This window comes from Stomoxys calcitrans, chromosome 4 (genome assembly GCF_963082655.1).
Source record: "Stomoxys calcitrans chromosome 4, idStoCalc2.1, whole genome shotgun sequence".
NCBI lineage: Eukaryota > Metazoa > Arthropoda > Insecta > Diptera > Muscidae > Stomoxys > Stomoxys calcitrans.
Genome location: NC_081555.1, coordinates 1,000,313 through 1,288,670, shown reverse-complemented (window position 1 = coordinate 1,288,670; position 288,358 = coordinate 1,000,313). Strand labels below are relative to the sequence as shown.

The following is a 288,358-nucleotide window of genomic DNA, read 5'->3' as shown; positions in this document are numbered from 1 at the left end:
GCACCTAACCTAACCTAACCTGCTTCAATCACGATAATGGTAAAATCAATCACCGCGGGGGGCTGGGTTGCCCTATAGATTTGTTGTTGTTGGCATACCAGTGTGTTGTGCACTGAGTCCTTGGCCGATGAAGGACTCCATCTGTTTAGCCCGTCACGTAGAACCGACTGCCATGGTATTGCTATAGATTTGTCAAAATGTGGGACGTATGGCTCTTTGAGATCTCCTTCCCTTTATATTGAAGGGGACAAAATAGGTTTTAAATTAATTTTCTTGAGCATCATATTTGAACATATTTTAAGATTCGATTAAAAAAATGATTAAATCACTTATTTTTTTAATTAAAATTACTACATTTTCGATCACCATTGTGATTAAAAAGGATTCAAATTCAGATTAAAAAATTAATTGAATCAATTAATTTTTCAATTGAAAATGTCAAAATTCCAATCACGACTGTAAATGGAAAAAAATCATATTCAATAAAAAACTAATTGAATCAATTAACTTTTTAAATGAAAACAATTTCATTTTCAATTAAATTTTTAATTGAAAAATTGTTGGCAACTTTTTTTCTATCTTGGTATTTAATATGGGTCTATAGGTCATTTCGGTTTACGTTTCGGTATGGCCTTTATTAAAGGGTACCACCTAATTTTAGCTATTTTGAAAGATTTCAGAGTCTTATTTCGGCTTATTTTGAGCTTTTTTACGTCTTAGCCAAATTTTTCAATGGGTAAACTGTTTATTTTTTTCAACAAAAAAAACTTGGAAATTTTAATGTACGGGTATTTTAATTTAATTTGCATGGAAACAAATCATAAAGAATGCACATGACCTTGGAAATACAACCCATATTGTTCAAAATAAAAACATTCGTCTTTTTTCACGAAATATCAAACATGCAATTGAGTCTTCCTCCATTTAAACAGTTGACTGAAGTGTGTATTTCTAACATAAAAAATATGTCACTAAGAATCCTGTCATTGTTCTCCCAGATTTCTCCTTTCAACTGTCGATATTAAAACGCACATTTTATGAAGTGACAAACTTTGGGACTTGTTAAGTCCTCGCTTTGCCAGTCTCTGACAACAATGACAATGATACGCAAAAACTTGGACAACATCATTGGAGTGAGCATATTTCAAGAAATGTTTGGGAAGGGTGATGTGTAAATGGTGTTCCATTTTAGTATACGTCACAACAAGACTTGTTGAATCTCGCCTGGTATCAGGCCCCTAAAATAGTTGACGTAATATGATTTTTATAGCTTTCATTTCTTTTCATTTATTTACTGCTTGCGGTAAATATGGAAAGCAATTGCATAGACATTTGATGGTCATACATGGGGCTCAACCATTCTCGAACCATAACAATTTCTCTAACCAACTTGAGGGTGCCAAACTTTAATCTGATGACAAAAATTGTCAAACGGCAACTTTAAATGACAAACAATATCTGCAACATTGTGCCATTGTTAAAAAGGGCCCAATTAATTTGATTTAATGAAAATCTTTCATCTTCAAAAGCCCTTATGATGACGTTCTCGATAACAACGTAACTTTTCCAACAAACTTTACTTATTATAGTAGATTCAGAGGCCATGTGAACACAACATGCTTCTGACATGAACAGCCTGTAGTTAAGAGAAACCTTTTATAGCGAAAAACAAAACCCAAATAAAACTTCCATGACAACAAATTACCATAATAAAGGTGTGTTAAGAGTCACAAAGACTACCAGCATCCAGCAATTGCCACATTTATGCGACAACCAGAACCAGCAGACCCCACCCCCCTCCCGCCCAACGAAAATAACTTTCAATTAGTTTGGGACTTATTAATGCTCCCGGAAGATTTTACGCAAATAATGTGTAGTGTGTGGAACAGCTTCAATTTGAATATTTACCAAGTCCTTAGAAAGAATCGTCGATAAATATATTTTGTTTTTCTTAATTTAATCCTATATTCGGTTTTGGCAAGCCAGATATAGCACACATTCACAAATTAACTTGAATATATGTGTGTATGTATGAGTATGTGTTTCAATAATGATATAATTTCTTAGACCACTTCACTGTTGCGCTGTTTGCCTTGAAAATTAAACTGGAATCATTTGGAGAATAATCATCCACATCACCTTATTTTGTTTTATCATATTCTACAAATATGCAAAAATCGACAAAAACAATGCCAACAAAGGCGGTAACAGATTTTGTCAATAAATACAAAGTTCATTGCCTGAGATACACTGCAGAAGGCGGAAGGCGGAAAAGCACATTATTTGTGAAAAGGACATTTCATCTCGATACTGGCGGTAACAAAATACACCCCAGAAAATAATTTCATTAAGCGCCCACAATGGACACAATGGACGATTATCAGTAAAATTGGTAATTATTTATGAATATTTATAAGTCTACACCTATCGAAAAGGTCAACAACAATAAATTAAATCCGTTCTCAGTATTGTTTTTTTTTTTTATTTTATTTTGACTTTTGAATGGCTGTGCACATTATCAGCGGTCAAGCATTTCACAACGGGGGTAAAATAAAAATGTCACAAATTCTTACTTTGCCAAATAAACATAGAACCGAACTGCATGCTTCCTACACAGATAAAAATAATTTTGAAAAACAGCAACTTTTGTCGAAAAAACAACGACGAAATTTGTTTATTTCCTGCAAAAATTTATTTTGAATCTCAGGGACCGAAAGTACAAATTTGTTGTTGAAAGGCACTCTTTGCAAGCCATTATATAACAGCAACAATAAATTCAGAAGCAAAACAAAAAAACTATTTAACCAGCCTAACTAACTCAACAAATAATTTTTTGAAAATCAACCAAATTTCAATTATTTTGTCTGTCAAAACTCTACAAATCTACTTCAACAAATAAAGTCTTCAATTCTATACTAAAATTCGTTGAGAATTTAGAGTTTCAATTTAAACAAAAATAAATCCAACAAAAACTACCATCACGCTCTTTGCCGAAAAGTCAACAAATGACTAAGATTAGGGTACATCTCATACCAAATGGTTGTTTCATGCAGTGCTCCGACAATTGGTTTGAGCACATGCAAAAGTCTAAAAATCATGCTGAAGAATACTTTGAAAATCAACAAGACCATTTCTGATGTTTAACATTTTTGCATTTTCATTATGGGGCCGGAAATACATAAAGCAGCCGTCGTAAACATTTAAAACATCACATTGATTTGTTTAGCCCCTATTGAGTGAAATAAATTTTAATTTTATCAATAAAAACTTAGATAACGGTGTCGATGTTGTCATATTTTTTATCGGCAAAGATAAAGATTTGTTGCTTTTGCAACGTTACTCAACATTAGCCAGATAGTTTTGGAGAAATAAACGTAAACATCATATGGTGGGGAACAGGTATGATCGATATAGCAAAACTTCAAAGTCATATAAGAAATAACAAGAAACTTTCTCCATACAGTACAAGCGCCTGAACACTGTACAAAAATGGAGGCCCTATCCAGTGAAAAATGATTTGGATGGATACATGCACTTTAAATTTCCAACAAATTTTAGTATTGATTCGAAGACATTATTTGTTGAAGTACGTATGTAAGTCTCTACAAGAGATTTGACAGACAAAATTATTGAAATTTGGTGGACTTTCAATAAATTCTTTAGTTGAGGTAGTTGTTGAAATAGGCTTATTACCATTTAGCCTCCCGAAGCGGGCTGGTAGATGATTTTTTGTCTTGATTATGTGTACATTGTTGTTGTTATATGTTGGCTTGCAAAGAGTGTCTTTCAACAACAAATTTGCACTTTGGGTCGTTGATATTCAAAATAAATTGTTGCAGGATAATTAACAACTTCCGTAGTTGTTTTTTCAACCAAAGTTGTTGTTGTTTTCAAAATTATTTTTATCTGTGTACGTGTATCTAGCCAGAGCTTCTAGGATAATATTGGTATGTTTTATTTACAAAGAGATAGAGATATTTGGATATAGATCTTAAGTTATACTCGCTTAATAATTTAAGAAATATATGTTAATATTTCTACATCGAAATATTTCAATATCGCAAATGGCAGAGATACGTATAAAATTCAAATTTAAAGAATTTTTGTTCCGCCGCTTACGTTCTTATGATAGTCTTATATTTTGCTGCATTATTTTGTTGGGTTGGCAACACCCTGCACAAAATCTGGATAGTTTTGCTTGCATTTTTTCAACTTTTATGCCTTTATTTTAAATATAAAAAACCTTTCATTCAGATTTTTATTGAGGGATCAACAATTGCCTATCTCTATTGGTGAAATATGTTTCCACGAAAATTCTAAAGTTGGAAGACATCTCTCATATCAATGAGACATCCTCCATCACAGCGCTACACATATTTTTAGAGAAGTTTTACAGAGCTTCAAGTACTCTCAAATGTCTTAAGGATTAAGTAGGACCATTTACCGGTTATATAAAGCCTTAAAAAGGTTTTTGGATTCTCTTTTGTTTGTAGTTTTTATTAATCAGATATTTCGAAATTTCGGTCTAAAACCTTATAATGGGTATATATTCGTGATCGCCATGGATTTTAAGTGACATTTTCCTTTACGTCGGTCTGTCGAAACCACGGTAACTTTCTAACTTTGTTTTCGGCTAGTATGGACCAAATCGGTCCATGTTTAGATATAGCCCCTTATAAACCAATCTTTCGATTCAACTTCTCAAATTTTTAGCAACGTTTTACACAATGACTTCCAAATATATTCTTATTCGATATTGATAAGTTCTTAGTTTATTTTGCTCTGTAAAGGAATCGTCCACAGCGCTAAGCAAATGATATCCTTGGTGTAGGATATATGAATTGAATGAATGAATGAATTTCAACATAGATATTGCAAACTTTGAAAGATAATAGAGGGCTAAGAAAAAGTCGTTCGTTTTGCGCTTTCGAAAACCGGACATGCTCCTGAAAGAGTATTTTTTTTCAGAACCATTGCTATTGGAAGCATATGCAGAACACTTGAGGGGAAATTTTAAAACAAAAAAAAGACGTGGGAATCTGTTATTCATAGTTTTAAACTTTGGTCGAACAAACAGTAGGTTTGAGTTTGGACTCACAACATTTTTTGCTTTTCCAAAAACTTTTTGTTATTATTATACCTGCTGTTGCTTCTATTCATACAAATGAAAATGTTTGCGTTTACCTAAAATAAGGAAAGTTTTAAATTAGAATAACAAATTGCTTGATGAATAAGAAACTAAAGTTTGCAAAGAATCATTTACTCAATACGTAATGAAATGTCTTTAGTTTATTTTAACTCGAGTACAATGAATACCTTAGAAATCAAATCTTGTAGTCATACAAAAAATTTGAAAAATGAGTTTTAATATTCACGCTCTCTGTCATCAGAGAATATATGCCAAATTATTTGCCTGCAATTTGATGAACATTGGGGAGAAACGATTTTCATGGAATAAATCAAATGAGAGAGTCTCACAGATGGCCAAAGATTGTAATGCCTTAAATTGGTTCAGAAGGAGTTTAAGAAATTTCTTGATATTTTTTAAACAGGATAAACGATATACCATCATCGGAAATAAAATGAAGGCGTACTTTTTAAACTCATGGTTACAAAACAGTATAAACTAAGATAACCAAAACAAGAAAAAATACTTAAGTTCGGCAGTGCAGACGTTTGCAAAGCCTCCGCCATGAACACATTTCTAGTCCTACAATCAACTATACCCACATAAGGCAGCTATACCCAAATATAGACAGATTTTTGACATATTAGCCATAAGTCCAATAGAACTCGCCAGTAGCTTCCAAACTTTTAGTTTTATTACAAAAGAGCTAAAAGTAAACCTAAATTTTGCGAAATATGTCGATGGATGGATGGGTCATAACTACCCACTTCTCAATAAACGAAAGCGGAGTATATAAATCGTATACGGTAATATTAAATACATATGACATTTTTCTGGTTTCTATTAACGGTACTCTCTTACTTGATTGTGCTTAAATAAAAAATAAAAACATTTGTGATTGATATATATTATTAAGCATGAAACTGTTTATCAAACAATCGAATCGAATAAAGGTATTGAGAGCATTGTATATTCAGCCAAAGTTATACTAAAGGGCCACTACAGTTTTACTTCCTATTTTAAGTTTAATACCTGTCAGCAGCGTGCCATGACAAATTTCAAAATCTTTAAACGTTTCCTCTTCGATTACAATACAAAGTAATCCACCCTTATGTACATATACGTTCTATTCGCCAAGTCAAGATAACACCGTGCTTAGAATAAACAATTTCGCATACTCCCTCCAGTCATTTCAATGCACAAATTGAAAACGAAAAAAATCAATAATTTAGAAGCATTTCTGTCGTTGAGAAACTTCTGACACAAGACGATATAAGTATCTTCTGTCAAACTCGACAATAATCGACCCGCACCCCAAACACCATACCCCCACCCAATAGTGCTCCAAGAACAATAATGATATATGAGTGTACATGACTTAAGGAGTGTATCAATATGTACGTTTAGAGTACAGACATAAGTGTTTTTTATAAGAACAAAAATAAGTCCCCCTGATAATGTTGCTTAAATTTACTCTTTTTTTCCATTGAAATGGGACTTGTTGTGTAAATACACTTTAAAGGCATATATATAAAAGCGAAAATAGATAGCTACAATTCTTTTTATCAATAATTAATGAAAAATATTGTCTTGAACTTATTTACCCATCACTTGACTGCGAATACTGAAAATACATGTTAGCACTCGCATAAAATCAACGATTGAATATGTCTGGAAAGCCGACGTAGTTGTTCTTAAACTGTTCAATTACATACGCAAACAAGCTTTACCATTGCGAGGGTTGTCATTGCTATTGTCATAGATCCGATTTAATTGCCATATCCCCTGCAAACATTTTTGATCGCCAAACAATCTTCCGTGAAACTTCTAGCAGAAGCTTACGATCTCGTCGTGACGAGTTGTTTCATCAAGACGAATCTTCTGGAACAGTGTTCCGCGAATCTTCCACATGAGTGACAAAAGAGTAAGTCAGAAGAGCCTGGAAGATCTTAGAATCGCGTAAGAATCGTGTGGACGAGTAACAAATGAGATTTTTGGAAGATTTATAAAATACTCTTCTGTAAGATTTGCCCATTACTCTCCTGAACGAGTAACATATAAAAGTTTTGGAATATTTATTTAATATGGTTCAAAAAGAGTTGCGCGTTATTCAGTTGAAAGATTTAAAAATGCATATCAAGACTAGTTTTTCATAAAAAAACGCAAAAACTACGAAAAAAATAATTGTTGTTTTTGTATTAGTCGATAAATTCGTCATACTAAATACCAATAGTCATATAAACCAATTGAGAACTCTATTTGGTGTTGTGGAAAAGGTCCACTCCAAACTAAACACCGAATAACATAATTCAATAGAAGTCCTTAACGCACCAGCCATGAAAATAAAAACAATCGCGAAAGTTGTTAAAACTTCCGCACACGCAATGGATTGTCCAATGTTAACCTAGAAGAGTGTTTCACGAGTCATATGGACGATTATAACGCAATAAGAGAATCGTGACGAAAAGTTGCTAAAACATCCGCACACGCAATAGATTGTCCCATGACATTGTAGAAGAGTGTTTCGCTCATGCGGAAGAACACTTGCGTGAAAATCTTGCAAAAGATTGTCCTTTCACCGCGTAGACAAAAGCTCTTCCAAAATTATCAGAAACCAATTGTGTATGCGTGCGTAAGTGTGTATGGTAAGGTTTTCTGCAGAAGTTAGCGCAATTTGATACCAAACTGACGCAAAGCTCACAAACACAAACGAGAACAAGCGAAACAGTGCGCCTTCGGACACCTTTTCGACCGACAGGCAGCTTTACATTGAAGAGTACAACTGTAAAAAAAAAAACAAGTAAAAGCGCGTTAAGTTCTGCCGCACCGAATCTTACTTACCCTCAACCTTGGATCACTTTTGACACATTTTTCAAATAACTTTTTTAAATATATAGGAGATGCATAAAGTTATAAAAAAAAACTCTTAAAATGTTCAGCCGAATCGGATAATAACTGCGCCCTCTAGAGGCTCAAGAAGGCAAATCAGGAGATCGGTTCAAATGGACCCATTTACAAAACCAACCGATATGCACTTGGAAATATTTTTGCAAAATTTCAAGCATTTCACTCTTTTGAAAGCTAGCATCCTTTCGACGGACATGGCTAAATAGAATAACGAATTTATAACGATTTCAAAAAAAAAACATAAGTAAAGTTGTTTTCTTCTCTTGTAAAGAAACAAAATATTTAGTTTGCATTTTCTGTTTATTCTGGAAGTCAAATGTCAGATACACCTTCCCTCAAAATTTCAGAGTTATAACGATTTCAAAAAGGGCCTACGTCAATTTTTTTTCCGGTATTTTAGAGTTGTAACGATTTCAAAAAAGGCCTACGTCAAGTTTCTTTTCTTTTTCCTATAAAGTAACAAAAAATCGAGTCAGGCCTTTTGTATATTAAGCCATCATTATTTCGATGAGCTGCAAACGGAATGACGATTTTAGTATACTCCCATCCTATTGTGGAGGGTATAAAAATAATAAAGTTTGCTATGCTAATTGGAACAGCGGATAAACTGACAAATAAAGGATTCTAAATCGCGTAAGCTAGATCCTAAATTAGATCCATGGTTTATACCATTTTCTAGACGAATGTCAATTGCAAAAACAATTTCCGTTACAAAAATGACAAACATGTGCAGCTAATTTTATTTATTAGCCATTTTAAACATAATATCGAAATTTAACATGTGAAAAATAATAGGGACACTTCTGGTTTTTAAACGAAAAACTGGCAAGTTTTGAGTTACCAATGTAACCAAATTGTTTAACTTTTGGAAGTTGCTTTTGTGAGATTTGTTTGCAGAGCTGCATTTTCAATGCATTCACCTCAAACAACTCAAGTGATGGACGTACCTCAAAATGTACAGAATACTTTCAAACTTTCCAATTGAAATGTCAGATTGCACCTGACAACACTTAGTGTGGTCTAGGCCAGAAATATGTACGCAGCCCTCGTAGTAATAATACTTCATGCTTATACGCTTCTGTCTTTCTTTGCAATCCCACTTATACTGCACCTGTCTGTCTATGTTACCTCTGGGAGAAGTGAAGTATCTTTTTTTGCTGGCAAAGTGTTGGCAAATATATTTTTTTAATTTTCAAATGCATGATATATGTATGTACACATATGTGTACGCGAATTTTTAAGTTTCACTGTATTAGATATCCACTTGCAATTAGAGTTCGACATGCACACGAGTACGAGCCCTTCTACTCCACCCACTGGCGGTTTGAATAGGAACATGCGATTGTTCGTTTTGAACGCGCTCTTGTACTATCAAGAAACGAACCTTCAATGTCAGTGCGAGTATTAAAATTAATTATAAATAACGTCATCATCAGAATAATTTAATGGCTGTCACACATACATACTTATATGTGAGTGCGTGAGTCCGCACAGACAATAAAGAGGGTTTCAAGCCCCGTTAGTTTAAACCAAGATGGTCAAGACACGCGGTGGAACCGGGGGAAATGCGTGTGTGCGAGTGTGTCTGTGGAAATATCAACAGTACATTTATGACACTTGTTTGCCAAATAAAACAAAAATAAATCATACACAACTACCGCGACTATTTTCATTTGTATTAACATGTTCATGTACTGCGTATATAAATTAACTCAAATGGATTGATTGTACAGCGTGTATAACCATGTTGAATGCTTCGAGTCGAAAGGTGTGGTGCTAATTGTTTGGCAAACTGGCATTAGTTTTATGACAGATTCATAACTCTGTCAAGCCTTTTCCCTCAAACATTGTACAATTTGGGCAAACACATATACAAATACAAATTTGACTTAGGACTTATAAACAGATATTCAATTGAATGTACGGTGGTCCACGGTATTATAGGCTCGTGCTCAGAAACTACTTTCCGAATCAATCTTGCTGTGTCCTTATCAACGGATCCGATAAGGATTTTTTGCAGATCTTATATAAGATCATCGACATATAACTGAGGTTCAAAATCAATTGTCTCTATCCCACACAACAGTACCAGTAACAATAACAATACCAGTAACAGTTTTCGTAATTGTAAAATATTTTATCAAAGAAATAAATGAAAACAGTGCTAAAGCAATTCAAATTTCGTTCTCTATGTACCGCAGTGTAGATTTTTTCACATCTGCATGATGATTTCATTTGCCTGTAGCGCACTGTGCCACATTTGAACGATTCAACAGGTATTCAAAAAAAGCTTCTACAACGACAGTTTTTACTTGTGACAATGGAATATTTGCATATGCATATTTAAGCATGTATGAATATGTACATGTGTGTATACATGTATTAATCTTTACACATTCCCAGCGGCGGAATGTGTATAGGCTGTTTATAAGGCCTGAGTTCGGTCTGATTTTTCAATCGTAGGGGCCTTATGGCTGTAAGTTGATGTAAGGCCTTTTAATTAACACTAAACATTGCACGCCATAAAGAATTGCCTTCTACTTCCTAAAGCAAATTGTAATATGTGTACACATGCCTTAAATCAGGTGTATAAAATGCCATGATACAATCAGAGTTTGCTTAGTATCAACTGAGCAGTAAGAACACAAAAAGTAACGGCATTTAGCGTGTATGAAAAACAAAACGCCCTCTAGAGGCTCAAGAAGACAAGATCCAAGATAGGTTTATCTGGCAGCTATATCAGATTATGAACCGGTTTGAACCGTACTTAGCACAGTTGTTGGAAGTCATAACATAACATCTCATACAAAATTTCAGCCAAATCGGATAAGAATTGCGCCGTCTAGGGGCTTAAGAATTTAAAATCCGAGATCGGTTTATATGGCAGCTATATCGAAACATTGACCGATGTGGACCCTTTACATTCCCAAACGACCTACACTAATAAGAAGAATTTGTGCAAATTTCAAGCGACTAGCTTTATTCTTTCTAATGTTCGCTTGCTTTCTATCGAGAGACGTCAGAGATGGACAGAATTTGAGTTGATGGGTTTCAGATCAATATTTCGATGTGTTACGAACGGAATGACGAAATCAGTATACTACCCAACCTATGGTGGGGAGTATAAAAAACAGTCATCCACAAAATATTTTTAATGTAATTTATTAATTTTCAACAAAATTGTTTTTTTATTATTTCTTAATACCTTTAATTCGAATGGATAAGCGATTTAAGAGTTAGTTGTGTTACACTGCCGTATAATGTATCTATATGAAAGGCTGATGAAGATCTTATTTATGGAAATCAACGATAATTTCCTGACTCACCCCATGTACAGTAAATAACGGATATAAGCCCATTACGTAAAAGAAAAAAATCGTTAAAAAAAAGAAATTGAAAACTCTTAGACACTTTATTGCAAAATGATTTGATACAGGAACAACTCTTATTAAATACAAACCCATATAAGAAATAATTTCAAATCACTGAAAACTCCACTTCGAAAAATTTTCTATAAGAACTTTTTTATTATGAGATATCGGTATGAATGAGTTGTCTTGTGTATATTCATAGAGAAGTGATGGAACTTTCACCCATTTGCATATTACTTCGAACCCTGCGGGATTATGATGTGTACGTACGTAGTACGTATGTGAACACTACCCATATAAGAAAAATTCTGTATGTATCTGTAGAAAACAAGTAAAAACGTGCTAAGTTCAGCCGGGCCGAATCTTTGAAACCCACCACTATGGATTTTGCGTAAAATTAACAAAAAATAGCAGGTATAGACCGATTTCAACCGTACTTGGCACAGTCGTTAGAAATTGTAACAGACCACTACATGAAAAATTACTACAAATTAAATTATGGACTGCAGGTGCTGAAGATGTCAAATCAGGAGATCGGAGTATATGGGAGCTATGTCAGGTTATAGACCGACTTCATAGTTTTACTGTGAAGTCGGTCTTGGTACAGTTGTTAGAAGTCGCAACAGAATACTACATGCAAAATTTCAGTCCAATCGGATAACAATTGCGGTTTCTAAGGGCTAAATATATCAAATCGGTAGATCAATTTATATGGGAGCTATATCCATATTTGAACCTATATGGCCCATTTGCAATCCCCAAAGAGCTACATCAATTAGATGCATCTGTGCAAACATATGCGTTCGACCGCTATCGTGATTTCGACAGACGGACGGATGGAAGGACATTGCTTGATCGACTCAAAATGTCTAGACGACGAAGAATATATATACTTTATGGGGTCGCAGATCTGACTAGGTTAGTATACCTCCCTCATATGGTGGTGGGTATAAAAATTTGACTTCCTTATATCCGTTTGACTTTCTCATATCCGTTGTCTGCTGTATCATGGAAAGGAAGGTGCTATGTGCTTAGCAGGCCTCTCGACTGTCGGGGCAGACATGAAAAGAGGCCTTCTTAGGACATGAACTCCGCCGCTGGGTTTGTGTATCGACACACACACACACTGGAGGAACGAGTGTGGAAATTTCTTTGCATATGAAATGGGACAGCAGTTGACAATTCCTTGAGAACTTAGGTAATAAAAATCTGTCCTGCGGTATAAATAAACAAAGTTGTGAAGAATATATTGCTTTTGTTTCTATTCTGCTGTTTTTGATTTTTTTCTCACAATGGTTTATTTATACATATTTTGCTTTCATTATGGAGAACAAAATTTTCAGTTCAGTTTTGTCACAGTAAACTTGCCTCATAAATGACTGATAATACGGGCTCAACAAACTAGCCGGCATATTGATTTTTATAGGGGTTGTAGCTATTTAGGTAAGTGTTTTGGTGTGGGAGTTGAAGTTCATAAGTGTAGTGCATATGCCAGCTAATCGTCTAAAAATTTAGGCTTCCATGGGAAAGAAACAAAGAAGCCAAATCCTAAGATCAATTTACATGGAAACTGGATACTAATGTTTCCATTTAGTGGTAATGTTTCTAGATGGAACCAAATTTCTGCCAAACAGGGCAGAAACTCAAATTATGCGATGTGGTTTATATGGGTATTACATCTATGAACCTATTGGAACGTATTTCTTGCATTTCTGTTTCAGTGCACAAGTGTACACAGTAAATATAAATCGGTAAAAATTAAGCTTCATGTAATCAAATCAGAGTACCGATTTACACAGTTGCTATGTATGACCAAATATAAAATGATGTGGCCCATTTGCAATCCGACCACCTACATCAATATGAAGCATATGTTTAAAATGTCATGAGGAAAGCTTTAAGCGTTCGAACTCTATCATAATTTTCTTCCTACATATCCTACATTGCTACGATTGACTTTTCCATATATAGTTGCACCAAATTGAATCCTGCCATTTTCTCAGTGTAGTTTTTGAATTGATTTTCTTTTATAACCTGTTTCGAAATATTTTTCATACATACATTTATTTTTATTTATGTACGTATGTTGCATTGTTGCCCTACAATGAAAATGTTCAAATTTCTGGTTGTTGTCGCTATTGATGTTGTCTTTTCTCTGAATCGCTACAGTAATCGAGGTCACATTGAAGTTTCTTACACACTCGCAAAACGTGCCACAAGGGCTTTCCAACGTGATTATTGATTTTCTCCACTTGGTACCTGTGAGTGGTGCGGCATGTTGGAGTAGGGGTTGTTATATTCTATCCTTATGATGCCATATATAAAGAAGAAATCTAATACAGTCCTTGACAAATGTTTTGTTCCCTTCTGTGAAAGTTTAATTATTGGGACAAAAGTTCTTTGTTTCGCCAAGATACAATTTCAATGAGCTAAAAGTTCGTAACGAAAAGGTATAAATTATTATCCCCAAAATAAAGTTTTCTTTTTATACATTCGTTTGCGCTACGATAAAGTAGATGTACAAAACGGGAAGATGGTGAAAAATATATCCTGGGCTAAATCGTATGTTATTGGTAATTTTTCAAAGCATCTGTTGTATCCACGGAAGCCCATAGATGACATACTACACTAAGGAAATAGTGAATCCAGCATTAAATAGCCCTTTAAATAACCCATTAAATAACCCTTGACTGTAAGAAAGCTGTGTTTAAAATGAGTATCGCGTTTGCTCACAGTTGACCAAAAACGACAGACAATGCACCGCGTTGCATCCCCGTATACAACATATTTCGCCCCGAGCGAACTGTTTTTGTGGACAAAGATAAATCGTTCAGCAAAAAAGTTATTGAAATGGTAGAGAAACAATGAGATGATTGTATCGTCCTCGATGAAAAAACAAAAAAAAATTATAAGTTGGCCTACGTTTTTATTTGTCTTCAACAATCATATAAAACAATTTTGAGCAATTCTTAATTTGGCTATAATTTAGCATATCAAATCAATATGGTTTGCATATAACAAATGATGGCACAAGTCACCAAAGTAACCTTGTTTACACTATTTTGCGTCTTTTAGATTCATTTGTCTCTTCATGTGGCACCTTCTTATGCTAAATGTTGAACTTTTATCTTGAACACATCATTATTTTACCACAAAATTTATATATTAGTTATCTTGCCGAAACGTCTTGCTCTGTCAACCAAAAAGTCTGCCGCAGATATCCACCTCATAATACAAAATTGCCTATAGTTCTACCAACTTTAAACAGGCAATTGCCAATTTGTATTACTACTCTTCACAAGTGTATCTTTTATTGTTCAAATCAAGTGAAAGCCAAGGATATATGCAAGTCTTTTCGGTCATAGTCTGTCAATACCTTCATCAATTATAAAATGTCATTAAATAAAAGGGAAATAGAACCCATCTTGGGATACCGCAAAATAAAATCTGCGAATACCAAAAACATGCAACAAATTTATCATTCTCTACAAACTTTCAGGGTCTATACCTCATTTAAATGATTGCAACTGCCACAAAATCCTATGATACGACAAAAACGTTAAATCCATCAATCATTTTTGCAAGCTTCTCCAGTAAGCGATTCAAACCACCGGATAAATGAAATGAAAAGCAATTTTTTTGGTTGGTCTTCCTTTACTAAAATATAATGCTTTCACATCCAAATACCATTAAGAACCACTGGTTTCGAGTAGTGTGATGGCAACAGAGAGAGAGAGACACAGGGAAGGCAACCAACATTTATAAACAAATCGTTAAAAATGCGTGCGTAAGCGGCATCGGCAATACAGTAAAAATATGACGGCAAAAGACAAAGAGAGAAAAACCGAAAGGATTCCGGTGTTGTCTGCTTATGGCATATTTCGCATGTAAAAAAATCGAATTAGCTTTTGTAAATAACGAAGTTTGACATGTACGCCTAAGAAAGTAATGGAAATAAGGACCTATTTTGTTTGAAAATCGACAGAAGTCGGAAAGTTGGTCTATTTCCACAAAGAAAGGTAAAAAAATGAGTTTATACAAGCACGTAGATGTAGAGGGGAGATGCTATCGGACTTGAAATTTATTGGAAACAGAAAATATAACCAGTTTAAGACAAACTAGATATGATAATATTTAAAATGAAAATTTTAGAGCTCATTATCAACATTCGTAGTTTTTACAACTTGTCTAAGACAATACCAGGGTTCACTGAATAAGGTTAAGGCAAGCGACGAACCCATATTTTTTTTTAAATAGAAAGAAAGATTGTTCACACACTTTGAACTTCAAGTTTAGCATTAAAAATAACCCCGCAATTGGTGACACAAAGCAAAACCAAGTTTTCATATATACATAGGTACTAGCTGCGAAACAAGGATGATAATTTGCATACCATGTGATCCTTTTTTCAAAAGAGGCATTTCTACATTTTCGAGAATTCAAAGATGTTACCATGTCCGCCTATGACATCGAAGGTCTGTGTTCAAATCACGGCGTGAATCAGAAAAACTTTCATCGATGGTTATCGCTTTACTAATGCTTGCTACATTTTGTGAAGTATAATGCCATGTTAAAACTTCTCTAAAAAGTGGTGTCGCTATGCGACACACTGTACGGACTCGGCATAAAAAGGAGGCCCCTTATCATAGAGCTTAAACTTTAATCGGACTTCACTCATTGATATAGGAGAAGTATTCCTCCCATATTCATTAATTGAATGTTCATGGGAAATTTGATAATTAAGTAATATTATTAAAATAAGTAGAGAACTGCAATCAGACTTTATGTACGTTCAGTCGAACCCGGATAATTGATCACCGTTTAATTGAATAAGTCTCTTAATACAAAATATATTTTGAAAATATCACGTTTCAATGATATCAACTCCGCTTTATTAAAAACATCGGATAATTGCAATATTCCGTATTTTACTGTTTTCAATTAAACGGATTCGACCGTATGCCAGAGATTGTCCGTTGGACGACTTTTTTAGATTTGCGACTGTCAATAAGTTGTAAAAGTCGAAAACAACAAAAAATGTCAGCACCATGTGGAAAACAACAACTGAAATTGTTTTTGTTGGTCTCGCCAGGATTCGAACTCAGACACTTTCTGTTACAGACGCACCTTCTAACCTATGTCCAAGGGCGGCTATAATCATTCGCATAATTCGCAAAAGTTTAAAAATGTTTGCACGATTTCCTTATAATTTTTTAACACTGTAAAAAACTTTTTTTTGACTAGGTATATGACGTATATCATATACGTCAGAGTTTTCGACAGGCCATATCTGAAGTATGCATTAGGGTGGGTTATTTTGCATTACCTCAAATAACACACTTAGCTGTTTCCATAATAAAAGTTTACGATTTGTTTAAGACGTTTTAAAGAAAACATGGGTCTACAATCAAAAGCGAGCTTCTAGTTAAAAATAGTTCGAAATTGTCGGACGCGTAGTGAATTCTGATATTGTCCTGCATGATAAAAGGAAACTAATTGCCTGTTTGTCGATGTCGAACGGTTGCCTTTCGTTCGTTTGGGCTTCTTTTCCGATCTACATTCGTCCATATAGACGGGTTTTAGTATTTATTTCTGATGAGTTATTAGCTCTTTTGATGAATCTGTTTGAAATTGAAATTCTTCCTTTTTTGCTCGAATTGTAGTTTGAACAAACTCTTGAGCGACGCGAAAAATTCGTTTCTAGATAGACAAACGGGCTATAAGAGTGAGTGAAAGTTATAATTCTACTATTGCTAACATATATTACCGTAGCGTGCTCGGATTACCTGTGCTGGGGTCATGCCTACGATTTACACTAGTCGGTCTGTCGCTACTGTGGTATCACAATGGTCTAAAATTGTCTAAATAAGTCTGACCTTACCTAACCTTCAGCAAATACATATGTCAATATTTATTTATTTATTTAAAAAATTTTAAATCATAATAAATTATGATAAAAATGCAAAATTTACTAAGCTCTAAGAAACAAAGGTGTTCGACCTAATATGTCATTATGAAATTGGCAAACTGAATGATTTTTAAAAATTTGTGCCTTTAGGGCTTTTAAGATTAACACTATTTACCATCTTTCTTATGAAAGCCCTAAACCACAGAATTTTCTTCTTAGGCGTTTATCTTTCAGTAGCAATGCCCTCCTCCTGTATCAAATATGGTACCTTTTTGGCAATACAAAGTCACTTTTTGACTTAAATTTTATGCCATTTTCAAATCTTATTTGTCATCTCTACTGCGAAATACGGTGAAAAATGTTTGCACGGAACAAACCATGATGAAATAATTTAACAACAAAAGCAGAAATGTGGACTACTTCACTAAGAAGTCGTAAAGAAAACAAATGTTTGCTTATTTGTTTTTAATTTTTTTTAACTATCTGTTTTTCCTATGAATGCACAGATAGATAATAGATTGTTATACGCGCAAAATTATTATTTTTTTTAAGAGTTTTTGCGTGTGTTCGTGCGTATCTACGACTTTATTGTTATTGTGCACCACACGTCGATTAATCGATTTGTAATGGTGTTAGTGAAATGTATACGTGCGTATTTTCAAGATACCCGAAAACGCCATGAATGAACGAACGAACGAGCGAGTCAACATACAAAAACAACAACGCATTTTGAGTGCATACGGCAGCTTCGTGTTTTTCTGGTCTCAGCTGTGTATGGGTGTGCGTTTATGGGTTTTGTATTTTATTTTTTTCTTTCCTTCGGTTTGGTGGAATTTATACGAAAACAAAAACCCGCTTTGTTCGGGCACTGTGCTACAGTTGGATGGCAAAAGATGGGTGGAGGAATTGGGGAGTTATGCCTTGTACTCAACAATTCAATATACAGCACCATGAGTGAATGGAACGTCAAGAAAGCGAACAAGGAAGGCGAGGAGAAACCAGACAAAGAAAAGACGTGATGTGGGCAGGCGAAGAAGTTAAAAAGAGTAACAATCGTCGCTTAGAATTTACTTTGGGTTTTCCGAATATGAAAATGGAAAAACTAATAAATAAGGGAAAAATATGCACAATATAAAGATTACTATTTCATGAATCCACTTCATTGATGTAAATTATGAGCAGGGTTTGTGATGCGCTGCACATAAGTCATTTCACCTATGTTTGTCCGAAAAAAGAAATTTAAGACATTGTAGGTACTGGCATGGTTGCTAAAGATGGAAAACATTAACGAACATCGCTTTTTGTGTACCAGTTTAACAATCCCGAGTGGGGTTGGGGGTTATTTTTATTTTGTACATACTCCACTCTTTTTGTTTTCGTGTCATCAACACACTTGTTGTTGTTCCCCCGACACTCATTATACAAATACAAGGGGAGTGGGTAAGGGTTGGTTATTCGTTGGATTTTGTCCGATGTTTGCTTTTGCCAATTATAAAATAATATAATAAAATGGAAGTATGAATTTTTCAGAAGCTTACCAGCAATTCCGGTTTTCAAATCCAGCTCTCTGATGAAATTTGTTGTGTTGTAGGTAGGTTTTGTGGAATCTTGAATATCGTAATATCTTTTATTGAACTGATAACCTTATTCTTTCACTCACACACACTTCACTTCTACATAGAATAAACGCTCGGCTCGATTAAACCGCAACAGAAAAAATAATTGTTTAACAGCTTGTGTCAAATGTTTCATTTACTTCTGGAAAGATTTAATTCACTCTTTACTTTTCTTATAATCTCAATTTATGCACGGAGCTTTGTATTTTGTATAATTGGTTTTTAAATAAATTAATAACTTCTTTAAATTTATGCGTTTTGTAAACACGACAGAAACACAATTTATCATATCACTGTTCACTTGAAATCAATGTTAACTTCAAAGGGGGCCGAGCGGGGGGCCAATGTTGTTGTTAGGTTTTACGTTGTTGATGGTCTGTTTGCGAATGCTACTTTGGTTGGCGTCACAGAGATCTGAAAGTCGACATTCGACTATCGATTAACCGACTTTTTGTGTAAAAAAATCGATAAGTTGTAGTCGACTTAGTTGTTTAAAAATCGAATGTCGGATGCATGGCTCAATTATTTAAAGATTTTCTCAATTGTACAACAACATAAAAATCATATGAATTCCCATATGAGATGTTAACAATCATAAAGTTCTAGTTGCTGGGCAACAGTTCTAGTTGCTGGACCAAAAATATACACCCGAGAATCGTAGAACAGACATTTTAGGAACTTACTCCACCAGTCCAGGGGATTTATAATCAATGGTTGTTGTTGTTGTAGCAGTGTGTTATACACTGAGGCGGCAGACCCTGCGTACAACCGGCTGCCGTGGGATTGGTTATCAATGGTCATGTCTTTAAGCAAATGCATTAAAATTTTATTGAAAACAAATCTACATTTTTCCCAAAAACAATCATTTTCATTTATTTTTTCATTACGAGTAAAAACAGACAATTTACAATGTATGAGAATGTATTCCCTAGGCTATACACTTTTGATGTTCATCTATAGATACATTTTATTTGAAAGATCTTTCGTTTTGCGAATTTGCAATTTAAGGACGAAAAAATTTTCAAAAGAATCGATATTCTTTATTTAAAAAAATTTATTCGATGATAAATATAATCAAAAAATGAAACTTTATAAGACATATAACTAGTTATGTTTATACATACATACAAAAAAAGTATGTACATATACACAGTATATATTAAATGCTCATAGACAAAATTTTGCACATGCATTTCTCTATGAAAGTACTATAAATTGTACATTTCTGCTTAATGAATAACCTTGTCTAATTAGACTTTTTTTGGGTTGATAAATTGCTCCTGTTGGGAATTTTTAGATGTTCTGGTTTATTTTTTGATGATATGAAAGCGATATCCACATTTTGTTTCGGCCATACTTCGAGATATGCACTTCCTGAAGGTTTTGCGTTGGCGCGGTTGTTTCGATGATTGTCATAAAAAGTTGGCTGGGAAGAACCAGTTGATCTGGTGGAGCAGGATGAATCTTCGACAACAGTTGGAAGATTTAATTTTTTTCTTTTCCTTGTACGGTTTGCGATACAGGAAATTTCAAATGCGCTGAGATTGTCGGACTCTTTATTATTATTCCCACATTGAACATGTTCGTGAGGTATGACCGAATCAAATTTCTCTTCGTCTGTTTCGCATTGCTTATCAAAAATTTCGGATATGTTATGAATAGAGGAAGTTTTTCTAGAAGGAAATCTATTATCCTTACGTCTGTGATGCTTTTCCTTTTCAACGGATGTTTGCGAACAAACTGTTTTTCTTCGTTGAATTAATTTAACAAGGTCTTGCGCAATGACCGCATTTTTAGCACCCTGTTGTTCGGAAGTAACACTCTTGCGTCGAGTCCTTAAAGCTATGCAGGAAACATCCATATTGTTTGAATTAATTTCATTTTTCAAAGCCTTCTGTGTAGATTGAGCAGCACATCTGTTTTTCTCATATTTCATAATAATTTCCAACGGATCGTCATCTTCGTCACTTTCTTCAGTGTTTACATCTGATATTTCAGTAGCCTTTGTAGTTTGGTCAGAACCGCAATACCAATCTAACACATCCTCATCACTATCCTCATCTGAACACTCGATTATTGTGTTCCATTTAACTTCTTTCCTTGCAATCTTTGAGTGAACTTCAAAATTTCCTTCAATGTGGTTTTCTTCGGTACTTACAGATATTTGTGTTGTCTCTCTGACGGATTGTTTTCTAATCAAACACTCTTCGGATGACATTGATAACTTTTTGGCCTTGCTTCTTTGACATTTACGAGTAGTTATTCCATCATTACCATTGTCCTCAGATGATGGTAATAGCATAAGAGTCCTGCTTCTTGGAGAAGAGCGTTTTGCTGTTTCTTCTTCGTCGCTACTGTTATTGTTATTTGTTGGTAGTACGTTATGTCTTCTAGCCCTGCTCTTAGAAGGTTTCCAGTATTCTTTTGTTGTACTGCTAACTGTCAACGTATCGTTGCATTTACTGCTACTATTCGATTCCATATCTTCCTTACGAGACACTAACACTGGTTCCACTAATGAACCAGTGCTTGATAACCTCCTGGTAGATCGTTTAGCGAGCTTGATTTCTTCATCAATAGGATCTATATCCATTTTATTACGATACCCAGTATGGCTGTCCTCAATTAAACACGGTATATTTTCTTGGTCGCTTACATTGCAGACATCGATTTCATCGTTCTCGGCACCCTCATTCATATTTGGGGGCGATCTTGGACTACCTCGTCCGCTATTCTGTTCTTCTCTGGCAATAGTACAATCGGCGCAGTAAAAACGGCTTGTAGATGGTGCTAAACATAGCCTATGCATAACCGTCGAACCACACGTAGTACAGAATATAAGTGGGTTCTTCGAACTTGAGTGATTGCGACCTTGCCTATTAACACACTTTATAGCAGAGCATTCACTAGGCCTTTCTAAAAGTTCAGCAAATGCATTTGGCTCCAACTCCCAAGCGGCATCTCTGTAAAAGAAACAATTTTTTTGGTGATTATTGATTATTGATATATATATATATATATATATATATACGCCGCATCAGATCGTCACTGACCTTCCAAAATTTGAGTTATGAATAGACTAGAATAAATACAAAAATTTTCTTTTTGATTTACTAATGCACTATGTTTTAATGGAAAAAATAATTTCTTTTCATTTACGCATGCTTCCGGTAATCCATTTGACGTTTTAACACTTTTCATGGAATTGATGATGGATTTTCTTTCTCTTGAGTTTATTACAATAAGGTTATAATTGTTCTGGGCATATTTAAATTGAAGTCAGTTGGTGTTGATGGAATTTTGAGTTTATTTTTTTTTATTAGTTTCAATTACTATTGCAGCCGATTATGTTGTGGGCTCTTTTAATGAGATATTGACGACGTCTGTTTTTCCTAAGGCATGGAAGACCGCGCCTGTTTTGCCTATAGTTAGAACATCCATCATTCGCAGCCCTGATGACTTCAGACCTATTTCGATTCTTCCAGTTTTGTCTACGGTGTTTGAACACATTATGAAAGACCAGATCCTTTTTGGTACAAGTTATAGAATAGTTAATTCGCAATATGCTTTTCGTGCTAAGCATAGTACCAAGTCCTTACTTATGCATCTTACAGAGTTGGTGAGAAATGATTTTAACTGTATGAGGTCTAGTGTACTCCATATGGCGTGGAACTACGGTGAGTAAGCGAAAAAACAAATCCAATTTTTAATACCCACTTGTAGACTTATTTTTTCGTACATGAGCGCTATAACTCAGTTTGTCGAGTCGAATCAAGTTAAACTAGGTATTCTTCCTTTTACTTCGGGGGTTCCCAAGGGTTTTGTTTAACGGTGATAGAGACTGCAGTCGTTATTTGGAAGATAAGATATTGTGGTCATCTATTAGTTCTCTTTTGGTTAATCCTATAAAGACCAAGGCTATTTGCTTTGGTTCACAGGAGCCTTCATTAGAAATATTCTTGGGTCAAGATAGGGTGGATTTTGTAGTGTTTAGGTATTATTCGGGATAGAACTCGTAGGTTTGCACCTCATATTGACACTATTCACTCAAGTCCTATATGACACTACGTAAGCTGTATTCTGTATATACTTATTTGCTACCTTGGGTCCCTTGGCAGCCGATGAAGGCCTTCTTGACCCGAAGAAGGCCTTCATCGGCAAGGGCTCCCGCTTTGTGTTGTTATTGTAGCAGTGTGTTGTACGCTGAGGCGTTAGCCTCAATCCGGTACGTATAAATGGCTGCCAGGTTGTAGGTTCCGGATTGATTCCCGCTTTGTAGTTTATTCCACTTTTCTAGTACGAGTAGAAACACTGATCAATATACTTAGAATATATAAGACTGTATTTGAAAAATTCTCCATTTTTCGCGTTGCTAGATTTTGAAATGTTTTACCAGCTAAACTTCGAATTTTTCCCATGCCAAAAATTCGTAGACAATGTACATTTGACTACGTTTCAGTACGTTTCTAAATTTCTATACTCGGTTTCATTTACGTTATTGTTTAGGGAAACTCATATATGTTGTTGGACAAGACTAAAACGGTGTCCAGAAATCATACACCGAAGAATTTTAAGAAAATTTTTTGTTTGAGCTGTGTAATATAGGTGATTGTGTCAATTTGTCGAAAACGTCTCATTCTTTCACTTCACGTCAAATTAAACCCCATTGCGATCCCTCTATCCCAACTCGAACTAGAATTTTTCCTAGATAACACTTGTTATTTTTAAAACTGAATATACTTACTGATTTGGTATAAATATGCCCCTGACCGGCAGGCTCTGTCTAAAGACATGTGCATCATTACACAATGGACACTTAAAAAAATAGCCTGCAGTATTTGCTAATTTCTGTAGACATAATTTGTGGTACCAGCCATTGCGGCAACATGGGCTTAAAATCATCTTTATGGGGTTAAAGGATTCATTGGGTTCTCGTAGGATGTCGTAGCATATGAGGCAATTAGTATTAGGTGCGGGAATTTTCGACGCGTGTTTGCGTCTATGTGTGTGACAAAAAGACTTGAATGATTTGCAAAACTGGTTTTCAGCACCATTTTCCAAACCGCATATCAAGTGGAATGTGCGCCTGCATCTTTTTTCGCAGCATCCTATGTTAGCGTAGCGTTTATGGCAGTAAAAACATTTCTAAATAAATATAAATAAGTTAAGTAGTGTCGTTTCCTCAGATGCATTTCTTTTTAATTTTTTGTATACATACCAAATGGCTTGTGCGGGCTTGTTCCTTGTCTATATCCGGTTTTAGAAATCCCAAGATACCTTCGCTATCGTCCCCATTTTGTGTTAGATTTGAAGACAAATACTGACAAAATTTAAATGTTTGATTTGTTTGTTCTGGTTTTAAATTATCAAAGATAATACTATTCTATTTCACATACCAAACAGTACGTATGAACACCTATACCCATTTTCTTATTTCGCAAAAATTCCCCATATTGTAAGGAATCTTTTTTATCCGATTTGCACAGAAAACATTTGTCCATTTTAAAACAAAATAGCTTCTTATATCAATACTTTAATTAATTCCACAATAAAACAAAAGGATGGATGTAAATTCACGATAGTTTTGACGGCGTCGAGAATGTTAATTTTTTTAGAATGCGTATAGTAACGTAAGAGATCATATGCGAAAAAGATGTCAGATGGATACTAGATGTCGTTAGTATTTATTTTTTATAAGTTATATTTTAATTATAATCATTAAAAGATGCCTTTAGTACAAATAAGCTCAATCTTTGATCATTTAAGGTGCAATATTGACTCATGAAGACCATAAAAGACCATATATTTACATATTAAAATTTTACACATGAATACTATGTTAGTCTATGTGTACTTTTATAGAATATGTGGTAGTGGTTCCATTTCAAGGTATTCAATGCCATCTGTGCGTTCAAAATTACCCCTAATCTATTTATCCATTTATGCATTTGCCGAATCTTTGCCCAAACTACCTTCTTGTGCCCACTTATCTATGGTTACTTTACTGTATGTATTCTACTATACGATACGCTTTGAATAAAATGCATTTTACAAATGGTGGAATCAGCTGCTTGTTTGTTTATATTTATTCGGGTCGGCGAGCGACTTTATATAATTATCAGCTTTAATAAATTACAAAATAACAGACAATGTCATTGTTTCAAATGAAATGGCTTCGTCGGTTGGTGAGACAAAATACTAAACCCATTCCGGAAGTGGAAGCCCTAAAATGGAAGCGACGTCTGAGTTTGATGTATGCTCTTGTAGCTTGGAATGCGTTCGGTTTCGTATGCTACATGGCCTTTACTGGTAAAGGCGATTGGGCGCACTACTATGGATACAAATCTGATGAGGAAAAACATGAATCCCAAGCCCTACAATTTAGCAAGCGTCTAAATGTTGAAAAAGGAAAAATTATAAGGTATTCCGGATTTAAGAAGGTAGAGGAGCTGGAATTTGATAATACTAAAGAAAAGTGAACCTTTGAACAATGAAAATTATAGCAATCTTCTATTATCACATTTATTTGTTGGAAGCAAGCATGCTGTAATATGCAGGCTCTACATGATATGTATATAGTTTGTAATTTAATATTAAAAATATTAAAAGCAAAGTGTATTTTATTATTTTATTCGTCAGTTTTATGGAAAGAGTTAGCCATGACGTAGTCTTTGACGTAACGGTGGGCTGATTGACATCCCTGAAACGTATCACAAACTGGATTCTTTTTGTGCAAATATTTTAACGAGTTCGTAGTTGATATGTTCTCGCTCACTCTGTAATATGATTTTGTTATGTCTTTTCATACTTATCGGCCAGTGGAAAAGTTGATTAGACTAAAGGTTGATACTATATTCGTTTTAACCGAGATTTATTCATGATTACAATTTTGGATAATAGATTTTGAAGCAAAAAACTTGATGATTTCATTCAGTAAGACATTCTCTCATTAAGCATGGTACCATATTCGCATTAAGCGAAAATTTTTCACGATTACTTCATTTAGATTATAGATTTTGAAGCAAAAAAACTTGATGATTTCATTCAGTAGGACATTCCTTCATTAGGGTTGGTATCATGGTACAATTAAGAGGTAGCGCAACTTATTCAACTTAGGTGAGGCCATGCGAACAGCTGAGTAAATTTTTTTTATTTTTGTTGACTCCTCCCCTTTTCATTGAGCTTAAACTCCCCTTATCACTGACCTTAAACTTTAATCGGACTGCACTCATTGATATTAAAGAAGTATCCCCTGTTCCTGAGTGGAATATTCATGGGAAATTTAGTAGTAACTTATATAAATCTTAGAACTGTATTCGTCTTGCTCTAACATACAGTGGATAATATGAAAGCTACCTGCTAAATGGGATAGCAAATGTGTTAAGATACGATATGGCGATAGCTGGTATAAGGCTTGCTACCGGACTTCTCGGTAGCTAACAGAGCTAATGGTCTGTCGCAATTTCGATTTGCAATTATTTTATAAAAAATCAACTATTAAAAAATCTACAGGATTGCACTTGTTGATTAGAATTTTTAACAAAAAGCAATGACTGATGGTTATGTGTACATGGGACACATACACCCTCGTTTTCACCAATACTAATACAATGACTTATGTAAGTCCCCATTACAATCACCGCGCATCATGAAGTGCCATGTAAAGTCCCCATATATAGCTGTCAAACAATCGATAATTGCAATATTCGATATTTCTAATGATATATATCGATAGTGTTATCGTTATTTTGCCAGCTCTAATAGGAATTGCAGTTTTAATTACAATAGAATACAACATAAATTAAAATATAATTTTTGTTATGTTGTGGTTTATTTTGTGGTCTTCGGTGAATTTTTTTCATATTGCAAAATGTTAATGCGAGGCATCCAGTTTAACAATTTAGAATATCGTCGTCGTCAAATTGATACCTTGAAAGTATTTAATGACAAGTAAGTGAGCGTTCATCAACAACATTTTTACTTCAATTCAGTGCTAAGTTCGGCAATTTTATTCACACAGTGTGGTCGAAGTGTCCGAACTGTCAGAATACTGCGTACATTTTGAATCGGGAGGTAGGAATTTTATCCTTACCGTACTATTGGGTTTGAATTTCCCAAATGAACGCCCCAAGCTATTGCTGTCGCCCATCATACAGCACAGTTGGATTAATGCTAGCAGCGGGGAGATAGAAAAGGCGCCAGGCTTATTAAACGTATGTATATATTTTTTTATTCAATACCATCTTTGTGGGTAATGTTCAAATGCGTGCCTACTGAAGGTCAAAGCCTTGATTTAATGTCTGTTTCAAGGAAATCCAGGTTTCAGCAATGACGTTATTAGTGACCTTAAACTTGTTGTTGCCGCATTGGCGAACATGTCAACAGTGTTATCCGTTCTTGGCCTTCAGCAGGATAAATAGAATGTGCAGTCACATTTGTTTTGTCTGTCTTTCAAGCCGTTCATTGGAGCATATGGCTTTATATTGTCTTTTGTGATTCTTGTATGGTTTGTTTGTTAGCCATACAGTATAATTGGCGTATTTTTCTTCTCTTCTAGTATTCACCGCACTCTGACCTTGGCAGAGTTGTACAAGCAATTATTAGAGAGTTTGAACGTTTTCCTCCACAAATCATTCAGTCGCACAGTCCAATAGCCCACAATAATGCCAGTTCCGCTCACGTTAATACTCCACATGTCCATCATTATCAACCCCTGCAAGTGGCCAAATCTTTGGATAGTGGTACTAGTAGCGGTGCTTCAAATAGTACCAATAGCAGCAAAGAAACTTCCCCCAACGACCCCACAAAGCACACATCTCCCCGACTCAACGACAGCAATTTTCCCAACCTCTCCACACTTTCGCTTGATGAACTGAAACAGCTTGATAACGATGATGAATTCTTCGACGATTTCATCGAAGAAATGTCAGTCGTGCAGCAGCTAAATGAAGAACTGGATTCAATGATTAACCAGGTTGAAAACATTTCCAAAGAAAATGAATCAAAAGAAACTCACCTAGTTGAGCTTAAACGGAAATTAAGTGATGATGTTACAACTCTTAAAAATTTAGGCGAAAAATGCGACCAATTGAACAAAAAGTATTTGAAAAAAACTGAGGAGTACAATCCACAGCACATAAGGGAACTGCTTCAAATTGCCGCCTCAAACGCCGATACGGAATGCGAGAGGCACGTTGAACAATTTTTAAATGGAAAAATAGACGTGCAAACCTTTTTGCAAAACTATACACATTCAAAGAAGCTTAGCTCGGAACGTAAGGCTAAAGAGGAGCGATTAGGACACCAACTATTGGAGTTGGAAAGAGCCGGCGGAATCTAAACCGTGAGAAATGTATTTATTTATCGTGATGTTGGGACAAAGATATGGCTTACCTTTTAAATTAAAAAGGCTTAAAACAGAAGAAAAATCTCAATAATGATTTACAAATGATGGGAAGAAGTCTACTACTACTAAGGCCTGGTAGCCAGGTTAATGTACTTTTTAATTTCAATAGTGTCATTTTATTTCTATCTTTTACTTCTTTTATATAGTCGAATTATGTAGCTGTTGTTTCTTCGTTTTTTTTTTAAATCATTCTCTTTACATTTTAACGATAATTTACAACTGTATTTTAGCTTTCCATGGTCCCCCTCTTCAACTTGTTAAAACAAAAACAACAATCTGTGAAAAATATAACAAATCAGCAGGATGGATACAAATATCAACAAAAGTTTCTTTGTAGTTTAAGTAGTAACTTAAATGTATTCTATTCATTTAAATATTTATTTATGATTTAAAATAAAAAAAATAACAAATTCTAAAAATGCATACAATTCGAGGGGAAATCCATATATACATAATTAACCCATTGTCCCGAGTATTGGGTATATGGCAGAAATAGAACCAGCTGTATCAGTCGCTTGTTTTTCCAAAGCAGTCAAGCTGTAACCAAATGAGTATCGGTCCACATTTTGTTATATCTCCCATAAAAGCAGATCTCTCCAAAATGGTTTCTGAGATGTTCTGCCATGACTTCCAAGTCATGCAAAATTCTTATTTGAATTCGAAAGAAAATTTGTAATTATATATGCAGTGTTCAAATATAGGCCACGGGCGGAGATGGCCCGTCGCTTTTAAACTTTTGCGAATTTATTTATTTCATTTCATGCAATGCGAAGCCATCAGGCCTATAAATAATCACACTATGCATAAGACGTACTTTTTCTAACATAAGTTAAAAAACTACTCAATTTATGATTATGGCCGCCCTTGTGGATAGGTTAGAAGGTGCGCCTATAACCGAAAGTATCTGAGTTCGAATCCTGGCGAGAACACCAAAAACAATTTTGAAATATTTAAATAGCAACAACAGATCTCTAAAAGATGTTTTCGATGTTTATGATGTTTACTAATTTTTATAAATTTTATACAAGTATATGACGTTTTCGACTTTTACAACTTTTTGACAGTCGAAAATCTAAAAAAATAGTCCCACGGACCTTCTCTGGCCACGATTGAATTAATATTCAGAAAAACTAAAAATGTGCTCGTTCAGAACCAGGGGCCTAATCACGGCATTCGATAACGAATTTGTTTTTGTTTCCAACAAATTGTCGACACGAAAACAGTTTTTTTTTTTTAATTTCATTCGAGATGGCGGAGGAAGACCTCACAAAAGCCAGGGTATAACAGTCAGCTGTCTTTGCTGCTTGCTGGTACAACGATATCTCTTTGTGATGTACATAATACTTCCTCTTGTATTAAAGTTCAACTGCAATTGTTGTTTATACGGTGCTGATTGGAAAGAAAAAAGATTATGTGTATATTAAACTGTGACCCAAAACCAACCTGTTCCTTAGTGGAATGTTCATGGGCAAAATTTGCAATTTGCAAAACCAATGGTTTGACGAAAACAAATTTGGATCGCGGCATTCGATGCAAATTTGCTACCGTTTTGTACAGCGTTGCCAGCATCAAAAAGCGAATTAGAATCAAAACAAATAGGAAAATTGAGTCGGCGATAGAGAATAAAAATTAATATTACTTTGTTTTGTAAAGTTAAATGCAAAAATTACTTTTTATTTTGCTGTAGTTAGTGGATTCTCTTCTCATGAAGACAGAATGAACGATTTCATGGCCGCCCGGCTATGCATCCATGCAGTGCTTCGATATATGTGTGGTCGGTTTTGGAAGTGTATGGAGGTGCAAAAAAATAATATAGTAAACGGCTAACTACTTCGAAGTGGTGAAATAGTTGAAGTAATACAATGGCTTCTAATATAAAGTTCAGCAACGATTGAAAACGACTATGGCAAGGTTTCATCTATGTATTTATCCTTTTTCCAAACTACATATACTGTCAACGAGACCACGAATTAAGGAATTAAAAAATTCTAGCTTTGTTATTCTCTTGTTGGTTTTTTGGTAGGTTTTTCCAACATATATAAATATAAGTTAATTACTGAGAAAATTGACGGGGATAAATCGAAATTATCTCACTTCCTGTGGTTTTTGTGCGCGTTAAGAGTGCTGCTAATACTGTCACATGGGGTTTCACTGTTTACCATTTCAGAGAAGAATGTTCGTATGTTCTAATATTAACTGTAACTAGTACGAGTGTCAAGGGATCTGTTTTCGTTGTAGCTACATTTTCATGTGGAGGTGGCGATCCTCGTCAAGCTCCTAATATGAGCAAGCTCGTTCCGGTTCAAAGGACCGATTGCCGCGAAAACAGGGTGGCCATTGGTAATTTGAAGGCTCCAATAACTCGCCTTGTCATATCGAGCATCATAGGCAATCAGTATTTGTGCAAGAGTCGGTGCCACTCGCTCTCTCACTGAGACTCTCCGTTCTATACCGCTGATTGTCCGCGACTGCCGTTGCTGCTACTCCGTATGTGGTATTCTATTATTCGCAACCTGTGAACACGCCCAGTAGCTCGCAGCTAAGCTTCTCGTGACAGCAATGATCACCACACAGATCGGACCTCATTGTTCCAGTCTGTGTGGTGCTCACAGCTGTACCGTGCCGGGTTTAACATCAACTATTTCATTCAAGCTCGAGGTCTTTCATTTCTTATTACTTGATTATATTATTTATCCGTCGATATTTCGCATTTCAATGAAATGCTTTGTTACTAGTAAACAAACAGACAACGGCTGTTGAAGATAGTCGCACAGCCTTTAAGTTTTTGTATATCATATCTTAAAAATCCATTTCATTAAAATGCGAAATAGCGATGAATAAATAAAGAAATAAGAAATCAAAGATGTCGAGCATAAATGAAATAACAACAAAATTAAAAAAATTTGATTATAGGTTATCATCATATTTCAAGTAATTTAATTATTTAACCAATTTCGTAATTTTAAGCCAGACGGCCCATTTTTAAAACTACAATAGAACTACATGTTTATAATAGACTACGTGCCCGTTGTCGATAAACGGTCGACAAGTTGTTTGCTTCCCTTTGATTTGGCGGAGAATATTCCCAAAAAAGCCAAGGTAATTCCATCAATATTAGTTAACAGTAACCTAAATCAAACGGCACTCGTTGATATATCCAAATACAACTACAAAGCAAATTTGCCCATACACATTCCATTAAGGGCCAGGGGCAAACTTCTCACATACAATGAACGCTACCAGATTTAATTTTAAGCAGGATGCTTAAGGAAATAAGGCCGAAATGAATCGGTTCGCCTGATAAATCAACGTTGATAGTTTTTTCTGATTACTGGAAAAAATGCCATATCATACCTCCTTATAGCTTTAATAATTACTTAATTTACAGTGGTGGAAAAAGAACAGGGCCAACAGTTGAGATGTTTTGGAAATTGCACTTATTCACACTCCAACATAAATGTTATGATGCACTATTGTGAAAATTTATTTCTCCTTGCTTTATCTACAAAATTTTGTTGATTTTATAAATTTATTTTGGAATTTTTTAGCACAAATTATGCAATACTTGGGCTCACATGCTTTGAATGACTCGTTTTTGTGGCAAACTTGTAGTTTTGCCCTTATACACTGCAAAGGAAAAACCAGTCGTTTTCAGATCATTATAAAGGGAAAACGAGTCGTTAGCTCAAAACAGTTTTCGTCTGAACATAATGATATTGAAATCAACAAGTAAGAAAACATGTTTACTTCTGCGAAGTAAATCGGAATGAGTATTAAGTTTTTTTTCTCTCCCCTAGGATTTTGAGTTACAAATAAAAAAAAAAAGAGTTAATTAGTAATAACAACGTTTTGATAACTGCCCCTATTATTTGTTCCAAGTGTATGTACCGAAGATATCACCATAAATATAAATATGGGTGAATTTAATGTGACTTGATCAAATTTAAGTTCTCCGTTCAAAATTCAACGGGTTTACGAATAATCAGTGCAAGCGTTTGCAGAAGTAAACATGCTTTCTCCTTTTTTTATATTATTCTTAGTAGCCATTGTCGCTATTATTTTTGCCACCACTGCAGGACGAGTAAACATTTTCTACGTGGCTAGTCCAAAACACTTTTCTAAAAATAAAAAGCCAATTTTATTTTTAGTACGTATATCAATTACATGTATTTACTGGTGTAGATTCATCGTTTTATATCATGTATTAAAAATGAGACATGAAAACAAGATAAAAACAAACATACAATTCAAAAGCAAGAATCAATGAGCATTCGCTTTCCGTCTCTCTTTTTCTTTATATATATTGTCGAACATTTTTTAATGACTGACAGTATAAAACAAACATCCTCCGCTATGTAATGTTTGCCAGTTGCCCTTTTAACTTATCGCGAAAGCGTTTGACGAAACGAACCAGTAAAAATAAAATTAGACGAACATAGAACATAGAATAATAATAATACTAAATGTGAATGATTGGATAACATATATGTAAATCTATGAAGTCTATAAAATATAAAAATGTTTATATATAACTTGCATCCGAAGATTCGTTTTAAGTAATGTCTTGTTGTAATTTGGAAAGATGACCTCCTCTTGTGAATTTTTCAAACTAACTTTAGGAGTGTGCCCAATCAAGTAGCTCATATTTTTGTATTTTGCGATATTTAATGATTATATATAATGATAAATTATCTTTGTCTGTATGAAATATGTTGTGGAAATACTATAGATTAGATTGTAGATGCGCGTCGCTAGATCCACATTGAAGTCTTTTTCATTCGAATGTTTATAAAACGCTTTTAGCGTTTTTTTTTTGTAGTATTTGTTTTGAAATAAGAATGTTAAATGATATTAAAATTTTACTGATCCATAGCTTCTTGGCTGGTGTCATCAACTTCCATTCCGGATGGATCCTCATCGGGTTTTGCAAGGGCATCGGTCATAACAACTTCTTGGACAGTTGCAGCATCCTCCTCCATGGGTTGGTCGTTTAGAGCCAATGTTGGAGGTGCCTTGGGGATGGAAACCCCAACATTGCTTGCATTTGCAGTTTCGTCGGCTGTTTCTACAACTTGAACGGGCTTAATCGTAGGAGCGGGTGTGGTGTTGGCAGTCTCTTCTGTGGGATCATTTGTGGCTACTTGGTCGCATACGATATTAGAAGTAGCTTCTTTTTCGGCGACATCGTTTTGCTCAGCAACTTTTTCGATTTCGCTTGAAAGTTCAGTCTTTTTTTCTGCCTCTATTCCCTCTTTTTCTGTTGCTTTTTCCTCCAACGACTCTGTTTTGTTTTCCGCTGCCAAAACATTTTCAATTTTTTCATTGCCTTCAGCATCACTTTTCTTAGTATCCTCTTCCTTTGGTTCGTCTTTGTTTGCAGTATCTGCTTCTTCGATTTCTTTGCTCTCCCCCGGCTTTTCTGGCTTTACCTCTGCATCTTTTTCTGCTTGTAACACTTCTGTTGTATTTGTCTCCACCTGATCCTTTTCTCTCTTTTCCGTTTCCTGTTTCTCAACGACTGTTTTTTCTTCCTTGTTATCCACTTGATCTTTATTTTCGTTTTTCTGTGATGCCTCCTTTAGCTCGACAGCCTTTGCGTCAACTTCTTCTTCAGCCTTAATGTCAACTGGTTTTTCGTTTATATCTTCAGATTTGGTTTTTTCCGTTTCTGGTGATCTAACCTTTTCATCAGGCTGATCATCGACTTCTTCCTTATTAATCGAATCCTCAGTAGGCTTTTCAAGTTTATGCTCCTCAGTTCGCTGCACTTCATTTTCTTCTTCTTCTTTTTTAGATTCAATTTCCGTCTTGTTTTGTCCTACTTTATCTTCTAATGTTTCGTTCGATTCTTTGTCTATTTTCATCATTTTAGGACGATCGTCATTTTCTGCTGTCGCTGTTTTAGCTTCATCTATAACTTTCACCTCTTCATTGGGTATGTCCCCATCCTTTTCTTCTTTGGATTTTTCTACAACTTCTTCGCATTCCATTTTCTTTGCTTCTACTTGTTCTTTTGTCATTGTTTCTGATTTCTTGACTTCTTCATCTATATTTTTCGAATCGTCAGGCAAATCAAGTTTGGCTTTCTTCGGATTAGGCAAATTGTCGTCATCGTTAGCATGTGTATTCTTGGACACACTCTTTTCTCCGCCCTCCTGTTTTGTTTCTTCTTTGGCTGCCTCTACTTCTGCTTTAGTGGCTGTGCCATTTCCATTGGTTGTTTCAGAACTATTGAAAAGCCCCTCCGATTCCATTTCAATGTCTACATTGACGTCCAACGAAAGATCGCCATTAACAACTGAATCAAGAGAGTCTCCATTTTCTGACTCGGTTCTCTTACGACCTGGTTCCACGGTACTGACTACTGAAAGTAGGGAAATGTTAAGAAAATACCCAAAGCCATGTTAGCCATTAACCAATATGCTCTAAACATAGAAATAAGTGATTGGGATGGACACAAAGACAACCACGAATTTGAAGCAATACTGGTATGTGATAATGCTGAGAATAATGAGTGGCTTACCAAGGATATTTTTTTCCAGTGCTCGCATAAATTTGTCAATCCTGCTGTATTGCTTCCGGGGATCAATAAGTAACTCACACAAACGTTGTATGGTGAAAGGGGCAGCATTAAATAGTTCAAGACGTTCAAGTAAAGATGATTTCATGCTTTCATAATTGAAAGGATCAACATTTGGATATTGGGGAATTTCTGAAACAAAAAGTAAATTTATTGGGGTGCAGTCTTTATAGTTGTACATAATCAAATGCCCTATAATCATAGCCTACTTAATAAAATCAAATAAAGTACATACATACATCAAATGTTGCATTTGAAGTTATGAAATTATTGACCTTTTGACACCACAAAATCGAAAAACGCATACAATTATATGAAACACAAAAATAAAAATGATCTTATTAACCACATAATGCTTTTCCTAAACCGCCATTAAACTAAAAATATTTTAATGCAAGAGATTAAATTCTAAAGGTACATTTAAATAAAATTTAAGGGTGTAGGTGAAAGCAAATAGTATGTCGATATACGATACGGTGACTTACCATCAATTCTTGGTGTAGTGTCGTAGAAATTCTTTATAACATTCAAAAGTTTCTCACGGAACAAATATTTGAGTGAGGCCCACTTGAAAACCGTGTCGCCCGTTTTAGCGACATATCCAAGGTAGTCATCCAATTCCTTTGGAATGTCTTTTTGCTTGAGGCGCGTAAAACGGTCCAAGATTTGCATTATTTCTTCATGATTCTCCATCGTTACCATTATCGCAGCAGATTCCTTTCAAATATGTTAAAATTAAGCTGCTATCCCGACTGTTTCTGTACCGTTTTTTGGTATAGACACACACGTCTTCTCCTTTTCTTGACGCTTGGGTAATTCCCGGTGACTTTTTTGGAGCAAACAATAAAGCGTTTGTCAGACAAGCCGAGTAATAGCTGCACACAAAAGTGAAGTTTCTAAGAGAGTTATAGACTATGATCCAGATCCTTGGCACAGCAAGCTTCAACGATGAAAAGCAAAGTTACGAAGAATAGCAGCCTGTTTGATCAGTGCTACCAACCACTTAATGGTGACTTTACATGGCACATCATGATATGTGGTCATTATGTAGTAGGTGTGTTTTATTTACCCATTAATGGCTGGTTCTTTGTTCGTTTTTCACCGTTGAAACCCCATGTTTCGCGATTACTTTTTGTAAATCTACACAAATAACAATGATAAAATAACAATTCTATTCAAATTTTAACATAAGTAATGAGAGAATGTCCCACTGAATGAAATCAGCAAGTTTCTTTGCTATTATCTAAAAAAAGTGATCAGCGAAAAATATTGCGAATATTATTATTGTTATTTGTGTAGTGTTTCAAAAAAATAATCGCGAAAATGGGTTTTCAACTGTGAATAACGAACTTAATACCCGTTTACACTGCTCATTAAATCCGGGTTTAAGGCTTCTCTTTATAAAGAGAAAACAGATGATCGAGCCATTAAATCTAGGTTTAAAGAGCAGTGTAAACGGGATTATAGTACCAGCCATTAACCGGATTTTCTCGCTTAGTATGTATGGATAAAATGTTATCCCCGATTAGCTAAGCGGCTAATCTTATCGCCGCTTAATATTGTAGTTTATTGAAACATGTATTGTCACCCTTTAATCTGAAGGACAAAACTAAAAGAGGCAGAACGCAACATATTTATTTAAAGGTTAAACGTTCTGAAATCCATACGGATTGGTATTCTATTCTGCTTTCGGAATAGTCGCTGAAATGTTTGATTGTTTCGAGAGCGAAATTTAACAGTAATCATTTGTTTTTATTTTCGTACCAAAATACGTTTTTATCTGCACTAATGGCTTTATATTTATTTTTCGCAAATAATTAAAATAGCGAAAAGATTAAACGAATCATTGAAACCAATAAAACAAACAAAAATTACGCCGAAAATGGCTTCAAACCAGAGACCACCTTTTTAAATCCGCCTTGCTAACTTGATTAGCAATTGCCGCAAAAGCAAATGTCAAAGTTGTTTAATTAATAAACGTTGTTTTACAATTTATCTTAATCAATTTTAAAGTTTTTTTTTTTACCATTATAACACTGCTTTGTTGGTTATGTGTGGAATATTGAATCAAATAAAACATTGTTTTAAGATCTTAGAAAAAAATCACATCTGTGTTAATGAGCATTTGACATTTACATTTGTTGTAAAATCAAAACAAAAATAAAATAATTGTACTCAGAATGATCTACCCTATAAGTGAATCCTGATTGTCAGCAGACTTCTTCCTTATTTTTACTTTGGCTGCTGGCGAAATTGAAGTTGACTACAGACTCTTTGATTGGGTTTGGACAACTCATTTTGTTACAGATTTCATGATTGTTGTGTAGTTCCGTTTGTCACCGTTTACCACTTGAGCGACATTCTTGACAGTCTTCAAACGTCAACGGCATAATTAAAAAAATAAATTTATTGTTCTGTTCAGGACTGTGGGACTTTTTGTATTCTCTGTGTTTTAGCAGTAAATGCACTTTGCATGAGGAAACACTAAGCAAGCTTCTTTCTACAATCCAGCCAAGCTGACCAGCTTGGTATTTGCATTTGAAGGTATGGCAATTTGGAGTCTTCATTAGAGAAACTATGAAGCTATACGACGAAAGATAAGATATACACATACACAAAACGCGAAAAGCAGTGTTAGTTTCCAAATTGGAATGAAATGTCCTCAAACCCAAACAAGGTACATCTGAATGCAGCAATATGGGCCAATAAACCAAAAAATCTTATAATTGCCGTAATATACTTTAAAAATGAAGTTCTGCTTATTTATTCGTAATAACGACAGTGTTCTGCTTCAAGAAAGACTCGTTTCGGGAGTCAGTGTATTACGTGTAATGTGCAGAATTGCACGATTAACAAAAATACGGAGACCAACGGGAAAAGGCTCGTACTTGGATGGAAAGTATTTTCTTATACATTTTATGGAGTTGTTTGCATCGATGTGTTGCGATATATGAATAGTATATGTTGCGTTTCAAATGTCTGGAATAAGAAGAAATTGCCCTTCTCACTCACCAGGTTTGCCTACAAACTATTCGTTGATAATCTGGCATTTTCCTTGAATGGTGCAAGAAGGAGTTATTATGGGCTTAGAAGAGACTTTGGTTTCTGAGCCAGTCGCAAAATTCAAATTCTCTGTCGGAATTTGTCGTAGTGAAATATTTGATTAACTGGGTGCCCTTAAGCAGGAGGTACCTTTTTATACTGGGACAGTACTGTGTATACCATATTGGTTAGTATGTTGGTTGTATGTTCCATGCCAACAGATTCTTAGCATTAGGCATCTAGGGTTTGTATTATTGGTTCTTGGGGCACACGTTTTGTACGCCGTGAAACACCTCGCCTTATGTACGTGCTTTTAAATTGGTAGAGTAAATGTTGAAGTTACGATTATGATTCAGTTTTACGTGAAAGTTATTTGCTGTTTCTATAGCTGCATTAATATGTGGAGGTGGCGATCCTCGTCAAGCTCGTTCCGGTCAATAAGACCGATAGTCGCGGGAACTATACGGTCTTTGGATATTTAAAGGCGCCAATAACTGGCCTTGTCATATCGAGTATCATGGGCTCACAGTATTACCAAGAGCAGGCGCCGCTCGACCTCTCACCTTGATATTGCCGATTGTCCGCTACTGCAGTTGCAGCTTATTCATATACGAAGTATTCCACTACCCGTGGGCGTGTCCGTTAGCGGAGTTGCTCGTGATGACGATGTACACTACATAAATCGGAGCTCAGAGTTCCAACCTGTGTAGTGCTCGTAGTCATCCCATGATGGTTGTGGTTGTAGGCACATTTTTGGAAGTAGAGGTGCGATCCTCCTCAAGTTCCATAGGTGAGCAAGATCGTTGGGCTAAAACTCTTTGAGAAGCATAATATTTAGCAACTTCAACGTAGTTTTTAAAATTCTGGGGAGAGGGTTAAAACTTTTCTGGGGGATGCTGGCCTGTCTACACTTATGACTATTGGTTGTTTTAAGGCCCGATTTTCCTCAAGTCATTGTTCAAATTGCTTTCGACTTGTATAAATAAATTTTTCCTCCATATGCAGGTTAAAAGTAGGTTTTAATGTTACGGAATTTGATACAAAAAAGTAAAAACAAGCCTTGGTTATTTACTGATACAATTTCTATGACATTTAATATGGTTAGTGATATGACGCCCATTACATATGTGCGGATATTGGCCTATAATTGTCAAATTTTCGATATAGCTCTTACATAGATCGATCTCTCAATTTGAGTTCTTGATACTCAAAGTACGCAAACCGTATTTTTTTCCAATACGATAAAGTTGAATATAGGGGTATTTATTTTTAAACGTCCTTGTGCTTTTGTTATTCCTTTGAGTTCAATCCTTGTGTATGGGTTGCACTTTTTTGTGTTGTAGGAATGGAGGAGCAAAAGGTAATTTTTACCCGATTTTGATGAAATTTGGAAGAGCGAGCTTTGGAAGGCCCCTTCACCTTTTTGTTGAATGTGGTTCAGATCGTACCACATTTGGATATAGCTCCCATACAAAACAATCTCCCGAAATAGAGTATTGAGTTCATAAACTTGGAGACTTGGCGCTGAGGTCCTTTATAGGCAACATTCTGTAACCATGTTACATTTAGAAAATAAAACTTCCAAACATCATGTATTACCAACTCTTAACATAATCAATCTCATATTGATCAAATCTTAAGAAATGACAAACTATCTCACGTTTTGGCCTTATACTTTAGGATTAATAATGTGTATATATGAATTGCTATATAATTTAAAACAAAATACAGCAATTTGTAGCGCCAGATATACATATATATATATATATATAAATATAGCCCAATATACAATTATATCTAAGGCCAGATATAATTATATCCAAGGCTAGATATAGTTATCTCTTTGGATATAATGATATATAGCAGATTTAATTATATCTGGTCCCATATCCAATTATATCTACTACCATATATAGTTATATATAGCATCAGATATAACTATATATAATTGGATATGGTAGATCCATTTAGATCTAAATGCCCAATAAGCATCGGCATAACCAACCAGTGGATCTTGATTGTCTTTCTTTTCATATACAAGTTTTGCCGTTACTATTATTTTGATTGCTTGTCAATGTTTATCAGTGGGATGTTCTTGGAACCAGCCAACATACCCTACATAATAGCAAATATCCGATCTATAGCATACCACATACATAAGACTTCCGAGTAATTTTCTATACGGTTTGTTATCGATTGGTTTTTCCGTTTTTGAAGCTAATTTCAATCCTTTTTTCCATTGGTGTTTTCACGGCTTACAATCTTGCATAGCTAATTTTTCTAATATTTGAGATACACTGGCTTCTTCCCTCATTCCAAGAAAATATGTAAATCGTCGACATACAAAATAACATACATAATTCCGGTCACCGTAGAGCAGAGGTTAGCATGTCCGCCTATGACGCTGAACGCTTGGGTTCGAATCCTGGCGAGACCATCAGAAAAGTTTTTCAGCGGTGGTTTTCCTAATGCTGGCAACATTTGAGAGGTACTATGCCATGGAAAACTTCTCTCCAAAGAGGTGTCGCACTGCGGTACGCCGTTCGGACTCGGCTATAAAAAGGAGGCCCCTTATCATTGAGCATTTGTTTCATTCCAGCAACTTGGAGCTTGCTTCAATCCATAAAGTAATTTTAGACGACGACAAGCCATTTTGATTTCAATTTGATTCCAAACCTTATTTCTTTTCATTAACTCCAATTCTTCTCTAATCACTTCCTGCCATTTTTCGACGTCAGGTCCTTAAGATATGTCACCGTAAGTTTCGGTGTGACCACCTTAACCGTCGCTATACGCTGATTATCCCATCGTAAATCCCGAAAACTTATTTGGCGGTTTGCGGTTCCACATTCCTAGACGTCAATATTTTCTTAGTCTCCATATGATATAACTTATAATCATTAGGGACATAACCGAGCATCACCAGCTTTTTCTCCTGGCATCGAGTTTCTTTCGCATTTGTTTTGGGAACCAAGCGTAACCTTTGCAACCAAATACTTTCATCTTGCTCACATCCGGTTTTTATCCATATCACATTTCAGTTGGTGTAATATTTGCTGATATTGTTTTTGTTGGACTTCTGTTAATTATATATACTTCTGTCAAAGCAGCTTCGTTCCACATTTCGTTGTTCATGTTTAATAGAACTTTACTTTTCAGTAAAGTTCTATTAAACCTCTCGGCCACTCCATGTTGATGTGGAGAGTAGACAATAGTTTCCTCTCCTTGATCCTTGATCAAACCTTAGTTTAGAAATTGATCGCCAGAACGTCGCAGTTGCCATAGCTTCGTATTGCTTGAATTTTTGAAATACATCCAACATCTTTTCGATGGTATAGATGACAAAACTGGGACAAGTCATCGACAAACGATACCAAATATCTCGAACCATCTTGAACAACTGTATCTATTGGTCCACATACACCAGAATGGATTGTTTCCCAACAAACTTCAATACCTGCGTATGTCATCGTTTTAACTGAAAATAAGTTGTCTCTTAGTTCTGGCACAAAACGGCCGTCTTTTAAAGTTATTTCCACAGATTTATTAATTTTGCCTTTAATTACCCCTGTCTTTTTAGCAATTAAACATTGGTCATCCTGTGCAATTTTATTTGCAACAGGTTGGGACATTTCTCATTTTCTCATTTACCAAATGGTCACTTGCGCCAGAATCAAGTTTAAACTTCACACAGGACTTACCAGCACCTGCCATAAAGCACACATTATCGATGCCATTTTGCTGGGACTTGCTTCTCTTTGCAGCACTGCGAGCATCACTCTATCGACATTCATTGGCCTCATAACCAACTTTACAGAGGTCAGTATGTCCGCCTATGACGCTGAACGCCTGGGTTCGAATCCTGGCGAGACCATCAGAAAAAAAATCCAGCGGTGATTTTCCCCTCCTAATGCTGGAGACATTTGTGTGGTACTATGCCATGTAAAACTTCTTTCCAAAGAGGTGTCGGACTGCGGCACGCCGTTCGGACTCGGCTATAAAAAGGAGGCCCCTTATCATTGAGCTTAAACTTGAATCAGACTGCACTCATTGATATATGAGAAGTTTGCCCCTGTCCTTTAGTGGAATGTTCAAATGTTTGCAAAGTTTGCAATAGTGAACGTTGTTTGTTCGTTGAACGTTCGTTTTGAAGTTTTTCTCTCCTGCAAATGCTGTTTTCGCAGGCACTTTCCACACTTTCGTAGTCAATTATAACTGCGTACTAGCTGCTTTTGTACTCAATGCTCAATTGTACTCAATCCAATAAACAATTGATTTGCTATAAACCCAGTCTGTTGTTTCCTTAAAAGTTTATTGAGAGGACGGACAATGCCATTTGAGGATGATTTTGTTGAAGACCTTGAACTTTATCGAATGGTAAATTCTTCATCCTCGAAGGGTTAAGAAGACTCCCAACAACGAGCTTAGTACGATCCAAATCGGTCTATAATCTGATATAGCTCCCATATAAATCGATCTCCCGATTAGTCTTTTACTGTCGCTAAAAGCTCCAATTTTGCCCGATTTGGCAGAAATTTGATATGGAAACCTTAGACTTAGTTGATTTGTGGACATTTTTAGCAGAATCCATAGTAGTAATTTACCTCGTTTTTATACATATGTGACATGCTTCTCGAAATCCTATAATGCTAAAGAATTATTATGCAGTGGTTTTGTCTATCATTTTGTTTACAGCCATTTCTTAAGTTTGTAGTTGCTAGGCTATTATGATATCGAGCAGCGTATCACCTCATTGCGAAAGTATTTTTTACCATTTCGAATTTTTTACTTTCTTTTAGATTGGAAGCTGGCTGCTGACAATTGAACGCAATAACTGACACAAGATTAGCAGCAATCTTCGAAATATACAATTACTATCGGCCCAGAGTATATCAGCTAAAGACTTTTTGACTGACCTACAAATGGACGAGCGAGAGGAAATACAACAGAATAATATGATATCCAACCTTCCACTACTTTTCGCAAATGGCTACCCAACGTCATTGGAAAAAATTTCCGAGACTCAGTTGGAAAAGTTTATACCTTTTATGGTGCAATGTTCCTTGGGCCACATTAACCTGCAAGGCCAAGTTGAGTGCAGTGAGCCCGAGTGGTGGCCCGAAGATTTGACGTTCAATATTCCTCTGCGCAAACCGAAAACATTTCACGGCAATTGGGTGGAAAAACTAAAGGAGGTTGTATTAATATGTTACGAATTTCACAAAAGCGTTTTTCTTTTGAGATTTTGCAATGATTTGTCGTCGTACGAGCATGCGAGTTTGCGCTTCATCAACAACTACAATTCAACGACGTCATTATTTGATCGCAGAAGTAATAAGCTTCTGGTCACGTTTCGCAATGAGAATATGTCTTATGACCAACCACAAAGACTCCGAAAATGCCTGCTCCAACAAAAGTCGAAAAATGGTCACTCGTCGGTGAACTCCCTGCAACAGATGGTAGAGCCTGCTCCTTTTGACATTTATCTATGTGATAATTGCGATGCAGAATTGTATTCGAAAGAAGCCATTTTGGTTCATGAAAAGACTTGCAGTGTGGAGGATGACGATGATGTTATTCTGTGTGACACTCCAGAGCCTGAACCGGAGCCGCAGTGCACGAACACCATGGAAGACAACGAACAGCGTATTGGCTTCTTATTGAACTTCAATCTACAATGCAAGAGTGCAAAGAATCAAAGCCAAAATATTCAAAAAACTAAGGAAATCGAAACAGCTTGCAACGGATCGCCAATTGACAACTTAAAAGTGGACAGCAGATTTAAAATCATAGACAAAAAGAAACGGATATCCAGACGAACCCGAGCAGTGCATTCGGTGTGGCGTTGCCCCACAATACCACTCTCCTCACCGGCGGGCCAGTTGCTGTTGCGATCGACAAAAACTTCCATTACTCCTGAGTATCTTAGCGAACGCCTGGAAAGGATTGAGAGATTTTGCCAGGCACCGCTTCTATCGAAATTGACGACCAAGCCCAAGTTCTTGGAGAAAAAGCAGTCAACTTCCACGCCACACTGTAGTTTTAAGAAGCCCCAAGAGTACAGTACTCATTTGTACATATTTCCCCGAAGACAGTTCTCGCAAAAGCGACGAACCGAAAACGTTTTACTCTTCAATTCGAGTCTATTGAGACGCTGCAAGCCAATTTCGGTTCGCTTGAAAAAAATAAACGAAAACAAACAGAATACTCCTAGCACCAAATTAAATATTAAACTAACGCGTGACAATTGCCGTAGTTCTAATTGGAAAATATCATCATGTCCATCGGCGGAAATAATTGTTGATACAATTGATTTGTGCACATCCGACGAAGATGAGGACACTCAAATAAGCTATCGACCATCCAATATATCTTACATCATAGACTATTAGCATATACTATTCTTAATTTTATAGTAATAATCACAGCATAGGTATTCTAAACACCTCCATATATCTCAAATCAGTGGATAATTTGAGATGCTATCACTTCATCAATATCATCGTCATAATTTTCATAAATTGCGTTTCCAATAATGCCAATACTGAATGACCGATTCACAAGTAGTGCTGACTGACAACACAAAAAGCGATTGATTATGAAAATGGCTATCAAACAGCGTGTGATATAGATGACTCAATATTGTTGTATTTCACAAATCCGATGATTTTCATTTACGCTCACTACCAGGGAGCGAGCCATGGCTCCCCTCAAATGCATTGAATCAATTATCCATCCACCACTCGGCATCGCATTGGCATATATGTACATAAATTAAAGACAAATTGACACGAATCTATATCATACAAGAAATGTTTTTGTTTTAGACGCGATGAAACATTTTTACACGAAGAATTTAATTTTGGCTTAGCTGCATACGTCTGAATTATTATTATATATATATATATATACAGCCTTTTATATTATATATATATCTCACTCAACCATACACATGTACGAAAATGTTTTTTGTTTCTCTTATTATAGAATATCTTTTTGAATCGCGACTTTAGCAAAAACGTTCCCACAATATATTTATAATTTATTATTTCTCGTTTTCCTTCCTTGTTAACATGAATCTTACTCTTACGTTTGTTTTCATATGTATACATATTTTCTTTTTTTTTTTCTTTCTACCAGAACCTTAAGACTAATTTTCATTAATTTATTTTGTAATGTTATATCCTTAGATGAAATAAAATATGTAAACTTAGCGAAAGTATGTAATATTTCTAAATACAGTACAATGGGTATACATTTGGTAATCTACAACTGAATGGAGTTTTGCTTTCTCTTATTGGAGACTGTATTTACCACTACGGGTGATAATTTCAATGACAATGGTGATTTTTTTTATGAGCTATAGGAAAGTTAAAAAAAAACATCTAATTCAGAAAAATACATGAAATCTATATATGAATCGATAGTACGGTCCATATAATTTAATGTTTGAAGATTATTTCATGCAAATGTTGACCGTTACTCCATCCGCTTAGTCCAATTTTGCCATATCTCTCCAACATTTCGGCTGGTATCTCACGAATTAATGCTTCATTGTTGTCTTCCAATGCGCCAATTGAAGCGGGCTTGTCTGCATAGACATCAGCTTTAACATTGCCTCACAAAACATAGCCTAAAGGCGTTAAATCGCTGATTTAGGTGGCCAATTGACCAGTCCCGAACGTGAAATAAAATGTTCATCGTACTCGCCTCTCAATAAGTCCATTGTTACGTGTGCTGTGTGGCATGTGGCATCGTCTTCTTGAAACCACATGTCATGCAAGTCAAGCTCTTGCATTTTGGCAAAAAAAAAAACGTTGCATATCATCTCACGGTAGCGCTCACCATTCACAGTTACATTACGATTCGCATCATTTTGGAAGAAGTACGGTCCAATGATGGCACCAGCTCATAAACCGCACCAAACTGCCACGTTTTCTGGATGCATTGGTAGCTCTTGCAATGCTTCTGGCTGATCTTCACTTCAAAATCGACAATTCTGCTAATTTATATACCCATTGAGCCAAAAATGAGCTTCATCGTCCAATGGAAGAAGCGTGCGATGAACTTTACAGAGCACTCATTTAAATAATAAAATTCAATAATTTGAAAGCGTTTGTAAGACGATTCATGGTTAAATTATAGACCAAACTGAAGATGTGAGCAATTTGAGCTGTGTTAACAAAAAGATTATAGCTAAAAAATTACCCTTTAGAACAAAGAAAAAAAGGAAGTACTTATAGCAATACTAATTAATGTGATCAAACAACCCCGGTAGACGGGACGACAGTATCTCAGTCACTTTTGGCGACGTATCTGTGACTGATCCGAAGAGGTGCGCCATGTTATTCAACCGTTAATGTATTGTGCATCCTGATATTGACAGGGGTAGGAGCAGATCCATTCGTCGTATCCGTGGTTTCCGAGCCAAAGAACAGCCATCACAATTTACCGTGGACGAAGTTACATTCGTGGCTCCAAGTCATACAAAGCGTTGGGCCCCGACGTAATCTCCACACTGATGCTGAAGAATCTGGATCTTCCTGGTACTCGACTACCTTATAACTGTCCTCAACCTGTATTTGAACGCTCTTATAGTACCCGATGACTACCAGATGGGCAGAGTGATCCCTCTTATGAAGCCTGGAAAGCACCCGAGTAAGGGGGAGTCGAAAGACCGTAGAGTTAAAAAGGTAGTTCCCCGAGCTGGGGTGATATCTCCCGCATTGTTTAAGCTCTTCCTATCCTCCATGCAATTGGCCAGTCTCACGTGGACCACCTCCATCCGTGCGAAGACATAACTACATGCTGTCTAAGCAATACCTTCTGGGCTGTTACAATCCTGCAGATGCAGCCGCCTCAACTCCTACAGCAAGGATTGATGCCAACGTGCAGGATGTATGTCTCGATTGTGACCAGGGACCACACGACATACGTCACGTTTAACTAGCCAGTCAGACCCACTCGTCTCAGATCCCGATCCCTATGGGCGCAGCCCAGAATCAAGTAGACGAATGAACACAACACACTGTTACAACAACAATATCAAACAAGATATTTTGTTAATTTTGAAGGCGAAATTTGAATTCATTGAATAGCCATGACAGAAAATTGGAAACTTTTAATAATTTCTATCGCAGTAGTAACTCCTCGAATCCGCTCCATTTTTTCTTAGAAACAAAGGGGGTTTCAAAACCCAATCCCGTTTGACGCTGCAAAGTAAACTTTGTGCTGCGCGCAGTGCTTGTAATGTAGGCAGAGTTGACATGAAGATTTTTGCTCAACATTTGGGCAGTTGACGTTTTTGCATTAAATTTCTTTACGATTTAACGATTTTGAGGTCAAAAAATTTGACCGTTTGTTTTAAAATGGGTCACAAAATATAGGTGGCGAGATTTTCAAAAATAGTAAAATGGTTTTAGTGGGGGAATGAAAAATTGTACGATTAAGTAGGATAATAAAAAAAGGGTGATTATTGAAATGTTTGGAAAAGTTGTCTTTAGAGCAAATTTTAATAAACTATGTACTTTTGAGAAATTTTTATTAAAGTTTTATCCTTACTTTTATTTTACTCCGAGAATGTTTCATCCAAATTTTAACTTTAGAGAAAATGTAATTGAAAAATTTTGGTAAAATGTCTAATTCTTGTGGAGATAGTCGACTAATAAAGTTATTTTTTTGATTTTTTTTTTACCGCGGCTAACCTCATATTTTGTAATTTGCCAAGACATTTATGAACCGTTTTTTAAACTATATGCTGATTTACATAGATAGCTTACAAAATTTAATTTTGCTGCATCCTTTCACAATACCCGTTTCTTCAGTCAAAAGTTATGTGGGTTTGAAATAAAAAATAGAACCATTTATGCGCTTTTGGCATCACGAATAAAATTTTGTAGGGCCGAGGTGACCAATTTGGGAGCCGACCAATGGTCATCCGGGTTTTCTAGGGTCACAGTCTGGATAACATCTCTGCTATATCCATAAAATATTTCGTGAAAATATCTATTCGTTTACAAATGGCAGACTTATTTCCACAATTTTTTTTCAGTCCCACTGTGCGAAGCTGAACATCTGGCGAGAACACCAGAAAAAAGTTTCAACGGTGGATATCCCTTAAAAAAATGCTGACTGTCGCCAGCATTTGTTACTCAGCCTTGTAAAATTTTATTATTGGTGAAGGTCCTTCGCCATTGCGTCTTGTATATAATGTGTGTCACAAAAAATCATGACTCACGGTTGCAAAAATATGTTTCCCGAAGTGAAAACACACATGTGTCTTAAATCATAGGGTTGTGTTCTACGTTTAACTTTCATACCTTGGATAAACTTAATATTATTAACCAAATGAAAAGTCAAAGCAATGTGATCATTAGTTTAAATAAAAGCGACAGTGACAACACCCGCGTATTTGCAATATTTAAGTTGCTTACCGTTAAACATGGTATTTGTGTTAGGTTGGCAATGTCGCTACATCAACATTTAACGGCATCACTGCATTTAGTTAAAATCTAAACCCAATCAAAGAGTCAAGAGTCAACGAGTCGTGCGAAACAAAAACCGCTCGCTTTAGCGTCAGAGGACAGCGGCATGAAAGTGCTTGTTAAACAACATGACGCCGATTCTTTGATTTGCTGCTGCAGTGTTGCCCTAATTCAAATCCGCACAATGACAGATTATCATCTGATTTTGGCAAAGGCAGTACGAAAATTAAACATTCCTAGTTAGAATTTGACAAAGGCAGTACGAAAATTAAACAGTCCTAGCTGGAAACTGCGCAAACTAAACAGACTTTAAAATTCAAGACAGCTCGACAGTTAAAGTGTATAAACTTTAATCTTTATATAATTATAAGTGCGCAGTGTGTGTGTGTGTTTTTTTTTTTGAGAAACATTTGAGTGATCCAAAGTAAGTTGAACACATTTCATATATCACATAATTTTGTAGAGTCGAATTGTATATATTGCACAATTGTACAAATTGCAAAAATTTCCCCCGTGCTTTCGGTCAGATCGACAGATTTAAAGACAGGAAATGCTATGGCGTCATCGGCAATGATGAAAAAGCTCCTGTGGCTTTCAACGTAATTACGAGAAGCTCAGCTGGGAGTAATGTGCGCGGATAGTGGAATACTCCATATACGGAGTATCTGTAACTGCAGTCGCGGACAATCAGCGGTATCGAGTGGAGAGTCTCAGTGAGAGACCGACCGGCACCCGCTCTTGCTTAAATATTGAGTGCCTATGAAATTCTATATGACAAGGCGAGTCATTGGTGCCTTTAAATAACCAATGGCCATAACGTTTCAGCGGTGATCGGGCCTTTGGACCGGAACGAGCTTGCCCACGCAGTGAGCTTGACGGGAATCGCCAACCCTACATACAAAAGTGGTTACAACAACAACTTTCCCGCGGTGAGAGGTCCTATAGTCCGGGACAACTTTTTTTGTTTGCAGTTATTGGTAAGAGAGCAGCACGCAAACGTACTATCCCAGCTGATCTTCACTACAAAATCGATAATTCTGCTTATTTACGTACCCATTGAGCCAAAAATGAGCTTCGTCGCTGAAATGGAAGAAGCACGCGATGAACTTTCTTAACAGAGCCAGCTTTTTGATAATAAAATTCATACTTTGCCAGCGTTGTTCGCTTGTAAGACGATTCATAGTTAAATTATATGAAACAAAACACGAAACGTCCGTAAGCTGATTAAACCACTGTTGCCAAAATGATAATAGCTAAAAAATCACCGTTATGTAAGGCTTAAATTAGGCCTTATAGCTAAGCTTTAAAGCCTTCTAATAGAAGAATAGAATATGCCATCTAAAATGAAGCTTCCAAGAGGATTACCTTGCAACTTCTACAAGTTTGACAAGCGATGCCGTCCGTAAGAATTTTATCTTTCCTTCTGTACTTACCGGAAGTACCCCATAATATATATGGGACATATGTGAGTGTCTTCTTATGTTTAGGCAGTAATTCTGTCCTTCTTAAGGCTACGTATTTACCGAAAATCAAGTACTAACCTGGCAGTACCACTCAATGATAAAAAAAAATTCCCATGAACATTCCATTAAGAAACAGGGCCAAACTTCTCACAATCAAGCAATCAAAGAGTAAAAGGGATCTCCTTTTTATAATCGAGTCCGAACGGCGTGCCGCAGTGCGAGCCCATGGCAGCCGGTTGTACTTACCGGTTTGGCCCGATGGAGTCATTCATCGGCAAGGGCTGCCGCCTCAGTGTATAACACTTTGCTAAAACAACCACCGAGAAATTTCGACATGGCTAGTACCTAACAAATGTCGCCAGCATTAGGAGGGGATAACCACCGCTGACATTTTTTCGTGATGTTCTCTCTAGGATTCGAATCCAGCCATTCAACTTCAATATGTGTTCGAAACCATAGTGTACATTCTACGTCATTTTAAGTGAAATCCTTTGAGAATACTTCAGTTTGTACAAGCAACAACTTGCTCTTTATTTTTTCTTACCTGAGTTAAGTATGCAAAACAAAGCCTCATTTCGGTAAAAGGAGGTATGGATGCTTTCTTTTAAAGAATTTTACATGTCGACACTGATCAATACTTTAAGTGGCTTTAGTATCTTTTGAGCGTGTGCATTTAAACAAGCCAGAGCCAGCTGGCATAGTAAGATGTACCTACACCTGTTGTTCTATACTTACTATACGTGCAGCAGAAGAAAAACGCATAGGAGATTAAATATTGTGCCAATTCAAGATACATTAATATATTTGTTTTTCTTTCCTCTTACATAGATACAAATTTCCCTAAGAATCGATAAAAAATAAAGTATACATAAAATATATGTGTGTAAATGCATATATAAGTAAGTTTCATCGAAACGTGATTTATTGCATCAAGATTTGCTTTTAATAAGAATTTTTACTCATTTCAAATATAAAACTTAAAAGTTTCAAAATTAGTATAAATCACTGTGATTTTAAAGAGATCATTGTTCAAACATTTCTACATCATTTCTTATGCTGTGCATGTGCATTAATTTTTGCAATTTATTTAAACTGATAAATTTTCCTACGGTGTGTGTGCGTGTGTTTGATTTCCAACATAATCTCCTTGTAACCGTTTGGTATTTTGTTTGCTTGGTGTTTTTAGTATATAAAAATAAAAACGTTCAATAGATCACAGATCACACTGAAGCTTGGGATGGGGGAACATATACGAGTTTTTCGTCAGACACAACCTAACATTCAAAACGGTTATTATCGTTCTTCACATTCTTATTAAATATAAGTACATATATACATACATATGCGTCAGGGGGGAAAATATGTTGTCTTAAAAATAAATTTAAAAAGTATTGATATTTTTTTTTATTTGGTGTTAAGGCATTGCTTCATTTTTATTTGGAAAGTGCTTGACGAACAGATTGATGTGCCACTTTCATTAAACTTTGAACCAGGAGTGTTGTCAAATGTTAAGCAGTGATATAATAAAGGATACAATAAAAATACAAAGGTACAAAAATCCTTAAAATAAATTCAGAGCAGATAATAGCTTTGTTGAAACTGATATTGGGCAAAATAATCCACAATGTTTGAATATTCTAAAGCAAGCGATCAAGGGTTTGTTACTTTATTGGTGCTATTTTTCAGAATAGATATTGAGGGAGCGCAAATGAAATTATCAACGGTACAAGTATAAATATTGGTGATAGTGTTACTTGTCTGTCATTGGGGTAGCTTTCAAGTATGCTGATGTTGTTGTTGTTGTTGTAGCAGTATGTTATACACTGAGGCGGCGGCCCCTTGCCGATGAAGAACTCCATCGTGTCAATCCGATTGATTGATTATGATGATGATGATATTTAGCAATCAAAAGAATGGTATTTGGTTTGGTATTTTCAAATCTTGCATAAATGAAACAAATAGCAAACAAACAGGATGATATTTGTTTTATTTCTGTGAGATTAAGCGCTTAAACGTAATTTTCTTTTTGAAAAATCTACGCTTATTGTTGCTACTGATCACTTTCAACCGGTTGAGCAGTAAATAAAATTTTAATGAAGGTTTATAGTCGAAACATAAAAAAACTTAGTTCAATTTCACTCCTATTGCCAGCTATTTTTCTTTTTATACATTTGCCCCTACATAGAGATGAACTGAAATGCATTTTGATTGCCAATTGTGTGAGCGTTAGGAATTCTATTTTCTCGACGATTTTAATTCCAAGCGCTTTTTTAACACTTGGTACGTTTGATGCATGGTGCGCATTTGAAATCGTATGGATGTAGTGACGTCACGCTGTAACTGTTGCACTTCCTGTATGTCCTTGCGTAAATTAATGTACTCGTTGCGTACCTGTTAATGCAAATATGTTAAATATACAGAGTAAAATAACAATATTTCGGCACCTGAAAATCCTACCTCAGACATCGACTCCAGCAACTCCAAGACACATGTATCGTCGATTTCTTGGTTACAGTCCAAACAACGGCGCTCCACTTCATGAAGCTTGTGTGCCATACAATTCAATTGTGAGCCAGCATGGGCCACCTGAAAAAGGGAAGCAAAATAATAAAAAAATAAGATATTTAGTCTTCAAATGTAGACCTTTGTCTTTCAAAGGTATTAACTATTTTCTCATTCGCCACTTGAGATTTGGTATCGATATTAAACGAACTCCCTCCTAATGCTGGCAACATTTGTAAGGTACTATGCCATGTTAAACATCTCTACAAAGAGGTGTCGCACAGCGACACGCTATCATTGAGCTTAAACTTGAATCTGACTGCACTCATTGATATGTAAGAAGTTTGGCCCTGTTGCTCAGTGGAATGTTCATGGGCAAAATTTGCAAATTCGCATTTAACAAACTCAATGTTTACTTTTAATTGCTTTTTCTTTTTTCAAAGTAAGTTATTTTTGCACAGCAGATTAAATTAGAATTATTATGTACTTCCAAAGTGACAAAGTTTCTTTTATTCCTACATTTTTGGGAAATAATGTAAAATAGTGTTGAGTATGCTTAGTTTGAGCGCCTCGGTGAATTATAAATTGGGTGGAGTTAAGAATGAATTGAATTTATTAAGTTTCAAAACTACATATCCTTGATTGAGAATTCTATGTTCCATACACCATTTTTAGATAATTGAGTTTTTGTCATAATTTTGGCAGTAGTTTCGGCCTGTTTTTCCTGTTTAAGTTTCTATGGCCAATTTGTTCTATGCGGACTTTACGTTGCCCAATTCCATAGTCTTATTTAAATTTCATTTTGTAAACCAATTTGTTGCATTTTTTGGCAACAACTCAATGTCAAGATCATAAGATTTGGTGCAGTTTACATCTAGATATCCAAAAACAAACATTTTTCTACATCTTTGAAGGCAAAAATTTTGCTGGGTATTCTTTGAAGTCGAAAGCCAAAATATATATGTACACATACAAATAGGTATGGGTGAGGTTGTTATTCGTTTGGGTGTAACTTACTGCATATTTTGTTAAATAGGTCAGTCAATATGTCCTATGAACTTGGTTAAGTTAAATGTCAAATTTCGCTGCAAAATATTTGCCATTGCTTGAAAAGTACTTACAGATTTTTCCAATTCACTTATATCTTGATATGACGATTCCATAATTAGGTTAATGTTCAATTAAATGTATTTAGCATGAAACTGGAAGCATATACTCCCCACTAACCACTATAAGAAATTGGTGCCCTTTCTTACAATTAACTTTTTCGTCTGCGTATGTATGTGTGTTAGTGTTTTTTTTAATCTATATATTTTCAAATTTTACACTATTTTAAGGAGATTTTGTTTGTTTGTATTTTGTTTTTTTTTTTTTTGCTATGCTCTCTCTTGGCTCCTGTCTAATTCACTTTTAGAACTGCTTGTGTAGCTCTACGGGCATTTCCTTTTATACAGTTTGGCATTTGCTCTTTGTGTGACAACTGAACTCTTGGCATATTGGTTACTATCTATGTGGTGTCTTCGTCTAAAAACGTATCTATGTATGTATATACAGCATACTTACTTTATCATCTCTCTGGAATTTCACTCAGCATCCTTTTGAAGGTATCGACCACAACTTTACGTAGGTTTTGTTGTGTGCCGGCATTTGAACTGATAACAGCAAAGCTCTCAGGATTGTTTACGGCAGGAATGAGCATGAGCAAACATAGTTTTACTCTTTGTATGCTCCGAAGGCGATGAAATGAAATGTTGAGAAGCATAGAGTATGAGATACTACATTTAAAGAGCCAACTAATTATAACCCAATAATGCAATATGATTGGAATTTGCAAAAGGACGTAAAAGCCAATCTTGAAGTAGATAATTCAATTTACATCTCTATTGGCAAATATGCAAATGTAAGTTCAAATTACCCAAATACTAAGAAGAGATTTCGTTTGCTTTAAATAAATTTTTCGAAATGCCGAGGTGAATAAGTTTAGGTGACTGCCAAGAGGCGTCCGCACCACCTAGAGCCTTAAACCTTTGCACATGATATCGATAACACCTTGGCTTTATCTACTTCAAATTTCAAAGAGTTATCTCCATCCGTTCTCATATGGCATATTTTGTACTATTTTTTCGATTTTCTCCCACTTTGCAGCGTGCCGCAGTGCGAAACCTTGGGGAGAAGTTTTTACATGGCATAGTACCTCACGAATGTCTCCAGCATTTGGAGGGGATAATCACCGCTGAAATTTTTTTTTATGTTTTGCCAGAATTCGAACCCAAGCGTTTAGCACAATAGTCCGACACTCAAACTTCTGCGCTTCGGTGGCCTCCGTTTAAAGTAAATTACATAAAGCTAATTAATTCAACATAGAGGACATGGTGCCGGGTATTTACGACCACATGCACCATTGAAGAATGGAATTTCTTACTTAATTATAAATTTAAAAATTTATATTTAATTATGACTTCATATCTATGAAAGTAGCTCTTCGCATTAATAAACCCTTTTTTAATTTGGAAACTTGTAATTGAAACCTTTTGCATTTAACGTGGTATAACTTGGTACCTGTTTTTTCACCCCCGCTTGGAGTAGCGATAAAATGGCACATTTTACATGGACAAGAGAAGTAAAATAGAAAATCTATTCAAACAAAAAATGAATAAATTGGCATTTCAATTAATAATATGTTTTGCGCATACACGGAACAGGCGCCTAGGAGAAAGTCTATATTATCATATGCTACTTTACTAATTGCGGGACGCTTGTCGGTGCTTCCTGCTTTTTCCTGTATTGTAATTACTTCCGTCTTTATGCATCATAACATATAACTTTCACCGTGTGTACATGTTTTGTTTACATTTGTGTCAATGGACCTTCTATCACATTCAGGTGGCTAAAAAAGGAATACATGCAAGGGGCAATATTTCATATGTTTTTAACAAGGAAGTGAAAGCAAGTGCATTTTTCGGGATTCGTTCAAATTCAAGTAGTAGTCAAAAAATTGTTTTGCCGGTTTTTTTTATTTGTATTTAGATAAAATAAGAGCCGAATAAAGAATCGAAATAAACAAAGGGGGAACCTGTAATTTAATTTTTAATTTATTATTTATTTTTATTTATTTATTTGCCCAGTCTCGTAATTTTAATCCGCACGGCCCAATAATTTTTCATTTTTGTAATTTTATTGAGATTCCATCGCAGGATATTGTGTGCATGGACCATTCTGTGTAATGCTTTCATTCATTAATTTTTTTATTAATCAAACATCGCCCACCCGGGTTTTACATTGATAGATTGGAACATTTTCAGGTTTTTATAATACAAAAATCAATATTAAAATCTAATATAATACTATCACTAAAATAAATAACTAACAAATTTATTGAACGTAAAAAAAATTGTTTAAAAAAAAATAGTAACATAGTCTAACGGACAATTAACCATACAAACACCAAGAAAAAGCAGCAAATGTGAGATATTATCAGTGATGAAAATTGATTCAATTGTGTTGCCTATAAGAAATGTTGGATTAGCTTAGACTTAAAAGTTTGTTGACATACTGAGATGTTTTTAAGACTAGAAGGAAGAGTATTCCAAAGAATTCAAACTGTGTGATGTTGCTAAAAAGCATTTGACCGGGGGCAACCCGCATCGCAATTTCTGATTCGCCATGAATCTTCAACAGCGGGATTCGTCAAATGGATCATGGTTCTTTACATACCAACCCGATTAGAGTAAGTTGTAAAGCACAACATCTGAATTTGAACAGGGCTCTTAAAGACGAGTTGTCCCACAAGCGCAATAGAAGACAAGTAAATTCTTACTTCCCTTATTCAAATCCAACCTATCCAACAATGCCAATAGCAATGAGCGAAAACAAATTCAGGTTTGGATCACACATGCTATATTTAAAATTTTTATATAGAAGTCCAAACACGGAAAGAACATTTTGGAGGATTTTCCGGACAGTGAGATCGTTATTGCTGGGGATTTCAATGTCCATAACTCTTCGTGGTTTCCACACGACTCCGGAGGGCCAATGCGCCGAGCTCAACATTTACTTCCGCAAAATTAATTTTAACTGGAATGAGATTATTTTTTCCAACTAAAATAATTTCGGTTAAATCAAAGGACAAAAGCTGGTTTAAAATTGGCGTATAAATAAAAATGCCAGTAATGAATTGGTGCGCAAGCAGACAAGAACTTTGTGCGCCAGAGTACTTAGTTGCGAAAAGTTTCGGCAAGAACAGCGTCTTCGTGCCAAAGTTCTTGCTTCTCCAAGAGGAAGTAAGAGCTTTTGGTCGTTTGTGAAAACGGCGAAGGGCCACTCATCGGCTATCCCTACTCTCATTAAACACGACCAGATATTCACTGACCCGGTTTTAAGGCTAACCTGCTAGCTGACATATTTGCGAAAATTTCTTTCCTGCCGGAAAGCGATCAACCACTCCCCCTTATTGAATACGTGCCTCGCTTCAGATATATTTTCGTACACGTGGAGTCAAAAGGTTCTTGAAGATCTCGACGTAAATAAATCCCCGGGCCCGGATGGCATACCATCACTTGTTCTATGCAAGTGTTCTTCGACGCTCACTCGTCCTTTACGCAATTTCTTCAACCTTGCCTTTCGTGCGGTTGTTTTTCCGGCGCATTGGTAGTTTGCGTACGTGAAGCCTATCTCCAAGAAGGGTGAGACGACCAACCCTGCGAATTCCCGACCAATAACGTTATGCTCCGCGCTTTTCAAGCATGAGATACTAAGAGTCCAATGGTCTTCTTAGCGACGGACAGTATGGGTTCCGCAGAAATCGCTCCAAGAGTGACCTGATGGCATTCCTGTCGGAACGTTGGTCACCATACCCGTTTGCGGCTGACACCAACCAAGTCTTCGAGAGATTAAAGGCAGGAGGCGGATTGTGGTCGTAACACTCAGCCAGTATTTTGTTGCACGCAAGACCCAGTGCTGCTTGATGTCTCACAAACGATTCACTGACACTTTACAATCGTCAATATGTATCGACGGTGTGTATGTCGAGCAGTCAGAGGTTCTTGATTATCATGGCATGAAGATTCAATATGATGTTCGTTGGTCAAAACTTGTATTGAAAGTGTCGAAGGAAGCATTCAAGTGCTTCGGCTTTCTTAAGCGGTGTAAGAAATATTTCACTCCCTCTGATCTTCTTAATATATACATTGCGTACATCGGGCCGAAGATGGAATATAAATAACTTGCATATATGGGACGGAGCTTAAAAATCATCCCTGGGTGTTGGTGTTGATTGGAGATGATAGGGTATCCATCCCTATTGTTTCCCTTGAGCATCGTCGAAATATGGGTTGTATAGCGCTGTTCTATCGATTCTTCCACCGTTTGTGTTCTTCGGCAATTAGTCTCCTGATTTCTGACTTGAGGTGGTTTGTCAGAAATCCAAGATTTTCTAGAAGCGCACACCGGTTTGTAATCGATTGGCCAGCTGATCGGACCATGCGCTACCAAGAAATTTGTTTTTTTTAGCAAGGACTGTTCGTATGAGGAATCGACATCCGGCAGATGTCTTTCCCGCTACCTACGACATCCAGAATTTCAAAACAAATGTCAATAAACACTTCTTTTAAAGCAAAAAAGCTTGCTGATTTCATTTAGTATGACATTCCCTAATTACTTGTGGTAGAATTTAAAAAAAAAATATGTTATCATTGAAATTTTTGTAGTGTTTAAAAAAAGTAATCGGGAATTTTAATGAGGTTTTTTTTGGGTTGGAAAAATTAATTTATTAAAATTACAAACCGAATTGATACAGTATTCAAAGTGTTTTCTATCCTCCCGGCATCAACATAAAATTAACAATAAAATTATTTTACAGTTTTACAGTTTTGTATTTAAGTATTTTTGCTTTAAAAATTAGTTCTATAACAGTTGTGTAGAATGGTGTACATCATTCTTTATTTTTAAGTAGAAAACAACATTTATTTTACCTACATAATTCTTGCTATACATGTTACTAGTGTACATATTAAAAGGTACTTTTTGCTGCTTCTTAATTTCTAAAAATGGTTTAACTTTGGAAGTGTCAGTTGGTGGCGTTTGCAAACATTTTTAACTGCCATTGTCTTCATCGATTGGTTTCATGTAGTAAAGGCAATATTCCTTTTTTAGTACTTGATGCTTCCCAATTTCACAGGTGAAACGTATTCCACGTTTTTTATAATCCATATAACATCTCAAAAAATGTCTGTTGGTTTCATGAACATTGGGGTGCTGCAAGTACTCATCGATAGGCATCCACTGTAGCTTGGCTATTTCTCGCTCGCAGCGTGTTAAATCCAAAGACTTTGGGGACAAAGCCACTACGCAATAGATGTCAGAACAACCAAAAATTCCACCATGAGCATGACGTATACTTATGACAGTATTGAATTCGCACTCCACACCAGTTTCTTCACGAACCTCTCGTATAGCAGCATCCACTATGTTTTCTTGTGGTTCCGCATAACCACCCGGCAGTTTCCAACTATTAGGTATTAAGGAGAAGCGTTCACACACCACCAAAACTTCGTTGTTCTCGTTTACGACAAGGCCACCAACACCTAGCATTGTGTGAGAATAAACTGGAATATTTTCATATTCATCATTCGGTAGCCATCGGTAAAGAACAACGTATCCCTGCTTTGCATGATGAAATTCAAAACCAACCTGCAAGGAAAGCATACAATCGGTTAGGGGTATTATAAATTAGTTGCAAACAAAAAAAGGAACGAGTCACATATGAATTGTGTAAGCCAACGACTTGGCTTTAAATTTGTATACTAATTTTTACAAAATCGATGTCCCATATAAATTCTTTACTTTTACTTTAGTTGGCTATGACAGAATATTTGTTCCACTAGCCGAACGTAGAATAGCGTTCCAAGCACCTCGATCTTCTGCGCTCATTCTAAAATCTCTGACACCAAGTTTCGAGGTGTCTCCCACAATTTGATCTTTTTGATCGGGCTTTTGGTCTTCCCGGTTTGCGTGTACAACCGTGATTGTCTTCAAAAGATTTCCTTGCTGGAGCTTCATCATCCATTCTGACAACATGACCTAGCCAACGCAGCCGTCGTCATACAGCTCATACAGCTCGTGGTTCAAAAGTCGCCTATATTCTCAACTATCGCAAACTGGTCCACATATTTTACGAAGAATCTTTCTCGCAAATACTCCAAGCACTGCCTCATCTGCTTTCACAAGTACCCATGCTTCAGAACCATATAACAGCACGGGTAGTATAACTTCTTTATATTCTTATATTGTTTAATATCATTTTTGTTTGTTTTGTGTTTAAGCAGAGCTTATAATTTATATTGTGTTATCAACTGCCTATATCAAATGAATACAAATATACTGCGATCTTGCAATCTTGGGCAAGGAAACGTAAATTGTCTCTGATGTATGTACAAATTCCTGTTATAAGGAACTTAGGCCATTGATATTATTCCATAACATTTTTAAAAGATTTTTAATACTGAATTATCAAGTAATAACGTATTCCTATAATTTAATTTTTACTTCTTTTACAGAGAATACCAAAAAAACATGATAAAGTTCATAATGATACGCTAAGGTATGTAATTTACATTCACATTTTGTTGATTCTTAATCAGGATTTTCTTTCTTCTGCATTTTAATTGTTTTATTCGTAATAATCATTTGCACTGATTTGTTTGTATATTGGGTTGCCCAAAAAGTAATTGCGGATTTTTTAAAAGAAAGTAAATGCATTTTTAATAAAGCTCAGAATGAACTTTAATCAAATATACTTTTTTACACTTTTTTTCTAAAGCAAGCTAAAAGTAACAGCTGATAACTGACAGAAGAAAGAATGCAATTACAGAGTCACAAGCTGCGAAAAAATTTGTCAACGCCGACTATATGAAAAATCCGCAATTACTTTTTGGGCAACCCAATATTATTGGCTATTTGTTAATTCACCTTTGTTAAGTGTGGTACCCACGAGGAATGTTCGGTTTTTACAGTAAACCAAATAGCTCGACGTTTTTGTTCTTTCCAATAGGCCAATGACTCTGTAATATACAAAAATATTGACAAATTATTCCTTTACGCTTTCTTATGGGGTTTTTGGGATTACACTTACTCTCCAATTTGTCGGGAAAATGTTCATTTTCTTCATATTCCTTGCTGGAGTCTATGGTGACCCCATTGAAACGATCTAAAGATCCCTGGAATACGCCTGGTGGCGCGTCCATGATATTTTGATATCTAAAGCAATGACAATTAAAAGCTATACCATAGAAGCAACATATCATATTTGAAATAACTCTTACTTATGGAAAAAATCTGAGCTCTTCTTTAGCTTCTGATTTTCGCTGCGTTCGTAGACTTTATTATAGTTAACAGTCGTTAGTGTACGTAAATTTCGTCGTGTTGCTGCTCTACAGATGGATTTAACTATTTGCAAACCGATCCACTTTGGACTAGACGACATTTAAGTTATGAGAATGTGAACACTTGATCAAAGTTCTAGTTAATTACAATGTGCCTCAATAAAATAGTGGCATGAAAACTCAAATGTTAATGCAAATCAACTATTGAAATCATCAATTTATTTATTCGAATCTGTGCCGTTTTGGAAGTCCACAAAAAGAGTAAGATAAGGTCCAGACACCTACATACGCATATGCACATCTACTCACTCTAGCACTAATAGTGGAACACTTATACTATGCTACATACATAGGCGAGAATTCATACTTGCGAGAATATTACAAAGTAAAACAAAAACCTAATGAACACACAAAAACAATAACAATTAAGATAAGCACTGGGAGCAGAAGGTTATGTAAAAAATTACTGAATTGTCTGTAAACTAGCAAAACTAACTGACGCTAACGCTAGCAAGGGGATTTCTATGGGATGTCCAACTCGCCAACACCTTGTATTTCCCCTTAACCAATGGCAAATTTTCTTTTCCAAACTGGCAATTACATTTGAATTTACACAAATGAGGTCTGTGTTGCACAGCACAACGGCAACTGTCGGTTATTGGAATTGTGGTTTCCGTTCAAAATAATTCGAATTTCCAATAGAACTCGTTTATATCCACAATCAGAGCGCATCGGTGGTTGCTTTTGTATTTTTGATTTACTTTACTTTGTACAATGATAAAATTTTTTACGACTAATAGTTAATGTTAAAATTTAGAAAAATGTGAGGTACGCGGAAGTGACTCGTTTATGACACCATACGACAATTTATTAAATAGTTTATAATAATAAGAAAGAGAATATCAAAACAAATTCGATGATAAATGTTTAGTCCCAGCTGGTCCTAAAGCAGCAATTACCGGGTAAATCAGTGGGTAACCCGAAACAAAATTCAGTAACCAATTACCTACCCTCAATATTATTTTAACATGGGCATGTGCTTTAGAGTAGACATACCACCAGATGATAAATAATTAAATCTTCGTATAAATAGTGAAGTGCAAAAATAATGACATACCTCAAAACATACAGACGATATGGAAAATAAGACAGGAAGCCGAAAGGCTTCACAAGGACTTTAAGAATTTTGAACCCCATCAATGGTATTTCCATGAAAGGACATTCAGATTAGATAACGAATACGGAAAAAAGCCAGAAAGCAAACCCGGGAAGGGTCTAGAGAATTTTGAAAATTTTGAAAGGAATCCCGGGAGGGGTCCAACGGGGTATTACAGCTAGTATTTAAAAAACATTTTAGATAATTTCTATGTTTGTGAGCAAATGTTTGTTCTTAAGTGTGATTTTTTAAGTGCTATAGGAAAGTTTTTCAAATGAAACACATAAATTTCCGAAAAATGCATGAAATCTTTATATGAATCGATAGTACGGTTCATATAATTTAATGTTTGAAGATTATTTCATTCGAATGTTGACCGTGATTGCGCCTCAATTGGTCCATTCGCTCAGTCCAATTTTGGCATACTCTTTCCAAAATTTCGGAAACCTAAACGCCGAACGTGAACTCGCCTCTCAATAGATCCATTGGCATGTGGCACAGTCTTGTCGAAACCACATGTTATGCAAGTCAAGCTCTTGCATTTAGGGCAAAAAAAAGTTGGATATCATCTCACGATAGCGCTCACCATTCACAGTGACTTTACGATTCGCACCATCTTTAAAAAAGTACGGTCCAATGATGCCGCCAGCCCATAAACCGCACCAAACTGCGACTTTTTCTGGACGCATTGGCAGCTCTTGTAATGCTTCTGACTGATCTTCACTCCTAAATCGACAATTGTGCTTATGGGTACGTAACCCATTAAGCCAAAAATGAGCATCGTCTCTGAACAGATGATAGACAAAATGAGCGCGCGATGAACTTTCTTAACAGAGCACGCATTTTGATAATAAAATTTAATAATTGCCTGCATTGTTCGTTTCTGGTACTATATTCGTTTTTTGCGATATTTTTCGCTGATTAGTTTTTGAGATAATAGATTTTGATGCAAAAAAACTTGATGGATTTCTCGAACTGCCAGGGGTGACATTCTATTCTTAACGCAGACGTTGTTTATTAATGTCAATGCATTCACAGGGATATGGTGCATCTTGATGCGTTATTATATCCCGATGAATGTTGCAAAAGACAAGAGGAAAAAATGCTGCTAAGTTTGCACTGACAAGTTTATTTTTCCCATCGAAATAAAGCCGTTAAATTCATGTTAGCTGCATGTACTGCAAAGAGGGTTGATTTTTATATTTAACTTAATCCTTGTTGACTTTTGTTCATGGCGCGAAGCATTATATTCTTATAACAAATACTCTGGAATAAATACACATAATTTGGCCATAAGAGAAAATCTTCCGACCAAACATTTGTAAAAAAACCTATCGGCTAGTTGGCGAGCCGACCGAAATTGAAAAAACCACTCAATGTTTGAGTACATTGAGTGGTTTTTCTTATTTAAAAAACCACAATAAATCTAGCACGGTGTCTACCGATTTTAATAGAAGTTACATATATCTAAATCTGAACCAATTTTAACCAAAATTAGTCTTTGGACTATAATAGTGATATGTGGAAAAATTTTATGATGATTGGTTGAAAAAATGAGATCTCCACCTTGATCCAAAAAAGACAGACGGACAAACGATACCGAAAGATACGCGAACAGGCGGATATGGTGTTTTATTTTTTTCATCACTATCACCACCACAGTTGTGGTGTAAATTCAGTTTGTGTTTTTATAATACATGTCCCATATGGTGTCAATTAAGGTTTTTGAAGATATTTTTAAAGAACAGATAATGATGAGTACCAGACGATAGATCTTACATTGCCAACATGCCTTTCGCTAAGGACACACTTCTACCACTTCTATTTTGCTACATCCATTAGGAATGATATTAATAATATTAAAGTTATTGCTCTTCAATATTGTAGTTAAAAATATAGTAGCGTTAATATTGTAGAGTTAAAAATAAGCAACAGTTAGTGCTCTTCTATTTTTTGCTTTGACGAAAGATATTTTCTCCATTTGCTTCAGGACTAGGATTTAGAAGCTTAGAAACAACTTTGGTTTTTCCAGATCTGCCCCAAACTTGTAATGTTGTACAAGTGTGGTAGGACTCAATTTGCTGAGTTAAATGAAATAAAATCTGGAATTATTTTCTGGTGTGTTGCAGGGGTTGGTTTTAGGGCACCTTTTATACTTTACATTAATGATTTTTCAAAAGTCCTAGGACCAAGTCAGTGCAACACTTTTCTCTTTGCCGATGATATGCTTATTGATTGGATTAGATTGACAAGGATTTGAATTTTGGTAGCCATATTGACATTGTTCATTCTTGGGTTCATGGTAAAGATTGTACTCTGCTGGTATTCACCAGCTCACGCCTTTTAAATGCCACAGATTCTGTACGCATTGGAAGAAGTATCAGGAACTTTTGACTACAATCTTCAGAAATTGAAGCAAAACAGGTGGTTAGATTTTTGTATAATGTTCGTGTTTGCGATCACATTTTGAGGTACGTCAAAGACTTTCTGGGCACTTCCTTTTACCGTTATATTGATCTACGCAATACTATATTTTTCTACAAAGGTTGTTAAAAGTGGAGTGCTAGTGCCATTTTGTGAATATTTTCATTTTTCTCGCTTAAATAAAAGTAATTAAAGGGAGTTAAATACATTGTTTGCTTGTAAAACAAATGTCTTCTCATGAATTAAGAGGGAAGCAAATGATTGGTTTACTTTCAACTAATGGGATGGCTATCAGCACCACATGGTTTGGAACTCTGAGCACCGACATGTGTGGAGATTATCGTCATCACGAGAAGCTCAGCTGAAATCTACCAGGCGCGCCCAAAGGTTGCGGTTGGAAGTCGTAACAAAAAAGAATTGCGCCCTCTAAGGCTGAAGAAGTCAAGATCCAAGATCGGTTTATATGGCAGCTATATCAAAACATGGACCGATATGGCCCATTTGTAATACCAAATGACCTACACTAATAAGAAGCATTTGTGCAAAATTTCAAGCGGCTAGCTTTACTCCTTCGAAAGTTAGCGTGCTTTCAACAAACAGACGGACGGACATGGCTAGGTTGACCTAAAATGTCATGACGATCAAGAATATATATACTTTATGGGGTCAAAGCCGAATATTTCGAGGAGTTACAAACAGAATGACGAAATTAGTAGGCCCCCATCCTATGGACATAAACCTAAGCCAGTAATCGGCTTGTTGTGCGTTCTAAAAACTAAAAAGTAATCTAGAAAAATACAATTTTTAGTTAGGAATTCCGTGCTACTTACAAAACCCTTAATTGTTTTCCATACCACTCCCCTAAGTTGGTTCATATCTGGTATTATAGCGTTGTCTTTTAGCCGCGAAAGTCGGACAATGCTCCAAGAAAAATATAACAAATTCAAATAAAAAAAATCAGTGCCAAATTTTGTGCAGATCGGTTGAAAATTCTAGCTATATAAGTGCAAATCGGGCGATACATATATATGAGAGCTAATAAAAAAATCTAAAATCTGAACAGATTTTGATGAAATCATGCAGATATGTTAAAATCAGTAAAAAACAGTCCGTGCCAAATTTTACAACCTGCACTTTTATTACAAGAATACATGGACTCACAGACGGACATGGCTAAATCGATCGGTACTTATTAATGGGTCTAGCTCTTCTCCTTCTTAGCGTTGCTCTTCTCCTTCTTAGCGTTGCAAACAAATGCACAAACTTATAATACTCTGTACCACAGTGGTGGTGTAGGGTATAACAATATATAAATTTTCAATAGCGTTAAAATGGCTACGAAGTTTTAGTCGGAAAACATTGTTGGAATGGGAAAATATTCGAAGTTGGACGGATGAGGCATTCCAAAGAAACAGTGTAGATGGAAATTCAGAAAAAAGACTAATTTTTCTTCGTCAATTTGTACACCTATGTAGGCATTGTATAAATACATTTGTTTACAAAAAAAACTAAAAGTTTAAAGGCCAAATATTCATTAAATGCTGATAAAATGGGAATCTAATAAAATAATTTCAAAGAACATTTGCTCTTTGCCATCGTATATACATATAAATGGTGTTACGATTAAGGCAATATTGGAATAAATTGCCATCATATACCTATATATATATATATATATATGTATGAGGTTACGGCTTGGGCAATATTGAAATAAATTGGCTGCGTTAATGAGAAAGAAAAGTAAACAAAGAAATTCGATATATAGGACTCCAAAAGAGAGAAATACACTCAAACGTTCGGCCAGGCAGAAGAAATTGCACCCAATTTGTATATTATGATCATAAGGCTGAACAATAATATCGTTTAATGGCATAAATATTTTTATTACAGTTTTTGATTAGAAACGTGTTTAGAAGGTAACTATTAAATAGTCATATTACATTCAACCCAGTAACACTTTACGCATCATATATCTACTTGCATTACTACTCGAGTGAGGTCTTGGCTCTTCTTCGGGCTCGATACATTTCGATGAGCATAGATATTGCAGCAATGGGACTCGGTATTTGCCACAGAAATCCACAAATTTTATGTGTTCCACGCGATTGTCGAAGAAAACGCCTTTGCAGTTGGGATTCACACAGCAATTGGCACAACTGAGATATTCCAGTAGGGTTTGGGGAGCATCGCCGGTTTGAACTTCTAAGCCATTAGACTTTACTATACGAGCAGATAGCTCCATTAGGCTGGGAGGATTAAGAGCCATATCTTGAACAAAACGAACAACTAGAGGATTGTCTCGAAGGCTGAGCTAGAAATTTAGATTTTCGTCAAATGTCTGTATTTCGAAGTATCACAAATCACTTACCTCTGCCAAATTTTTTAGAGCTACAATGTCACGAGGCAAATGTTTTAATCGATTCTTATGTAGTAGCAAAGATTTGAGGGTTTTCAAACGAGCAATACTTGATGGCAGACTTTCAATAAGATTATCGCATAATACCAGCGCCTGTAGTTGGGTAAGCAAACCAACCGATTCTGGAACTTCTGTGATTAAATTTCCTCCAATTGATAGGACTTGTAGGCTAGAAAAAAAATCAGTGAAATACAGTGTCGATTTAATGTTTCCCCTAGCAGAACAAGGTTATTCAAAATTAATTGTAGTATTAGATGGAGATTAGAACAACAAGCAACAAGAAATAGAACATATTTTAACAAGATCTTAAAATTGAGAATCATTTTGAAATTTGTGGTAGTTGTTACAAAGCTTGGCCACTGCAACTAAGATTGCGCATTGTTCTTTCGTTATCTTGGTGATTTTCCTTCCAAAGCTCACACAGTAGGTGTGGTGTTGATTTCCCAGAAAATCTTTTTGTAATGATCATTTGGCTGATTCTGGAAATTATGGGAATTCAGACGCATTAAACTGGAACTACATATATGCCAAATTAATGGTGCAGATGCCAATGGTTTTGCAAAGATTTTAGCTGTGCTAAAAAATATAGATAATCTTTGGACTAAAAAAACAAGAGATTTCGGCGGCAGTGTAGACATTTTTTATAGTACTGGTGACCCTTAATAAAAAGATTATCAAGTTTTATATATGTATAGACAGTTGTAGGTTTAAATACATGTGCCTACTACACTCCCCATTCACTCATACCAAAATGGGGTATTTGCGCAAGTGGCTTATGAATAAAAAAAAATGAAATTCATTGTGAAAAGCTTTGTTAGTATACAGACGAACCTTTGCATTTTCCATATATCTTTGCTTATCGCTGTTATTTTATTGCCTCCCATATATAGGTATTTCAATTGTCTCATTTCGATTAATTGCTCCGGGAAATGAGTCAACAAATTGCCGCTCAAATTTAATTCTTTCAAAGAGCACTGCTGGTTTTTGCCATGGGTAAATGCCTTGGGCAAGGATTGGTTTGTCAGCTGATTGTTTTTGGCAACCAAAGTGACCAGAAATGGCATAGAGAAGACCGCTGCAGGCAGTTCAGTCAGGCAGTTATAGCTTAAATCCAAAGTACGCAAATTAACGAACGTTTTTATTGTTGTGGGAAAACATTTCAATCGATTATTATTGACCAGCAGAATTTCAATGTCCTTCTGCGATTTGAGACGCTGTTTGGTTTCCGAGTAGAGATCATCTTCCAGGGTTATATCATAGAGGTTCATGCGGCTATAATCCAGAGTCTTTTGTTCACGTGAATCCGTATCACTGCTGTCCGATGTATAAACTTCCATTGTCTTTTATCGCACTCTCTTCGTATATACGAGTAATAAATATTTATTTAAATGTTCATTAACTGACTGTCTCTGTTAACAATGAACAGAATCTGTTTGGTGTTGGTTTCGTTTTTCTTCCTTCGTTTAAACAAAAAATATCAATCTTTTGCTTTTGTCACATTATTTCCGTTTCTGACTCTTTTTTTCACTAGCCTTGGGGCAGGGAACTGGAAATTAATGTTCTTATTACTGCTGGCTTTTCCGTCCGTGTTTCGAAACGTTCGTTTTGCAAATGATAATCGAAATTATTTGCTCTGCTCGATTAAGCTACTCTGCTTCAAAGAAAATAAAGCAAATTTTAATCTTTGTCAGACGGACGCATCAACAACGACGCTATAAATTACAAATTGTATTTTAAATCAATGTGGTTCATTGGTAGTTGTACATTTGGCCTATGTGTGGTAGGTGTATATGGATGTTTGTAAATGCGTACACCATTGTGCCTTGGAGGTTTGGTATCATAAACATTTTTTGTTTATTTACCCATTAAAACTTTCTCAGCACAATCTAGGAAAATGCTCAAAACCCGTAGAGATAGAAATAAATACAAACATGTTATTCATGAAGAGACTCAAAATGCTCCCTTTGAAATTCATTACATTAATATTCCGTTCCGTGTATTATCTATCTCTTCTACTACGATTTCAATATTCGTATAACCACCTGTTTCATAACATAGTTGAAAATAAAATTGAATTGAAAGTAAATGAGAAGGTAGACGATTTGGCGGTGATGGCCAGATGACTGCCGTCAATAAACTTGGTTAACCCGAAGCCTTTCGGGTCGACGCAGTGCGAGTTAAGGGGACGTTGGAGTATTTCCTTTGTCATTTCCCGGCTTTCGCGTTTAGCAGATACCGGCACTTAGGTGGAGACACAATACCAGACGTGAACCAATTTAGGGGAGTGGTATTGAAAACAATTAAGGATTATGTAAGTAGCACGTAATTCCAACTTTAAATTCTCTTTTTAGAGGTGACTTTAGTTTTTAGAGCGCATGGGGCGGATTATTATCTGCACCCTCTTTGCAACCTAACCTAACCTAACCATCTGAAGTAGAGTCATGTCTTAAGCAGTAACGTTGCAGTTTGAGAAACATTTACCACATTTTTGATATACTCGTATTTTAATTCATAATTGTAGAAAGTATTTCCTTGTTCAATTGATTCACAGTGTGCTTCGTCTGTGTTATCAGCTCAGTTTTTTATATTTTTTGCAAAGTCATCTATTATGTATATGTGATGCATGAAAATAATGACTTTCTAAGAATGTTTTGCATATATTTATTATAAAATTGTTCTGCGTATACATAGAAGGTATGTGTAGCATGGTTGTTGATGCAATACCACAATGTAGGCATATCTAAGCCTTGAAAACTTTAAACATTGGCAGAGCAACCTTTCTTAAAAATTAATATATATATATATAAAACAGCCGACTTCTTGAAGAAAAAAAAACGTTGTCATTTATTTTCCAACTATGTATGTACATAGAAATCGATTTGAAAACTGCCTTCTTAAAATAATATGTACTTTTGTTTATGAAAATACATCGTGTTCTCAATAAATTGAAAAGATTTTTGGTATGAAAAAAAATTTCCATATTTAAAATAGTTTTCAAATATACATAATTCAAAGTTAAGCATGTCCGCCTATGACGTCGAACACCTGTTCAAATACCGGCGTGAACATCAGACAAATTTTTCAGCGTCAGTTATTCTCTTGCTTATGCTGGCTACATCTGTGAGGTATCCTGCCATGTTAAAACTTCTCTTCACCAAATTTCGTGTAGATCAGTCGTTAATTGTTGCATATACGTCATTATAGGTGTTAATCGGGCTATGCATTTATATGGGTGCTTTTGAAATCTGATATGATTTTTATCAAACTCCGTACATATTGTGTTTGCGAGCATTTTAAAAAGGTAGGTTAAGAAATGAGCATGCAGAGCTGTAATGCGAACCCGGCGACGCATACATATATCTCAATCTGAACCGATTTGTATTAACTTCAGCAAAAATTTTAGGTATCATAAAAGTCCACATTATTGCAATATTAGTCAAAATCGATCGGACATATAAATGGGAGCTACATATATCAATTTTTGAGCCGAAACGTTAACATGTTTCATCTCTAGACAAAATTTTTAGAAAATCGTATCCAATATGCGATTTGTACTTTGTTGAGTAACAGTCTATCCCGGCACACAGGCTGGAACTTTGAGCTCCGATCTGTGTGGTGGTCATATGTAGTTATCACGAGTAGCTCAGCTCAGAGCTACCGGGTGCGTCCATAGGTTGCAGTGGATGGGATGCTTCGTATACGAAGTAGCTGCAACTGCAGTCGCGGACAATCAGCGGTATCGAGTGGAGAGTCTCAGTGAGAGGTCAGGTGGCACCGGCTCTTGCTTAAAATACTGAGTGCCTATGATGCTCGATATGACAAGGCGAAATTTTTTTTGCGACTTTTAATAACCAATGGCTATCACGTTCCCGCAGCGATCGGGCCTATGCACCGGAACGAGCTTACTCATCTTTAGGAGCTGACGAGGATCGCTACCTCCACATGCTATGTGGCTACAACAACAACATGTGTGTAATCGCCATAAAAATCCGTTATGGGTTTTTTCGTAAATACGTCTTTTTGGACGTTCCATACTAAACATCTGGCCAATTAAAAATATCTCAAAAAAATCGTCTTCTGTAAAATTTGTTTTTTTCCAAATCGAGTTTTTTTCCAAAAAGGCCCCATATGTTATTTTGTTAAGCAAAGGTTATTTTAGAAAACACAATTTCTTTGCCACAAATACAGGTGAATATAATTTGGAGTTGACTTTACTCTTTTATATGGCTTGCAACATTAGACTTTAAGGTGCATTTATAAAAGGTGTTTTTTTTAACTATTATCTTTTTGACAACACTCGTTTAAACAGCTCACGCACGTTTCATGTTTTGTTTCACTGTCAAACATCTTCAGTTTGGTCTACCGTGAGTCTTCTTACGAACGAACAACGATTGCAAATTATTGAATTTTATTATTAAAATGAGTGTTCTGTTAAGAAAGTTCCATTTTACGACGAAGCTCATTTTTGGCTCATTTAAATAAGCAGAATTGTTGATTTTGAAGTGAAGATCAGCCAGAAGCATTGCAAAGCTACCAATGCTGGTTGCATCATTGGACCGCACTGCTTCAAAGATGAAGCGAATCGTTAGGTAACTGCGAATGGTGAGTGCTACGGTGAGATGACATCCAACTTTTTGGCCCAAAATGCAAGAGCTTGACTTGCATGGCATGTGGTTTCAACGAGATGGTGCCACATGCCACACAGCACGCGTAACAATGGACTTATTGATTTGACTTCTTGAGCCTTTAGAAGGCGCAATTATTACCCAATTTGGCTGAAATTTTGCACAATGACTTCTGCTGCTACAACTCTACCAAGTATGGCCTAAAGTGGTCTATAACCTGATATAGCTCCCATATATACGGATCTCTCGATTCAATTTCTTGAGCCTCCAAAAAGCGCGATTATTATTCGATTTGGTTGAAATTTTGAACAATGACTTCCGTATGACTCTCAAGAACTCTGCCAAGTATGGCCTAAATCGGTGTTAACCTGATACAGCTTCCATATACAGTCTCTCGATTTGAGTTCCTAAGCGTATAGAAGACTTTTAGGTATGAAAACACCTATTAGTTAAAGGGGGACTTCGTATATGCATTTTTTTGGATTCTTCTTGTGGGTTTCTCTAACGATTAGTAAATAATAAACAATTTTTGTCGAACAGTTTCGATTTTATGAAAAAATTTTACACGGAATTTTAGACGGAAGTACTTATAAAAGTAGAAGAGAGTTTTTTGGGGTTTGTTGTTCTTGTCGATTATGTTCGATTCCCTTTGCAGTCGGGTATCGATTGAGCTTAAATTAAAATTTTTTGATGATCTAATTCAGGATTTTAACCACGTAAAGAACTCTGCCAAGTATGGCCTAAATCGATGGCCCCTTGCCGATGAAGGACTTATCGCGTCAATCCGGTACGTACAACCGGTTGTCCGAATCAAGCTCAATGATAAGGGACCTCCTTTCTACAGCCAAGTCGGCGGCGTGCCGCAGTGCGACACCTCTTGACCAATTTGAAAAAATTCTAAAAAATTAAAAATTTAGTTAATTTTATTATAATCAAAACTATTTAAAAATTAAAAATTAAATTGTTATTTACAAATAAAAAATTTAAATTTAAAAGCTTAATTAGTGCCGCGGTGTGCTGTGGACCACTGTACGTAGAGCGCATCAGCTGTTTATAAACAACATCATGCCCCAAAACATGACGTTGTTTTTTCCATAGTCTGCAACACTACCGGCAAAAGTTAAATTGTGTTGAATTTTTCGATGGTTTTAAAGATGCTACAAGTTTGTGTCACCTTTCTTTTGCTGATATCACAACACACTTTCGCTGGCACACCCGAAGAAGAGCAGGGAGTGCGCTATGCAAACAAATGCGAGACCTGTAAAATTCTGGCCACCGAACTGCAGGAGCGGCTTTCCGAGACTGGCAAGTCTCACGATGTTATCGAGACTGGCTATTCAGTGGACGATGTGAAACCTAAAAAACGCAAAGAATACCGTCGAAGTGAGCTGCGTTTATTGGAATCCATAGAGAATGTGTGCGATCGAATTTTGGAGTACAATTTGCATAAGGAACGTAGTGATAGCACACGATTTGCCAAAGGCATGTCAGAGACTTTCAAGACATTGCATGGACTAGTAGACAAAGGCGTGAAAGTAGATTTGGGTATTCCATTAGAGTTATGGGACAAGCCACCAGTGGAGGTAACACAAATGAAGAGTCAATGTGAAAATATGCTTGAAACCTATGAAGACGCCATATACGAGTGGTATTTCCATAAGCAGGATGAAAAGAATCTAATTGACCATTTGTGTGCCGAACAAGTCTTAGCTGTGGACGATAGGAAATGCCTTAAGGAATCTCTCAAAATAAGCGATAAGAAGAATAAAAAGTCGAAAGGCGATAAAGAGGACTTATGAACATGCATGTAGAACAAGCAAATAAATCATGTGATTCCTGATCTTTATGTATGATGCTTTTATTCCACAAGCTAAGAATTGTTACATTTCATATACATTTCGATCTCCATATATTTATATATACTAATAAAACGACTGTTTAAAAATCCCCATTTTGTGGTATGATCAAAAATGTCGTTTGTAACTTAGTGCTAGAACCTATTTTAAATGTACTTTAAAGAATGCAAATTTTTGGTTTATTTCATAAAAGGGGGCTGTTGGTCCATTTCCCGCCCCATTTTATATTAAATTTGTTTACTTATCAAAAGATTGGTCCACCCGGGACCAAACCCCAAAATACATAGTGCTATGTTATGAAAAGTCGAACTGGAGTAAGGAAATACTTATTCAAATGCGGATTTCATTGGCATAAATCAAATTTTTCCCGTCATATGCCGATGTTCATATTCTGGGTTTTACATTCACTTTTGCCTCATAATCACCGAAAAATAAAAGCAAAATTTAGTTTAATTTTCATTTATTCACATCTTCACATACAACAAGTCTTTACAATCTTGTATAAAATTAGTGGGAATAGCATTTTTTGATAATAAAACGTAGTTTTCAAGAGGTATTTGGCAAAGGGAAACACAGCTTTTGGGGGGAAATGTCGGCATTTCACAAAGCCCCAAACTCATTTAAAAATATTTGGGAGTACAATTTCTGGACCATTTAATGGTTTTCGCAAAATGCAAATTTGCTTATGAACATTCATTCCATTAAGGAACAGGGGGAAACTTCTCGACAACCTCTGCCGCCTGAGTATACAACACACTGCTACTAAAACAGATAGGTTTCATGGATTTAACAATTTTCTTTACAAAATAATATCGTGGCTTATAAAATCAAATTTTTGCTTTTTTTTTGACTCCATGCAGGATGTCCGTCCAGCTTACGACCATTAAGTTGAATGCTTCTATTCAAAAAATAGCATTACAAACATTTTTAAAATGTGTGATGTTGTTAAAACATTTTACTGGCTACTCGGATCACGATTTCTGGTCCGCCGATTTAAATCAACAATCCCATGGCAGCCGGTTGTACGTACAGGATTGGCCCGATGGAGTGCAATAAGAGACAAGCTTAACAATGTCTATAACAAAAAAACACAAAACAAATTTCACTGCAATCAAACAATTTTCAAATTTAAATTTGTTTTTTTAATTTCAATTTCTTTTTTTTTTAATAATTTTGGCTAACAATTAAAAAATCATTATGTCAATATAAATGTTCTTATTTATAAAAATGTGAAATTTAGTTAGATACCATAAGGAAATCGAGAGTCTGGTGTTAATGGGTAAAATCGGTTGCATTAAATTTGAGTGGAATAGACAAAAGTAGGCAACACTGATTTGTAGTCTTATACGTTTACCGTTATTTCAATTCTATTTTATCCTTACTCGGTTCGGTGTCGTATCTGTGCGGTGCGGTGTTTTTAGTAAATATTTTTTAAAATTTGCCTTCTTTTTTTTAATTTTAATTATGTTCAAAGTGGTGTTTATAGTTATTTTATGTTTATCATTAACGAATTGTGCTGATATCGAATGTCCCTCGCTGGTGGATGCAGACAGCCTGTCTCAAACTCAACTGCTTGAGAGACTTACTCATGGTTGCCGCTACGATCGTTTGGAGCGACCGGTTACTTTTTCCGAATCGGGCAGTCGTCTACCGGTGGACGTTTATGTGCGATGGTATGTTTACTTCATGCAGAATTTGGAAGCTCATGATTTGCAGTTCAAAATACATGCTTTGCTACAATTGCGCTTTCTGGATCCGCGTCTGACGTTTCGTAAGGTGGCTCCCAAACGCAAGCAGCCAATACTGGGTGAGAAACAACTGCGCGACAATTTATGGGTGCCTCACATCTTTCTGGCCAATGAACGTGATTCCAGCATTATGGGTACGAATGAAAAAGATATTCTAACCTCAATTTCTCCAGACGGTACGGTAATTATCTCGAGCCGCATTAAGGCAACTTTGTACTGCTGGATGAATTTGCAAAAATTCCCCTTCGATGAGCAGCATTGTTCGACATATTTGGAGAGCTGGATGTACAACACATCTGAATTGGTTCTGCACTGGGAACAAAAGAGACCAATAACGTTTGATCCAGATTTGCACTTGACAGAGTATATACTTCAAGAAGCCTGGAGCAATGAGTCAGTGATCAATGCTGATTTGAATGACCTGCGCCATGGGGCATTTGCGGGTAATTATAGTTCACTCGACTTTACTGTTGGATTTTCGCGTGAGGTTGGATTCTATTTGATGGACTATTTTCTGCCCTCAATGTTGATTGTGGGCATATCGTGGGTCTCATTTTGGCTAAGGGCCGATCAAGCGCCTCCAAGGATTATGTTGGGAACATCAACAATGTTAACCTTTATAACATTGGCTTCGGCTCAAGGTGAGCATTGATGAACAAATTTTCTCTTATTTCAACTGATCCACTCAAGCCTTGTTGTATTTCCCTTTAACACAGGAAAAACTTTGCCCAAAGTAAGCTACATCAAAGTGTCAGAGGTTTGGTTTTTGGGTTGCACGTTGTTTATCTTTGGCAGTTTACTTGAATTTGCTTTCGTGAACACGGTAATACGCCGCAGACGCAATGTAGACGTGAAATCAATGAGCAGCAAACACATATTGAAATCCACAATCCCACCTCGTATTTCGAAACGTAAAATACGATCTCGTTCACTCTCGTCGGCTACACTGGGAACAGACAGTATTTCTCTTACGGGAGCACCAACGTACAACAACTACATGACGGTGCACAACTTTCCCATAAATACTATCAAAGAAACTGAGAGTGACACCGACAGCATTTCCAAAGTGACATCTTTCACTACCACCACCAACAATCAAAAGGTGGATATGGGGCTCTTGGAGCGAAGGGGCTTTAACAATTGCCATGGTGATGACGATGAAGATGGCTGGACCACACTTACTCCCGAACAATTATCGCAGTGGATTGATGTTCGAGCCCGTGTCCTGTTTCCCTTAACCTTTCTGGTGTTCAACGCTTTCTTCTGGACATTTGTGTATATTTTTTAGTTCCTCTCTGTATTTTATTCCTGATATTACATTCTTTACATTCCTAGTCTTGTTCAATTTTGTAAACTTGCATGTGCCTCCAGCAATACTATTTTATACCATAAAGATGTAAAAACATTTTATTTCAATAAATGTACGCTTTTTCTTTTTTATTCTCAAGCCATATTTACAGTTAGGGAAAATGTGGCTTCCAAAATATTCCTCACATGGAAATAAGACTGTGATTGATTGACTGTAAGATTTTTTAGAAACGGTTCTTAACTTTTTTGGATGGGAACCCAAAACACTGCTGCTACAACAACAAAATAGTAGTTGACTAGTTGTAATACGGTTGTTTATGTTTCTGTAAAAATGGTTGGGTCATATCCTACGCGCGATGAAATGCGAGAAGTGTCCTAGACTGGAACCCGCAGCGAAGAAGGGCACGCTCGAAAAACACATGGATCCGTTGCACTAATAGAGAGTTGGAGTCAACCCCAACGATAGTTAGCTGGAGAGAGCTTGTTGTTGCCCTATGTTCACGATGAACATTTAATTATTGGTCTTTTCGAACGGTCTGGTCGAAACCTTTCTATAAATATCACTTATGTTAACTGACTGCAACGTTGTAAGGATAAGATTTTGTCCTAAAAATTGTAACTAATTATAATACTAAGATGATAGATGGTCACAAAGAGCGGGCTGTGGGCGTCTACTTGATTCTGATGGCAGACTACCAATTAAAGCTAACCTAACCTAATAAGTAGGAACCATGGTAAACAATTTTAGCAACAACAGACATGTGGAAGAAAAAATTTTTGGTACCAAAAATTCGATTTGTAAAACGTGTTTTTTCAGTAGGGTATGTAGATTTTTCTGTGCCACTATATATTTATATAAATAGGTAATTATTCTATCGCAGCTCTGGTACTTGTGTTTACAAAATCCGGAAAAAAACTATAAACAATTAACCTAGCAAAGGAGAATGAAAGTCCTGTGATATCGCCTTACGAAATCTGAGAGAAATCGAAACTAATATCCCCGCATATAAAACCCATACGTCAGAAACGCCTAATGTATCTGGTTTAATACTTTGTAATTCTAAGGAGTATAGATAGGCTTGCCTTACCTTACCTTAAAAAACCGATCAGATAAGAATGATTACATTGTTTTGTTTAAAGCCTAGTACTGAGTTCGTCTTTTCGCCGGAACAACTGTCAAAACGCTCTATAAACAAATGGTGACGAAGAAAATGCAAACACATTCCATAGATATAAATTTCACCTCAATTAATTGCAAATATAATTAAATGCTCTCGAACTGGGTCACAAACACCTCTACGCTCGAATGAACTTAGTACTGTAGCTATGAACTAACTGTAGGCCCGACAGACGGGATGTTAGTGAGCAACCCTATGGTATTGATTAGCCACACGTGTACCAATGGCGTGTTGTCTGTGATAAAATCCATCCGTTGTCTGGCAATTTCTTTTAGGTAATCAATAAAATCCTCCATTCATTCCCCTTTGGAAGAAAAACCTTAATGAATGTTAATGATAACAATTTAGTTTGGGCCTTTTTGTTTTAAGCCATCGATATATTGCTTTCATACACTTTTATCGGGTGATTTATACCAAGGCGCCATTTCAAATTTAATCAAATTTTATTTTCGACGATTAGCCTGTTGTTGTTGTTGTCTTGACAGACCATATTTGGCATAGATCTTGGTAGTCATAGTAGAAAGCATTTGCAAAATTTTAGCCAAATCGGGTAAGAATTGGGCCCTCTAGAGGCTTAGGAAGTAAAATCATGAGATCGGATTATATGGGAGCTTTATTAGGTAAAAGACCAATTCAGACGATACTTGACAAGAACGTTGGAGGTCATAAAATAAACCGTTTTGCAAAATTTCAGCCAACTCGGGTAAGAATTGCGCCATCCAGTGGCTTAAGAACTAAAATCGTGAGATCGGTATATATGGGCGCTATATCTTAACATGAGCCGGCTTAGCCCCTTTACAATCCCTGTTGGCCTACATCGATTAGAAGTATTAGTGCAAAATTTCAAGCAAATTGCTTCATTCGTCTAGACGAAATCCGATAGTTGCGTTTTATGAGCTTGAGACACTAAATCGGGAGATCAGTATATATGGGTGCTTTATAAAAATATGGTGGAATATAGACGGCAATCAAGAATACATATAAGTAGAGGAGTGGGAGCGGAGCGGAAATACATTAAATGAGACTGACAAAACTTTACAACTTTATACCGACTTTGTTAGTTGCAATCACCATAAATCTGAAGCAACTTTGTAGTAGTCATTTCTGAGAGACATACAGAATCATTACTTTTGAGATTCTCTAATTAGCATTCAAAGATTGGCGGTTAAGCTTTCCACAGCATTTGCCATCACTTTAGTGGTGTTTTTCTTAGCTTAGGGTTTGGAAAGTAAACTAATATTGCAGTTTCGTACTTATTAGGGTAAACCTAAGCGTTTATTTATTTTTTTTTTTATTATACGTAGTTTATAAAATATACACAAGTTTGAAATTTATTTAAAGAAAAAAATAATACATAACAATATGCACATTTCCAAAAGCAAAAAGAAGAGCAATAGCGAAATCTTCTTTAAAGGAAACAAAAAATAATTTTACTGATCAACAAATTTCGTGCATATGTAGTTGAAATTTAGAAAGGAAAATTAATGTTTAAATTGAAATGAGAATAAAGGTAATAAAAATGAAATAAACTAAATCTAATAAAATAGTATACTAGAGCTAAGGGTGTAAAGATTACATACGATTTATTATTATTATTTCTTTTTTTTAATTTAGTTATTTGTAAGATCAATATTTTTGTTTTGCACATATCTCTTGTGGCTGAAGTATATTTTTGTTTGCATTTTTCATATGGGTTACAGACAAATAAACAAATTAAACGTGTTTTTGTTGTAATTTTTCATATACGTGCCCAAAATTCTCTTGTTTTTCGTAAGTTTCTTCAGTTTTTTCTTTGTTTAATCACACTCCAGAGCAATGGTCTAAATGCTTAATCTAACGTCTGTTGCCATAAACATTTTCATCGGAATATGCAATGTAAAGGAAATAGTCCTCCTCATGATGTTCCTGAAAAAGGAGACATTTTGATTAAGTTCCATGGCTTTCTAGGGCTTGAAAGTAATTGAACTTACCTGGTAGAGGGAACCCATGGTGGCAGATGTGGGTGGAATTACATTGTTGACGAAAAAGAATAGGGCATCCTCAGGTCGCAATTGTATACGTTTACGGATCAAGAAGTAAAACTGTCCCACTGTTAAATCGGATGGCACTAAATATTTCTTTTTGTCCAAATCTCCAATGCGTGCTTTGGGTGCCTTTTCAACGATCACCTAAAACAAAAGGTAAACATTTGCATTAACCTATTGCCATGCGTTCTATGTAATACGTGATGTTATCCTTTGTAATAACACGTTTGTTTGTGAAATGCAATTCTAAATTCCGTCTTAACGCAAACGGTATAACCTTTGATTTTTGAATAAAATTTGCTACTTTTTGCGTCCGTTTTTGTTTGCATGTAGGTAGTAGTGGCCGACCCCAATGCCACTCATATACTGTGTATATCGAGTAACATATGCACTACACACAACAGCAAATGCTAAGTAATTACTTCTCATTATTTGCTTTTGGTGAATCGATTGTGCTGCAAAAACAATACGAGCTATATCAATTGGTGTATAAAGGTATTTATGGCTATTTGCAAACATTTGGCGTTCGATAGAATAAAATTACAAATAAAAACCATATATTTTTATAATTACATAACTTTGAGCATAAATTGCTAGTTAAAAAATATATATTTCTAAATTTAAAATTGGCCTTTCATTTTTGGTTTGGCACTTGGTGTCTAGCTAACAATCTAACACAATGCTTAACTATTTTCACCACTTAAGAATTTCATGGAATTATGAAATTATATAGGTGCTTGTTAATTGCTATCATGGCGTGCTACACTATAGAGTAGAGATTACATGAAGACAATGAACAAAGGTAGAAAAGTGTCGTAGTGTTCTTATTTTTCGTCACCAAAGAAGTTTTAACCCCAGATATTAGTAATGGTACATTGTCTTTCTAGGCTGACAAGGAAAGTGAAGTCAAGAGCAAATAATTTTGACAATTGCCAATATCTGTTTAAGGGCCAAATTAGATAAAGATAAACACCGGTATTCACAAAATTTAAAACAGCTTTATAGTAGGTTTATTTGGCAGTTCTACTTTAACGCTACTTTTAGGTTTCGTAAATATTTCTCACATATCATTGAATGCAATCCGATTCAAGATTTAAGCCTAATGATAGAGGCCTCCTCTTTGGAGAGAAATTTTACATGGCATATTACCTCACAAATGTTGCCAGCATTAGGAGGGGAAAACCGCCGCTGAAAATTGTTTCCGATGGTCTCGCCAGGCGAACATGCTAACCTCTGGGCTACGGTGGCTTCCTCCTCAACCAATAAAATAAGTAATTTGTTTAAAGTGGTCGCTGCGTGGCTTCAAGTTACATTATCCGAATAAAATGAACAAAAATTCTAAGTACATAAATTGATTTTTAAATATATAATGCCCCATTTTTGTTTTTACTTTATTATAATATTTCATTTTCTTTTTGGATTTACGTTTAGCTTAGACCAATGGTTTTTTGTTTCTGGTGTCCAACATGGAATCGACAGGCTGCAGTGGTCGAGATTTCGACCTTCCCAGGGCCTCGTCGGTATGCTAAGCGTTTAGCTTTAAGCTTTTTTAAAATATAAACGAATTGAAATTGAATTATTTGCTGTCATGACAACCCATAATTATATTTTTGCTTTAGAAAAGGTTGTAATTTTAACTTTTGTTACCTGCATTGATAACCTAATTCTAAGTAGTAAACTTAGCTTTGCATATCTACTTGGACAGGTATTGGCACTAGCTCAAATTTTACGGTTCAAGAATAAAGCAAAATTATCACTGCTTGATATCTTATTCGCTTTTCAACATTTTTACTTGGTAGAATAATTCATTTACGGCTCTATTATGCGGCATGTAGTTGTCTTATGACATGTTGAGTTGTACATGTTGTGTGATACAAACGAAACTTACATATGAAAATAGCACATGCCCATTTTTTCGACTAGAGCGTGCTCTATTCCTTTTAACAAAGACATAAAGTAATCAGCTACTTTTGCTGTCAGTCGAATGAAAGTAACCCCAAATTAAATTGTTTTCACAAATTTATGATTTAGCCAGCTTTCTCGCCACTTTAACAATTTTTGCGCATCAAAAACCCAGTTTTTACTCAAATTTATGCCGTAGGAAAATAACATACAGGTGTTATAGCAAAAATGATGAATCGTATGTAAATTGACAATTTTGACAAACAATTTCAATTACATGTGAATAATAAAAATTGACATGTCATAAGACATCTATATGCCGTGTAATAGCGCCTTAGGTCATTTCTAATACCATATTTTTAAAAATTTGTCGCTTGGCCAAAAATAGTTGTGGTATACATGTAACGATTTTGTATAGAAAAATATTGAAATATTAAAGAAAATGAAAATTAAAAAAAAAATATTTTGATTAGGTTTTTCTCGGCCTTATTTATTTAATTTAGTTGTTATTAATTCAGCCCTCAAGCTTAAATTAATAACAACAAAATCAAACAAATGTATATGAATTACCTATGTACGTACATATGTCATGTGTACAGTAAAGGTCTGCACAATTCTGGTAGACCATCTAGACTTTTATTGCAAGTGGCCATTATCAGCATTCATACTATATAGGTAGGTAGGTATGTATGTATATACGTCCATACATAAACAAAAAATATTCTCTTCTAATTGATATTCTAGACAAAGAATGTTAGCAAACAAAAATTATTGCAATGAACTTGCCATGACTTTAAACAAGTCAAATATTACTCTGGATACAGTGTTATGAGCCTATTTGACTGCTTTAGAAGAGAATATGATAAAGGTCTTCAAGTCATTTTCCAAAATGTCTCAAATTAAACGTCATAGCACTATATATTGATTAATATAGAATATGTAGGTCTCCATACTTGGCCCACCGACAAGCGTAATACAGTGACGACTCTTGTTCTTATTTGTTTACGCATTTTATTTTGCTATTTTGTTATTTTGTTATTTTGCTGTTTTGTTTGTTATTTTTGCCCATTTTAGCTATTGCGCACATACATAGATCGTACGACGAATGACATTGGTTGCTTGTAGTGGTTGCAGAGCAGGTATTCTAAAACTCAAATGAAATTGAAATTCTATTATACGTCGTATGTGCTTGTATTTTCTTTGTTTGAATACAAATAGAAGCAAAACAAAATACTAACCATAATGAAGAAGAATATTATTCTTCAAAAAAAATCCCCTTAATGAAATCAGTCAATTTTTGATGACTAATACCCATAAAGTGCTACAAATATCGTGTATATGTATGTGAATTCTGTATTGACAATATAAACTATAATTATGATAGGAAATAAACAATTCAAGTATTCTAAGCACATATCAGGAATAAAGGACCGCATACTATTTATTTTTTTTCATTATTCACAGATACAACTTGCTTCCATAAATGTTTGGCCTTGATACGAAACTTTGAACTTATCAATCCATATTTTAAGTTCTGCTTGTGCTTGTATACTGGTTATACTAATTAGCTCATTATGAAATATTTAGGGTTATTGATCCGATCCAGCAGCAGGTGTTATAAGAGCATAACATCTAACAAAATAGAAAACCCCGACCATTCTAATAAACCAACCCAGTATTCCTGTATATAATGTCCTTTCAAACAGCTGGCAACTTTGCAACCACATACAAACGAAAAGAGAATGTAACAAAACACAAACAGATGATATTCTGTCTCTTTTCATCTATCTTATATCATACATACATATATGTTTTTTTTTCTGACGAATAGAAAAAAAAATACAATTGGGAGTAAGACAGCTCCAATAGATAGCAGGGCGCCTCCTTTGGGTAGCAAGATATGCCTCCATTGGATTAACAGCCACATCCATTCAATGCAATAATGCACATAGAAATACATACATATATGTGAATGTCGTTTTGTCAATACGACGACTTGTCGATAAAATTAAACAAAGAAAAATGAAGACGATTTATCCAAATTGTCAATATATTATTTTTATGACGCAATTTGTTAGAAAAATGACCAAATTTTAGTGTTAATTGATTTTTTCCTTCAAAATTCAAGATCGTTACAATTTCCACCGCAGAAGCAAAGAAATTGAAACTTGAAGGTATTTCACTTTAGCAAATAATCACTAGAGAAAAATTAGGAATGTATGCACTTTCTATATTTTTTCAACTTACGGGTACGCGGTCAGGGTATTTTCTGCGAATTTTATCGCCTTCGGCACGACGTTTCTCGAATACGTGCTCTTCTTTATATTGGAACTTCATTTTGTATATGCTTCTTCTACTATAAAATTCAATTTAAGATTTAATCAATTTGACTTGTTTCAATGACTTCTTTATTGTATCTACTGCGTTGTTTTATTATTTTTTGTACTATGAATTGGAATTGGTTGTTCTCGACGAATGGGAATATGTTGAATTAGTGAGAACGCAAACGTAGTATTCTGTCGTCCAAAGTATTAGCACGCACTATTAATTTTAAGGTTAATGTTGGCAACACTGTAATGTTGGGATATATACAACATATTGAATTAGTGGGAACGCAACGTAGAATTCTGTCGTCCAAAGTATTAGCACTTCACAATATTTATATTAAAAATATAGATATTTATGTAATATAGATATCTTTGTCTTCTCAATGACAAGCTAGGTTAATAAGAGTCCGAAACTTGGACGTTATTCAACCATGAAAGAAACATTTTTTACTATGACGCCAAAAAACACTACTTCACATATGACCATACATAAATTATTTTTTTATTTGTTTTATATTATTTATATTTGTATATTTATTTATTTTATGTTTATATAAAATCTTTCTTATTTATTCATTTATTTGTGTAAATACATGTGACAAGATCACTAACAACCACTCAGTTACAAAGATAAATTTGGCGATAGCGTTTATCTTCATCTCATTTTATTAATGCAATACTATAAGCCTTACGGCCAAACAAATTGTACTGCATACCAATAAAGAAGATATTTACATATCATAGCTTAAATAATTACTATACTTAATTATTTCAAAATGTTATTATTTTATTGATGTTTTACCCCAAACCTCAATATGGACAAAGTCTCAAATATTATAAGTAGTGAAGAGCGCAAAAACCAGAAAAAACTAATACAATTGATATAAAAAAATTAAACATTGCCCGAATCTTGCCATCAAACTGGTCGACGTTTTGCCAACACAGACAAAGAAATTTGTGTGCTATACACACACGTGTGCGTGCATGAGCGGATAATATGCGAGAAAGAAGATTGAGCGTCGCAAAAAGTCCAATTTTCGGCCGAACATCCAAAGTCAATTTTATTAAAATTTTACCATAAATAATGAGGGAAAGTCCTGCTGAATAAAATCAGCAAGTCTATTTGCCTTAAAATCTACTATCTTTAATAAGTAATCGGTGAAATATATCACGAAAAGCGAATATAATACTAACCTTAAGCGGAATATTCTGTTCAGCTTTTCAACCGGAATGCTGTCAAAATCCATATAAAAAAAAAAAACCTCGACGAAACGTTGGCTAAAAATAGGCGAAAAAGTAGTACTCTGTTTATAGTGAGGAAAATTGAAAAAAAGTGGCAACACTTGAAACCATTGCTGGCATCTTTTTTTTATATTTTATTGGTTATAATGGTTCGTGTATCTTTATTTATTTGCAAAAAATAAATTAAGCAGAGAAAACAATAAGTGCAGATAAAAAAACGTGTTTTGGTATGGAAACAAAAACATTCAATTGTTGTCATGTTCCGCTCGCGGAACAATTAAATATGTCCACGACTATTCCGAAAGTAGAATAGAATACCAACCAAGATATATTAATTTACAGGTCCGGTACGTACAACTAAGATATATTCATTAACAGATAGTGGCAGTTGCCCAACAACAAAATATTGAGTGCACTATCCAACTCTGATTTTTGTATGTAACTATTGTAGTTCGCGCCATTTTCCGTTGTTCTTGTGTTATGGTTCTTAACTATAATACACACACACAACAAAAACTCGTTGACAGATAGTGCACTTCGCTAAAAAAAATGGCACTCAGCTGTGTACGGTACACTAGCTGGTAATTTTGTCATGATACCAACCCTTAAGCCTAGTACTGACATCGACTTTTCGCACGCACAACTGTCAAAACGCACTATAAAAAATGGTGACGAAGATAATGCGAACACATTCCGTAAAAATCGTACCAAGTTCCATGAACAAAATAGTAACTACATCTTCTGTTATCTTCTTTCTCGCATATTCTCTGCTCATGTACGCAAACTTATACAAACACTCACACAAATTTCTTGGCGTGTGTTGACAAATCGTCGATCATCTTGATGATGACATGGCGGATTGCACCATATGAATTGTGGTTGTTGTACAAATGAGACCAATTTAAATTGTTTCGCCATGGACGGGCAGTAAATTCAGACCAATCAACCAAGTGCAAAATAACAACAATGCTTTAGTACCATCTGAGCAACCCATGGCGGTCGGTTGTATGCAAAACATAATTACTAGGTAGTGTACCGTAACAGCTGAGTACAATTTTTTCTCGCAAATACCAATCCCATGGCAGCCGGTTGTACGTACCGGATTGACCCGATGGCATCCTTCATCGGCAAGGGCTGCCGGCTCGGTGTACAATACACTGCTACAACAACAAATGCACTATCTATCAGCGTATTGTATTACAGTTAAGAACCATATACACATGTATTACACTTAAGAACCATATAATACACTATGTGTATTACAGTTAAGAACCATATACACACAAACAATAAGAAATGGCGCCAACTATTTACATACACAAAATCAGAGTTGCACTAATCGCTGATTTTGACAGATAGTGATCTCAATATTTTGTTGATGGGCAACTGCCACTATCTGTAAATGAATATATCTTGGTTGTACGTACCGGATTGACCCGATGGCGTCCTTCATTGTCAAGGGCTGTCGCACAACATACTGCAACAATAACAGTACCGTCTGAAAATGTCCACTTTCTATTCCACTAAAAGTCGACTTCGACTTTTCGACTTTTTCACACAAAAAGTCGATTAATCGATTAGCCAATCTCTAATCGACTCTTAGATCTCTAATCAAAATGTCTGACTTGAAGTAAGTTGTGCAAATATTTTATTTTTTAGTTTTAATTGGTTTTATGGTTTAAAAGTGTTTTATTTGTGCGAAATATAACCTAGGAAAGAATGTTTTTCATGAAATATATGAAATATCGATACTTAAAATAGAATTGAAAAGTCTAGCATCTTGGGAGAGGTTGTGAAAATTTCTCTATATGTGACACTAACGCATACGCAGCAGTACTTGACAGCTGCGTGTCAATTGAAAAAGCCAAAAACCTATTTAAAGGATATTATATGCCTTTTAAGCAAAGTAATTAAAAAATACTATATTTTTTCAGTGATGACCTACTAAATTATGATATAGGGGATGTTATAGACGATCAAGTTCTAATTGGAGCAGATGAAGATGAACTACTACTTTCGGATGAAGGTAAGTAGGTGCAAACTGCATGAAGTGGTTTAGTTTTAACTAGGAGTTACCTTAATGCAGATCTCGAGAAAGACGTGTCAAAGGAGGAAAAACAGAAAATAAAGTCAGAAGCGGAGGAATGGGTCAAATCACAAATAAGCGATAAGCCAAAAAATTCTATAGACGACCAAGAAGTAAAGAAAACAAATGAGGTCGTCCCCATCCAACAGATTGTATCGAAAGAACCCACTACCCCTAAGGAAAATACACAAGATGTGCAACTTGACCATGAAGGAGAGTCCAAAGAAAATGTGGAGGACTTACCGTCTACAACTACCCAAAATGAGACTTCGATGCCTGTTGAAGTTTCATCGAGCTCAAACAGAGATTTGGATATTGAGCAGTCTTCTACTGTTTCGAATTCAACTGTTACTGGAGCAGCAAATGACTCATGTGCCTCCTCAGGTATTTTGAGTTCTCAGGAAAGTGCAAGTGTTACACTGAGTCATGGTGATATATCAGATCCTCGTGAAGATTTCGAAGAGGAGCGCGAGGAGCGCACCAATATAAAAACAACAAGTGAGCGAGAATCCTTTGAGCAAAACACAGAACATTCCCCAGGTAAATTGTTGCGAAGGTGTGCAATATATAAAAAACAAAAACTAACTGATTGTTGCCATTTTGCAGAAAAAACAATGGGTCGTTTTGTTCCGCATCAAAAAAGAAACGGCGCGCCGCTGATACGAGGTCATCCCCCGCGTGGTCCTTCTCCTCTTTTTCCCCGCCCTCCTTTGCGCTTTCCTCACCATGGTAATATCTCCCTACTATCGCCCGCACATTTCACACCTTTGGGCGGCTTGGCCACAGTAACACTAACACACGCAACCACAAATCCTCTTATTCCAGGTCAACCATTTCTACCACCACAACAACCCAACACAAATCCCTTTGGTCCACAACATCCATCCAATACATTACACAATCCAAACCATGGTCCCATACCGCCTCAAAACCTAGATCATCCCAATCCCCATCCGAGACCTCGTCATCCATTTGGGTTTCGTCCAGGGCCCATGGGCGGATTTCGCCATCCAAATCCGGCGAGTATGTATTCACAAGTACCACATGATTTCAATCAAGGCCCTGCAGCTTTTAGTCATCCATTTGGGGGTGGACCTAGACTCTTCAGACCTGAAGGACCAATGGGTGGTGTAGCGCCAAACATGCGACCTGGTATGCGAATACAAAGACAGCCCTTACAAGCTTTGTCGCCTCACCCTATGCCGGGGCAGGGAAACTTTATGAATCCATCACCGCTGCAAATTCGTCCACAACCTGTCCCAGGGCCACAACCGCCATCAGTCGCTGGACAAGTTTCGGCCCCAGGCAATCAGCAGCCACCTTCAAGTCAAATGCCTGCCCATCAAAATCCCCCATCTTCGCTAGCTCCTCGTAAAGTTCTTATAAATCCAAATTTCAAGGGTGGCGTGGAAGCAGCTACCAGCAAGTTTATACAAGAGACACAGTACATGAACATGAATAGCACATCAGTGGCACGGGTACAAAGTGATGAAGAGCTTTTGCGACAGCAAGAAGAATTTATTAATAAAAATCGTGAGCACATTGAAAAAAGACGGCATGCCAGAGAGGCCTCACCAGTTCGCCGGTCGAGAACTCGGTCTCCTCGCAGTCGATCACGTACAAGATCTCGAAGTATTTCACGGGAACGTAGTTATACACCACCCAAGCGGCAAGCAAACGGTGGCCCAAATCGTAATGACCGCTTCGATCGTGAACGCGACCGAGAGCGAGAGCGCGATCGCAATCGTGATCGTCCTGGCAATAGTGATAATAACATTCGCATGACGCGTGCTAATAGTCGTGATAGAGACGAGCGAGACAGGGAACGTAATCGCCCTATGGGTGGATATAATAATCGTCCAGGAGGCATTGGTAGTGGTGGTGGTGGTGGTGGTGGTGGCGGGGGCTTAAGCGGCGGAAATCGTTTCAGACGTGGCAATAGTCGAGATCGTGACTACCAAGGAAGTGGTAGTGGTGGAGGTAATTACGGCAAACGTCGTCGCAGCAAATCTCCCTCGCCCAGCAACAGAGGTGGTGGTGGAAACTTCGGCAGAGGTCGATACAACAATGAACGTGATAAACCTGAGGTAATTAACCCTAGATAATAGACTCATTCCTTTTTATGCGACCAAACAAAATGTATTGCATACATTAATTTCATTTAAATTTGCTTTTTATTTATTTATATACCCTCACTCATCGACTTATTAGTCTGAAACCTTTTAATTTAATTCTTAATTCCAACTGCAGGTTGATGAAGATGAAGAAACCAGAGCATATCGTCTTCAAATTGAAAAACAAAAGGCTTTGCGTGAACAAATAATGAGAGATAAAGAAATGAAACGGCGACGTGCTGCAGAGGAAAAACAATACGAGGTGAGTAAAAATGCTTTTTTTATTCCATATCATTCCTCGAAAACTTACATGTTCATATCCACAAAAAAATACAATAACTGAGACATAACAACCTTCATATGCGAAGCTGCACGGCGCCTGGCAAAAAAAGCAAAATTTATTCAAATTCTCAGACTTTAAACTATGTGTCACTGCGTGGCACATCTCCAGAATTAAACATTAAAAAGGTGCAACATATTGCATCAATGTTCGTTTCGGTTGTTAATTTTATAAATCATACATACATCAAATTCCGCCTGACTTATAACAGGCAAGACGATCGCCTTGTTTCTTTAGAGAGCGTTTACGATGAAATATTTTTACAATCCAGATAGATAAAGGTTTTGAAGTTCACAAATAGACTGCTTGAAGGCGCTTATGAGAATAGATAAATGTGAGTTATCGTAGTTCATGCCGCAAGCAGAATTCTGCACTCAGTGTCATGCTGTTTGCGTCGTTTGCATATTCTAAATATCCTTTATTTCCTTTCCCGTGAGGGAAACTATGGCTTAATGCACGTATAAAGGGTTTCCTGAGTCTTTCTTTTATTTTGTTTTCGCTGTAAATTTGAGCTTTTTATTTCATCCACAGAGCTGTTTGCTCTGCGGACATCTATAAGCTTGACATTTCTCGAATTTTAGGAAGAAATTATAAACTTCTTGCAAGCTTGCCACATATTGTTTGATCGCGCTGAAAACACAAACCCTATGTGTTCTTGGTTCTCTTGACATTTTTCATCGATTTAAACCAGTTCGTTCATTTCGTTATTTATCGAAAGAGTGATAAAAAGTTTGAACGAGTAAGCTAAACGTTTGGAATTTTATGCAAACAGGTACCTCTTAATGCTACAGATATTTGAGGATTACAACTTGGCCATGTCGGTTCATCATCAAGTTTAGTTCCTACATAAGGGAAACTTCTGATTAAAAATTTTAGGCCCCTTAAAAGCCTAAATTTCGCCAAGTTTGAAAGAGATTTGGTATAGATATGATTTTGAATATCTATGCAAAATACGGTACAGATGGGTTAATATACCGATATCCCATACAAACTGAATGCCCATTTGACTTTTGTGGCCCCTGCTGAGATATAGCTCCCATATATTGTATATCAATGCCTGATTTGGTTGAATTTTTGGAAAACCAGATGGGGTGTATAAATTAAGACTACCATTATAGGAATCAATGCCCCATTTGGCTTCTTTTCCTCCTAATTTGTCAAGCAAACAACTTTTATGCCAAATTAAAAGAAAAAACCTTGGTAATGCGAACTCAAGATCCTAACCCAAAAAGCGCTGTCCATTCTTAAAACTTACAACTGTATTTGGGAAACACCAATGCACACCGTATAGCACATTGTTGTGTTTATACACAAGAACATATGCATGTGGGCTTGTGAACACTAGGTAACAATAAACTGTACCACATTATCATTGAGTTAAAATAATTGATTCGCACAGCTCTCACTGATATTGCAACAGTTTACATACTGTGCCTTAATGGAATGGTCATGGGAGACCTTGTAAAGAAGGATTGGCCCGCCTCAGTGTACAACAACAACATGGATTACTTTCAATTGAGTTCATTCGAAAATTTTAAACCAAGTGAATAAAAAAAAATTGAAAATTCAAAAGTGCCAAAGAAATAAATGTTTAAGCTGAGTCAAATTGAGATGGAAGAAAGGAAACAATGGCATTACTAAAAGTGAAAAATAATTGAAGCTGTTCGGTCGATATAAGTTACAGCTCAAGCAACACCTGGGAGCTGCAAATTAACTGTGACCTCGATACAAAAAAATCATGTGGTAGTTTCAGTTTTCAATTTGTATTTTAATTTGTCAATCAAGTGTCTTGTCAATTTGGGAATATTTCATGTTTTCCGCAGCATTATTTTGTAAGGTTTCAACTATTAAGGAATAAATCGGGAATAGTAATAATAAGTCAAGAGACCATAGTAGCGCAGAGTTTAGCATGTCCGCCTATGACGCTGAACGCCAACATTTGAATTCTGAGGAGAACATTAGAACTAATTTCTAGCGGAGGTTATCGCTTCCTAATGCTGGGCAAGTATAACAGGTGACGTGTGTCGTGTGGTCACAATTAGGACACACATCCTGAACTTTGGCATCGATCTTGGCTCCGTGGGAGTTGAGGCGACTGCCAGTACTACCATGTTTTGCCGGTGAAGGTCAATTTCTTCAGGCGATATTTGTGAGGTACTATGCCATGTAAAAACTTCTCGCCAAAGAGGTGTCGCTCGGTGACACGCCGTTCGGACTCGGCTATAATAAGGAGGTCCCTAATCAATGAGTTTAAAAACGTGAATCGGATAGATGTGAGAAGTTTGCTTCTGTTCCTTGATGGAATGTTCATGGGCAAATTTTCAATTGGTCGGTACCATTATGTAGAGAAGAAGCACATGAGAGCAGCAAGATAACTTTGATTTCAATATAGCAATGCATGAAGAAGTAGTTAAAGGTGTTTGCCGATTGGGACACTTTTTAGCCAGGAAACAGCGGGGAGCCGTGAACAAACTGTCGCTCCATTAAATAATATATCATGTAGTATTATGAGGAGCATTTTGTTCGGGGCCGTGAACTTTTTTGCTGGGAGCCGTGAACACACTGTCGCATAGAATACATCATCAACACATAACATAAGAACTGCATGCAATGCAAAATAGAAAAAAAATTATGACAAATATTTCCAACATAAATCTTAGGATAAACGTGGTAACAGTGGACAACAAGGGCTGAAAGATGATCAATCGCAGACACAGCAACAACAGCAGCAGCAACACCCGCCGCAAAAATTTAAGGAAGTGATTCCTGAGCGCAAAATTATATCTCTCAAGAAGCGTCCGACCACTCATAACGATAATTTTGTAGCCGACGAGCATATGAGCTCCCATAGAAAGGCCATACCCACAGCAAAAATATTACCCGAAGCTAAGAAGACACTTACCGAGCATTTGACCAATAATGTCTCGGCCTCTTCGGGGGGTAGAGGCGATCATTCGAATAGCCATAACGCTAATACGGCAGTAATAAAGCCTGTCATAAAAGATACCTCTTCGTCAGCGACAGTTGCTGCCATTAGACCTCAGCCACAAAATAATCATCATCATCAACCTCCAAGGCGTTTGTCATCGCGCTGTGAAGACGAAGTGCAGCTGGACTATGACGAGGACGATTTATTGCTTGACGAAGAGGATTTATTAGCTTCCGAATCCGAAGCATCGCCACCCAGAGACATAGGGGCGAAACAGCGTGCGGAATCGCATACACCTTCGCCTGAGCCAACTGCGAAAGCTCTAAGTCGAAGACCTTTACACACACGTGGTACTGGTGGCAGTGGCGGTGCTGGTGGTGGTGGTGGAACCTCGAAGCATAGCTTAAGTTCCTCTAATCGGAGAATAGTTTTAAAAACATCATCAGGTAGTAGAGGCCACACCAATCCGTCTGGAAATAGTAGCAGCCGCAGGGTGATTCTGGATCGTTTGGATGGGCGCAGCAGCAGGCAGCAGTCGCCGGCCCATGGCGGAGACACAAAACGTAAACCGCAAAGGATTATTTTAAAGCATGATTAAAACAAAAATCTACCAAATGTTTTTCTTCAAACACTCTTCTATTCCGCTATTTTTTTTTATAATTCCCTGTACTCCTGAGATAAATAGTGTGATGTAAGAGAATACATTTTGTCCCCCCACACACACCCACAGATATAACATGTAGAAATGTATCCACCCCCTCCCTTTTGAGATCGCTTGTAGTTTTCTCCTCTAAATTTTATTTTTATAATTTACTCTATTATTACTACTACTACTACTACTACTACTACCCATTATATAACAATAATATAATAGAACAAAAGTTTATGGACAAACTTTTCCTAAAATTTACAATTTACAACATTAAACTATAGTAGTGATGGCCGGAGATGATAAAAATTTACTAAATGCATAGCAAAGCCAAAATAAGTACATGACATATTTCTTTATATGCTAAACACATTTCGAAAATAATAGCATTGTTGCATAAAAAACTATTTTTTTTTCTTATCATTGTTTAAGCAGAAATTTTGTTTAAAGCTAATCTACAAATTTATATCTATTTTTTGTAATATTGACCTTTATTTTTGAATATTGTATTGGGAGATAGAGAGTAAGAGGGAGAGTGAGAGGGGAAGAGAGATTTCTCTTTCGCTGCTCCTCCATCTCTAACTTAAATCTCTCTAAGGTGAATTGAATCCAATTTCGATCCAAAATAAAGGATACATGTGAAAGTTAAGTCCCCTAACCCCATCCCCTTGATGAAGAACGCATTTTAATTTCTACATATGTTATTGTATGTAATGTTTTATAAATGAATTTATTTTAAAGTTTTTTTTTTTTTTGTTTTAATTTTATTTCATACATGAAAATGTTTTTTGTTTTTAATTTTAAAATTATATTTTTTAATCAAACTTTTAATTTTAAATGCCCTTTCAATTATTTTGACCACTTAGTTATATTTATACATACATTTAGTTATGACCATTGACGACTAACCTGTAGATCGTGGAAACCAAGGACAATTGTAGTGCTATGATTATCCTTGAAAATTGTATATCTATCCTTGCAACTGTTTACATTTTAAGCATTAAATCAATTATTGTTTTTGTCTTTTACAAAGTAAGTCCCCTACACCCAAACTCACTTCATCCATACAAGCCCCCCGCCTGCCCGGGCATAATCGCTCGGGTGAAGTTATGCTACTGAGTTGGCTTAAACTTTGCCTAAGCCTTCATACTAATGCATATGCAGACATATAAAAATAAAACTTTTGACCATAATTTTTGACAAAATATTTCCAAAAAAAAAATTATTTTGTTTTGCTTCTCTACATTTTTATTGATTATTGTTAAATTTGAATTTAAGCTCTACCTTTTTGCTATAAGATCTCTAGCTATAAGTTGTAGCTACTAAGTTAAGGTGACTAAAAACTAACACACACACACACACCCTTATATGTAAGTTAAAAAGAAAGAAAAGTAGAAAAAAATGCCTGGAATGCCGAAAGCATTTTTAATTAAGCACCCCCTTTCCTCCCTCTTTATATATGCATAAATAAAATGCTTTGACTTAACCCCTGAAGCATTATTACTGTATTAGAAGCTCAAGCCATTAGTCTAGTTTCTTCGACTCATGCGACATCCTTTCAAAATAAGAGCGTTGACTAAAGATCAATAACAAATCGGGGTTTCTCTTGCTCTAAATCAATTGATCTAACACAACGGCATAACTACAGTGATAGCATACCGCATGCGTTTCAGTTAAGCTTGAAAGGCATTTTTGCTTCTTGCTACTTGATCCTTTAGAAAAAAGAATCACAAATCATCATGTCTCAAGTCAAAGTTTTCAAAGAGATAACATTTTCGCTATGAGGGAGATTTCTATATATCAAATTAAAAAAAAAAAAAAATACACAATTCGCCATTGGATTTGTGATCGAGCTCTTATAGATGATAAAAGCAAGTCTCTAGTAGACATGGAGAAACTTTAGTCTCAATAATAGAGAAAAACCAATATTAACCCCCTTGTTTGTTGCCCTACTATACTGTAACTTACTTGAGACCATAGGTTAAGATTTTAAGATTTAGAAGACCAGCCATGTAAACAACAATTGAAAAGTTTAATTTTCTTTAAGTAATCAACACAAGAACAACAACAAAAGTAGTACTTAAAACACACCCAATGCATAAATAATAAACTACACATACTGTATTACATATGACATTGTTATAATTTAAGACATTAAACAAAACGGAAAAACATGTGTGTCTAAAATGTATTTCAAACGATACAAAATATATATTTATGTTTGTATATCTCTGGGAATTTATTGATTGTAAAAAAGAAAATCATTGTGGGACTTTGAAATTTGAACCTAAGGCCAAAAATAATGAACCTTTAGAGATTGGGTACCAAGAACCCTATGAACTATCTCTTCTTTTTTTGTTTTCTTTTTCTTGCTAACAATGCTTGCAACAATAACATGCCGATAGTAACATAACGCAATTAAGAAGTTTTGCTGCCGCATAGTAGATATACATACTGTAATAACATCCCTGTAAATTTGTTGATTAACAATAGTCACATTGTTTAAGTATTTTATGCAGCCCTAAGCTGCGCTCTATCTGTCTGTCGTGTCTGTGGTTCTTTGGTCCCTGGTTAAGTAAAAATTCCACATGGTTTGTTTGATTAGTTTTATCGCCAAAAGCCTTGTTTGGTTTTGGGCAAAAATTTGCAAACAAACACACACACACACACACACATACGAAGAAAAACAAAACAAACATGTATGTGTTTTAATTTCAAATTGCATATGCCTATAGCTGTAGTCCATAGAAATCAACATTAAGCTGCATATATCTGTATTTATTATATTCATACTCTTTCTATATACTACATAGAAAATAATTATAAATGCTAACCTTAAAGAAAAACAAAAATTTATTATTAATAAAACAAAAGTTTCTTTAATATTATTAAAATTTAACAAAACAATTTGAAAGAATCTCTTTTTAAATCCCCTTAAAAATAGTAAAACAATAACTGTGATTTTTTTGATTTTTATTTTTTCACATTTTTTATTGCATAATTGCATTTATACAACAAAAACATGTACAAAAATACAATTACCAAAAATCATAACTTTTTAGACAAAGTTGAAAAAAAAAGCAAAATACATACAGAAAAAAAAATTATTCTGATTATTCATAGAACCAACAAAAACAACAACAAAAATATGATAACTAATTGTGATATCTGCATTTATATATATATATATATAATTTTAATTTTTTCAATTAGCTAAAACAAAAACGAAAGAACTTATTATTACTTCATATAGCGAGCGCAGTCCTTTTAAATTCTCACCTCCATGTTATTCCACTTTCCTTAACATTCTCCCAAGACTCGTTTCCCCATTGCAGATTAGCAAGCAATCAATGTCTTGTATTCATAAATTAAATCAAACCTATCATAGCCATGTCTCTTTTGTAAGCACGTTGACAATGTGTTTTTATTTTCACCATTCTATTTATTATTCCATTCCATTTCATCTACACAAAATATTTGTCAACTTTGAGATTGTGTGCCTTAAGCATTGAAGTACAGATACATTTTTGCGTTTTATTCACGAATTAACTGCTATATGATCTCGAATCATATCAATAATTGTTTTGTTTCTATTGATAATGATGATGATGATGATGATGGTGATATTAATTTTAATTTCTCCACTTACTTTACATATTTATTTGTTTATTATTATTATTATTTCTCTTTTTTTTTTATTAGTTGGCAATTGTACTTTTATTGTTATTGTTATTTTACTTTAACTTTGTTTTGTATAGATTTTTTATAAAGATTTTTTCTTGCAGCTGCCTTTACGGGATTCGTTTTATGAATCCGCAAAGACACATGAGTTTGTTTCAAAGTGTAACAGTGTGAAAAGAAAATCTACATATACCGAAAATTGCTTGGCCGTACTCGCTTGCGATTCGGGCAAGCAAAGTACAAAAAGAGGAAACAATAAAACTTAGATTTTTTACAGCAAAACCAAAGTTTGTGTGTCTTTCTTTAATGTGGGGTTGATTATTTGTTTATACCGTTTTTCTGTAGATTTCTGTAGACAATTTGAAATTAATTTATATGAAAATTAAATTTAACAATTTTTTCAGGCATCATTGTCAGAAGTTGAAGTTTTTATCAAACTGAACTCTTTAATATGAGAGAATTATCCATGTTCCCTAATGGAAAATGCATATATAAAGACGAAATCGGACAACCTTGAAAAAAACGTAAACGTTGTTGTGTTCTATCTTTCGTCTGCTTGATTCTTTTGAGTACTCGTATCCAGATCCAGGAACTCTGCGACTAAGATGGGGTGCGTCCAGAGGGGTCTGGCTGGGCAGTTAAACAGGTGACGTGTGTCGTGTGGTCCCTGTTCTGTAGGAATTGAGGCGGCTGCATCTGCCGGATGGTAATTGAGGCAGCACGACTCTGGTTTGTCGGGGGAGGTCAATTTTTTTCACGCACAATGGGAGACAGTCGTTCTCCAAGGACCAGATTCACCCGGTAGCTATTCATGAATGTTGTCTAGACCCGCTTGATACGCCGCTTCATCTAGAGGCTCTCTCTTGTAGCGCTGGATCTCACGCTCTAGATCATGTAGATCTACCTTAAGGCGTTTGAGCGGTGAATAGCTACCTATCCACAATATAATGATTTTGATGGTCTCTGCGATAACAGCCCAGAAGGTATTGCTTAGACAGCATACAGTTATGTCTTCGCACTGGTAGAATCTTTGTCCGTTTGTTTTTTTCGGGTGCAATGGGAGGCGGTCTTTCTCTAAGGACCACATTTACCCGGTAGCTATTCACCGCATCTGCTACCATGTCTGCATGAATGTGGTCTAGACCGGCTTGATACGCCGCTTGATCTAGAGGTTCTCCCTTGTAGCGCTGGCCTTCACGCTCTAGATCATGTAGATCTACCTTAAGGCTTCTGGGCTGTGGATAGCTATCCACAAGGTAATGATTTTGATGGTCTCTGCAATGAAAGCCCAGAAGGTATTGCTTAGACAGCACATAGTTATGTCTTCGCATTGGTAGGATCTTTGATCTTTGTCTCCTGATGGAGGTGGTCCACGTGAGAACTGAGAAGACAGCCTGTCGCAGTTCGAAGCTCGGCATTCTGACAGATCTGATTATTATTCCACTGTGTGTCACGGAGCTGACGAGACCACACTAGCGTTGCATAACTGACCACAGACCGGACAATTGCTTTGTATGTGGTCAACAAGGTTTCCTTGTCAGCAGCACAAATGCTGCCGGCAAGTGAGGAATAGAGGATAGGTAGATGTTAAACAGTGCCGATGATATCACCCCACCTTGGGGAACTCGCTGTTTCACTCTACGGTGCTTCGACTTCTTATCCCTAAATTGCACAAATGACTGGCGACCACACAGATAATTCAGGACACAGCATTTCAGGCCAAGCTGGAGAGACTTGTTGGCGATGTCCTCAAATAGTTTGGCGTGGCTGACCGTGTCCAATGCCTTCGATAGGTCCAGTGCCACAAGGACATGACCTCACATGGCCTGGGCTGATTGAAGCCACGGCAAATGTATGTGGTGATAGCATGCAAAGCAGTTGTTGTGCTATGCAGTCTTCGAAATCGGTGTTGATATTCCGCGAATGGAAATTGTCCCACGAGGCTTGGGAGGAGAAATGCCTCAAGCGTCTTTGCTACTTGGGGGAGAAGATCAGTCTGTACAACCCCCCAAACTCGGGTCCTTTGCAGGCTTCAGTAGCGGAATCACTCTGCCCATTTTCCAGACATCAGGATCTATAAAAGTGTTCAATAACAGGTTGAGGACGGTTGTAAGATACCATGCTTTTTGGATATTTTCCCATAAATGTTTTTATTACTGCAGGGAAGCTTAGAAACTTTTCGCTTGAGTACAGCCCAAAGGTTTTTAATGGGATTGAGTTCGGGGGATTAAATTATTATCCCGAAACTATTCTCTCTAATTTTGACGAGAGTTTCGGGTCATTATCCTGTTGAAATCTCCATACAAGTGGCATATTTCGAATCTATCCATTGTGTTTTCAATAAGATACATCGAACCGAGAGTTTCGGGTCATTATCCTGTTGAAATCTCCATACAAGTGGCATATTTTCCTCAGCATATGGCAACATAACTGTGCAATCCCATGGCAGCCGGTTGTACGTACCGGATTGACCCGACGGAGTTCTTTATCGGATGGGCTGCCGCCCCAGCGTATAACACACTGCTACAACAACAACATAGCTGTGTCCAATAAATCCTTGTAAATAAATTTATCCATTGTGTTTTCAATAAAATACATCGAACCTTCTCCCGTTTTTTTTTTTTTTGTAAATCTGTTTCGGATTTCTTTCCCTTTTGGACGACGGACATTACTTTCTGCATCATTACCAAACAAATTGACTTTTACTTTCGTCGGTCCAAAGAATATTTCGAAACTTTTTTACTCCTGGTCCGCACCATGTTTTATGAGCCAAGGCAAAGTTTAACCTTTTCTTCAAATTTCTGTCTGAGTAAAGGGATTCCCCTTTTTTATTTGAGAACAGCATTGCCAGATGTAAAAGTTTATTGTGTGCTTGAAGAGAGCTAATTTTTAAAATTTGTTTGCTTAAAAAAATACCTATTTTACTGTCCACATGTGTATACCGATATATGTGAGTAAAATTTGCTATAATAATTAATAGTCGATGACCATTTTCAGAGGCAAAAAAGTATTTTTTGAACTTAACAATATTCAAAAATAAAAATTGAATTTTATGCCCAGGATATTGGAAAGCTCAAAAAAAAAATTGCATCTAGGTGGCAACTCTGTATTTAGAAATCATCTGGAAATGCCGTAAGTTGTGTGTGGTGTTTAATTGTTGTTTATTAAAAATAAACATTTGAGAGTACAAAAAGTTCAAGTGGATTGAAACGTGTAATTGTGTAATACATATTTGTGTGTTAAAGTGCGTTGTATTTTACGCAATTTCCTCGCGTTTCTTGGAGCACAAGTTTGTTCGTTCGTCTTGAAAGGGTCTTATTGAGCTAAAGTTACTTTACGATTATCCGCAACTAGAGAAGTCTTCTTTTTTGCGCTGCGTCTCTAAAAATCTCGTAATTTTGGTTTTAATGCATTTGATACAAAGTTTTCAGATTGTCCTAACAAGAGCCTTTATCAAGAGTCCTTTTCAGAGCCTTTATCAGAATATTTATTAGCAGGGTTTCTCACAACTTTGCAGATTGTCTTCTTTGATGACTTTTATTACGTGTACTGATTTTGGTCCGAATCGTTTCAGATTTAGATATAGCTGGCATATAAATAATCATTCGATTTTTGCTAATATTGGTATAATTTTGTGATTTGTTAACTGAACCTTCAACAACTTAGCCTGTCTATCCAATGTGGTTTAGGCTAACAAAAGGTCAATTTTGCACGACTTTCGCCTGTGCCTTCTTGTTTATAAAGAACTTTTACAGTCTTCATTTGTTGATGGGGAAAAAAAAGAAAATTGTCTTCTATAGAGACATCATAATTAAAATCGATTATTTTTATTTTTCCTCTTTAAGAAAGTTTCTTACCTCTGCTGCTGTTTTGCATTGCAATGCCAATAATCAGGGGGGAATTTAGAGTTTACATTGAATAATTTATTTTCCTCTGAAATAATATCACTATGAATTATGTATGTGTGTAGGTATGTCTATATAAATATGTTGTTTTAAAATATGTAATAGTTGTAGTTGGAGTAGTAGTAGTAGTAGTTTAGTATCTATATCTATGCAGTTACACGTGTTTATATGATTGATTGAAATGAAACATTTAATAATAACAGTTTTAGCTTGAACAGAGGATGGATGAGAGGTTGGGGGGAGGAGCGGGAGTATTGGCGGGGCGATTAGATGGACTAATTCGATTACATGTTTACTTAATTACTCGGTATCACTATTTACACCATTTTATAATACTGCACCCTGGGAGCTATGACATAATGTCGGGAACCTTGGCCCACAGAAATGGCTCGCAATTCTTGATGAGCGAGTTAGCCTGGTCCGTCAATAGGAGGGTTGCATAGTTTTTGTGTCTTTCTGTACACTTGGGGTACTACGAAAGGACAATAATTAACTTAAGGACTAATGTACTTTTGGACGAGGTTCATTGAGATGGGGAAACTATAACTAAGGTGGGGTGTATTTAGGCAAAGGGCGCTGATTCAGTTGCTGCAGCTGGTTCATTCACTGGTGTTGGCTCAGTTTCAGTTGTGGCGGTATCCGGGGAAGCAGCTTCATTATTGTTAGACCTCACATAGACGGCACTGGCTTCGATGACCACAACGGGCATGACGGATGATTCGGCTGGATTGTTGTTAAGATCACTTTTGTCTTCGGTTATTGTTACGGCGGCAACACCAGCTTCCGTTACAGCTACTGTTTCTGTTACTGTTGTGGCCGCGGGTTGATCTTCAGTTGGCTTCTCCTCCACTTTGGGCTCTTGTATTTGTGGTGTTGTTGCTTCGGATTGTGTTTCAGGAACTTCACTTTGTTTTGGGACTTGCTCGGGTGCTGCAGGCGTATTAGCAATTTCCTCTGCTTTGATTGGCTCTGTGCTTGCGTTATTACTATCCTCCGGTGGGGGCTCGTTAACTTGCTCTGGATCTCTGCTAATTTGAATTTTTGGTGTTTCTGGTTTGGGTGCTCCATTGCTAGCAACTGGAGCAGGAGAAGGAGCTTTAGTGGAGTGGGAAGTTGAGCCCGTTTTGCTGGCATCCCGAGCTGGAGAGGGGGCTTTAGATGATTGGGGAGTCGAGCCGGTTTTGTTGGGGTCACGCGCTGGAGAAGACGCTTTTGATGACTGAGGTGTAGGTGTACGCGAGACTGATGCGCGAGGAGTGCCGCCTTTGGGTACATCCAAACCATGAGCTTTTTTATCCAATAACACTGAGGTAGCTTGCGGTGCTGGACTGCCACATCTTTTGATGCTCTCAATCTTGTCGTTCATTTCACGACGTATCTCGGCTATCGGCTTCAGCAAAAATATGGGGACATCGTCATCGCGTCTTTGAAATAGCATTTCACCTTCAAATTCGACCAGTTTGTGTTTACGGGCTCTAAGCAAAATACCCACAACTTTGTCGGAAATGTAATTGTAAATCTGCAAGTATTGAACAAGAAATGTATAAAAATTTGTTATATTGAACTCACACAGTGGGGGACAAAAGTGTACGTACGAACTTAAATTTCAGTAAATATCTACTCCAGTGTCATTATAAGGAAACGTAGGGTTACAGTCTAGTTTATAACCAATTTTTATTATTTATCGACTAAAGATTTAAAGATGCTATTAAGCAAATTATATCGTAATTGTAGTTGTCCATTATATCAAGCGATTCGTTAGATTACTAAATTTAAGTCATATATAGCCTTTTGTAGCCCACTGTACATAAAAAGTTAACAATTGTCTTCTTACATTGAATAACTCTCCAAAGGGAATGACACGCATTTCTGGCTCGTCCTTGACATTGTAGCCCTCCGAGTCGATTATCTGACAGAGCTCTAACATTTCTTTGAGCACATGAATGTTAGCCTTTTGTCCTCTCATCTCAGTCAAACTTCCTGCCAAGGGTCTAAAGAAAAACAAAAAAATTATTTCACATTGGTTTGTTTTCCTACTTTTTAAGAGTGCTAACGTCCACACTTACTTGCCATATTCATCTTTGGAAAAACTGGGCTTAGGGGAAGACCTTCCATCCGTTTGGGCGAAGGGATTTAAGAGTTGAGACTGCTTATGGGCACTCACTTGATTATTGAACATAGCTACTTTCGAAGATAAAGGTGAATCCTAGAATGGAGTAAAATCGAAAAATGTTTTTTTTTAAGACAAATAGACAAAAAGTTTTGAAAAATTATCGCCAACAACATAAGAAAAAGATTTTTTTTTGTGAATTTTTTAAATTTATGCTTGCTGTGTTTTTTTAAACGAGTTTTCCTTTTTTATTTGGGCTCACATGCCTTGATGCGTCTTTTGTTGACATTTTTGCCATTAAAAAATCACATAAAATGTTCATGGGACAAAATGGATTTATTCAATGTTGCTGCCATCAATCAAAATTAATTTGATTAAAAATTTGATTATAATTAACGCAGTGGGCAATGCGGAACTTGCTTTTCTTTTGCCCACAACAAGAGAGAAATAGTAGACAAATGCAATATCGTGCACATAAATGATTGGCTCTATTCATCTTTCCTTCTGTGTGCTTGCAAATGACACTTAACCATTGTGAGGCGCAGTGTAACATCTGAACGGCCTTCAGGCCTAGTTCATTGCTGTCACGTTTCGGATACAAAAGCAAGGAAGAAAATAAAATGTGCGTTAATCAGACGCTAGTGCGTCTAATGCACTTGCATAATTCAATTTCTAGTCAGGTGATGTGCAAAGGAAAACATTTACACCGCTATTCACAAAACTAAATGCAAATGTTATAGATAGGTTTATTTGACAGATTTCCTTTATAGAACTCTCGCATAAACTTATTTTAAGACTTCATTTAGTTTTGCGAATACGGCAGATAGAGTTTTCGTCCCAATTTGCAATAACCACCACTATCTATGGGGATGAAGGTCAGTGTGTAACACTTCTATTGCTACTCGAAATCACGATAGTGCTACGATAAGTGATACTGGTTATTGAACTAGGTCGTTGGAAACTACGATTTTCTCATATCAGTTGACAGATCATGCATGAATCGATTTGAGTTTTTTGACCCCCGCACCCTTAATTTTTTACCATTGAGCTGAAATTTGTTACTTGAAGTAGTGGGTGAAGTGAAGCAGTAATCCACTTCAAATTCTAAGAATGGGTCAAATATAAAAATGGATCTCTGGACTTAGATCAAACCGGTTATTCCGGTTTGATTTTTTTAGCTTTTAGAGTTCTCAATTTTATGTTTTATGCCCTTATTTATTAACAATTCATAAAATTTTAATAAATTCAGTTAAGCAATTGTACACATTAACATTGGTAATCGAACCTTACGAACTAAGAAAACCGAGGGCTATGTAAATCGAAAACTATGTATACCGGGGACTGGTTCTACTGGAGCGTGATAAAATTAATCATATAACACACTCCTCATTGGTTTGGTGGGCTGCATGGAGAAGAAGTGCAACATAAAGACATTACAACTGATTCAGACAACATGTTGTCTTGGCATAGTCAAAGAGGAACACGCCTACTAGTGCACTAAGAGACTATTCTATATACAGATTAACACCGGTGTTAATGTAGGTTTGCAATAGGTTTATTTGACAGATTTCCTTAAAAAGAATTGTCAAATAAACCATTTTAAGGCTTAATTAATTTTTGTGAATGAGGCCGTATATTAGGAAAAAAGTTTAGAGTTTGCGAACGATTATATCGAAATATCGGATTAGAATTTCTCCTTTATTGTGCAAAATCATAAATCCCGCAGGAAGCATACCCATAGTACTTATTTCTTGACTAATACAGGTGTGTCTTCCAGAGAGGTTTGTTGAATATTTCTACATGATATATTTGCAGCCGCTTTAAAAGACGTCCCCGTATGACTGACCTAAGCATAGGTTTCTCGGTAGTACTCGTGGGAATTGTGTGAATAGCTTAAGACTTTCGGTTGTTGTTCCCTTTTGTATTGCACATGAAGTGTATGCCGGGTCTGCCACTTATTTATATTCTATTATATTTATATATTAATGTAGATATACATATATGTGTTCAAAATATTTGATTTGGTTTCTTTTGTTTTAGCTGTGAAAATTTATGGCAAAACATCTGCAGACATGAAACGAAATTTAATAGATATGATTTAAATAGGAACAATTTCTTGAAGATGATTAAGTGAAATTTAACATTGTTTATGATTTGCAATAAATTCCGCGGGAAAGAAGGGCATTTTGGTCGAAAGGAACAAATCATAACTACAGTTGGGAAATTTCTGTTTGAAATTTATAAGTTTGTTTGCTACCTTTACAGGATTCACTAAATAAGGTTAAGCCAAGCGATCAGCCGACATATATATTTTTTTAAATGTGGCAGTACTTGGCATTTAGGATGTCAACTTTTCTCTTTTTACATTCATTCTTTGTTTACGTTTTCTCTTATTTGATGACATTTTCAATCGGCAGATTTAACATCCTCATCCTCACTTTATGTTTGGGCAAATGACCTAACCTAATATTTGATTGAATTTAATAACATCTCATTCGTGTACCAATTCTAAATATTAATATGGGGAAACCCAAATGGAGTCAGCAGTCCATTTATCTAATTCATACTAATATCAATAACATTTATTTTGGCGTTTTAATGGAGCTCCTTCCCTTAATTACAATGTGAAAGGGAAATTTATAGCGTCGTAAAGGAGCTTCAAGCATCTTTAAGTTACTAACAAGGCTTTGGATACTTTATCACCGATATCAATGTTGATATTGTTGATGAAACAGCAAAGAAAACTTTAGTGTTTTTTTGAAGCCTTTGGGTTTTTTGACAGAATTCACTAAATAAATGTTGAAAAACGTTCCTTTCACACTTTTAATGAATGTCAAATTTCCACTCAGTGAAGAAATTAGCAACGCAAATGAAAATGTTTTCACAGTTTTTTTTTCATGGAGTTTCACTGTGAACTCTAAACTTAATACCCACTTTAAACTTAATACCCTTTGTTTACGCATCCTATTTGTTGCTTTGAGTGAATCCTGGGTTTTAGGTTTTACATACAAGTTCGAAGTAATATTTACATATTTGAATGGACTTTTATGGAAAATTTATATATTGCTATTTTTTTTTAATTCGTTCCTAATTTACAAGCTATTCAAAGTTGTCTAGAATGTTTCTAAATTTTGGTTAATTTTAATCAAAATTATTCCCCTTCATTCGATAAGATCTATATTTTAGGAATTACAAGAATTTTAAGTTGTCTAAATTATCAAAGAAAAGAAAATTTGCCGGCAATTTTTATTATTCATCGATACAATTAGTATTCGATTTTGAAGTAATTTCTATGATTAGAAAAGACACAAGAAATGCGGAATTATAACCAAACATTGAGTAATCTGCCTTTAAATTCTGTCAGCTTGTGTTTTATTTTCTACATAGAACTCACAAAGGGGTTAAAAGCGGTGTCTAATCCAAAAACCGGTTAAACAGGAAAGAATTGCAATTACGTTAAATGTTGTCCACTGTTTCTATGTTTTCACCTTCACTTTCTGTTAGTCCATTATCATGGTTTCACATCCTCTCAAATTCCATGGTTTCTCAAGAGGTGTTAAAAATTTGTTTTTACCTGTTGGCGTTATCCGAAATCGTTTGACTGACTACTGAGAAGCTTTCCCCCTGAGTCTCTTCAATTGCACTAATATAATTTGGCAAATTGGTGAATTTTCCTCTTCAATTGTCTAAAGGTATGCATTCACAAATAAGACGTAAATAAATCACATTTTTTGTTTAAATCTAAACAACAAAAAAGGAAGGGAAAGAGCCACATTTACCCACTTTAGTTGGCAGCCATCAAAGGATAGCAACACCAACAGCAACCCGAATGCCACAACACTTGGGGCATTAATTGATTTTTTTAGAGCCAAAATTCTATGTTTTGTCTGCTCGTTTCAATATCATGAATGAATTTGGGGCCAACAGAAGGGAAAATTAAAAACAAGAGAAAAAACTTGGCATCGAATCGACACCAAAGGTGGCACGAGTGCATGATAGCACTTTAAAATCATTACAGGAAATATAAATAACAACCAAGTGAAGTCAAAGGAGAAAAAATTAACATTGACCAGGCCCAAAGGATCTCAACTGAGACCATAGGACATCTGACTCGTGATGACTCATGGACTCTGGCAGGGAGAAATTAAATTTAGATTATAAGAATTAAAAAATGCATTTTTATGTCGAGGGCAACGAAATCAAAGGAGAGAAAATTAACATTGACCAGGCCCAAAGGATCTCAACAGAGACCATAGGCCATACCTGACTCGTGATGACTCACCATGGACTCTGGCAGGGAGAAATTAAATTTAGATTATTAGAATTTTAAAATGCATTTTTATGTCGTCGACAACGACTAGTATGAATGTTTGCGGCGATATAATTTTTTATTATTTCACTTTTGTGTCAACCCGTATGTCGTTTGGGAGAGACAGAGAGAGTGAGAGAGAGGGAGAGAGGTGTGTGGGAATATTTAAAAGTTTTGAAGTCTTTATGGTTGAAAATGTTTGTTTGTTGGATCCGCCGTTTGGCTCTCAGCCAATTGTTTTGCATGCATGTGTGTGTGTGTGTTTGTATTACTTAAGTTAAATAAAGACATAAGTATGGACGATATATCATCTGCAAGTTTTGTGATTGGTGGTTATAAAAGTCATTAGCGGCAAGATTGAGCTGCTTTATGGCGCCGGTATTTAAATGGTCGCATGCAGATGAAAAACATCGGATTAATCCCCTATAAATTGTCACCCCAGGCAAGGGAAAAAATAAAACGTCCTTGTTTTAATAAAAAGAGAAGCATGGCAACAATTTCATTCACTATTTTGGGTCAGAGATTCACACACAACAGCATTTGCTAAAGCGCACAAAAGGATTTCAACCAAACAAACATTTTTATAGAGGGCACCGAGTCGCAGACGTTAGCATGTCCACATATGACGCCTAACGCCTGGGTTCAAATCTATGCGTGAGCATCAGAAAATTTTTCAGTGGCTACATTTGTAAGGTATGCTGCCATGTTAAAACTTCTTTACCAAATTGTGTCCCTTCATGGGAAATTAAGTAAACATTTTTATACCCTACACCACTACTATGGTACCGGGTATTATTAATTAGTGCATTTGTTTGTAACACCCCGAAGGAAGAGAGGTAGACCCATTGATAAATATACCGATGGACTCAGAAACACTTTTTGATTCGATTCGAAGTGCCTAAAGTAATCAGTAATGCCTGCTTTCCAATTTTCAGCAGACAAAAACTGCTGTTTTAGCAAACATTTTTGCTGTTTTGAATAACAAATTTGGTAGAGTTTGTGTTTTATTTTAGTACTGGAAAGATAATCCGTGAAGGGCAAAACAAAAACGCAAAAAAAGTTTCCAGTGCAAGTCTGTTTGTTTGCCATCAGGTGGTCGCCATTTGCCAGCCTGTTCAAACAACACGAGGAAAAAAGTGCAAATATCTGTAAAATTGACAACTAAAATTTTGGGCATGGGCATGTGTGGGCAAAGAAGTCAAATAAAATTTAATAAAATTTGTGCAATCAATTTTATAAATAATTAGTTTTGATTTTGCAATATTTCTGCGTTGCACTGCTCTATATAGTACTAAAATAAAACTTAGCTAATGATTCCTTGCTTTGTTGTTTTTGGTCTATTTTATTTAGAAAGGTATATGGTTTGTCTATATACATACCACATTGCAGAACAACAGGGAGACTTCGCTCATATCAAAGAGTGCGATCGATTCAAGTTTTAGTTCTATGATAGGCTTATCAGTGTCAACGGCGAGTCGCTCAGGAAAACCGTTTCGAAGATCAGTTTACCTGGCTGAAGGCCACGCCGCACAATGTTGCCTCTTAGTGTATTCGTTGGAGAAAAATAGAGTTAACATGTGGCTCTAAAATTTTTAAGAGAAGTATAATTGAGTGTAATTTAGAAAAAAGTGGAGACTGGTCCAAATTGGTCTAAAACCTGATACAGGTCCCATATAAACTGATCTCCCAATTTAACTTCTTGAACCTCCAGAGTTCGCAATTAGTACCTGATTTGTCTGAAAATTATCATGATGACATCTGTTAAGAGTCTCAACAACTATCACAAGCATGGTCCAAATCGGTCTATAAACTGATCTACCGATTTTACATCTTGAGCCTCCAGAGGGTGCAAATATAATCCGATTTGGCCGAAATTCACTTTGTACCAGGCCTATTGCGCTTTTTGCGGGCATTCAGACCAGACCTATCTGCATCTGCAAATCCCATAAGTGTAGAGAAATAGCCCTATTTACCTGAGCCTCTTTTAAGTCCATTATTTGTATGCCGTTGTTTTACTTAATATGCAAATTGTAAATTTCCTTGTACCATTCAAATTTCTCTGCGGTGAAGATGATCCAATTAAAGAAATCTTAAAACAAAAATACCAAATTGTTTACGTCGCTGTCTGGGACTTGCGGATATTATTGAACTTAGCTTGTGTCTGTGTGTTTTTGTTCGATAAGTTTCGGTATTTGAAGAATTTCCAAATGTTTTCCAATAAATCATTGGGAATTCCTTAAATTGTTGTTAGTGATGGGGAAAATATTCGTGTTCTAAAAACACACACGCACACATGTGCATACCCAGACCCGTCGTATGTATATTTTGTGGCTGTAGTTTTTCTCTTTGAAGAAATTGAAAGAAAAAAAGGTCTAAACCATTTAAAAAAGCAAAACACTTGACCAGTTCATATCAGTTTTTGAAATATTTTTTTTGTTCCACCACTTTGTGTGCCATATGTTGTTGTTGTTGTTGCCGCGGATTGTTTTTGACTTTAAAGAGCCAGAATGAAGTGTAGCAAACGGATCATCGCACAGATTCCTAAGGGGTTGTTGTTTAGTGAATTAAAATATTTTGGCTTTTCGAATTTTCCGCCAAAGCAGCAACAGCGGACAGCGGCAGCCAGCCATGTGTTGACGACAATGCCAAGAAAATATTTGCACACTTCCACAAACATGTTCACGTACAGATTCTCACAGCTATACGCGTTTGTACTGTATGTTTGTCTTTAGAATTTTGCTTTATAGCGCTGAAAGAAATCCGCAACAGAAATGTGGATACCTCTGTAGATGTGGCGTTTGGGTTATCCTATTAGGGAGCCTCATGTGTAAAATTCATTAAGAAAGAATAATAATAATAGAGGTGGCTGGAGGCGAGACCAAATGTTTGCTTTCGAATTTTTTCTTCAATACGCTTACCAATTGAACGTCGAATTGCTTAATCTGCCTTCTCTTGGCCAATACAATCGGACAGTTGCACTTTTTGTTGCATTTGGAATGGTAGCATCATTGAACAGCTTCCCTTCAAGAACGATGATAGTTTCAATTCAAGCTTGCATATCGACCAGCTCAGTCACGCAAAGGGAACATTTAGAAACAGTTACTGTCAATTAAGATCATGTCATTTGAGATGACATGAATAAGTCTTAAAAAATTTAGACTTTCAAAATTTTTGAACTTCTAAGCAACAATTGAGCATTTGCTATATGCTAATAAAAAAATTTTTAGGAGCTAATTTCTTGTTTAAAATCATAATTACAGTAGTGGTAGTTATTTTGTCTGCTGTTATTTAAATTCGATCAAAAACTAGCAAATTATAGAACATTGGAAAGAATTGTACGTTATAGCTTGTAAAATTGAAAGATAATATAAAATATATATTTTTTTCAAATATTTAGTACATTGTTGAACTGTTTTTACTTTTTAGAATTTGAAAACGGCAGAAAATGTTTGCAGTTTTAGCAAAAAATTACTGCTGTCCAATTTTTAGCAGACTTTGTGCTGTTGCAGCAAACATTTTTGCTGTTTTTGCTAATAAATTTCTATGAGTGAATGCTTTCTATCAACACTGCCATTGCTATTTTTGCTCAAACATCTGTTTCTTAATTTTAGGATTTTTAACCCAGGATTCACTGAATAAGGTTAAGCCAAGCGATCAGCCGACGTACAATTTTTTTAATTTTTGGCAGTACTTGGCATTGAGGATGTCAACTTGCTCTCTTTTTACAAACATTCTTTGTTTACGTTTCTCCTCTTTGATGACATTTTCAATCGGCAGATTTGACATCCTTAATAATGTTCATGAGGCCTATCCACTTTATGTTTTCGCAAATGTCCTAACCTTCTATTATTGATTCCTGACTGGAGACCCAAAATGGCAGAAATACTCATCAAACTTGTATATTACATTGTTCATCTCCTTATTTAGAATTTTTATGGCGCAAACATTTTCATATATACATAGCTTTTCAAATCATATGTATGCTTTTAAACTAATTATCACGAAAATTGGAAAAAAAACTTATGCAAATATATGTCGCAAGTATTGTTATTCTTTTTTTTTCACAGATCCAAAACTTCTTCAAGAGTAAAAAACTTTATTTAATATTAGCAGCCAGTATTTGTTCGTAATACTAAACTTATTTCACTGGATGTATGCTAAAATTGAACTAGAGAAGCAGTGTAGTTCTGGTCTCTCTCTCTCTCTCACCAATCTAGGTTTGGGTTGTTGAATTAGCTAAAACTTATTCGAATTTACGATTTTAGCTAAAACCATTTTTCACTCTGTCATAATGCAAATTTGTTTTTTTCGATTTTTTGGTTTATTTCGATGAAACCCGCATTGCCGCCGTTTCATTTTCTACGACATCAACTCGGATATTTTATTTTGCCTTGCTGTCCGTCCCCTTCTATCTTCCATGCTTGAGACACATGCAAAATGTCACATAATTTTGTTTTTGTGATAACCGCGTACCACAATGTATGAAATGGCGAGTGAACACATTTGGCGTGTCTCTTTCGATGCGATTCCTGTTCACTTGGCTTTGACCGTCAACGAGGTTAAAAATGTACCGTGTCCGTCCGCTAGTTTGGGTGGCTAAGATGAATAAAAGAAAAAAATGGCGTCGCTATTCTTGCCTTGCCGGCATTGTGTGGACTTGTCGAGCGATCATCAACCGAATACAGAACAACTCAATAGGAATTTGGGGCTTATGGGAAATAGGAATTTGTGATTTGTTTCTTTTGTCAAAATCCGTTCATATTTGGGATCGCACGTACACGCTATGTGTGTGTGTGTGTGTGTGATATATGCATTTCATATTTTCACTAATACACATGCTTTGGGATCGAAGAATCTGTTTCAGTTTTGCGTATGATTTTCGTGATTTTTTTTCTTTAATTGACAACAGACTCTTAATGCGTCAGCTAACGCCAGGGGGCATAGCGTCACCACCGGGAGCCAACTCTTTGCCTTGCTTTACTAAATTCCCCTACTCTCAAAAGAACAATAAAAAGTAAATGGTGGCTAAATCCTCTGGTGTTTACACATATTTTGCGTTGTATTTGAATGAATGAATTGATGATTTATGAGTTTTTGCTTAGTCTCATTGTCAAAATTGTCTCACCACTTCCGGTGCTATTCGAAAGTCAAATCGGAAATGCGGACAATCTATCAAGCTGCAATGAAACAACAAGGATTTAGAAAAATTTTAGCGGAGAGCATTTTTTAATAAGACGTTGGAGCATTTCCAATGTCATTACCCGGCTTTCGCGGCTAACAGACACCGGCACTTAGGTGGGGACGAAATACCGGCACTAAGGTGGAGACGATATACCAGATATGAACTAATTTAGAGACGTGGTATGGAAAATAATTAGGGATTTTGTAAGTAGCACGACATTCCTGACTAAGATAAAAAGAGGGTGCTGCAATCCGCCCCATGCCACTATGGACATACACCTTAGTCAGTAAGCGGCTTTTCTGCGCTCGAAATACCAAAAAGTAACCTCGAAAAGTAACCAGCGAACTGCTCAAATATAAACAGTATGCCTTTGTCAAGAGAAGGTCGGTGAAGACCAATTTGTACGTCTTGCTATCGAAGGATTCTTCTATTTTATGCATTACCTCGTGCGGGGCAGTTCCCTTAGACTCTTAGTATTGAGTACGCACAAGAAGCCGATTATTGGCTTAGGTGTATGTCCATAGTGCCATAGGGCGGATTAGCATCCACGCCCTCTTGTCAACCTAAGCTAGCTCGGTTACAATAATAAACTTTCGTCCCAATAATTTTTAAAAAGCTCTGTTGCCAAGACGTACTTTTTGGCGGTATGCATTGACATCGTGCTCTTAACAATGTGTGGACCGACACACTTATCCAACCCTTAGATCATTATCGGGTGGACCGGGTCCTGAGAGATGGATAAATTGTGCGTCCTATCACATAAAGACTCAGGAGTGATGTTGGAAAGGAAACTGAACTACAAGTGTCCGAGAAGGTACACAGAGTTGGGCACTGTGCAGACCGGTCGTAGGCTAGAAATAGGCTTCCATATAAACCGTTCTCCCATTTAGTCTACGTCTGCATACTGGTAGGTTCCCAAGACTCGGCCCGGCTGAACTTAGCACATTTTTACTTGTTTATACTCAATTTTAATTTTTAATTTTCGTTTTATTACGTTTAATTTCTCTATTGTAGTTTAACAGTATTTCAATTTATGTAAATTTTTATTTTGTATTACATAAAAAATATGTTATAAATTTTCCGTTTTAATGTTTTAAATTGTAGGGCTTAACATTATTTTATTTATATTATACGAATTATATCAATTATTTAGATATGTTTTTTTTTGTTATATTTGGGCAAGATTCAATGCAAATTCTTTGTTGAAGTGTCAAAAAGTATTTCCCAGTTGTCCAGCACATTTTGAATGATTTCATCTAATGGAATTTCTCTAACGATTTCCCTACTTAATTGTGGTGAAACTTTGGGATTTTCTGATATGGTTTTGTTTCGCCCATCGACAATCGCTAAATTATGCATTCATATCTCTAACCTCACCCCAATGCTTCCATTATTCTTTCACATAGAGATGGCATGAATGGACGAATGAATGGCAGCGAGAAAGAAGCAACGTGAAGCAATTTTCCCATCACCAGTGTGATTAGGGTGAGATTATTCATCTCTGTCGTGTGATGTGGTCTTGTTTTGTTGAGGGCTTTTGTAATTCATTTGGGACAGCTCAGCCATTGTGTTTTTCGGCTAATGTCGTTGGCTTTAAAGGTTTTCCAGTAATTAATTATACACTCTAAGAGTCAGGCAGGCGACTTTCTCTTTAAGCCCAGAAATTCGCTGATAGTATGATGAAAATGAGACATCATAATTAATCAAGGTCGTGTCACTGCTTGGGTCATGTACGCTGTAAGCCAACATCAGAGAACAAAGAAAGAAAACTGGAAAGTGCCGTTCGCAAGTTGGCGACATTTGCATTTCTCCCCAAATGTATGTAGTTTAGCATACTTAGAAACACACCAGTTTGTTGTAGCACAACAGATGTCGATAAGCCTCTAACTTACCGCTCCTACTCCAATGAGCTGACAATTAATTCAAATTGCAAGAATAATTCCGTTGTTTTGAAATCAAAACTAGTTTTTGGTGTCTCATCAATGCGTTTAAAAGACGATGTGGAGTTGGAGTGGAGTGGAGCCTCTACTTAAGTCAAATGGAAAATAGTTGCAATGCAGCCGTTTCTATTTTCTTCTATGACAAACTAAACCAGTTTGGGTTTATTTTTCAACTTGATATTTTTTCTTCTAGTGTAAACTAGTCACATTGGGAGTCATCACTTGACCGCAACTGGATTAATGCTAGTTGGACAATCAAAACTCTTAATTTCTCTCACAATATGAGTAGAAAGCCCAAACAAAACGGAAATCGTCTTAAAAGTTTCAATTCTTTTCAAATTACGAATTTCTTTTAATATTTTGCAGGCGTGTGCGAATTTCAATGAATGTCATTTGTTTAGTGCGTTTTTTTTTAAGTTTTGTGGAAGATCTTTTGTTATATTTTTCTGTTTCATACAAACATTTGGTTTTGTTTGCTGAAAAAGATAGATTTATTATTTTTTTATACCCACCACCATAGGATGGAGGTATAATAATCTAGTTTTTGCGTTTGTAACACCTCGAAATATTGATCATTTTGACATTCTCATTCGATCCAGCCATGTCCGTCCGTCCGTCTATGAAAATCACTATAGTGGTCGAAGGCGTAAAATCAGCCGCTAGAAATTTTGCACAGATACTTTTAATTGATGTAGGTAGTTGCGATTTGGAAATGAGCCATATTGGTTCAGTTTTGGGTATAGCTCCCATATAAAGTGGTCCTTCGATTTGACTTGTTGAGCTTCTAGAAGCAGCAATTATTACTCGATTGGGCTGAAACTGTTACCACTTCCAACAATAGTGCTAAGTATGGTCCACACCGAGCTACAACCACATATAGCTACCATACAAACTGATCTTTCAACCTGACTTCTTTCGCTCCTAGCAGCCGCAATTATTGTCCGATTGGGTTGAAAATTTACAATTAATGTTTGGTTATGATTTTCAACAATCGAGGTAAGTATGGTTCAAATCAGTGTATATCCTAATATAGCTCCCATATAAACCGATCGCTCCATTTGACTTTCTGAACTCCTAGAAGCCACAATTGTTGTTTCGATTTGGCTGAAATTTTGCACGTAGTGGTTTATTATTTACTTACAACAATCGTACCAAGTATGATCCAAATCGATGTATAGCCTGATTAGACTCAACATATTTTGTTATTCAAAACAGCTAAAATGTTTGCTAAAACAGTTTTTGTTTGCTGAATAAGGGAAAGCAGACATATTGCTGCTGCTTTAACATTTCGTACTGCAATTTCAGCTAACAAAATCTGCTGTTTTAAATACAAAAATCTGCAAAAATATTAATTTTTTTTGTTGCTTTTCATTCGATGCTATTATTTATGTTTGCCTTTTTCTTTGGGCATTGTTTTCAAAAGGAGTCTAGCTACTGGCCATGACAAATTATGTTGGAAGAGAAGATTTTAATTTCTGATATATAACTGTATGGAAGATACCTGATTAACAGATACTTGTACACATAGCGGCCGTTGGTATGAAGGTGGCGATAAGTCTCTCGTCAATGTTATTGATATAAATCATTTTGCTTATATCGTTATTATATGAAAAACAAAATTATGGAACTAAGACAGCCAGTGAGACACACATCTCCATTTGCCTACTGGTTATTATCTTATCCAAGAACTTCTTTAAATCTGGTTGTCCAGATCCCTTATCCATCTCTCGTATGCAGTAAAGTAGAACAACAACAGCGCAAAGGTATATTAAACAGGGAAATGCTGCATAAGTGATTTATACCTACTTGGTGCTTATGACGCACGTGTGCTGTGTATTCTTTACAATAACGATGACCATTTTTACTATGTCATAAAACTATGCCTCAGTAGACTGTTTTCAATGAGTGTAGCTTTCGTATAAACCAAGCAGAATTAACTACCAATTTTCAGTAGACTTTTTTCTATGAGTGTAGCTTTCGTATAAGCCAATCTACCTGTTGGTCTACGTCTTCATGGTGGTGGGCTCCCAATATTCGGCACTGCCGAACTTAGAACATTTTTCTTGTTTTGGTATATTCGTTAAATCCATAGACGTTTGGCAACACAATTCAAGCCATGTAAATGTTTTGTTGTTCCGCGTCACGATCATAGTTTTTCATGTTTCTTTGCGTATTGACAGAACAATTGTATCACGTTTACAGTACAAAACGCCATGCACAACTGGCGGATATTAGTCAGTTGTGACAATTGAAGGATATCCAATTTCGATGTTGAAGGAATTAAATCAAATAAAAGGGTTCGAAAAAAATCTAGCCGGGATGCCAGTTTTTGACCACCAGTATTATTTATTTTTTAGTTTTATTTATTTTTTAAGTAATATCAATTTTTTTATCTGGCACATATAAAAAATGCTTCCAAAAAGAAATATAGAAAGAAAAGAAATATAGAAGACTCTCAAATTTTAGCAAATATTGTTGAATGTTTCGCTATTCTTGCAGGGTTTTAAAAGGAGCCTACGTGCTATTTGCTAAAATTTGAGAGTCTTCTATATTTCCTTTCTTTCTATATTTCTTAAAAATTAGATATTACTTAAAAAATAAATAAAACTATCCTTTTTTGTAGATCCAAAAGAATTTAAAACTGGCTCTTTCTTTTAAATCATAGTAAGCGCATATAATATTAAATATTTTTTGAACAAACTATTGATAATAATTTCATTAATTCATCCCTAAAACCTAAATACATATAAAGGAAATATTTATTCGGAACACAATCAAAATGTCCATACGTAGTATCCATCAAACGAGAAATGCTATCCGCTCTGGATGGTTCAATTTAGATACTGCTTCTATTTGACTGAAATTGAGTGCGGCAGTTAGGTAAGATTGCGACAACGAAGTGGCTTACCGAAAGTGGTCTAGGCGTAAATCTATGAGGATATACATGTTACCTACAGTTACACCTGTCTCCTTGGGAGGAGAAAATGTTCCATTTACTGCCGACCACTGCTGTGAGGCTAGCAGTCAGAAGGCGTTCCACTTCAGGTTCTCATTTCTTTGAGAACTTGTCCGATTTAGCGGATGTGAACATTGACAAGTTGTTGGACTTTTTAAAGAGATCTGGATGGTTCAACTATCGGAACTAGAAGACATATTGCTTCTTCTATTCCTGTGGTAAGATTAGATTATAGCTAATCGTTAATGTGGACTTAACAATTTTTTTTTTCACTATCCCCGCACTTAGCTACCGGGCGCTTGTGCTGCATTTATGTTATGGTCATTCCACGTATAGCATGCTAAACGAATTTGTTGACTTCTCAAGTTTCCTTGCATCCGGCATGCCTTCTGAAAGAAGAGTGTTTCTTCTGTACATTTTAAAAATCAATTTGTCAAGAACCTCTTTTAGAACGTTTTTTGGCAAAGGATCTCTCGCATGGCAACTAGCCCCAAAGTTCAAGCAAATGCCGGATTTTGGCAAAGCATATGTTCTGGCGTCTTTTTCATTGTATTTACCGATTTAAACAAATTGCAATGAACCACTGGTTTTTGTTTTTTCCAGGCAGGTTTTACTGTACTGTTATGAGAGTTTGACTTTAATACTCACTCCATTTGTTTTTCTCTAATATGCTTTTCGAAGGATTTTTGATTATGAGATAAATCATAAAAAGATTATATTCGCAACGCAAGTTGCACGTTAAGGAATTCGAAAGCATTCTTCCTGAGGAATTTATGTAATTCAATCCCCCGCAAAGCATCAAACCCGGTTTCAAGCAAACATGATATGTATTTCACACGCTTGGCATGCCATGTCATTGAAGCCCAACTAACTAACGCGAGGAGAATGTCAGCTATAAGCATTTAGGTTTTCTCACATGTTGAATATTGACTACATTTTACAAACATTTTGATGAAAATTACCGACACCTTGTTTAATTGGTTTTAATAATTTTTTATAGGCAGTATTTAAAATAAATCCCATAAAGATTACTTAATTTTCTTTTCTTTTTTTCTAGATCAGACGCATTCGTATATATTAAGGTAAGTGCATTTTAATTTACTATATTTTATATTCCATGTTCTTAAATTTCTTGATTTACATTTGGTTTATTTTTTGTCTTGTGTTGTAACAAAACATAACATATGCATGTTTCGTTCTATTCGTACTTACCACAACGAAGCGCAGTGCTCCCAATTCGTGTGATAGATCCGCCATTGTTAATGATTTGGTGTGGCTTACAAACAAATCGATTTGAGAAAGTTAACAAGTTGTGGATATAACACAATGTATATATTTATGTTTTGGTTTTTTGTTTTTCTCTATTTCTGGTTGAGCTTAATGGATTTTTCTTAGCTTTTGGTGTTTTTTTGATTTCTTAATAAATGCAATTTGGTAGGTTTTTGTTTTTTAGATCAGGGCAATAAAGAGCGAGTAAGTGAGTGACCGCTCTTCAAGTGACTGATGATGTTGTTGTTTTTAAGTCTTTGTAAATCTTGATTTTAATAACACTCCACTGGAAAGGGGCACATGTGCGCAACGATTATGAGTGACTAACGGCCAAATGTAACACTGTTGCTGCTGCGTAACAATGAAACGGAAAAGAGTCGTTAACAGCAATCAAAAATAACCGTTATAATTTGAAACCGACTACACCGTCCGTACACAATGCCTTGGTTTTTTCTTTGTTTAGTTTTATTTCTATTTTGCCGAAAACAGAAAAGCACCAAAATTATATCACTTTCAAATAATATGCGATGCTTGAATAGTGGCTAAATAGTGCTTTCTTTATTCGTCGAGAAGGAGGAGGAGGTGGAGCACTAGGTTGGTTGGTTGTTTTGCACTTTCTTGGTGATTGGTGTTGATGGCTGTTATTTCTCTTGTTGTTGTTGTTGTTGCTTTGCAATTTGGCGTTTTATTTGAGGGAAAATAGATTTATTTATTTATTGTCTTTGAGTTGTTTGAATTTTTTCTTCGGGGGGTTTCTTTATTATATTTTTTTTTCTTCTTAAGATTAATATCTTTTCACTTTGACGAGCGTTCAGCAAATGATGCCTTTTCAAAAGTTTTATATGGCTTTTATTAATAAGTATGTTTTTCAGATTTTCATACTTAGCAGCAGCGGCAGCAGTGGCCAGAATTGATACTCTACGTAGTATGTGCGAATGTATATTTAGTCAATTTTCTATATGCTGGCTTGCCTATTCCCATATATATATATATACTAAACAAGCGACGACGACGGACACTTATGTCAGTATGTACTGGCTTTGCTCTATGTATGTATGTCGACTTCTTAACCAGATTCATTCATTCACAAAAATTCCACGAGAACAATTCCTTTTTCTTCTTTTTGATCGTTTATTTATTTATTTTTTTTCGTTCTTGTTTTTCTTGTCTATTTATTTGTGGGCTCTCGTTTGTTTAATTACTTTATATTCACGTGTTGTGTTGTTCTGTGTGCTTTCTTTCTTTTGTCGCCAAAAAACTTTCCTGAGCAATACTTGTTGGCCACTGTGGGTGCAGTTGCGTTCACGACTACGTACAAGGAGTAATTTTTGTTTGCATTTGTTTCTATGTGTGGTGTTTATATTTTGTTTTTGTTTTATTTTTCGGTGTGGTATAAGAAACCACTTCTGGGCCGCTTGATAACCGGGACAAAAGTGAGCATATCTTGGTAGGAATTTTTCATTTTATACCAAAAAGAAAAGATCATTCCATTCGTGTTATGTTTGACAACAAAAAGGTCGATCTTGTTGTTGCCCACCCAACAACCCCGCAAACGAGTGTTAAGGCTTCACGAAGCATCAACCATTGGGCTCACACACAACGTCACACAAATGTGTGGGGGAAAACATTTGATTTTCTCTTGGCCATCAGTCGCTGCACGCTTTCTTTCTCTTATTTTCGCGGTGAGGCGCTCACTTGCATCGTTGACCGATATACTCATGTATGGGTGAATTCGTTTGGACGAAAGTAAGCAAGCAAGCAACCAACTAAGCAACAAGCAGCCAGCCATACATATTTTAGGCATGATTTGGCTTTGTTTTGAATACTCTTTCCGTTGTGATGGCTCTCGGCGCATAAGCACTGAAAAAATATTTCCGCCAAACAAAGGCTACAACGAGAGAGTTTTCTTTACTCCCAAAGAAAAAATATGTTCGATCTCATCATTGTTGAGAGTGCGGCAATGCAAATTTGCCCATGAACTTTCCATTAAAGAACAGCGGGGGATACTTCTATCATATCAATGAGTGCTATACGACCTCCTTTTTATTGCCGAGTCCGAACGGCTTGCCGCAGAGCGATTCAAGGCGTTCAGCGTTAAAGGCGGACATGCTTACCAAAGCAGCACAATGGTGCGGATAGGGGAAACAGGTGGCAAAAATCAGAATTTTATGTCCGCCAACGAAATTTTGAAAAAACCTATCTAATGTAAAACCTTCCAATGATTTCAAACATGCTATCCATGTTAGATATTTAGTTTAGAAGATATGACCGTTCAAAGTTAACTTATTTTCGATTTTCAAAAAACACACAATTTTTAGGCAATTTGGTCCGATTTCAAGTGTAATATCTCTAAAACTAGATAAATTTCACATTTTATTTTCTCATTGATAGACATACTTAGGTTAGGTAGGTTAGGCTTAAGTGGCAGTCTGCCATCAGACTCACTCAGATGTTTTCGTCCATTGTGATCCCACAGGAACAGAAGAAGGCAGATGCCTTCTTGTTCCCACCATTCAACCATCCATATCGCTTTAAAAATACCAATAACTTGCGAATGTTCACATCCGCTAAATCAGACAGGTTCTCAAAGAAATGATAACCTGAAGTGGAACTCCTTCTGACTGCTAGTGCGGCACACACACACAGAAGGTGTTCTATAGTCTCTTCTTCTTCGATGTCCTCACAGCTTCTGCAAAAGTCGTTGCCGACAACCTGCAGTCTTTCAGCATGTTTTCCGATTAGACAGTGACCTGCCATGACGGACACAATGACTGAGACGTCTGTTCTAGCCAATGACAGCAAAGCAGTAGACCTCTTAAAATCTAAATTAAGCCACATCGTTTTGGAATGCTCACAGCCTCCTCGTTTTCCTTCGGGCCTGATCCTGAAAACTTGGCTTATATGTCGCTAGAGTCATACCCACAGATTCCAGTATCCCTGGAATGTGTAGGGTAGTTCCAAGTATCGCAAGCTCGTCCGCCTTACAGTTCCCTGGGATATCTCTGTGGCCCGGAACCCAGAACAGGTGAATTTTGAACTGTTCAGTCATTTCGTTGAGAGATTTGCGACAGTCGAGAGCGGTTTTTGTGTTCAGAAATATATTCTCTAGGGATTAATTGCCTGCCTGGCTGTTTGGGAAAATATTTATGCCAAACGTCGCAATGACATTATATCTTAGCCATTTCACCACATCCTTAATTGCAAGGATCACCGCTTGATTCACACTGCCGTGGTCGGGTAACCTTTTCGATATGACCAGTTCTAGATTTTAAGAGTACACCCCAAAGCCCACCTGGTCGTTTAGTTTGGAACCATTCGTATAGAAATCTATGTAACTTCTGTTACCAGGTGGTGTAATAGGTGTAATCCACACTCCCTGGAACAGCGGATATTGTATCAAGGATAACACAGTATCCGTTGCCGCCACATGACCAATGAGAAAGATCCCTTAACCTCACGGCAGTGGTCGCTGCAATTCGGGTAGCCACAATGTATAGAGGCATAAGATGTAGCATTAAATTCAGTTCAACAGATGGTGTCGTCCTTAGTGCGGCTGTAATGCACAAACAAGCCATCCTTTAGATCCGGTTAAGTATTGAGCAGTAGGTGGACTTTGAAGCGCCGTCCACCAGACCACTACACCATATATCTCCGCTTGATACGCATTATAGGTCTGACAACTGCAGTATATACCCAATGCATGACACGCGGTCTAAACAGCCAAATTTTGACAATGGCTCTCTTGAAGGTGTATATGGCAAGAGTTGCCTTTTTTGCCCTTTCCAAAATGTTGCATTTGAAGTTCAATTTCCTGTCCAGCAAAACACCCAGGTATTTTGCGCTTTCTGTAAATGGAACATTTTCTACACTTAAGGAGACAGGTTCCACTGTAGGCAACTTGTATCTCCTGCTGAAAAGAACTACTTCTGTCTTGCACGGATTTATACCTAGACCACTTTCGGTAGCCAACTTTGCTGTTGCACGTAGAGCTTCCTGAGCCACGTCATCAGCATATGCGACTACTTTAACGCCTTCTACTTCAAGAACAATAATATATTGTTAATGACTGTAATCCAAAGTAGAGGAGACAGTACAGCTCCTTGATGTGTTTCTCTGCTGACCCATCTCTTTAGATCCACAGATCCCAAGCCTGCTGTAATGTATCATTTAGTAAGTAAGTTATTAATAAACTTTCTTCCGGTAGAGTTGATGCCTAGAAACTCCAACTCCTTCATGATTGACGTCGGTTTTACTTTATTGAAAGCACCTTCAATGTCAAGAAATGCTACCATTGTGAATTCCTTGACAGCTAGAGAACCCTTTATGTAGCCGACTAGGTCGTGAAGGACTGTTTCAGTGGATTTGCCTTTACTATATGCATGCTGCTGCCGCGACAGGCGATCTCCAGGGGTCTTTGCCCTAAGATATGTTTCTATCAACCTATCTAATTATAGACTAATAAGACGAAAATCTTTCGCATTCGTGTGGTAGGGTTTTCTTGCTTTCGGAACATACATTACATACTTAATAAATGTAGAATTACCAAACAAATATAATAATGATTTTTTGAGCTTCTCTAGGTAAATCATTATTTAAAAAGTACCCTTTTTCACAAATTTTCCACGTTAAAGGAAAATAAAAAAATCGACCCTTTTATACACTCGCCATGATTGTCCTTTGTACTCTTTGATTGTACCTTGTCATAATTCGAAAGAGTTTAGCTGCACGTACTTCCCCCTTTTTTTTAGAGGCAAAAATTGATAAAAGATGGAGCTCTCAAAATCATACAAAAAATAAGCCTACATATTTGGAATATCTCTAACGGTTTATGAGATATTAGATATTACCCACCACCGAAATATAGGGTTTATTAATTTTATCATTCCGTTTACAAAATATCGACATATCCATTTCCTATATAATACGATCAGCTCAATATCATAATTTTTAAAGATTGTAGCGTAATTTTAACAGACAGACACACGGACGGACATGGGCTGAAACTTTGCTCAGATTCTTTTTTGTTCATAGACAGGTTAAGTTCGAAGATTTTCTATATTGGACTATATCTTGATATAGGCCCCATATAAATCGATCTGCGATTTAAGTTCTTAGGCCCACGAAAACCACATTTTTTAAGCATTTATGTCCGAAATTTACTGAAATTTGGGACAGTGAGTTGTGTTAGGCACTTCGACATCTTTTTCGATTTGGCCCAGATCGGTCCAGATTAAGATATAGCTGCCATATCTCTCTGCCGATCTCTCGATTTAAGGTCTTCGACCCATAAAAGGCGCAATTTTTGTCTGATTTCGCTGAAATTTGACACAAACCGCGCAACTGCGCAACGGTTATGTGGGGTGTCTTACAAAGATTTTTTTAATAAGAAAGCCACTTATAGTGTGTGACGTATACGTTGCGTTGATAGCACATAATAAAAAGGACGTATACGTCACGAAGGACATTTTGAAATATTTTATTTGTCGAAGCACTGTGGTCCGGAATGGAAATCCATCAGTCATATAAAGATCCATACATATATTTTTTATTCACATTTTCGGTGCAATTCGGGGTCTTATATCAGTGTTGGCAATAAGAAAGATTTGGTGGTGCGGAGTGAGGATAACAGTAAAAGTAACAGCTGATAACTGACAGAAGAAAGAATGCAATTACAGAGTTACAAGCTGTGAAAAAATTTGTCAACGCCGACTATATGAAAAATCCGCAATTACTTTTTGGGCAACCCAATAGTATAGGGTTCCAATGCCAAATACTTTTCATGTCATTGCATTGATGTAAATTGTGACTTTGAGAAAACAAACTTTATTTTTAAAAAGGGTAGAGAGAACCTGCCAAATGGCCCACTAAGTGGACACCCAATTTGTCAACTTTTTTTAAAGGAAAAATTTCGTTGTTAAAAGATTTAATATTTGATATTAAGGAAGTTTTATCTTAAATGTAAAGTATAGTAGATTCTTAACTTTGTATCTTGGTAAAAATGGGAAGAGGAAAACATTGCACAAACAAGCATTGCAAATGGGAGCGGCTTTAAATGTTACATCCAAAGTTTAACAAGTAAAATAAGAACTTTTGAAAACCACCACCTCGTATACATGTATTAACCACATTCCGGTGAAAAAAGCACCATTTTTGAACTCATGGCAGATATATTGAAATATGGACTAATTGGTCTAATACAATTCCAAATTACAGCTGTATCTGACAATAAATAAGCTTTAATAAAGCTATATCCTAACATGGTCATGGAATTAAATGGTTCCAACACAGATAAATTTGGCAATAAATGGGCTTTTTGTGGGTCCAAGTTCTTATGTCGGGATATCGACATATATGGTTGCTATATCCAAATATATTGCGATCTTGACCATACTCAGTACTGAGAAGACAATGTGTTGAGTTTCTGCCTAGTCGGATAAGAACTTAAATGCGGGGATCTGTATATATCGTTCATTCGTTCGCTTCCACCCGCCTCTGCCGACCGAGGGGACGCCGCCTCATGCATGGAAAGCACGTACACACCTAATTACGGAATGTGGCGGGTTATTCGTGGCTTTATAGTACCGGCTACTGATAGTACTTTAACCAGTATTGTGAGTAATACATACCTACATAATAACAAATAAAATATAATCAGTGATTTCCAAAAACAACACATAACAGTGAGGTAAACATAATTACAAGATAGTCATTTATTACCAGTATTTTACTGGTCCGCAGAGGGAGTTGTAGAATAGGTGCCAGATGATCAATCGCCCTATGCAATAGGCAAAGTTGTACTGGACCTCAGATGGAGTTGTAAAGTGCCAAGGCCCATGTGAGTGGCAAATAAATAAGGACAATGATTCCTAAAAACTGAAAACTACTGTTAAAAGGCCAGGTTCTACTGTTCCGCGGAGGGAGCTCTAAAATATGATGCCGTAAATATTGAACCTAGAAAGGTGAAACAAATTAGCTATTAACTACAAAGTGAGCAATAATTAGGAAAATGAATGCCAATCATAAAGTATACAAATCAAACAAGGCTTTTACTTTGCACACAATCTTACAAATGCAATATCAAATTCTTTATGAGGTGCAACATATAGTAGTACATAAGCTATTGTATATGGCTCATAAGGACCACAATGGGTTACTAATCTCGTAATTAGTTCTCACGAGCGACAACCTTAAAGGTTTAAAATTGCGAGTTCTCCGAGAGGGAACAATAAATGTTATCTCGGCTGTCAGGAATGGAGAATCGATTAGAACCGGTTGTAATTTAATGATAAATAATGCTCTTAACATAAAACGTCTTCTTTTAAGTGTTGAAAGACCAATCAACAGTAAACGAATAAGCTTACAAAAAAAGCTCTTAGTTACATAAGGGTCATTGAATTCCTTGGACCAACATTTAATGAAACCTAATAAATAATTAGCTTTATTAACGTAAGAATCGATGTGTAGATAAAGCCATAATCAAGGATCTAAGGGTCTATCTAGTTTGTACGAGCCAATGAAGAAATCCGAAAGTATAGGCTGGGATCTAAAAAAATAATATTTCTTACATTTCATTAAATTAAGGGACATTTCATTTGCACTGCACCAATTGATATGATAGTGTAGATCGCACTGCAAGTAAGTTGAACCCACAAGTTAGTTCGTATGAAAAAAAAGCTTCACATCATCAGCATACATTAGAATTTTAGAAAAACGAATTACATCATTAAGATAAAGAAAAAAAGTAATGGACCCAAGTGACTTCCCTGTGATATCCTTCGAAAAAGACATTGAACAGTACTCTTTGAGCACGGACCTCTAAGGAGGATAATATCCAATCTAGAAGAGCCGTCGGAAAACCCATAACATCTAGTTTAAGGAACAGAAGCCTGTGTATCACAGTCTGTCTGTTCCCCATTCACAAAACCCTTATGAACGTAGCATATAAATTCCATGAGGTTAGAAGATGTGGATCTACCCTTTACAAAACCGTACTAAAAAGGTGTAATAACAGCCTTTTGAAAATGTGATATTCTTCGAGAAACATGAAGTTCGAAATTGTCTACAAAACATCTATTAGCGGACTTATTGGGAGGATAACAAAGTTCGATCTCCAATAGCGTGGGAAATATGTCGTATTTAGTGAGTAATTAAATGGCAGATATATCCAAATAAATCCGATCTATACCCTATTTGGTACAGGTGTGAATTTTTTCGGGTTGTAACATGAAAACTTCACCACACTGTGTGTATCAAGATTTTTACCCAAATATTTTGGGCCAGGAAATGCAATTAGGTACATGTACAGAAGCAAGGTATACAATTTTCTCAAACATATGCTGCATATGTATCTTGCATCTTCTAGTGGACCAAATGATTCCTCTGCGTCAAATTGATGCAATATAATTCAACCCGTTTATCAATAACATAAGTAGATATTTTATTTTGATTTAATTAAAATAATAAATATAGCCAGCGCATCTTAAAAAGAACCATCAATGCCAAGTTTATTTAATCAAATTGCCGCCAATCCAATCTTTGACGTCATAACTTTCGGTTACATTGATGTCATGCAAGTTGAATGCAATTTTTTTGTCCGATTTCTTGGTTGATTTATATTTTCGGCATTCCGTTGATGATATTCTGTTGATGGTGACCATCGACAAAAGAAAATAAACAACCACAACAAAAAACGATCCCAAGAAAAATGATGATTTTGAAAATCACTCATTCGAAATTTTTGTGTTTTATTATTATTATTACGAATGAATTCCGGCCCAACAAGCCAAGGCACATAGAATGTGAAATGCGCAGTATAGCCAAATTTGGTAAGAATTGCATGGCATTGCTTTTCGTTGCGTTGCATTGCTCGATATAATCAGTGCGAATAAAGGAATTACATGAGGAGCGATTGCCAAAGTAAAACAAATGGATAAATGTGTTGTTATGAGTTTAGGCAATTGAACAACTATAGCCGCTTGTAGTAAGGTCCATACAAATCCTTTTTAAGAGGAATACTTCCTTCTTTTCTGTTGCATTTCATTGCATTATGGGCTTGGAGAAAATATTAAACGAGATATGAGATTATAAAAATACTTTGCACGCATGGGTAATTGGAATGGGGAATGAGTTGAAAGAAGCAAGTAAATAGGCGAATAGTGCGTATTAAGTTGGAAGTTGGGTTAGAAATGGATATAAAAAATTGATCCGTCCATAGAGGCCACTTTGCTGTTTTGGGAATGTTTTATAAAATATACAACATTTTTAGCATTAGTAAAAGCACATTTTTGAATATTTCGGAATAAACTTGTCTAGTAACATATTTAGACAAATTTTACGCGTTTCCTATCGATACAACTACTACAAAACAAAGAGTTTATGATCTCTTGTAGTCGTAATACATACAATCAGATTTTAAAAATACACAATCTCTTTATAAAATTCGGAGTTATACTTGATCTTTAAATATTAGTGTAGATTTTCAATACATTCCAATCAATTAAGAATATCACACCATCGCAGATACATTCTCTCGTTTATTAAGATGTAGGAAAATTTATAAACAATTCATCTAACCATCCGCACATGTGAACATACATACATGCATATTTACTTTTAGATTATATTGTGATTTTCCTATTATGAAACATGGAAAAAATGCCAAATGATTATTTTTCACCAAGTATCTCGAACAAAGAATTGCGAATGGGGAAAAACAAGCGGCAAACCACTAAAAGAATAAAAAAAAACAAAAAAAAAAAACTCTAACGACGACAAGAACGCCATACGTAAATGACGTAAATTATCCACATAGATCGAGCCATTAAAAGAAATGAATTTTTCATTCAGAAAATATGCAAAAAACAACCAAGAGAGTCAAACGTCTTTTTTTGTTCTAGATAGTTTGCCAAAAAAAAAAAAAACATCAACGCTCTTTATTCAAACTCGTCTACAAAAGAAAAGTGGCGACTTATTATTGAGTTAAAACTTGAATCAAGCAACTACTGTTTACATATGTGACGAGTTTATTGAACTAAATTTTCTAAAAATATGAAATGCCACCATGTAACACCCATTAGTACGATTTTTCCCGGTGTTTCATTATCAAAAATCAAGGAGTTTCTTACATTTTTCCCACCAAATTTCGTTTCAACTTATCGGAAAGCGCCTTTACACTGCTCACTTAAACGTGTTTTATGGCTCTTTTCGCCATTCAAATGCTAAATCCTATTGTTTTTGGTATGACGTATCGTTCAAAATAGGTTAGATTGGCGGAGGATGGTGCCAAGACCTTTGTAGTCTAGGGATCCGCGTTGGCCAGAGTAAAACCCATTGTGATTCCTCAACTTCCCTCTTCACCTTCCGATGAATTCTCTCCACGAGTTACCGTCTGTTAACGTACTTTATAATGCCACCCGAATGAAAATGGATACCCATAGATATTAATAGTAAAGCAATACCGTATGGTAACAAAGCAGTACTGCATGGTATGGATATATAAAATGATTTAGTACCGTTTGGTACTAGCTTTATAACCGACTGATTTGAATACCAAACTGCTATTGGTTTTAGTACCAACCCGTTATTGTTTTCAGTTCCAAACCGTTATTGAATATTCCATCCCCTAATGATTCAAAATAAAATACCATTGAAAAAAATGTTTATTTTATTTTATTTCGATTACATATTTATGTTATAATTACAATTAAATAAATACCAAACTCGATTCTTCGTGTTCAGCAATGGATTCCATAGCCATTGTTGATTCCTAGAAGTGGTTTTCATATTAATACACCAACACAGCATCCTTCACCACACAAGAGACTTTATCATGTTTTTGATATAGATTGCTTCCTAAAGTTTGTACTACTTTCATTTTCACCGCTTTGGAGCATTTGAACACGTTTTAACGCCCACAAATCTAATGAAAACAAAAAATATTTAATAGCGTCAATATTTTAAGTACAAAGCTAAACAACACGTTTGTCGTGATGATAAGAATACAAATGTGACACCGTCAATTCTTACATCGAAAGAAAAATGTGTACACACGGTAATTATAGTGAATTAAAACCAAATTAATACCGTATGGTAGGTATGGTGTAAAGCGTTATTGATACCATATGGTATTGTTTTGGGATTAATTCAAGGTGCTGCTTCACTATCAATACTATATGATATGCATTTTTCTTTCGGTGTAATAGCCTTCTTCGACTGGTATTAAATTGAATCCAATTGGTATTAAAAATATTTGCCAATAACGCGAATAAAATAATACCCGCCAGTATTGGCAAAGTTTCATCCATTTTCTATCATCATTCAAACGCCTGCGTGGATTTATGCCTCTCAATGCTTCTAGGCCATCGTAGCTCAGAAGTTAGCTTGTGTGAATCCTGGCGAGAACATACAAAATTCAGCATTGGATATTCCCCCCTAATGCTGGCGAGCTTGTCCGAATCCTGGCGAGAACATAAAACAAATCAGCATTGGATATTCCCTCCTAATGCTGACGAAATTTATGAAGTACTCTGCCGCATTACGCACCGCCGGTCGGATTCGGCTACATATGGAGGTCGCTTATCATTGAGTTTAAACTTCAATCGGACAGCACTGATTGGCAGCACTTGTTTCCTGTTTTTCTAGTGTCCCTTTTCCATAGTGGAAAGTTCATAAGCAAAAATTTGCAAAATTTGAAATAAAACAACGAAAAATGGATGGATACCCACCACCATGGATACATGTATATATTACTCTTTCTTTATTATAACTAATATATCTATATTAATATCTAAATAAAATATGGTCTGATGTGGACCATACTAGGTTCAGATATCGGGTGGCTTAGTGCAACTCACTGTACAAAATTTTTAACCAAGTCGGGTGATAAATGCGCTTTTTATGCGCTTAAAACCCTAAGTCGGCACATCAGTCTATATTATAGCTTTATCTAGCTATATTGTCTGATGATATTGTCTTGGTTCAGTTATCGGGTGGCTAATTTTAAGGGCTTAAGACCCCAAATTCTATCTATATGACAGCTATATCGGAATATTATCTAATCTTCACCATATTCGGTTCGGATGTCGATGGCACTAATAAAACTCCCTCTTCCAAATTTCAGCGAAATCGGGTTATAAATGTGGCTTTCATGGGCTTAACAAATTGAATCGGCAGATCGGTCTATATGTTAGCTATATCGAAATATGATCCGATATGAACCATATTTGGTTTGGATATCGGATAATTGGATAAATTTCCGCGAAATCGGGTTATAAATGTGGCTTTAATGGGCTTAAGACCTGAATCGACAGATAAGTCTATATGTTAGCTATATCGAAATATGCCTGACAAGAACCATATTCGGTTCGAATATCGGGTGCCTTAGTATAGTTCGTTATTCGAAATTTCAACGAGATCGAACAACAATTGGGGTTTTTTGGGCTTAGGACCCAAAAACGGCAGATCGGTCTATATGGCAGCTATATCCAAATATATATCTATTTGCCCGATTCAAGAACTTTATCTGCGTATGGAAGAAATACGGGTCTATGCAAAATTTCAACTCAATTCCTCAAGTTTTTGAGACTACAGTCAGAGTGATTAAAAAACTCGTCTCAGAATTTTATGACGATCCCAAATTTATATTCTTTGTAGGGTTGGAAATTGATATTTCGATGTGTTGCAAACAGAATGAACAAATGAATATACTTATAAAGCTACTTAATTCCATGAAAATTCTTCGATATTGACACAAGGCAAATTGTACATCCGATCTTGCAAGCAGGTCCTCCTTCTCGATCCTTAAAATATCCGCATGTCCAGGAACCCAATACAAAACCAGGTTATCATAACCTCGAAAACATATGAACATCTCGCCAACGACCCAAAGCTTGATCCTACGCTCGTGGTCTTAAGGCTTCTTAAAGCCTATCGCATATAATATCGATATATTCTTCTGGATAGCCCAATCTCTGCTGCCGTAGTTATCGCAAACACTACTGCTTGGAAAATGCAAAAGTCATCGCCTCAAAACGTAGTACGACCCTTCAACCATTCCAGAGTCAGAGTTGGTATCTTCATATATAGTCCGAGGTCTGCGTTTTGTGTGTTTGAAAGATCGACTGCAGGTGTTTCAATATGCTTGTATACGGGTTCGTCTAACTGGAGTTCTCCTAAGTTGGTTGAGCTGCAATAGTCTTTACAGTGTCCTCTCTACCTCTTGCCTAATAAATAAATCGATCGGTTGGCTTCCCATCATAACTTCTAGGAACCTTGTTGAGGTAGTGCCCTTAGCCCCACGTGTGACTCTATTCCTCACCGGAAGCGTCTTCAACTACGGTTCACTGTTGTCTTGTCCCAAGGTAAATTTCCTAACTTTCAACGCTATTTTGAACTTTTAGATTTAATTTAATAACAAGACGCAAAGTAAGGGATCTGTTAACCCACCATTTAAAATAAAAAATCCTTAATATGAAGGAAAATATTTTTCACAAAAGGAAATGTTAAAAAGTTGGAAAATTGATCATATTTAAATTAAGATTGCTAATCTTTGGCTCGAATCTTTAAAATTAGGAAAATGACATTTTTTAGTGTAAAGAGCCTCAAAAGCCTTCTTTAACCGAGAGGTTTTATTCAAATTCCAGTCCAACTTGCTACAAAAATAGATTCCATTTTTGCTGGATTTACTTTAAAAACCTCACATAAATCGGGGCGCGAACTACTGCATACGTGAACGAGTAAAATCGTTCGAAATCTCTCTATTATGAATGATGTATCTCTTTATTGAAAGAAAATTTTTGAAATTAAAGAACGCGAATGTTTAAATCTACATTCCTTAGAAAAACTTGAACATACAAATTTATATACAAGTGGTATAAGGCCCATTAAATACGAGATTAAATTTCATTCAATACGAAAGCGCACTCAATCACGGTTGCGATAATTTGACCCCAGATTCAATGACTGAATAATCGATAAAAGCTTCAAAAATGCTGCTATTATCAAGAATTGTGCATGGATATGTGTGATATGCATGTATGTCATTAAATTACCGTAAACACAGTGTAAACGGTTTGGATTTATTCGCGAATTTGTTCAATTCGATCTAATTTAATTTGCAATGTAAACGTGCTTTAATGGTTTTTAGCAATCATATTTTCTTTAAGCACTTCACAGTGTTATCGACAGTTTTTATGAAATTATTCAGATCAACTATAAAGTAGAGAGTATATATGACTTATTTTATGGTGAACAAGGCTTGCTGTTTACATTTAGGATTCCAACAACACTTAGTATTGTCAGATGTTGACTGCAGCAGCCATTAAAGTATTCAAACAACTTGTGGTGGAGTTGTCTCAATTCGAATGCAGAAAGACATTTAAAAATGGATTGAAGCAAATGCAAATCCTTTTTGAATTTGGAATTCAAATGGAATTATTGAATTGAACAATAAAATGCCTTACATAGTATGTTAAGTGTTAACAGACTTAGAGACGTCTTTTCTTTTATATCATTAAATGTCTACACAACTTGATATTCACCATGCAATTGTGCACAGCAAATACTGTTATGTGCGTTTTGTATTGCATCCTAGGCAAAATGGATGCCATTAGAGATTGCCTTCTAATTTACATGCAGTAACATTCCTTATTTTGATGTAAAGCATTGCGCATTGCACTTTCTGGGATGGCTTTGGCAAAGCGATTTCATCAGCAACATATTTAGGCAGATATCACACGCCCCATTCCATTCGTCGCCCTGTCTTCGCCACCCAGCCAGCCATATGTGCTTGTATTAACAATTAGCGTGAATCACTGAAGCAAAAATAATTTCAACAAAACAATTATGAAGAAAACCAAACAATAATTTAATTTCCCGTATGTACTAAATATAATATTTTAGCTATGAATATACTCTAGGACTAATACATACATATGTATTCACACTCTTATTATGTGTGGTTAGTATGTAGCATTGTGTGGTGCTCATTGCACACGTATGGTTTAGATAATTGAATGACATTTTGTTTAGATCCGTCCTACACAGACCAACAAAAAAGATGAGCAAACTTCAATGTAGCAACAAGAACCGCTCTCAGGTGTTAAAAATTTCCATTTTGCTTGGCATAGTAGGATGACAGATGGCGTCATGTGGGCATTTCCTAATAAGAAGAATTTTTCATGTTTTCTCTTTTGCCAAAACAAATTTGATAAGATTCACAATAACATAATTCTAAACTTAGCAGTGGGGAAAATAAGGAAGTGCAACAAGCAAAGGTGCGTGTGTGTGTTTTACCCAAACCTAAACTGTGGTATTCCCTGAAAGCCCTATAAGTAATCGTAGGCGTATAGTAAAAAATCGAATTGCACACTAAAACACGACTAGCCTTTTTGTGTGTCAAAAACAAACTGACAATCCAAAATGGCTTATATTACCAACATACATAATAGATATGTGTATGAACATAACAAAAAAAAAAAAGCGAAAATCACAAAACTTGAAAACAGCGGCTATTTTTTGATCAGACCTCGTACATATGTACATTGCAAAAGCAAATTTGCCCACGAAGGGACAAACTTCTCGCATATCAATGAGTGCTGTCCGATTCTAGTTTAAGCTCAATTATAAGGGGCTTAATTTGTATTGCCGAGTCCGGGGAGAAGTTTTAACATGGCTGACATAACAATTTTTCAAATGCTATAGTACCTCACAAATGTCGCCACCATTAGGAGTGGAAAACCACCACTGAAAATTTTTTCTAATGTTCTCGCCAGGATTTCGGATGGTTCGGTTTTTTCCTTTTGAACAAGGAAATTTAACTACAAATCCTACATTTTGAAAAGGGAAAGAACATAAAAAAAATCAGCGGTGGTTATCTCCTCCTAATGCTGGCGACATTTGGCATGGTACCTTACATGCCATGCAAAAACTTCCCCCAAAGTACCTCACAAATGTCGCCACCATTAGGAGTGGAAAACCACCACTGAAATTTTTTTCTAATGTTCTCGTGAGGATTTGAACTCAGTCGTTCAGGGTGACTGTGGTGCAGTGTATGGTTTTTCCTGGTTCGGGTTTTTCCTTTTGAACAAGGAAATTTAACTACAAATCCAACATTTTGAAAAGGAAAAGAAATGCAACTCTTGGAAAGGAAAAGAAATGCCATTGGCAAAGTTTGGTGTTCAAACCGCGTGTACTGGCTGTATACAGTAGGTGTCAGACCTATAATGCTTTGCTGGGGGTTTGAATCCTAGAACACCAGAAAAAAATTTCAGCGGTGTTTATCTCCTCCTAATGCTGGTGAAATTTGGCATGGTACCTTACATGCCATGTAAAAACTTCCCCGAAAGACGTGTCGTTCGGACTCGGCTATAAAAAGGAGACCCTTTATCATTGAGCTTAAACTTGAATTGGACGGCACTCAGTGATATGTGAGAAGTTTGCCTCTGTTCTTTATGTTCATGGGAATAATTTATAATGCTATTTGGTGTTGTGATCTGGTAAGTCGCATCTAAACAATGGCTTGTTTGTGCATCACAGCCACATTGTGGATTGCAGCAACTGCGACACTGCTTTGAGGCTAAGGGCGGCTTTGGTGGAGAACTAAGACTGAAGAACCAGGGAATTGTAGAGTAGACGAGCTTGCGAGTCTAGGAACTACCTTACATATTACAGGGGAACTGGAATCTGTGGGTAAGCCTCTAGCGACGTGTGAACTTAGTCTTTAGAATCAGACCCGAAGGGCAATACATGACTGATGGTCACAAAGTGCAGGTTGTGAATATAGTCGAAACCGCATACTGTAATACGCTTTAGCGAAAAAATCCCGCTAATGTGTAACTTAATGGAATCTACCATACGTTTTTGGTGTTATTCAAGGCCATTGAATTCGCTTTAGTGAATATCGCTTTACTGAAAATATCGCTAAACTGAAAAAGTTTTCACACCACACATTTCGCTTTTATATGAAACTGAAACCGCATAAGTAAAAAATGAAAAAGTTTTTTTATCTATGGGAAACTATTTAGAATTTAAAAAATTCGCTTCAAAAATACATATTTTGATACATCGCTTATGATTGATTGTCTCTGACTTTTCTACTGAGCATTGCTCAAGTTATTTCATACATAATTAGTATGATGACGTGAAAATTCACTTGCATTTCTTCTTATACAGTGGTTATGACTTTCATAGGGTAGAAAAGTGAAACTCGCACTTATCTTTAATGTGTCTAACCGCCAAAAAGAGACAGTTATCCGATTCGCTATTCTGCCACAAAATTGGCTATTAGGTATAATTCTTAGTCACATATTTCTTACTTTTTTGGGAATGTATGACTAAGTTTTCTACTATTTCACACAAAAAAGTTCAGCATGTGTGTGTGTGTTTGACAACTGTCGCGTAACTTATTTAAGATTTTTTTTTGCGTCTGGTAAATAAAAAAAACTTAATGATAATCATGATTTGAATAAAAACGTCTGGAAACTAATTTCACTTATCCGAATTACGCTAAACTGAAAACTACGGATAAGTGAAACCAAATTTATGTATTTTTTTATCGTTTCATCTATCGCTTTTGACTATACTGCAAAATTATGTGTCCTCATATAGACTTGAAGTAGTCTATCGCTTAGCTGTCGCTGGCTAGAACAGACATCTCAATCATTGTGTCCGCCATGACAGGTCACTGTCTGATCGCCATACATGCTGACACATTGAACCACTTTGGCTGAAGCTGTGAAGACGTCGAGGAAGAACAAACTATAGAACATCTGCATCGCATTGGCATTCAGAAGGCGTTCCACTTGAGGTTCTCATTTCTTTGAGGCCTTGTTTTTATTAGAAATGTAATCAAATCATGATTTGAATCAAAACGCCTGAAAACTAATTTCACATATCCGAACTACGCTAAACTGAAAACTACGGATAAGTGAAACCAAATTAATGTATTTTTTATCGTTTCATCAATCCGGTTTCGACTGTACTCCAAAATTATGTGGCCTCATCTAGACTTGAAGAGGTCAATCGCTTTGCTGTCGCTGGCTAAAACAGACATCTCAATCATTGTGTCCGTCATGACAGGTCACTGTCTGATCGGAAAACATGATGACACAATGAACCACTTTTGCTGAAGCTGTGAAGACGTCGAGGAAGAACATACTATAGAACATCTGCATCGCATTGGCAGTCAGAAGGCGTTGCACTTTAGGTTCTCATTCCTTTGAGACCTTGTCTAAATTAAACGCTGTGAACATTCGCAAGTTGTTGGGCTTTTTAAAGCGACTTGGATGGCTCAACGGTAGTAAATAGAATGCACCTTCCTTCTCCTATCCCTGTATTATCGCAATGGACGATGGCAGATTCCACTGAGAATCCTAACCTTACCTAGAAAGCTAGAAGCATTCTTATATTTGATTTCGAACCTTTTTCAATTTTGGTCTTGTTCGGCGTTTTAAGATTCGTATATTTGAAAATTTTGTATTTAATTGAGGCTTTGCACCTTTAAAAGCTTTCTAAGATCCCTTCCCTTTTTAAATAATTGCTGATCTCTGTATGAACAGTGTAAACAGGAAACAGTTCCACACATATTGATATTGTCATAGTCTGCTAGGTAGGCTAGCAGCTGGTAGGAGGATACATTGGGATCTTTTCCCAGCTAGATAGACTGCTCTCTTACCTTAGCACATGATAAATGAGTGATCTGCAGCCGTATGCAAAATGACGTCCATTGAACGACTGCATAATTGAGATAAACAACAAGGGTTGGGCGTTAGTTAGTGTTGAACGGTAAGGGTGGGTATTGGGGTATTGCACCCCCCATCTATTATACATCCCAGGCATGAGCCAAAACAAAAAATCGACCGTGCCTTTCTTGTTGTTGACTGGTTGGGTGTTGCTGCCATCGCTGGTCTACCCAAAATCTATTTGTGTGGTGACTTTTTTCATTTTGTGTTATTCTTGTATTCAAATTGAATTACAATTTATAAGCATTTCATTATGTATAAGTGGTCGCTCATAGATTTATTTAATTGTTGGCCGTTGTCATGTTGACATTAATCTTCTTAGCATCGCATGTATTGTACATCCTTTGTAGCATGCGCCTGCGGTAGAGAGGACATGGCATAGTGTGCCACCATTGATTCAAAGCAAATCCATTGATCCTTCCAAGAATTGTCTGTTGACCCTGCGCTCTCTTCTTTACGGCAGGAGAAATTTCATGTCTCATGCAGCTTTTTTATGTCCTATGCTAATTAAGAGGGAATGACACACCATCAACGCTACCAACGCCGCAACAGACATTGGATTTCATTCAAACGATTTTTCTGGCATTCGTGAATGCCAGGACTGGTCGTGCTCATGTGTTTGTTTGCTAGCACACACATAATATTATTAATTAAAGACAAGTGTGCTTTGTCTACATCATCTTATACAATGCAGTGCATACATATATCTACAGTATATCCAAATAGCATTTTGTACAATGGCCACATTTTGACATTACATTCAAATCACACAAAGGAATGACTGAAATGTGCATTTACCAGTGTAATTTTAATGAAAATCACTAAAACACATCAACAAGAATAACAATATATTGTTAAAAGAAATTCAAATTTAATGGTCATCTTCTTGCGCACCGCCTTCCACACCAAAATCCTTTGCGCCCACATCTTTCTTTGTTACTTTACTGCACAAACTGTGTGCCATCTCGTATTCACACTTTGTATTCGACAATTAATGTGAAAAATTCAATAGCTCTGAAATTACGTATCTAATACTCTTTAGATGTTTTTACAAATGGGAATTTAGAAAAAAAATATTTAATACGTTTAACAACGTCTATGGAACTAAGTTTTTTCCCGTTGATATGCCTTTCTAGTTCTTGTCAGCTATATAATTCTTATTTTGAAGCCTAAGCCGATGTCATGTACCACAAGCGACATGGCGCCAAACTGTTTTCAGTGAAATAGGCAAATTGATTAACGAATTAAGATTAATAGCTCGTAACAGAAACAACTGGAAATCTTTAGTAGAAACATTAAGCTTCTAATTTCAAGCATGGAATAAAAAAATTCCGACTTCAAGGCCAGATTTCGTTGGCAGTCTGTGAGAATGGAAGTAAGAGAATGGCTTTTATTGGGTAGCGGCAGAGCCAACCCTCTGGTGAAAATCGAATCTAATCGCACTATACAGTCTGTTACCGTGGCGTTTCTTTACCAAAGCTAACTTCCCTACCATTAATGATGCTTTTCAATCTTTAAAGACGCAATTAATGATTGTGATTTACATTTCCGACCCTGACAATACTGCTGTCGAATGCAAACTGGAACTTCTGTGGGAAAGTTTGATATTTTAAAGAAGTGATAGGTACACTCACACTACAACACAATATTGCCATGGCCAAAAACATCCAATTAAAAAAATTTTCTTCAAAGACAAATTGAAATCGCTGCCTTAATCCTCTATGAACGGAACCCAAACAAAGCGGATCGTGCCATCTGTTGTGACCATACCATCCTGGTCAGACAGTCGGAAACAGATCTCAGTTTACATGTCATGTCAGTTGATTATGTCATGAGACCCACAATCTACACGCAAAACAAATAAAACGTTCACAACATGAGAAACAAATCTTTTATATCGCAGTTTTTTTTATGGTAACTATTTAACGTTTCGCTTCAACACATCAAACGTTAGCCATAAACGTAGTATTATCGAATGTAACTAACTTTGTTCATTGTAAATCCGCCTATGGTTAAAGTACCTTTCTTTTGTTGTAAAACCAAAAATGTAATGGCAAAAGTGTTTCAATAGCCGCAAACGATTATTCGTTTACAGGACCAATAATTATTCTCTTGTGTCTCTCTACTTGAGAGAGAGAGAGGGGGACTATTAAGGAGTATAGACAAGTGATGGATAAAAAGTGTTGGGCGGATGGTAAATTGTGTTACAACATTAAATTGAACTGGGTAACCTTTTCAATACGCACAATTTTTTTAAAAATTTAAAAGAATATACATAAGCACGACGTTAAATTAATGTTTAAGCAAAAAAACTAGTTTAAATACCGAATAAGATGTTCTATACATCAAGAATGAAAAATATTGTCAGTGTAGAAAAAACTTTATATTTGTCACCAAATCTTGCAAGAATTTATCGCAAAAAATATGAGCTTTTATCGTACAAAATCTACGTTTTTTAAAAAAAGAAGTTTACTTGGCGAAATTTTCTTTAATATGAAACGAACTATTTTTTTTGCGTGTATACACCTATTTCTTAGCAATCGTTTTATACGGTCTCTAAGGACACGGTCCACTCGGTACTGGTCTGAGGGTTGGATCAGTGTTTCGGTCTTCACTTTATTAAAAACACCCTCGATGTCAACGCATACCGCATATGCATAACCGTCTTGGCATCGAATAATGCTTCTATTGTATGCACAACCTCGGCACGGGATAGCTGTGAGCACCATACCGGCTAGAACATTAAAGTCCGATTTGTGTGGTGTTCATTGCTGTCAGGAAAAGCTTAGCTGCGAGCTACCGGGCTCGTCCACGGGTCGCGGATAGTGTAATGCTCCATACGGAGTAGCTGCAAACGGCAGCCGCGGTCAATCAGCGGTATCGATCGGAGAGTCTCAATGAGAGGCCGGGCGGCACCGGCTCTTGCACAAATAGTAAGTGCCTATGATGCTCGATATGACAAGGCGAGTTATTGGCGCCTTTAAATAACCAAAGGCCACCCTGTTTCTGCGGCGCAATGCTGCGGTTCGCAGTCGGGGCAAGCGGGCTCAACTCTGAACCAAAGTCCGGCTCAATAGTCCGACTTCGACTCCGGCCACAAAAACTCGATTCCGGTTGACTTTGCAGCCCTACTGCGGCGATCTGTCCTTTGGACCGGAACAAGCTTTCTCACCGACAGGAGCTTGACGAGGATCGCCACCTCCACATGGAAATGTGGCTACAACAACAACATGCACAACCTCGTACAGGACAGTCTCCATGTACCTTCCTTTGACATAGGCATGTTGTTTGTATTAGATCAGTTCTCTGGAAGGCCTACTCTTTATCATGGTATCCACAATACGTTTGAGTAGAAATCACGTAAGGTTTATATGTCCGAGAACTTTGTTGTCGCATAAGTTGCTTTGCCGAGCTTGGGATTATGGTTTGAAGCGTGGCTATAATTACAAAACCAACGGTTTTCTTTTCATATTCATAATGGAAAAATATACATCACACCATTTTACTTAACGAAATGACCATATAAGCAACTTTCGCAATCCTTTTGAATATTTTGTATCAAATCAATGTAGCAAATATATGTACATACGTCTCATTTGAAATATCGACAGAAACTTGTAGTTTCATATAGCAAGTATCAGCGATGAGCTGTTGTTTTGTTTTGCTTCAGTATACGTACAAACATACATATGTACACTTTTGTGTATGTGATATTTTTTCTATTATTTTTGACGTACTCAATGAATTCCAGAGGAATTACGCACATGCCCATAATGATAAACTACATAAATTTTCCTCAAGCTAAAAATAACTAAATTCACAAATATTTGTTTATATTAACCAAACACACCACATCTATATTTAAAATTTTCCTAAATTTGTTTACATTGACTTTGAAAATGGTTTAAGTAAAAAATGCCCAACGTAACAACGTCAACAGACATTATAAAAAAAAATTCGCCATTTGGTTTTGATTTAAGTATACAACGATCATGGTGTGCCCTTCACTTCTGAAACTCGGATTCACTTTGAGAACTTGTTTACCACCAATATTAGTGATAAGTGTTGGATAGAATTGTTGTAAACTTTACAAAGAACAATCAGCAAAATCAACAATTCTATCCAACATTTACCACACATATTGGGGGTAAATGTTGGATAGAGATGTTGATTTTGCTGATTGTTCTTTGCAAAGTTTAGAAACGTTTAAATTCAACTCGACTTCCGTAGTTGAATATCATTTTCAACCAATTTTAATGATAAATTATGGGAAACATTATTGAATTCAATTCTTGTACGGTGTGAATGAAGATCCTAATTTTCAGATCAGCAGTTTCACTTTTAATGTAATGTAATTTGACTTCTTGTCCTACAGTTCAAGAAGTGAATACAATACTTTCATTATAGGTTTTCATAAGGACTGTACGTATCTCCAATCCAACAATCATTTTAACAGAAACTATTTAAAATCGAATTAGTGGACATACGCTTAAATTAAAGTTTAAATTAAATTGAATTCAAAAAGTTTGAGAAATTAAGTTAAAACAATTTGTGAGAACAGTTCGAGGATTAAGCCACAGTAACTACATTGAAGGTATCCAAGCTCGAATAAACCACATATGATCTAGACTAAAAACGGTTGTTGGTTTACTGTTATACCTTATCCAAGTCTATACTAATTTCAGTAGGACCTGCTCTTCCTGTTCAAACAATCTGCAATACTAATCTTTCGATATAGCTTACCTGTGCTGCATTTATGTGTGTATATGCCGCCACATAATATCCTCTACACATTTTATGTGAGTAATCCGCACATCATCATTATCAAAAGAAGAAGAAAAAGAAGCAGCAGGCAAACGCAGTGCCGTCAGCATCAACATCATTCGTCGTCACCGGCAAGCCTTGCCGGTTGCTGTTGTTGTTAGGGTAAACAAACTTTTTGTGGTGCCACAAACGAAACTACCTGCCGCTGTTTCTTTTTCATTCTTTCCTTTTTTTGTTATTTATTTTTTTTGCGAAAATAAGATGAAAATCAAACATTCCATGAATGCTTCGGGTGTAATAAACTTCAATGTGCATAATGAAAAATTCTTTTGCTTATTCATGTACTTGAAATAGTATTTCCGAATTAACAATCGGTCAGGCATAAAGCGTTTTTATCTTCTATCTTTATATAAATGTATTAGACTGTATCTTTTGAATTTATTCAATGAATAAAAACTCTTGAACATTATACAACCAATTACATACATATGTATGTATGTACGAATGTCGAAGTATGTATAAGTTAATGGCTAATATACTGATCTCGCTCTCTGATGTTCGTTCACCTTTTGTATTTTGATATGACAAAAAATATACAATTTATAATAAATTTTGTGGGGGTTTTCTGGCTTTTCAAAAAATGCGGAATGTTTTTTCTTAGAGATTTTCTTTTTACTTTTCTAATACGGCATTCAACGACAAACAATATTTGCATAACGAAACGAATTTAACTGTTGATACCCAGTGTGTCTCTCTCCGATATGTCCAAAGGCCACCGTAGCGCAGAGGTTAGTATCTCCGCCTAAGATGCTGAACGCCTTAGTACGAATCCTGCCGAGAAGGTCAGAAAAAATTTCAGCAGTTGTTTTCCGCTACTAATGCTGGCGACATTTGCTAGGTATTGTGCCATGCATAGAAGCCATGTGAAAACATCTTCCCAAAGAAGTGTCACACTGCAGCATGTCGCTCGGACTCGGCTATAAAAATGAAGTCCCTTATCATTGAAATTAAAACTTGAATAGCACAGTACTCTTTGATATGTGAGAAATTTGCTCCTGCACCTTAAAAGAATGTTCATAGGCAAATTTGCTTCTTTTTCTGATATGTCCCAATGTTGACTAAATATAAATAAATTCTAAATCATTGACCATTATTGGGTGTTTTTCCAATGTAAATAATTTTGTCTTTTGTTCAAATGATTCATAAGACCACTGTAAACAAGAGGTTTTTAGAAATATATGATGTCTAGTTAATGCCTTAGATACCAATGAGTAGCCATTTTTTGACAATTTTATGAAGTGTAGTTCTTTTTCGATGTGCACTGATAGAAAACTTTTCACCAAACTTTGTTCTTTCGCTACCATAGGGTATTGATAGTATTAAACCGCCTGGTTTAATATCAAACTGTCATTTACTTTGGTGTCAATTTGAGAATTTGCTAAAACAAACCAGTAGGGAAGAGCGAAAGTCGGGCGGTGCCGCCTGTATAATACCCTACACCTATCCTATAAGTACAATGTGGGAACTATATTCAATTCTGAACCAATTTTGATGGACCTCGGCGGATGTTTTCAGATGGGTTATTAAGCAATCCGTATCATATTTCGAGCAAATATGTTCAAGCTGTAATAACTACGGTTGACAAATGACAACATTATTGCAAACTACCCAAAATCTGACGAAAATATATGAGAACTATATCTAAATTTGAACCGATTTCGAGCATACTTCTCAGATAATGCGGTAGTCGTCGTGGAAAAAGTTGTGCAAAATTTTGGCAATATTGGACAATAAATGCACTTACAGTGGTTCTTGGAGTGATTATCGATATACATATATGACAGCTATATCTAAATCTGAACCGATTTCCATGAAATTCACCAGTAATGTCGAAACTCAAGAGAAAATCCCAAAAATTACCCAAGATTTGACGAAGCTATAATTATCTATAACTATAACTATATGCGAGCTATAACTATCTCTCTTCCTTCTGGGTGTTACAAACAAATGCACTAAGTTATAATAATGGTACATCTTGACCAACCTCGTTGTATAGTATTTCATACACAGTCGAAGCTGCATAACTATAAAACGCTTTACTGAAAAGTTTTTACATTCCAAATTTCGGATATATGAGAACATTTTATCTAATAAGTGAAAAAGGTTTTTCTATGCGAAATTATCTGGAATTGGGCAAATTCGCGTAATAAATAAATCTTGCATAGGCATTTGTTGTTTCATTTCGGTAATAATAGCCTCAAATTTTTAAAGAGTGCTTCTGACCATTGCCCTTTTACGACCCAAGTATCGCTTTCACTTTAGCGTTATCGCTTAACTGGAAATGAACAGCACTTATTCGAACTACGCTTCACTAAAAATTACGGATATGTGAAACTAGATTGGCTCATTTTTAGAGTTTCACTTACCGGTTTCGACTTTAAATTGCTTACCAGAAGTGGTATTTGTATGAATACACCAATAGACGATAATGATTTTTCAACACACTAGATACTTTATCATGGTACGCGACAACAGTTATGTGCGAAAAAGTAGGGACAGCGGCTAGACAGACCAGAATATCCAGGCGCTTGGGTATCTATTCCCCGTTCGGCTAGAGGAATAAATTTTCTGTAATGGCCAATTAGAGTAAAGTAAAAAAATAAATTTTATCAGGCGACGTTAAATTTCGCACGTTCGAAGATCGCTCGATGATGGTGGTTTTTATGTCATGTTTACTTGTTGCTACGTATTACTAGGGTGTGTGAATTCCTAGACCGTGTACAAGAATTTTAATTTGTTAATGACATTGCTCATTATTTGCAATTTGCACATTTATTATTGATTAATACATTGTAATGTCTTCTGATATAGTGTACGTTCGTTCGTTTGTTCATTATTTGGTTCATTCATTTCATTTATTTATTTTTTGCTTACATTTGATTAATTAGTTTTGGTGTAATAACAAATGTAGACATTTCATTTAACAAATGTCCTCTCGAACTCATAGAATCACCCAGAATCAAGAATGTTTAACTTGATGTTCTCCTTCCCATTCACAACAGCACAACAAAGCTAAGCACATCACTTTGATGTTGCTGCTGATAAATGTTGGCAATTAGTACTTGGCTTGCCAGAATAATTAATCTCAAATTATTTATGAAAATTTTATTTGAAATTCGCCAAAACGAAATCATCAATCGGAATTTTGATCCAAGATGTTTTTCTGACTAGTAATTTGACATGCGTGAGTTTTCATTATGTTTTTGAGGAAAAATCTGTAATTCTGAAACTCAATTTATATCAAAGTTGACAGCTTGCTTTTGTGTCACAGCGGTAATGCCATTTTAAAGACATTCTCCACAATTAATATCCTCTCCAGGTTGCCCTTATCAGCAATGGGCATCCAGCAGAGAATATTTGAATTCATGTCTTAACATTAGAATATAAGAAATTTAAAAATTAGTTTATTTTTAAGTTCTTATCATCCATGTTCTCCCAGCAGAGCATATTCGACAGTCAATTATCAATTCCGGACTTAGTTTGAGTTTCTTGTCGTGGCGTTAAGGCGAGATCAAGTGCATGAAATGTATTTTGCTTATTTGATATTTACATTGCTGTCGTTGCTGATCCTCAAATACTTGCCCAGTTGGAGGAGCTATTTAAGGCGTTGGAAGTTATCGAAAAATTTACAAGGGCCTGCGCCATGGCCCATCTTGGGAAATGCCACCCTCTTCTTTGGTTGTTGCCCTGAAGATGCCTTTATCATCATTAAAAACATAATGACTGAGCATGGAGATACTATAAAATTCTGGTTTGGCTTTCAGTTCAGTGTGTTCATGGCCAACACCAAAGATTTGGAAATGATTCTGGGAACCACCACTTGGCTGCTGAAGGCCCATGAATACAGCTTTTTGGATAATTGGTTGTGTGAAGGTCTATTGATCAGCAAGCCTAACAAATGGTTTAAGCGTCGAAAAATTCTAACCCCAGCATTTCATTTTAAAATACTGGAGCGGTTTATAGAAATTTTTGATAGAAATTCACGGGTATTAGTAAAAAATATTCATCATGCCACACAAAGAAATAATCAAAGAGAGATCATCTTGGGACATTGGATTAATTTGGCAACATTGGATGTTATCTGTGGCAAGTATTTATCTAGTGATTGAAAAATCTATCTTCGGCACTATTGAGATGTTTTAGTTTTATTAAGCACTGGTTGTAATAGAGCAAACAGTGGCTGGAGTTCCCAATTACAAATGTTGACCACCACATAATTGGACTAAATTCTAAATGAAAACCACATTGGAGCCTACAGTGAATATTCATTATGAGTTTTTGGTGATGATGTTCATGAAGCAAGAAAAAAAATATTGATTTCATTGGCATAAACATTGTTAATATTTTCATACGTATTAAAATTCTAAGCTACAAAATAACGTGGAATGTGCTGTAGGCTCGACAGAATCGGATATGCTGAAGGCCCGACAGAATCCCCCGGCACAGTGGGATAGAATTGAAATAAAACTAGAAAAAAATATGTCATTTGACAACGGATGGAGGTAACTCTTTGAAATTTGGAAAAATGGTTAGAGCTGAGGTGTTATCTAGCCACCGTAGCGCAGAGGTAAGCATGTCCGCCTATGACGCTGAAAGCCTGGGTTCAAACCCCGGCGTGAACATCAGAAAAAATTTTCAGCGGTGGTTATCCTCTCACTAATGCTGGCTACATTTGTGAGGTACTTTGTCATGTAAAAACTTCTCCCCAAAGAGGTGTCGCACTGCGGCACGCCGTTAAGACTCGGTTATAAAAAGGAGGCTCCTTATCATTGAGCATTAAATTAAATCGGACAGCACTCATTAATATGTAAGAAGCACGCCCCTGTTCCTTAGTGGAATGTTTATGGGCAAATTTGCATTTGCATTGTAATCTAGATCAGCTCTTGGTAGAGCCCTAACATTTGTAGCATCGGTATTTCGAAAAATTGTTCGGGATAGAATCGAAATAAAACTAGTAAATGCCATTTGAGAACGGATGAAGGTAAATCTTTGAAATGGTTAAATCTGAGGTGTTATTAAGCTCTTGGTAGACCCTTAAATTGGTAACATCGGTATTTCAAAAAATTGTTCGGGCCGCCAAATCTTCACTGATGGTCCGATAGCCAAAATTCTTTTTTTCTGGATAATGCTAAAAAAAAACTACCAAAAAAAGTCCGTGAAGTCCGTGAAATCACGCTACAGTCTTTAAAAAAGAAATGTTGAGCCGAAACTTTGCACAGATTCTTTTTTGTCCATTGACAGGTTAAGTTCGAAAATGGGCTATTTCGGACTATATCTTGATATAGTCGTACCCATATAGACCGATCAGCGGATTTAAGGTCTTAGGCCCATTAAAGCAACATTTATTATCCGATTCGCTGAAATGTGTTTGTTTAAAACGGCCCAAATCGGTCCAGATTTGGATATAGCTGCCATATAGACCGATCTCTAGGTTTAGGGTCTTGGCCCCATAAAAGGCGTATTTGTGGTCCGACTTCGCTGAAATAAGGGATAGTAAGTTATGTAAGGCCTCTCGACACCCTTGTTTAATTTGGTCCATGTTTGGATATAGCTGTCATATAGACCGATCTATCGATTTAACGATACTTGAAGTATACAACAAGAAGGACGATTGAAAAATTAATGATTGAGATACATTGGGGATCGGATCGCTATATTTTTATTCAATTTTGCATATAGTGGAATTTGGCCGAATAGCCAAAAATTAAGACATCGATGGTATCAATCGATATTTTGCCAGCTCTATTTTATTGTCCGATTCTGCTAAATTTGGTGTAGTAAGTTGTGTTAGGCTCCTCGACATCGCTGTTCAATATGGCCCTGATCGGTTCACATTTGGATATAGCTGGCATATATGTCGATCTCCCGATTTAAGGTTTTAGAGCCATAAAAGGTGAATTGGTTAACCGATTTTGGGGAAATTAGGCACAATGAGTTGAGTTAAGACCTTCGACATTCGTACCGATTATGGTTAAGATCAGGCTATATTTGGATATAGCCGCCATATGTACCGATCACATTTGTTACTCGATTTCGCTGAACTTTGACACAGTGGGCTGTGTTAAGCTTCTCGATTGATCGGTCTATATTTGGATTTAGCAATCATAAACATGTACCGATCACCCGATTTAAGTTCTTAGGCCCATAAAAGGTGATTTTTTTTAACCGATGAATGTGGTACAATGAGTTGTGTTAGACCCCTTACATAACCTTCTTGAAAATGGTGGAGATCGGACTATATTTAAATATAGATAGATATATATCCAATGTGGTGGGTATCCAATGTTCGGCCCGGCCTTTTTTTACATAGGCATTTGTGATTCTGTTTTGATTTGGATACGGGGAAAATTTTAAATTTTCTGAAAACGAAAATTGAAAAAACCGTAAGAAACAAAACGATTAGAGATATCTTAATAATTTTTTTGAGTTTTGCAGATAAAAGTGTTTCCAAACTGAATAATTTTTAAAGCTTTTGCTTTTTGAGTGTTATCTGTGATATAATCCATCTGTTGTCTGATAATTTCTTTTAGTAATCAATGAAAACCATGTCTTGTGAATTTCATACTCATGGTCAGATTAGCCCGGTTTACTCCCTTTTGGGGGAATAACGTAGAAAAAATAGAAAATTAGTAGTTATATGCAAATCCAAACCTCTATGTGAAATACTCAAAATTGGACCAAGCATCCATATATCGCTAAAAATATATATATATATATATGTGTTTCCCTTCATCAATTGATCGTTAAATCATGTTTGGCGTGGTGTTTCTCCTGTGGCTTTAATTTTTGCACAACAATTTTCCATCATTAAGCTCATCTCGAAGGAGAAATAAAGACATCATTAGAAAAATGATCCTAGCCCTAACGAGCAAAACAAAATATGATTTCGGTAGCGATTCGAACGTTGACTGATTGTTTGATTCTAAAATATTCTTTGGTACAATAAACATTAAAGGAAACCCCTATTTGTAAGGTTTTTCGGTTTCTTTAACTAAAGTACAATGTTGTGCATTTCCTATAGTCAATTTCCTAACATTAAACATTTTAATAATTTTTTTAATGACATTTCTGCGAAAATGTAAATTTACTCAATGTATGTCTCTGTCAGTCCATATTTAAGATAGTTAATTCTTTCTGAGCTTTGAACTGTAATCATATATTGTGTATAAGATTTCAATACTCTAACAAGCCCTTCTAGCCTGAAATCAATGAAAGATATTGGCTTATGGCTATTAAAAATAAATTGTTTTAATATGGAGAGAAAACGCCGAGTGTGAGCGAATGTTGGAGAAATGACAGCTTTAGCGTTAATTTTTTATTTTGTAGCTAAAAAATTCTTTAGAAGTTTAATTCCACTCTTTCCTATCTCTCCGCATACATACATACATATATATATGCATACGTTGTAGGTGAAAAATTAAAAATACTCTCACTTTTATGTAATGTGATGCCTAAGCTTAATGATACACTTAAAAAAATAATCTGATATTTGTACTAAAGTGTAATCTTGTGTAATTCTTGTTTTACTAAAATTCTGCTTGTTGTAAAACAACTTTGATTAATCTTAAAATGTTTTTCTATTTTTTGAACTTAGCCTCTTACCTTTCAACGATATTTTGACCTTCATTTAATTTGTCTTTCGTAACAAGAGATCTGATTTTTATGTCAGGTTTCGAACCAATGAGTTCAGCGTCATAGGCAGACAAAATAAAAATCCTTAATATTAAGGCAAATATCTTTCACCAAAGGAAATATTTTCTTAAAAAGTTAGAAAATTATTCATATATAAAAAAAGTTTGCTTATAAAGCTTAAAAAGATTTTTTAAGAGCTATAGGGAAAATTTTCACATACACATAACATTCAGAAAAATACATGAATTCTTTATTTGAATCGTTAGTACGGTCCATATAATTTAATGTTTGAAGAGTATTTCATGCAAATGTTGACCGTTACTGCGCCTCTAATGGTCCATCCTCTAAGTCCAATTTTGGCATACTCTTTCCAATATTTCGGCCGGTATCTCATTAATAAATGCTTCAGTGTTGTCTTCCAATGCGTCAATTGAAGCGGCCTTGCCTGTATAGACATGAGCTTTAACCTAGCCCTACAAATAGTCCAAAGGTGTTAAACCGCACGATCTAGGCGGCCAATTGACCGGTATCGAACCTAAAATAAAATGTTCACCAAACTCGCCTCTCAATAAGTCTACGGTTACACGTGCCGTGTGGCATGTGGCACCGTCTAGTTGAAATCACATGTCATGCAAGTCAAGCTCTTGCTTTTTGGGCCCAAAAAAAGTTGGATATCATCTCGCGGTAGACCTCACCTTCACAGTAACGTTACGATTCGCATAATTTTTGAAGAAGTACAGTCCAATGATTCCACCAGCCCATAAACCGCACCAAACTTTGACGTTTTCTAGATATATTGGTAGCTCTTGCAATGCTTCTGGCTGATTTTCACTCCAAAATCGACAGTTCTGCTTGAGCAGAACTGAACTTCGTTGTAAAATGAAAGAAGCGTGCGATGAACTTTCTTAACAGAGCACACATTTTCACAATAAAATTGAATAATTTGCAAGCGTTGTTCGTTTGTAAGACGATTCATGGTTATATTATAGACCAAACTAATGATGTTTGACAGTGAAATAAAACACGAAACGTGCGAAAGCTGTTTAAACCAGAGTTGTCAAAAAGATAATAGCTCAAGAGCCAAAACTTTTAAATAAAGATTATATCTTTAAATTAATTTCCTAATTGCTAACGGACGAGACCATCCCTTTCAAATTTTGATCGCTGATTGATTCTTATTTTACTTCATGGATGACTGTCTAATTATTACTTATTGAAAAATATTTTTTTTTATACTTAGCATCTTGACCTATAAAAATTAAACAATTATATTTTGACCTACATTTGAGATTTTTGTCTCTAATAACAAGTCTTTAAATTAGGTTTGGTAGTCTTTGGCTCGTAACTTTAACATAAGGAGACAAATTTTTTCAGTGCAGTGAATGGAACTATGACTTAAAGCACATATATAGCGCTACGTCTGTTTTAGCTTCCAGTATATGTATCTCTCTCTTATTACTTTTTTTGCTGTTTATTTTTCAGCAGAGCTGCTTGTTTTGAAGAAAAATAAAATCTATAAGCTTGATAAATTGCTGTCATATATTGAGAGGAATTTTTATAGATAAGCCTTTCTTTTGAGTGTAACCAAAATCTTCACATGTTTTTACGTAGAAGCAGAACTAGTTTTTATTTGTTCTCTATCTCCCTCTCTCTTTTACTCTCGAAAGACTCGTTCTATCTATGGCAATTGTTGACATCAGAATAAATGAATGGGCTCTGATCCGATAAGCAATGCAATTCAGTGTTTTGCTCTCATCGGAGTAAAAAGACAAATGTGCGGATCCAAACGCCAATCGCATACATCTGGAACAAAATGTTCTTCGCAGTTTATTTACCCGTTACGCTACTTGTGGTTCTGCTTTTTGCTTGTTTGCCCGGTTTAAGGCAATATTTGAGACGATGGCAACTGTCGCAGAAATTTCAGGGACCCCCACCGTGGCCTATTTTGGGAAATGCCTATCTCTTTTTCGGTTGCCGTCCCGAAGACGTATTCAACATCATAAAGAGTATAATGATTAAGTACGGAGACACCATTAAGTTTTGGTTTGGTCTTGAGTTTACTTTGTATATGGCGAATACCAAAGACTTGGAAGCCATACTGGGCACTACCAACTGGTTGGTCAAGTCTTATGAATATCGTTTTCTTGACAATTGGTTGTGTGAAGGTTTATTGCTGAGCAAACCAACGAAATGGTTTAAGCGGCGTAAGATTTTGACACCTGCCTTCCATTTCAAAATATTGGAACAGTTTATTGAGAGTTTTGATAAGAATTCTCGCGTTCTGGTCACAAATATGAATGAGGCTGCTCAACATGATGGAATGTTAAACATGGGACAATGGACAAATTTGACAACATTGGATATAATTTGTGGCAAGTGTAACATATCATTTCTAATGTGCTTTCTAAAATATAATAAACAACATCAAAATGCAAATTTGGCCACGAGCATTCCATATAACAACATTAAATAAGTAAAAACCCGCCGTGTGGAATCTTGGGAACCCGCTATCAAAATTTACAAAAAATGCGCTTGGACATAAATTTACTCTTCGTATTAAATTTCTGCTAAACCAGACAAAAATTCAAGCTTCTTGCGGCCGTAGAAGACTAATCAAGAAATTGGTGTATATCACGTCATTCACCGATTTGGGCCATATTTACCACGCATGTTGGATGTCATTACAGAACATTACGTAGAAATGTTCAGCCAAATCGGATAGCAATTGCTACTTCTCGGTTAGGTTAGAGACGGAATTAAATGGTACTTGACTCGGTTGTTGGAAATCATAGCAGAAGTCTTTGTGTCAAATTTCAGCGAAATTAGATGAACATTGTAGGTTCTAGGGGCCCAAGAAGTCAAATGCAGGAACCGGTTTGCATATATAGTGTAAGTTTATTGACTGATTGGAATCATACTCGGCAATGATGCTGGAAGTTAGAACAGAAGTCCTTATGCCAAGTTGATATAGGCCCCTTAAAAAGCAATTCCCCGATATGGTCTTAGACCAAAGCAGCCGCAATCAATTCCTGATTTGGTTGTTGTAAAAATATTCAGATACGAATTGAGTTATTAAAGGCATATTCTGAGCGGAATCCATGGTGGTGGATACGTAAGATGCGGCCCGGCCGAGCTTTCTCTAACGGAATTCAAAATTATTGTTCCTTTTGGATTTACTGAGTATTTCTACAGCGGTTCAAGGTATTGTAAAATAGTGAATTTGTTTGTAACACCCAGAAGGAAAAGAGATGGACCCATTGATAAGTATACCGATCGTCTCAGAATCACTTTCTGATTCGATATAGCTATGTCCGTCGGTCTGTCTATCTGTCCGTCTGTCCATGTTAATTTGTGTGCAAAGTTGAGGTCGCAATTTTCATCCGGTCGTCTTCAAATTTGGCACGTGCATTTTCTTCGGCCTAGAGACGAAGCCTATTGAAATTGGAAAAAATCAGTTCAAAAATCAGATTTGGCTATAGCTTCCATATATATGTTCGTCCGATTTGCACTAAAATTGCAATAAAGTGCTCATTTGTAAACCGATTCCCACGAAATTTTGCACGAGGGATTCTCCTATAAGCCTCAACATTATTGGTGAAGTTCATAGAAAATGGTTCAGATTTAGATATAACTCCCTTATATGTTCGTCCGATTTGGACTAGTATTGCAATAATTTGGTCATTTGTTAACCGATCCACACGAAAATTGGCGCAAAGGATTCCCTTATGACTCCCGGTATTGTGAGATAACACAACAAAAACTGAATCTCATAATTGTGGCATCACTGATCACATGGCAAATGTGCGGCTGGCTACTTGCCCTTCCTACAGCCCGCTGTGTTTCCATATCGAAAAATCTGGAAAAATCTAAAAGTGGCCCCCCATCAAGAGTTATCGGAGCTTCTGACCAAGTGCCTAGAAGCTCCATATTGTAGTAACAGTTGGCTCCAAAACTTCAAAATTCTACTTAATAATTTGGAAAGATATTTAGTAACAATGAATGCACAAATCTCCGCGTTTTGTTGAAATTGTGGCTATGGCTATGGCTATATCATTTCATTTGAATACACGTCCAATGGAAAAATTATTGCCCAATTCAGGGGCATTATAAATCGCGATAACGTCGTAACTAAAATCGACAACCTATTCATGCTTGTGCCCCACTATCATGCTATGGATAATAGTTAGTTAGCGCGAAATGCTTGTGGCGAATTGGTTCATTGACGTATTAGCCAAATTTTTCAATTTTGAAATTTGGGCAATTCTGTTAGGCCTGTTGGGGGTGGTAGTGTACGGCATTTATCATTTCAAATACAAGCACATTATCGAAGTAACCCGAAACATACCATCGCCTCCATCCTGGCCTATTGTGGGTCATGGTCCATATTTCATGTTCAAGCAACCCCATGAAATGGTTCAAACTATGGCCTACTTGGAAGAAACATATGCAAAGCCTATGAAATTTATTAAAATATGGCTGGGAACCGAGTTGAATATAGTCACAGGCGATCTCAAAGATTTGGAAATCATTTTGGGTGGCGTTCAGCATTTGGAAAAGGCAGGTGAATACAAAGCTCTGGCACCCTGGCTAGGTGAAGGCTTGCTAGTCAGCCATGGTCGTAAATGGCACCAGAGACGTAAAATCATTACGCCGGCTTTTCACTTTAGTATCCTTGGTGATTTTGCGCACAACTTTGAGAAGGAAAGCAGAATCCTGGTACAAAGTTTGGATTGCGAATATCGAATGCAAACGGAGGCAGGATTTTGTCTGGGTGATCTGGTGAATTTGTGCACATTGGATGCAGTATGTGGTAAGCATGAAATAATATCTCTCTCTCCCTCTCTTTCCCTCCCTTTTTCGTTTGGGCGAGACAGAGTTTGTGTTGTTTTAGTTAAATATGGTAGCAAAACAAATGGCTTATCGGACCATTAATATTCGATAACATCAATTCCAAAGAGCAATTTGTGATGGAACACTGGCTACTGAAATTTCGAGTACTTTGATTAGTGATAACAGCTAGCTAGTCATATAAGTTTTTACTGCAATTAACGATTAGTTGTTGCAAAATGTTCGAACCGAGTTATTTATTTGACGGTCTTGTCGAATTTGGCGCATTGCAACTTATCGTTGGTCTCTTGAGCCTGCTGTGGGGCACCGCCTATGGCATCTACTATTTCAAATTCAAGCATAGCATTGAGGTGACCCGCAACATACCTTCTCCGCCGGCATTGCCCATTGTGGGTCATGGACATTACTTCATGTTCAAAAAACCCCATGAAATGCTACAGACCATATGGAGATTGGGCATGCAATATGCCAAGCCAGTTAAATTTATTAAAATATGGCTGGGCACGGAGCTGAATATTATAACGGGAGATCTGACAGATTTGGAAATAATTTTGGGTGGTGTCCAGCATTTGGAGAAGGCAGGCGAATACAAAGCCTTGGGACCTTGGCTGGGCGAAGGTTTGCTGGTTAGCCATGGACGCAAATGGCACAAGCGACGTAAAATCATTACACCGGCTTTCCATTTTAGTATCCTAGCTGAGTTTGTGCAAAATTTCGAAAAAGAGAGCAGGATCCTGGTCCAAGTTCTGTATCGAGAGTATTTAAAGCAAACGGCGGCGGGTTTTTGTCTTGGTGATTTAATCAATTTGTGCACATTGGATGCAGTATGTGGTAAGAAATACTTTCAATGTATAGTTGGTAGAAAAATTGGTTGCGAGACGGAGGGTTTTCATTAGTTTCATTTATTTCATACATTCATTGCTCTAAGTGGTCTGGTATGTTTAATCTCGCAAATATTTGTAATTCTCCGAAATTGCCCATAATTGGTCATATGCCCACAGGAAAAACCAAGGAAGGCTTTAACAAATTCACCACATCGGTTTATGGAAGTGAATCAACACACATATGTTATCAGATCAACCACAAATGTTCATAAATTAACAACAGTTTCTGTAAACGAAACGTCTACAGGCGTAGGTGTAGTGCACAGATTTTTTTTTTAAAGATTGCAAACAATTTGTGTGTGCTTATTGCAAGAGTAATTTAAACTTAAGATTGGTATACGTATACATTTTGTAGGAATGATGTTCACAACGGTGGGTTCACAAAACCAACCCCGCATGTTGACAATATTTTCAACAACACCTGTGTATGCTTATGACATCTTTAGTGTATGAACTTGCAACGTCATTTTTCTGTCAGTGTAACTAGTACATCATAAGCAAGCATGTCCACTTGATGGTGAATAGTATTTTGTTATTGCAGAAAATGCAAGAAATGGTTAATGGGTTCCCAACTCGAATTTCTTTTGCAAGATCTTGACGATTTGTAAGTGATTATGGTCCAGAATCAAAAGGCTATACAATATCAGGGATCGAGTTGTCGCATACGTGCACAAGTAAAAATCTTTCGAAAACTTTCAAATGTGAATTATGCATTTCCTTATTGAAGGAGAAGTTTTGAAATCCAAGAAGGCGAATGACATTAAAATGTATATAAAAATGGTATAACATCTATTAAATATGACATGAAATTTCATTCGATACGAAAGCGTACTTGACTTTGGGCGTTCAATTCAAAGATTTCTGATTTTTTTTTGTCAGTTTTGCCTCTAAGTAGTAAAATATTTATATTAGTAGAATTTATGTTCGATATTTTCTTATCTTCGAATATTTGGCAAATGCACTTTGTCGAAACTTTCGTTGATTGGTCACTCCTCGTTATGACATATGATTAAGAATCCAATGTACCCACCTAACACACTCTACGATAAGCTAATCAATGGATGATTTACTCATAAGACGATTAGATAGAAAGGGCAGAAGGTGTCCAAAACAATTTTGAAAGTGAAATTTAAATTCGGTAGCCTTTAGTAGGAATGTAACATTTGAATACGTTAGAAATGACCGCTTTCGCAATATCGGGTATAACCTATTTTTTCGGTTTCTTGGTGTTACCAATAATTTTCGGTTTCATAATATATCTGGTGAAATTTAAACATACCATCGATGTTATCAAGAGCATACCAGGTCCACCGGCTATTCCCCTAGTGGGACATGGACACTATTTTATAGGCAAAAGTCCGCATGAAAATCTCCTACAATTTCATGCGTTTGCCAAAACGTATGGACGCACCTATAAGATATGGCTTGGTCCGGAATTGAATATAATGACAAATGATGTCCAAGATGCCGAAGTAATCTTGGGTACCACGCGCTTCAATGATAAGGCCCAACAGTATGTAACCTTGGACCCATGGCTGCGAGAGGGACTTCTGATAAGTCGCGCCCGGAAATGGCATCTACGTCGTAAGGCACTTACACCTGCATTCCACTTTAAGATTTTGGAACAGTTTGTTGAGATCTTTGATCGTCAATCGCGATCATTGTTGGAAAATCTACACAAGGAACATCGCATGCAGACAAGCGAAGGGTTTGATTTGTACGATTGGGTCAATTTGAGTACCTTGGATACAATATGTGGTAAGGGTTAAACGGTTGAGTCAATTAACCCTTTAAAGACAAATGGGAAGAAAAATGCCAAAAAAAACTGTCTTAAGAAAATTGAAATTAAAGTTATATGCCAATTCGGATGCCATAGGCATATACACAGAAAATATAGCTCTTAGAAATAACCAACTACTAAATTTGGATGTGAAACTTTAAATTCTCAAAAAAAAGAAGGCAAAAGAATTTGTTGACAAATTTTGTTCTAATAGATTACCAGCCTTACAGAATAAAAATGCACTTATGTTTTTATTTATAATCTTAACTTCTAGGTCTCATGGGTCGATTTTGAATTTAAATATACCCCACTTTGTTGGCACACACACACATCTTGCCAATACCTTTCGGTTGAATGCAATGCATATTTCCAAAAAGTTAAGATTGTGCAGCCGCATTTCATTTTCATTTATTGTTTGGAGGAATCGTACCCCTCTTCTTTAATTTTCATTCGGGTTTTGGAAATTGCACTTTTTCACACTCCAACATAAATGTTACGATGCACTGTTGTTAAGATTTATTTTTTCTTGCTTTATCTGTACAGTTTTGTTGATTTTACAATATTTTTTTTTTTTTTTGGAAAAAATTTAATTTTGTTTTTTTGACATTATTCAGGGCATTATTCACATGCTTTGAATGGCTCTTTTTTGTTGCAAACGAGTCGTTTTGCCCTTATAAATTGGAAAGGAAAAACGAGTCGTGTTCACAGCATTATAAAGGGAAAACGAGTCGTTTGCTCAAAACAGCTTTGGTCTGAACATAGTATAAATCTTACAATCGGTTGTTGTCCGGCTGCAGACCATAGGGTAATCCGTTTCTATTATAAATAGAACGCAAAAAACCCGTTTTTTAAAGTTAGGCAGAAAAATGTATTTTTTGCCTTGTAATAGCATTTGACTGGTTGCCTAGATCGCGATTTCGTTTGGAACCACCCAAACTCGTCAGTAGGATTGTCAAAAAGGCAAAAACACTTGCCCAACTGTTTGTTTGCAATTGTTGGATGTCTTCATTTGGTAGAAACATATGAAGTGGACTTATTTTCTTTCTTGCTGCGCTACAAATGAAAATACTCTTAAGAGCATAGTTTCAACCCAGAAGATATTTTAAACAGGTGCAAAATGATTGTCGGTTCAGTTTGTTTAAAGAATGGACCTGCAATTTTTATGAACATATGTATACAAAAAAGAACACATTGTTTTGATTTCTTGATGATCATAAGATGTGGTAATTGGGAAAATATGAATTCTCACCAATTTTTTTCTCATGGAAACCCTTTATTAACGGAAGATAAAGGAAAAATAAAAGTTTTTAAGGGTCAAAAGGCTCCCCAATCAGGCAATTGCATAGAAAATAGGAAGATCATTAAATGCTTAGGCAGTATTTTTTTTTAAATTTAGCTTGAGATTACAATACAAGAGGAGTCCTGGGTGGTTTCTAAAAACTTTCACAATGCCAAAAACTGCTTAAAACCTATCTAACCTCCAAGTCACTACCAGACTTGAGAGATTGATTTATCCTGCATAGCCTTCATAAAGATAAAAGGCGGCTTTGGAATTAAGATCATATGGACCTTTGGGAAAAATAGGAAAAGTCATGATTTTGGGAGCTTTTCCTTTCATGGCAAGCTTCCCCTGGCTTGGATTACAACTAAAATGATAGTTGGGAATTATGTGGAAATGCTGAAATTGTTATTGTTGGCAATTGGTGAAACAGTAATGGACCTGAACATAATTTTTCAGCAGGATAATGCTACAATCCCCAAGTCGCTTGCCCTAAAACCATGACTTTCTTCCAAACATATTGAATTTTTTAAAATGGCCCGCACATATAAATCACTTGAGATTTAAAACATCTCATCCGATGTGGCTGAAATTTGAGCGCGGTGTTTTGTTTCATCTTTCAACAACTATGCCACATATGATCTAAATCAGCTTATGCCCTGATGTGGCTCCTATATAAACCAATCTCCCGATTCTTATCCAATTTGGCTGAAATTTTGCTCAATGACTTCCACTCCCAACATCCAAACCAAGTATGGCCTGAATCAGTCTATTAATTAGCTCATAAAATGTGGAAAACCAAAAATTCGGAAAATTAAATTTTAGTCACAGATTATTCATCCCTTTCAAAAACTTTGGTCTGGATTTGAAGAAAGCTAGGATTAAGCGCTCTTATTAATATCCCTCCCCCTCAATACCCCTCTAATAGTTTGTCTTCTGTAGAATCCGCCATGGGTGTCTCAGTAAACGCCCAAACAAATGCCGACTCTGAATATGTGAGAGCCGTCAAGACGTAAGTGATTTCTTTCCCTCGAAGAAATAGGTGACATTTTTACTAACAACTAACACTTTTTTCTTACCAGTATTGCCATGGTGTTGCATAAACGCATGTTTGACATCATATATCGCTTTAATCTCACCTATCGCCTTACCAAGTTGGCTCGCGAGGAGAAAAAGGCCTTAGCCGTACTTCATGGTTTTACCGAGAAGGTAATCATTCAGAGGCGTGAGGAGCTTTTGAAGGCACAGCAGCAAACGGAAGATCAATCGACGAATGCCGATGCAGATGTGGGTTCAAAACGTAAAATGGCCTTTTTGGACATTCTTTTGCAGTCGGAAATTGATGGCAAACCCCTGAGTAATTTGGATATACGTGAAGAAGTGGATACGTTCATGTTTGAAGGCCATGACACCACCTCATCGGCGATAACCTTCTGCTTTTACAATCTAGCCCTCAATCCGGAATGTCAACGCAAATGTTTCGAAGAAGTCATTCAGGTTTTGGGCAAGGATAAATCAAAGCCGGTGACCTTTGAGGATCTCAATAATTTGCATTACGTCGAGTTGTGCATTAAGGAGACATTGCGCTTGTTCCCCTCGGTTCCCTTGCTGGGCAGGAAAATCACCGAAGAGTGCGAAATAAGTAAGTCGAACAATAGAAAATAGGTGGGCATTTTATCTAATGGCGTTTACCTTACAGATGGTAAAATTATTCCCGCCGGCACCAACATTGGCATCTCTCCCCTGCAATTGGGCCGCATGGAAGAGCTTTTCCCCGAACCCAACGTCTTCAAGCCGGAACGTTTCGAGGCTGGCTTTAGCAGTGAAAAAGTGAGTCCCTATGCCTACATTCCCTTCTCGGCGGGTCCCCGCAATTGCATCGGGCAAAAGTTTGCCATGCTGGAAATAAAAACCGTGCTTGCCAATGTCTTGCGCCACTATGAGGTCGACTATGCGGGCAACAAGGATGAGGAGCCGCTGCTCATAGCAGAATTGATCTTGAGAACCAAAGATCCACTCATGTTCAAAATAAAACCCCGAGTTTATTAAATGCCGTTGCTTTGCAGTTTCATTGGTTTTCTTTTTTTTGACATATTCTATGCGACAGTTGTTGGCGTTGGCCAATTTGAAATGCGATCAAAATGATTTATTTGCCTATTATTGGGTGGATTTGGGTGCTAAAAGAATTTCTATTTCGTTTTGCACGCTAAACAACAATGCGGAAGTGGACAAAAAGAAAGAGAAATTTTTGTTTTGTTGCTAGTGTCTTTCGTGTGCTGGTTATGGTTGGCGGGGATATGAAAACAATTCATGTGGGTATAGGCAGCATCACAGCAAATGCGAGAGGGGGGAAATAAGAAGCAAAGAAGAACAAAATTAACATAGACAAAAGAAAAACATTTCTGATTTCTTTTCAAACACAAATAATTCGTATATGGAAACCTAGAAACAAAGTTTTCCAAAACCTAGGACATCGAATGCCAGCGAATTAAAATACATAAATTCATATGTATAGGTAGAATTATGTTTAGGGCTGCATATATAAAAAGTACAACGAAAATTTTATAAATTCTGTGAATTTGGCATTATTTGTTTAACGTTTAAATTGAACTTTGAGTACTTATGAGGCATTGTCTCTTTTAATACGACACATCTTGAGTAGAAGTTTCGAAGATGGTAAAGCCCGTTGTTGGATAACTATTGGGTTGCCCAAAAAGTAATTGCGGATTTTTCATATAGTCGGCGTTGACAAATTTTTTCACAGCTTGTGACTCTGTAATTGCATTCTTTCTTCTGTCAATTATCAGCTGTTACTTTTAGCTTGCTTTAGAAAAAAGTGTAAAAAAAGTATATTTGATTAAAGTTCATTCTAAGTTCTATTAAAAATGCATTTATTGTAGAAACGTTCATAGTTTGTTAGCAAAGACCTACGCAAAACCATGTCTTGTATTGTGTCCCCACTTTAGTGCCGGCGTCTGTTAACCGAGAAAGCCAGGCAGTGACATAGGAAATGTTCCAACGTCTCGTCATCTCCCCCACATGCCCTACATATGCTATCACTTGCCGCACCGATTTTGCATAAGTGAGCACGTAGTCCTATGTGTCCCGTTATGATACCGAAAGCTCTACTGACCTCCTTCTTACTTCCTTTCAGTAAAGGCCTCGTTTTCTCTTGATCCGCTGACGATGGAGTGAACAGTGGCCTGGCCAGACTTAGGCCATGGTTAATACGTGTAGTAATGGAATTCCAAACAGTCGTCGTGCTATGTATTCTACGGAACCCGTGCAAATTCTCCAATTAGGCTCAGGAGGTGACAGAATTGATTTCCTGATTTAGTTCCCTGATTCTGCGATCAGTAGGATCGGAGTAGCGAATTTCGTGACGCTCGTCTGCGTGTACGGGAAATTGGAGCGCTCTTGGGGTATTCGACCATCTGCTAAAGCGAGCGGCTGCTGCATTAATGATGTCTCGGGATTACTTCTCAGCAATACCATTATCTGAGGGAGATTCTATCTGAAGCGGCGGTTGGTGTATTCTCTGAAGCCGTCTCAATCAGCTTTCTTCCGAATCATCTGATGATTTACGTGTCCGACGTTCAGGGATGGCGTGTCCGACGTTCGAATGGCTTGTCAATGGTAGGAATTTTGGATTTTGGCGTCTATAATCTTTTTGATAACTGCGATCCGGCGGTGTACACACGTTGAATAGCTCTATCTCGGCAATGTCGGATCTGACTGCTATCCCCATATGGAATATATGGGGCCCGGAATGGTGTATCAAGAAAGTCAGTCCCTACTTCCACAGCCCTTTCGAGTTGACTGTGGCGTCGTTTTGGAATCACAGTCTTCCATAAAGACTCAAGGGCCGTCCGCGCTTGCTTCGTACATGTACTCTCTGGAATCTTCATTGAGGGAGGACTGGCTTGGTATTTCTAGAGTTCTTAAAAGCGTTGAGCTCTTTTTCTTTCTCAGCAGATTCGCAGTGTTCTGCTTTTCTAGAGAACTAATTTTCTTTCCAGCTTCCGTAGAAGTGGTTAGAATGTCAGTTCTATCCTTATGAGCATCCTGCTATTTCGCCGGATTGCTTTGTCGGTACACGCTCTTCAGTTTTCTTCGTCACTTTCTCGGACTTCATAGCAAAGCCCTCGTTCGCTTCTGCTATCATCCCCGTGACTTTATTTCTCTCGATTCGGCTGCTATGCTGTCTCATTGACACTTTTGAATCAGTAACACCACCTTTACTTAAAGGCTGGGTTATCCGTCTCTTCCTCTTTTGTTAGTCTGACGACTGGTTGTGCGCTTCATTACACTCGACTACAGGTGTCAAGGCATCCACGCGAACAACGGGAAACAGACAGATCGTAGCTTTCCCTGAATGACTATAAAATTTTTTCCGAAATAGGTAATTTTGAACGGAGATATAAATACTCGTCCGCTCCATTCTACGGTTACTTTTCAACGACCGGTTTCTGGTAGAAAAAATAAAGATCCTGATAACCAATTGCTACATTAATTTATGAAGGGAATAAGCTCCTGTTAACACATTGGGTGCCACGTCTTACCCTTCCGTACACCTGACCCGCCGTGGGGTTTTACTAAGAGCCTGTAGTTCATTTATATACGACACTGAGTGAAATTTGTTGCGATTTTTAAATAAAGAATCCTTTACTGAATATTTTTGCAAAAGCGTGGATGGGTTTTTTTGGTTCTATTAAGTGAAAAACGGTCTCCTGGGAAGAGTTTCGTCAAAACCGCTTGGCACTCAATGTGTTACCAAATTTGATTTACTTGTACAATTTGGATATATATTTATGATAGGTATGCCAATATTGTGCAACAATCAGCAATAATCTGAATTTATCGATATAGATAAGTCACTAACCGGCACCCATCTGCCGGTTAAGGTTTATCGATAGGATAAGCTATGAGTATATAGTATTCAGAGAAACAGATTCTGTTTACAAGAAGAATACCAATAAGGTAAATTGTAATCGGAGAATGAGAAACCAGTTCTAATTCTTTGTTCTATTTCTTAGATAAAAGGTCTGCGCTTTTGCAGTTTTAAAAAAAGACCAACTTTTGCTAACCGAGTAACTTACAAATTTTAAACGCTCAAAAACGCCATTTTGGTATTTTTTTTTTTCAAATAATATTCTTTATTTCCTCTCGCACATTTTTTTTGTTGATTTTCTTTTTCTTTTTTTCTTTATTTTGTTAGCTTTTGTTCGTTATTATTTTCTTTGAAATATTGCTGGGAAGGTAGTAAATACACAAAATAATATTCACAATTTTTGTGGTTTTGGAAATTGGAAAAGATGGTATTATGTAAAGGATTTTTGTTTTTGTTTTAATTATTTATTTTATTTATTTTACTAATTTTAAATAGGGGGTTTGATTTTTTTTTTGTTTTTGGTTTGTTTGTCTTGACATAAAAAATCGTTTTGTTTTCTTTGTTAAATATAATTGTAAATATTTGTTGTCATTTTATGTGGTTTTTATGTTCATGGTATATATATATATAGTATATATAATTGGAATATATAGTTGTTGTTGGTTTTGTTTTTATTGTATATAACATTTATAAAGATACATTATATAACAAGTCATAAATTGGGAGGTTTTTTATAACGATTCGTTCTGTTTTTTTTTTGTGTTTAGTTTTTGTTTTTAATGGGCTTTATTTTTTAAGTCGAAATTTACAACTTAGTGAATTGAATAAAAGAACACATGATTTTTTGTTTATTAAATAAACTGAATATTTTGATATTGTTGAAAAAATTTTGCAAAACAAAAGTTTGACACAAAATTAGGAATTTTCATAAGCAGCGATAAATGAGCAGAAATTTTTCGTTAGCTGAGTTTTGTATTTCCCTCTCATGAGCATTAATATTGCAATAAACTATTCATTCCTGTCTTCTTTATTTTTTTTTTCTTGGGTTCATGGAATTATATTGACTTATTAGTTACAGTAATTTTGTTGCTAATAAAACATATTACGTATTGGCTTATTATGATTATTAAGTTTAATTAATTAATCTCTATGATTTTTTCTATTAAATGTTTTTACTGAAACAAAATCCGATCGACGAATTATAAGAAAAAATTTAAATTTGATGTCATTTCAAATTCAATAGTTAGAAATTTTCGATTTGCAACTAGTTTTACTTGACTTTCTATCTGGTGGTTGTAACCAAATTGTCAGAGTCGCATCCAAATGAAAATGAAATTTTCAACAACAAGCAAAAACTTGCTAAGTTTGCCCGATCCGTATCTTGGATTCTGCTAAAAGTTTACACAAAATGAACTTAGTTGAATGGCACAGTTGTGCTTTACGTACCAAATTTCTGCCAAAGCAGGCAAAAACTAAAGCTACTAGGGCAGACGAAGGCTGTTCGGTAGATCGGCTTATATGGTTTAAGACCGATTTGGATAATACTTACCATGGATTTAAGATGTCATAATAAAACACTTAGTGAAAAAGGACCACTTTATATGGAAGCTATATCCGATGTGCGACAAGATTCATCTAAGATTATCCCCCTCGAATGCCAACGTGAATATTTAACTTCCTAGTGTGTTTGATGATCGTATGTAATGTTACATATATGTGGCTCTAAAGCTTGTATTCAATTATAAAAATGCTTACAGTAAATTGTCAAAACGTTGAAGGTTTTTTTTTATTGAATTACTCTACATGTATAGAGATGGGTTTCTATCAGGCAAATACCAGGTAATGTGCTCAATACACTATATCGGGAGATCGGTCTATATGGCAGCTTTACCCTAATATGGTCCGATCTGGACGATTTTCGACACAAAGGTGTAGAAGTCTATCAAAACTCAAATTTCATCAAAATCGGATGAAAAATGCTTCTTTTACGGGCTCAATACGGGAGATCGGTCTATATGGCAACTATATCCAAATATGGTCCGATCTGGACCACATTCTAGAGGTCTACCAGAACACCAGAACACTGTGCCAAATTTCATCGAATTCGGGTAATAAATTGATCTTTTACGACCTCAATACCCTTTATAGGGAGATCGGGCGGTAGCTCTATAGGGCAGCTTTATCCAAATATAGTCCGATCTGATCTGGGTCTACCAGAACTCATTGTGCCAAATTTCATCCAAATCGGATGAAAAATGACCAATTTATTGCCTCAAGACTTTAAGTCTGGAGATCTGGCTATATAGCGGATATATATAACTAAAATTCCATTTTGTGAGATCAGAGGATTAGGTTTATATACAAAGAATACGAAATCATTAAAAATTGTTTGGAAAATGTTTTTATAACCAAGATATCTACAAAATTATAAATACCCAGCTTTTGGGTATAAATGGGTAAATACCCGGGAGATACCTTTTGGCTATTTACCCAACGCCCATCTCTATACATATAAGATTTGAACTAATTTTAAATAAAAGCTAATCCAAATATGATACAGGGGTGTGAGGTTGTAAAAAAGTCATCACCCTAATATATATATGGGAACTATATATTGTATAATTCTGAACCGAATTCAACCAAATTGAGGCCTCAAAAGTCATCTGAGCCGAATTTCAAGAAAATCGGCTAGCGAAAAATGATGTAAGCGACACAAAACCCCATCATACAGCAAATATTGAAAACAAAATATTTTTCGTTTTTGTAAATATGCTTTAGTAGACGTCCAATGCCAAATTTTAATGGCCTATCATAAATATATATCCAAAGTTATTCAATACAAATAGTCTCCTGTAAAATTTGGATTTTGTCGCTCACATCATTTTCGCGTGAAGGGCTCGATATTGTCTTGCTCGACTCCCCTTGGAAAAAACTTTGAATTCCTTTTTATATATAAACTAAACAGTATTCAAAATTACTTTTAATTCGCTTATGATCGGATTTTGATTGGCGCTTGAATGCATAAACGAAATTCAATTTTAATTAACTATGAATCAAATTGTTATTGCCAAGTTCTGTGTGTGTGTGTTTTTTATTCATTATTTGTCCTTTCTAGGTTCCGAATTTCTATTTGTCAAAAGAACTTTTTTATTTTTTAAATTTTTCATTTTTTTTTATCATTCATTGCATACAATTTCGATTGGCTTATTGACATAGATAAAGTTTGTCTGTCGGATGTTGTTTTTTTTTGTCACATAGTTGATGCTGTAACTTGTAGTTGTTTTTTTTTCTCCTTGTGATGCTGATGCTGATACAGTTGCAGTTAAAATTCGTTTACATAAATTATTATCATAATGATTAATTGGTATTGTTGCTGTTGTTGTTATAGTACATTTGTTTTTTGTTGCTGTATACTGATCACCGTATCGTCATTGTGATTGAATCTCTTTTTCTTTTTCTTCTTTTTTTGTAATTTTTAATAATTTGATCCGCTAACAGTGTTTAAAGTTTATATTAAAATTAGTTTAGTATTTTGTTACTTCACATCTTGGGCTTTTTTTTTTTCTTTTTAATTTCAAAAGTTAGGTCTTAACATTTTGTATTGGTTTTTGTTCTTCTATTAGTTAAAAAATCTTTATGGGCAGTTGACGTTGTTCACTTCTTTATACTTTTGTGTTTGTCTTATTAACTTGACTTAAGTAAAAAAATTTCTTCTTTTTTTTTTCATTAATATCGTAATTTATTAAGGATTTTTTTTTTCTTTTTTTGAAAAAATATTAATATACAAAGTTTTCGTTAGATTTTTGTTTTTGGAACCTTTTGGGTTTGTTTGTTATTAATAATTTACAAAAAATTTTAACTTTTCAACATGGAATTATCATTATTTGTTCAACAACATTTCGTTTTATTTTTGTAACAGTACTAAATTTGTTTTATGTAATTTGTATATAAATTTAAATGCTAAAGCTAATGTGGTAAGTTCTATGGAAGTCAGTTATGTCATATTTTTCTCACAACTTTATCGTCACTCTGTTCCTTGGGAATTCTTGAGAATGAAACAAAACAGCATAAAGAAAATGACAAGATTGCATTTTCGTAGAGCTAATGGCCAGCAGTAGAATAAAATTTAGGGTATATTTCTGCCATATGGCTTGAATAATTCGTAGTTGAGCAAATTCGTAGTCCAATAAAACTTTTGGGGCAAGCACTACATTACTAAATTAACATATGCAGACAATTTTGGTAATACGTCAGATACTGGCCTGCGTCGGGTTCACGGGAGAATTGAAATTCACACCGCTGGCGGGTTTGAAAGCGATGCTGGATATGCAACTTATTGAGGTCCATATTCGGAAGTGAGCCACCAAGGTTTGGCTTAGGCTCGACATGTTAAGAGAGGAGTTCCACAGTTTTATTCTACATATTATGAATGAGTAGGATGGATTGAGGAAGGTTTCAAACTAATACCTGTTGCCGAGACCAATTTGGGAAAGAATCTTCAGAATTTGCTTTCCCGAAAGAAAAGATTGGAAGCCGGCTGCTGAATTTGAGAAGAATGAAACCTCTGTCTTCACTAGTGGCTCCAAGTTGGTGTCAGGGACGGTATTGGGGGTCTACTCCGATGCACTCGGAGTAGTATTTTAGGCGGAGATCTGTGCCATAACACGTACGACAGGCGAAAGGGGAATTCGGAAAAGAGATTTGCCGCCTTCAAAGCGAGGTGTGTGGCAGAATATATGGAAATTCTAAACGCTCATGACATGACGCTAACTTGGATTTCCGGACTATGGGAAGGCAGATGAATATGACAATAAGCGCTCACCCATTTTCGGAACCACTGTGCATAGTAGAGGAGATGGACAATGTAGGGTGGGTGACAAGCTGGGAATCTATACATGATTGCTGGACTGCAAGGCCACTCTGGCTTAGCGTCAGCCGAAAGAGCTGCTGGTGCCATAAGGCCTATGGACATGTTCACCCTTATTACCGTTGTCGAAGGCGAAAATCGACAGCAGTCGTAGTCAAAGCAAGGACATTCTGGTTTAGCGTAGCGAAGAAGCTGCTGGTGCTATATGGCCTATCGACATGTTCACCCTTATTACCATTGTCGAAGGCGAAAATCGACAGCAGTCGTAGTCAAAGGCGAAGTTCACAGTAAGCGCTCACCCATATCAAGCGAACTTGTCGTTATACTCGTGTAAGTGCCATTTTCGGAACCTCTGTGCCTAGTAGAAGAGATGGACAATGCAGAGTGGGTGGCAAAGTGGGAATCTGTACATGGTTGCTGGACTGCAAGGACACTCTGGCTTAGCGTCAGCCGAAGGAGCTGCTGGTGTCATATGGCCTATCGACATGTTCACCCTTATTCCCGTTGTCGAAGGCGAAAAACGACAGCGGTCGTAGTCAAAGGCGAAGTTCACATTTCGTGGTATGCTGTAACTTATTCGCCTTCGCCTTATTCGACAGTTTGATAATAGAAAAAAATTGTGGTAAATAAAAAAATATTATAAAGGTAGGTTCCATACTCTTTCGACAAACAGGCGCAATGTATTAGTTTAGAAAGCAATTAACTTATGTATCGACCATTTTCCTTAAATTGGACATTCGAATTCGGCTTATGTGATGTCAAAAATGTAAACGAATTTTCATCTTCGACAACCATAATACCATTTTGTAAAAATTTCGACATTCGACTACGTTATTGCCATCCAGAATAAGGGAGATTAGTTCTCTATGAATGAAAATATCCCAGCCCATAAAGAGGTTTTGAAACAAGAAGGCTCCCATTTTTTCGCTTCCTGGCATCAACCTTGGCAAAGACGCTTCGAATAAAATTGGGCGTTGACTGTTCTATTGGTTAGTTATTCTTTAAAACCCATTGAATTAAGTCACGAAAAGACGAAACTCGAGGATTTCTTAGGCATTGCTCAACTCTTTTGTTTCCGCTGGTTGGATCAATCCTAGAGCTAATTATTCAACTACAACTAGAGGGAATTGAGTGGGATGACGATGGGATGTACAGATTCACAACATACTTGGAATACACTTGTTTCTGATCTCTATCACATAGAAACCATTTGCATACCAAGATGGGTTAAATTCGTGCCTAATGACATCATACAAATCCATGGGTTCACTTTTTCTCAAGGGTTTTGTCTCTACCCTCTGAAAGATCAAATTTTACAAAATATTTTATTTTGCATTTGAAAAAACTTTGAAATGCTAATGCAAGGAACAAAGCCGCTGTTTATAGTGACATTTTTTTTTTTGTTTCGTTTAATTATCCGAAAAGACATTCTAATGATTTTGGGAAATAATTGCACATTTCAAAGAATAACTTAATGGTTACAAAAAATAATGCTTGCATTATGATTACAGTTATGTTTTAATTTTACTCATACATTTTATATATATTTTTGAATTTTTTATATTTTTTTTTAATTAAATTAATCTAGCAAATATTTTCGTTAATCAGTCAGAATAATTTTATTTACTCTTTGTTTTGTTTTTCTCTTGTTTTTAGTCATTGTTTTAAAATTTTACTTTAATTATTTTAGATTTAGAAGAAAAATTATACATATGAGGAAAATTGTGAATTGATGCTAAGGTACTTACTATTTTTGTATTTTTTTTTTTGCAGATTTTAAAAACTATAAGAGATAAAAAAAACACAATTGAGGGAGAGCAAAATAAAAAATGGCTAGAAATAGAGATTTTGCTGAAAAGGATTTAAATGTTGCGCGCTCCGAATCACAATGCGGTAAGTTAAACAAGTTTTTGTTATGTTATAGTATTTGTTTTAAATTAATTAGCTATTGTTAAGGTTTTGAAACTATTCGTATGAAATACGTTGAAACTTTTTCCACGAAATCGAATCATTTAAGACGAACGAATTTCAAAAGCAAGACTTGTAAATTTTGTATATAATTTAAGCTTTAGAAGCTATAAAAACATCCATTTCAATAATAAATTTCTTTTATTTAAACAATTTTTGTTTATAAGTCGCGTAAATGATAGCATGAAAACGATTTGCTGTATAAGACAGAATTGTAGCCAAAATAGAAAATTAGGGTTTAAAGATTAATTATTTTTTTGTACTTTTTAAACTGATTTAGGTTTTTCTCATTTTGTAGTGTTTTTAAGATTTTATTTAAATGTTTAACTTTTTTAGATAAAAATCTTTGCATAAAATTAAATAAAAATTTTCTATTTTTTAATACCAATCTATTGAATAATAATTTTGTAAGAAAAAAATTAACAATTAAGTATTATTATTATATTCATTCGTTTTTTAATAGTTTTATTCATTAACATATGCATAATGAATAATCTAGAAGAAGTTCATAATGAGTTCACTGATTGTTTTCCAATAAAAATAGTTGTATTTTTAGTTAGTCATTAGTCAAGCTAAGAACATTGTTTATTAGTCAAGCTTTTTTAAGTCTTCGTTCGTCTTAAACGATTTCATAGCTTATCAAACTATGAATTGTTGCGAGCAGGGTTGACAGATTAGTTTCGATGAACGCTACTTCATCTCCTCAGAAAGCGTCTTAATAAAACAACTAATTTGTATACTCGTATTGCTAAATATTGTCAAACAGATAGAATATCTCAATTAAACATTTCCATAAAAATCATTTTGACTGCATCACATCGCAAATATTAATCAAACTAGCCATTTCCGTCCATCCGGAAAAAAGAATCAACAAAAAGGGACCTCCTATTTAATGCCGATTCAAAACGGCCCCTGGTCCCGTTATAACATAGTCATAGTTATAAGCAGAGATGCCCTGTCGGAAAGTCCGATGTACGACTATGTAGCATACACACATTTTCGACGAATAAGAACGAAAACGCCATAACCCTATCTAAAGAATCTTTTTTTTTTTTGACAGTTGTGTACAGATATTTGAAATTTTGTGAATTTATGAATATGGATACAACATAAAACGCCTGGGTTCAAATACTGGTGAGAACATCAATTAAATTTGTTTGCTGCTTTTACCACCTTACTAATGCTGGCAGCATTTTTATACCCTCCACCATAGGAGTGGGGGTATACCAACTTTGTCATTCGATTTGTGACACCTCGTAATATTGGTCTAAGACCCCACAAAAAATATATGTATATTCCTGATTGGTAAGACACTTTAAGTCGTAGTAGCCAAGTGGCACAGCGACGCCGCGGGCGGTCATATTTTCGCCACTCCTATGGATGAGTGGCACGGGATAGCTATGAGCACCACACAGGCGTTCACTTTTTGCTCCGATCTATGTGGCGTTCATTGTTGTCATGAGAAGCTCAGTTTAGAGCTACCGGGTGCGTCGACAGGTTGCGGATAGTGGAATGCTCCATACGGAGTAACTGTAATTGCAGTCGTAGAAAATCAGTGGTATCGAGTGGAGAGTCTCAGTGAGATCCCGTGCGCCACCGGGTTAAGGGCCTATGTGGGAAATGCCAACTTTGTGTGACAGTATTAGGTCAGAAAGGCCCAAGAGCCGGGTTTAGAGTTCTCAGAACATACATTTGTAAGGCGTTTTTAATATAATCTTTTTTCAAATATAGCTCGAGTATAGCTGTTGTACAGGTACATAGTGGATATTCAAAGCTCGTCGAATTTACACGTTTTTACGTGTTTTCTTTTAACATTTCATAACATATTTAACAAATTTGTCGATACTATCGAATATATACTATGAAGGAAAATATCGAAACTATCGCATGGAGCGAATATCAATGGTTTTCTAGCGTCTCGACGAAGTCCGAGTCAAGGGCGTAATCGATGCGAGCGTTCGGTAGGACCACGAAAATCCTATGAGAAGATCCGGATCGTGGGAGGACGAGTCTATTATTGAAAGGAAGTAAAAAAAGGGATCAGTATAACTTTCGGTATCAAAACGGGACACATTGAACTACGAGCTCACTTACGCCAAATTAGTGCGGCAAGTGATAGCATATGTAGGGCACGAGGGGAAGATGATAAGACGTTGGAGCATTTCCTATATACTGGCCCGGCCTTTGCTGCTAACAGGCAACGGCACTTAGATGGTAACAATACCATACTTCAACCGACTTAGGTGCATGAAATGGAGAATAATTAGGGCCGGCACGGGATAGCTGTGAGCACCATACAGGCTGGAACTTTGAGATCCTATCTGTGTGGTGTTCATCATTGTCTCGAGAAGCTTAGCTGAGAGCTACGTGGAGCATTCACAGGTTGCAGATAGTGGAATGCTCCATACGGAGTAGCTTCAACGGCAGTAGCAAACAATCAGCGGTATTGAGCGGAGAGACTCAGTGAGAGACCGGACGGGACTAGCTTTGCATTAAAACTGAGTGCCTATGATACTCGGTATGGCAAGGCGGGCTATTGGCGCCTTTAAATAATTAAATTTTTGCACGTTGTGCAAATCTAGCATTCGGCTTTGCCCATTTCTTTACTTTTTATTGATTTGTACGATTTTGGTGACATTAGTTGTAATAAATCTATTTTAATCTCTCGAAACCCATATCAACTGTGGTTTATATCGATCCTTGTTTACTTATATGTACCTGCCATATAAACCCAATTTGTGATTAGACTTCTTGAACATACATTTTGCGTACTTCTTTATCGCATTTCGCTTAATTTTGGCCAAGTAAAGGGTATGAGCTACCTTAGCAAATATTTTGCTGTTGTTACTAAAAACCGATATTCTCTTTCATAGATGGGCAATAACATATAACCGCACATAAATTGCTATGCACGCAGGCAGAGAAAAAACGAATAGAAGCGCACAAATAGTGTAAGCAGTTCGTGTGCCTTCGTTCGCTCGACGCATTGTTGTTATTTTACATTGCATTGTTGTTTTTTTTTTTGCACTTGGCTGATTGGTCAAGATTAACTGCCCCCCCATACAAAACACAATTTATTATTTTTTTCAACTATGTTAGTGTGCCCATTACTGTTCTATTTTATCTTGGCTTTTCATAGAATGGGATTTCGCTAAGTCATGCCAGATTGACTTCATTTCGACACATATCTTTATACAATAGATGATTGTTATACAGACCTGCCCTTTGAGTTGAATTCTTCAACTCAATTTCAATCACGCATACTAAGCGTTAAAACGAATTTGTTGCGGTGTAAAACTTTTTTGGTTTTATTTCAGAAATCTTATGACGGATTTTTGTGTAGTTTTACGTCCCATTCGCGTGATAATCACAAGTCAAAGGGAAAGTAAAACCTATAACCTACCCGATACCCTGCCTAGCCATAGGGCTTAAATGTCAATATGGAGATTAAAGAAGGTTTGCAGACATCTTCATGAATCTTACAGAATTAGGTTGATATATCTAAATTATGCCACTCTTGAGGGGAAAATGGAAAAAATTAACAAAAATTTCAAATCAGACAAAAACCTTTATGACAACAAAGATAATAGTAGAAAAGAAAAGAAAAACAAATTTAAAAAATTCCAGTCTTTGTTTTATTAAAACTATAAACAAAATACAAACTATGAAAATTCAACATAATGAGTTCAGAAAATAATATAACACAGTGGTGTAGGGATTTACATCGAGTAAATATACTTACATCTTTTTTGTTTTAGTTTTTTTGTTTTTTGTAATACTAGTAAATCAAATTTTAGTCTTTCATGTAGAAAACAACACAATTGTCGCATCATATTAATTTACACAAGTTTCTTTTATAAAGTATGCTTTCTTAGTTGTTGTTGTTGTTGTTCCTATTCAAAATTTTAATAATAATAAAAAAATAATAGTAAATTTTTAAACATAACGCATGAGCTTAAATAATTAAATTAAGTTATTTTTAAAAATTAGTTGTCCTTATACAATTTAAACCTAAGCGCATTATACAAGTTATTAAATATGTAGTATGTAATACTAAGTAATTTATATATTTTTAAACTATTATTTACACTAAAGTATGGCTGAATTATAAATAGGGATAGTGATAGGATTTATTGCGATAAAAACCATCCAAAAGTCCAGAATAGTTATACGCTGTAGTTCGATCATATGTCAAATTGCCACAGGGAGGGGTGGTGATGTGCGAAGAAGCATGAAAAAGAAGAGAATTTATATCATTTAGTGTTTTATATCATTTCAAGTTTTTAGATTTCCCTTATAGGACTAATACATATTTCCAATATATAAAAATGCAGGGTTTGAATCCTTTCAATGTTTTAATTGACCAGTCAAAATGTTGTCTTATGTGAGTTCTTTTTTTTTATATGATCATTGCAATAATGCCAAAGGATGTTACTATAAAAATTGAGACACCTTAAGGACAACTCATTGAAATTACAACTATAGAATAGGGAGTTAAATAACACCTGTTTTAATTTTAATAGCCACAACCCACGAGGGCTTAGCCATTCTAATGAAATCATTTCAATCGTTCCCAACATTTGAATATCAGATCGAAATCAGGTGATTAAGGTGAATCAAATGAACGACCACTGTTCGTGTGAGTGACACAATCATAATGGGGTTGACTGTATAAATCAGCCCATTTTTTGTAGTGAACCATCTGAAGCGAATAAGCCCTTTGAATAAAAGTCATTTGTTCGAAGTCTTAACAATGGACAGTTGGGCTATAGTATTTTTTTGTTAACAGTTGAAAAAAAAGTTAAAGCATGCTAATTTCGGCCAGGCCGTATCTTGGGAACCCACCACCGGGATTCTGCTATAAATTTATACAAAATAAATTTAGTTGAAGGGCATTATTTTTCTCTACATACCATACAAGACCGGTTTACATGGGAGATATAATAGGTTTTTGACCGATTTCTACTGTACTTGGCACAATCATTGGTAGCCATAACCGAACACCCTGCGCAAAATTTCAGCTAAATCGGGTGAAAATTACGGCTTCCAGGGACTCAAGAAGTTAAATTGGGAGATCGGTTTATATGGGAGCTAAATCAGGTTATAAATCGATTTCGAGCATACTTGGCACAGTTGTTGAAAGCCATAACAGACCATCATGCGTAAAATTTCAGCTAAATCGAATGAAAAGTGAGGCTTCCAGGGGCTCAAAAAGTCATATCGGGAGATCGGTTTATATGGGAGCTATATCAGGTTCTTGAACGATTTTATGCCGTACTTTGCACAGTGGTTGGAAGTCATAACAGAACACCATGCTCAAAATTTCAGATAAATTGAATAAAAAATGAAGTTTCTAGGGGCTCAAGAAGTCAAATCGGGAGATCGGATTATATTGGAGCTATATAAGGTTGTAGACCGATTTGGACCGATCTTGGCACTGTTGTTGGAAGTCATAACAGAACAGTATGCTTCAAATTTTCCCCAAATCGGACAAAAATTGCAGCTTCCAGCGACACAAGAAGTCAAATCGGGTGATCGGTTTATATGGGAGCTATATCCAAATCTGAACCGATATGGCCCATTTGCAATCCCCAACGACCTACATCAATAAGCATCTGTGCAAAATTTCAAGCGGATAGCTCTTCGCGTTCGACCGCTGTCGTGATTTCAACAAATGGAAGGACGGACGGACGGATATGTCTAGATCGACTCAGAATGTCGAGACGATCAAGAATAAATATATTTAAGGGGTTCTATATCAATATTTTGAGGTGTTACAAACGGAATGACTAGGTTAGTATACCCCCATCCTATGGTGGTGGGAATAAAAACATTGAATGTGTTTTTCTATCTACGGTCTGATCAAAAAATAACCGTTATTTTAAATTTCTTCTAAAAGTGTTTATTTATTAATCAATAACTATTTTAACTATCAAAAAACGCGAAAATCGTGTTTCTTCCGTATGGAAAAAAATTGGCTGAACCTATTTTCTTGAAATTTGTTGATATTGGAAGGAGGCGGCCCTCCCCCTTAACCTAAAAACAATACCCGAAATGAAAAGTGGATTTATCGGGACACTATATACGTATCAAATGGAAGGCATTGGAAAGTAGAATACGAATATGAAATGAAAAATTCGGTCTAAGTACCTAGGAGACCGCCCGTTATGGGACTCAAATGAAAGGCCTTCGGGAGTAGATCATGAATATGGTCTGGTTGTTGCCATGGGATTGAACTCAAATGAAAGGCATTCGGGAGTAGATCATGAATGTAGTCTGGTAGGGGCAATACGCTATATAATTTTTTGATATCGCCAAAATCAAAAGTGGATCGATGGGGACAATATGACCAACAAACAAATTGTATTCGGGAGTAGAGTACGGATATCATATTAATAATGGATCCAAGTACCTAGGGGACCATAACCAAGTCAATTTCGAGTTTTCTTAATTTCCCTAAAATGTCCTATTAATAATAATGACATCCTTTGGCAGCATACGAGGTTATGGGTTGTGTGATTTGTCCAATTTTTAGAGTTACAGGCGAAACAACAGTTAGCCATTACGAAAATAAAACAATAATGAATTCACCACCTTGCATTAGGCCTAAAAAATAACAACAACAAAAAAAGGTTTAGAATTAAAAAAAAAAGAAACAATGTTTATAAATAATATTGAATTACATCAATGATATGTTTATACCATGCACATCTGCCAAAGCTTATTTGTAATTGAAATATTTAGAGAGTGAGAGAGGTACGGTACATTTCTTTTGACCATTGAGCACTGCAGAGACAACAACATCTTAAATCCAAACGTTTGTATGTTTATTTATAAAAAAAAATACTGTGTGTGTTTTCACATTTCAGAAAAAAAAATAATTAAAAAAAATATATTATATAGGCATGAAAAAAAAAACAACAAAAAGCATTTCTCACCTCGAGTTTGGAAATAACTACAAAGTTTTACACATTTTCAATCGAATTGAGATTCATTTGATAGCTGTTTGTTATAAAAAAAAATTTAAAAAAAAATTATTTTCATTTTTATTACAATGGGACCGATATTGCTGAATGGAAGAGCGATACGGGGAGGGACACCATTTTGGATTCGGAATATCGGTTGGCGCATACTTACCACGCCCACCATTTCCTTAACGATATTAAATTAGCTAGAAGAAAAAAAACAACAAAAACAAAAAAAATATGCTTCCCGTTGAGTCCAAGTTCTCCAAACAATTTACTTTTTCCCTCGCTTCTTTGAAGGAGTGTGCCCTTTCAGAAAAAACAGCTAAACACACACACACATACATTTTTTTAGCAAAAAAATAAAAAAAAAATTGATTTTGTTTAAGAAACTAGGTATTTATTTCTAAATTTCTACAGAAACTTTAGTAATGTCAATATATATGTTTGTATGTTTAATATTTTATACTTCAAAGTATTTTTTTTTTCATTTAGTTTGTGGATATATAAGTATCGTATATTAGAATTAGAATTGTTTATATGTATGTATTTATCTCAATCAAAGGATTATAACATTCGTATATGCAAATATTTTGCATCGACATAACGGCATAACATTCTCCAAATGAAGTTGAACAACGGAAATACTTGCTATAGATACAAGGCGAAAGGCAGCGGGGGAAAATTAGAAACAAGGTCAAACAGTTAATTTCTAGCCTATGTTTTGTGTGATTTTCAATTTAATAGCAACATTTTAAACCCCTCTTTGGTGCGAGTTATTTTAGCTTACATCCAAAATATGATTTTCAACAGCGAGGCTATTTTAGATTTCATCTAGCCTCTTATTGCCCTCTTCTTTGGCCAAGATTGATATGAGCTCAAGAAGAAGAATCGAAAAATCGATCAATGTAGCGGCTATATGCAAATATATTTCGATTTGGACTAAAATTGCCATGGGTTTCTTCTTTCTGTAGTTTCAAGGTTTCGAAAACAACTCAAAGTTTCCTTTTACACCAAAATTGTGTCAAATATTACAACTTTAAGAAGTCTAAAGGGTCGATCTGCCTTGATGGATATATTAATTGAAAAGAAAAAAACGTATTGACACATCAATCCAGCCTGATTGGAGGGTATTACATGATCGGTTCCCTTCGACTTTTTGACCTGTCCATGCAAATCCTTATTAAGCTGTAAAATAATCTGTTCAAAATTGTGTTTTGTTGTAACGCACGTCGTTATCATTTTCCTTCATTGGAGACATTTTTGCCGTTTTTAATTTTTTCTTATTTTCTTTTAGCATAATTAGGATACATTTGTATACTCATTAGGTTACATGTTTTAGTGGATTTTATTGAAATGTTAAATTGGTTTTTCTACTTTACTGTTATTGGTTGGGAAGAAATAGAATCTTTTTTTATATAACCCATTTTAGACCACTACCACTTTCTGTAATTCAATCGCTTTGAAATTTTAAAAGGGAGTATTTATTGCTCACCAGAGAAATAAAAACTAAATTCCCTTTCTTTTTGTATTATAGTTTCCGAAATGTCGGTTTCGAAAAGAAGATAAGGTCAACACTGTAGGGCTGGCAAACTATCGATATTCGCATTGCAAATGCAAATTGGCCCGTGGACATTCCACTAAGGAACCGGGGCAAACTTCTCACATATCCATGAATGCTGTTCGATTTAAGTTCAAGCTCAAAGATAAGGGACCTCCTTTTTATAGCCGAGTTCGAACGGCGTGCCGTAGTGCGACACCTCTTTGAGGAGAAGGTTGTACATAGCTGCCATGGCAAATGGTACAGTACCTCACAAATGTCGCCAGCATTAGGAGGGGAAAACCACAGCTTATAATTTTTTTCTTATGTTCTCGCCAGGATTCGAACTTAGGCTTTGCGCGTCATAGGCGGCCTCCCATCGATATTCGCAAGATTCGATATTCTAATAATGAATATCGATAGTATCGTTTATTTCCTATCACCAAAATTTAAAAAGGAAATGAGAAGTAAAAAAATCAGAATATCGGTTTATATAGAAGCAAAACCAATGCTTGGACCGACTAAAACCAAATGTAATAAAGTCAGTTGGAAATCATGAGAGAAATCGTACAAAATGTTAGTCTAATTGGACGAAAACTGCGCCCTCTATAAGCTCAAGAATTAAAAACGACGATTGAAAATGTGTGATTGGGATACATTAACTATCGGATCGCAAATTGTTTGTTCAATTTTACAAAGAGTGTAACTTTGCCGATAATATCGATAGAAAAAATATCAATCGATATTCAGCCAAAAACTAAAATATCGATAGTGCCATCGATATTTTGCCAGCTCTACAACACTGTATTTAATACGAAATATAAAAGAATTTTCAATATGAGATAAAATCCTACAGCCAATTTATGCATGTGAATGTTCACCAAATCACTGATGCGAAAACGCAGCACTTGTCTAAAATGGGTTATGGAAATTCGATTTTTTTTACCTTGACTGACCTCAATCCTATGAGATTAAGAGGGCTCTTTACACTGTTAGGCAATATACAATTTAAATGTTCGCGGCAAATTTGCTTTGGGTATATCACGCTACTTATACACTCTGGATCATAGCCGTAAGTCACAAAGAACACTATGTGTAAAATTTCAATTCCCAAATCGAATAATAATTGCGGCTTCCAGGGGCTCAAGGTGTCAAACAATTTTTTATAATGCTTTATAGAACTAGACGTTCTATAAAGAGAAATATTTTATATAAATTTCGGAAATGTAAATAAAAAACAGATTTAATGTGCTAAAGGTGGTATTAAACGATATATATTCTCATATGTATTTTCAAATGTGGCAACTCTAAAAAATTCACAAATCGTGTGATACGTACGTAATATTAAATATTAAAAAAGAAAAATCGGTCCGACTCGGCTGAGCCGAATATTGAGAGCCCACACCCAACTTAAAATTTAGTTGTTGTTGCAGCAGTGCGTACAACCAGCTGCCATGGAATTGTTAAAAAAAAAATAGTTGAAGGGCACATGTGTACTCTACCTCTCACCTTTTTGCCAATTATTTGAAGTTTTAGAAATAGCCAATTTTTGAAGCTTTAGAAGACTAATCCGGAGATCGATTTGTATGGAGGCTGTATCAGGTTATAGACCGATTTGGATTCTCCTTGACACGGCTTTTGAAATTGTAACAGAACATCACCGGCAAAATTTCAGCCAAATCGGATAACAATTGCGACTTATAGGAGCTCAAGATCTCAAATCGGGCGGTCGGTCGTTCCGGTCCAAAGGATCGATCGCCGCGGGAACAAGATGGCCATTGGTTATTTAAAGGCGCCAATACCGATAGGCACATAGGCACTCTGACTGTCGTTGAAGCTACTCCGTATGGGGCATTCCACTATACGCAAACTGTGGATGCACACGGTAGCTCGAAGCTAAGCTTCTCGTGATAACAATGAACACACAGATTGGAGCTCAAAGTTCAAACAAGTGTGGTGCTCATGGTTATCCCGTGCAGTGTGTTGTGGTGGTTAGTCCTTGGCCAATGAAGGACTCCATCAGATTAATCCGGAACGTAGAAGCGGCTGTCATGATATAGATTTGTCGAATTGTTGGACGCATGGGTGAAATCTCCTTCCATTTCTATCGTAGGGGACAAAATAGCTTTTAATTGAATTTACTAAAGCACCGTATTTGAAAATTTTTTTAAGATTCGATTACAAAAATGATTGAATCAACCAATTTTCAGATTCAATTGAATTGAATTAATTGAATCAATTAGTTTTTTAATTGAAAATGGTAAAATTTTCAATCACGACTGTAATTGGAAAAAAGTCACATTCAATTCAAAAATGATTGAATCAATCAATTTTTTAATTGGAAACGATTTTGTACATGCAAATTTTGCCCATGAACATTCCACTAAGGAACACGGGGGAAATTTCTGACACTTCAATGAGTGCAGTCCGATTCAAGTTTAAGCTCAATGGTAAGGGGCCTCCTTTTTATAGCAGAAGTTTTACATGGCATAGTACCTCTCAAATGTTGCTAGCATTAGGAGGGGAAAACCACCGCTGAAAATTTTTTCTGATGGTCTCACCAGGATTCGAACCCAGGCGTTCAGCATCGGATCAGCAGGCGGACGTGCTAACCTCTACGCTACGGTGGCCTCCTGAAATCGATTTAATTTTCAATAAAATTTTAAATTGAAAATTTTTTTGCTATTTTTTTTCTGTGTATATTTTCTGATGTTCAATTCGTACCGTATTTAGTTTCCGAGATATTGAGGTGTAAATATGCCAAATATTTTGTGTATTTTGCAAACTTCAAGTGTGTAAAAGTGGCGTATGGAACAAAACAGCATTCTACCGACGTAATGTATATGTTCTATTTGGGAGCATAAATAGACTCAGTTTTCAGATTTTGTTACATGGAATACATACAAGATCATTAAACTTAGCTGAAGGAGATAGAACATTAATTGTTCTTAGCCCAAATTCTTTTTCTTATTCATTTCCAATGTTGTGGGATTTCGAAGACAATTCCCATAGTTAGCAGACAAGGTATACATACATACGTACATATCTATGTAGTTCTATACGAAGTCAATGCAACTGATTAAGGAGCAGGGACAAACTTCTGACTTATCAATGGGTGCTGTCCGATTCAAGTTCAAGCTTAATGACAAGGGGGACGCAGGGTAGGGTGTAACCACCTCTCACAGTTTTTTTTCTTATGTTCTCGCCAGCATTTGAACACAGGCGTTCGACATCATAGGCGGACATGCGGACAGAGTGCTGCAATGGCTTAGACTTATATTCTAAAAAAAAGTACATAGTCGGTAATTGGTTGGTTAAACCCACTTACATCATATACCATTATTAGCAGCCTGAAATAGATTTGCAAAGTTGGCAGAACCACGGACAAAGCATAGAGTCATTTATTTTCCGCAAGTAATAGTGGCTAATTAAATCAATTGTTCGATTCCCTTCCGGGTTAGTTGGACACATCCAATTGCTTTCCTATGTGGAAATTTATATTTGAACTTCATACTTATAATCGATACCAACAATTGTTTTTCCACAAAATTATTTTGATTCAGAGGAGAGCTTGACGTTAGAAAATGGTGTGAAACTGTCTTGTTCGTAATATATGATTTTTATTTGAACCAAACTAATATGATTTAAAATAAATTTTCAATCTATTATTGCATTTAACGAAGAAGCATAAAAAAAAATTTAAAAAAAAAAAGTAAGAACAAGTAGAAGACTCTTAATCCCTGTGGTTTTGTTCTACTTTGAGTTTGTTGTTATATTCTGTTTTCACTTTGAGGCCTTAATTGTTTACCTGCATAAAATATACGAAGACAACAATGTTTGCAGCAAGTGAAAACAGCACAAATTGGCTAGGCCAATGGGTATACCCACCACCATGGATTGTTCTTAAAGTGATATTGATATGATAAAGTGATATTTACACTTGCGGAAATCTCTAACGAATAACGGAAATCTCGCACTATAAATGAATAAACAAGTGATGTACACACTTCACAGCTTCCAAATTCATTAAAGTTGCATCAAAAAATAGCTTTCCATGAGCTCACGAAATAAAAACGTTAAATTGGTCCATATTAGGGTTTACATAAAACGTTTCTTCCAAGAGGAGAACATGACGGCACAACATTCGAACTCGTTCGTAAAAAGAATGTCACTATCGTTGAGCTAAAACTTCGGAATCGGAAATCATTCCTTGAGAGAAGTAGAAGGAAATCATTCCTTATATAACAAGTAATTGCAAGTGAACCAGTTTCATATTTTCAAATTTAATAATGGAGAAAAGCTTTTGTGCCCTCCTTTTCTGTGTGTTGGGTTAAAAATCCAACAACTGAATCAACCGGTATCAAGTTTAAGCTTTCTAATATTAATTCCAATTGTTAGTGCTCGATAGGCGGGGGGTAACACTTTTCTTTCGAGGGAACATTAAACATAATTTGTTACTTCAGTTAAATATAATTTTATTATTAATACAATCATAAATTCAAAAATGGTTATAGTAGTGGGAGGAGAAGTGCTATAATATTGCCATAATACATGTGAGTAATAATTACTCTGCCTTTTGCTGTGGATAAAAACTCAATTCTTCAATTTGTATTTCTCATTTTAGTTTGTTTTTGTTTTTTTGCATCATAAACACGATATCCTATGTAAAGGTTGTATCTTTCCGTTAGAAAACACTATTTTATATTATTATGAAGTTAGTTCTTATATTTAAAAAAAAAAAAAAAAAAAACAAAACAAAAACATATTCTTGTTCGATACACGTGTATGATGTATGTCATTGTTTGTCCGCCCAGCTAGAGACCGGGCCGGGGGCTAATAGAAAGTGAAGTCTACGCAAAACCGTATCTCGTATTGCTATGACGATATATTTTGATAAGAAGAAGAAGAGAAGAAAAAAACTAAAACTATGTCCGTTAAATATGCCTCACGATTTTGTGTGGATGCATTATCGTCGTTACTATTCAAAGGGTACATCTATATAATTGTATGTGAGTGTGTATATATGTATGTATGTATATTATATATGTATGCATATAAAGTACTTTTGTTTTCATCTTATCATACTTGTAGAAGAGTTCTAGTTTGAAAATCGATTTGCGATTTGAATTTATATGAATTTCTGGGGATTGTGATAGGGATGCATTTTTTGATTACGAATTTTATTGTGTCTACCTCTGTGCACCATGTTGTTGTAGCCTGGCCCAGCCGCTGGTATGGGCGCTGCCGGTGGGCCCATACCCAACTGGTTCATAAAATGGTGAGCTTTCATTTTGCCATGCTCCTCGGCCAGTCGTACAGTTAATGGCTGGGAGGCACCTTCCGGTATAACATTATTTAAAGCTGATATGGCCTCTTGGGCTTCTTCACGTTTGTTAAATCTGTAAACAATGGAAAAAAAAACAATAATTAAAGTATTTTAAAAAATGGGAAGGAAAAAACAATTTGATTTTATTTTTTAGTTGGGAAGGTGTTTATTGCAATTAATTACAATTATTATTAATTTTTAATATAACATAGGTTTTTAGAGTGAGTCGCTTTCTTAGCCGCAGTGTTAACTTTTCTTAGTAAAACTACCGGTTTTAAGACCCAGATAATGTATTTTTCAGCCCTGTTACCGCCTTTTCAGACCCATTGACCACTTTTTGGCCCCCAGCTACCGTGTATGTGGGTCCATCTGCATTTGTCTAGATATCGGTTGTTAGGTGCTTTTTAGACCCACCAGTTACTGGGTTTTGGGACTAGCCACAAGGTTTCTAGGTTCAGCTAAAATTTTTCTGAAGCCAGCAACAGGTTTTCTGGACCCATCTTTCTATACCTTGCTAACGGTTGTTATACCCAGCGGCAGGGTTTGAGTCCAGCTACCGCTTTTTATGGGCCCGGCAGCAGGGTCTAAAAACTGGTACCAGGGTCCAAAAAATCGGTAAATGGCCACAGAAAACCTATAGCTCGGCCCAGAAAACAGGTAACTACTCCCAGAAAAGCGGCATCTGGTCCCAAACCTTCAGCTGGGCTTAAAAACTGGCATCAGGATCCAGAAAATCGGTAGATGGCCCAGAAAACAGGTAACTACTCCCAGAAAAGCGGTATCTGATCCCGAACCTTCAGCTGGGCCTAAAAACTGGCATCAGGATCCAGAAAATCGGTAGATGGCCCAGAAAATCAGTAGCTAGACCGTGAAAACCGGAACTAGCTCCAGAAAAGCGGAAGCTTGACCCAAACCCTGCTGCACCCAGAAAGGTGGACCCTGAAATCGATAGTTGGACGCAATAACCCGCAAAAGGGTCCGGGAAACCTGCCGCTCGGCCCAGCTACCTGTTTTCTGGGGTTAGCTGCCTTGTGGTAGCTGGAAATCGGTATCTTGGCCCAGAAAACCGCATCCTGGGCCCGAACCCTGCAGCAGAGTGCTGAAATCAGGCGCTAGCCCCGACAGCCCCAGACAGCATAACCCAGAAGATCACCTGATGGGCCCTGAAAAGCGGTAGCTAGGCCCAAACCGTGCAGATGGACATAGAAAGCAGCAGCAGGGCGGCAGGATCCGAAAAATCGGAAACTGGGCCCAGAAAGCCGGTAGCTGGACTAAGCTACCGGTCTCTGATTCAAGAAACCGATTTCCTATTCCAAGCACCAACTTTGTGGACCCTGCTGGCCCAGCTCTCCCAGAACCTGCAGCTGCACACTAAAACATGATGCGGACCCAGAAAATCGAAACTTGACCCAGAAACCTAGTAGTTAGTACTGGAAAACCGTTACCTGAACCCGACCCCTGTACCTGGGAGTAAAAACCGACAGCAGGATAAATGGGCCATGAAAATCGGTAGCTTGGTCCAAACTAGCTGCAGCAGGAACTTATAACTAGCAAAAGGACTTATAAAACGGGCAGAAGGCCCAGAAAGCCGGTAGCTGGACTAAGCTACCGGTCTCTGATTCAAGAAACCGATTTCCTATTCCAAGCACCAACTTTGTGGACCCTGCTGGCCCAGCTCTCCCAGAACCTGCAGCTGCACACTAAAACATGATGCGGACCCAGAAAATCGAAACTTGACCCAGAAACCTAGTAGTTAGTACTGGAAAACCGTTACCTGAACCCGACCCCTGTACCTGGGAGTAAAAACCGACAGCAGGATAAATGGGCCATGAAAATCGGTAGCTTGGTCCAAACTAGCTGCAGCAGGAACTTATAACTAGCAAAAGGACTTATAAAACGGGCAGAAGGACCCAGAAAATAGGTAGATGGGCCCTGAAAACAGGTAGTAGCACCCAAAATCGCTCTACTGTGCCCAGAAAACCTGACGCTGGGCATAAAAACCGGCAGTTAGCTCTAGAAAACCGGGAGCTAGGCCCGGCAGACCAGTAGCTAGTCCCAGGAACCCGGTAGTTGGCCTAGCTCTCGATTTTCTGGATCCTGCTGCCGTTCTTTAGGTCCAGAAAACCGGTAGCTAGGCTCAAACCCTGCAGATGGGCCTAAAAACCGATATCAGGGCCCCAAATTCGGTAGCTTAGGCCTAGCTACCGATTTTCTGAGGCTAGCTGTCAGTTTTCTGGGTATAGCTCCCGATTTTCCGGGCCCTGCAGCCGGTTTTCGGGCGCAGCTGTTACTAAAAACCCGCAGCGGACCTAAACCGATTCTCTGGCTCCTGATGATGTTTTTAAGGTCCAGAAAACCGGTAGCTAGGCCCAAACCCTGCAGCGGGGCCAAAAAACCGGCAGCAGGATCTAGAAAATCGGTAGCTAGGCTCAGAAGACCTTTAGCTAGTCCCAGGAAGACGGTAGATAACTACAAAACAAAGCCAAACAAATCGGTAGTTTGTGCCAGCTACCGGTTTTTTTGGTCTTGCTCTCGATTTTCTGGATCCTGCTGCCATTTTTTAGGTCCAGAAAACTGGTAGATAGACCCAAACCCTGCATCTGGCCCTAAAAACCGGTAGCAGGACCCCAAATATCGGTAGCTTGGGCCTAGCTACCGATTTTCTGGGGCAGTGCTACCGGTTTTCGGGCTCAGCTGTTCCAAAACCTGCAGCTAGACCTAAAACCGACAGCAGGATCCGAAAAATCTACCCAAAAGCCGGCAACAGGGCCCAAAAAATCGGTAGCTTGGGCCTAGCTACCAATTTTCTGAGGCTAGCTATCAATATTCTAGGTTTGGCTATCAGTATTCTAGGTTTAGCTATCAGTATTCTAGGTCTAGCTCCCGATTTTCCGGGCCCTGTAGCCGGTTTTCTGGTCTAGATGGGTCTAAAAACCGGTAGCAGGTCCCAAATGTCTGCAGCTTGGGCCTAGCTATCGATTTTTTGAGGCAGTGCTTCCAGTTTTCGGGCCCAGCTTTCCAAAACTCCTCAGCAGGACGTAAAACCGCCCGCAGATCCGAAAAAAATACCCAAAAGCCGGTAACGGGCTCACATGGGCCTAAAAACCGGTAGCAGGGGCCCAAATATTTGTAGCTTGGGCCTAGCTACCGATTATCTGAGGCAGTGCTACCGGGTTTCGGGCCCAGCTGTCCCAAAACCTGCAACTGGACCTTTAAACCCTGAAGCAGAATCGGTACATTGGTCCAGAAAACCGGTAGCTAAGCCCAAACCCTGCAGATGTGCCTAAACACCGGTACCAGGGCCCCAAATATCAGTAGCATGGGCCTAGCTACCAATTTTCTGAATCTAGCTATTAGTTTTCTGGGAATAGCTCTCGATTTTCCGGCCCTGCAGCCGGTTTTCGGGCCCAGCTGCCCAAAACCTGCAGCTGGACCTAAAAACCGCCAGCAGGATCCGAAAAATCTAGAAGACTGATTGCTATTCCCAGAAATATAGGTAGCTTGGGCTTAGCTATCAGTTTTCTGGGTCTAGCTCCCGATTTTCCGGGCCCTACAGCCGGTTTTCGGCCCAGCTGTCCCAAACCCTGCAGCTAGACCTTAAAACCGCCAGCAGGATTCGAAAAATCTAGAAGACTGATTGCTATTCCCAGAAATATCGGTAGCTTGGGCCTAGCTATCAGTTTTCTGGGTCTAGCTCCCGATTTTCCGGGCCCTACAGCCGGTTTTCGGCCCAGCTGTCCCAAAATCTGCAGCTGGACCTAAAACCGCCAGCACGATCCCAAAATCTATCCATAAGCCGGTAACAGGGCCCAAAAAATCGGTAGCATGGGCCTAGCTACCAATTTTCTGAATCTAGCTATCAGTTTTCTGGGTCTAGCTCCCGATTTTCCGGGCCCTGCAGCCGGTTTTCGGGCCTAGCTGTCCCAAAACCTGCAGCAGGACCTTAAAACCGCCAGCAGGGTCCGAAAAATCTAGAAGACTGGTAGCTATTCCCACAAAAACGGTAGAATAAACCCAAAAGCCGGTAACAGGGCCATAAAAATCGGTGGCTTGGGCCTAAACCCGATTTCACCGGTAGCTAGGACCAAACCCTGCAGCTGGGCCTAAAAACCGGTAGCAGCGCCCCAAATATCGGTAGCTTAGGCCTAGCTACCGATTTTCTGAGGATAGCTAACAGTTTTCTAGGTCTAGCTCCCGATTTTCCGGGCCCTGCAGCCGGTTTTCGAGCCCAGCTGTCCCAAACCCTGCAGCTAGACCTTAAAACCGCCAGCAGGATTCGAAAAATCTAGAAGACTGATTGCTATTCCCAGAAATATCGGTAGCTTGGGCCTAGCTATCAGTTTTCTGGGTCTAGCTCCCGATTTTCCGGGCCCTGCAGCCGGTTTTCGGGCCTAGCTGTCCCAAAACCTGCAGCAGGACCTTAAAACCGCCAGCAGGGTCCGAAAAATCTAGAAGACTGGTAGCTATTCCCACAAAAACGGTAGAATAAACCCAAAAGCCGGTAACAGGGCCATAAAAATCGGTGGCTTGGGCCTAAACCCGATTTCACCGGTAGCTAGGACCAAACCCTGCAGCTGGGCCTAAAAACCGGTAGCAGTGCCCCAAATATCGGTAGCTTAGGCCTAGCTACCGATTTTCTGAGGCTAGCTATCAGTTTTCTGGGTTTAGCTCCCGATTTTCCGGGCCCTACAGCTGGTTTTCGGCCCAGCTGTCCCAAACCCTGCAGCTAGACCTTAAAACCGCCAGCAGGATTCGAAAAATCTAGAAGACTGATTGTTATTCCCAGAAATATCGGTAGCTTGGGCCTAGCTATCAGTTTTCAGGGTCTAGCTCCCGATTTTCTGGGCCCTACAGCCGGTTTTCGGCCCAACTGTCCCAAACCCTGCAGCTGGACCTTAAAACCGCCAGCAGGATCCGAAAAATCTAGAAGACTGATTGCTATTCCCAGAAATATCGGTAGCTTGGCCCTAGCTACCAATTTTCTGAGGCTATCTATCAGTATTCTGGGTTTAGCTCCCGATTTCCCGGGCTCTGCTGCCGGTTCTCGGGTCCAGCTGTCCCAAAAGTAGCTAGGCCTAAACCCTGCATCTGGGCCTAAAAACCGGTGGCAGGGCTCAAATATCTGTAGCTCTGGATCTGGATCTCTCTGGATTAGGTCCAGAAAACCGGTAGCTAAGCCCAAACCCAGCAGCGGGGCCTTAAAACGATTTTATGGCCCTGCAGCCGGTTATCGTGCCCACAGAGGCCAAAAAAGCGGTAACAGGGGGCCAAATATCGGTAGATTGGGTCTAGCTACCGATTTTCTGAGGATATCTATCAGTTTTCTCAGCCTAGCTCCCTATTGTTCCGACAGTGCTGCCGGTTTTCGGACCCGGCTGTTCCAAAATCTGCAGCTGGACCTAAAAACTGCCAGCAGGATCTGAAAAATCTAGAATACTGGTAGCTTCTCCCAGAAAACCGGTAAATAAACCCAAAAGCCGGAAACAGGGCCCTGGTGGGTTGGGCCAGCTACCGGTTTTCTTGGCCTAAGCTCTTAATTCTCCGGATCCTGCTGCCGGTTTTGTGGCACAGCTGTCGCAAAACCTGCAGCTGGACCTAAACACCTGAAGCGGAATCGGTACCTTGGTCCAGAAAACCGGTAGCTAGGCCCAAACCATGTAGCTGGGCCTAAAAACCGGTAGCAAGGTCCCAAATATCGGAAGCTTGGGCCTAGCTACCGATTTTCTGAGGCTAGCTATCAGTTTTCTGGGTCTAGCTCCCGATTTTCCGGGCCCTGCAGCCGGCTTTCGACCCCAGCTGTCCCCAAACCTGCAGCTGGACCTAAAAACCCACAGCTGGATCTTAATCGATTCTCAGGATCCTGCTACGTTTTTAGGTCCAGAAAACCGGTAGCTAGGCCCAAACCCTGCAGCTGGGCCTAAAAACCGGTAGCAGGGCCCCAAATATCGGCAGTTTGGACCTAGCTAACGATTTTCACCTGTAGCTAGGGCCAAACCTGCAGCTGGGCATAAAAACCGGTAGCAGGGCCCCAAATATCGGTAGCTTAGGCCTAGCTACCAATTTTCTGAGGCTAGCTATCAGTTTTCTGGGTCTAGCTCCCGATTTTCCGGGCCCTGCAGCCGGTTTTCGGGCCTAGCTGTCCCAAAACCTGCAGCAGGGCATAAAAACCGGTAGCAGGGCCCCAAATATCGGTAGCTTGGGCCTAGCTAACGATTTTCACCGGTAGCTAGGGCCTAAAAACCGGTAGCAGGGCCCCAAATATCGGTAGCTTAGGCCTAGCTACCGATTTTCTGAGGCTAGCTATCAGTTTTCTGGGTCTAGCTCTCGATTTTTCGGGCCCTGCACCCGGTTGTCGAGCCCAGCTGTCCCCAAACCTGCAGCTGGGCATAAAAACCGGTAGCAGGGCCCCAAATATCGGTAGCTTGGGCCTAGCTAACGATTTTCTGAGGCTAGCTATCAGTTTTCTGGGTCTAGCTCCAAAAGCCGGTAACAGAGCCCTAAAAATCGGTGGCTTGGGCCTAAACCCGATTTCACCGGTAGCTAGGGCCAAACCCTGCAGCTGGGCCTAAAAACCGGTAGCAGGGCCCCAAATATCGGCAGTTTGGGCCCAGCCACCGATTTTCTGAGGATAGCTAACAGTTTTCTGGGTCTAGCTCCCGATTTTCCGGGCCCTGCAGCCGGTTTTCGAGCCCAGCTGTCCCAAAACCTGCAGCTGGACCTAAAAACCGCTAGCAGGATCCGAAAAATCTAGAAGACTGATTGTTACTCCCAGAAATATCGGTAGCTTGGCCCTAGCTACCGATTTTCTGAGGCTAGCTATCAGTTTTCTGGGTCTACCTCCCGATTTTTCGGGCCCTGCAGCCGGTTGTCGAGCCCAGCTGTCCCCAAACCTGCAGCTGGGCATAAAAACCGGTAGCAGGGCCCCAAATATCGGTAGCTTGGGCCTAGCTAACGATTTTCACCGGTAGCTAGGGCCTGAAAACCAGTAGCTTAGGCCTAGCTACCGATTTTCTGAGGCTAGCTATCAGTTTTCTGGGTCTAGCTCCCGATTTTTCGGGCCCTGCAGCCGGTTGTCGAGCCCAGCTGTCCCCAAACCTGCAGCTGGGCATAAAAACCGGTAGCAGGGCCCCAAATATCGGTAGCTTGGGCCTAGCTAACGATTTTCACCGGTGGCTAGGGCCAAACCTGCAGCTGGGCCTAAAAACCGGTAGCAGGGCCCCAAATATCGGTAGCTACCGATTTTCTGAGGCTAGCTATCAGTTTTCTGGGTCTAGCTCCCGATTTTCCGGACCCTGCAGCCGGTTTTCTAGGTCTACCTCCCGATTTTTCGGGCCCTGCAGCTGGTTGTCGAGCCCTGCTGTCCCCAAAACTGCAGCTGGGCATAAAAACCGGTAGCAGGGCCCCAAATATCGGTAGCTTAGGCCTAGCTACCGATTTTCTGAGGCTAGCTATCAGTTTTCTGGGTCTAGCTCCCGATTTTCCGGGCCCTGCAGCCGGTTTTCGAGCCCAGCTGTCCCAAAACCTGCAGCTGGACCTCAAAACCGCTAGCAGGATCCGAAAAATCTAGAAGACTGATTGTTATTCCCAGAAATATCGGTAGCTTGGGCCTAGCTACCGATTTTCTGAGGCTAGCTACCAGTTTTCTGGGTCTACCTCCCGATTTTTCGGGCCCTGCAGCCGGTTGTCGAGCCCAGCTGTCCCCAAACCTGCAGCTGGGCATAAAAACCGGTAGCAGGGCCCCAAATATCGGTAGCTTGGGCCTAGCTAACGATTTTCACCGGTAGCTAGGGCCTACAAACCGGTAGCAGGGCCCCAAATATCGGTAGCTAGGGCCTAGCTACCGATTTTCTGAGGCTAGCTAACAGTTTTCTGGGTCTAGCTCCCGATTTTTCGGGCCCTGCAGCCGGTTGTCGAGCCCAGCTGTCCCGAAACCTGCAGCTGGGCATAAAAACCGGTAGCAGGGCCCCAAATATCGGTAGCTTGGGCCTAGCTAACGATTTTCACCGGTAGCTAGGGCCAAACCTGCAGCTGGGCCTAAAAACCGGTAGCAGGGCCCCAAATATCGGTAGCTACCGATTTTCTGAGGCTAGCTATCAGTTTTCTGGGTCTAGCTCCCGATTTTCCGGACCCTGCAGCCGGTTTTCTAGGTCTACCTCCCGATTTTTCGGGCCCTGCAGCTGGTTGTCGAGCCCAGCTGTCCCCAAAACTGCAGCTGGGCATAAAAACCGGTAGCAGGGCCCCAAATATCGGTAGCTTAGGCCTAGCTACCAATTTTCTGAGGCTAGCTATCAGTTTTCTGGGTCTAGCTCCCGATTTTCCGGGCCCTGCAGCCGGTTTTCGAGCCCAGCTGTCCCAAAACCTGCAGCTGGACCTCAAAACCGCTAGCAGGATCCGAAAAATCTAGAAGACTGATTGTTATTCCCAGAAATATCGGTAGCTTGGGCCTAGCTACCGATTTTCTGAGGCTAGCTATCAGTTTTCTGGGTCTACCTCCCGATTTTTCGGGCCCTGCAGCCGGTTGTCGAGCCCAGCTGTCCCCAAACCTGCAGCTGGGCATAAAAACCTGTAGCAGGGCCCCAAATATCGGTAGCTTGGGCCTAGCTAACGATTTTCTGAGGCTAGCTATCAGTTTTCTGGGTCTAGCTCCAAAAGCCGGTAACAGAGCCCTAAAAATCGGTGGCTTGGGCCTAAACCCGATTTCACCGGTAGCTAGGGCCAAACCCTGCAGCTGGGCCTAAAAACCGGTAGCAGGGCCCCAAATATCGGCAGTTTGGGCCTAGCCACCGATTTTCTGAGGATAGCTAACAGTTTTCTGGGTCTAGCTCCCGATTTTCCGGGCCCTGCAGCCGGTTTTCGAGCCCAGCTGTCCCAAAACCTGCAGCTGGACCTAAAAACCGCTAGCAGGATCCGAAAAATCTAGAAGACTGATTGTTATTCCCAGAAATATCGGTAGCTTGGCCCTAGCTACCGATTTTCTGAGGCTAGCTATCAGTTTTCTGGCTCTACCTCCCGATTTTTCGGGCCCTGCAGCCGGTTGTCGAGCCCAGCTGTCCCCAAACCTGCAGCTGGGCATAAAAACCGGTAGCAGGGCCCCAAATATCGGTAGCTTGGGCCTAGCTAACGATTTTCACCGGTAGCTAGGGCCTGAAAACCAGTAGCTTAGGCCTAGCTACCGATTTTCTGAGGCTAGCTATCAGTTTTCTGGGTCTAGCTCCCGATTTTTCGGGCCCTGCAGCCGGTTGTCGAGCCCAGCTGTCCCCAAACCTGCAGCTGGGCATAAAAACCGGTAGCAGGGCCCCAAATATCGGTAGCTTGGGCCTAGCTAACGATTTTCACCGGTAGCTAGGGCCAAACCTGCAGCTGGGCCTAAAAACCGGTAGCAGGGCCCCAAATATCGGTAGCTACCGATTTTCTGAGGCTAGCTATCAGTTTTCTGGGTCTAGCTCCCGATTTTCCGGACCCTGCAGCCGGTTTTCTAGGTCTACCTCCCGATTTTTCGGGCCCTGCAGCTGGTTGTCGAGCCCAGCTGTCCCCAAAACTGCAGCTGGGCATAAAAACCGGTAGCAGGGCCCCAAATATCGGTAGCTTAGGCCTAGCTACCGATTTTCTGAGGCTAGCTATCAGTTTTCTGGGTCTAGCTCCCGATTTTCCGGGCCCTGCAGCCGGTTTTCGAGCCCAGCTGTCCCAAAACCTGCAGCTGGACCTCAAAACCGCTAGCAGGATCCGAAAACTCTAGAAGACTGATTGTTATTCCCAGAAATATCGGTAGCTTGGGCCTAGCTAACGATTTTCACCGGTAGCTAGGGCCTGAAAACCGGTAGCAGGGCCCCAAATATCGGTAGCTTAGGCCTAGCTACCGATTTTCTGAGGCTAGCTATCAGTTTTCTGGGTCTAGCTCCCGATTTTTCGGGCCCTGCAGCCGGTTGTCGAGCCCAGCTGTCCCCAAACCTGCAGCTGGGCATAAAAACCGGTAGCAGGGCCCCAAATATTGGTAGCTTGGGCCTAGCTAACGATTTTCACCGGTAGCTAGGGCCAAACCTGCAGCTGGGCCTAAAAACCGGTAGCAGGGCCCCAAATATCGGTAGCTTAGGCCTAGCTACCGATTTTCTGAGGCTAGCTATCAGTTTTCTGGGTCTAGCTCCCGATTTTCCGGGCCCTGCAGCCGGTTTTCTAGGTCTACCTCCCGATTTTTCGGGTCCTGCAGCTGGTTGTCGAGCCCAGCTGTCCCCAAAACTGCAGCTGGGCATAAAAACCGGTAGCAGGGCCCCAAATATCGGTAGCTTAGGCCTAGCTACCGATTTTCTGAGGCTAGCTATCAGTTTTCTGGGTCTAGCTCCCGATTTTCCGGGCCCTGCAGCCGGTTTTCGGGCCTAGCTGTCCCAAAACCTGCAGCAGGACCTTAAAACCGCCAGCAGGGTCCGAAAAATCTAGAAGACTGGTAGCTATTCCCACAAAAACGGTAGATAAACCCAAAAGCCGGTAACAGGGCCATAAAAATCGGTGGCTTGGGCCTAAACCCGATTTCACCGGTAGCTAGGACCAAACCCTGCAGCTGGGCCTAAAAACCGGTAGCAGGGCCCCAAATATCGGTTGCTTAGGCCTAGCTACCGATTTTCTGGGGCTAGCTATCAGTTTTCTGGGTCTAGCTCCGGATTTTCCGGGCCCTACAGCCGGTTTTCGGCCCAGCTGTCCCAAACCCTGCAGCTAGACCTTAAAATATCGGTAGCTTGGGCCTAGCTATCAGTTTTCTGGGTCTAGCTCCCGATTTTCCGGGCCCTACTGCCGGTTTTCGGCCCAGCTGTCCCAAACCCTGCAGCTGGACCTTAAAACCCACAGCTGGATCTTAATCGATTCTCAGGATCCTGCTACCGTTTTTTAGGTCCAGAAAACCGGTAGCTAGGCCCAAACCCTGCAGCTGGGTCTAAAAACCGGTAGCAGGGCCCCAAATATCGGCAGTTTGGGCCTAGCCACCGATTTTCTGAGGATAGCTAACAGTTTTCTGGGTCTAGCTCCCGATTTTCCGGGCCCTGCAGCCGGTTTTCGAGCCCAGCTGTCCCAAAACCTGCAGCTGGACCTAAAAACCGCTAGCAGGATCCGAAAAATCTAGAAGACTGATTGTTATTCCCAGAAATATCGGTAGCTTGGGCCTAGCTACCGATTTTCTGAGGCTAGCTGCCAGTTTTCTGGGTCTAGCTCCCGATTTTTCGGGCCCTGCAGCCGGGCATAAAAACCGGTAGCAGGGCCCCAAATATCGGTAGCTTGGGCCTAGCTAACGATTTTCACCGGTAGCTAGGGCCTAAAAACCGGTAGCAGGGCCCCAAATATCGGTAGCTTAGGCCTAGCTACCGATTTTCTGAGGCTAGCTATCAGTTTTCTGGGTCTAGCTCTCAATTTTTCGGGCCCTGCAGCCGGTTGTCGAGCCCAGCTGTCCCCAAACCTGCAGCTGGGCATAAAAACCGGTAGCAGGGCCCCAAATATCGGTAGCTTGGGCCTAGCTAACGATTTTCTGAGGCTAGCTATCAGTTTTCTGGGTCTAGCTCCAAAAGCCGGTAACAGAGCCCTAAAAATCGGTGGCTTGGGCCTAAACCCGATTTCACCGGTAGCTAGGGCCAAACCCTGCAGCTGGGCCTAAAAACCGGTAGCAGGGCCCCAAATATCGGTAGCTTAGGCCTAGCTACCGATTTTCTGAGGCTAGCTATCAGTTTTCTGGGTCTAGCTCCCGATTTTCCGGGCCCTGCAGCCGGTTTTCGAGCCCAGCTGTCCCAAAACCTGCAGCTGGACCTAAAAACCGCTAGCAGGATCCGAAAAATCTAGAAGACTGATTGTTACTCCCAGAAATATCGGTAGCTTGGGCTTAGCTACCGATTTTCTGAGGCTAGCTATCAGTTTTCTGGGTCTACCTCCCGATTTTTCGGGCCCTGCAGCCGGTTGTCGAGCCCAGCTGTCCCCAAACCTGCAGCTGGGCATAAAAACCGGTAGCAGGGCCCCAAATATCGGTAGCTTGGGCCTAGCTACTGATTTTCTGAGGCCCGCTATGAGTTTTCTGGGTCTAGCTCCCGATTTTCCGGGCCCTGCAGCCGATTTTCGGGGCCAGCTGTCCCCAAACCTGCAGCTGGATCTAAAGACCCGCAGATGGATCCGAAAAATCTAGAATACTGGTAGCTTCTCCCAGAAAACCGGTAAATAAACCCAAAAGCCGGTAACAGGGCCCTGGTGGGTTGGGCCAGCTACCGGTTTTCTTGGCCTAAGCTTTTGATTATCCGGATCCTGCTGCCGGTTTTGGGGCCCAGCTGTCCCAAAACCTGCAGCTGGACCTAAAAACCTGAAGCGGAATCGGTACCTTGGTCCAGAAAACCGATAGGTAGGGCCAAACCCTGCATCTGGGCCTAAAAACCGGTAGCAGGGCCTTAAATATCGGTAGCTTGGGCATAGCTACCGATTTTCTGAGGCCCGCTATGAGTTTTCTGGGTCTAGCTCCCGATTTTCCGGGCCCTGCAGCCGATTTTCGGGGCCAGCTGTCCCCAAGCCTGCAGCTGGATCTAAAGACCCGCAGCTGGATCTAAATCTATCCTCTGGATCCTGCTGCCGCTTTTTAGGTCCAGAAAACCGGTAGCTAGGCCCAAACCCTGCAGCTGGGCCTAAAAACCCGCAGCTGGATATAGAAAATCGGGAGCTAAGCTCAGAAGACCGGTAGCTAGTCCCAGGAAACCGGTAGATAAACCCAAAAGCCGGTAACAGAGCTTAAAAAAATCGGTGGGTTGAGCCAGCTATCGGTTCTCTTGGCCTAGCTCTCGATTCTCTGGATCATGCTGCTGTTTTTTAGGTCCAGAAAACTGGTAGATAGACCCAAACCCTGCAGCCGGCCTTAAAACCGGTAACAGGGCCCCATATATCGGTAGCTTAGGCCTAGCTACCGATTTTCTGAGGCTAGCTATCAGTTTTCTGGGTCTAGCTCCCGATTTTCCGGGCCCTGCAGCCGGTTTTCGATCCCAGCTGTCCCAAAACCTGCAGCTGGACCTAAAAACCGCTAGCAGGATCCGAAAAATCTAGAAGACTGATTGTTATTCCCAGAAATATCGGTAGCTTAGGCCTAGCTACCGATTTTCTGAGGCTAGCTATCAGTTTTCTGGGTCTAGCTCTCGATTTTTCGGGCCCTGCAGCCGGTTGTCGAGCCCAGCTGTCCCCAAACCTGCAGCTGGGCATAAAAACCGGTAGCAGGGCCCCAAATATCGGTAGCTTGGGCCTAGCTAACGATTTTCACCGGTAGCTAGGTCTAAACCCTGCAGCTGGGCCTAAAAACCGGTAGCAGGGCCCCAAATATCGGTAGCTTAGGCCTAGCTACCGATTTTCTGAGGCTAGCTATCAGTTTTCTGGGTCTAGCTCCCGATTTTCCGTGCCCTGCAGCCGGTTTTCGAGCCCAGCTGTCCCCAAACCTGCAGCTGGCCATAAAAATATCGGTAGCTTGGGCCTAGCTACCGATTTTCTGAGGCCAGCAATGAGTTTTCTGGGTCTAGCTCCCGATTTTCCGGGCCCTGCAGCCAGTTTTCGGAACCAGCTGTCCCAAAACCTGCAGATGGACCTAAAAACCGCCAGCAGGAACCGAAAAATCTAGAATACTGGTAGCTTCTCCCAGAAAACCGGTAAATAAACCCAAAAGCCGGTAACAGGGCCCTGGTGGGTTGGACCAGCTACCGGTTTTCTTGGCCTAAGCTCTTGATTATCCGGATCCTGCTGCCGGTTTTGGGGCCCAGCTGTCCTAAAACCTGCAGCTGGACCTAAAAACCTGAAGCGGAATCGGTACCTTGGTCCAGAAAACCGATAGGTAGGGCCAAACCCTGCATCTGGGGCTAAAAACCGGTAGCAGGGCCCCAAATATCGGTAGCTTAGGCCTAGCTACCGATTTGCTGAGGCTAGCTATCAGTTTTCTGGGTCTAGCTCCAAAAGCCAATAACAGAGCCCTAAAAATCGGTGGCTTGGGCCTAAACCCGATTTCACCGGTAGCTAGGGCCAAACCCTGCAGCTGGGCCTAAAAACCGGTAGCAGGGCCCCAAATATCGGTAGCTTAGGCCTAGCTACCGATTTTCTGAGGGTAGCTATCAGTTTGCTGGGTCTAGCTCCCGATTTTCCGGGCCCTGCAGCCAGTTTTCGGGCCCAGCTGTCCCCAAACCTGCAGCTGGGCATAAAAACCGGTAGCAGGGGCCCAAATATCGGTAGCTTGGGCCTAGCTACCGATTTTCTGAGGCCAGCAATGAGTTTTCTGGGTCTAGATCCCGATTTTCCGGGCCCTGCAGCCAGTTTTCGGAACCAGCTGTCCCAAAACCTGCAGATGGACCTAAAAACCGCCAGCAGGATCCGAAAAATCTAGAATACTGGTAGCTTCTCCCAGAAAACCGGTAAATAAACCCAAAAGCCGGTAACAGGGCCCTGGTGGGTTGGGCCAGCTACCGGATTTCTTGGCCTAAGCTCTTGATTATCCGGATCCTGCTGCCGGTTTTGGGGCCCAGCTGTCCCAAAACCTGCAGCTGGACCTAAAAACCTGAGGCGGAATCGGTACCTTGGTCCAGAAAACCGATAGGTAGGGCCAAACCCTGCATCTGGGCCTAAAAACCGGTAGCAGGGCTCCAAATATCGGTAGCTTGGGCATAGCTACCGATTTTCTGAGGCCCGCTATGAGTTTTCTGGGTCTAGCTCCCGATTTAGCTTAGGCCTAGCTACCGATTTTCTGAGGCTAGCTATCAGTTTTCTGGGTCTAGCTCCCGATTTTCCGGGCCCTGCAGCCGGTTTACGAGCCCAGCTGTCTCCAAACCTGCAGCTGGGCATAAAAACCGGTAGCAGGGCCCCAAATATCGGTAGCTTGGGCCTAGCTACCGATTTTCTGAGGCCAGCTATGAGTTTTCTAGGTCTAGCTCCCGATTTTCCGGGCCCTGCAGCCAGTTTTCGGGCCCAGCTGTCCCAAAACCTGCAGCTGGACCTAAAAACCGCCAGCAGGATCCGAAAAATCTAGAATACTGGTAGCTTCTCCCAGAGAACCGGTAAATAAACCCAAAAGCCGGTAACAGGGCCCTGGTGGGTTGGGCCAGCTACCGGTTTTCGTGGCCTAAGCTCTTGATTATCCGGATCCTGCTGCCGGTTTTGGGGCCCAGCTGTCCCAAAACCTGCAGCTGGACCTAAAAACCTGAAGCGGAATCGGTACCTTGGTCCAGAAAACCGATAGCTAGGCCCAAACCCTGTAACTGGGCCTAAAAACCGGTAGCAGGATCTGAAAAATCTAGAATACTGGTAGCTTCTCCCAGAAAACCGGTAAATAAGCCCAAAAGCCGGTAACAGGGCCCTGGTGGGTTCAGCCAGCTATCGGTTCTCTTGGCCTAGCGCTCGATTCTCTGGATCCTGCTGCCGTTTTTTATGTCCAGGAAACTGGTAAATAGACCCAAACCCTGCAGCCCTTAAAACTGATAGCAGGACCCCAAATATCGGTAGCTTGGGCCTAAGCTACCGATTTTCTGGGGCAGTGCTACTGGTTTTCGGGCTCAGCTGTGATAAAACCTGTAGCTGGACCTAAAACCGCCAGCAGGATCCAAAAAATCTACCCATAAGCCGGTAACAGGGCCCAAAAAATCGGTAGCTTGGGCCTAGCTACCGATTTTCTGAGGCTAGCTATCAGTTTCCTGGGTCTAGCTCCCGATTTTCCGGGCCCGGCAGCCGGTTTTCGGGCCCTGCAGCCGGTTTGCGGGCCCAGCTGTCCCAAAACCTTCAGCTGGACCTTAAAACCGCCAGCAGGATCCGAAAAATCTGGAAGACTGGTAGCTATTCCCACAAAACCGGTAACAGGGCCCTAAAAATCGGTGGCTTGGGTTTAAACCCGATTTCACCGGTAGCTAGGGCCAAACCCTGCATCTGGGCCTAAAAACCGATAGCAGGGCCCCAAAAATCGGTAGCTTAGGCCCAAGCTACCGATATTTGGGGTCCTGCTACCGGTTTTTAGGGCCGGCTGCAGAGTTTGGGTCTATCTACCAGTTTTCTGGACCTAAAACGGCAGCAGGATCCAGAGAATCGAGAGCTGGGCCAAGAGAACTGAGGCTAGCTATCAGTTTTCTGGGTCTAGCTCCCGATTTTCCGGGCCCTGCAGCCGGTTTTCGAGGCCAGCTGTCCCCAAACCTGCAGCTGGACCTAAAAACCCGCAGCTGGATCTAAATCGATCCTCTGGATCCTGCTGCCGTTTTTTAGGTCCAGAAATCCGGTAGCTAGGCCCAAACCCTGCAGCTGGGCCTAAAAACCGGTAGCAGGGCTCCAAATATCGGTAGCTTGGTCCTAGCTACCGATTTTCAGGGACTAGCTATCAGTTTTCTGGGTCTAGCTCCCGATTTTCCGGGCCCTGCAGCCGGTTTTCGTGCCCAGCTGTCCAACAACCTGCAGCTGGACCTTAAAACCTCTAGCAGGATCCGAAAAATCTAGAAGACTGGTAGCTATTCCCACAAAAACGGTAGATAAATCCAAAAGCTAAGCCAAAAGCCGGCAACAGGGCCCGAAAAATCGGTGGCTTGAGCCAGCTACCGGTTTTCTTGACCTAGGCTCTCGATTCTCCGGACCCTGCTGCCGGTTTTGGGGCCTAGCTGTCCCAAAACCGGTTTTCGGGCCCAGCTGTCCCAAATCCTGCAACTGGTCCTAAAAACCTGAGGCGGAATCGGTACGTTGGTCCAGTATCCGGTAGCTGGCTAGCCCAAACCCTGCAGCTGGTCCTAAAAATCGGGAGCTAGGCTCAGAAGAGCGGTAGCTAGTCCCAGGAATCCGGTATATAAACCCAAAAGCCGGTAACAGAGCTCAAAAAATCGGTGGTTTGGGCCAGCTACTTGGCCTAGCTCTCAATTCTCTGAATCCTGCTGCCGTTTTTTAGGTCCAGAAAACCGGTAGCAAGGCCTAAATCCTGCAGGTGGGCCTAAAAACAGGTAGCAGGGCCCCAAATATCGGTAGCTTGGGCCTAGCTTCCGATTTTCTGAGACTAGCTATAACATTTTCTGGGTCTATCTCCCGATTTTCCCGGCCCTGCAACCGGTTTTCGGGGCCCAAAACCTGCAGCTGGACCTAAAAACCGCCAACAGGATCCGAAAAATCTAGAAGACTGGTAGTTATTCCCACAAAACCGGTAGATAAACTCAAAACCCGGTAACAGGGCCCTAAAAGTCGGTGGCCTAAGCTCTCGATTCTCCGGATCCTGCTGCCGGTTTTGGCTACCGATTTTTTGAGTGAAGCTATCAGAAGGGTCTAGCTCCCGATTTTCCGGGCCCTGCAGCCGGTTTTCGGGCTCAGCTTGGTCTAAAAACCGGTAGCAGGGCCCCAAATATCGGTAGCTTGGGCCAAGCTACGGATTTTCTGAGGCTAGCTCCCGATTGTATGGCCCTACAGCCGGTTTTCGGGACCAGCTGTCAAAAATCCTTCAGTTTTCTGGGACTAGCTCCCGATTTTCCGGCCTAACAACCGGTTTTTGGGCGCAGCTGTCCCAAATCCTGCAACTGGTCCTAAAAACTGCCAGCTCAGCCGTCCCAAAACCTGCAACTGCACCTAAAACCCTGCATCGGGTCCAAGAAAACTGGTAGTTAGTCCCAAACCCAGCAGCTGGGCCTAAAAACCGGCAGCTTGGGCCTAGCTACCGATTTTTGTGTCTAGCTTTCAGTTTTCTGGGCCTAGCTCCCGATTTTGCGGACAGTGTTGCGGGTTTTGGGGCCCAGCTGTCCCAAAGCCTGCAGCTGGACCTAGAAACCGCCAGTAGGATCCGAGAAATCTAGAAGTTTTTTAGACCCTGCCGTCGCCAAAATCTGTATCTAGGCCTAAGAACCGCCCGCAGGATCTACAAAATCGGGAGCTAGCCTCAGTTGCTAGCCGCAGGAATCCGGCAGCATGGACCAAAATATCGATATCTCGGCAGCAAAACCCAGAAATCAGGTACAAGGGCCCTGAATATCGGTAGCAGCAACAGGGCCTTAATACTAATAGTAGTTTTAATGCTCCGTTTTTAAGGACCAAAATTTACCCAAAAATCGGTAGCAGGGCCCCAAATACCAGTAGCTTGGGCCTAGCTAATGATTTTGTGAAGCTATCTATCAGTTTTCTGGGCCTAGCTCACGATTTTTCGGGTCCTGCTGCCGGTTTTCTGGCCCAGCTGTCCCAAAATCTGCAGCTGGATCCGAAAAATCTAGAAGACATGTAGCTACTCTGAGAAAACTGGTAGGCTCAGCCGTCCCAAAACCTGCAGCTGCACCTAAAACCCTGCATCGGGTCCAAGAAAACTGGTAGTTAGTCTCAAACCCAGCAGCTGGGCCTATAAAGATGCACCAAAACCTGCAGCTGGACCTAAAACCGCCAGTAGGATCTGAAAAATCTAAATGAATGCTCCCAGAAAATCGGTAGATAGAGCCATAAATCGTTAACAGGGCCCAAAAAATCGGTGGCTTGGGGCAGCTACCGGTTTTCTTGGCCCTGCTCTCGATTCTCTGGATTCTGATGCCGATTTTGAGGTCCAGCTGCCGCAAAACGTGTATCTGTACCTAAAAACTTGCAACGGAATCGGTACCTTGGTCCAGAAAACCGGTAGCTAGGCCCAAACCGTGCAGCTGGCCCTTAAAACTAGTAGCAAGATCTAGAAACCGGCAGCAGGACCCAAAATATCGATAGGTTGGCCCAGTTTCCGGGTTTCTGAGCCTAGCTCCCGATTCTCCGGATCCTGTTGCTGGTTTTTAGGCCCAAAACCTGAAGTTGGGCCTAAAAACTTGCAGTGGTGCCAGAATATCGGTAAATGGGCCCAAAAACACCGGTAGTTTGTTGGTAGCACAACCTAAAATAGGCAGCAGGACCCAAAAAAAAACAAAACCAGATAGCTGGGCCCTGCAGCTGAACCTAAAAACAAGCAGCAGGGCCTAAAAACAAACAGCAGGATATGGTAAATCTGGAGTTAGGCCCCGATTTCTGAGTCCATCTAACAGGTTCCTGGGACAAGCTACCGGTCCTTTGGGCCTAGCTCCCGAATGAAACCTGCTAGATGTACTCAGAAATCGGTAGCAAGGCCTAAACTTGGCCCATCTTGGTCAAGGTACAGATTTTCCGATAACTAGCCCCAGAAGCCCGGTAGCTGGGTCAAGCCGCCAACTTTTTTGGCCCTGCTACCGTTATCTGGGTCCACCTAGCGGATTCCTGCAACAATTTACCGGTCATTTGGGTCTAGATCCCGATTTTCCAGATCCTGCTGCCGGTTTTCGGGCCCAGCTGCTCCAAAACTTGCAACAACCGCCAAAGGATTCCGAAAAATTCAGAAGACTGGTAGCTAGTTCCAGAAAACCTGTAGATAGACCCAAAAAACGGTAGTTTAGCACAGCTTCCTGTTTTCTGGGCTAGCTACCGGTTTTCAGAACCCTGCTGTCGTGTTCGGGGCAGCTGCATGGTTCGGTACCAGGTAACGGTTTTCTGGGTCAAGGTACAGATTTTCTGGTTCCCGCTGCTGGTTTTTAGCTGCAGCTGCAGGTTCTGCGAGAGATGGGGCTAAACACCGGCAGCAGGATTCAGAGAATCTGGAGATGGGCCCAGAAAACCGGTAGTGGGTCAATCAAGCGTTTGTTTGGGTCCTGCTACCGGTTTCTGAGTCAAGGTAAGGATTTTCTAATCCTAGCACCCACTTTCCCTGGAGCCCTGCTATCGGTTTCTAGGTCAAGGCACTGATTTTCTAATCCTAGCACCAAATTTCTGGATACTGGTACCAGTTTTTAGGCCCAGCTCTTCCACAATAAGCAGATGAATACACAAACCTGCAGCGGTAACGAGAAAATCGGTACCTTGACCCAGAAAACCATTTGCTAGGCCTGGAAATCCGTTACCTGGACCCGAACCCTGCAACTGAACCAAAAAAACCGACAGCTGGACTCCAACCCTACAGCACTGCACTGCAGCTAGGTCCAGAAAATCGGTGGATGGGCCTAGAAAATCGGTAGATGGACGCAAAAAACAGCAGCAAGGTCTAAAAATAGGCTGATGGGCCCAGAAACTCGGAGGATAGTTACAAACAAGCAGGATCTTTACCCAAACCCGGCAGCTGCGCCCAATAACCGGCAGCAGACTCCGGGCTCAGAAAACTGGTAACTGGACCCAAAAACCGTCATGTTGCCAGTTTTTAGACTAGCTACAGATTTTCTAGGACTATCTGCCGGGTTTCAGGATTCAGCTACAGGTTTTTGGACCATCTACCCATATTAGGTTTTAATGCCCTGATGTTGATTTAGGTCTAACTACCGGTTTTCAGGGCGCACCTACCGATCTTCCTTGCTGTTTGTATTTTGCTATTGATTTTCTGGGCCCTGCTGCTTGCATTTTGCTACGGATTTTCTGGGCCCAGCTGCCAGTTTTCTGGGCCCTTCTGGGGGTTTTGGGTCCAACTGCCGCTTTTCGGGGTCCCATCTATGGAATTTCTGGGCCCTGCTTCTGGGTTTTAGGGCCAACTGTTGAGTTAAGTTCCAACTACCACTTTTCTGGACCTAGCTACATGATTTTCGCGGCCGACTGCCGGTTTTTAAGTTGAGCTACCGACTTTCAGGGACAAGAAACAGCTTTTCTGGGCCCAAATGCCTATTTTCTGGGCTGGTCTTTTTTGGGTCCATTTACCGCTGATTTTCTGGACCCTGCTGCCGTGGTTTTAGGGCCTTCTGGGCCCAGCTGTATGTTTTTTCGACCAAGTTACCGATGCCAAAGGTACTTTTCTGTGCTTCTGGCGTCTGGTGTTATAAGGTGTAGTTGCCGGTTTTAAGGTACAGCCACAGCTGTTTTGTGGACAGCTATCGGTTTTTATGCCAGCTGCAGGGTTTGGGTGGAGCTACCGCCTTGCTGGGACTAGTTATCGATTTTCTAGGCCAAGATTCCGTGTCTGAAACTATCTACCAGTGTTCTGGGATTAGCTGTCGGTCTTCTGGACCCAGGTACCGATTTTCTGGGACCTGCTGTATTTTGTAGGGCCGTCTGACGGATTTGTAGGTATTGTTGCGGGTTTTTAGGTGCTGTTTTGTGACCAGCTACCGGTTTTCTTGGTTCAGAGGCTTGATTCTTTACCGTTATAAAGATTGCAATTCTATTTCTTTTATTTCATTTTAAATTACCGTCGTCTCCATTTGTTGTAAAGGCTGATTTTTTTAATCGAGACAATATTAAATATTTATGGCTGTGTTAATTTTCAATAAAAGGGGTCTATTAAATAGCCTCAAGGGAATTTCAGAGTTTTCTATAAACAGGATATATAAATGAACATTTGAATTGTGTGTCGCATGACTTACCTTACAAATGCTACACCTCGCGGTCTACCGGTTAGTTTATCTCTGAGTATGTTCTTTTGTACAATGCTGCCATATTTGCCAAAGATCTTCTCCAGTTCATCGTCGGTGATTGTACGTGGCAAATTGGTGACATATAAATTGGTATCCTTAATTGATTCACCACCAGGTCGGGCATATGAAACCTAGAAAACGGCAGAGCACACACAGTTAGGCATTGAAGATATTCAATAAACAATAAAAGTAGAACAGAAACGAAACGAAATCGATTTCCCTCAGATACAGTTAGTTTCCCGGCCATTGAAATCAGATGGGACATTTGGGCACGAGAAAGATGGCACAGCTCTCTTTAAATACCTCGAAGCAAGGCTAATGCCATTATATGGCATGTTTACTCTACAACAATCGCACAAAAGTGCCACTTGTACAAGGTGCCTGACTACGACAGATGGAATCTTGCTAAATATTCAATCTCTACTAATTGTCTGTTTCACAAATCGCATATCAATTCCTTCTTCCTCTGTCCTCTATGGCCGCCGACATGCCTAAAGTCGTGTGAGTTTAGCAAGCAGAGCGAATAAACAAACGTCTCGTCTCATCCCATCTTGACTCCTCCCCAGCCAGGTGTTGTACGCTTCTTTTGCTGCTTGAGAATTGGGTGGAAGGATAACGACACGAACTACTCCCAGAGTTCAACTAACGTTTATGGCAAGGTATAGCAATTCTCATCACGTCTTCCAAGTTAAATGTACTCGTCTGTCGTGCATGACTCTGTTCCTCATGAAATGTGCACTCAATTGGTTGCCATTAAGCGTGACAATTGAAGTAATTAGTTCCAGATTACAAATGAAACAAGTTCCTCACCCACACACACACACACACACACACACGCATTTAGAGTTATAAGAACATTGGAGGGGTAAATGTATGCAACACCAACGAAGACTGTTGTTGCATATTGAACATTAGTTGAGAGCGGCGTCAAAACTTTAAAGAGTAAACAGGCGTAAATACACTGATGACTGATGGCAACAACATTCACTTTTGTTCATAACAAAGTCCAAAAGGCAAGCTTCTCCACCTTCACCACAGCGAACCAAAAACAAGATTAATTAGTTTTTGTTTGTCGTATGCAAAGCAGTTATGCGTCAGGAAAAGGAACGAATGGTAAACAAACCGCCATCGAAAAAGGACAAAACACAAAACAGGACCGCAGAGAACGAAATGGCTGAGATATGTACATGTGCTCAGAGAGCCCCAACGCCCCAGGTACTCGTGTTGTGCTGTTCTCCTCCTTCCCACCTCAGCCATTCTCCAGCCATGGCGAATAGCATTTTTGTATATAATTGAAAATATGAACTTTTGAATGATTGATGACCAACGAACAAGAAAAACAAGGGCAGACGGGGAGGATATATGACATTCTTGCAAAACACCAACCAATGTATACCCCCACAGCGAGTGTTACGACAACAGAGGTCGGTCCATAACAGTGATAAATAGCGGTGATAACACGAATAGAAGGAATTTCAATTCAAAAATTATTAACTCAAAAGGAAAAGGTACATAACTATCAAAACATTTTATTACTTATTAGCAATTAATAAAATAAAAAAAAAATAAAAATTAGAAGAAATAAAATGTAAGCTTGTAATAAATAGGTAGAGAAAAATAAGTAAAAACGCATTACATATATCGGATATACACATTAACCGCTAGATTGGTAAATAAAACAATCCCATTGTTGTAACTCTGTGGTATGTTTATAGCTTGATTTTGATTTTGATACCAGCTTAAAAATATTTTAAGAACACTTTGCTTTCCAATAGCCATTTTAGGCTGGAGCAAAGTGTCATGGCCAGATATTATTTCATAAATCTATGGCCTTTGGGAGTAAGCATAAGTTGTAACAAATGAAGTTGTCTTCTTTTGTATAACAGCCGACGAAAGTCTTGTCCCTCCCTGGTCCCCGAAATGACTCAAGTGTTTTCAATTCAATGCTGGCCAAAAATCTCTGTTGATGTTCCTCGTAAATGAGACAATTGGGAATTCTAAACGCATCTACCCCCTCCTTCCCAAAAAAAACATCCTTAAGCATGAAAACGTAAATCAAGGAAATGCCAAGATGACAGACTGCCATTGCGAATGTTTATCGACTCGTACATGTGTACATCACATTATCACAAAGAGGCATTTATGTGAGTTGGATAATTTTTTTCGTTTTACATTTTCGACAGCTGCGATTGGGTGGTGTATGCGGCCAAAACTGAATAAAAATCTTAAGCATTAAAGACTAATGGGAGTTTATATCATTTTCTTTTTTTCAAAATGCGATGACATATCCTGCATTGCCGCCACTGATCTCAAATTGTAGTTTCAAATGTTTCTTTCCAAACATAAAATCGTTTTTGGTATAAGGAGTTTTTTTTAATGTCTTTCAACCTTTCCGGCTGCAGTATAAAAACTGATAAAATTCTGATATCACGAAACTTCCTAAAATGTTTATTTCTTTGAAAAAAAAAAAAAACACAAAAAAACATTAAAATGCCATAAACATTACATTGTATCCTTGTGAGCCACACAAGGTGTGGAGAAATCCAATTTGGAAATTTACATAACAAGTTGTTGGGTACATACATCCATACATACATCCTCTATTTACAACCGCAATTAGGATTTTAGGAAGTTCTACTCCTTGCCACTGCCTGGATTTTGAATGGTGTGCGGATGTAATTACGAAATTTGACATTTACTGCTCTAAATTACAGTATTACTTCCCAAAGCAGCATGGAATGGCAGGCGAGGGGAGAGCATGAACTCGGCACGGCTGTAACCACTCTGCTCGCTGAACTTAATTGTAGGCGATGAATTTTCATCAATCTTCAGTTTAAGTCGCAACCAAAAGGTGCCACCCTCATTCGAAATGCAAAAAGACCAAGAAGATTGTGTAGCTTACATTCAGGGCGAGCATCCAACTCGATTTCCCCCAAAATTTGGCTTCACCCACATTATCTGCACACAAACATCAGTGGTTATTATCGTCATCGCTGCGCGAACGACAATGCCACAATGTATGCTGCATTAATAAAAAAAAAAAATCAACACAAACTGGTCTGGTGGATGATACTTCTTCCAGGATAAAGAAAATAACATCAAATATTCACGACGAACCCTTCTGCATGCCCACCACTGCCTGCTTTATGACAACAAAGTGTGGCGTTCTCGCTTCTCTCTCGCCACCAACATCAAGGTTGGTTGGCCTACTGTTTTTTGCTTGGCAGCAACGAGAGTTGAGTCCCTATGAGTTGAAAGTAAAAACGATGAAAACTTAAAAACCCGCCACACAAACACACACGCACACACTGGCACAAGTGCGTACTCCAAATGCGGCAGCAATTAAAGCAACAATGTGCTGCCAACAATCCAAAACCATAGCGTCTGTGCCGATCAACACGACCTGGCACCGCCGGCTAAACAAACAAAGGTAACGGCAACCGCAATTGATTTACATCGCATTCCAAAGCGATATTTTAAATCAATTTCCATTCAGCCACACTGCCACAAAGACCCTCATTAAAAAGGAGTTAAATCAGGGGAAGGCAAACGACCGAAATCGTAATAAAAAAATAAAAAAAATAAAAAAGAGAGAAAAGGATGGCCGACTTACCTTTATACGTTTATTCCTCACTGTAATACCATTCACAGTCTTGATCGCATTTTGGGCATCAATTTCGGAAGCAAAATCAACAAAAGCATAACCAAAACTGTAGCCAGTCTGTGTGCACCATGGTAGGCATTGTCCATTATCGTTTATCGCCCACACAAAGTCGTCAGGAAAGCAAGAAAAAAAAAAAGGAAACGGAAATATAGATGAGAGAAAGGAAATTTATATGAGAGTTTTTGCAGATATGAACAATGAGCAACGACATTATTTAAGCTAACATTAAACTTGAATTAAAACACACTCCCACCCACGCTCCTTATGCATATGCGATATAGTGCTTGCCAACTTTGGGGTCAAGTGGGTGCTGGGATGTTGAAGCATCATCTTTGCCTACTTCCTTTCACTTATGGGCTACACGGTCTACGGCAAAGTCAAGTTTCATCATAAATTTAACATTTAAATATTTGATGAGATGTGCAGTGCATGCCAACCAACCAGCCCGCCAGCCAAGCAGCTCACCTGGCAGGGGTAATGTAATGTCTGTCAAAGTATTTTTCGTTGACAGTTGACACATCATTTTAAATAGAATTTTATTTTGCGCAATACGCAGCTACAACTGCTGGGAGGGGAAGACAGTTATGAGCCACATTGTTTTTGAAATTTAATTTGATATGACATTAAACTTTGCATTAAGGACGATAATGGTGGTCTTGATGACAACCGAGATTATTATTCCTTTTGAAGGCAAGAATTGTTAGATGTATTTTTGCAACTATCAATTTAGAGATGAAACAGTAGGGGTTTGCAAATCGTGGTGAGTGTTTTAATAAAAGCTCATTCATGTGTGCAATAAACTTTCGATTTAAGCTAAATCTTACCTTATAGTCTTTCATGATTCGACAAGTGTTGATGGGACCACACGTTCTAAACAGCGCATATAGTTCGCGATCTGTCATATCTTGAGGCAAATAGTTCACAATTAAATTGGTACCGTTGACGCCCTGGGGATCGCCGCCGCCGCCACCATCTCCTCCACTATTGATGGAATTTGTGCTATGCGCTGGCGCCATATTGCACATGGAGCCCATGGCACTGCCGCCACCTGAAAAATCATTATAACCACCACGCCCACCGCGCGGATTCATAGCTGAGGGGCCTGGATACGATGACGTGAAATCTGTGTCCTGTGGTGAAAACGCATAACGTGACTGAAATATCAAGTCAAAGAATTTTGAAACATTTTAATTTGTCGTTGGCGCTTTTGCAGTTACTCGATCTTTAGCATTTGCTTCCACTGAAAGTTTCATTCATTCACGGTGCTTGATCTTGATCAATAATTTCTTCATTTCAATTGAATTAGATTTTAGAGTAAAAAATTAGAAGTTAGGAAGGAATTCGCATACCAAAAATACACACACACACACACAGAGACAATTCTCGAAGGGATTTCGAAAAAAAAACTGGAAACAAACACAATACGTACGTTGGTGGTTTCACAACATTTCAAGAAATTTTTGCAAAATCATTCTTTTCTAGGCAAATTCTTATTCGTATTCTTGTTTGGCAATGAAATGAACGTTTCATAGTTTACAGCTACATATCTGTATGTATGTTTGTAGTTGAATATTTACTTAAGACATAAATACTTTTCCATTAATCATTTTATACGGCGGTAACGAAAGGTAAGATGATTCTAAAAAATATTTGGAGCCAGGCGAAGGGTGGTAGGACAAGATTACAGGGTGGTTGACACAAAGTCTTACCAACTTCACATTGGTATATCTGTCAAACTCGCAATGACAGCCCCTTGATATTGATTGATATTTGTTTTATTAACAGCTCATTTTCATGTTTTCAAGCCACCGATACTGAGTTTATTTGAAATCAAAGTTTTTCGCCTAATAGTTTTCGAGCGTAATGGTGTGATTGCGTTATATGTGGTTGTAAAATCACATTCGGCTGTTGTTGGCGAACTCAAACACTTTAAACCAGCAATGAAGGGCAAAAGTCAGGCAGTATAAAATTCTGAACCAAATTTGATGAACTTCGGCGGATGTTTTCAGATGTGTTATTAAACAATCCGTATAAAATTGCGAGAAATATGTTAAAACTATAATAACTACGGTTGAAAAATGACAACATTATTGCATATTACCCAATATATGACGAACATTTTTATGGTAGCTTTACTTAAATCTGAATCGATTTCGTCCAAACTTCTCAGGTATTGTCGTCGAGGTCAGCTTTGTGCAAAATTTTGGCAAGATTGGTCTGCAAATATGAAGAACATATATATGAGAGCTATATCTAATTCTAACCCGATTTCGAGCAAACTTTTCAGATATTGTGGTAGTCGTCGAAGAAAGCGCAAAATTTTGGTAAAATTGGTCAATAAATGTGCTTGCAGTGGCTCTGAACAGAACAATCTGAACAGATTTTTACAATTTCGATAGGCCGAAAAACATGCCTGTACCAAATTTGAAGACGATCGGATGAAAATTGCGAAGTGTAGTTTGTATACAAATTAACATGGATAGACGGACAGACAGACAGACGGACGTAGCTAAATCGAAACAGAAAGTGATTCTGAGACAATCGGTATACTTATCAATGTACCACAGTAGTGGTATAGGGTATAAAAATTTCCCATATGAGCAATTCGTTAACTCCCAAAAAGATCGTGTTTACTTAACAGTGTGCAAGTGCGGACGTAGGGGAATCTGAGACTTAGAAGGGCGGCCCGAAGTCACTTTCCATCTCAAGTGTGAGCGCTCACCCCCCAGAGGCCTTTCTACGCTTATGGTGCTGTCCACTTCAAGTTTTAGTTCAATGATAAGAGCCACTCCTTTTTGACATGGCATAATACTTTACAAAATTCGCCAGCATTAATAGAAGATAATCACCGCTTTAAATTTTATTTCAATCAGCATTTTAAGGCGTGACAGACGGCATGAGGGACTTGAGGATGTTGAAAACCAAGCAACGTTTCTGATTAAATTTAGCTTGGCAAAATCAGGACTTATCTTTTCATCCCAAATGTAAACATAAACCTCCCCGCGGTGGCACGTGGCTAGCTATCTTAGATATCCGTTAAAGGTAGAAAGATGGGTTGAGGCGTCGGGTTAGTAGCCCATCACCAGAAAAATCTAAAGAAATTACTTTGAAAAAAAGAAGAAGATTGCAAACGGATTCCCCCTATGTTGACAACTGCAGCAAACGTTTTAAGGACCATGACTTGCATATCTGCACCTGGAATGTCCGGGTGAAAGCTTTAATTTGGCTGTGGATTTGTGGTAAATCGGACACTAATATACCTTGTCTCCAGGTTTACTCCGGTGGACGAGAGGATACCCACAATTCCCATAAAGGCCAAATTCTGCAACGTCAGTCTTATTTACACCCATTCATTTTGGTTCAGAAGCCGGAAAATTTTGCCTGCACAAAAAAACCTCCGACAATGGATTGGGAGTAGTAGACTTCGCGGCGAAGAACACGATATTCAGCAGCACCAGATTCCAACATCGAAGGATTCACACTGCCACATGTACGAGAAACTGAGTGATGTACGACCGATCCGAAGAACGTACTTCGATTCGGCTCCTTACCTTGTTTGAGTCGTCTTAGTGTGGCGGGAAACGTACGATATGACACTGCACGTAAGCGTACTCCACTCGGCTGACCCAATTGTTTCCTGTCCCGATAGTATAGCAGCCCAATGACAAACCCAAAGCCCAGTCCATGGGGAGAGCCGCAACATCCGCATTTGGGTACCCCAAGGAACCCATGATACGACTAGGAGTGTCAAAAAGCTACTGAAACCAAGAATGCAGCATATAGGGCAACTTTCCAGCCAGGCGAAGGAGAGGTATCGAGAGAAAAGGAGAGAGGAGAAACGTCTCCTGCTCAAGAAGAAGAAGAAGGAATTCGAAAGACTTCAATGTGAGCGAATCAGAAGAAACACAGGAGCCAGAATGAACACTTTTCCCAGCTGCTGCTACCACCATCAGATAGTGGCCATGAGTATACCACAGAACCAATCCCTGACGGTGATATAAAATGTATATTGCTTAGTCAGAACAAGGTCCACGTCGCAGTAATCTGGCTGAAAAAAACTAAGTCAGCAGCAGCTAGGTTGCCAGCTGAACTGCTTAAAACCGCAGGCGACATGTTGATAAGGCGTATGTATCAGCTCGTCTGTGCAATCTGGCTAAAAGAAAGCATATCTGATGGTCGGAACCCTCAACACACTATGTTCCGTGCACATTAAGGAATAAGTCTTCTCCGCATCGAGCAAACTGAGTGAAAGATAAAAATCAAAATTCAAAGAAATAATTGAGACCTATCAGCGAGGGGGCAGGCCTGGTAAATACACCATAGACCTGATATTTGCACTACACCAAATCCTGGAAATGATCCGAAATTTCAAGCTTTGTCTGAGTTTGGTATTTCACCAAAACTGATTGGACTATGCAGTATAAAGATTGCTGACGCACGCTCATCAGTTTCAGCGAAGTTTTAATCAGGGAGACAGCCTATCGTGTGATTTCTTTAATATCCTGCTTACTTTACTTTAATTGGCTATGACAGAATATTTGTTCCACTAGGCGAACGTAGCGTCTCGATCTTCTGTGCTCATTCTAAAATCTCGGACACCAAGTAATTGCAGCGCATGAAAGTATAGAAAGAGAATCAACGAAAGTGTGTATGGCAGTAAATGAAGATAAGACAAAGTGGATCAACTCCCACAAGGTTCTGTACACCGGAGCAGACAAAGAAAATGGAGAAAGTGGGTAACCACAACTTTGGAGATAGTCAGCAACTTTATCTACCTCGGCACCGCCGTGATAAAACAAATGTCACCAGTTTTGAAATTAAACAAAGGATAATATTGGCTAGCAGATGCAACTTTGGACTGAGCAAGCAGGTCAGGAGCAAAGCCCCCTCTCGATAGAAGAAAATACGGATCCTACCCGTGCTGTTGTATGGCTCCGAAAAATAGGTACTTGAAGGAACAGATGAGGGAATATTTAGAGTAAAAGATCGTTTGTGAAATATATGGACTAGTCTGCGTTAATGGAGAATGTATGACGACGATAGCATAGTTAGACGCATCAAAATGCAATGGTGGCGTTGGCTATGTCATATTGCCAGAATGATTGTAGAAGCTCCAGCGAAGAAGCTTTTGAAGGCGACCATAATAGAACACGCAAAAGGAGAAGATGGCGGTGCTTGGAAACCTATTCTACCTTCGGCTAGAGGAACAAATGTTCTGTAATGGTCAACTAAAATAAAGTAACGACAGACGGCATGATGATGTAAGCAAACTCCCTCATGCTGTGGTGGAGGGTATACAAAAAATATTTTTATTAATCATCTGTAAATTTTAAAATTTGCTTCATTCGTAATTTTGATCTAAAAACTTTGAAAAATTTTCAGTAGCAAAGGTAAGTTGTGTTCTTGTTTTTTTCTTTTCACAAAAGATATATATATTTTTTTCGTTTTTTTTAGCAAGTCAATTGTTAGATTCTTGAGAGAATTTCCTTGTTTTGTTTGATATCCGTTTTTTAGATTTATTTTGGCATTAGAAATATTCTTCGAATCATCTTACTTTTCCTTAAAGGCACTATGAATTCTCAAAACTATTACAAAATGCATTTTTTTCACTAAAATTAACTAAATGACGACTATAATCATAACGAGGATGATGAGGTTAATAAACAAAATGGGAAAGTCCTCTAAATTCATGAACACCACCGAGATGAGGTGAGGACAATTTAAATATGAATTAGTTGTGCATTAGCTACCACTACAAATAATAAATTAATGTACTTATTTAACAAATGATTTCGCTAAATTCACCGTAAAAAAATGAATAACAACAGCAACATGAACATCATCAAAAACAACAACAACATCAACAACAACAACAATAGTAATAACAACACGTCATACACATTGATTAAATGAACAACCAAAATGAAATGAACAACACATAGAGAGATAGAGAGAGAGAGAGAGAAAGAGAGAGGCTAAGAAAAAAACATCATGTTTTTTCCCATCGTTTCTTTTTTGGTTTTTTTCTATTTTTTGTTGTTTTTTTTTTGTTTGTATAACAATAAATAGTATTTTTATGACATTTTATGTGTGTCTATATGTATGTATGTGTGTATGCCTGTATATTAGAATACAAGATCTAATGTATTTTGGACAAATTTATGGGGATTTTGGTGTTTGTTTTCTTTTTTTTTTTGCAGTAGGGAGCGGGTATAATTATATCTATCACTAGCCAACGATGGTTACATTGTGACAAGGGGAGGTGTGTGTGTGTGTGGATTGACAGACACAGCAGCTTTTGCTGGATCCCTGGCTAGGTGGTGTAGGGTTATATCCCAGGGTCAGCCAGAGTTATTTGATGACTTCCAAACACACACACACACGAACGCACAGGGCACTTCATTAATATTTAATGTGTTTAGTGTTATTTGGTCAGGACTAAAGAAACGAACGAAATAAAAACACAAAATAAATTAACAAACGTTACTAAGGCTATGATGCTCCAGACCGTCCCCACAAGCCAAGATTTATCTTTAACAACTAAATTTAATTGAAATGGTCCAGTTGGCTGGAGAGGCAACGACAACGACTACTATTCTAAGTTATCAAATATGTATGTTGTGGCTAATAATTCATTTTGTTCCTGTGGCAGGAAATTGAAAGACATGAAACGCTTTTGTGGGAGGCGTTTTGGAAACGAGGTTTTGTCTGCTTAGGAACTCTTTGCACACATTTGGATTTCATTGTTAACAAACTAATACAGTTGCAAAGCTAGCTTTTTATTATTGCATTACATATGCGTATTTCGTATAATGTTGAATAAGTATCACAAAAATTAGCAACAAAGCCTAGAGCCACAACAGTCATGTGGATATGAGCAGTGCGCGATGGTCGGGAACAAAAAAGTTTAGCCACCTTTCGATACTTATACCGCATGCATCTATGTCTATGTCCAAGGATCTGTTGATCAAACAATTTCTCTGCAACAATCAAATCTTCCCGCCTACCATAGTTCTCATGGCAATCAACTCGATTCCAATTTGGAGAAAATAAGTAAAGTTGAAGATAAGTATGTTTGTCAGCCCATCCAGTATTATACAACACAACAAAATATAACAAATTCTATCAAACCTGGACTCAATGTAGCTAAGCCTTAATTCAGCCTTTTCTTTTTTGAAAGAAAGAAAGATTTAGCAGCATATTGCCTAGCTCTAGAAACCAAGTTTCTTGTCTTAAATAGAAAACCAAAAAATATATGTATTAAAAAGTTCGGTTCCTTGTTATAGTATTAACAAGTTTCAACAGATTCTTAGGCAATCGCTGTCTACAGGTTTAACTGGATTGCTATTTTTGCTTTTAGTTGGATGTCTTTGAGTAGAGATGGATTCCTGCAAAAAAATTGCTTTTGCCAATGCGAATCCCAACAACACATAAATGAGTAATCCATTGCCAACTGCTATTTGCCAGAGATATTGAAGATTTCAAGATTGCCATCGGACCACAAATGAAGATTCGGCAACCCAAACATTTTTTTTCGAAATACTGAGGCTACCAAATTTAGAGCCCTGCCAAGAGGCACCCGGACCACCTAGGCCCTAGAAATTTTGCACATGATCTCGATAACCAATTAAAGAATTATCTCTATCCGTTCTCAAATGTCATATTTTGTACTTTTTTCCGACTCTATCACACTGAGCATCAGCAGGGGCAAAAAATGGCCGAGGACCTTTCTAAGTTAGTTCGTTTCTTTTCGTTTTTGTGGTTTCGTTAGGAGTGTAGAATAAAACCATGCCAACCAAATACTTTTACAATGGGCCTCATGGCTATATGGCAGCTATATTCAAATATGGTCAGACTTGGTCCATGCAACTCACTGTAACCGTGAAAATGAGTTGCAAAACAGCATTTCTGGTCTCAAGACCTTAGATCGGGCTCAAGAGCTTAAATATGTTTTTTAATGAATTCTTAGCGCGAGATCGCTATAGAGGGTGCTATATAGAGATATAGGCCATCTTTGAACTATTGGCCATAGAGTGATTTCAACAAACAGACTGACGGACATGCCTAGGTCGTCTATGAATATAACGACGATTTAGTATGTATTAGGGTGATCAATAAATCGGGGTTTTCCTAAAACCAGTTTTAGAAATATTCAAAAAATTAAAAAACCGGTTTAAGTTTTTGTGGGTTTTAAAAAACCGGTTACATTTGTACAAAAGTGAATCCTTTGGAAATTTTATAAATAAACCTTAGATGAGGAACAAATTTTTGGCGAAAAAATTTCGCCAAAACTTTGCTGAGGAACAAATTTTTATGAAATTTTCTGGGAAAATTAAATTTCTGAATGAATTGTTCTTTTAAGACAAAATTTCAATGAACTTTTCTATAAACACAAAATTTTAATAAATTTTTTTAAAGAAAAAGTTTTAGTTGAATTTTCTATAAAGGCAACAAATCAATAATTAAAATTTTTCCATAAGAAAATATATTTTTGTAATATTTTTAGTCGGAAAAATTTCGATAACGTTTTTTAAGACAAAATTTCGATACAAATTTTCTAAAGAGCAAATTTTAATTATTTTATCTATAAAAAGAAAAATTCGATAAAAATTTCTTTATAAACAAAATGATGATAGAATTTTCCCTAAATACAGAATTTTGATAAATTTATAAACCAAAAACCTTAAAAATGGCAAAAATAGCTCAAAAAATTGAAATACCGGTTTTCAAAAACCGAACTGATCACCCGAGTATGTATATTTTGCAGAGTTAAAAATGTATAATTTGACGAGAAATGGCAAATGTTCAACTCTTTGGTAGTGGCTTGTAGAACATTTGGTAGGTTTTGGTAGGAAATAATTTTCTTGAGTGGCAACACTGACTGTGAGTTATACCCACTCACATCTAAGCATCTATTGTAGGTGTACAGTGTGGCGTATACGTTTTGATAATTTATCACTTATACGCACTAATGAACCATTAAATACAATACACAAACTACATATCTGGTGCTTCTCACCCTGGAAATTTAATGGAATGTCGAAAAATAAGCTGATAAACGTAAAGATATTTTTAACAACATTTCATTATGAACGGTTTTTTGGATCCAAGTGGAATGAGTTGCATTAAAAATTTTGCGACAGATATTTCTTTTATTCAGTCTATTATGTCTTCAATTAAATTGTGAACATTTAATTACTCTAATGTCTACCTGAGTCGACATGCAATGCCCTCATAAGGACTAACATTCCATTCCCATGAACTCTTAAGAGTTTTAAAAAAGTTATAAATTATTACAAATTCATTGAAACTTTGTCCGTGTTACAAGTCACCCCCTTCACTGCTTATGAAAATACAAGAGACCAAATTCTTTCTAATGTTTGCACTTGAAGTTTACGATAACTTTATACTGAACCCTTGGCACTGTGGTTTCTACTAAGTCCAGGGTCTATTGACAAATTTTTATGATACAGTAATTAGTCACATGCTATTATCTAGAGTTCGAGAAAGTTTATTGAAAAATAAGAAATGATAAAAGAGCTTAAAATGATGGTTATAACTCCATAAGTGAGAAAGCATTTTTGAACTTTTTCCCCACGAATATTCTGTTATAAATCATCAGGGAGACTTCTGTTATTTGTGACATTCGAATTTGTTATTGAAATTTTTACATAAACCACTGTGACTTAATGCCTTTGCCCTTTTTGCTATGTATCTCTGTCTACGATTCTTTGTTCTACCTCTGTCTTGCTCCATCTCAAGCGGAAAAAGAAAAGTTCATAAGAACTTTTGTTGGCATGAACTCCAAGGGAAGTAAAAGAAGCTCAATCCATTTTATGGCATGATTGTGACACCTAATGTCTTCGAAGGATAAGAAAAATGTTTTCCTTTTAATTCCGGCTGTTGCTTGTGCATTAAGTTGGCAAAAGCGCTTTAAAACGTAACTGTCATCGTGAATGAAAAGATAAACAGGTGGCGATGGTAGAAAAATGAGCTCAATCACAAGGCGCTTAAACTATCAAATCTGCCTTCTTCCGGAAGATCATAACAACGCCGTACTTCCTGAATTTGTGGCTATGGAAGAGCTAATACACCAACATTTTAAGGGCAATGTTTAAAGATGACACATTTACTTAAGACTGTTTTTGTTTTAAGAGATGAGTATGTTAAAATTCCAAGCAAAGGTAATCGATTGGAACGCATTTGCAAGAAATTTGTAGTTGTTTTCTTTATCTCCTACTGATAGTGGCTTAATGCTACTAAAGAACAATTTTCTTCCGGGGTTATAATTTTCCAAACTGCGAAAGGAATAAAAAGGAGTGTCATCCTTCAAGATGTTGTATAAATGATGGAACAATTACCGTTTGGAGTGAAAGTTGCAATAACTACTTTTATCAACTGTGGAAGCTATGTAAGTAAGTACCGTTCTATGTGTCATATTACCAAACCTTCCATGCTTTCGACGGGACATTTTTGAGAAATACCTACGAAATTTGTAGCATAAATGTGCCTTCGTGAAACACTACTATTTTCTTTAGTACATTGCATAGCCACCCCCCGCTACTGCCATAGTCACAGTCAAAGAAAGTTTTGCTTTTCACTTTCAAACCATGTTTTTACTGTCATATCTTTGGGAAAGTTTTCTTTATCGTGAGTGCAGGACCACCTTTGTGTTCTCCTGGATCATAGGTGTAAAAAGCTAACAACGCTATTTATGGTAATTTACTTTTTATGTCCCCCCAAAGGTTCTTCCAACTCCTGCCACCCAAAAAAATTCTCGACAATGAAAACTTAGAAAACAATGGAAACTCAGGTAGACTGAAACTATTCCACCACTATGCCAATCTGGTCTAGGTTTGAATGAAAGGCAAGCAACTCGCTTGACTCACGTCAAAGTCTTTGGAACAATAGAATCGAAAAATAATTATTGCACGGAAAAATGTTAGTTTTTGGTAAAGCTATTTCTTCCCGTTAAATGTTTTTCGATGGCAGGCAACAAAGTTGCCTCACATTACGACGCAAATGGGTGGGCAACATGTTGCTTTAAAAGTTTCCGGGGTGCCTTTGATTTTTTCCCTCTTTATTTATTTTTTTTTGTGTTGGTTTGGAAGAATAAAATTTTCCCTTTTTATGGCTTGTGACTAATAAACACACTGCGTACGCTCTAGGAAGTTGGAAAACTTTTTAATACACAACGGTTTTCCTTGGGTTTTCCACCCAAACTTGATAAAAAAAAAACTTTGATGTGTTTATTGTTTTTGGTATAGCTGGCTGCTATTTGTTCTTCTTATTAGTTTAATGCTAATGATATTTTAATTACCTAATTGTGGATGGGGTTAACTATTTTCTTTGCTCAACTCCTCAGTAGTTATGAACGGTTCATGATGCGAGGATTCCTTTTGAATGAATGGCATTGCCTCATGTTACAGACATGTGACACCCAATAGAAAATGATTAATCATAAACTTAATCCTATTCGAAAATTGATTTGTCAAATATGTCTCTAGTATTTGCCAAAGTATCGAAATAAAAAAATCGTATAAACTAAAAGTTGTTACTAATACTACAAAGCACACAAAAAGAGAGTATATTTCAACTAGGTTTCTACATCGAAATCTAATCTCATTCGCCTTTTACATAGGCTACACAATATTAATTAATCAAAACGCCAAAAAGTATACTTTATTTAAACGTTATAGAAAGAGGGCTCAAGTGCTTTATATAAAATAAATACCAAGATTTACATCACCCACTTTGTTTTTGCAATAAAGAATAAAGCAAGAGAGGTTTTCAGGGGAATGGTGATAATGACGATGGGGATGGGGCCCCATCAGAAATCTTTAGTTGTAGAGGTTACAAAGGGACTTTAAACTAAAAGCAACTTCTTCTTCAAACAAATATATGGTTGATGGTATTTTCTTTTTCGCAAACCTGGGCACGTATATGGTTTTCGCTTCATATCTTCACAACAGAGTGTGTACAGTAAAGGTGGAGAGTTTTGTATCTTCACCTTATATTCAAACTTCCGGTGTGCCTCAGGGTAGTATCTTGGGGCCACTTCTTTTTATTTTATTCATAAATGGCATTTCCTCATGCTTTTCAACATCTAGATTTCTGCTCTATGCTGATGATTTAAAAATATTTCATAAAATTGAGTCTATGTCTGATGTCTTCGATTTACAGAATGACTTGGACAATCTGCTGAGTTGGTGTATTAGCAACAAGCTTCTTATAAATTTATCGAAATGTGCTCACGTCTCTTTTTACAGATTGCGTCATCCAATCCAAACTTCATTTAAAATTGGTAATTGTGTACTTAAAAAATCAACTTCAGTTCGCGACCTGGGTGTGATTTTTGATTTCTCCTTGTCCTTTGTTCCACATATTGACTATATAATACCTGATGCTTATAAGGTCCTTGCTTTTATTAAGAGAAATTGCTTTGATTTTTCTGATCCTAACACTTTCAAGATATTATATACAACTTTTGTTAGATCAAAGTTGGAGTATGCCGCCATCATTTGGGATCCTTATTGTATTTCGCATATCGGTCGTATTGAACGAATTCAAAAACTTTTTTCTAAATTTGCCCTTAGGCCTTTGTTTCCTTTGGAGCATCCACCATATCGGTCGCGATGTTTGTTACTGGGACTACAGAGTTTGGATTGCCGTAGAAAATTTCAGTCTGCTTTATTTATTTTTGATTTGATTAATAATCGTGTCGATTCTCCCGATTTGTTGGCTTTAGTTCCGTTTTCTGTTCCAGTAAGGAGTTTACGATTTACTGATTTATTTAGTATTAAATTTCATCGTTGCAATTATGCCCGCAATGGACCACTAACACGCTCATTTTTAAATTTAAATCGAATTAATTTAAATTTTCAAAAAGAATCGAAGCCAAGTATTGATTTTAGCACATCTAAAGAAGTATTTAGGTCAAGTTTATATTGCGCTTTTCCCCTAACATAGTTTTTGTAAATATATTTATATTTTTTGAATTTAATCTTAGTCTGTAAGGATATGAATTCCATTGACTATAATAATAAATAAATAAATAAATTCTAGCAGTGATAAAAATGTTTATTTGAATGCTTGGTGACATATAGTATGTCATATGGTTTACGTATGGGGTGAGGTTATGTCTAAGTTGTATTAGAAGCGCCAACACCGGTATTCACACAAATTTTGTATAGGTTTATTTGACAGATTTTCTTTATATTGTAGAACTGTCAATTAAACCAATTTTAAAACTTTATTATTCATTTTTGTGAATAAGGTCGTAAGTGTTCAGTACAGACATTTGGATAAACAAAACCATCCACATACAGCTATGTGAGACAAAATCGGAACAGCTGCTAGACAGAAAAATATGGGACTCTAAAGCTTATAAATTGAGAACAAAACGATTGTTCATATCAATTTTTTAATGCATGTAGATTGCAAACAGAATTTCCGTTATGAAAACGTCAAACATATGCTGTTTTTTTAATTTGTTGGCCATTTTAAGCACAATAACAAAATTTAACGTGTGAAAAATAATAGGAACAATTCTTGTTTTTGCGCGAAAAAAATGCAAAATTAGAATAAAGGAAGGCAAATTTTGAGTTACAGCCAAATTGTGATCTTATAGCTGTTTAGTAAGGTTAGGTTAGGTTGAAAAGGGTGTGGATATTAATCCGCCCCATGACACTATGGACATACACATAAGCCAGTAATACTAAAAAAAATGTAACCTCGAAAAAGAAAATTTTACAAAATCCTTGTTTTCCATGCCACGACCCTAAGTTGGTTCATGTCTGGCATTGTGTCCCCACCTTAGTACATAGGAAATGCTTCAACGTCTCATCATCTTCTCCACATGCCCTGCACATGCTATCACTTGCCGCACCGATTTTGCATAAGTCCTGAGTCCCGTTATGGTACCAAAAGCTGTACTGACCTCCTTCTTAGTTTCTTTCAGTGATAGCCTTATCCTCTCACGATCCGGATCACCCCATAGGATTTTCGCAAGTACTAGATTTTCGAAAGTAGTCCTATGGTAGTCCTCTGGCCTTCACCGCCAAATCGTCTGCGCTTTCATTCCGGCACCCAAACGATGCGGAATGTGTCATTATCAGAGAAGGTTTTAACCTCTTTCTTACATTCCAAAATTGTTCATGATCTTATCGTCCTGGTTGTTTTTGCCCTTATGGCCATTTTACTGTCCGTTAAGATGTTCAATTTAAGGATACAATTCTGTAAAATTTCAATGTCATGCATACGATACAAGAGGCCCACTCTAATGTGTAGAAACATTCCCCAAACCATGATATTTTCACCGACATGTTTGACACTTTAAACGGTGGTACTTGCTATGGCTTTCGCCGGTTTAATTGCATGATATTTGGGCTATTTAAAATAAGTTTTAGTTATCGGACCAAAGAATATTGCGCCCTTTATTCTTTTGACCGGCTGAAAACATCATGCTTGACTATTTCAAATATATCAACCTTTGTTGAATATTCTATTTTGACAACATGGGCATACTTTTTATACCCACCACCATAGGATGGGGGTATACTAATCTAGTCATTGCGTTTGTAATACCTCGTAATATTCGTCTAAGACCCCATAAAGTATATATATTCTTGATTCTCTCGACGTTCTGAGTCGATTTAGCCATGTCCGTCTGACCGTCCGTATGTCGAATTCACGATAGAGGTCGAACGCGTAAAGATAGCCGCTTGAAATTTTGCACAGATACTTAATATCGAAGTAGGTCGTTGGGAATTGCAAATGGGCAATATCGCTTCAGATTTAGATATATCTCCCATATAAACCGATTTGACTTCTTGAGCATTTTGCATTTGCTATGTTCTATATTTATTGGGATACTTAAAACAAAGTCGGATATAAATAGTGATGAATGGGTTGACAAAATACAGACAACAAGGTTACATGATCTTCGAAATTTATCTCAATAAGCCTGAATGGAGGATTGAAGCGGCTAAATCAAATAACGAACTCATTCGGACAAAATTGGATAAGAATATTGTTCACTCTGCGATATAGAAACCAATGAAAGATCAAGTTTTATGTGAGCTACATTCTATTAGTTTACAAGCCAAAATGCTTTCAACATACAATGATTCACACAAATTGTTACAATGGACAAAGCAACTTAGACTTGATATGATCAATCAGCAGAACTGATCAATAAGGTTTGATGCGCATTCTTATGGTGGAGGAGGCCATAAACAATGTTGGAATAGCTTGTTAATATTCCGAGTTTACCATTTCTCTTGGATGCTTTTGTTTTTTGCTTGGTAAACTTGTTTCGTTTTTATTTGTGATATAAGAACAGAGATAGCACTTGAAATAATTTCAAAAAAATATATACATTGCCACCTCTAAAAAAATTTATTCGAGTCGTAAATAGGAATACTCGTTGTTGTGTCAACATTAAACTGAAAAAAACAACTCAACCAATGAAAACTAAATTTAAACTCAAAGTTCATAAACTAAAGATGAGAATTATTTGTATAATACTTTGTATTGTATAACAGTTATTATCTACTCTAACTATTTGTAGTATATTTATGTATGTGTGTGTTGTTTCTATGTCATTCTTTGGAATGTTTGCTGGGTTGTTTCGAATAATTGGTTTTTAAATTGTTTTGTATTGTGGTTTGTTTTTATTCTTCTAGGTTACAAAAGCGTGTGTGCCTCCGAATAAAGTTTTATTTTTTTTTATCAAATGAATTTATTGTTTTTTTTTAGGTTTTGGTTTTGTTTAGCTCTTTTCTTGTTTAACAAAAATTTTTCTCTTTTTTCGTAAGTCAAATTATCAAAAATGCCAAAAACAAATTTTAAATGCATTCAAAAAACTTTGAACTTGAAATTCCATTAAAAATAAATGTATATATGCATACTTATATGCTATATATGTATATATATATAGTATGTATAAAGGGAAAGGAAATAATATTTGCACAAAATAAAATTGTCAAAGTTAAAAAGGAACATTGGGAGACTTACCATGCCAGAGGGCAGTGAGTGCGACATGCGCCACATACGTTCGCCGCTGAAATTGGAAGAGAAGAGGAAACGAAAGATACTTTTTGCAAGTTAACTCTAAAGGGATTTGAAACAATGTCGCCATATGTTCGGGAAAATTGTGGCCATATTCATTTTATTCACTTTAACGAGACCCCTGAGACATGATAAAAATTACACTTTGTATATAGCCATTGTAAGATTCGTCTTTTGCCTACTTCCATGCATGACCACCACAAACATACAAAAAGAAAATCACCCCTTTAGATTCGTTGACAACTCACATCCTTGAGAATTTTTCAATGTCAAATCGTTTAGTCTTCCTTGTTACGAATTAAAAAAAAAGCATGGGGTTAATGAACCTCTGAAACCTGTGTCATGTCTTTCAATCACAACAAATAGACATTGCAAGGGGCAATACAGTCAGCTCAAGGAGATGGTAAAATGAAAAACGCACCATTATGTTTTAGAAATGTTGTCCTATCGCTGTTTAAATGCTTATTCAACGCTTTCATGCAGTAAAAAAACTTAAAAATTTTAGATTTGTGGAATATTCCGAAAAAGAACAAGCGGTTACGTAAGATGGAACCTGAGGTTATTATTGACCCATAAAATATCATCACAAAAGCGAAAAAATTTCATGTTATCTAAATGAACTGTCCAAAATTTAAAATAAATTATAATATGATAAGCTTGTAAGATTAAAACAAATTCTTGTGTGGATTTTTTATTTCCTCATGTTTCTTTTCTTCCAAAAAAGTCGAAATAATTTGACCATGACAATATAACAAGATGATAATTGTTTTTGCTTACAGAAAAAGAAATCCTCTGAGAGGAGACAACAGGGGACGCCACCGAAAGATGTTTCTGTGCATTGCATACATCGGCAACTTCGTTTTTTATTTCGTCGGCCCTATCGTTTTCAGCTTGGCAAAACGCTGAAACGCTGCGAACATTTTCGATTGCCAAATAATCTCCAGCAAATCTTCTGGATGATGATTAAGATCGCGGACGAGTTGGTCTAAAAGTCGTAGACGATGTCCCCGTCGGGAGGATTTGTGTCCTCAAGACGAATCTTCCGGAAGAGTGTTCCGAAAATTTTCCATATAAATTATCAAAAGAATCTTCCAAAATCTTAAAATCACGCATAAAATTTGCCAAAAGAATCTTCAAAGATCTTAGAATCACGCAAGAATCTTGTGAACGAGTAACAAATGAGTTATAAATTACTCTTCTATGCGAGTTGCGCATTATTCGCCTGGACGATTAACAAATAAATGACGACTGGAACGACAAATATTATCCAAGATCCAAAAATGTACATCGAGATAAGTTTGTTCATCAAAAACGAAACAAATGAAACGAACGAAAACTAAAACCCAGAAAAACTTTCGTACAACTTGCTATATTCGTCATATGTTAGGTTAGGAAAGAGTGGAGTTCCTTACAGACTCACACAGGCAATTATAAGTCTGGTAAACTCACTGATAAACCAAGCACACTACAAACTCGGCTACAGGGGTGCCTCTTCATACTAAGTACCAAACCTCATACAAACCAAAATTCTGCTTGGTGTTGTGGAAGTGGTCCTCTCAAAACAAAACATCGCAAATCATATGGGCGATTATAACGCATTGAGTTGTAAGAATCGTCGCGTAGAGTTGCTAAAACTTCCGCACACAAAATGTATTGTTCGATGATATTCTAGAGGAGTGATTTGCGGCCCATACGGAAAAAAAGTTGCATAAAAATCATCGAGAAAATTCTTTATTCAACACACGGACGGGCACTCCTTCAAAATTATCTATAGCTTTTGATAATTTTGAAGGAGCGTCCGTAAAGCAAACCTTAAAATAGGGGGTTTTATTATTTTATTTGAAATAGAAACAGAGAACCCTACGATCTGAAGCCGGACAATATACGCTTGCATGAATTATGAAAAATTTTTGCAGGAAACTAACATATGGAATCTAGGTCACCACTACAAGCTCTTTCTGTAGTCATTGTGCATCTTTTCATGGGCCATAGATTCCTCAATTCTCAATGATATTCGTATTTTTAGCCAACTAACACATTATTTTAGCTACATATGAATTGTTGGTCTCAACATTAAACTTTCTCGTCGTAATACAATCCTTGCGAAAAGAATTTTGATTTGTTTTCATAAGTGATTACTTATACCAAAGGAAAATAATCTTTAAACCAATAGTGCATAAAGCTCCCTAGCACAGTTTAATCAAAAAAAAATTTTTTTTGAGTAAAATTGTGATGGATAAGCGATTTTAAAAATATGTTTTATATGTGGAATGGAATGTGCCTAATATAGGTCAATCCGTTTCATTTTCATCATAATTTGAACGCGCATATTGCTAGGATTTCATTTAAGTAAGTTTTCCTTGCTTTCATTTACTTGTCCCAATTGATTTTTTAGACTTTTTTTCATTTTTGATCAAAATTATAGAACTGTGAATTGTGATATGTTACAATTTCTTTTCTATATGATTTTTCAAAATATTCATATAAATGAACACCAAGCGTAACCAAGAAATAAAAATGTCCGATAAAACGAACACTATGCACTAATAGGTTAAGTTAGTCTAGATTTAATACTAGAAGAGATTAAAACCCTATAGCCCACATACCTAATCTGAAGTTTCTCAGTACTACAATTAAGAACCTTCTGTACTAATTGAAATGTGGTGCTTTTAATGTTAGCCAGAGCACAGATTGGGATTGAGTCATCAGTAGTTAAGTGTTGTCTTTCCCACCAGCTAAAGCTTTCTCGTTGAGCAGACTGTGTAAGGATATGAGTTCTGCTATTAAAACACTTAAAGGTTATTGTTTCGAGTCCTCCATGGATATATGTATAATACACATATACATGTCTATACATATATATATATACATGTGTGTGAGTGTGTACTTGCAAATAAGCATTTCTCTGTTTATGTGCGTAATAATTTTACACCTAAGACCTAAAGCGTATAAAGGTGGATGCTACATTTCCACCGTAGGTGTATATATATATGCATGCAAAACAAGGAAAAAAAATCCTTTATACATATGTGTGATGTACTCTTGGTGGGCACATAAGCCCAAGTATATACGAAGAGAGTAATTGAGCGAGACAGAGATGGTTGGAGGGAGAGATGTGTAAAATAAGAGTGAAAAACGACTTTTAAAAGAGCCTCTAAGCAGAATAATAAATCCTTTGAATAAATTTGCTTAAGGATTTTCAAGCAATGCTTCAAGAAATGACAAAAAAAAAACTCAAGAAAATCAAGAAATAAAGACCTTCAAAGTTGAACGCTGTTTACCATAAATCCTAAACATGGCATTCACTTGACAAATATGAATAATTTATCAAATCGTTTAATAATTCTTCTCGTCATTGGGAGAGTGAAAAACAAAAAGGCAATAATTGTTTAAACATTGGAATTTCGACAATTAATTGGTAATGCACCCGTTTACACTAATTTCTCACTTATGTAATAACAGTTATTTGGGATTTTTAAAACGATCTGGATGGTTCAACGGTAGGAACAAGAAGGCATCTTCCTTCTTCTGTTCCTGTGGTATCACAATGGACGAGAACGTCTAAGTGAGTCTGATGGCAGACTGCCTAACCACACAGTGGAACAGAAAAGGGTATGTAACTCTTCTCAAGAAACACGTTTTGAGAGACGTTATATTTGCACCAAAAAGTTTTTTGCCAAATATCGAATACTGCCTCAAATGTTCATTAATTGTTACCAGAATTTCAGTTAATTAAATTTTAATGGGTAAAAAAAAAATGTCCTAATTAAGAAACTATTAGATTACGTAGATGGCATTTACGAAAGGGTACACTTAAAAAATAGAGCTTTTGTGATATATTTCCGACAAACAAGTCTTTTATTGGTTAAACGGCATTTTTATTGCAGCCGTATAATATTTCTCGTTACTGTTGTATGTTTGTCATAAATTTTGCAATTTTTTTTTAAAGTAAAAGTCACTTTGATTATACACAGATAACATAAAATCAATTAACAATTTTTTTTTTTTAAATTAAATCGTTTTCAATTAAAAAAATTAATTGAATCAATCATTTTTTAATTGAATATTAATTTTTTTTATTTACAGTCGTGATTGTAATTGAATCAATTAATTTTTTAATTGAATCTAAAAATTTTTTAAACCACAATGGTGATTGCAAATTTTGAAATTTTTAATTAAAAAATTTTTGGATCAACTAATTTTTTAATTGAATCTTAAAAAATTTTCGAATGTGTGCTGAAGTAAATTCAATTGTCCCCTACAATATAAAGGGAAGGAGATTTGAAAGACACATACGACTCACATTTCGACAAATCTATAGCAATATCATGGCAGCCGGTTCTACGTGCCGCATTAACCCGATGGAGTTCTCCATCGGTCAGGGCTGTCACCTCAGTGCACAACACACTGCTAAGACTTTAAAAAATGAATTAAAAATTTCAAAAATGTCCATTATTTTTTCAATTGAAAATTTGTTCAATTACTTTTTCAAATATGGTGATTGATATTATCATTTTCGTGATTGAAGAAGTTTCAATTAAAAAATTAATTGGAACAATTAATTTCGTGATTGAAGCCGATATTTTTCTGTGTAGTTAACCTTTTAGGAAATTCGATTGCGGTAAATGATGATTCTTTTGCGCTAATATTCAAAACATTACAGCAAAAGATTTAGCTCGTTGTTTATCTCTTGTGTCTCTTTAATTTGGCATAGAATGTGGGCGTATAAGGGTGCATGCCCACACACTTCTTTTTTGGTTTTTGTTTATTGAGTAATGGTCGATCTAGCAAACTCATAGATACTATTTTGTGCAATAAACCAATGGCAAATAATTGTTTGCTTTGCTTATAGCACAAGGGATAGAACTGAACGTAAAAAAAAAATGAATGGATTCGTTCGAATATGGACGGCTTAAATATTTATTGTGTTTCATAGAAACCAAACTAGACCTGAAAGTATTTGAATTGCATGTATTGAAGGTCAATGAAACTTTGTATTCGCCAAAATTCTTGCTTGATTTTTCAAAGTTTATCGCAAAAGAATTTAATGAATTATTTTTTTGCGTGTATGTTGACTTATCTGTGCCACTGTAGATATGCTATAACCAACCTTAAATCACAAGCGACCTCACGGCAACCTCCAGAAATGGAAATGCAAATATCATTCTCCATTAAGTTCAACTTTCAATAACTGAAAGCTGCTCATTTCTAGCATCATGCTAACTCTGTCCACCATGGTTAAACCTCTTGTAATTGCTATTGTTTAGAACTTTAAATTGTGGTGGAAAGCGGTCCATTTGCAATGCCAATTTAAAGCCGTTCATTATAAAAAACTCATGTGTCTGCTATTTTCAAAAAAAAAAAAAATAAATCGTTATGCTTGTTTACATCAAAAGAAATGTCACATGCAAGTAGAACAGATAGGTGAGATTACTGCTCTTGGCATTATTGTCGCACAACAAGTTCATGGATGTGAAAAAAAAATAGAAAGACTAGTTTGAGAGGGTGTTCGACAGAATATGTATAAATTTATTATTTGCTGACAGTGATGGGGGGAGGGATGTGATAGGACCTCTCCTTTACCATAAGACAGAGCGTGCTTAAAATGATGACACAATAATGTATTGTTTACGGCATGAGCGACCACAGAACTGTTTTCTTGGCCACAATATTGATGACCACCCACACCTTCTACACATTCAATTGGGGACAAAGGCTTGTAAGGTTTTTCCTGTCTTTCGCAACAAAACTCAATAATCATGGTCGTAAAGCATTGTTGACATAGGTGTTTATGTTTATGTGTCTTTAAGAGGTTATTTTCGGAAACCCTTTTTGGCTGTCGTACTACCCCTCCCTAGCAAGAGAATTGACAAATTATTGCCTATAACCTTGACTGTTTGCGACTGGAAAAGCCAGAAGGAAGTGTGGCGGCAAAGTACAAATTTGGCTTCAATTACAGGCGCCCAAAAGTAGGCACTAAGGTTTTGTTCTTCGAGGCATGCTTTAAAAACAAATCTTGCCAAAAAAATGAATGTTCGGAAATCGAATAAACGTTTTATATGGCCCATAAATAAGTGCAATAAATTCGTACTACAATGTGTAATGTTATGTGTGCATGACCTTTGGCTTATTGCAGAAAGTAAGCTAAGGTTTTGCAAGAAAGGACGAGAGCAGTTCGGCGGCCATAGCGGCGCCTACAAATATGTTTATGTTATTGACTGTCTCTTCTGAGTAAATAAGTTCAAGTTTGTGGCAAAGACATAGATTTTACTTCTTTATGATGTTCGTCTTTTGAAAGAGTTTGACTGGTTTTGAACAGAAAATCTTCTTTTGCATGCTCCTCTTAAAAACAAGCTACAAAACATTAGCAAGAAAAGTGATTTGAATATTTGATTATACCACGTAATTCTCGATTGTTTAATTACTATTGTTACATTTTGGCAAATTAATAAAACCACTATAAAGAATTCCTCTTGCAAACCACTATAAAGAATTCCTCTTTCTCTCCATTTAGTGTATTTTAATTAAACTAAAAGCATTTTTCTTACATTCGTAATACCACAGCTTGATTTGCGAAAATATTTGCGCTATTACACATCATCATCGAGATAAGCCAACGGAAACAGTCGAAACAAATCCCAGTCATTTGATAAAACACACACATACATAAATATATGCTCATAAAAATGGAAGATGAAAATTTAACTAATTGGTTCTCGCTTTTAACATATTCTTCCATATACACTAAGACAAATTGCGAATAGAAGTGAATTTTAGTTTTCAAATTATTGTTTAAAAAAAAAATGTTAAACTAAATATATCTGGCCTTGATGGCTTATCTGACTTTGGTGGTTTTTGGGTTTATCCTTTATACACTACGTCTATAACAAAGAATTCCTTTGTAGTAATCTTTATTTCTTTCTACTAATGTAAGGGTCGTAGTGAAGATTCTTGCCAGAGGCAATAGACAATATTTTTCTTAGCATGTCTGATTTCAGACTGCCACGTTAAGCTAATCTAACCCAAACTTGCTTTGCTTTACCACGTTGATAGCTAAACTATTGTGTTATTTTTAGTCGGCAGAAACAATCTTCTCAAGCATTCACATTTCTGTGTTAATACCAAAACTTTTTTACTCATAGTTGGCAGAAATAATCTGCACAAGCATTATCATATTTCTGAGTTGTCAATCCTATTTGCTGATATTTTTAAGGAGCAACCATCGTAAAGTTCCTAAAACGGATAATTCAATTAGAAATATCCAAATTTGGTTAACATTTCTGAACGCAAGAAGTTTATTCGGGTAAGAATATCGAGGGGGCCAAAAATACAAATTATTCTAAATTTTGTCATGACGCTTCTATGAGCCCATGTCCTTAAATCGGCCGATACAATCCTATCTCGATAATAGTCGACAGAGGGCTAATACAACTCACTGTTCCAAACTTTGGGTAAAAAATGCGCCTTTTATGGGCTCAAGACCCAAAAACGGGCGATCGGTCTATATTACAGCTATTTCTAAATATAGTCCGATATGGACAATATTTAGTACATTCGAATGATTTAATATAAACTTTTCTTGCAAATTCCAGCGAAATCAAGCAATAAATGCGACTTTTTTCGTCTCAAGACCCCAAATGGAACGAACGGTCTATGTGGCAGCTGTATCTAAATATGGCTCTTTCTGGACCACATTCAGTTTGTATAGCGGGAGAAGTATAGTGGAAGAAGAACAACTCACTGTTCCAAATTTCTGTGAAATCGGATAATATGATCCGTCTTGGCCCTTTCAAGAACTCAACCTAATTATGGAAAAATTATGGATCTGTGGCAAATATGAACTCAATATTTCAACTTTTAAAGGCTGTAGCGTTTTTACTACGGACAGACAGGCACACGACCATCGCACAGTGTTGTCAAATCGAAAAATCTTGAAAGTAGTTCTAGAACTTTTGAACCGATAAAGATAAACGATACATGAAACTCAACATTGTCAACGCAATTTGGGGTCCGGAGGCTGATATATGGAGTTGAAAGTTTATCTTGAAAGTTGGAAGAATTATTTCCAAGGTTATTCGATTTGGCAACACTGTGTGTCCTTGAATCATCGTGGAATTTTACGATGATCTATTATATACATACTCTATCCCTGATCGTGGGTATAAAGTTTAACTGTATCCAAGGTAGACTATAACAGGAAGCCTTTTTTCGTAAATAGCCATTGAATAAAATTTTGGAAAAAAAATTAATTTCATATAAGAATTTTTTAAGCGTTCTCTTTTGCATGCAGCAACATTTGCAGTCTAATTTAATTTTTCTTAAACTATAAATAAGAGAGCACAAATTTTGTTCTTTAAATTAATAATACAACCTATATCTAAGAAGGTTTTAAGGAATGGTGTTTTTATTCACCAGTTACCGAGATATGGTTGAAAATGAATTTTAATCACCAAGGGCCAAGAGCATCTATCTGCTTGTTTTGTAATTGTATTGGTTTGGGATGCGAGGGCGAGCTTGTATTTAGCAGACACACTATGGGCGCCTGTTCTGTTAATCGCAGCTGGAGCCATAGCAAATTTCGACTTGGTCCCACAAGCGGAAGGAAATTATTACCAAAAATGTAGACACAGAAAATCGACAAATATCGTGAGAGTGGCACACAAACCCTTCGCACAAAACAAAAGCCCAAACTATTAATAAAGGAAGCGTGGCGCGTGCACACACACACACATACACACACCAATATTTCTTTGATATGCGGATATGGCGTTAGTGTGTGCCTAAATGTGCTTCAAAAGGGAAGCATAGTTTTAGGTCGGTTTATTAAAAGCCGGCAATAGCAGAAACGGATGAATAACAGTCTTGGCAATCTTCAGCCGCCTCAGCACTAAGTTAAAGTAAAAATGTATGCGTAGCAGGAGCGAAAAGCAGCAAATCAAGATGAATACAAATCACTTTCATACACTCGCATCGCATTTGGGTTTTAGTGGCTCGGAATTTGCCAAAACCCAGCCCCCTTCAAAAAAAAAAAAAATTAAGCCGAATTTCAACTTAGGCCGGATGGAGAAATAGCGGCGCCTTTTATGACGATGATACGATTACAAAGTTTATTGACTTCTTATTCCCTGTTCCTCAAAAGCGTCAATGGAGCAGCATTTCCTTAATTCGTTTAGCTCTTTCCTGTTTACTGTGTGTGTGTTTGTTTTGGTTATGTTTTCTCTTTATTTTCCTATTCGATGATAGTGTTTACCCGGCAAAGGATGTGTTAATTCTAAAGGATTCTAAAGCATGACCTTAATCCGATTTCATTTCCCCTGCTCAAGCGCTTGTTAAGATTTCCTAAACATTTCTCCATTTTTCTCTAGAGTTACTTATGTGCTGCACACTACTCTGTTTTTGGATTTTCATGATAAGAAGTTCTCTGCGGAATTTACTTTCATTGCTTAAGGCTTAAATGAAATATGACATTCCTGTTGCTAAGGTCGCAAAATCTAGTAAATGCTCATTTTAGCACGAAATTGTGAATATTTGAAAAGAGAAAAAAAATGTGTACACATTTTGATTATGTTAACCTACATAAGTCTTAAGACACCCATTTAAATGTGCAGCAAGTTCTTAATAAGGCCATAGACTGATTTTGATATTTAGCTTCTGCCTTGTTTTCGATGCATTACATATTAACCCATTAACGCCGGGTCTTGCGTCCCATGTCCGATATTTATGAAATTTCATATTTCATTTCACGAAGGTTTTTACAACTTTTTTTTAATACAAATAATGCAATTTTAAAACATATCCCGTTTAAGAGTGGGATACCTCGAGGTAGGATATTTCTGGGACAGCTCTATTTTTGATCGTTTTTCTACCGATTCGTCATTAACCCATTAATTAAAGCCTAGTACTAAGTTCATTTACATGAAAATTGCCGACTGATTGATCGTATATGTCGCATTCTTTTGGACGACCTAACACAAAAAAAATCTACGACTCACAACAAAACAGCTACATTAAAACAGAGTTGCTTATGACCCAGTGCGTGAAAAACTAATTACATTTGAAGTGAAACTCATATTGACGCAGCGACATGTCGCTGCTACTTTGCTCATACAACTCATTTAAAGTACGTTTTAACAGCTGTTCGGGCGAAAAGTCGAACTTTGTGCTAGGCAGAAATTGGAAAAAATAATAATTATTTGATCGAATGTATAACAAATGTTTTTGCCACGAAGGTGAAAACTCTTTCAACGCGATTGATAAGTTAAACGTCATGTGTCAATAGGCAGTCCTTTGTAAAGATTCACATTTGAACACTCACTATTATCGTCGGAATAACACATGTCAAGCTTTGCCATCATTCCAACTCAGGCAAACCAAAAACACCGATATATGATAATTGTTTTTCTTGCCACATAGAACTTGCACTCATTCTTGGATATGTAAGATACGAAAGGGTTTTTCGTAACGCCTCACTACTCAATAATACAAAAGGCATAACGAAGCTAAATAGAGAGGATGTGTCTTGTTCTCCTGTCGCTCCGTCCATCTATCTGTTTGTCGCCTTGTATCATTGTCTATCATAGGTTCTATTCTGGTTTTTGTTGTTTGTCTCAGCCCTCTCACTTGGAGAAGAAAAGGTAATGAATTGAAATGTGAACGAAACCGAGACCAAAACGAATCAAACCCAATGAACAAAACATTCTATTTACCTATGATACAACAATGCGCTCCTCCTTGCTGGCTATCAATGTCAAACAATCATAAACATTCTCAAGCAAATGGAAAACTTTTCTGATGCCATGGAATTGAAGAGCGACAGCATGCAGCAATGGATGAATGAATGTGCATGTGCACATTTGGATAAGGTAATTCAAGGTGAAACGAAGCGGAACGGGCATGACAACTTTCGAAAGTGTGCCAGGAAAGAGCCACCTAACAACTGGAAGGGCACATACATACAACTGCATATCATCATAGTGGCTGTGGGTTTGATGCTACCGCTGCTGCTGTTGAAATCTTTTGCTACCAAATGAAATGACAGTAAATTCAAGATAAATGTTACACAAACGTGACAATAGAGAATTGACCTTAAAACTGAAATCAACAGGAAAGTAAATTCTCCATAGTATTTCCAAAATGACCAGCCGGGTATACCAATGTCGTCAGGATGAATAACATCCGACAAGTTTATTTTGGAGATATGGCACTTTAAAGCATTTGGAAAAGACAGAGGGAGGTGGGAAAAATTGGCCAAAATGGAGAAGAATAATGCTGGTTTTGTAACATCTTAAAACTTTTTAAAGAAAATTAGCATTGCATAAAATCGTGGGCTAAAAACGAAAAATTTGATTCAGTTTAGCTAAAGATATCAATTAAGAGAAGAAAGAAAGAGAATAATCTAGGCTTGGGTGAGAGTCTTTTTCTAACACAAACGTTAATGGCATTCAAAACTTCTTTCCAGAAGTTTTTTTTTTTTTTTTCAATTTTAATTTAACTACTATTGTTTGGTTTAAAATAAAACGTATCGAACCAGGACCATTGCTATGTATGGCTTTCAAACATGTACGTCAGTAGTTGCAGTTTACAAATTCCATATAAGAGTAGATGGGTAGGTCACTTCCGAAACATAAAGTGGATAGGCCCCATGAACATGATTAAAGATGTCAAATCTGCCGATTAAAAATGTCATCAAATAGGGAAACCGTAAACAAAGAATGAATGTAAAAAGAGATCAAATTAAAATCCTAAATGCCAAGTATTACCAAAAATTAAAAAAAAAAAAATTTATGTCGGCTGATCGCTTGGCTTCACCTCATTCGGTGAGTACTGTATAGGTGATAAGAAGGGTATAACCTTAAGTACCTCGTTTTGGGATCTTTGAAGTAATTTTAAGTTTACACTCTTCCTATAGGCATAAATCATTGCCATATAGGTGAATTGGGTTGAATTATATATTAGTTTAGTTTTGACATAAAATGTATTCTTGAATTTATGCCAAATTCCAATGGCCGATGCAACTTTCTTTTTTAAATCATCTATATGTAAATTCCACGTCAAATTATTTTACAAATGTGTTCCTAAATTCAGTCGGATACCGGGTGGTATGCTGGGGACCGAAGGTATTACGGATAATCGATTTTTCCGGATAATGGAATTATATTTGTTTACAATTTTTACAAATATTTTTAAAAACATTTGTCTTGGTCTGAAATGCCACAGCAGCCAGGACTTCCCAAGAAGTCCAACAAATGTTGTATTGCTTCTTTTAAAGATATGTTTGGGCGAATAATATCATCGCCATCAGTTTAATCTGTATCTGTGGCATATGTCGTATCTATAATTCCACCATAGGACGAAACAGCAAATTATTACACCTGAGCTATCTTTCCATATCTTTCTGAAACAGATTTTTCGATGATGACATTTAAATCATCATATTGCCGATCCGTCAGTTGGATTTAATTAATTTTATGTCTGGATGTGTCGGACGTTTTCTATTAGCAGAAGGATTATACGATCATCTTTCAGATCAATTTTCTTAAAATGATCTCTTGTTCGGGAGCAACATTTTTGTAAAATCTTTTTAAAAATTGTTGTTGAGTTACCTAAGCTTTTTTTATTGGCTTTATAAATAAGGGTAATTCTGTTAAAACTCATTAAAGATCTTGGCCGAGATCTTGTTCCTAAAACTAAAGTCTTGCACTTGAGAGTAACAGCAGCATTAGCACACAATAATGTAGTTAGTCTCTGCTTTGCCCATCTTTGGCTGCTTCAACATGGCATACTAAACTGTTATATTGCAAACACTTCCGAAATAGGACAAATCCATTATAAATTTGTCCTAATGCTTAGTTTTTCCCTTGAAATAACTTATTAAAATTTTCTACAAACATTATGACAACTACAAAGTCAGCTGGCGTTTTCTCTTTTCAGCCTAATATTTGTAAATTTGAGTTCTCTTTTTAAACTTTTGCAATCAACCGTTGGATTATTCACATTTTGAACTTATCTTCAATTTAAAGCGGAATACTTTAGCCCTTTTCTTTATCAATGACCCTGTTATCGAAGGTCCTTCAATCGTTCTCGATGACCATTCTTGAATTTCTAAGTCCACTTCTGCGTTTTCCAAGACTTTTAGGTTTTAATAGGTCACCTACCTAAAGGGTCACTTTCTGCACAAAAAAAATGCATATAATGGTAGTGTGCTTATACTTCCGTATAATGGAGGTTATTACGTTTAATCGAAGCAATGAAAAAAATACATTAATATCTTGTCTATCCCTGATAATGGAGGTTCCCGGATAACCGCTTCAGGATAATCGAGGTCCGACTGTACTGTAACGAGTGACATTTAAAAAATTGTACATCACTTATCGCAACATTAAAAGTTGTGAGATTTTGCGGACTGCGTTATTGGTCGAAAATTGCATGCTGAAGACGATTATGTTCGTTCTAAAAATAGAAAATTGTATTTGTTTACCTTTAGCAGCGCACACAATATACAAGTGAAAGCCGACTGGTAATCATGAGTACCAATGTTCAAACCCCGCAGGCGACAAATGTAAAGGCAATGGAACCTTTAACAGCCGGTCATGTGAATCCATTCATACCTTTGAGTCGACCATAATGATCGGATGGACGAATATGTGTTACGTTGGTGCAAGACGAAGATGCCCTTACCACTCAACGAAACACGTTCGCCAGTGGTGTGATAAGTTCGACTCAAAGTCGCGAAGATATCAATATCATTTTATTTAAAAAGATTTTCCAAACTAATCGACCAAAATATAATTTTTTTTTTTAAATTCAATTATATTTCTAAAAAATATAAAAATATCATTAATTTCATGTTATGAATTTTGTAAATAAAAAAAATGTCGGAAATTTTTTTATGAGATGTAAAATTCATAATTTTGTATGCCTAGAAATACAATAAACAAGTCCCTTAAATAAAATATTCGCAAATTCGTTTTCAACAAGCCCACCTTATAAAGAATAATGAACTACAATTACGGAAAAAAATTACAAGGTAAAAAGAACTACTCGAGCAACATAAAGCATGGGGAGCTATGGAGAATGACCCTACCAACGTCCTTTGCTCGCCAACGACGATGACGGCAATTGCGCGCCAAGTCAAACAACGGAAGCGGAAGCAAATGTATAATGGCCGTTTCTTTCTGTGTGCATTACGCTTTGGTGAAATACAACAAAAGACGTTGCAGAATGAGATAAAAAAAGAGGCATGTTAAACAAGTTTAAACATTACACAGACAGACCGACAGACAATCGTAAAATTGCTGAAATGTCGATGGCGATGGCAACGTCCACATCCTCCCCACATCTACATTTACAAAATAATAACTAAATGAAAACCAGGCAACGGCTGAATTTTGTTCAAATCATATTTTTTCCCTTTGGTTCTTTGTACACGACAAACATAGATTTAGGGGGGCGAAGAGAGGGGTAGGCGGCGAGAAAGCAAAACAGCTGGTGTGGGTGTTGGTGTCGCTGTTGCTGCCTCTGTGTATTACTATTGCTCTATTCTGTGTCGTATGCTGTCCTTCTTTTGGCTTTTTGTGTTGTTGTTCGCTCCCTCTCTTGTTCTTCTACTGTTTCCTTTCATCCGACTGGAGGTGCACGAATGGTTATTGTGAGTGTGTCAAGGCCTTGACACAATTCCGAGATCACAAGTCGAACCCAAATTGCAAAAGCGTAACGTATTCGCCAAATGCACTCGGATACCACCGCAAAAGCGACTCTCCCCTTCTTGTGATGTCCCACACTTTCTCTCTGACACACACACAAGAACACTTATCCAAGGAAGAAAAAGGTGAATGTAACAGATACAGCTACAGCTATTTAAATTTAAGTATGCATAACGTTTTCTTTTTTTCAGTCGGTATGCAAATATGAACTTTTTCAGGCAAAAGCAGCGAGATACACATTTACTCACACCAGAGCCTTGCCAACAAACAGTTCGTTTGGGCTAAGAGATTGTGTGAGTGAGTCAGTGTTTTGTAAAAAAAAGCGCATTAGTGTGTGTCCACATTTGCATTTTGCTCTGAATGCACACGTATCCATGTATGTTTGCATGTGTGGCGCTTGTGAGAGCGAGAGTGGTAAATTTCAGCCTCAGCTGTTGTGGAGGAGCAATGCACTCATTGACGTTTTGTTTGTTACTTTTTACCATGGTGATGGAATGCTGCACACTTTTAGGCAACAAAGCACAGCTAACCACAAAAACTTAACTAGCAGGCAAAGCGCTACCTACTGTCGGCAGCCAAAGGCGCTATGTCTTAATTAAACCAAAACATATCATTAAACGCGTACTACTCGATAAATATTTTTGTTTGCACACATAGTGGGGCAGTTGTCGGCATGTACGAGGGGTGTTTTAAAAGTTTAATTCAATATGCAATTGCATATTTTTCATAGACAAGAAGGCAAAGGGATTTATTTTTTGTTTGTGAATCTTCAAATATATATTTCTATCCAACTGATATTCAGTTATTACAAAACCCATTTTTTTTTTGTTGTGAGAGTCAGACAAGGAATTATTAAAAACAAGGATATAAGGGGTCTGATCTGGGCTTCACGCAAATTAATTGTCAACATTTGAAACAAGTGTCATTATAAGATTTCTGAAAAAGTTTTTCACCAAAAGACAACAACAATTTTAAAGGAAAGGAAATTCAATCAACCAAATTTCTTTAAGAGAAAACGGTTTTTTGTTACAAATTTTAACTTGTAACTGAGTAGTTTCTCAATAATTCTTTTACAATTTTATAGTTGGGATCCTTCCGTGGATAGATTTTTATTTTCTTCCTTTTAATTTATATTTTTTTAAACCAAAAAATTTTATTTTTGCTACGTGAGAGTAGTTCAATGTAATATGTTCAAATCGGCGTCGTGTGGCTTAGAATTATATAATGCAAATAAATAAAATATCGGCAGTAACCATGAAGAAAATTTTAAAAACTTCTTCATAGAAACAAAAGCAAAATTCAACGGTTTAAAACAAATTTAAGAACGTTAGCAAGCGACCGCCACACGCATATCTCTATAGTTTTAAAATGTTTATCTCTTTATAGTTAAATGTTTAATATGTACCTATGTAAAATAAAAACCGATAACGCTTAATATGCAGTTTCATCTCATAAAATATGTATATCCCCTCAACCTAGTCTCCAATAAAAGAAAAATGTGATATTGGCACTATACTATTTTAGCAAAACCAAACATAACATCAAATCACCAGAGTGAATGAGTGATTTGTTACAGTTTGTGGTTGTGTGTGTGTCAGTGTAAATAATGAATTTGCCTCTTATGTGCATAAATATTCTCAGCCATATGCATGTGCATTGGTAGAATGTAAAATTTGAGTGATGTAAAACGTCACCATCAATATATTGTAATAATCGACAGCACTAGCACTAACACCAGTGTCATCATCATCATCGATAACAACAAAGCAATAGAAAATCCCCAAGGTGTGTGCCATTGTGCATCGTATGTAAATGGAAATAGGAAAATATTAATTGGATTAAACGAATACGACAAAAACTTAATCATCAAAATGTATGCTTCACATGCAGTCTGGGTTGTGGGAATTTGCCGTATAGGACTAAGTGAGATATTCATGCATGTCTCATTCATATTCTTGTGACAAATGCGAGGCTATGCTAAAGGGGCAATTTGATATACATACATCCACATAGATATTCGAATTTTCATACAATAATGATAAATAAAATATAAATAAAAATGTATCAATGCATCATATGTTAGGGGGATCTAAATGCCCAGAATTTGTAATTACATACTCTAAGGTTTCAAGAATAATTCTATATGGTTCGCTTAAGATAATGATTTTGAGGGATATTCTCTGCATGTGCAATGTATTGCTTTGGCAAATGAATATCTAAGGAAAAAAGGTACCTTCTATAGGTTTTATGAAGAAATAGAATACGTACCAAGTACATGGCACTACAAAGGCAAAGTATTATATTATATTTTGTTTTTATTGTGTGTTAAACCAACTAAAATTTGTCTAATAAAATGAACAAATATTTGTCAGGGCAATATATATTCCGCTATTTGTTTTTTTTTTTTTTCAGAGAAAAGCCAAACTTTTTTCCTATTGATTTGAGCATATAAACCCTGTATGGTGAGTTTTCCTCTGTCACAAACTTCGATTATTCATTTCACTTCAATCCTGAAAAGTAAGAAACTTTTTTAAGTCCCCTTTTATGGCTTAGACTGTATTTCAATGTGGCACAAAGAACCGCACTATATTATGTGCTGTTTAAGCCGCTTAAGGCCATATCACTAAAATACAAGATGCAGACAAAAAAAAAAAGAAGGAGAGCACAGAATGCTGACTGAACAACAATACCAACAACAATGAATAGAAATTAAAAGCCAAAAGAAAAGTTGGAATATCGAGCCAAATACCAAAACACATACAAACAGAATTTGTTTTGCTTCTCTCTGAAAAAAATGCTGAGAAATTGAGAGCTTGGGACAAAAGTTCCAGTGCCGCAAAACAAAATGAGACAAAATTAAAATAAAACTGTGCTAATTGAATTGCTGAAAAAATTAACATGTAATAAAAACGACACAATTAAGTAAACGAAAAGAAACACCAAAAAATACGCTACAGTTGCAAGGGACATTTTGGCACCAACACTGAGGAAATAATTGAATGTTCAATATTTGAAACACAGTGTGGCATCGATTATTCGGGATGGTCGTAACCGAATGCGTTCCGGATAATAGAATTTACCGGTTAATCGAGTTGAATTTTTTTACTCGTTTAAATTTGTTTTTTTTTTTTTATTTAATATGCACAATTAGAAAATATGATACCTATTTTTATTTTTCTTACGCGATTATTTAAAAAAGTCTATTCTCTTTAACATTTATAGTTTCATACTTTGATCACTTTCTGCGCAATATTCTAATATTTTGTCTTTATCTTTCAATAAATCATAAACTGTTTGCTTTCGAAACGCATATTTGTGTGATAATATTTGAACAGAAACATTTGTTTTGGATTATTCGCTGACTACATTATGTTTTTCTTGCATTGTTAATTTCTTTTCTTTGGCATTTGGTCGACTTTACTCATATCGATGCCATTATAAACTTAAGATCAGCGGTAACTAACACCAAAGGAAAGCATCAAAATAATGGTATTCCCTAAATTCACTTTATAGACATGTTTGCGTTGATGTTGCATACAGAAGAAAGCAAAATCGCACAGTAGGGGAATATCGAAAAAAAAACTAGTAAAATATATGCCGTCTGAGAACGGGTAGAGATATCTCTTTGAAATTTGGAATGGTTAGACCTGAGGTGTTAGCGGTCCTATGCCATCCGGGTACCTATTGGTACCCCCTAAAGTTGGCCACCTCGGTATTTCGAATGTTCGGGATGCCAAATCTTCATTTGCGATCCGATTTCAAAAATGTTTGCTTAAAGTGCTCAAAAATCCCTTTTGAGTTCTACAATATCTGCAATATCTTGATTTCTACAATATTTCGGTGATATACGAGTTTTAATATTTATCTGTTGAAATTTTGGCCGAGATTGGCTTCGTATTTTACAATTTACGAATGCATTTGTGGTTCGATTTTCATATTTATGCATGATTTGGATTTGTGAAAATTTACAACAACTTTGCCGCAACAAGTATCCACACTTGACTATTCAGTTAAAAGTTATGCAGTTTAGAAATCAGAAAATGTGAAAAGTGTATTTTTGGATATTTTTGGATTTTTTTGGTCAATAAAGAATTTTCGTCTTTATTGAAAAAACTTGCTAAAATTCAATTTTTTGTTTGCTTGTGAAGAGTACATATTGTTGATGCGTTTTAAATGAAATTTGAACAAGATATGTCAACCTAAACGGGTGATATATGTACTTCCAAATAGGCAACTTCTTATTAGAAATTGGAAAACCCCTCGAGTGCAAAAACTCTAAAGCCCAGATCCCCCAATTGGGCACATGTTTTTATCTTCTCCATGTGTTTCCTAAACCCGAGCACACAATCTCGCTAACATCTCAGCTCTAACCATTTTCAATTTCAAAGAGAAATATCTACCCGTTCTCACACGAAATATTTATTAACAGTTTTTTTTTTTTTATTTTCTTCCACTGTGCATGGTGGGGCATTCTCTTAATTCGTTTTATACTAGAGCTGGCAAACTATCGATAATCGCAACATTCGATATTTTCGATAGTTTAATAAATATCGATACTATCGTTATTTTGCCATCTCCTATATTTCAAACGAAACTAAAACTCGGTAGGTGGGTTTATATAGAAGCAATATAAATGCACAGACCAAATAAAACCAAGATTATTAAAATCAGTTGGAATGAGAGGAATCATTGTAACAAATTTTAGCCTAAACGCATGAAAATTGCGCAATGCAATTATAGGCGCAATGCATCTTAAAGGATACATTTAGTGTCGCGTCGCTTATTTTTGTTTCATGTTCCAAAAAATTTAACTTTTCCGATAGTATCCATCGAAAAAATATTAATCGATATTTAATCAAAAAATTAAATATCGATAGTGCCATGGATATTTTGCCAGCTCTACTTTATTCATATGTTTGCGTTAGTGTTGCTAACACGCTTAAACCAACTATCGACAAAATAGGCACATGTTTTGCAAATCCCGTATAATCGAGGAGGGTAATCGCGGTTGATCAATTAAAAAAAATAATATTTTTCTTTCATAATCGATCCCGGATAATTGAGGTTAATCGAATCACGGATAATCGATGCCACACTGTAGATGAAAATTGAAAAATAGAAACTATATTAAATGCATTTTTTTTAAACCATTTTCAGTAACAATTTGCCACATTTCAAACGTTTTTTCTACGAATCAAATTTTGTGAAATCTTTGTAGTAACTTATTTATTATGTACAGGGTTGCCCAAAAGAAAAATTGTTTTTCAAAGAGAAGCCTGGTCTGCTCATAGCTGAAAACGCGTTAAATTATGGGAAGGGGGAGTGAGGAAGGGGGTATATAGACCGATGCCAGCATTTTAGGTTCGAAATGAAAGGTATATGAGCGTAGAGTGCGAATCTGACATAGAACGATCATGATCGCTCGGGTATTTGGGAGTGAACTAAGGATCTGACAACTTAATTTGCCAAAAAAAATATATACATCGCCATCTCTAAAACTCCTCGAAAAGATGTAACAAAACTTATTTGATGTATTGGTGTATAAAAATGTAAACCTGGGAAGAGCCTCTAGAAGTAGGTTAGGTTATTGTGGCAGTCTGCAATCAGAATCACTTTTTTCTATTGTGATACTAAAGTACCCACAATACAAATCTGTGTTTGCAAGGGCAACGCACTTTCGCTACCAACTCAGCTCTCGGGCATATGCCTAAATGGTTCCGACTCATTTATATAAAATGCATTTGGAAGGTAGATTATATTGTTGCTGAACAATGTTACGCCTTCCAGCTCTAAGAGGTCGCCACCCAAGCATAAAGTTTGGTTCAGCATACAGTAATCAGCTTGAAACAGGACGCGATTCTAAATATTTTCCACAGAAAACTACCGCTAAGAGAATATCATATCCAAAAAGCGAATATGTATTTCCATGTTCTCGGCTGGATTGGTAAAATCATGCTGTATAAAAATTTAGAGAATGATAAAACTTTTACCGTTTTTTTGCATGTTGGTTTAGTTTTTCCTAAGAAATATGATAAGATCAAAATAATCGAGATTAAATCTGAAATTTTGAGTTAAAAAAAATACACATACATATATTTTTTTCCTTGCATAATACACAAATATTTTTTTCCTTGCATTTTACTCATATTTCTGAAGGTTGATATTTATGAAGAACGAAAGCAATATCACATCACAGTTTAGGACTGGACATTTAGAAAATTAAAAGTCTGCAGATGACAAGGGAGGCATATTTTTAGGCAGTATCACTAAACAAAACACAGCAACACCCGTATCTTGCATGTACATCCTAAAAAGGCCACAAATATTATTCCGTACCTGTCAACTCCCAAAAATATTCTCTGACTGCTGAAATATAAACTAAACTTTGCAAGTGAAAATCGCAATGCACCACACTCGACAGACAAGTTAGCCGGGCCAAGGCATAAGAAACAAGTTCGCCACTCAAGCAACCTGTTTGTATCCTCACGTATGTGCAAGCGATTTGCTTGCTTGCTTGCAAGGAAAGTGAGAAACTGCGACATTCACATTCAGCCCAGTCAAGTAAAGTCACTTCAAATATATTTCATTCATTCATAAAAGTTGGTGAAAATTACAGTGCAGACGACTCAGTGCCACACAAACGACACGGCGTCAGAGAGGGGAATACGGCACAAGAGGCAGTTAGTTTTTTTTCGCTTGCGCTGAGTTTTCGTTTTTCTCCATACACATGAAGCAGACTTTCGAATGTCTGCTCTTTATGCGATGGAAAAAAATGCAAACATAGAAACATCCTCATCATTATCCTTCTCGTAAAGTGGAACAAAGGATGGGCCAACTCACACGCTAAATGAACACAGACACCATCAATGCTGTGCCAGCGATTGCTTGAAGTGGGCATAATTCAATGTAAACAGAGAGTGTGTTGATGATGAAGCAAATCCTTACCATCGCCATCATCATCATCACCAACAGCGCCATCTTTAACAGCGCTAAAGAAAAAAAAAAACGACAATAAAACTTTTCAAAAACAGACACAAATAATAAACACAGCAGAGTTAAGCACCTCTTCCCTTAGCCAGGGAAAAAATTGTGTTCCTCAAATACGAAGAGCAACTTGAAGAAAAATCACAGTTCATTTTTTCTCCAGCCAGTGGACAAAGAAGAAGAAAAAGCTTAACTGGTGGGCACCACATGAATGGATTTAGAAAATTACATCCTAAATATGTTTATTAAGAACTTCTTTTTGCAGAGGATGCTCCGAGAAAACGAAACCCGAGGCCAGGGTGACAATGTGTTGCTAACTTTCAGGAGATGGACAATGCCAAAGGAAACGGAAGAACATTAGCACCATCAACAACATATTAAAGAACACTGAGAATGGAGCGTTACAGAATAACTTTTTAGTGTCAAACAAAAACAAACAGCAAAGAAACTGTGGGGATTATGTTGCCATTTAGCTGTATTATCAGTAAATTTTCGTTTAGGCATTTTTTTTTAATGTATAGCACGCTTTCGAGCAAGTGGGAGAATATCAATTAGGGTATATTAATAAAATCAATTTGAAAATTAACTCGCTTCATAAAATGTTGCGTCATGAAAAAATAAAAATAAAAACAAAAAAAAAAAACAAAAACAAATTACCATCAAAAATCCACAGCTGTTTTCAATTAAAAATATTTCAACTTTGTTGGTTTGTATTCTATTTCATTTTAAATTTTCAATCCATCCACCAATGCAAAGTTTTAATACATTTTTCGTTGCACTTATTCTTACATCTTAGCGTTAGTTTGAAACTATAAAGAGTTAAAATTGGCAATTTTTGTGCCAGATTTAATAACATTTAAATTACTCTCATCGTTTGCTTATTAAACGCTCACACGCGACTCACGACAATGCCAATTAATGCCAAAGAAATGCATGTTAAAATATCCTAAAGTAAACATATTTAACATACTTGCATGTTATGGAATTTGCATGTAGCCTATAAAAATGGTACCAAGTGAAATACAAAAGGGCATAAACAACATTTTTGAAAATGTGCTACGAAAGTAATTGGAATAGCGATTTATATGGGCGCTGGTTTGGAAGAAAACCACCGTGATGCAGAGGTTAGCATGTCCGCATGCGACGCCGGAAGTTTGGCTTCGAATCTCGGCTTAAAATCGCTTTCTTTGCAATTTCCGTACGAGATATACCTACTATTTATAAGTGTACTCGTTTTCCACTCACATCAGAATAGAGTCCATAGGATGGAGGTATCCATTTCGTTTGTAACTCCTCGAAAATGTTCCTTATGACATTCTAAGTCGATTCAGTCCTTTCGTCTGTCTGTCAAAAGCGCACAAGCATTCGAAGGAGTAAATATAGCCGCTCGAAATTGTGCATAAAAACTTCTCAGTGATGTAGGTCGATTAAGATTTTAAATTGGCCAATCGGTCCATGCTTACATTTAGCCCCCTTGTTAACCGATCTCCCGATTATATTCGCCTCGCTAATGAAAAAAATGACGGTACGTCATCAATAACTTAATTTAATGCCAAACGGTGCTAAATGCTTACAGCGTTTTACCCTTTTGGTATTGTTTTTCTAAAAAAAATGGTTTCTATACCGCTTGGTAGTAATAAAAGCACATTTGGTATTAATTTTTCTTTCATGGTCGATATAAAGTTACCCGTTATTGTAACCACATTTGTGTACCGATTTTTAAAAATTTTGGTCGTTTAGTTGGGCATTTGGTAGGTTATTTTGAACATTTTGGTAGAAGAATTTTTTGGCAGTGGCAACATTGGTCACTTCGTAATGCATTTTTTAGAGTCTCTACCTGGTTGCAAGCAGAAGCAATTTTTTTTCTCTGGCTTTGTAAGTACTGTTACAAAATACAGAAACAAAGCTGGAATATAAAAATTAGATGTGTTTGGAAAATATTTCTTAATTTGATAATGTAATTTGTCAGTTTTAATTGTTGTCGCGGCTGTGGGCCATAGTGCCCAGTTTATACTAGACAATAAAAATAGGAGATTCCTTATCAATGCGCTAAAATTGATATGAAAGAAGAATCCCCGCCGTTCCTTAATGGAATTTTCATGAGAAAAAACTATATCAAGTTACATACAGATTGGGACCATACATGGCATGGATATTGGAGTACAAACGAAACACCGTTTTTGTAAAAGTTCAGGCCAATGAATAGCAATTGTTACCAAGAGGTCACATTCGAAAAATGGTTATTAGAAAAATTCGGACCATACTTGACTTGGATGTTGCAACGGTGAACGGGCCGATCATACTTGTACCCTGGATATAAAAGCGGAGATTTACTAAAATTTCATTAGTTAATAAAGTTGTATAAAAATCATTTTGCAATTGGTAATGAACACAAGACCCCATTTGAATATTTTGCTGCCTACACCCTTTGACATTTCAAATGGCCACATATGTGGAAATACATTGACAGAATATTGTTTTTTTTTTTTCAGAAATTTACTTTGATATGCACAATTTTTGGTGAAGCGTGCATACATAGTTGAAATTTATAACTGCAGTGCCACCGACATTAAATCTCTATTAAATTAGATGATAACTCAATAAAATGTGTTATGTAAGGGGTGATTTTTTAAAAGCTATAGGAAGGTTTTTCAAAAAACACACAAAATTCAGAAAAATGCATGCAATCTTTATTTGAATCAATAGTACGGTCCATATAATTTAACGTTTGAAGATTATTTCATGCAAATGTTGACCGTGAATGCGCCTCAAATGGTCCATCCGCTTAGTCCAATTTTGTCATACTCTTTCCAACATTTTAACTGGTATCTCACGAATAAATGCTTCAATGTTGTCTTCCAATGCGTCAATTAAAGCGGGCTTGTCTGTATAGACAGAAGCTTTAACATTTCCCCACAAAAAAATAGACTAAAGGCGTTAAACCGCCCGACCTAGGTGGCCAATTGACCGGTCCCGAACATGAAATTAAATGTTCACCGAACTTGCCCCTCAACAAGTCTATTGTAACGCGTGATGTTTGCCATGTGGCACCGTCTTGATGAAACCACATGTCATGCAAGTTAAACTCTTGCGTTTTGCAATGATGCCACCAGCCCATAAACCACACCAAACTGTGACTTTTTCTGGATGCATTGGTAGCTCTTCCAATGTTTCTGGCTGATCTTCAGTCCAAAATTGACAATTCTGCTTATCTACGTACCCATTGAGCCAAAAATGAGCCTCGCCTCTCAATGGAAGAAGTACGCGATGAACTTTCTTAACAGAGCACGCATTTTTATAATGCAATTGGTAGTAGATAAAAAAAATCACACTTTATGGATATTGCACGAGTATTTTTTGTCAAAAGGTGAGGTGGGCTAAGAAGCACTCAGATGCAATTCTACACAAACTAAAGAATAATCTGGGGTGCCTGCACACAGCCCTAAATTTAGTTGATTTTAACAAAAAATTGCTTACAATAGCATTCATGCAACGCCCATAGCAATTTAAATCATCACACAACTTCTTGCATACTTTAATCCCAAGGAATCCTAATAAGCAAATATAGGCTTCAATTTGTCTTTGTCTAAAACAATTGAAAATGTGGCAACATTTAAAAATATTTAACGCCTTTGGAATACAATATAAGTTTATACAACAAGAATGTTAACAAGTAAAAACGTGTTAAGTTCAGCGAAATCGGATAATAAATGCTGTTTTTATGGGTTTCAGAACCTTAACCGGCAGATCAGCGTATATAGAAGCTATATCCAAATATGGTCCGATTTCGCCCGTTCAAGATCTTGGCCTGCGTACAGCAAAAAGACTTATCTGTGTCAAATTTTAGCTCAATATCTCAACTTTTGAAGGCTGTAAAGTGATTATAATAGATGGACGGACAGACACACGGACAACGTTAAATCGCCTAAGAATTTTGCCACGATCCGAAATATTGGTTGCCCAAAAAGTAATTGCGGATTTTTTAAAAGAAAGTAATTACATTTTTAATAAAACTTATAATGAATTTTAATCAAATATACTTTTTTTTACACTTTTTTCTAAAGCAAGCTAAAAGTAACAGCTGATAACTGACAGAAGAAAGAATGCAATTACAGATATTTTGGATGTGTTACAAACGGAATGACTAAATGAATATCCCCCCCTATCCTATGGTGGTGGACATAAAAAACTTATTCTTGATAATAAATCAAAAACACAATTAATCCCACGCAGATGAAAAATAACTTCTTTCCAACATCTTTAAACAATTTACATTCACATGTATACACCTGTTTCAACAGATGTGTTTGATTATCTTAGTTTTGTTTAAAATTAAAAAATGGAATATACGTAAATACTCTACTGTAAATCTCTGTTCCACATGATCATTCGACTATGCAAAATAAATTCATATGACACACTTATCAATCTCAGTCTGCCACGGGAGAAAGCAACCAAGCCAGCAGATAAAGACGAAAACCACTAAAAAATCCCCGAATTGTTATTGCCAGTCGGGTTGAATGTCTCATTGATTGGCGATCATCTTTAATGCTTAAATGATGTTGCTGATCATTTAATCTTTCAGCAACCTTAAAGAGAGTAACTTCAGCGGAAAATGTTAATAAATATTTTAAATGCCAGTATATTCATATTATTGGGCTGCGGAAGCATTGTCCTTGGGGTCCAAAGGGGTCCCAGAATCTCAACAACTGTTTTGGAAGGCAAGTGGTGATGAATCAAATTAAAATTGTGCTGACATATTAAAAAAAATAAATTTAATGTACAGGCTATCCGGATGAGCTGAATGTGTCACCTTTTACTAAAGTTGGCAAAAAACTCTACAATTTTGGACAAAGCAAAGTAAGTTCTTATTATTCTTGTAATAGTAATCGATTGTTTGTTATAATAACAACGCATGGCGTTTTCAATTTATCAGGTATCGTGGTTTCAAGCAAATTTAATTTGCCGTTCAATGGGTGGTTATTTGGCGTCAATTGAGAATCAGAACGAAATGTCCGAGTTATCCGATTATTTGAAAGCCAATTATCCTACAGACAGATGGTGGTGGCTCTCTGGCTCCGATTTGCAGGGCGAGGGCGATTTCTATTGGTATAGAACTGGTGAACGTCTAACGTATACTGATTGGTCAATCGGCCAGCCGGATAATGCTGGTGGTAGTGAAAATTGTGTTCATTTGTGGTATAAGGACCCAAAGTTTCAGATGAACGATTGGATTTGCAGTCAGGCTGCCTTCTACATTTGTGAAGCTGATAAGCCTACCACAGTAGTTGTGTCAGTATTTTAATCTAAGCATTGCAAGCAGAAAATTGATAACAAAAAATTGAAAAAGTGAGAAATAAACGAATCAGGTAATTGCATCAAAACTAAACACATAACAAATAACTTGAACATTGAATATTGAGTAGCTTCAAAAATTCTCTATAAAAATCAAATTCTGAGAATACAGAAATTAAACATCCCAAAGAAATCAATTGTTGGGAGAAAACGCTTTAGAAATAAGATTTTAACAACTTTTTGAATAAATATATAAATTTTGAACGAATTTTCTAAAGACATAATAAGTTCTATAACGAACTTCCCTATAACGAATTGCTTCTCTACAACGAAGAAAAATTTAAAACACTTTTTTTTTTTTGATAATTATCACCTATTTTAAGCTCTCTTTAATGAAATTCTCTACTACGAATAGAGATGGGTTTCTACCGGGTAAATACCCAAGACTTGGATATTTATTGGGTAAATACCCAATACCAGTATATTTTGAACCGTACTTGGCACAGTTGGCCAAATTCGGGTACGCTATTGGGTCCACAGGCAGATACATGGGCTTGAAATTTGGTCACCTCGAGCATGTCAAATTTTGAATTGCTTACGAAATGTTTTTTTTTAAAGATTGATCTTTACAATTTTTATTTGCACCACCGTAGGATGGGGGTATACTTATCTAGTCATTCAGTTTGTAACACCTCGAAATATAGATCTAAAACTCTATAAAGTATATATATTCTTGATCGTCTCATCATTCGGAATAGATCCAGTCATGTCCGTCCGTTTGTCAAAATGCAAATGGCCCATATCGCTACAGATTTGGATATAGCTCCCATATAAAGAGATCTACCGATTTGACTTCTTACGCGCCTGGAAATTGCAACTTTTGTCCGATATGTCTAAATATTTGCAGATAGTGTTCCGTTATGACTTCCAACAACTGTGCCAAGTACGGTCTAATTCGACCACCAAATGTTCTACAAGCCAAGAATGCGGTAAATGTGTTTATACCCGCCACCGAAAAGTTCCCTAGTTTGCCAGCGAAATGCGTTTTTACTACCCATTTTCGTTGTAACAGTGAGTTCTAAGTATGGACCAGGTCTGTTTGTATGCAACTGTCACAAAGCCCTGTCTTCCGATTGAAGGTATTGAACGCTAAAAAGCCGCATTTATTACCCAGAATTTACGAAATCTGGAAGAGATACCTCAACATTCATACCAGTTACAGTTACAATATCAGAACATTCACCCTTTTTCCTGATATTTGCTGCAGCGACACCCCTTTGTACCAGTATTTGGCCCCTTGATAATCATGGTTTTATTCTGCACTCCTAGTAAATACACAAAAATGACAAGAAGTGAAATAACTTCAAGTCATCCTCAGTAATTTTTTCACCGATATTTATATGATTGAAAAATCTACCAAAAATTGAGATCAGCCTAGCAACCTAATAACCCACCAATTTTGGCAGGAACCTGCCAAAAACGGCAACAGAAACACTGTAAAGTAGTATATCGTCGGTCCCCGACTGCTATGTTATAGATAATGTCGAATGTATTTTTTAAAAGGGCCCAAAAGGGGGATAACTCTGGGGCAGCGTTAAATTGTTTTCTTCTAATTCTCATCAAGAACATACCTCAATTTTCAGAAAAAAAAAATATATCTATATATGTATTTGATGTGTTTTGACATAAGCTGGATAAATATTAAACAAACAGGAACAATTAAGAAATTCGCCCATATAAAGACACGCTATGGTTGGGTCTGCATTCATTTAAAACCGCGCTCTAATAGAAAACATTCTTTAAAGAGTCTTCTTGTCTGGCACAAAAAGCAAAATGACATTGAATTTCTTAAAAATCTTCATTACCTTAAGCTTTGGCTGCGTTATACATGGCGCACGAACTCCCAAAATATCAACCAATACAATGGAAGGTAACTATTGAAAATTTACACCGAATATGCAATGTTGCAATGTTAAGTAACGTATTCAACTTGAAGGATATGGTCATGGTTTGGATACATCACCCTTTGTTGAGGTGGGCAACAAACTCTACCACTTTGGACAAAACAAAGTAAGTTGCAAGTCGGATAATCAAAAACCATAGTTCATAGTTAATCTACTTCTGTTTTGCAGGCGTCATGGTTTAGGGCAAGTTTGATATGTCGTTCTTTGGGTGGCAATTTGGCATCTATTGATAATAGCAACGAATTACGGCTCATATCGGAACACTTAAGAACCACTTGCCGCACCGATAGGTCGTATTGGATCTCAGGCTCCAACCTGCAAGGCGGAGGCGGCTTCTTTTGCTATAACACCGGCGAACGCATGACCTTTGCTGACTGGGCACCCGGAAAACCAAAGAATGCTACTGGAAAAGATCATTGTGTGAATTTAATGTTCACAAATAACAAATTTCAAATGAACGACGAGGATTGCAATCAATCTGATTACTACATATGTGAGGCTGAACAGCCCACTAATGTGATGGTATCCGTTTTTTAAAATGTCCATTGCATTTGAAAAGAAGGAAAGTTAGTTGATTTAAATGAAAGTACTTTGTTTTTGTCTTTAAAATTTTTTTATTACATTTTTAATAAATAGCAGCAAAAAACAAACAAAATATTTAGATTTATTTGAACATCGTGGTGCATAGGAAGCACTACTGCTGTTGAACTATTTGTGTCCATTTCAGTCCTGTTCAACTTTTTTACTTAAACTTGGCAAAATAAGAAATAGGCGTCATTTTTATGGGTTAAACCTCGCTTCACGACTGAGGAGCATTGGCGATACTGGGAAGGAAAGTCTTAAAGTCACATCAACAATTGCTTAAATCTAGTCTCCAAATATACTCTGCAACAACTCTCGATATTTCGTTCTTTGATGGTGACACAGACGACATAGTCGTTGTCATCTTCACGATGACGAGATAACGTTAAACAACAATGTCACATCACACAACTTAAAGCTCAATAGCTGTGAAATTTTCCACTTTTCAATTTCGAGTGAGATTATTAATGGCAAATTGAATTTTACTCACACGTCGATAACCAGGTTGAAACCGCAGTGCTCAATTAGCTTCCACTTCACTTGCAATCCTTGATAAATACTATTCCAATTTGCTGATATACCGTGCAAATGCAAATTTTGCCATTAAGGAGCAGCGGATATACTTCTCTCCCATTAATGAGTGTGGTCCGATACAAGTTTAAGCTCCATGATAAGGAACCTCCTTGTCGTAGAGCGACACAATATAGTACGAAATGGCCATAACGTTGCTGCGGCGAGCGGTCCTTTGGACCGAAACAAGCTTTCTCACCTATAGAGCTCGAAAAGGATCGCCACCTTGGCATATAAATGTGGATACAACAACAATAACTTAGTAGAGAAGTTCACATGGCTGATCACGTAAGGTAAATACCTCGCCAGCACTAGGATGGGATAAACATCACTGAATTTTTTTTCTGATGTTCTCGTCGGGATTTGAACCCAAACGTTCAGCGCAAAGGCGGACATACTAACTTAACTTTGCTTATTCCGTCCCTGAACGAAAATACGGAAGTCACAACAATTAGACAAAGGATGGAAAAACAAAGACAGCAGACCCAGGAGGAAACTGCGCTGCGAAACTGTCATTTGTTAATTTAAACAATAAATAAATATTGTTTCATTATTTCCAAGTTGAAAATAAGTTGGTTGCGTATTCTTTTATTTGTTTTTCGTGTTGCCAAATAAAAAAAAAAACTAATATTCCTAATATTGAATTTAACTTTTGAAAAAAACCAAAGACGTCAAAGTATAAAAACAGACATCGTACTTTGACGTTTTCTTTTATATTTTTTTTTATTTTTTTTTTATTATGCAACTTTTTTATTAATTTTTTTTTATTCAATTAAACTTTGAATAAAAACTAGAGACGTCAAAGTGTGAACATAGACATCCGTTTTCAACACAAAAATTCAATATTTGTTTTGTCAAAATATTCTATACAAATAAGAACATTTTCCACAAAATTAGTTGTAGAAATAGAATTAAAAAGAAATCGATAGAAATAAAATGTTTTTAAAGTTTTCTATACAAAATTTAGCTTAGCAATCACATTTTGGCTTAATTTTCTATACATACAAAATTTTTAAAAGTAGTTTCAAAGAATTTCAAAATATTTAATAAAAAGCATTTAAATAAAATTGTAGTAAAATTTTCCATACAAATAACTAGATTTAATTTTTTTTTTGTTGGTGACCACTGTTAGAAGAATTTTTACGAAAATTCGCCAGCGTTATAATAATGTTGACAAAATTTTCTTGGAAATAAAATTTAGACAAAATATTGCCTAGAAATAAAATGGTGACAAAAACGTCTATAGAAATAAAATTTTTGAAATACGTTTCGTAAAATTTTTTTTTTTTAATTTTGGCAAAAAAAAGTCTATAAAAATAAAATATGGAAAAAATTTTACAACAATTTTATATGTAACAAGTAAAAAGGCGAAATATGGTCCGAATTCGGCACGGACATTGAGTGGTCTATTAAGTACAAGTCATTGTTCAATTTTGTAGAAAAAATATTAGTCTTTTTGATAGCTATATCCACATATAGACCGAAGTCACTGTGTCAAATTTCAGCGAAATCTAATTATAAGGGCCAAAACTTTAAATCGAGAGATTTAAATTTGGGTGACATCGGACAATAACTGCGCTTTTATGGGTTCAAAACCATAAATCGAGCTATCGGTATATATGGCAGCTATATTCAAACCTGGACCAATCTGGGCCACATTGGAGAAAGATCTCGAAGGCCCTAACACAACTCACTGTCTCAAATTTCGGCGACATCGGACAATAAATGCGCCTTTTATGGGTTCAAGACCATAAATCGAGAGATCGGTCTATATGGCAGCTATATCCAAATCAGAACTGATCTGGGCCATATTGCAGAAATATGTCGAAGAGCCTAACACAACTCACTATCTCAAACATCGGAGAAATCGGACAATAAATGACCCTTTTATGGGCCCAAGACCTTTAATCGGCGGATTGGTCTATATGACAGCAACATCCTAATCTGGACCGATCTGGGCCAAATTGAAGAAGGATGTCGAGTGGTGTAACACAACTCACTGTCCCAAATTTCAGCAAAAGACCTTAAATCAGGGGATCGGTCTACATGGGGGCTCTGGCAAGATATAGTCCGATATAGCCCATCATCCAACTTAACCTGCTTATGGACAAAAAAAAAAAAAAAGAATCTGTGCAAAGACTGTAGCGTGATTTCAACAGACAGACGGACGCACATGGCTAGATCGTCTTAGATTTTTACGACGATCAAGAATAAATGACAATAAATGACCCTTTTATGGGCCCAAGACCTTTAATCAGCGGATTGGTCTATATGACAGCTACATCCAAATCTGGAACGATCTGCGCCAAATTGAAGAATGATGTCGAGTGGTCTAACACAAATCACTGTCCCAAATTTCGGCAAAAGACCTTAAATCAGCGGATCGGTCTACATGGGGAATCTATCAAGATATAATCCGATATAGCCCATCTTCCAATTTAACCTGCTTATGGACAAAAATAAAAAAAAGAATCTGTGCAAAGACTGTAGCGTGATTTCAAGAGACAGACGGACGGACATGGCTAGATCGTCTTAGATTTTTACGACGATCAAGAATATAGATACTTTATAGGGTCGGAAATGGATATTTCGATATTTTGCAAACGGAAGGACAAAATGAATATGCCCCTATCCTTCGGTTTAGGGTATAAAATCAATTTGTTTTTGTTGTTTGTTCCATATAGACTCAAAAACGGCTGAACCGATTACCTTGAAATTTTCACAGATTGTATAGATTGGTCTGGAAGGAAACATAGACTATAGAATTTTTCATATCGGAAGGGGGCGGACCCTAAAAACACCACCCAAAATCAAAAGTGGACCGATCAGAACAATATGGTTATCAAATGGCAGGTATTGGAGAGTAGAATACGAATATGGTATTAAAGTTTGAGTCTAAGTACCCAGGAGGCCGCCCTAACTCCAAACCTCCCCAAAAAGACATATTGGAAGTTCATGTCAATATGGAACTCAAATAAAAGGTATTCGGGAGTAGATTACGAATATGGCAAAAAAATAAGTAATGTAATGGGAGGTGCCCCCGCCTACAAAATCCCCCAAATAGGCATATTGGTCGACCACGGCTATATGGGACTTAAATGAAAGCAATTTGGGAGTAGATTAGGAAAATGACATTAAATTAATGTTAAAGTATTTAGGTGGCGCTTAAATTCCTTAAATCACCTCCAGTAGGTTATTTGACCCATCATGACAATATGGGACGCAAATGAAAGGTATTTGAGAGTAAAAAAGGAATCCAGTTTTTGGGCCAGGGTTTTTTGTGGGTAAGTCCCAATGCACCCCCTAAACTGAACTTATATCCCGAACATATCAATATGGGGCTCAAATGCAAAGTTTTTGGATTTGATACCTACTTTTAGGGCAAAAAGGAGGAATGCCAGCCCCATGGCAATGTTGGGCTTAAATGAAAGGTATTTGGGAGTAGAGCACAAATTTGACATCCATGTTTGGGCGAAATGTCTGAGCTACCATTCCAACCCCAAAAATCACTCCCCGCCATATAGATATATGACCAATCACAACAATATCGGGTTCAAATGAAACACGACTTATTTACCAACTATGCTAATATGGGGCTCATGTAAAAAGTATTTGAGGGAATAGCACAAGGTTTATATTTACTTTAAGGGCCAAGTGCCTGGGTGGCCACCTCACTCCCAAAATACACCCCAAACCGGACATATGCTCCCTACAGGGGCAAACTTTCACATATCAATGAGTGTTGTCCGATTGATAAAGGACCTCCGCGACACCTCTATGGGGAGGAGTTTTTACATCACTTCTATGCATGGCTCACAAATGTCGCCAACATTAGAAGATAATAACCGCCACTTAAAATTTTTCAATGTTCTTGCCAGGATTTAAACCCACGCTTTTAGCATCATTGCCGGGCTTGCTGCCATGACACGACTTCGATATCCACATTCAGGGTGAAATGTCCCCATTTAAAAACTCTACCAAAACAGGACTTATATATCGACCATTGCAATATAGGGCTCACATAAAAGGTCCGGTTCGACTAGATTTCTATAAAAATCAAATTTTTTAAAGCCGTTTTGAAGAAATTAATTTTTTGACCAAATATTTGTTGGATGTAATATAAAACAACATTTTCCTGTGTGTAGTTTATTTTTTTAAACATATTAATATTTTTTATTTTAGTTAGTTTGGCTCGAGGCCATGAAAAAAAATATTATTCATTGCAAAATTCCATTAAGGAACAGGGACAATCTTCTCACATATCAATGAGTACTGTCCGATTCAAGTTAAGCTCGATGATAAGGGGCCTCCTTGATAGCCGAATCCGGACGGCGTGTCTCAATGCTACACCTCTTTGGGAGTATTTTTTTTTTTGTATTCAAAATTATTCAACAAAATCTTCAATGAAAATACCATATTCTTGTTTTTAAATAAACATTCCAAAGACAAAGCTGATAAAATAATAAACAAAACAAAATTGAAAAATTTTCCTATATAACTAAGTGTGCGACCACCGTGTGTGTCAAACAAAAATCATTCCCCAAACAGTCTTCTGGTAGTAACTACAAGGCAAAATGGCAGTAAACTTTTTACATATATTTATTATTTTGGCCATTTGGAGCAATGTACTTGACGCACGAACTACCAAAACTTCGACTTCTATGCAAGGTAAGTCTTGATGGTTAACATTGAAACGTTTGTGATATTCAGAAAATAATTCAACTTAAAGGCTATCCCGATGATTTGGATATATCAGGCTTTACTAAAGTTGGCAAGAAACGCTACCACTTTGGACAAAGCAAAGTAAGTTGCAAGTCTGGCATTTAAAACCTATAGTTCATGGTCATGCCAATCTAACCTTATTTTGCAGGTATCGTGGTTTAGGGCAAATTTGATATGTCGCTCAATGGGTGGTTATTTAGCATCCTTTGAAAACGACGACGAATTAAGCCAAGTATCGAGTTATTTGAGAAACACCTATCCCACAGATAGGATATGGTGGACCTCTGGTTCCGACCTGCAAGGTGAAGGAGACTTCTTTTGCTACAACACCGGCGAACGCATGAAATATGCTAACTGGATACCTGGTCAACCGGACAATGCTAGTGGAAATGAACATTGTATTAATTTAATTTTTAAAGAATACAAAATTCAAATGAACACTGCGGATTGCGATGAGGTTGGCTATTACGTGTGTGAGGCAGATAAGCCTGTTAATGTGTTGTTAACCGTTGTTTAAATAAATACGAAAAGTGAGTTGATTTCAAAAAAAAAATTAAATTACATAAAATAATAAAAAAAATAAATACGCTTGATTTACTAAAAAATGTAATCGCCCTTTTTAATGAACGCCTTGATAAAGTTTTAAATTTAAGTAAAACTTCATGATGGAAAATTGTCCTTGCAATAGACTAGCCATCGTGGAGCGTAGGCATTTACTTGGACTTTGGTATACATAGGAGTCTACTCATAATTAAAAAGAAACTTGAAAAGGGAAACACTAAATGTTGTAAAGTCTCCCCTTCCTTATATCTGAACCTCAAATTTACTTGCTATTAGTGGAAAACTTTTTATTTTTTTTTTTAATTTTTGCTACTGTTTCTTGATGCTTGGTTCTTTTCCATCGAAAATGATGGTGACAAAGAACGACAGAGTCGACATCGAAGTTCATGATGATGATGATGACGCTCAAAAACAATGTCAAATCACACAACTTGAAACTCAATGGCTGGGAAAATTTCCACTTTTCAATTTTGTCCTTCCTTTTGTATGTTTCTGTTTTTCTCTCTCTCTCTCTCCCTCCCTCCCTTTTTTCCTTTTCTTTTTTAATGCTGTTGTCAAAAGATTATTTATGGCGAACTGAATTTTGCCCACAAGACATTCAAAGCGAGCAATAAAGAAAAGTTTGCCTAAAGTTGTCTACCTTCGAAATTATGCTACCCAAGGAAGTTCATAAGCCCCAAAGTAGGTAATGCTTTTAGGGATGTGTTAGGAAAAAATATTTTCGAAATATTACCAAGTTATGGATGGTATTTTGTCAACAATAATCTGGGTCCAATATGAAAAGTATTTATATTAGTAAGGAACACTTTCTGTCCCATTACTTTTACATAGGCGAAAAGTTTGAAAATTGTTAATAACATCGCAACGATGTAAGAACACAATCTATTAATGAACAAACACTGCCCAGGTACCATTTGGAACCAAGTAAACCATGGTGAAATAAGTATATGACAATAATATTTAAAGAACTTGAACCCGGCCAAGGATGACTATGAGCGCCACACGGGTTAGAACAAAATGTTTGCTACAGAAAAAGGGCACAATTGCTTTTGTACAATTTAAGAACGAAGGAAATAGAAGACATTTCATTCGTTCGCAAACTCTTCTTCCAAATTGGGTTAAAATAATTTATGAAATTACACCCCATACTGTTTTATGCACTTACACCCAAATAGTGTAAATATGACCCCAAATATAAACTGTAAACAACAACAACATTTTTGGGGTGCTAATGTATACTTTGGGGTTTATTTGCATGTTGGTGTTTGGGGCGCAAATGAATTACGAAGATACATCAAATTATCGCAATCGCAATTTAAAAAGCCTTTTTGATTTTCAAGTCGAGGCGTATTTGTTTGGGGCCCATTTTAAAAATCTCAAAATAGACCCCAAATTTGTGATACTTTTGCATTATGAAAAATTACCCCAAAACAAATGTAACCAAAAGTAAATGCAACGGTGGCCTCCTCAATAGTAAACTAAACAAGTACATTTATAAGACAAAATTTTTTTGAATGAAAGAAATTACAGGCGATAATTTTTTTAAGAAAATTGTTTGATTTAGTAAAAACGCTCAAGACGGGAAATATTTTAAAAATTTAGCAGTTTTTTTTGAGAAAAGTTTAACATTTTTTATGTGGTAAAAAGCGCCACAGATAAAAAATATTTTTAAACATCGGATAATTTTTTAAAATATTTTTCATTTTTAATGGACGTTGCAGAATTCGCCGTATTAAAGATGTCCGGGTATGAGTTTTTGTGGTGGGTTGGCCTTCCAGACACTTGGCCCCTAAATGAGATATCAGATTCGTTCTCGACTCTAAAATACCTTTTATTTGAGCCCCTTATTTCTCTGATCTGTAAGTTGAGTCGAGAGTAGAGATTTCCCTTTAATCGCCCACACGTCTTCGAGATCGGCAATTTTTTAAATAAGGCGGAGGGGGGTGTAAATTTTCGTTTGTGTTCTTGTTTTGTTTTGGGTAATGATATGCCTTATGGAATTAAGCTCTGGAATAAAAACTAAAGACGTCAAACTAAAGAAAACAGACATTCACAACATCAAAATGCAATGTTTATTCTAGAGATTCAAAACAGTCCATTTAGCTAAAAGCAAAATGTGTTTCTTTGAATGCATTTCAATACAATTGAATAAATAACCTAGCAACTACAGAAACTAATATTATTTTTCGAAATTAGGCACTAATAAACAGATCATTTTATTTGCTTTAAATTCTTTTCAAGTGAGAGAAGCAATGGATTGAGAGGCCTTATCAGATCTTTGCTAGACTATTATAAACAACAAGAGCCGTTGTTTCTAATTTCCGACACTTATGATGCAGAAAAGGAACATGTTGGCTTTCAAAGGCATAAGGAAGCTGTCTTCAAAGTGGATGCATGCAGTGCATGCGCATTGTTGGCCAAAAGCGATGTGTGCTAATGAATTTGTACAGCGTTTGGCTAGATATCTTTATTTCTGGCTATACGCAAACATCGCAATGCTCTACGTAAAAAAAAATTGTGCTTAAGCCGGCTTTGAGCACCAAGGAATCTGATCAATATTTACACAAACTAATTAATTGAATGTATGTGTACTTTTCTGCCATATCAGGCAAAAATCGAAGCTTCTTGAGGTCGTTAAAAATTATAGACCGATTTGGACAATACTTGTCGTGGATGTTGGCAGTGACAACAAAGCACTACGTAAAAAATTTCAGCCATTTCGGTTAATAATTACGGAGATCGGTTAATATGGGAGCTATATCAGGTTAAAGTCCGATTGGCACGGTTGTTGGAAGTCATAATAATACACTTTGTACAAAATTTTAGCCAAGTCGGATAACACATACGACTTCTAGGGGCTCAAAAAGAACCACTTTATATGGGAGCTTAATCCAAATATAAACCAAATTTGGCCCATTTGCAATTCCCATCGCCAATTCCCACCAATAAAATGTATCTGAGCAAAATTTCAAGAGGATATTTTTATTTATTTGACCGCTATCCTGATTTTAAAAAAGGCGGTCGGACATGGGTGGTCGAGCTGTAGAATGTCAAAACGATCAGAAATATATGTATATACTTGCAAAACGATATTTCGAGGTGTTACATACGGAAGGACTAGAAAAAATATCCCATCTTAAGTTGGTGGGTATAAAAATCCACTCGTATACTAACTTTTTGCAAATTTTACGCATCCAAATGATAAGATTTTATTAAGGACAAGTTTGTATTGTAGTCAAAAATTGAAATCTTGATTTTTAAAATTACTTTTGCAAAAAAAATGCAGCATTAGCAAAAATAATGTAAAGTGAGGTTTTTGGGTCAATACGATGTTGCGACAAATGCCCCTGATGTGAACCGAACCCAGTACGTCCGCACTGGTTGTTGTTGTTGTAGCCACATTTGCACGTGAAGGCGGCGATCCTCGTCAAGCTCTTATAGGTGGGCAAGTTCGTTTCGGTCTATGCAACCGATGGCCGCGGGAACATGAAGGCCATTGGTTATTTAAAGGCGCCAATAACTCGCCATGTCTTATCGAGTATCATAGGCTCTCTGTATTAAGCAAGAGCCGGTGCCGCCCGGCATCTCACTGAGATTCTCCACTCGATAGCGCTGACTGTCCGCGACAGCGGTTGCAGCTATCCCGTATAAGGAGCATTCCACTATCCGCAACCTGTGGAAGGGCCCGGTAGCTTCCAGCTAAGCTTCTCGTGATAACGAAGAATACCACACAGATTGCAGCTCAAAGTTCCAGCCTGTGTGGTGCTCTTAGTTATCCCGTGCCGGGTCGCACTGGTAATACTAACATGCCATTAGCTCGGCTACCAGGAACCTTCCAAGAATTAAGCATGGCGATTTTGTATCACTGTGCTAAAACTCGACATCTATCTTCAGTATAAGAGAAGTTTACTATGTTTTCAACTTGATTTATATGAAAACTTGTTGCTAATAAGGAAAGCGCTCAATTTCCAGTAAACATTTGTGCACATTTTAAACACTCTATTACTTGGCTTAACTTTTGTTTTTTTTTTTTCAAGTATATTCTTAGTAGAAATACCCATCACAAGCAACGAATGGAAATTATAAATGGATCGGCGAATAAATGTTTTAAACTTACTCAAGCAAGCATTTGTATTAAATAATTTGCCAGTCGTAACGCTGAGTAAATTCATTGTTTATTGTTTAATTTAACCTTTCAACTTTTGGTGGTGGTGACCCCAATTCGCATCCTTTTGCATGCCAAAAGAATGTTGCATGCATACATTTTAAGTGAGTTGCGGAGCCACCAAAAACAGTCTTGGTCGGATACGAAGAACACACACCAAAAAAAAAAAAAAAAGAGACCCGAAAACGAATAGGGCGACAAAGTGAATGCTTTTATTATGGCGTCGATTCGTCTACCTAATGGCTGTGTGACTGGCTACTGGCAGTAAACCATTCTCGTTGCTGTTGCAGCAGCAGCAGCAGCAACAGCGACAATGGCGACAACAATAAAAAAATCATTCGATATAAAAAAGGACAATAAATTCAATTGAAGAAGCAAATTTGAATTTGAACAAAATTAGTGAATTGTGATAGGGGAAGAATTGAGGCACCACCAAACACCACGAATAGGCTAGCAACAGCAGAATTACACATTGGCAGAGATTTTCTTACGTCAGCAAAGTGATTCTTTCCGGCTTGTGATGAAATCACGAATTACATGCTGATGATGTGAGTGGGAGAAGATTAAATCAATGAAGCTACTACTTGCTGCTTAATTACGGCCATCATTTTGCCCACCATAGAGCATTTGTTTTGGGCAACTCATAAATAAGCTCAAGCATAATTGTGTGGGTCCGCTGACTCGCTTTGGAACACGAACAACAAAAGAAAATATTAACTGCCTAATGGACAGTTTATCTTGATCAGTTATTGATGCCTATAACAATTCGAACCAAATCATAAAAAGGACAACATTATTTAGATAATCGGACTTTTAACACACATTCGACTGAAAGGATGAAAACGAGTGTACGAAAAGTTTTTTTTCCCGTTTTTACTAATAAAGAGCATGTATTATATTTATTTAATTAAAAAAGTTCTCCGTTTATTTCTCTTCCATTTAATTCACTTTAGCACAATTTTATTGCTAAAAAAATAATACTACCCTTCGCATAGCTAAAATTGAACATTTATTTTGGATAGCTCTCATAGCATGTACTCCTCCCTGCACAGAACAATAAAACATTTACTTGAGGAGTTGCTCTCTGGCACATTCGTATCCTGGCACATTTCATGAAATCTAGTTGACATCAACTAATTTTGTATGCGAGTTTAAACATTTAGCCTACTTTTAGGCACAAAGCAATATAGAATTTCTACTACTGTTAAGCCCAGTGGTTATTTTTGGATATTGTATTGGTTCCGATTCCAAACGGCCCCAGGGAATTTGGAAACCCACACAATAAGAGCCATTGGACATTGATTTGAGCTCAAACAAGTACTCCTTCATAATACGAAAAGACAGACAAATAGAATTGGCAAAAGAAAAAAACTTTCAGGACTCTTGTCCTAGTCATAGGGGAAACATGTTTATAACATAATTTGCAAATTATTCTTGGACCACAGGAATCACACACACACACACACATATATACGTCTAAACTGACATGTATACATATGTGGAGTACGAGATCCTGTTGCCTTGAAGGGGCATTCATGCATAGCAAATGGAAATATTTTATTCCCTTGAATTGCAGACATTTGGCCTCCTGGCAATCTCATGTACACGCATGCGAGTATACTCGTTTATTTGTCGCTAGCATGTATTTGTATGTAGTATTCTGTCCATAGTTCGTATTTGTACCGCAGTTGGTATTTGGTTGTTGTAAATGTTTCCTTTAACAGGAATTTACAAATCAAAGTTTTTTCTCCATATTAAATGATGTTTAGAAACGCGAGAGCGAAAGAGTGAAAAAGAAAAAAGTAATAAAAACCATATACAGTGGTCTATACACTTAAAATACCGTAATTCCTCTCTGAGAAGCACTCATTGATATGTGAGAAATTTGCTATTCAAAATTGTTGCAGGAAATTTAACAAATTTTGTCGTAGTTTTTCGACTAAAGTTGTTGGTTTTCAAAATTATTTTTATCTGTGTACTAATAAAAGGCCAAGTATTCCCTTCAAAGGGACATGTAGTTTGAGAAGTCGGAGTCGACCAATTTTGCCAGGAGTTCTGGAAGAAATTTCATTGAAATGTGTTCTTTAAAAATTACATAAAATTTTTGTTTTTGGAAAAAATTTCATTAAATCCGTTCATATTTTAGGAGTCATAGAGGAAATAGTTGTGAAAATTTTGAGAAGATTGGTTGATAAAAGCGCTTGCAAAGGCCCTAGAAGTGAAAATCGGGCGATACATATACATGGCAGTTATTTCTAAATCTGAACCGATTTCTATGAAATTCACTAGTGATCAGAAGTCATAAAGAAACCTTCGTGCCTAATTTCGCGAGGATCGATTGACAAATGACAACATTATTGTATTATATTCAAATCTGAAATGATTTCTTCCAATTTCAGAAGACTTCGCCCCTAAACCAAAAAATATGACAGACAGATGGACATAGCTAAATCGAATCATAAATTGATTCTGAGTCGAGTGGTATGCTTGTTAATGGCCTTTCTCTCTTACTTGTACGACAGTAGAGGTGTAGGGTATAAAACTATCAAAAACTTGCATCCGTTTCTGGAACAAGCTCAATTTTTGAACAGTTTGAAAAGTCCGTACTCGGAAACGTAGTACGAACAATTTTTAAATATTTTAAAATTGCTCTAAACTAGTTTTAAAAAAAGTGCCCGTCATGTTTTGGGGGAAAATTGGCTTTTGGAAAGTTGGCAAAAGAAAGTTAGCTCAAAGAATCGAACAAAATTTTTTCTCAACTCAAAATTGTTAAAAAAAAAACATTTTTTTCTTTTCAATGCAGCAATTTAGAGCCAGTACAAAGTTTAAACTTTGTCATTCATATGGGTCCTTAATAAGATGTTTTTGTAAAATAAGTTCTTGGATGCATGAGGAATATTTGTTTGCCTTGTGCTCTTGTTTATTATTGAGGTGGGCCCATCATTTTAAATCTTAAAACTTTACCCAAAATTATGATTTGCACAACATTGTACCACTGTTTGCCAGGCATATCCTTTGAAGGGAGCAAAAAACACCAAATATTCCAACACAAATATTTAAATGTGTGCAGAAGCAGCGACGGCACTACTTGCTGCTTTCCTTGATATTGTTGTTTTCAAAAGATTTTTTTATGTTAATGTAAATCCGAAGAATAAAAGAAATGTACATAAGCAGAGTTGTTATGTCTGTCCGTCTTTCCGTTTATTGACGATGGTTAGCCTTGTTGTTGGCTACAACAAGAATACCAGCATAAAACAACTATTCAGCATAACTATGTTAAATATGGCGGCAGATAGCTATTGTAGACATTTCAACGCATTATCACCCGCTCCATAGTTTGCCAGAGTTGTCATTGCCATTTGGGCCATATCCCTAGCAGAAATCCTCAATGCTGATTGCAAGCAATCTCAATTGGCACGCTGGATTCGCTTTGGATGACTGTTGGACAAGGCTGGTGGTAATAGATCTTAATGTACTCTATTAACCGTTCAAGTAACCGCAGACGAACACTTGAGCCCATAGTAATGATGCTTAAGCTTCTAGGGGTTTGCAAATGCAGTTGAAAAACAAGCAATAAAATCCTGTGGTTTTGCAGGACTTATTTTTAGCACTAAATCGTTGCAAGTTGTTTTTAGTTACTGGTTGGTGGTAAACACTGAGACACCTGGTGTGTGACAGTACACGTTTCGAAGGATATGGCAAGAGAGTGACGGCCAAAGGCAAGCGCAACAGAAAAAAGAACATTTCATTCTTGTATTCGTCAATTCATGGAAGGGCGTTGAATTGCGGTGTTCTTAGGAAACCAACGGAAGCATGCCATGCCATGTAGTAACGGAAACGGAAGTAAGCGAATGCAAGAGTGCCGCTGTGCAAAAAAAAACAAACGTACAACAATCTTGACACAACACACACTGCTTGCCAGCCGCCACACAACACCTACACCTCATTTGGGGCCCAAGTGTGATTCACCACCACCCTTATCGCAGCAAACATTCAAACTGGTACTCAAATTGTGTTTGGCCTTTTATGGGGATGTTGTTGGTTGTTTAGTTTCCCATTTCTTGTCAAGACACTTTTCTCAATACGCTTTATTTGGGAGGGGGTGGCGGCATGAGGCTTATCGCATGGTACCCCATCTTTGGCGGACACTCTTCTGCTTTGTCTTACCTCGTTGCACAGGCACGGCAGCAAACTAAGAGGCTAACATCATCAAAGGTTAGAGAAACGTGTCTGCAAGCATGAGGTTTACGTTTACGGTCTATTGTTGGTCTACAGTGGGATCATCACTCTGGGCTCACATGCTGTCCAAGTCATTTTTAATTCTTCACACTGCAGTTTTCTCCTCACCAGCATGAGTTCACCACGACTGTGTCGAGGCCTTGACACAGTCATATTGGGGCATTGCACTGTTCTCTTTACTGGATTAACAAGAGGGATTTTGGCTTTACAGGAGAAAAAGCCTGAATAAAAAAAAAACATGCAACTATCTTCGATAGTTTCGTCGAATATTTGATGGAACTATGTAGCAGTTTATCGAATATTCGATTAATGGATGTAATTAAGGTAGCTGCACATTTAAAACAGGGCTGCACAAGCCGAACTGAATGATGCGTGTTTGTTGTCACAGCATGCTATTGTACGCTATGTTGTATTAATTGAAGCACAGACGCAGCTCACAACCATTGCATATGATTTCCGCAAAAGCATTGACAGACGTTCAAGCTAGACATGCCATGAAATAACATACACATGTGGGTGACGATTATCGCACAGACACCAGAGGGAAAACAGCATGTCTTCAACTCTGATTGTTTGCCATGGGTTAATTTCATCATAAGCGAGTTGCTCTGCTAAGAAGCAGATGCATGAAAGTGAAAATATGGAAAATATCAAAAACCTTTAAATCAATTATTTCGAATAGAGGCTAACATGAGCATGTTTAAAAATAAATACAAAACAAAAAATTACTACGGATTTTTAAAGATGGGGCTAGTTGCAATAGATGAAAAACTGGCACTTATTCCACATTAAATATATTATAAAAATCCTCAATCGCAAAAAAGGGGAAAAAGGTTTCATGTTGGCTTCAATCTGAATTCAGATATGCATGATGATGGTTTCGACATCGCAACCTATCGGAAACCGTTTCATTTGGACCTCATGGCGTTGATGATGGTATATCATCAGATCACTGTAATTGTTTTCGATCGATGGTATGAACGCAGAAGATTGTGTAATTTGCAGGCCTTTAATAGCCCCATTATAGACCGATCTTTCGTTTTAATTTTTGAGCTCATAAAAGGCGAATTTTTACTTGATTACGCTGAAATTTGGGTTGGCTCTGCCTCAGCCTACATCTTGATATACGGAGGTGGAAAAAATAATAGGGATAATAGTTACTAAGAATAACATTGCACAAAAAGAGTAAGAAAACATAATTACTTCTGCATAAGGCTGAACCAGAATATTCGCAGACATGTTGGGCTTTAAAAGGTGAACTTGAAGTGTAAAACTGCTTCCCGATTTCGCTTGTAGAGCTCGAAAAACGCGTAAGGTAATTGCTACACAATTTGTGTATTGGGTTAATGATTTACAAAGTCGCCGCGGGCGTGGGTTCGATTCCCACCAGAGGCCTTGCCGCTACTGTGGTATCACAATGGACTAAAATAGGCTGAGTTTAAAAAATAACAATTACATACACTAAGAAATAGGTCCTGGGGCAAACAGGGAAAGATAAAAAGAAAATGTATGGCCCTTGAAGTCTCCACACCTAATATGGCTGAAAAATCTTCTAAACAAAGACGAAACGCGTTCCATAGTGGTTGGTGTGTTGTGACCTCTGACTTTCCTTTTCGTCTCGAAAGATAAACAAACGTTAAAAAGAAAATTATTCTTGAGTAGTATGAAAGAGCCGCAACCTAAATACACACTAGAGAAACACCTCAGGGAGGGGTGATATAACCGCTGCTCTGGATCCTCGCGATTGACGGTCTTCTTAAAAGACTGGAAAAGTTGAGTGTTGGAATATGTGCGTACGCAGATGATCTGGTTATTATCGCCACAGGGAAGTTTTTGGACATGGTTTCGGAAGTTTTGGGTGGTGCACTTGACTGCACTGCTGCATGGGCAGAGGGTTGCGGACTGGATGTGAATGCGGGGAAGACGGAATTGGTCTTGTTTACGCGTAGGCGGATAATACCGTCATTTAGACTACCCACGCTGCAGGGGATGACTTTACAGTTATCACAGTCTACAAAGTTTTTGGGGGTGATTCTAGACAGCAAATTGGATTGGAGGCTGAACATGGGGTCGAGAATTAGAAAGGTGTTTGCGGCATTGTATTTTTGTCAGAAGCTCGTGGGAGTACGTGGGGTTTGAGGCCCAGGCTTATGCACTGATTGTTCTCGGCATATGGCTGCCATGTCTGATGGACGGTGACGGATTTTGCGTGTCATGCCCTAACAGGGTGAATAGCGTCGCATTAAGATTTGTGTTTGGAACTATGGGAACCACCGCGACTGGATCATTGAAGGTTATGTTGGGAATTCAACCTATGGACTCGAGAATAGTCCATCTAAGAGTGTGGCAGCTTGATTTGATTCGCGGATCACCGGCAAGACATTTGCGAATAATGGATAATACCTTGGCGGTCTCTCAGACAGACTTCCAGATGGGAATGAACGTGGTGGATAAAAGACTGCGGATAAAGTGGCAGAAAGGGCGGATTGGTTTTCAGGCATTAACATTTTTACTGATGGATCGCAGATGGAAAATGTAACAGGGTGTGGTATCTATTGTAGCGGATTCGATATCAATATCTCCTTGCGCATGAGGGATGATTGCAGCATCTTTCAAGCGAGGTGTATGCGATGGCTGTAGCAGCGGAACTGGTGTTGTCTATGAATATCAAGCGATAAGAAATTCATATCTTCAGCGACACGCAAGCGACATTGAAGGCGTTAAATAATACGTGTGTGAGATCCAAGGTCCTGGCCCGCTGTCGGGAGTTACTGATGCGTCTACAGGATTGCCATGCCTTGACCATATGCTGGGTGCCGGGACACAAGGAAATAAAGGGAAATGAGAAAGCCGATGTACTCGCTAAGTCTGGAGTGAATCTCCCCTTGTGTCGATTATGGATGTGTATCCCCGCCTATCGCAAATACTTTATGGTCTCAAAGAGCGCTACAAAGAGACTTGGTTGAATCGCTGGAATGCAAACGTAGGTTGTGAGCAAACAAATCTGAGGTGGGAAGAACGTTCGAAGCAGAACATAGGCGTTCTATTGTCAATGGAGAAGATGCATTTAAGTGCGGATCATAACTGGACACAATAAGCTAGGTAAACATGATAATATCTGTCGCTAGTGTCATGATATAGACGCTATAGAGGATAGTTTTAATTTCCTATGTCAATGCTCTGCACTATCCCAAAGTAGAAATAGGATACTTGGTTCGTTTCTCTTTCAGGCACTAGACAAATTCAGAGTTGTTAACCCAAATAAATATAAGGCCTTCATCTAAGCGGCAAAGTGGTGCGTTGAAGACTGCCTTCCAGGCAGGTCTGACTGCTAACTGCTGAGAGAAAAACAATAGTTCATGAGGAATCACAATGGGCTTACGCGGATGCTAAGATAACAATTTTGGCGTCATCCTCTTCCAACCTAACCTAAATACACACAAATATGAAAATTCACAGGACGGAGGGCCAATAATTTATACAGGGCTTCAACATAAATCTCTTAGAGGAAGCGGATACAAAACGGACCAACTGTATTGCAATAACAATTCTATCAATTCCCTGAGAGATCTACTTTTCTAATGAATATAGACAAAATTTTTTTAACCACAAATATTGACTCTTTGTTGCAAGACATTCGTCGAAAAATGAGTTTGTCATTCTACGCTTAAGAAAGCATAAACCAACATTTGAGTCCATAACATGAATTTCATTAATTTCCTTTTCCAAAAAGCTTATTGCATACAACTTCTTAAGTAGTCACAACCATAATTATATGCTTTTATCTGAGAATCATTAATAAATTACTTTTAGAATAGAGGATATGTATTTTTGTTTTGTTCATTGAATTATCGAACCACCCTAATACACGTTTCATACAAATATTAATGATGTACCGACAGATCCAAAAAATCCAGAAATCGTTATTCAAACATGTTCGAGTATCAAATTTTTTCATGTAAGGCGATTGACGAGATTTTCCATGGGTTGACCCAATAAAACTGTTCTTGACCTAATGGCCCAATTTGCATTACTGCTGTACTACTGTACTCGTGCTGCGTAGTGGAATAACAATATTTGAATGGAGCAGCCGGCGATAGTATGTTCGCCTCAAGAGCAAGAGCCGAAGATGGTTCTTGACAATAGTTGATAGTAATTCTCCCCATAATAATGATAATAGTCATCGTAAAGGGAGGATAAAAATCTGTGGTAAGCAATTTTCCGCAATGCGTTTATCTATTGTGTATGCCTTGCAAACAGAAGTGCGACATTGAATCATCTTTTTTTCCTTCTTTTTGTTTGCTATCGTGTCCGACGATTTTTTGGGTCTACTCTCATGATTTATGTCCCCCCATCTTAGGGAACAGCAGCAAGCTGTCTTTGTGAATTTCTTTTTTGATTTGTTGTTTTTTTTTTTTTTTGTTTTGGGAACTTTGGTGAATAGTTTATGCGTTTTGTCATTGCTGCTTAAAAGGATAAAAATCTCTATTGGCGTCGTCAGTGCTATTGTGATTGCTTATGGTCTGGCATCTCCGAACAACAACAAAAAATAGAAACAATTCCCTATCGCTAGCTTTTTGTCAATGCTTGTCCTCTTGCTTCGCATCGCTCCTCCTCTATTCTGTAAACCAGTACATGGAGATAGATACTCGCGAGTATCGGGCAAGAATGGACGAAGAGGGGTTACCATGGGCCAACGTGTTTACACCACTTGACCTAAATTACTTCATTTTTACATTACAATAATGAAATGTCGCCAGCCACCAACTAGGCAATACCAGCACCAACAAACTGGAAAAACAATGCAGTGAGGATAAATGCGCCCTAAAGAAGTCGAAAGACAGTGCAGACCACACAAAATTAAGCCGCCAAAAACTAGGAGAACAAAGAAAAAGTTCAGAAAATGATTTGATTTTATCATAACGAGAAATAACTTTCCATACAGCCATTGGAAGTAGTGTTAGGCTAGAGTTGACTTTCAGCAGCAGGAGGAAGCTGGAAGGCAGATAACAAGAGATGACTGCCTGTTGGTTTTTTTTTTTCTTTTTATGCGTTTCTCCCTTTGGCTTGCCTGTTACGACACTTCGCCCAGCAATACAACGCAACGAGTAGAGCAAAATTTAGTCCAGCCGCAAACATGGATGGCTGGCTGGCTGACTGACTGGATATAAGAGTTTGCTTTGTATTTGCTCGTGTATATGTTGATAACATGAGCAGTTAATGGAGTCCTAGGAGTAAAATTCCTTAAACATATTAATAATGAAATACCCAGGCACAGGCGCAGGCCCACAAAATGTAGTACCATGCCTAACAATGCGTAGGACCCACAAAATTGGATGCTCCTTAATTTGGGACAAACTTGTGAGGAAATATTCATACGTTTAGAGTTGTATATGTTTATTATGAGTGTGAAAGCCAAACGGAACGACTATTAAAATCAATAATTAACTGTTGTAAATGAATAATAAATAAAAATGGACAGAAAGCCTTAGTAAACGAGGCGGGCAAGTCTAGTGCAGGCCCAGGAGAAAATCATTGTGCCTTAATTTAGTTTTGTTTGGGAACCGAAATGTAAGTCATCCGTACAGGGAAATTTTTAAATCACATCATGTTATTCCAGAGACAACTCCTTTGAGCTTTCTTGCGGCAGGCCAAAAATACATGCAAACAATTGTGTTGTTAAATGTATCATGAATATTTAAATAATTATTCAACTTAGGGGCATTTATATGCATTTTCTTGTTGGAGAACAGCAATTGCTTGCTTAGCCAATGTCATTACACCTAAACAAAAAATGAAAGGATACTGATTTCTAGAGGAGTTACATTGTCCGTTCATGTCATGTTAAATCTGAATTAAGGTCCCATCTTTGAGGTGAAACTTGCATCGGACCGCAATTATTTTTATGGCTAAGATAAGTAGCAGTGCACTTGTATAGGAAGAGTGGCCAAAAATAATTCCAGTGCAGTTATTAATATGAAATTTGTAGGATAAGTTCAAGATATGTGCTTGAAATTTTGCACTAGGAGACGCAAAATACTCCTCATCAGATGAATCCATTACCGTGTACCAGTGTTGCCAGTATTGGAATTTTTTTTCCCGAATTGGGGATCTACTTTCGAAAAAGGTGACTACATTTTTGACCTGGAGACCTGAGGATTTGAGGAGGATTTGGAAAAAAATTTTAGGTTTTTTTTTGGGGAGGAATTTTGTGATCAAAATTATTTATTTTACGTTTACAATTTCTTATAGTCAACTAGCTGAACAGGGCCCGCTCCGCTGCGCCTTCTTTTACTTTATATGGAACAAAATTATCGTTTGAATATTTATTTTCGACAATTAAAGAGCTGTTAGTGAAATATCATGCTGCGAAAATAGTATATCGCTTGACTAAGAGTTTAACAATATAAGTGCCTTTATCTGAATCCCATATGATCTTTATTGGTCTACGAATTTAAGTTTGGATGTAAGATATACTCCATTCTTAAAATACTTTATTTCAGCCCGATATTTTCATGATGTCTGATTTAGGGATGTTTTCGGGTTTTGGTTATCAAATTCCTTTTCTAATCTCAAATACCTTTCATTTGAGCCACATATTGGCATGGTCGAAAAATGTTTACTCTTTGGGGGGTGTTTTGGGAAAAGGGGTGTTGCCCTAATACATGGTGCTACATTTGAATATCAAATTCGTATTCTACTCCCAAATACCTTTATTTGAGTCCCATATTGCGATGGTCAGTAAAAAATTGCTGTTTGTGGGGTATTTTGGGAAAGGGGTAGACCCCCCGAAAATTGGTCACAAAAGTGGGTATCAATTCTTGCTCTACCCCCCAATAAAATTCATTTTAGCTCCACAATGACATGGTCGGTAAATATGCCTTATTTAGGGGTGTTTTGGGTATTGGGACGGTCCCGCAAACACTACGCCCGGAAAATATATCAGCAACGTACTATATTCTCATACATCTATATATCATTTATTGAAACCCCATATTGCCATTGGCCTCAAAATTGGATATCAAATTTGTTTTCTAATCTCATTTAAACTCCTTATTGCAAAAGTCAGCAAATATTTCCGGTTTGGGGTATTGGCCCTAAAAACTATAAATGTTTAGTTGCACTCTCTTTAAGACCCAAATTGCCTTAGTGAACAAATGCGTCCTATTTTGGGGGTTGTGATGTGGTGGTGGGACGTGGTCTACTCCCAAATATCTTTAATTTGAGCCCCATATTTTCATAGTCGGCAAACATGACCGGTTTAGGAGGTGTTTTGGGGGATGGGCGGCCACTCAGTGAGTTGGCTTTGAAAATATACATCGGATTCGTGTTTTACTCTAAAAACTCTCTTATTTGAGCCTCATATTGCAAATGTCAGCAAATACTTCCTATTTGGGTGGTGTTGTGGGGGTGGCTTGGCCCTATAGAAACTTTTCCCGTATATTGATTTCAGATTAATGACCTTTCATTTGAGCCCCATATTGTAAATTTGTCCCCTTTGGGGCATGTTTTTAGGGGGAGAGGCGGCCCCCAAACACTTGGTCCCTATTTGCATACCTGATTCGTATTCTACACTCAAATACTTTTTATTTAAGTCCCATATTCCCATTGTCAGTAAAAAAGTCCTGTTTGGGGGGTTTTTGGGGAAGGGGTGGACTCCCAGAAACGTGGTCCCACATTTGGATATTAGATTCGTAATCTTCTCGCAAATACATTTCATTTCAGTCCCATATTGCCACGGTCGGTAAATAGGTCCGATTTAGGTGTGTTTTGGGGGTTGGGTTGGTCCCCCTAACACTTGGTCCGACAATTGGATATCTGATACGTTTTCTTTAGGATAATACCTTTATTTAGGATAATACCTTTCATTTCAGTCCCACATTGTCGTGATTGGTCTAAATATATGTTTGGTAGGTTTGAGGGTGGGGCGGTACCCCATCCGAAATTTGGATGCCAAATTTTTATTTTTAGGGTACTACATGAGATCACACAAAATTTCGCTTAAATCGCACGACCCATGTCCGAGATTTGGCGTTTCTGCATATTAGCAAATATAATTTGTCGAACCACCCTAATTACCATACGCCTCTTACGCAACGTAATTGTATTTAATTTCGATCTCAACTTCAATATGCTATATATCATACGGGTAGAAATAATGTGTTATACACCACAGTGGAGCACAATTGCGCCTGGCGAATTGTGTGCCACCCCCTCTTTGGGTTTTGTAAAAATATTCAGAAGACCATTATATAGGATTTTCAAAATACATGAGAAACGCAAGTCAAGCGCAAAAATGAGTATGGTGTGAAATAAATGAACTTGTGGCTTTAAACCACAATGTGTCTAGAGTGGTTGTTTTGTTTTTTTTTTCCTTAGGCAAAAGATTGGTGCACCTGTTTGCGGCACCTATTTAAGATGCAAACAAACACACTCACACAAAACTTGCGTAACTAACAGACCATTGAAAAGTTCTCAAAATAAAAAACAAATATTGAATGGAAAGTGAGAGAATGTGCGAAGTGGGGAGGGGCTGCTCTTCGTCGCTCGACGTAGTTCAAGTGCTTCCAAATACTCTGCAATGAAATTAGAACTTTTTCCTTTAGTGGCTTCGAAGACGCCTAAAAGTCTGCAAAGATTTGTAACTTAAATTTCGATGACAATAATTGAATGCATAATCCTGTCGTTAACTGTATTTGCATGGATTGATGTTTAGTACTGCGTGACACACACAAAATGTGATGGTTAAATATTGTGATAATGTTGTTTCATATGCCTACACAATCGTTATGAAACGTCCCAAATAAGGGGAGAACATGCAACAAAAATTAATTCCATCCAACATTGTTTAAGGGGGCCAATTTGCTTAAAAACTAAGCATGCCTGACTGGCAAGTTCATCGGCCTCGACAGCAAAACGAATGACGCCTGACTTAAACTAGCTGCAAATTCCGGCCACCACAGGAAAATGTACACATTGGAAGAGTCTGGGTTTTATATTGAATGTTGTTTGCCGAGGTCAAGCTGGCCAAGCCATATATTGATCATCTGTACGGCCTTCAAAAAAAAAATCTCTTATAAAAAAAATACCAGCAACCTCCTTGCCATAAGCATTATTGAACGTTGAAAAACGTTCGCTGCTATGTTTCATTCCTTTCGCTATTTTCAAATAAAAACCAGCAGCATGGCAGCATGAAAACTCGAAGCAACTCAATTTTTCAAAGGCTAGAATAAAACTGAGATACGCATTCAATAAAAGAAATGATTTCTTTCTCAAGTCTAAAAGTCTATTGTTTAAATATGGCGCCCACAGTTATTAAGAGTCGGAAGTGGAACACAAAAAAAAAATTGGGGATGTTAGGCATCGGCGACAACGAAAAGCAGCAAAATCCAAGACAAAGCAGTAGCTTTGACAGCCCCAAATACAAGGAAACGGAAGAACAATGAAGGAGCGCATCACTAACGAAACGTAGAGTGGTGGGGTGGTAGAAGTGGGGGTGAGTGGAGCAAGTAACAGCGGCGCCTAACTCTTTTCTCTTCTTCTCCTATTTTATTTTCTGATTTAAACTACTTAGTTTGTTGTTTGTTAAATTCTTTGCGCCAACTAAGCTCGCATGAAAAGGGCACCGACGAATGTGAAACAATGTCTGCCGCCTCAGTATTCCCTCCCCGCTGAATGTGAAGACACATGAAATATGATTTATAATCGCATAATTTTTGGAATACTTCTATGAAATAAATAACTTTCTGGTATCGCCCCCCAAATCTATGGAATGGCATGGGTTTCAATATCATGGTAATGGCGACAGTTACTGCCTGCTCTAATGGCTACACAGATGCCTATGATAACATCACAGCTTGCGTATGGTCGTCATAGCCATTTTTATGAAGATGTAACATCGACTGTTTATGAATACAATGAATGAAATCTCCGGGTTCAACGCTTGTAGTTTCTATCTTCTTTTCGGGGATATTAGCACTTATTTTCCATTGGCAAATAATGCTATGAATATTGGCAAATGGGGATGATGTGCCAATCAAAGAAATCTTTTTGTAGTTTAATGGCCAGAATTTCCCTGATGTTTGCTTTTGCTTGGCAACAGCGAACAACTATGAAAATAGACATGAATGCGTGACCTAATATCTATTTTTATTCTATTCACTCTTAATTCGATTACAGCTTAAACGCTGCTTACTTCAATCGATTCAGTTTTTCAGTTTACGTCTCGTACTCCCAGTTCATTTTTATTTTTAATGTGTGCTACTTCAGCTAATTGATGTATTAAATGAGCATTTATGGAAACTTTAACTCTACTCCTCAATGTTGCAGTTGAACGCAAATACTGACGCAGACGTAATGGGGAAATCAAATCAAATTACTTGGCAAATATTTGCAATTACTGAGTGGTAAGACAAAAAACAAAAGCAAGAAACACAAACATCAGAATTTATCGGTAAGCTGCCATGTTCCTTGCAAACCCATCGATGGAACACTGTCTGCATGACCATAGAAATGTGGGAGGCATGCTCAACCACATTGCTGAAGCTTACACCAACTCCAAACAAGTATAGAACATCTATAAAATCGCCAAGTATTGCTAAAAAAAACGGCAGGCAGCGGAACCAGTATCCGAGGCTAAAAACAGCATAATCTCTTTTTAAAAATGAATTTGTTGAAAGAAATTCTTTATAATTGACCCAAATGGGGTACTTAAAAATTAAATTCGACATTGTTTCCATGTTCTAGGATTTTCTTTGCTATCGGGCAAGGCCGTTAAGCTTTCATTTTCGCTTAAGAGAACGATGGATGAAGATCATGTCAAAATCAAAGCAGAAAGTGGGTAGAACGCGATGATCAGCTGTAAAGAAGAGCTTCCGCATTAAGCAGGGTATTAGGATGTTTGGAACACCATTCTTAACAATACGAATGCAAAAGAGGGAATTGATTACCGATGAATGGCGCCGAGGAGCTTAATAGCTTCAATAAGGATCTGAGAGAAGGTTGGTAGAACGCGATGATCAACTGTAAAAAAAAGGCTTCGCATGAATCGGGGTGTTAGGGAATTACTGTTTGGAACAACATTCTTTACAATGCGAGTGCAGAAGAGGGAATTGATTACCGATTGAATGGCGTCCACGGAGCATAATGGCTTCAATAAGAATCTGAATAAGTAAACAAAACGAAAAACCAGAGTAGTCTTGGATTATCCCGCTTTTTTAACATTTCCAAACATGTGGTTAAATTTTCTCAAAAAACGTAAAAAAATAATTTAGATTTTTAAGTAACATTTATTTGTAGACATTCCCAATCAAACCAATTATCTGCAAGATAGTAAGCGAAATGGTATGATCAATTCATGTTAAATTGTCAGTCGAAGCTTAATCCTAGCAAGTGCAACTCAGATGTTCTGAATAGATTATCAATGCAAATTTATGCTGGCGAATTTGTGCAAGTTACCGATATCATGTGGTAACAGATACTAATAATCCATAACAGCGATTTTCACTATATACTCGTAGTACAAAAATAAATCACAGCCTTAAATTTTAAGTTAGGAGCAATACCCAATGACTTTTACATCCCATCGTAGGTTCGTTTAATATTAACTATCCATTTTTTATGTAAAGAAGCCGATATCGAATATTTGAATACCGGGATCAAACAAGCTAGTTCCAAATTTTAAAGGGATTTTATTGAATGATGTGCCGATGTGGAAGAACGTAGCGAAAGTGAAAGTGGATAGTAATAACCTGTTCGACCAATACAATTTTTAAAAAACTATATAACGGACGACCAAATCAACGACTGGATCAATATGAAAAATGATTTTGATATCCGTTGGGTCCAAATAATAAAGTATCTGTATTATAAATAAGTAAGTTCCTTTTGACCCTATGATTAAAATTGTCGAATATGGGTTTTCGGGTTTACCATTAATATCAGCACCTACAGAAAGGACATTTTCCGCAGTAAATAAAATAGGGACAAACGAAAAATTAGCAGAAATTGTCACTGAAAGTCGTTCGCGTACTTTGTTCGCCAGCAGAAGAGAGCGGGAGAATGCATGAGAGTAATTGAGAGTTTGCAAATTTCTACCCGAGAAAAATAAAATATCGATTTTAATCACGAAATTAATTGATGCAATTAATTTTTTAATTGAAACTGCTTCAATCACGAAAATGATAATATCTATCACAGTTTTTGAAAAAGGCGATTGAAAAAGTTTAACTAAAAAAATTGCACGTTCATTTAAAAAGGTGATTGATACAATTAAAAAAAATATATTTTTTTTTTTTTTAGAAATAATTTGTTAATTTATCCAATTAAAAAAATGAAAGATTCCAAAGATCTGCACAGAGCGCAAACAGACAAATCAAACGAACCGGCCCGTCCCTGTATTGTTGGTCAATGCGGAATTCGCATAAGAAAGCACTTGCAATGACATTCAAAGAATGTTCAAGTGCACAACAAAACAAGTTTAGCAACTTTGATGTGTTTGTTGTTCTTAGTAATGACTAGTTTTTATCGGCATAGTGGAAAGTACGGTTTTCTTCTTTCTTGCTGCGCTAAGGAGAGTTGGAGGACATTTTGAGCACTGTTTCAGTCTTTGCGTATGTATGGCACCTTAATCAATTTGATAAAGGTGCTGATGAAGTTACATGGCGTTAGAGAAATCGGGATCCACTAACCAGTCAAAGTGCTTTGAATAACAACACACACTTGCTCAACTTTTTTAAGTTCTTTGCTATTCTGTTCTTTGTACAGAGAGCATTGAATAAGTAAGATATCGAGCTGAAAGATGTTCGAAAAATCAAAATTGAAATTGTAAAAATTTCCAATTAATTTTTTAATTGGTCCAATTTAAAATATACAAAAGTCATATTTAAAAATTTCTTGCAAAAAGAGCGCTGTATAGGGCGGACACACGATTTCGATGCAATTAGTTACACACACATATGTTAGGCTTCCGGAATACGAATAATAAGATTTTTTTGCCAACTTAATGTGGAAACTGGTGACCAAAACGTAGCAACTCGCGAAAAAAGAACTTTGCAAAGCTTAAAGAAATAAATTACTGAGATTTCTCAATGTGTTCAAAGCTAGAATAAATTCCTACAAAATTAGTTTGGGCTGTGAAAGGTATATTTGTGATCCGATTTTTAAATTTGTTTCCTTCAAAGAATGTCGAATGTATGCGGATATCTGTTATAGTGTGCTTTATATAGGCCTAGCAGTTTTGTTTTTCTTAAGCAAAGCTTATTAAATAGACACATGATCTTAGGAATAACAATGATATTTACCGATACATATTTAAAGACTGATGTCTCTGGTTGCGGTGCCGGTTATTGAATCTTTTTCCTTTAATTTTCAGCACTATTCCTTTACTGCCGATGTATGCTGCTGTGGTGATGTTAAATTGTGATTTTATTTTTGCTGTTGCTGTTTCTTTTTCCTTTTTTATTTTTTATTTTTGTTTTTTTCAGACACGTATACACACAAGCCTTTTAATAATTTATTTTATTGATAATAAATTATTCTTTAAACAGCAATGGAGGGCAGTTTAAAAGACAGAGAGTAGAATAAAAAAAAAACATTATTCGTATTTCACAACGAAGAGGAGGAATGGGAAAACACTTTCATTGGATGGCAATTGATTTTTTGCATCAGTTTGCGGAAATATGAATGTCGTTACACCTTATTTCCATTTGTGTGTCTAATTTTGCAATTTATGGTAGTTTTCTTCTTTTTTAGAATTTGCAAATTGCACAGAATTTAAGACAAGTGCATGGCGATGGAGGCGGCTGGCAATATCGAGGACGAGGATGGCATCGAAACACTGCCAATGTTAATATCTTTCACCTTCAGCACTTCTTCGTCGCCCTGCTTGTCTTCTCGTTTCTTTAGGCATTAGACACAAAAGCAGCCAACTACTACCCTCATACTAAACTGTTTGAGTGCCTGGGTTTGTGTACCGTTCAACTTATACAATATGCAATAATCTCTAAAAGAAATCACAGCCCCCCAAAAGTAGGCAAACAAAAAAACCTACAAAATGATTAGAAATATAAATAACTTTAGGAAGGATGAAATAAGTAGGCAAGCTTGTAACTGCCTGTAATGTGGGTGAGTGCAACCAACCCTTTTTTGTCCTTTACGTCTAACAATATTTATAGGGGACATCTCATAGACACATGTGGAGGAATTCGAAAATTATTATTAAATTAGAATGTTAAAGAATTCGATCGATGCGTTTAAGATTTGTAAAAGATTCATGTATCGATCAATTTCTAGCAAATATGATAGTGAGGAAAACTGGACAAAATACAAACATATGTAAAAAAAAATTAAATAATTACCTATGGCTAATCAGTCTCTGGCAACTGTTATTGAAGGGAATTTGATTCTAACAGGACACCTTAATATGACGTAATTACGATAGTCGGATAGAGAACCTGAAGACGTTTTTAAAGCAAGAGTCAATAGGCTGTTGGCTTCTTGAGCTTATCTGCCGCTACCGTGTATGTTGTATGTAGTAGTCGCAGATTTGCAGAAGAAGCTGTCTTTGGTGAGGTATGATCCCGAATATGTCCCGGCACGTTAAACTGACTGCAGTGGGTCTGTACAATAAAGTAAGCAATTATCATAATGAATCTGCAAAAAAAAACCGCCATTATAATAATCCCCACCTTAAGGTGCTATCAGACGACATGTTTTTGTCAAAAGATGTCAAATTAAGCATATATGAACGTTGTGCACGTCGCGTAGTACGTATGAAACACTTAATATGAAGAACGGATTTTAGAATAAAAACGCGGTTATTTCGATTACAGCGAACATCTTTTTTGGATTTTGCGCTTCTTTTTATTTTGGTCACAAAATCATATCGTTTTGTAAATGGAATTGTGTCCAGCTTAAGGTGGAGTTTTATACTATGCCCGCGCATTAAAAATGCCACTATGCAAACAAATCCCAAAAAGAGCGACGCGCAAAAGTTAAATAATATTCAACTTTGACGATTGAAGTAGTGGCTTTAGGTATCAAGTCATATTTTTTTTAATTTTTGCGCATTGCTTTTGTAGGATTTTTTGCAGAGTTGCACTTTTATTGGGCGCGCATAGTACATAACTCCACATTTAGACTAGTAGGATTTTTAATCCTTCTATTTAGAATGGAAAAGCAAAATAAAACTTCCTTTAAAAGTTTAGACATAATGCATTGGACAAGATGCAGTTCTAGGATACTCGTCAGAATAATATGCCATATAAAGATTGTATGCTTCCACCTACTCACTTTTATTCCATCGGACATACATGTACATACATGCATAAAAAAAATTACAAGGCATATGACGTCACATTTTGATTGGAGCAAGCTCTTTTCGTACATAAAGGTACGTTCAGATTAGTCAAATATTTGTTGTAACATTTTGGACCAAAATATGTCAAATCCGTATATTCTTGATTTTGTATTCACAATAGATGTATTCATTTATTCAAAATCAAATAGCTTTAACCATTAGATAAAAATGCTATTTATTAGTCCTACATTTGATTGTATGTAAAATTCCGGCACGGTATAGCTGTGAGCTGCACACAGGCTAGAACATCGAGGTCCAATCTGTGTGATGTTCATTGCTGACACGAGGAGCTTAGCTGCGAGCTTACGTTCACAAGTTGCGGATAGTGGTATGCTCCATACGAAGTAACTGCAACGGCAGTCGCGGACACATGAAAATGTGGTGGCAACAACTTTTTAAAATGACAAAAACATATAGAAATCAGCTGTTTTTGTTATCTGTCGAATGAAAGTAAGCACAAACTAAATTCTTTTCACTATTTATGATTTTACTCATAAAAAAAACCGGTTTTGCTCTATTTTTAAGTTATATCATACGAAAATAACATACAGGTGTGAAAGCAAAAATGACGATTCGTATATAAATTGACAATTTTGACAACGATTTTAAATTACAGTGTCATCTTGAGGAGCAGGGGCAATCTTCTCACATATCAATGAGTGCAGTCCGATTCAAGTTTTAGCTCAATGATAAGGGGCCTCCTTTTTATAGCCGAGTCCGAACGGCGTGCCGCACTGCGACATCTCTTTGGAGAGAAGTTTCACATGGCATAGTACCTCACAAATGTTGCCAGCATTAGGAGGGGAAAACCGGCACTGACAATTTTTTTTCTGAAGTCTTATTTTCCAAGAAGAAGCCTTATTTTCCAATTTAAAAGGTGTTAGAAGTATGAAAAAAATATGTTCTACTAAAATATAGAAATAGTGCAGTTGATGGGTAGGTATATACCTACAATTCAAAAATTAAGAAAAAAAAAATATATATATATATACAATTTGTTGGTCTTCAATATTAGATTTAAACCCTGGCATATATATACAGTTAGGTTGGCAAATATGGTCATACAAATTAAAAGAAAAAAAGTAATAAATAATACACAATGTTTATCAAATGAAATAAAAAGAATTTACCTCTGTCTGTAGCCATTATATCCATATGGGTTGTAAGCAACATTTCGAATGTTTTGGCCATACATGTCTCAAACGAAAAGTATAAAACTGAAAGAAATTAAAACAAAAAAAAGTTGTAAAACAATAACAAAAAACACAATTTATTGCAGCACAAATTAAATTAAAAAAAGCCAGGAAAATGTTGGAGGAGAAGGATGTAACAATCAAACATTTAATTTTAAAACAACATATAGAATGACTTCGACAAAACGTTGTGGCCCTGCTCAACGTTGTGTTGAGGACACAAAGCATTATGAATTTTCTGCTTCGAGCCCTAACTCTCTCATGTATAGAGAGAACTAAATACCACCATATTTGTAAATATTAAAAATATATCTGGCAACCCCGAAAGTATGATCAGAGATTGTGAAAAAAAAGAGAAAGCCGGCAAAAAAGGTGGGAGAATGAATAGTGAAATGTTAAATTAACAAATTATTTTAGGTACTAATAGATGGTTAAAGGATTGTTATTATGTATAGTAAACAAACCAAGAGAATAAAACTGAAATGCACGATTGAGCAGAGTCACACAACACACTTGCTTAAAATAGGCTACACAAAATGTGCAAAAACGAAATTATAAAAAAAAGAAGAACGCCTAATAAAAGGAGCCATACAAATTTGGGGTTTCCTTCATCATAAGATTTATCTAACAAAAACGCAGACTACAGCATCCTCTTCATCAAAAAACCTTGCTTCCTTCCCTCTGTTCTTCTCTCGGGTACTTTCTGATTGGAAATGTCCGTATGAGCTATGCCTTGAAGTATGTGTGCTTGTGCGTACGCTTCGTTTGCTTGTTCCACAGCATTTTATTTTATGGCATTATATTTAATTTGATTGAAGAACGAACATTGATTTATTTTATTTTATGCACTTTTTGCCACCCTCGCCTTCGCAAAACACACATAATTTGTATTGTTTTCTGCCACCAACGACATCGGCAGCAATCACCACCACCACGAAAAATACATTCTCTCTTCTGACGACCTCTTCTTCAACACAAAAAAAGCATCTTCTCCGTGTGAACACCCCTATTTTTGCACAAAATACACACCAGCAGCTAGATAATCCAAGTCTTCTAACAACTATGCCGTTTTTGAAGACGAAATTAAGTAAAAAAATATATATTACACTTGTTTCTTTTTCTATTTTCACTAACACAAGTTTTTATGGAATGATCACGGGATCGAATCGGGGATTTTGTACACCACGCGTGTTTATAGAATGCCTTTTGTTTATAGAATGAAGGAATTGGCTGTTCTCGACGAATGGTAGAATGAAGGAACACCAGTGTTCGACGAACAAGGGAAGAAGGAATGGCTCGTTTTTGACGAATGGGAAAATGTGGAATGGCCGTTCTCGACGAAAATGCAATTTTGGTGAAAATTAGTTAATTAATTATTTATTTATTAATTACACTAACACACAAGACGATCCACGGGATCCGGAATCACGGAATACACACAGCGCGTGCCAAGCGAAAAAATAAAATACAAATCGCAAGCGGGAGGAAGCAAACTGAATTCCTAATCGATTACTCGACTACTTTTTGTTTGACTTTGAAGTAGAGCTGGCAAACTATCGATAATCGCACATGTTGGGAGCTTTAGACGGTACATCATCATGCGTGGTCATTGTAATAGCATTGGTGAAAATAAGGGTGTATGCGTCACTATACACAAAACCATCAGTCATGGCTGAAAAATCAAAATCATTTGCTGTGTTTTATGTAAGTACTGGATAGACAAAAAGTTTTGAGTGCAAGTCTGTTTGTTAACTATAAGATGATATCGCCATTTGCCAATCTGTCAAAACTATACAAGGAAAGAAGTGAAAATATTTGTAAAATTTATAATAAAAATTGCCAAACACGTATGGGCATAGAAGTCAAATAGCATTTATTAAGACTTGTGCTCGCAATTTTTTAAATAAATGGTTTTAATTTTACTTTGCCATTCACAATAGAGGATTTCTGCGGGTGGCCACACTAATTTGTGAAAAACATATCATGGCAATCCTGACAAGAGATGTTCTACATAGGCTTGCACTGGTAATTTATCCAGAACTTCATTGTCCTGGATAGGTGCATTTTTCATACAAATTCCATTGCACTATACCAAATAATACCAAAATACTACACAGCTATTTTTTCGATAATTGGCGTCTATCGATTACACAGAAATGTGTAATCATTTCTTGACAGATATTGAAAATCACGGTCTGTCCACAGTAATGTGAAGTTTAGATGGCACATCTGATGCATGGTCTTTGTAATAGTATTGGGGAAAAGAAAGGTGTATGGGTCACATGCACACAGAACCATCAGTCATTGTTGGAAAATCAAAATCATTTGCTTTTCGATTGTTGCCGTCTATCGATTACTGTTTAAGCCTAGTACTGACTTCATTCGCAGCGAAAATGCCTATTAAATTATTGCGAAATCCGGCGCACTCTTTTATTTGTCAGAACACAAACAAATGTCAAACAACATAGACAACAGCAGAGTTGAATCGATCCATTTCGTGGGCATTAAATTACATTTGCAATTAAAATTGCCCGAAATTTATACTGATGCAGCGACATGTCGATACTATTTTACTCATAGCACTAAGTGCTATGTGTACGGAATGTATTCACATTATCTTCGCCACCATTTTTTTATAGTGCGTTTTGACAGTTGTTCGTGTGAAAAATCGTAGTCAGTACTAGGCTTTACACAGAAATATGTAATCATTACTTGACAGATATAACAAGAGAAGAAAAGTATGAAAAAATAAAAGAAAAAATCGATGTACCGTTTTTGGTAAAAGCTGTAATCAACACGTTCACACCAAGTTATATTCATTTACAGGTAGTCGCAGTTGCCCAACAACTCTGATTTGGAGTATGTTACTAGTTCGCGCCATTTTTCGTTGTTTGTGGGTTGTGCTTCTCAACTATAGGGGACACACCCACAAC

At 37.2% G+C, this 288,358-nt stretch overlaps 18 protein-coding genes and 5 long non-coding RNA genes across 43 annotated transcripts; 12 read left to right on the top strand and 11 right to left on the bottom strand.

Annotated features, from left to right (window-relative positions):
- Positions 1–3,280: 3,280 nt before the first annotated feature.
- LOC131997370 (uncharacterized) lies at positions 3,281–3,877 on the top strand. Its single transcript, XR_009398225.1, has 2 exons — positions 3,281–3,399; positions 3,464–3,877. It is a non-coding gene; the product is annotated as an uncharacterized LOC131997370 (long non-coding RNA).
- A 16,070-nt stretch (positions 3,878–19,947) lies between these two features.
- On the bottom strand, positions 19,948–24,513 carry LOC106084225 (uncharacterized). Its single transcript, XM_013247775.2, has 4 exons — positions 24,327–24,513; positions 24,149–24,250; positions 23,675–24,075; positions 19,948–21,893 (listed from the first exon to the last, which is right to left on the bottom strand). The coding sequence occupies exons 1-4, from the start codon at positions 24,429–24,431 to the stop codon at positions 20,177–20,179; spliced, it is 2,325 nt and encodes a 774-aa protein (XP_013103229.2). The 5' UTR covers positions 24,432–24,513; the 3' UTR covers positions 19,948–20,176.
- A 480-nt stretch (positions 24,514–24,993) lies between these two features.
- Positions 24,994–25,441, top strand: LOC106084224 (uncharacterized). The gene has a single exon (XM_013247773.2). It carries the CDS (start codon positions 25,080–25,082, stop codon positions 25,407–25,409), a length of 330 nt encoding a protein of 109 aa, XP_013103227.1. The 5' UTR covers positions 24,994–25,079; the 3' UTR covers positions 25,410–25,441.
- Positions 25,442–26,677: 1,236 nt separating this feature from the next.
- LOC106084223 (vacuolar protein sorting-associated protein 37A) lies at positions 26,678–29,069 on the top strand. The gene is made up of 3 exons (XM_013247772.2): positions 26,678–26,880; positions 26,951–27,143; positions 27,488–29,069. The coding sequence occupies exons 1-3, from the start codon at positions 26,801–26,803 to the stop codon at positions 28,268–28,270; spliced, it is 1,056 nt and encodes a 351-aa protein (XP_013103226.2). The 5' UTR covers positions 26,678–26,800; the 3' UTR covers positions 28,271–29,069.
- A 3,403-nt stretch (positions 29,070–32,472) lies between these two features.
- Positions 32,473–35,893, bottom strand: LOC106084221 (serine/threonine-protein phosphatase 4 regulatory subunit 2). Of its 2 annotated transcripts, none has more exons than XM_013247770.2 (3): positions 35,402–35,893; positions 34,860–35,048; positions 32,473–34,700 (listed from the first exon to the last, which is right to left on the bottom strand). In XM_013247770.2, exons 1-3 carry the CDS (start codon positions 35,616–35,618, stop codon positions 33,196–33,198), a joined length of 1,911 nt encoding a protein of 636 aa, XP_013103224.2. In that variant the 5' UTR covers positions 35,619–35,893; the 3' UTR covers positions 32,473–33,195. The 2 variants fall into 2 exon arrangements, with proteins under 2 accessions (XP_013103224.2, XP_013103225.2); XM_013247771.2 differs by having other exon boundaries at positions 32,473–34,697; positions 35,402–35,892.
- A 1,349-nt stretch (positions 35,894–37,242) lies between these two features.
- Positions 37,243–45,200, top strand: LOC106084220 (uncharacterized). Of its 2 annotated transcripts, none has more exons than XM_013247768.2 (2): positions 37,243–37,460; positions 42,758–45,200. In XM_013247768.2, exon 2 carries the CDS (start codon positions 42,881–42,883, stop codon positions 44,348–44,350), a length of 1,470 nt encoding a protein of 489 aa, XP_013103222.2. In that variant the 5' UTR covers positions 37,243–37,460; positions 42,758–42,880; the 3' UTR covers positions 44,351–45,200. The 2 variants fall into 2 exon arrangements, with proteins under 2 accessions (XP_013103222.2, XP_013103223.2); XM_013247769.2 differs by lacking the exon at positions 37,243–37,460 and adding an exon at positions 37,467–37,593.
- A 6,673-nt stretch (positions 45,201–51,873) lies between these two features.
- LOC106084199 (uncharacterized) lies at positions 51,874–53,867 on the bottom strand. The gene is made up of 3 exons (XM_013247738.2): positions 53,529–53,867; positions 52,363–52,491; positions 51,874–52,296 (listed from the first exon to the last, which is right to left on the bottom strand). The coding sequence occupies exons 1-3, from the start codon at positions 53,568–53,570 to the stop codon at positions 52,141–52,143; spliced, it is 327 nt and encodes a 108-aa protein (XP_013103192.1). The 5' UTR covers positions 53,571–53,867; the 3' UTR covers positions 51,874–52,140.
- A 4,386-nt stretch (positions 53,868–58,253) lies between these two features.
- Positions 58,254–61,431, bottom strand: LOC106084171 (uncharacterized). Its single transcript, XM_013247684.2, has 5 exons — positions 61,334–61,431; positions 60,726–60,875; positions 60,536–60,660; positions 60,373–60,464; positions 58,254–59,094 (listed from the first exon to the last, which is right to left on the bottom strand). Exons 3-5 carry the CDS (start codon positions 60,645–60,647, stop codon positions 58,498–58,500), a joined length of 801 nt encoding a protein of 266 aa, XP_013103138.2. The 5' UTR covers positions 60,648–60,660; positions 60,726–60,875; positions 61,334–61,431; the 3' UTR covers positions 58,254–58,497.
- A 4,796-nt stretch (positions 61,432–66,227) lies between these two features.
- On the bottom strand, positions 66,228–68,405 carry LOC106084196 (leucine-rich repeat-containing protein 58). The gene is made up of 3 exons (XM_013247734.2): positions 67,613–68,405; positions 66,734–66,950; positions 66,228–66,676 (listed from the first exon to the last, which is right to left on the bottom strand). The coding sequence occupies exons 1-3, from the start codon at positions 68,116–68,118 to the stop codon at positions 66,308–66,310; spliced, it is 1,092 nt and encodes a 363-aa protein (XP_013103188.1). The 5' UTR covers positions 68,119–68,405; the 3' UTR covers positions 66,228–66,307.
- A 4,057-nt stretch (positions 68,406–72,462) lies between these two features.
- On the top strand, positions 72,463–73,252 carry LOC106084197 (protein canopy homolog 4). The gene has a single exon (XM_013247735.2). The coding sequence runs from the start codon at positions 72,549–72,551 to the stop codon at positions 73,203–73,205; it is 657 nt and encodes a 218-aa protein (XP_013103189.1). The 5' UTR covers positions 72,463–72,548; the 3' UTR covers positions 73,206–73,252.
- Positions 73,253–73,705: 453 nt separating this feature from the next.
- On the bottom strand, positions 73,706–74,311 carry LOC106084200 (uncharacterized). Its single transcript, XR_001220764.2, has 2 exons — positions 74,222–74,311; positions 73,706–74,160 (listed from the first exon to the last, which is right to left on the bottom strand). It is a non-coding gene; the product is annotated as an uncharacterized LOC106084200 (long non-coding RNA).
- Positions 74,312–74,455: 144 nt separating this feature from the next.
- Positions 74,456–76,430, top strand: LOC106084170 (pH-sensitive chloride channel 2). 4 transcript variants are annotated; one of them, XM_059368247.1, is made up of 3 exons: positions 74,456–74,541; positions 74,812–75,651; positions 75,727–76,430. In XM_059368247.1, the coding sequence occupies exons 1-3, from the start codon at positions 74,538–74,540 to the stop codon at positions 76,296–76,298; spliced, it is 1,416 nt and encodes a 471-aa protein (XP_059224230.1). In that variant the 5' UTR covers positions 74,456–74,537; the 3' UTR covers positions 76,299–76,430. The 4 variants fall into 4 exon arrangements, with proteins under 4 accessions (XP_059224230.1, XP_059224228.1, XP_059224229.1 ...); XM_059368245.1 differs by having other exon boundaries at positions 74,523–74,541; positions 74,737–75,651; XM_059368246.1 differs by lacking the exon at positions 74,456–74,541 and adding an exon at positions 74,566–74,581 and having other exon boundaries at positions 74,737–75,651.
- A 2,675-nt stretch (positions 76,431–79,105) lies between these two features.
- Positions 79,106–83,913, bottom strand: LOC106084198 (gamma-aminobutyric acid receptor-associated protein). Its single transcript, XM_013247737.2, has 3 exons — positions 83,670–83,913; positions 79,467–79,664; positions 79,106–79,401 (listed from the first exon to the last, which is right to left on the bottom strand). Exons 1-3 carry the CDS (start codon positions 83,757–83,759, stop codon positions 79,330–79,332), a joined length of 360 nt encoding a protein of 119 aa, XP_013103191.1. The 5' UTR covers positions 83,760–83,913; the 3' UTR covers positions 79,106–79,329.
- Positions 81,540–83,663, bottom strand: LOC106084201 (uncharacterized). Its single transcript, XR_009398214.1, has 2 exons — positions 83,227–83,663; positions 81,540–83,135 (listed from the first exon to the last, which is right to left on the bottom strand). It is a non-coding gene; the product is annotated as an uncharacterized LOC106084201 (long non-coding RNA).
- A 2,626-nt stretch (positions 83,914–86,539) lies between the features above and the next one.
- Positions 86,540–94,595, top strand: LOC106084194 (serine/arginine repetitive matrix protein 2). Of its 2 annotated transcripts, XM_013247733.2 has the most exons (7): positions 86,540–86,621; positions 86,926–87,017; positions 87,078–87,617; positions 87,684–87,806; positions 87,903–89,164; positions 89,328–89,453; positions 92,192–94,595. In XM_013247733.2, exons 1-7 carry the CDS (start codon positions 86,608–86,610, stop codon positions 93,056–93,058), a joined length of 3,024 nt encoding a protein of 1,007 aa, XP_013103187.2. In that variant the 5' UTR covers positions 86,540–86,607; the 3' UTR covers positions 93,059–94,595. The 2 variants fall into 2 exon arrangements, with proteins under 2 accessions (XP_013103187.2, XP_013103186.2); XM_013247732.2 differs by having other exon boundaries at positions 87,684–89,164.
- Positions 94,596–100,691: 6,096 nt separating this feature from the next.
- LOC106084175 (proteoglycan 4) lies at positions 100,692–119,889 on the bottom strand. Of its 2 annotated transcripts, none has more exons than XM_013247691.2 (4): positions 118,405–119,889; positions 102,762–102,901; positions 102,530–102,686; positions 100,692–102,214 (listed from the first exon to the last, which is right to left on the bottom strand). In XM_013247691.2, exons 1-4 carry the CDS (start codon positions 118,447–118,449, stop codon positions 101,258–101,260), a joined length of 1,299 nt encoding a protein of 432 aa, XP_013103145.2. In that variant the 5' UTR covers positions 118,450–119,889; the 3' UTR covers positions 100,692–101,257. The 2 variants fall into 2 exon arrangements, with proteins under 2 accessions (XP_013103145.2, XP_013103146.2); XM_013247692.2 differs by lacking the exon at positions 118,405–119,889 and adding an exon at positions 106,380–106,484.
- Positions 116,972–242,709, top strand: LOC106084177 (uncharacterized). The gene is made up of 4 exons (XR_001220761.2): positions 116,972–117,116; positions 118,250–118,274; positions 169,977–170,096; positions 242,205–242,709. It is a non-coding gene; the product is annotated as an uncharacterized LOC106084177 (long non-coding RNA).
- Positions 129,102–144,497, bottom strand: LOC131996833 (uncharacterized). Its single transcript, XR_009398026.1, has 2 exons — positions 144,413–144,497; positions 129,102–129,379 (listed from the first exon to the last, which is right to left on the bottom strand). It is a non-coding gene; the product is annotated as an uncharacterized LOC131996833 (long non-coding RNA).
- LOC106084174 (cytochrome P450 4d1) lies at positions 145,542–160,516 on the top strand. Of its 5 annotated transcripts, none has more exons than XM_059366885.1 (4): positions 145,542–146,108; positions 159,388–159,457; positions 159,528–160,087; positions 160,145–160,516. In XM_059366885.1, the coding sequence occupies exons 1-4, from the start codon at positions 145,547–145,549 to the stop codon at positions 160,492–160,494; spliced, it is 1,542 nt and encodes a 513-aa protein (XP_059222868.1). In that variant the 5' UTR covers positions 145,542–145,546; the 3' UTR covers positions 160,495–160,516. The 5 variants fall into 5 exon arrangements, with proteins under 5 accessions (XP_059222868.1, XP_013103144.2, XP_059222867.1 ...); XM_013247690.2 differs by lacking the exon at positions 145,542–146,108 and adding an exon at positions 151,378–152,026; XM_059366884.1 differs by lacking the exon at positions 145,542–146,108 and adding an exon at positions 152,050–154,464.
- On the bottom strand, positions 170,396–286,938 carry LOC106084176 (sex-lethal homolog). Of its 10 annotated transcripts, none has more exons than XM_013247703.2 (8): positions 286,824–286,938; positions 282,176–282,411; positions 225,037–225,082; positions 209,844–210,173; positions 208,969–209,076; positions 205,305–205,486; positions 183,870–184,075; positions 170,396–174,344 (listed from the first exon to the last, which is right to left on the bottom strand). In XM_013247703.2, exons 2-8 carry the CDS (start codon positions 282,181–282,183, stop codon positions 174,277–174,279), a joined length of 948 nt encoding a protein of 315 aa, XP_013103157.1. In that variant the 5' UTR covers positions 282,184–282,411; positions 286,824–286,938; the 3' UTR covers positions 170,396–174,276. The 10 variants fall into 10 exon arrangements, with proteins under 10 accessions (XP_013103157.1, XP_013103151.1, XP_013103148.1 ...); XM_013247697.2 differs by lacking the exon at positions 282,176–282,411 and adding an exon at positions 285,363–285,449 and having other exon boundaries at positions 170,397–174,344; positions 286,818–286,938; XM_013247694.2 differs by lacking the exon at positions 282,176–282,411 and adding an exon at positions 285,363–285,449 and having other exon boundaries at positions 170,397–174,344.
- Positions 251,203–252,339, top strand: LOC106084178 (C-type lectin 37Db). Its single transcript, XM_013247707.2, has 3 exons — positions 251,203–251,497; positions 251,563–251,636; positions 251,713–252,339. The coding sequence occupies exons 1-3, from the start codon at positions 251,392–251,394 to the stop codon at positions 252,079–252,081; spliced, it is 549 nt and encodes a 182-aa protein (XP_013103161.1). The 5' UTR covers positions 251,203–251,391; the 3' UTR covers positions 252,082–252,339.
- On the top strand, positions 253,609–254,795 carry LOC106084179 (C-type lectin 37Db). The gene is made up of 3 exons (XM_013247708.2): positions 253,609–254,001; positions 254,068–254,141; positions 254,204–254,795. Exons 1-3 carry the CDS (start codon positions 253,905–253,907, stop codon positions 254,570–254,572), a joined length of 540 nt encoding a protein of 179 aa, XP_013103162.1. The 5' UTR covers positions 253,609–253,904; the 3' UTR covers positions 254,573–254,795.
- On the top strand, positions 259,728–260,483 carry LOC106084180 (C-type lectin 37Db-like). Its single transcript, XM_013247709.2, has 3 exons — positions 259,728–259,855; positions 259,917–259,990; positions 260,058–260,483. The coding sequence occupies exons 1-3, from the start codon at positions 259,762–259,764 to the stop codon at positions 260,424–260,426; spliced, it is 537 nt and encodes a 178-aa protein (XP_013103163.1). The 5' UTR covers positions 259,728–259,761; the 3' UTR covers positions 260,427–260,483.
- Positions 286,939–288,358: the final 1,420 nt, after the last annotated feature.

Excerpts from the sequence above, each read along its gene's own strand:
- LOC106084225 (XM_013247775.2), bottom strand. The coding sequence starts at position 24,431 with ATGGACAAATGTTTTCTGTGCAAATCGGATAAAAAAGATTCCTTACAA. Across the intron at positions 24,076-24,148 it reads AAGCCCGCACAAGCCATTTG|AAATGTTTTTACTGCCATAA; the intron begins GTATGTATACAA and ends ATATTTATTTAG. Across the intron at positions 21,894-23,674 it reads GGCATATTTATACCAAATCA|AGATGCCGCTTGGGAGTTGG; the intron begins GTAAGTATATTC and ends TTTCTTTTACAG.
- LOC106084224 (XM_013247773.2), top strand. The coding sequence starts at position 25,080 with ATGTCATTGTTTCAAATGAAATGGCTTCGTCGGTTGGTGAGACAAAAT.
- LOC106084223 (XM_013247772.2), top strand. The coding sequence starts at position 26,801 with ATGTTAATGCGAGGCATCCAGTTTAACAATTTAGAATATCGTCGTCGT. Across the intron at positions 26,881-26,950 it reads TTGAAAGTATTTAATGACAA|TGTGGTCGAAGTGTCCGAAC; the intron begins GTAAGTGAGCGT and ends TTATTCACACAG. Across the intron at positions 27,144-27,487 it reads AGGCGCCAGGCTTATTAAAC|TATTCACCGCACTCTGACCT; the intron begins GTATGTATATAT and ends CTTCTCTTCTAG.
- LOC106084221 (XM_013247770.2), bottom strand. The coding sequence starts at position 35,618 with ATGGTAACGATGGAGAATCATGAAGAAATAATGCAAATCTTGGACCGT. Across the intron at positions 35,049-35,401 it reads CACTACACCAAGAATTGATG|AAATTCCCCAATATCCAAAT; the intron begins GTAAGTCACCGT and ends TTTTTGTTTCAG. Across the intron at positions 34,701-34,859 it reads ACTGGAAAAAAATATCCTTG|TAGTCAGTACCGTGGAACCA; the intron begins GTAAGCCACTCA and ends CCCTACTTTCAG.
- LOC106084220 (XM_013247768.2), top strand. The coding sequence starts at position 42,881 with ATGGACGAGCGAGAGGAAATACAACAGAATAATATGATATCCAACCTT.
- LOC106084199 (XM_013247738.2), bottom strand. The coding sequence starts at position 53,570 with ATGGAATCGTCATATCAAGATATAAGTGAATTGGAAAAATCT. Across the intron at positions 52,492-53,528 it reads TAAGTGAATTGGAAAAATCT|GTGGCCCATGCTGGCTCACA; the intron begins GTAAGTACTTTT and ends TCCCTTTTTCAG. Across the intron at positions 52,297-52,362 it reads TGCTGGAGTCGATGTCTGAG|GTACGCAACGAGTACATTAA; the intron begins GTAGGATTTTCA and ends TTGCATTAACAG.
- LOC106084171 (XM_013247684.2), bottom strand. The coding sequence starts at position 60,647 with ATGGACGCGCCACCAGGCGTATTCCAGGGATCTTTAGATCGTTTCAAT. Across the intron at positions 60,465-60,535 it reads TTTTCCCGACAAATTGGAGA|AGTCATTGGCCTATTGGAAA; the intron begins GTAAGTGTAATC and ends TGTATATTACAG. Across the intron at positions 59,095-60,372 it reads GGGTACCACACTTAACAAAG|GTTGGTTTTGAATTTCATCA; the intron begins GTGAATTAACAA and ends CTTTCCTTGCAG.
- LOC106084196 (XM_013247734.2), bottom strand. The coding sequence starts at position 68,118 with ATGGAAGTTTATACATCGGACAGCAGTGATACGGATTCACGTGAACAA. Across the intron at positions 66,951-67,612 it reads GATATATGGAAAATGCAAAG|CCTACAAGTCCTATCAATTG; the intron begins GTTCGTCTGTAT and ends TTTTTTTTCTAG. Across the intron at positions 66,677-66,733 it reads CTCTAAAAAATTTGGCAGAG|CTCAGCCTTCGAGACAATCC; the intron begins GTAAGTGATTTG and ends CTAAATTTCTAG.
- LOC106084197 (XM_013247735.2), top strand. The coding sequence starts at position 72,549 with ATGGTTTTAAAGATGCTACAAGTTTGTGTCACCTTTCTTTTGCTGATA.
- LOC106084170 (XM_013247683.2), top strand. The coding sequence starts at position 74,727 with ATGTTCAAAGTGGTGTTTATAGTTATTTTATGTTTATCATTAACGAAT. Across the intron at positions 75,652-75,726 it reads AACATTGGCTTCGGCTCAAG|GAAAAACTTTGCCCAAAGTA; the intron begins GTGAGCATTGAT and ends CCTTTAACACAG.
- LOC106084198 (XM_013247737.2), bottom strand. The coding sequence starts at position 83,759 with ATGAAGTTCCAATATAAAGAAGAGCACGTATTCGAGAAACGTCGTGCC. Across the intron at positions 79,665-83,669 it reads AATACCCTGACCGCGTACCC|GTGATCGTTGAAAAGGCACC; the intron begins GTAAGTTGAAAA and ends CTTTTGTTTTAG. Across the intron at positions 79,402-79,466 it reads CCATGGGTTCCCTCTACCAG|GAACATCATGAGGAGGACTA; the intron begins GTAAGTTCAATT and ends CTCCTTTTTCAG.
- LOC106084194 (XM_013247732.2), top strand. Across the intron at positions 87,018-87,077 it reads ACTACTACTTTCGGATGAAG|ATCTCGAGAAAGACGTGTCA; the intron begins GTAAGTAGGTGC and ends ACCTTAATGCAG. Across the intron at positions 89,165-89,327 it reads ATGAACGTGATAAACCTGAG|GTTGATGAAGATGAAGAAAC; the intron begins GTAATTAACCCT and ends TTCCAACTGCAG.
- LOC106084175 (XM_013247691.2), bottom strand. The coding sequence starts at position 118,449 with ATGGCGGATCTATCACACGAATTGGGAGCACTGCGCTTCGTTGTG. Across the intron at positions 102,902-118,404 it reads GAGCACTGCGCTTCGTTGTG|GATTCACCTTTATCTTCGAA; the intron begins GTAAGTACGAAT and ends ACTCCATTCTAG. Across the intron at positions 102,687-102,761 it reads TCCAAAGATGAATATGGCAA|ACCCTTGGCAGGAAGTTTGA; the intron begins GTAAGTGTGGAC and ends GTTTTTCTTTAG.
- LOC106084174 (XM_059366884.1), top strand. The coding sequence starts at position 153,852 with ATGCTTGTGGCGAATTGGTTCATTGACGTATTAGCCAAATTTTTCAAT. Across the intron at positions 159,458-159,527 it reads TATGTGAGAGCCGTCAAGAC|TATTGCCATGGTGTTGCATA; the intron begins GTAAGTGATTTC and ends TTTTCTTACCAG. Across the intron at positions 160,088-160,144 it reads CACCGAAGAGTGCGAAATAA|ATGGTAAAATTATTCCCGCC; the intron begins GTAAGTCGAACA and ends TTTACCTTACAG.
- LOC106084178 (XM_013247707.2), top strand. The coding sequence starts at position 251,392 with ATGTTAATAAATATTTTAAATGCCAGTATATTCATATTATTGGGCTGC. Across the intron at positions 251,498-251,562 it reads CTCAACAACTGTTTTGGAAG|GCTATCCGGATGAGCTGAAT; the intron begins GCAAGTGGTGAT and ends TTTAATGTACAG. Across the intron at positions 251,637-251,712 it reads ACAATTTTGGACAAAGCAAA|GTATCGTGGTTTCAAGCAAA; the intron begins GTAAGTTCTTAT and ends TCAATTTATCAG.
- LOC106084179 (XM_013247708.2), top strand. The coding sequence starts at position 253,905 with ATGACATTGAATTTCTTAAAAATCTTCATTACCTTAAGCTTTGGCTGC. Across the intron at positions 254,002-254,067 it reads ATCAACCAATACAATGGAAG|GATATGGTCATGGTTTGGAT; the intron begins GTAACTATTGAA and ends TTCAACTTGAAG. Across the intron at positions 254,142-254,203 it reads ACCACTTTGGACAAAACAAA|GCGTCATGGTTTAGGGCAAG; the intron begins GTAAGTTGCAAG and ends TCTGTTTTGCAG.
- LOC106084180 (XM_013247709.2), top strand. The coding sequence starts at position 259,762 with ATGGCAGTAAACTTTTTACATATATTTATTATTTTGGCCATTTGGAGC. Across the intron at positions 259,856-259,916 it reads AACTTCGACTTCTATGCAAG|GCTATCCCGATGATTTGGAT; the intron begins GTAAGTCTTGAT and ends TTCAACTTAAAG. Across the intron at positions 259,991-260,057 it reads ACCACTTTGGACAAAGCAAA|GTATCGTGGTTTAGGGCAAA; the intron begins GTAAGTTGCAAG and ends CTTATTTTGCAG.
- LOC106084176 (XM_013247697.2), bottom strand. The coding sequence starts at position 285,427 with ATGTATGGCCAAAACATTCGAAATGTTGCTTACAACCCATATGGATAT. Across the intron at positions 225,083-285,362 it reads TATAATGGCTACAGACAGAG|CGGCGAACGTATGTGGCGCA; the intron begins GTAAATTCTTTT and ends TTCCAATTTCAG. Across the intron at positions 209,077-209,843 it reads GAATCATGAAAGACTATAAG|ACTGGCTACAGTTTTGGTTA; the intron begins GTAAGATTTAGC and ends TGGTGCACACAG.